At 44.1% G+C, this 236,903-nt stretch overlaps 3 protein-coding genes across 7 annotated transcripts; all 3 read left to right on the plus strand.

The window, feature by feature from the left end:
* The first annotated feature begins 33,836 nt into the window (after positions 1 to 33,836).
* SMIM8 (small integral membrane protein 8) lies at positions 33,837 to 46,790 on the plus strand. The gene is made up of 3 exons (XM_033937182.1): positions 33,837 to 33,989; positions 40,256 to 40,403; positions 46,094 to 46,790. Exons 2-3 carry the CDS (start codon positions 40,272 to 40,274, stop codon positions 46,250 to 46,252), a joined length of 291 nt encoding a protein of 96 aa, XP_033793073.1. The 5' UTR covers positions 33,837 to 33,989; positions 40,256 to 40,271; the 3' UTR covers positions 46,253 to 46,790.
* Positions 46,791 to 58,851: 12,061 nt separating this feature from the next.
* Positions 58,852 to 91,693, plus strand: C3H6orf163 (chromosome 3 C6orf163 homolog). Its single transcript, XM_033936357.1, has 5 exons — positions 58,852 to 58,933; positions 59,217 to 59,311; positions 60,748 to 60,855; positions 79,657 to 79,859; positions 91,224 to 91,693. Exons 1-5 carry the CDS (start codon positions 58,852 to 58,854, stop codon positions 91,675 to 91,677), a joined length of 942 nt encoding a protein of 313 aa, XP_033792248.1. The 3' UTR covers positions 91,678 to 91,693.
* CFAP206 (cilia and flagella associated protein 206) lies at positions 91,673 to 236,681 on the plus strand. 5 transcript variants are annotated; one of them, XM_033937176.1, is made up of 13 exons: positions 91,673 to 91,693; positions 111,904 to 112,012; positions 118,834 to 118,917; positions 133,445 to 133,535; positions 150,688 to 150,876; positions 158,248 to 158,406; positions 166,213 to 166,421; positions 176,316 to 176,435; positions 182,437 to 182,635; positions 187,622 to 187,762; positions 196,464 to 196,657; positions 223,419 to 223,562; positions 236,341 to 236,681. In XM_033937176.1, exons 2-13 carry the CDS (start codon positions 111,905 to 111,907, stop codon positions 236,572 to 236,574), a joined length of 1,872 nt encoding a protein of 623 aa, XP_033793067.1. In that variant the 5' UTR covers positions 91,673 to 91,693; position 111,904; the 3' UTR covers positions 236,575 to 236,681. The 5 variants fall into 5 exon arrangements, with proteins under 5 accessions (XP_033793067.1, XP_033793068.1, XP_033793066.1 ...); XM_033937177.1 differs by lacking the exon at positions 91,673 to 91,693 and adding an exon at positions 103,687 to 103,704; XM_033937175.1 differs by lacking the exon at positions 91,673 to 91,693 and adding an exon at positions 103,997 to 104,129.
* Positions 236,682 to 236,903: the final 222 nt, after the last annotated feature.

Below are 236,903 nucleotides of genomic sequence, written 5' to 3' on the forward strand. Positions count from 1 at the left end.
AGAGGGAAGGGAGGAGAGAGTAGGGCGGTGGATAGGTAGGAGGGGAGAGAGGAAGAGAGGGGGAGATGTGGAAGAGGGGGAGGAAGGAGAGGATACAGGAGGTTAGGTGTCGAACAGGCGGATTTTCAGTTTTCTTCAGAAGATGATGTGGCTAGGTTCAGTTCAGGTGGTTTCTGTAAGGCCGAACTTAGGCCAGAAATTCTATGCCGGTGGCCCAATAAGGCCCAGATGTAAAATTTCTGCTTTCACCGCTGGCCACAGGAGGGAGCCAGGTTGCCTCTCATGGTCTGAATATGAGGCCCAGCAAAATCAAATGCAGGGGGCTGGGGACCCATAATTTAAAAACTGGATTTCTTCCTCGGGTCTCTTCTTCACAAACAGACATATCTTCTTCCATCTGTAAAAGCCCCTTGATTGAAAGGGGAACTAATAAATAGCATGAAGACACTAAGGCCTGGATTTTATAATCGGTGCTGATTTTCTAGGCAACGGTAGGCACCCAAACTCAGTAAAAAAAATGTTGTTTAAATGACATTTTTAAGTGAGTTTCAAGGCACCAGAATCGTGCCTAAAAAGGCACCAGAATCATGCCTCCGAAGGCGCTTTAGGCCGCCTAATGTCACTGTGGCCATCATTAACACCAGAAATGGCATTAGGTGGCCTAAAGCGCCTCCATACTGCGTTTCCCTGAAAATAAGACCTACCCTGAAAATAAGCCCTAATTGCTGGCAGCGGTGCTTCCCCCACCCCCTCCCCCCGCTGACCCTTCCATTTCTCCCCTGCCAACCACGAGACCGAAATACCTTGTAACAAAAGCAGCGTCGGCAGCAATCTAGACAGGCTGCTTCATGGCCTTCTCTCGCCCGGGAATTCTTCTGCCGCATCACTGATGATGTTATCAGTAATGCGGCACACGAATGCCCCAACGCAAGAAGGCCGCGAAGCAGCCTGTCTAGATTGCTTCAAACATTGCATTTGTTACAAGGTATTTAGGTCTAGCAGTTGGTGGGGAGAGATGGAAGGGTCAGCAGGGGGATGCGCAGCGGGGGGGCTTGTGCGGGGGAATGGGAGGGAGGGATAGATACTGTATGGGTTCTGCTGCACAAGGGATGGGAAGGAGAGAAAGATACTGCATGAGGAGATAGGTGAGGGGAGGAAAGATGCTGCACATGTGGAGGAGAGAAAGGAAAGAGAAAGAATTGGGGTGGAGGAGAGGAGGGGAGAGATGATCATTGTACATGAAAAAAAATAAGACCTACCCCGAAAATAAGACATTGTCATATATTAATTTTGGGCCCAAAAAAGGCAGTAGGTCTTATTTTTGGGGAGACACGGTAGGTGCGATTCATGACAAAGATAGGCGTTGGGGGATCAAGATGGTTGACTAGTGTGAGAGTTAACCGGGACTCCACGCTAGCACTGAGAAATCTAGCGCTGTCCCATTAATTATTGGCTTTAAACTCACCACAGCTGGCTTGCCGGAGCGGAGAGCCTTTCTTTGTGGCGTTTTTTTGTTGCGTTTTTGTAGCAGGTCCACAAGCTCCGATGCGGCGGAGAGGAGAGCAGAAGTGGAGGGCTAGTTAGAGAGATGGGGGAGGCGCCTCTGTGGGAAGCACCTTCCTCGGTGAACTGCAGGGAGAGTGGTGTGGATTGAGCTTGGGGAAGCTGCTTCAGAGGCGGCAGAAATTTGAGAGTGGGTGTGCCTCCTAGGAGTCTAGGCTGTGGTGGGAGTCAGCGGCAGCCCAAGGGAGCAGGGGGAGCCTTCTTGCTAGTTCTGCTCTATCGCAGAGATTGTTTGACTGTGCCTTTGCTGTGACTGGAAGAGCTGTTCCTGACGACTCCTGTGAGAGTATGGCCTGTGGAGAGAGACTCATTCCCCACCGATGAATCTTGGTGAGACTGGAGAGAAGTGATAGCCCAGGAGGAAGCTTCCCCTCCAATGGATCTCGGTGAGCCCCATTAGAGGTAGAAAGTAGTGAAAGAACAGTTTGAGCCTCAAGAATCGGCTGAGACTATTTTCTGGCCCTCTTGTGAGATAACGAGGAATCATATTATAGACAAGAGCTTTGTGCTGTGTGCTCCTAATTCCCCAGTAGTAGTGGTGAGTAAGAGAAGCTCCAGCTAAGCTGACCAAGACTGAAAGAACTCCGATGATCTTAAGGTTTGAAAATTAGCCTGTACTTTATGTGGTGTAATGTGAGTTAAAAAGGATTTCCCTAGGCTGGGTCTTAAGAAGGGAATGCTTAGATAGTGTTTAACAATTGGAATTTGATAACTAACTAATATAATACCCTCCCTGGGGAATTATTCATATTTTTGAGAAGATAATCTGAATTCAACTGAATTAATCCTGGAAATATGGCTAGTAAAAAAGCAAGACCGGATCTTAAGATGTTTGCCTATCGGGCAGAAGAATTAGCAGAAGTGGAAGAACTGGCTTCTAAACAAAATCTAACACAAGAAGCAGCCAAGCCAAATGTACTTGGAAAAGAAACACTAGAGATGTTAGACTCCCCTCCAGCTGAATCAGCATTAGCTAGCAAAGGATACTTACAGCACTGGATGGCTGATATTAAACTCTCACTTGCAGTATTGACCTCAGATATAAAAATCAATATTGACGGCTTACATAAAAAAAATGGATGAAATGACTCAGAATCTCCAGGAATTTGAAGAACGGGTTATAGTACATGAACAGGAGATTACTGAAATTCAAGATCATTGTAAGCAAATCAATTCATCAATAGAGGAAATACTTCTTAAAGTTGAGGATAGAGAAAACAGAGCAAGACGAAATAATCTAAGATTTCGTGGAATAATGGAATCAGAAGAACTTGAAGACTCGTCAGCGATTATACAGTCCCTGTGTCATAAGTTTCTACAAACTGAAAATCCAGCAGTGGATTTGCCAACAATAGAATTTGAAAGGATACATCGGGCTTTGGGACCACGTAGACCTGAGAGACCAAGGGATGTAATAGTGTGCTTTCTAAGATATCCACAGAAAGAGAGAGTGCTACAAGCGGCACGAAAAGTTAGACATTTGATGTGGAATAATGCCAAAGTGGAACTTTTTGCAGATATCTCTTTAGCAACCTTGAAACGACGACATGACTGTCAGGAAGTAATTAGATGCCTACAACAAAATAACATTCGTTATAAACGGCACTATTCATTTGGAATCTCTTTTACACTCAAAGGCAAACAACATAAAGTTACATCAGCCTTAGAGGCTCAACAGTTACTTATTCAGGCTAAATTAAGGCCACTGAGGGTGAGAAGTAGCAAAAGGAATCACTACAAATTATACCTGCAGGATTGTCAAACCAGAGATGGCACAGAGTGGATCATAAGAAGAGACTACAAAGACAACCACAATAAATAAGTTTAGCTTAATATTTTAGCAGAATTGAATATACAATAAAGATTAGAAATTGAAGGAAAATAAATATTTTAAAGTAACTTTTAAATACTATAAAGTAACTCCTGTACTAGATGCTTAACAATTAAGTAAATTAATAATGTTGTGTAGAAACCAGGATTGAGGTTAGCTTGAAAGTAAGTAGAAATGGGGTAGATCATAGAATAATAGACATGGAGATACCAGGATAAGGTTAACTTTGTTTGACCCTGACATCTGGAAATGGATCAGGCTTCTGGACCTTGCGACTGGAGGCCGGATCTAGAGCCGGAGTTAGGAGATGGGAAAGGTCTGGATGGGTAGAGGTGGAGGGGGGGGTGGAAGATATATGGTTGAGGGGATGTGTGCAGAGAGAGGTATGTATGAGATATGAATGGTGAAACGTTATATATAAATTTGAAGGACGATTGGGGAAATATATGATAGGGAGTGCATTTAAGGTAGGTTTATGTTCAACGTATGACTGAACAAATTTTTATGTCCTTAAATGTTCGAAGGCTTAACTCTCAGCGTAAACGACAACTCTACTTCCAAGAAGCTAATAGAATTAAGATGGCAATTGAGTTTGTAGAAGAAACACATTTAATACCAACTCATGAAAGATTTTTTTCTCATGCTTGCTATAAAGAGATTTATTATGCTTCTAACAAACTGAAATCAAAAACGAATGGAGTGGCTATTGTTTTTGCTAATAATGTATCTGTGAAGGTGAAAGAAGTGGTACACGATAAGGAAGGTCGATTTCTGCTCTTAAAAGTACTTTTGGGAGTCCAATTACATACTTTGTTAAATCTTTATGCCCCCAATACGAATCAAGGTGCTTTTTATAATAAGATAAGCGATATATCGATACGATATGCGGAAGGGAAAATTTTAGTGAGAGGCGATTTTAATCTTACCCTAAATGTGAAATTTCTAATATTGGTGTACACTATGGTAAAACCAAGTGACATCATTTACGTTTATTTATGGAGACTTGGGACCAACACCCGACAGAGATTGATTATACTTATTATTCAGATGCGCATTCTTCTTATTCTAGATTTGATCTCTGGCTGGTGGGAAAAGATTTGATGAAAAACATTAGCTCCTCCACTATAGAAACTAGGATATGGTCTGATCATGGTCCAATATGCTTAAAACTAGTGATACAATGTACACAATCTGGTAGAAAATACTGGCGCTTAGATGATAACCTATTGCTAGACTCTGCAAATATGCAACAATTAGGTAAGGAACTATGGGAATATCTACAATTTAATGATACTGGCGATACCTCCCTGGAGACTCTCTGGTAATGTTTAAAAGTGGTTATACGGGGTAAAATTATTGGCCTAGGGGCACATGTTCGAAAGATACACATGCTTAAAACTGGGGTCTTGCGAGACCAGATCTATGCGCTAGAATGGAATCGTAAAGGTGGGAGGCTATCTCCCGAGAAAGAAATAAAACTACAACAACTCAAGTTAGATCTTCAGGAACTAGATTTAGAAACAATCGGCACTAAGCTTCAATGGCTACGTCAGGAATATTTTGAAACAAACAATAGAATATTGGCCCATAAGTTGAAAAAAAGACAACTTCGTACTATGATAGCGCATGTGCAGGGCCCAGCTGGAGACTGCACTAGCTCTGAACATATTCAACAAGCCTTTATTAACTACTACCAACTATTATATCAACTTGAGCATTCACCGAATGAAGTAGATATTTGCTCTTATTTAGATCCTATACAGTTATCCAGTCTTACACCTAGAGAAGCTACTGAACTATCTTTGCCCATTACAGTGGAAGAACTAACTTGGGCTATGCCAGTGGGAAAATCGCCTGGATTAGATGGTTTTACAGCCAAATTTTATAAGACATTTCGAACAACCCTGATCCCCCCCCCTTACTGCACTTTTTTAATACTCTGGTAGACAGACAGGAATTGCCTCATTCCTGGCGTTTAGCTGGTATTATCTCTGATATTGAAGCCAGGTAAAGATCCAACATCTTGCTCCTCTTATAGATCTATTTCACTGCTAAATGTGGATTATAGACTCTTTACTAAGATCTTAGGTAAACGCTTACAGACATATATGCCCCATTTGGTGATGGATGATCAATCTGGGTTTGTAAGGGGCCGCCAGACATTTGATAACATTCAAAGAGTTTGCCATATATTGTGGCAAGCGGCCAGTGGACATGATTCGACTCTTACTTTGGCATTTGGCTGAAAAGGCATTTGATAGGGTATATTGGCCCTATCTATTTCAAGTGTTAGAAAAGATGGGGATGTCAGGAACTTTTCTCCACTGGCTTCGTTTAATATTAATGGAAGCTACACTGATTGTTTTACACTGAAGAGGGGGACCCGTCAAGGCTGTGCATTGTCTCCTGTACTTTTTGCATTAGTTATGGAGCCTTTTGCCCAATCGGTACGACAAGCTTTAACCATCACAGGTATAAGCTGTGGAGGTTTAGAAACAAAACTCATATTATTTACAGATGACATTCTCTGTACAATCCGAGACCCTCCTACCTCGTTGAAAGCTGTGGTAGATATTCTGACAGCCTATGGACAGGTGTCAGGATTTCAGATAAATATGTCTAAGTCAGAAATTTTAGATCTTACCCTATCAGATTTAGATCGTAAGTGGATTTCCAGTAATTACTCTTTTAAATGGGCCCAACAAACACTACAATACTTGAGGATCAATTTAACTAAGCAAATCGATATGTTATATACAGCTAATTAACCTCCCCTTCTGAAAACGATTTGGCAGGAAATGGAGAGGTGGAAACATCTTGATATTTCCTGGTTAGATAGGGTACAAACAATTAAGATGGTGGTGCTACTGAGACTATAGAAACATAGAAAGATGACGGCAGAAAAGGGCTATAGCCCATCAAGTCTGCCCACTCTACTGACCCACCCCATTAAGTCTGAGTACTAATGACCTATTTCCTAAACTCGACCCTCGTAAGGATCCCACTAGGGCATCCCATTTATTCTTAAAGTCAAGCACGCTGGTGGCCTTGATCACCTGCTCTGGAAGCTTGTTCCAGTGATCTACAACCCTTTCTGTGAAGAAATACTTCCTTACGTCACTATCGAATTTCCCTCCTCTGAGTTTGAGCGGATGCCCCCTTGTGACCGAGGGTCCTTTGAGAAAGAAGATGTCTTTTTCCACCTCAACACGTCCCTTGATGTATTTAAATGTCTCAATCATGTCCCCCCTCTCCCTGCGTTCCTCCAGAGTGTAGAGCTGCAATTTGTTTAGTCTTTCTTCGTACGAGAGACCCTTGAGCCCCGAGATCATCCTAGTGGCTATCCGCTGAACCGACTCAACTCTAAGCATGTCTTTACGGTAATGTGGCCTCCAGAATTGCACACAGTACTCCAGATGAGGTCTCACCATGGTTCTGTACAGTGGCATTATGACTTCAGATTTGCGGCTAACGAAGCTTCTATTGATACATCCCATAAGTTGCCTTGCTTTGGATGAGGCCTTCTCCACTTGTTTGGCGGCCTTCATGTTTGCACTGATGATTACTCCCAAGTCTCTTTCTTCTGAAGTCCTAGCTAGTGTTTCTCCATTTAAGGTGTAAGGTTTGCATGGATTTCTGCTACCGAGATGCATAACCTTACATTTCTTAGCGTTGAAGCCCAGCTGCCATGTCGATGACCAGTTTTCCAACGTAAGCAGATCCTGCGTCATACTATCCTGCAGATTGCTTTCACTACTATATTACATAGTTTGGCATCATCAGCGAATAGAGTTACTTTACCCTGAAGCCCTCGGGTCAAGTCCCTTATGAATATGTTAAAAAGGAGTGGACCCAGGACCGAGCCCTGTGGCACTCCGCTGATCACCTCCGATGTCTCAGAGAGGGTGCCGTTGACCACCACCCTCTGACGTCTTCCACTCAGCCAATCATTGACCCATGCAATTAGTGTCTCACCTAACCCCATCGATTTCATCTTGTTTAATAGTCTACGGTGTGGGACGCTGTCGAAAGCCTTACTGAAATCCAAGTACACTATGTCCAGAGACTCTCCCGAGTCTAGCTTTCCTGTTACCCAATCAAAGAAGCTGATAAGATTGGATTGTCATGACCTACCCCTAGTGAATCCATGTTGACTAGGATCCCTTAGATTCCCCTCATCCAAAATCGTGTCTAATTTACATTTAAGTAGTGTTTCCATGAGTTTACACACTATTGATGTGAGACTCACTGGTCTGTAATTCGCAGCCTCCGCTCTGCAGCCCTTTTTGTGCAGAGGAACGATGTTAGCTGTTTTCCAGTCCAGGGGGACTCTCCCCATACTTAGGGAGAGATTGAAGAGCATGGCTAACGGTTCCGCCAGGACATCGCATAGCTCTCTGAGCACTCTTGGGTGCAATTTGTCTGGTCCCATGGCTTTGCTCACCTTGAGTCTTGACAGTTCGCTGTAAACATCAGCTGGTGAGAACCCAAAATTCTGAAATGGGTCTTCCTTGCTTGGCTTTGCTTCCAGCTGTGGCCCGTGTCCAGGTGCCTCGCAGGTAAAGACTGAGCAGAAGTAATCGTTCAGTAGTTTGGCTTTTTCGGAATCTGTTTCCACATAATTCCCGTCTGCTGTTCTAAGGCATACTATCCCGTTTGTGTTCTTCTGCCTGTCACTAATATACCTGAAGAAGGATTTGTCCCCTTTCTTAATGTTCTTTGCTAGAGTTTCTTCCACTCGAAGTTTGGCCTCCCTGACTGCTGTTTTGACCGCTGCAGACCTTGTCTTGTATTCAATGTTAGCTTCTTTCTCCCCGGTGTGTTTGTACGAAAAAATGCTCTTTTCTTGTCCTTGACTAGGTGTGAGACCTCATCAGTGAACCAAAGGGGTTTCTTCTTTCTTTGTTGTTTATTTACCGATTTTATGTAGCGGATAGTTGCTTCGTGTAGTGTCCTTTTCAGTGTTGACCACATAGCTTCCACATCATCTGTTGTTTCTTGAGCCTGTAGCGTCTGGTGGATGAAATCACCCATGCTTGCGAAGTCAGTGCCCCGGAAATTGAGTACCCTCGTTTTTGTTTGTGATCTAGGGAAGCCCTTTCTAAGGTTGAACCATACTATGTTATGGTCACTGGTTGCCAGCGTTTCTCCCACCGAGACTTCTGTGACGCTTTCCCCGTTCGTAAGTACCAGGTCCAGGATGGCCTGGGCCCTAGTGGGCTCTAGTACCATTTGTTTGAGCTGTACTCCCTTCATGGACGTTAATATCCTCCTGCTACTACAAGTTGTTGCTGAGAATGTGTTCCAGTCTACATCAGGCATGTTGAAGTCCCCTAGCAGGACAATGTCCCCCCATAAGGTGATATTCTCAATGTCTTCAATTAATTCTGTGTCCTTGTCCTCCGATTGTCTTGGAGGTCTGTATACCACACCAAGGTATAGGCATTTCTCTCCGCCTCTGGCCAGGTTTACCCAGATGGATTCCCCAGTGTACTTGACATCTGTGATCCTAGTTGTCTTGATGTTCTCTTTGATGTAAAGTGCTACCCCACCTCCCAACTTACCCTCTCTATCTTGGCGAAGCAGGTTGTATCCTGGTATAGTTATATCCCACCCATGAGAGTCTGTGAACCATGTTTCGGATATTGCTACCACGTCTAGGTCTGCATTTACTATTTCTGTTTCTAGTTCTAGAAATTTATTCCCTAGGCTGTGTGCATTTACATACATAGCTCTCCACTCTTTGTGTCTACTAAACTCCTTAAGAGAGTTACCCATCTGAGTTAGAGTGTCTCCTAGCGAATCTTTTGCAGCAAGGGTACTTACCTCTGACTTAGAAGTGGAGTTTTGGTTCACCTCATCAGGATTGTTACTTACTGCTCCGGTATATAAATGGGTACCCTTCCCCAACTTACCTAGTTTAAAGCCCTTCGGAGCAGGTGGGCTACTCGGTGTCCGAAGACGTTCTTACCTCTGTTGGTCAGGTGGAGTCCGTCTGATCCCTGGAGTCCCTGTAGTGCCTCCCCGTGATTCAGGAATCCGAAGTTCATTTCCCGGCACCATCATAAGAACATAAGAACATAAGAAATGCCTCTGCTGGGTCAGACCCGAGGTCCATCGTGCCCAGCAGTCCGCTCACGCGGCGGCCCAACAGGTCCAGGACCTGTGCAGTAATCTTCTATCTATACCCCTCTATCCCCATTTCCAGTAGGAATTTGTCCAATCCTTTCTTGAACCCCAGTACCGTACTCTGCCTTATAACGTCCTCTGGAAGCGCATTCCAGGTGTCCACCACACGTTGGGTAAAGAAGAACTTCCTAGCATTTGTTTTGAATCTGTCCCCTTTCAACTTTTCCGAATGCCCTCTTGTTCTCTTATTTTTCGAAAGTTCGAAGAATCTGTCCCTCTCTACTCTCTCTATGCCCTTCATGATCTTGTAAGTCTCTATCATATCCCCTCTAAGTCTCCTCTTCTCCAGGGAAAAGAGACCCAGCTTCTCCAATCTCTCAGAATATGACAGGTTTTCCATACCTATTATCAGACGTGTTGCTCTCCTTTGAACCCTCTCGACTAATGCCATATCCTTCTTAAGATACGGCGACCAATATTGGACGCAGTACTCCAAATGCGGGCGCACCATCGCCCAATACAACGGCAGGATAACTTCTTTCGTTCTGGCTGTAATACCCTTTTTGATTATACCAAGCATTCTATTCGCTCTCTTAGCGGCCGCTGCGCACTGTGCCGACGGCTTCATTGTCATGTCCACCATTACCCCCAAGTCCCTTTCCTGGGTACTCTTATTCAATAACATCCCTCCCATTGTATAGTTGTACCTCGAGTTTCTGCTCCCCACATGTAATACTTTACATTTTTCAATGTTGAACTTCATCTGCCATTTTGCCGCCCATTCTTCTAATTTGTTCAAGTCCCTTTGCAACTTTTCGCAGTCCTCTGTAGTCCGAGCTCCATTAAATAGTTTGGTGTCATCCGCAAATTTTATTATCTCGCACTTCGTTCCTGTTTCTAGATCATTTATGAAGATATTAAATAGCAGCGGCCCGAGCACCGAGCCCTGCGGGACACCACTCGTGACCCTCCTCCAGTCGGAGTAGTGACCCTTCACTCCTACCCTTTGTTTTCTACCCTCCAACCAGTTTCTGATCCATCTATGTACGTCTCCTTCCACCCCATGGTTCTTCAGTTTCCGGAGTAGACGTTCATGGGGCACCTTGTCAAAGCCTTTTTGGAAATCTAGATATATGATGTCTATGGGGTCTCCTTTGTCCATCCGTTTGTTGATCCCTTCGAAGAAGTGCAATAAGTTCGTTAGGCACGATCTTCCCTTGCAGAAACCATGCTGGCTGGTTATCAGAAGTTCATTTTTTTCAAAATGTTGATCGATGTTTTCTTTTATCAGTGCTTCTGCCATTTTCCCCGGAACCGAAGTCAGGCTCACCGGCCTGTAGTTTCCCGGGTCACCTCTTGATCCCTTTTTAAAGATGGGCGTAACGTTGGCTATCTTCCAATCTTCCGGGATCTCGCCTGTTTTCAGGGATAAGTTGCAAATTTGCTGCAGTAGTTCCGCTATCTCCTCCTTTAATTCCTTCAGAACCCTTGGATGTATGCCATCCGGACCCGGGGATTTGTCAGTTTTTAGTTTTTCTATCTGCCTACGAACGTCCTCAAGGCTCACTTCTATGGATGTTAATTTTTCTGCCTGACTTCCGTTGAAGAATTGCTCAGGTTCCGGTATGTTGGACGTGTTTTCGTTTGTAAATACAGACGAGAAGAACATGTTAAGCCTTTCTGCCACTACCTTCTCCTCCTTCACCACTCCCTTCCTGTCTCCGTCGTCCAGCGGTCCCACTTCCTCTCTAGCCGGCTGCTTCCCTTTAACATATCTGAAGAATGGTTTGAAATTTCTTGCTTCCCTGGCTAGCCTCTCTTCATACTCTCTTTTGGCTTTCCGAACCTCACGGTGACATTCTTTTTGATGCTTCTTGTGCTCTTTCCAGTTCCCCTCAGTTTTGTCCTTTTTCCATTTCTTGAATGATTTTTTCTTATTGCCTATCGCTTCCTTCACTGTTTTGGTTATCCACGCCGGGTCTTTTGTTCGATTCTTTTTACACCCCTTCCTGAATCTGGGGATATACAGATTTTGCGCCTCGCTCACCATGTCCCTGAAGAAGGACCAGGCATGATTTACCGTTAGCCATGTTTTGGAAGTGTTCCTAAGTTTCTTCCTTACCAATTCCCTCATTGCTTCGTAGTTTCCTTTCCTGAAGTTAAAAGTTGTCGCAATGGATCTCTTGCCTTTTGACACTCCTACCTCAACCTTGAACTTGATCATATTATGATCGCTGTTTCCCAACGGTCCCACTACTTCTACTTCCTTTGCAGGTCCCCTTAACCCATTTAGGATTAGATCCAGAGTGGCATTTCCTCTCGTCGGTTCTCTAACAAGCTGTTCCATGAAACAATCCTGTGTAGCTTCCAGGAATTTTGTCTCCCTAGTGCATTTCGAGCTTCCAAGCCTCCAGTCTATCCCAGGGTAGTTGAAGTCTCCCATAATAACCGTGTTGCCGCTTTTGCATTCATGCTTCATCTCGGCTTCCATTTCCTCATCGATATCTCTGGTTTGCCCCGGTGGGCGATAAAATAGGCCCATCTTTATTTCAGGCCCTTTCCTTCCCGGTATTTTAACCCATAGAGATTCCGGCTTGCTGGCCGTCTCTGCTGTGTCCATTTGTGTGGATTGTATGCCTTCTTTTATGTATAGGGCTATTCCACCTCCTTTTTGTCCTGTTCTGTCCTGGCGATAGAGCTTGTATCCCGGTAGTGCTGTATCCCATTTGCTTTCTTCATTCCACCATGTTTCAGAGATTCCAATGATGTCGATGTCTTCTGCGTTGGCCAAGGCTTCTAGTTCCCCCATTTTGTTTCTTAGGCTCCTTGCATTAGCATATATGCACTTTAGATCCTGGTATTTTGCTGTCTTCCTTTCTTTTCCCTGTGCTTCGGTCCATATTTTCTTCTCTTTTGCTGCAGACATTGTAACCACTTCTTCTGGGTTAGTCGACTCCTGCAGTTTGTCCCTTGTTCCTTCCCAGCCATTTTTCCCCTCGGTATCTTCACAGGATACCGTCTTCCGAATCATCAACCCTTTGTCAACTGTCGGCTTTCCCCTTCTTCTTAGTTTAAAGCCTGTTCTATTCCTCTCTTGACGTTGTTTGCTAGGAGTCTAGTTCCTGCTGTGCTCAGGTGCAGTCCATCTTTCCTGTATAGCTTGCTCTTGCCCCAGAACGCCGTCCAGTTCCTCACGAAGTGGAATCCTTCTTCCTCACACCATCTCCTCATCCACGTATTTATTGATTGTAGTTCCTCCTGCCTTTTCACATCTGCCCTCGGTACTGGTAGGATCTCTGAGAACACTATCTTCTGGGCCCTCATCTTCATCTTCCTTCCCAGAATCTTGAATTGTTCTAACAGCGTGCTTCTTTTGTAGTCTCTCCTGCTGACATCGTTCGTCCCGATGTGGATCACTACAGCAGTCTCTTCTGTCTCCGCCCCTTCCAGGATCATTTCAATTTTGTCCACGATGTCCTTGGTTCTTGCTCCCGGAAGGCAGGTCACCAGTCAGTCCTCTCTCCCTCCTGCTATGTGGCTGTCCACATGCCTAAGGATCGAGTCTCCCACTAGGATCGCTGACTTTCCTCTCTTCAATTTTCGCTTCGGTCTCAGGTCAATGTCCTCAATGTACTTCACTCTTTCTTCTTTTGGGCCTCGACTAGCCAAAATCTCCCCCTCTTGCGTTAGCCCTCTGTGGGTGTCATCCTTGAGGTAATCTTCTTCTTGCTCTCCCTTGCATGTTGGTATCCGTGTAGCTTCTTCTTTCATCTGAAGTTCGTTCTCTTCCACCTTCGTCCTGTATGCCTCTTCAATGAATCTCTCGAGTTCCCTGACTTCCTCCTCAATGTGTCTCTCCGTGGCGTGAAATCCTTCTGAATCTTGTCCTCTAGTCGCTTGACCTCCTTCTTCAAGCTTTTCAGTTCCTGACACCGACTGCATACATACGACTGTCTCCCCGAGGGGAGATAGTCGTACATATGACAGTCTGTGCAGAACACTGGAAAGCTCATCTTCTGGCTTCCTTCTGCTTCCATTGTTGTTCCTTCTTTAAGATATCAGTTGAGATTACTTGTGACTTGTGCCCGCTTTGTGTCCTTTCTCTCTCCCTATCTGCTGTTGGTGTCCTCCCTGACTCTCTCTTTGTGCTGGTGCCCTCTCTTTCTTTCACTAACTGTCTCTGGTGTCCTCTCGCTCACTGCCTGTTGGTGGTGTCCTCTCTGTCTCTTCTTTCTCTGTCTGTGTTGGTGCTCTGTGCTGGTGTCTCTCTCTCTCTCTCTACCTGCTGCTGGGGTCCTCTCTCTCTCTACCAGCCGCTGGTGTCCTCTCTCTCACTCTCTCCCTCTGCCTGCTTGTTATACTTGTGTGAACGGCTTGGCCCTTTGTGTCTGTCTCTTTCTTACCTTCTGTGCTTTCCTTCTGTACTTGTCGCTTCTTTACCTTCTGTCTTACTCCGTTGCCTTGTCCCTTCTCAAAGGCCCTTCGCAAAGGCGCTCTCGCTAAGGCGAGCGCCTTTGCCGCTTGCCTTCGCCGCGCGCCGAACGGCTGCACGCCGTTGGCTCCGCCCCCTTTCAAGGGGGAGTCCGACGCTGCCTCTGACGCGGTGGGGGTGGGCGGAGCGTACTCTCGCCGCTTCCCCGAGTCCTGTGCTTCTTCCTGCCTCCTTCCCCTGCGCAGAACTCTGTGTCTCCGACTCTCCCTCTCTCAGTCCGGCTACCAGAGCACGCTGCCTTCTTCTCCTTTGCTCTGGCAACCCGATTCAGCGCTCGCCGCGTTGGCTCCGCCCCCTTTCAAGGGGGAGTCCGACGCTGCCTCTGACGCGGTGGGGGTGGGCGGAGCGTACTCTCACCGCTTCCCCGAGTCCTGTGCTTCTTCCTGCCTCCTTCCCCTGCGCAGAACTCTGTGTCTCCGACTCTCCCTCTCTCAGTCCGGCTACCAGAGCACGCTGCCTTCTTCTCCTTTGCTCTGGCAACCCGATTCAGCGCTCGCCGCGTTGGCTCCGCCCCCTTTCAAGGGGGAGTCCGACGCTGCCTCTGACGCGGTGGGGGTGGGCGGAGCGTACTCTCGCCGCTTCCCCGAGTCCTGTGCTTCTTCCTGCCTCCTTCCCCTGCGCAGAACTCTGTGTCTCCGACTCTCCCTCTCTCAGTCCGGCTACCAGAGCACGCTGCCTTCTTCTCCTTTGCTCTGGCAACCCGATTCAGCGCTCGCCGCGTTGGCTCCGCCCCCTTTCAAGGGGGAGTCCGACGCTGCCTCTGACGCGGTGGGGGTGGGCGGAGCGTACTCTCGCCGCTTCCCCAAGTCCTGTGCTTCTTCCTGCCTCCTTCCCCTGCGCAGAACTCTGTGTCTCCGACTCTCCCTCTCTCAGTCCGGCTACCAGAGCACGCTGCCTTCTTCTCCTTTGCTCTGGCAACCCGATTCAGCATCGTTGTAGCCACTCATTTGTCTTCAGAATACGTTCGTCCCTGTCTCTTCCCTTGCCCCTAACAGGAAGAATTGAAGAGAATACTACCTGTGCTTCTGTCTGCTTCAGCCTCTCCCCCAGAGCCCCGAAGTCTCTAGCTATGCCCTCCAGAGTGTTCTTGGCAGTGTCATTCGTTCCGACGTGGATGAGCAGCATTGGGAAGTGGTCCTTGGGCCTGAGAAGCCTATCAAGACAGGCTGTCACATCTCGTATTCTGGCTCCAGGCAGACAGCAGACCTCCCTCGACTGCATATCTGGTCTGCATATTGGTCCCTCGGTGCCCCTCAACATGGAGTCCCCGATGACTATTACTCTGCGCTTCGTTTGGGGATGTTGATCAGATGTCCCCGGAACTGGAGTCATGTGATGGGCGTCTTCCTGATTCTCGTCGGCCGTTCCTTTCTGTAAGATCTGGAAACTGTTCTTCAGGGTGAGTTGTGGGGTTGATGTGAAGTTACCCTGTGTACGAGAAAGAGAAGAAGATGAAACTAAATAAGGGGGGGAGTCTTCTGCGCTTGCCTGTGGAGGAGGTTACTAGCTGCCAGGAGTCAGCGTCTCCAGCCATCTCCTGTACCCCAATCGTTGGTCTCAAAGCTGAAGGTTTGGGCGTCTCGAGGATGGACTTGTCGTGCGCCTGCACGGTGATGTGGGACAGCTCCTGGACGACCTCATCGATGAATGCCTCATCCTCTCGGATGCTCCTCAAGCATTTCACCTCCTCCCTCAGGTTCCATAGTTCCTGCAAAATGTCACCGTCCAGCTGTTCTACCTCCTCTGTCTGCGTAGAGACTGTGGTGTACTGCTGGGGGAAGGCCTCGGTCTGCACAGCGACCTCTGTCCACCGTCTCGGGTCCTCCTCTGTCTGAGCGCAGGCCGTGGCCACCCCCTTCATCCCCTCGGTGACAGGAATGCTGTTCTTGATGGTAGTCTTAACGCTTCTTGTTCTCCCTGCCATATCCAAGTTGCAAGCGAGATCTGCCTATTCGTTGGATAAATAAAAAGAGAAATTAGGAAAGTCTGCCTAAGGTCAGTGTGAGAGTGACTGTGTCGGGCTGCCTTCTATATAGTTAGAGAGGTATGCCTGTTTGTCAGAGTATTTTTGCCTACTTGTAAGTGAACCTGCTTGTGAGTGTGTGTTGCCTGCTTCTAAGTGATCCTGTTTGTTAGTGATTTAGCCTGCTTGAGAGTGAGCCTGCTTGTTAGAGTGTTATTGCCTACCTTTAAGTGAGTCTGCTTGTTAAAGTGTTTGGCCTGCTTGTTAGTGGCTTTGCCTGCTTGAGAGTGAGCCTGCTTGTGAGTGTGTTTAGCCTGCTTGTGAGTGTTGTTTAGCCTGCTTGTGAGTGTGTTTAGTCTGCTTGTGAGTGTTGTTTAGCCTGCTTGTGAGTGTGTTTAGCCTGCTTGTGAGTGTTGTTTAGCCTGCTTGTTAGTGTGTCTAGCCTGCTTGTGAGTGTTGTTTAGCCTGCTTGTGAGTGTGTTTAGCCTGCTTGTGAGTGTGTTTAGCCTGCTTATGAGTGTGTTTAGCCTGCTTGTGAGTGTTGTTTAGCCTGCTTGTTAGTGTGTTTAGCCTGCTTGTTAGTGGGTAAGACGGGACCTCTTTCTGTCCTAAGGTGTCCTGTGGTCTGCCCTCTGGCTCTTCTTAAGGCTCTTCGCAAAGGCGCTCTCGCTAAGGCGAGCGCCTTTGCCGCTCGCCTTCGCCGCGCGCCGTTGGCTCGCGCCCTTTTATGGGGGGAGATCGGGTGTGTGACGTCGGTGGGTGGGCGGAGCTACTGCCTGCCGCTTCCCCTCTCCGAGACTCGATCGCCTCCCACTCTCCTGCTACGAATCGCTGTACACCTCTCTTCTCCCCTTTACAGCGATCTCTGCCTCCCAACTGCCTTTCTCTCCTCTCCGCTCCCCTTGTGCAGCTTGCTCTGCCTCCCGACTGCTTTATCCTCTCCTCGCAGCTATCTCAGCCCCAGCCTTACAAGCACCCGCTCTCTCTGCTCACCGCTCTCCACGTGCTTGTTTCTCTCCTCTGCTGATGTACCTGTTCTCAGCTTTACCGATCCCTTTACGTAATAAATTTTTCCTCCACTTGGAGCAAAAGATATTTGCTTAGATATGGCAATATAAAACACCAAGAGTAGCTCAAGCCATGATGTATCAACCTAGGAAGTTGGGAGGAATGACTTCCCCACTTTTGATATTACTATCAAGCGACCCAATTATGTTACTTAATCAAATGGAAATGGGATAAGGAAAAATCATGGGTATGTATGGAGCAAGAGCTATTGGGAGAATTCCTGCTTTGGGCAATACCTTGGTTTCACTATTCATAACTTTCCATTATAGCTAAGAGATCTAATCCTATAACACAACACTCTTGATCTGTGGACCCAGCTGCGTAGGCGATGTTTTGGAGATAAGATTTATTTCATGGGTGCAGCTATTATATATATGCCTAACTTTGCTCCAGGTGATGTTGATGTGGCCTTCCATGTATGGGGTAAGAAAGGACTCAAAACATTGGATCAATTATTGGATGATGGGAAAGTTATCCCTTTTAAAACGTTGGTGGAAGAATACGGTCTTCTACCGAGAGACCTATTTTTTTATAAACAAATTGAAAGTTTTATTAGGAAAGTGGTCCTTAAAGAAGTCATCACTGAAAAGTCAAATTTAGGAAGGGCTATAATAAAGGAAAGTGGGAAAGGCAGTATTACTAGATTATATAATGCACAATTGGAGCATCATCACCCACCTTTAAAATATAGGCACTGCTGGGAAAAGATCATTGGTAAACATTATACTGATATAGAATGGTCTAAAATAATACACTCCCTTTTATATGGCATTATATCTAGCAATATGATAGAAAATGGTTATAAGATGTTATATTGTTGGTATTATACTCCAGCTCGATTACGAGCTATGTATGGGAAAGGAACGGATAAATGTTGGAGAGGATGTGGGGAAGTAGGTACATTTGAACATGTATGGCGGTATTGTATAAAGGCACCAACATACTGGGATAGAGTGATATCCTCTATAGAAGAAGTGCTATGAACTCCAATACCTAAGACTATAGAGTGCTGTTTGTGAAACATAGGACCAGCTGCTTTGCCAATCAAACAGCAAAGATGGATACATTTGATAATGACAGCAGGGCGACTGGTCCTGGCATTGGCTTGGAAACAGCCAGATTTGCAGGCACTTCAAATACTGCTGTCTAAAGTTCAATACATACAGCAAATGTCAAAATTAACTGCTCTCTGAAGAAATCATCTATACAGATACAATAGTATTTGGGGTATATATGAAAATTGGATTAATCCCCAAAGGAACAGCACGCGATCCCTTACCAGGGTGGGAAATTGGGAGGTGAGGGAGGAAGGGAGGGTTATAGAAGTTTTTTTTCTGTTAGTTAAATTGATATTTTCAGTATGTATTAAGGAATTAGATATAAAAGGAATTAATGTATATTTAAAGAATGAGGGGCTCATAATTTAAAAAAAACCATCTAAAAAGTGGCCTAAATGGGTACTTGGACAATCAAAAAGCCTGATCGTTCAAGTACCCAAAATCAAAGCTGGTTTTAGACGTAACTAAAACCAGTTTAGGCCTTTCCCCTGCCTCTAAACACACAGAGAGAAAAGAGGCATTTTTAGAGGAGGGGAAAGGGCGGGCGGGAAGTGGGCCGACCTATACCTAGGCGTACAACACATATAACCAAAGATTTTGACAGGTTGCCTAGTCGGCACTTATATGTTTTGACTTAGACCAGTGGTTCCCAAACCTGTCCTGGAGGACCCCCAGGCCAGTTGAGTTTTCAAGATAGCCCTAATGAATATGCATGACAGAGATTTGCATATAATGGAGATGCCAGGAATGCCATGGTACGCCCTCACCTGGAGTACTGCGTCCAGCACTGGTCGCCGTACCTGAAGAAGGACACGGTACTACTTGAAAGGGTCCAGAGAAGAGCGATTAAGATGGTTAAGGGGCTGGAGGAGCTGCCGTACAGCGAAAGATTAGAGAAACTGGGCCTCTTCTCTCTCGAACAGAGGAGATTGAGAGGGGACATGATTGAAACATTCAAGGTACTGAAGGGGATAGACTTAGTAGATAAGGACAGGTTGTTCACCCTCTCCAAGGTAGGGAGAACAAGAGGGCACTCTCTAAAGTTGAAAGGGGATAGATTCCGTACAAACGTAAGGAAGTTCTTCTTCACCCAGAGAGTGGTAGAAAGCTGGAACGCCCTTCCAGAGGCTGTTATAGGGGAAAACACCCTCCAAGGATTCAAGACAAAGTTAGACAAGTTTCTGTTGAACAAGAACGTGCGCTGGTAGGGCTAGTCTCAGGGTGCTGGTCTTAGACCAGAGGGCCGCCGCGTGAGCGGACTGCTGGGCATGATGGACCACTGGTCTGACTCAGCAGTGGCAATTCTTATGTTCTTATGTTCTTATCTGTTCCATGCATATTAATTAGGGCTATCTTGAAAACCCGACTGGCCTGGGGGTCCTCCAGGACAGGTTTGGGAACCACTGACTTAGACCAAGTCAAAACAGGTATAAGTGCCGAAAAAGGGGCTGCTGAACTGATGGCCCATGTGCTCTTCCCACAGAAGGGCCCTAAGACAACTGGGCCAATTCCGGTTGGCCCAGGCACCTCAAGCCCCACCTGTGGGCGGGGTTTGAGCCGCCTGGGCCAATTAGGCCCTAAGGCCAGCCATTCCTGAGGTGGCTGGCCTGTCGGACGGATGGGCTTGACACCTGTCCATCCGACCAACAACTTTTAAGGTATGGGGAACGGGGTGGGGGGGTCGTGGGGTTGGTGGGGTCGCGGGTTGGTGTGGGGGGCAATCGAGGGTTTGGGGCGGTCGTGGTGGGATTGTATTGAGGGCAGGAGGGCCTGGGATCCCTCCTGCCTGTATTTTAGTGAGGGGGTGGAGGTTAGAGGGTGTCACTGGGCCAGGAGGGCTTGGGCTCCCTCCTGGCCCCATTGGACTTAGCGGGGGGGGGGGGGGTTAGGATCGCGGGGCAAGAAGGCTTGGGCTCCCTTTTGCCCCGATGTCAGCGGGGGGGGGGGGGGTCACGGTTCACCAGGGCAGGAGGGATTGGGCTCCTTCCTGCCCTGATTGTGTCATGGGGTTCAAGGGTGCTGCGAGGCAGGAGGGCTTGGGCTCCCTCCTGCCCGGATCGATGTAGGTGGGGGATTCTGTAACCGGTGTTGTTTATGACAGACACCTGTTACAGAATCCAGCTTTTAGGTGGACTGGCTCCTAGGCCATTCTAAAAAAAACCCCTCATTTTGGACTTTTTTTTTGAGAATGGACATTTCCCTGCTGCCAACTTTCAGCGTCTAGTGACTTAGGCCAAAAGGGGACTTAGACTTTTTTTTTATTATGTCCCTCTACGTGTTTCAATAATATCATAGGGGAAAACATGGCATCCAAATCAAAAAACTTAAAAAAAAATCTATAAAAGCCTAATTTTAAAAAAACTACCCCCTCCCCTCTTATCAAGCTGTGCTAGAGGTTTTTTTAATGCAGGCTGACACGGTAAAAGCTCCGACCTTCATAGAATTCCTATGAGCGTTGGAGCTTTAACTGCAGCGGCTGGCAATAAAAATCCCTTGATAAAAGGGGGCCGGGTGGATCAGATTCCAAGATGGCCGCGGCTTGACTTGTCTGAGCTGCATGCTCTGAAGCCTGCTCGGGATATTTGCTCTATACTCACTTATAAACCGCTTCGAACTTCACGGTATAGCAGTATATAAGAAATAAATTATTATTATTCTTTTAAAGAGTAATGCCAAAGCAGAGAGGAAAGATCTCTGCTGGGGCCTCACGTTGCCCTTCCTTGGCCGGTTATGGCGATATAGAGGGGCTCCCACGGTGTTTGCAAGTCACCCCTTCAAGTACATTGGCAACGCTCCCGCTGAAGACGCCCCGGGAAAGCGGAACGGAGGCGGCCTCCATGGAACCCGACACCACCTTGAGTCCCGATGTTAGGGCTCTGCCCCCACGTCCCCAGAGTACCAGCTCCCCGCGGATGGAGCAGCGCCAGGAAACTCAGACGCTACGAGTCCATGAGGCCGGGGAAATCCTTAATGGAGGAGCTGTACCGGATTTGTCTCTTGTTATGGGAAGTCCGAACTTGGACCCTAGGGTAACGTCCTATCGTGGAGACGGATCTTCCCAGGAAGATGTACAGCAGGGGGGACAGACACAACCGACCAGCTTTTCTTGGGAACATTTGCTTTTCCTCAAGTCCAGAAACCCCAAGAGGTAACTTTAGACTCTATTTGGGACCTTGTAGCAAATCTGCCTGCATTAATTAATCTGTCACGCTCCAACAACATTAGAATAATTAACTTCCCTAGGAGTGCTGTTAATTCTCCTAGGGAAATGTTAAAAAGATTTATGACGGAGATTTTGGAGATTCCCGAGGAACAACTACCTCCTTTGTCCCAGGTTAATTACTTGCCAGCAAAACTCCAAGATCAGCAGCAAGGAATTGCTCCTGACTTAAATGTATCAGAATTGCTTGAACTTTCCAACAGTGAAACTGTTACACCTGCTACATTGTTACTCACCAGATAAAAATTGGCTTCTGAAGTGTTTCTTTAAGAGTAAGCAGAAGTCCTTTTTAGGTTTAAAAGTACAAATGGATCCGGATTTGGCCAGGGACACCCAAAAACAACGGAAATAATTTTTGTTATTGAAACCGGGGGTGCCGGCCTTAGGGGCAACTTTTTAATGTGTAGTGCGATATCTTTCACAAAAGTATGTATTTTTTGAGCCTGTTCAGTTGGCATCTTTCCTATCGCTGTCACGACTGGAGAAGGAAAATAAGACCTAAAGATAATTTAGAGCCCAAAATAGAGATATTAATGAGGTGACTATTTCAACTTGTTCTCGGCCAAGTCAACTATTTGAGTTCTTTTTTAATTATTTCCTGATTCCATTAAGTTTAATCTTGGAACTGTTAATTGAGGACTAGTGATAGATTAAACATTTTAATATATTGCTTCACTAAAAAAAATGTTCCTAAAAAATTACTTTATGCTTAAAGCTTTCTGTACAAGTTTATGCTTGATTGTTTTATTATGAAAATGATAAATAAATAATAATAATTAAAAAAAAGATAAAAGGGGGCCTTATTTTGTAACCTGCCTAGGGATAGGCAGAATATAAATGTTTAAATAAAAAAAATAATGTATTCTCATTTTAAATTATTTGATTTTATGATTTGGTCTTATTCATACATTGGTTTTGTTTATTTTAACAGTACATTTTAGCCCCTAGAGCAGTCCTTGCTTGGCAAAACACATCCATGTAAGGCATTCCTTTTTAATTAATATATTTATTAATTAAGTCTCCTGCTTTCTAACCATCGTGTCTGCCCTATCTTCATTCCTTTACAGTAAGGTTACCAGACGTCCGGGAAAACCCAAACATACCTTCTTTTTCAAGGTCTTTCCAGGTGGCCAGATGGTTTTTGAAAAATGGGGGAGTCTGTCCAGCTCTCCCGACATCCTCATCTGTTTCTTTACCCCACCTCCCTTCCTCCATGCTGTTTCTTCAGCCCCCCTCTTTCCACGCTGTTTCTCCAGTCCCCTACCCTCCCTCCTCCAACCTCTGATACTGCATCCCTCACGATCTATCTCCTGACTCCCTCTCCTACCTCCTCCCAGGCCAGCCGGTGTAATTTAATCTTCGGGCAGCCAGCAGCAGCAGAAACGAGGTGCCTTGGAAGCGCCTCTCTGTAAGTTCCGCCTATGAAGGAACTGAAAGTCACTGCATAGAGGCATCTTTGAGGGTAGGCTGGCGGTAGCAGGCTTACCTCATTGCTGCTGCTGGCTGTCTGAAGATTAAATTACAGCAGCTGGCCAGGGAGGAGGTAGGAGTCGGGAAATAATATTGTGAGGGGAAGCAACATTGGAGGTCAGAAGAGAGAGGGTAGGGGACTGGATAAACAGCATGGAAAGAGGGAGGCTGGAGAAACAGCATAGAGGGAGGGATGGAGGGAGGGAGAGGGGCTGGAGAAGCATTATGGAAAGGAGAGAGTGCAGGAGAAAAGAGCATTGAATAGGGTAGTGCTGGATGGGAGGGGAGAGACAGAAACAGCAGGAGAGGTTGTAAGGAGAGCGAGGTGCACCCACGGTGGTGGGAAGAAAGAAAGAAAGAAAACACACAGGAGAGGGGGTTGGAAGGAGAGAGAGAGAGAGAGAGAAGCATCCTGTGGAGGAAGGAAAAGCCCTAACAGTGTACAGAGGATGGGAAGGGGGACTGAGGAAATGGGTGGAGTGTGGGCAGGGCTGCGGGTGGAGTGTGAGCGGGGTCCTGAGTCCTCTTTTTTTATCTTCACAAATATGATAACACTACTTTACAGTAGTGGTGCAATGACCAGGGAAGTGAGAGCAAAAGACAAGAGATTTGAAACTGGTCTGTTTTTTATACAGATACAATTTCCCTCCAAGAGATATCTCCTACTATTATCAGTCACTGGTAAGTTCTAGAAGCTGGGGGGGGGGGGGGGGGGTGTATGTAAAAGTCCATTACATAGGGAGAGCCACTAGAGGTCTCTGCAATTCTTTAAGCAAGCAGAACCTTAGGGTCTCTACATCATTTGTAGCTCATACTGCACTGATCTGATTAAAACAGCAAAATGCTTGACACCTAGTCACAAATGTACCACCTACAACTTATTTTTTGACCCAACATACATAGTAATGTCAGCAGATAAAAGATTTGCACAGTCCATCCAGGCTACCCAACAAGTTTTATCTGGCATGCTATGCAGTTTCCAATGTGTCTCGGTGGACTAATATGACAACCACGCTACTTTGAATGCTTCAAAGTATTCAAATCTGGAACTGAACAATGTCCTATTAACTTCGAAGGGAGCTGGAAATGATTTTGCTTGTGATAGCACTATGACTTGCCCTGATCCCCAAAGCTAATAAAATCCCAGAGTGTATAAATGTGTAGACATCCATTCATTTGTAATATGACTCAGAAAAAGGATGTCCCACAAACAGAAAACGTTTCATGTTCTCCTACTAGCAGAAACAGAAGTGAAAGTGCCTAAGGAAGAACTATGTATAATTTCATCTACATTTCTTCCCTTTCAAGCTGAGCAAGAAAAACTGAAGCTAGATAATTGAAACTTGGCTCGTCAGTGTCTACATTAAGAATCTCAAACAAACGAATGCAAGGTAGAAAACTGGTTGTGCTGCTGGATTTCGCACACCTAACCCTTGGTGATAAAATGATCTGAAAATAGCTCTAAGGGTGGATCCGGCATTCCTCTACGTGTCTCCTGTGCACACGTCAGCCCGGTTCTAAGGTTAGCCTTAAAAAGGGTTAAAATTATACATGCAGCTGAAAAGCGATTGGGCGATTTGGGGGGTGTGGTTTTTACCTTGTGAACAATCAACCACGCTTGTGTCAGTTGTTATGAACACTAAGGCGCCATTGCACTGAAACTCGTTATCCGAGCTCAGAGCGTTGTGTGTGCCCAGTATATATACGTTTTTGGTTATTATTGTGGTTTGGGTTAGATATTGATAGCAGGTTTACATAGTAACATAGTAGATGACGGCAGATAAAGACCCGAATGGTCCATCCAGTCTGCCCAACCTGATTCAATTTAAAAAATTTTTTTTTCTTTTTTCTTCTTAGCTATTTCTGGGCGAGAATCCAAAGCTTTACCCGGTACCGTGCTTGGGTTCCAACTTCCGAAATCTCTGTTAAGACTTACTCCAGCCCATCTACACCCTCCCAGCCATTGAAGCCCTCCCCTGCCCATCCTCCTCCAAACGGCCATACACAGACACAGACCGTACAAGTCTGCCCAGTAACTGGCCTAGTTCAATCTTTAATATTATTTTCTGATTCTAAATCTTCTGTGTTCATCCCACGCTTCTTTGAACTCAGTCACAGTTTTACTCTCCACCACCTCTCTCGGGAGCGCATTCCAGGCATCCACAAACTAGGTTTGTATCCTAGTTGATTCTGTGCTCTGAAAAAGTGGTGTTTCAGCTGTGAAACGATGGCCACCATCAGGGGATCTTAACAGTAGCCAGATAAGCGATCTATTTAACATTAATAGTTTGGATTATATATACCCTACCACGTTTGAGTCATTGAATGATTAATGAAGGTTTTTTTATGCCTATGATGGATGGTTTGAAATAATAATAATAATAATAACTTTATTTTTGTATACCGCATTACCATGGAAGTTCTATGCGGTTAACAGATGAAGAGACTGTACATTACAGCAAAGTTACACTTTTTTTTTTTTTTTTTTGGCATAGCTACATTTACATTTTCGGTGACGCTACATTTGCGGTGAAGTTATTTTTCAGGTCAGTTACTATTGCAGAGAAGTTACATTTGTTGTAAGTTGCATATATATAGCGGAGTTCATACAGTAGTGTTACATAGGGCGGTGATATATACTGCGGAGTTCGATAAAGCCGAGCAGAGGCATTAAGTAAGGGAGGTAACGAAGAAGGGGTGATTAGTTGGATAGGGTGATCCATTTTGTTAAGCCATTTGGTGGCTGACAGGATTGGAGGAGTCGAGAGACTGAGGTAAGTCAAGGTCCGAGGAGGAGGCAAGGAAGAGGGGGGGGGGGAGAAGTTAGAGGAATTTATCAAAAAGGTAGGTTTTGATTGCCTTCCTGAACATTTGGTAGGAGGGGGAATTGGAGATGAGTGCTGTGAGGCATTTGTTCCATGTGCTATTGGATGTGCTATTGGAATTCATCCTCGAGCCATCTGAGGCTTTTCCCCTTCATTTTTAGAAGTTGTAGGCTGTGTATACAGTCTAGATACAATTGGAAAGAAGCTAACTAATGGGACACTGATACCAGGGTACAAATTATATCACAATGGGGTAAAGACCTTGAACAATTACTCGTGCCTACTACCTATGGGGAATTCAGGAAACGCCTAAAAACACATCTGTTCCTGAAATACTTAGGAAACCAACCTATTCATTCAATCGCAAGAACTATCAATCACTAAGTCTGTACTTTGTTTATTCATTCAATCTGTAACATTTCTAATCACTGTAAACCACATAGAACTTCACGGTCCTGCGGTATATAAACTGTTATTATTATTACTTCTTTTAAGAGAAAGAACACATTTTTAAAATCACAAAATCAAAAAAGAACCATGCTCAAATGAGAATACAGGCACTAACACCGCGATTTAGCTCCTCCAACTTTTCACACCACCATATTAAAAAAGCTTGTCGAGAAAAAGAGACCTCAGTTCAAATTCATGGGTCTTAAAAAAAAAACTCCATAAATATAATTCCAGTTTATTTATTTCATTTGATTTTTATCACGTCCTCCCGGGAGTTCAGAACGGGTTGCAAGCCAACATTCACGGTATGTTACATTGGACAGTACGTTTGGCAATACAACCCCATACAATGCAGTAGCATAATGACAAGGCTGGACATAACAGTAACTTAAGAACATCTTGGTTGGGGACTTTCATAGGAAATTCCTGGGGAGGTAATTCAGTAGATTGGTCACCAACTAGTGGTTGTTGGTGGGAGAGAGTTGAAGGGATTGTTGAAAAGAAAGGTCTTCACAGCTCTTCTATATGCCACATCGATTTTCTTCTCAAGCAAAGAACCAAAAAGACTAACTCGACCAATAGAAGGTGTAGCATGCACTGTAACTGATAACTTGACAAATATCAAACGCAATGTGAACTATAGTGACACAGTGAAACAAAAACTTAGGCCTAGATTCACTAAGCTGACCGATCGTGTCCCGACCAGTTTGCGGCCCAATTCACTAAGCTTCCTCCCGATCCGCACATGCAAATGAGGGGAAATGGCATGCAAAGTAGGAAGGCAGCGAATCGCTAAAGAGAAGAAGGAACGCCGGCCGGGCTGGCCGAGCCAAAAAGGACCAGTCGCAACTGTCCTTGCCGACACTCCTGCTCTCTGCCACCCTGAAAATCATGCTCTCTGCCGCCAAAGCAAAGTGCAGTGCAAGCCCGTGTTTTTAACCCGCGGGTTAAAAGCCTGTTCTTTTACATCAAATACATCTACCCCAAAATGTATTCCCCGCTGCCCCTTGCACCCACTCTACCCAATTACTAGCCTCTCACACACACTGCTCATTAGAAACTTTTCTTGGGCCAGCGAGTACTGCAGCAACTCCTCCCCCTTTGTTTTGACCTCAAAGACCAAACGCATATATGGATCGCATCTAGAGCAAACCAGGATGGTCTGCGCATGCATCGCGATCACTCTGCAGCGATCCGTGGGGCGTGCATCCGATCAGGTAATTTGCATGGGGACTCTTTAGTGAATCAGTCGCCCGGAAAGACTCGGACACGGATCGCCCATGGATTGCCCAGCAAAGGTGAGCTTAGTGAATCTAGCCCTTAGCTCAGTTCCCAGGTATACGGATCTTCTTCTCAAATCCAAAGTCACTCTCCGTTTCTTCCTGCAGGAACCCTAGCGAGCACTAAAATTCATCAACCTGACAGGGATTCTCCATTTCACTGTATGATGCCGCAATCGTTTCTCCAGGCCTGTATCTCTCTCCTTCTGCCTCAAGCATAGAAAAGTCTCACTTCTGGGGGAAGGGGGGCAATCCTACCCCCCCCCCACCACCACCACACACACATATGAAAAAGCAGAGAGAAGGTTTTTTTCATACACACAAGAAACAAGCCGCCTTCCTGGGCAAAGCAAAGAATAATCTCACTCAGAAAGTTGAGCTAACAGTAGACAGGAAGTAGACAGGCTGATGAGTTGAAATGGATTATTATACATGATTTTAAAGGCAAGTCTTCTTTGCTGCAATAAAACGTCCTGTGAAGAAACGACAGTGGTAAACGTTGAGATGAAATGTCTCACAATGAACCAGCTGCGCTAAACTGCCTGAGATGGACTGGTGGACCTTAACTGACCACGCTGATTAGACTGCACTGAATCATCCCATTCCGCTCAAGGAAGACAAGGCCATAGCGGAGAGATTACCGTATTTGCCAGCATATAGGATGCACTTTTTTCCCCCATCAAAATACACCTAAAATATGGGATGCGTCTTATGCGCCGATAATCAAAATTATGAGCTGAAATTTCAGTCAACTTCTGGTTTATGCAGGCCTCCGCCGACCTGCCAGGCTCTGCACCCTATCCGTCCTACCTCCTCTGCCCCTGGAATCCCTTGTGGTCCAGAGGTACAGCGGGCATGAGCGAGCTTTCCATGCTCCTGCCCTGCTGCTAACCTGGTCGGTCAGTCGCTGCCCTGGTTGCCCCGAGTTCTGGCTTTGGTACTGAGCAGGGATGTGCTTTGGTGCTGCTGCTTGGCGCTGAGCCGCTTCCTGAATGACTTCTGTGAATTCTCACGAGTATTCGCAGGAGCCATTCAAGAAGCCGCTCAGCGCTGAGCAGTGGCACCAAAGCGTGCCTCTGCTCAATACCACTCAGCGACTGAAGAAGCCAGAACTCTGGGCAGCCACGGCAGCGACCAACTGACCAACCGCGTTAGCAGCAGGGCAGGAGCGTGGAAAGCTCACTCCTGCCCGCTGTACCTCTGGACCACCAGGGATTCCAAGGGCAAAGGAGGTAGGACGGACAGACAGGGCATGGAGGGGGGACAGGGTTAGTTAGTTATTTAGTTACAGTTAGCTACAATAAAATGTCCATTTCAAAACCTGCTTCTCGGAGCTCAATAGTACTCGGTTGAAAATTGTTTGATCTAGGGCAGGGGTGGGCAAACTTTTTGACTCTTGGGCCACAATGGGTTCTTAAATTTGACAGAGGGGCCGGGCGACAGGTAAACAGATTGTCTCTGCTGCGCCCGAGGAAGAGTGGGTTGGGGGGGCCCTTCAAAGAAAATGAAAGGAGAAAAAAAAGTACCCAGCTGCCTCTGACGCAACCTAGTTTTTAAAAAATGAGTTCCCCCCCCCTTGCTTTGCCGGAGGCGATTCGGCTGCATTCACTCTGGGGCAGGTGGCAGTGCAGGTACGGTTGGTTGTCCCTCTCCTCTTAGCCCTCCAGCTCGAGGTTATTTGCCCTTGCAGTTAACGCAGTGGGCCGGATTAAAAAACTGAACAGGCTGGATATGGCCCGCAGGCCGTAGTTTGCCCGTGTCTGATCTAGGGGATTCTTGGCTTGAAGAAGTTAAGAAACACTGCTCTGGACCAGCCCGGATGGGTATTACACACTCCTACCAGCAGATGTAGACTAAGAACCACTGAGTTTCCATTTAATCTATACGTACTGTCACCCCTAAGGAAAAGGAAAGAGCACCCCAAGATAGAAGCCACCTGCACTGCTGCTGCCTAACCTGGTCAACACCAGAAAGGTCTGGACAACCGTTCCTAGGGCTTTCCTAAAACATAAGTGACCACAGAAAGTGCTGCGCCTCGAAATACCGAGACAAACAGTGACAAGCAAAATGTTCTTGGCCAGAATTTCTTCTCTTTAATATTTTAATAACTTTTTAAAAAAAATGTAGGCATACCTGAAAAAATCTGCCAAGACAGCATACGGAAAGACTGAAAACCAAACCCCTCGCAGGTAAGATCAAAAAGAGATATCAACATAAATCATAAGCAGCAGAAGGAAAGAACACAGCTGGGCTCTGTGCCGGTCAAGAGAAACTAAAGGAAAGTAAATTAGCAGTTAAGATCAAATTTCTCCTTCCATAGCATCTCTCATTTTTCTAGAATGGCACAGATAGACAGTACAAAAGCAGTGACCGTCAAGGGTACCCTTCAAACCTGTATCTAAGACCTGAGCCTTGAAGGCAGCATCCTGGCGAGCGTAGACTTCCAGCCTGTAATGATGAGTCCACCTTGCAGATGTCCTGAGCTGAAACCAAGGAATGCTCAGCCCACAAAGCTGCCCGAGTCCTGGTAGAATGAGTCTTCAAGGATGGAGGAATTGTCTTGCCCTGAAGCAACTAAGCAGATGCCACTGCCTCTTTAATCCATCAAGCAATAGTAGCATTGGAAGCCTTTTTTAGGACACCCCCCTTCCCCTATTAGAACAAACAGTTGATCCGTGCATCGAAAATCACGAATCACAGACGTAGCAATGGAGGATTCTACAGACTTCCAAGCAATGCAAATGCTTTTGCTCCTGAACGATTGCCCAGGACTGGAAGAGAAATGCTGTAACCTGATTCATGTGAAAAGCCAATACCACCTTGGGAAGAAAGGAAGGAACCATTCAAAGTGTCACCTTGTCTTTGAAAAACATAAGAAAGGATCCCAAAACAAAAGAGCCTGCAATTCTCTGACACCTAAACTTCATAGTCCAGTAGATCCTCCCCTTCCCAATCCACATGCCTCTGCTTGGGAAGAAGGGAAGGGGAGAACCCTATCAGCATCCCTTCAGAGAGAACTGAAGCTCCTGTCTTGTAGAAGCAAAAGGTACTGTACATGGGCAATACAAAAATCGGGACCAAAATCCACTCCTGAGGTAGAAGACAATGGTTGACTGCTCTGAAGCAGAATCGAGGAATTAGCAGGATCCAAACATGGCAGCAAATCGGGCCCAGAAGCTGAATTCAAAATGGTGGCAGTTCCCACTGAAATGAGAGCCACTGGCAGAGCTCACTTTCCCTCAGTTCAATCACCTGCCGCATCCTCACGCGGGGTACATGGCAGAACCACTGATGCTGACTTCAAAGCTGCTGAAGGGAGGACTAAAGAATCACAACTGGTGCAAAAAGAGCAGATTCTGACAGTGTCCAAGGCCCGACATTGGCAAATGGTGCAACGCTTCTGGCGGTGTACTCATCTCCCCCTGGAACAAAGATAGAAAATCCCATGGTACAGACAAGCCCTGGCAGACCACGATAAGATGGAACAGAGCAGAGAGAGAATGGGTGCCAATTACCAAGCTGTCAGGAATGGAAGAATAGGTTCTTACCAGGATAATCTTCTTTCTGTTAATACTCATAGGAGTCTACAGTCAAGGGGCAAGATTCTCTAAGCTCCGACACTATGATAAAAAAATACTGTGGTGGGAGAGATTTTTGTTTTACGGGCGATTCTCAGCACAATAGCATGCAAATTATATGCATACTATGTGTGCGGAAAATTGCCGGTAAAGTGGGGAACTAAGCCTTGCACATGTTCAGAAGAACAATCGCTAGCACAGCTCCTAATCCTGCCTGTCTGCCTGTCAAAAAAAAAAAAAAAAAAAGAGAGCAGCCCCTGCTCTCTATGCCTGAACCAACAAGAAGGAGGGGTCTTAGGTGCCTGGGCCAATCAGAGCCTTTCGCCCCTTCCCAGTGTATCCCAGGCTGCACCAGGAAGGGGAAGGCCCGCCATTTTGAAGAGGCAGGTCTGCCGGCGGGAGGGAGTAAGCATCCCTCCTGACAGTCTTTGAGAAAAAGGTATGAGAGGGGGTCAGGGGGAGGCCGACTAGACCACCAGCTTGTGTGGTGGGGGTCCCCGACCCTGCGGCAGGAGGGAGTGGGCCCTGCCAATCTTATCATGAAGTTGGGGGGGGGGGCATCAGCAGGGGGCAGCAATGGAAGGGGGGCCACTAGACCACCAGGCTTGTTTTTGGGCACTGTAGGGAGGGAATCGGAGCCATTTGTGGTGGAGGGTCTAAGCTTTATTTTCCTGTCAGTGCCTGAACCAATCAGAACTCAGGCACTCCCCTTTCCCAAGTGTGACATTTCTTCCCCCCTCTCTCCGTTAGTCAAACACTTTCTGCCTCCTGCACGCTTTCTCTTTCTCCTCGCCCCTTCCCTCAATGTGACATCCCTCCTTCCCACCCCCCAGTCCATCTCTCCCCAACCCCACTCACAACATGTTCTCTCCCCATGCCCCATTTCTCCCTCTCCTCCACACCATGTCCATTTCTCCCTCTCTTCACTCTCACTCTTCCTGCAACAATTTTCCTTCCCACTTACAACTAATATGCTCTCTCCCTATGCACCATCTCATCCTCCCCTCCAGCGTGCAGCACCTTTCCTTTCCCTTCTCCTTCAAGTCCAGCAGCACCTTTCCCTTCTCTTCTGCCAGGTCCAGCAGCACTTCTCCTTCTCCCCATGTCTAGTAGTACCTCTCCCCTCCCTAGCGGCACCTCACTGCGTGCTTTTAACTTCCTCATGTAGCTGCCACTAGCATTAGTTTCGCCGCTGTTCCATCAGGCAGCCTTGGGGCCTTTGCTAGGCCTCTGGCAAAGGCCCCTTGCTGCCTGATGGAAGTCCCTGATTGGCTCAGACATTTCATGAAGGAGCCCGAGGTGCCTGAGCCAATCAGGGCCTTAGGCCCTTCTTTGTGCATCACGTGGGGTCCCGGGGCAGGCAGGTCCGACGGCAGGAGGGAGTGGGCATCACTCCTGCCATATCAATCCAGTGTGGAGGGGCTGATGACAGGAGGGAGTGGGCATCCATTTCAGTTCAGCAGGGGGGGGGGAGAGCCGATAGCAGGAGGGAGTGGGAATCACTTCTGCCATTTGTAGGTCACCGCATGTTGGAGGGTCGTTGGGGGAGGACCAGCAGTGGGGGATTTTTAAATTTTTTTTATGGGACAGATGATATTTTGCTTATGTAATACACGCAAAATATCAGTACCATTAAATAAAATGAAAAACACCCCCAAAAACGGCAGACCTGACGGTAACACAGTTACTGACAAGTCTACAGCAATCGAGTTTTTAGGATCGTAAATCCCGATGGAAAATAGCCAAGTATGGAGTTTTACTGGTCGGATCAGAAAATGGGCGATTGAGGTGGAAAACACGCGGTGGGCCATTTTGTGAATTGGGTCGGTTAGCAGCAATCATCACTAGGTTTAGCGACGATCACTGACTTTAGTGAATCGGGGCCTTGTTAGACCTCGTATTTAAAGCAGCAGTTTGACCCTATAATAATCTATGTTGGCACCCCAGTCTGCCCTTAACTCTGCTCCGAGTCTATGCATATTATATTTATGCATAAAATTATTTGTAGAACCGGCAAAATTGAAAAACAAAAGAAGACTTATGCGATCAGCATCTGTGCTAATCTTATAACTCCTGGTGTGTCATTTAACACCGCTTTGGTGGCAAAAATAATCCAGTGCAGTCACATTTGCACTCTGCCCGGGCTGATGCAGCACAGCTTAGACTGGCATGTTATTGAATTGCTGAAGGGATGAAAAGGCAAGTACGTATTACTAATTGGGCTGGTTTGCAACCCCATTTGGGCTAGTTTTGAATGCTGGAGGTGGGAAATCTTTGCTATTGGCAGGCTGTGGAAGGGTATGTGTATGTGTATATGTGTGTGTGTGGGGGGGGGGGCAGCTATATTCACTATTTAAGAAGCACGGTTGGGCTACCGCTTTCTTTGCACCATTCAAGCCTCATCCTCATTCTGGGGCACCAATAGCTTCTCTTGTTGTAGTTCAAGCCTTACTCTGGGGCACCAATAGTTTCTCTCGTTGGCTTCAAGTCTCATGCTGGGCTCTAATACTGTAACTTCTGTCGTTGTATTGTGTTTCAAGCCTCATTCTGGGACTCCAAAAAACCTGTAGCTTCTCTCGTTGTATTTCAAGCCTCATTCTGGGGCTCCAATAGTTTCTCTCGTTGGCTTCAAGTCTCATGCTGGGCTCTAATACTGTAACTTCTGTCGTTGTATTGTTTCAAGCCTCATTCTGGGACTCCAAAAAACCTGTAGCTTCTCTCGTTGTATTTCAAGCCTCATTCTGGGGCACCAATAGCTTCTCTCGTTGGTTCCAAGTCTCGTGCTGGTCTCCAATAGTGTAATTTCTCTCGTTGTGTTTCAAGCCTCATTCTGGGGCTCCAATAGTTTCTCGTTGGCTTAAAGTCTCATGCTGGGCTCTAATAGTGTAATTTCTCTCGTTGTGTTTCAAGCCTCATTCTGGGGGCACCAATAGCTTCTCTCGTTGGCTCCAAGTCTCATGCTGGGGCTCTAATACTGTAGCGTCTCTTCTTGTGTTCCAAGCCTCTCTCTGGTGTAGCTATCACCTTTCCGGCAGCTAGATGATCGCTTCTCTTTAACAAAGGTGAGGCCAGTCAGAAGCAGAGCAAGGTGTAAGCGCAAACCGATTCGTCTCTTTCTAGCTGCTCTGCGCTCAACCTTCTATCCCCAGTATCAGTTTGCTGGCAGGGGTTTCGCCCTGTTCACCTTTACTGGGGTGGCACGGGGTCTCACTTTTAAAAAAAACCCCACTTGCAAACATCAGGGCTTTGGTGTGAATGAGAATTAACGTCAGCTTCTGGGGATTTAGGTTTCCCATTTTATGTAAGTCCTGAAAATGCTTTTGCGTGTCTGTCCCAGAGTGCATTGCGTGGCCAGCCAACTTTGGGTGGGCCTCTCGCCCCTCTCTTTACCTTCCTGCCCACCCCAGCCCATAAGAATAGCCCCAGTGGGTCAGATAATAATGGATTGGCCACTATTACCTGGCAAAACCTGGATTGGCCACTATTACCTGGCAAAACCCCCAAACCCCGACCCCTGGGTCGGTACCCAGGATCAAGTAGTAGCCTCCCTCATGTCTGTCCCAACAACAAACTGTAGGGTCATGAAATGGTTAACTGTTGTTTAAAGTGTTGCTCTGGCCTACATAGCTGAAAACAGTGTACATTCTACTGACCTCATCTACCTAAAATGTATGTCCCTACCTTACCACATTGTAAGCTAAATAGATAAGAGTTTGAGCCATGATGTACCCTGCCCTTCTGTACATGTAACATTTAGAACTGTAAGATTTAGATAAGCAGAGAAATGAGCTAGTTTCCTATAGGACTATAAGTTGTAGTAGCCCTGAACCTATCATAAGTGCTGGCTTAGGACCAATAATAATTGTAGAAAAGTTATAGAAGTAACAAATGAGAAGTTGTAGTTTTTGAATGTATTAGTTTGCATATGTTTAGTGAAAAGGGCATAAAAGTCTGTGCATTTCCTAATTCTAACACTCTAGTAAGCAGGCTGTTCACTGTACTAGAGTCCGGCATGCTGTAATAAACCTCTTGTACTTTCTTCACGCCTCTGACTTTGTGTGTCCAAGTGACCTTTCAAAACCATGGATTTCTCCTCCAGGAAACCGTCTAAGGCCCTTCCCAAAACCAGCTACCTCAATTGCTTTTACTACAACCTCTGACAACGCGTTCCAGAGCTTAACTAATCTCTGAGTGAAAAAAAACATTTCCTCCTATTGATTTTAAAGGTATTATTTCCCGGTAACTTCGAGTGTCCCCCTAGTCATTGTAACTTATGAAGGAGCAAACCCACTCAGGATTTTATAGACATCAGTCATATCTCCCCTCGGCCATCTCCCAAGCTGAAGAGCGCTAACCTTTTTAGTTCCTCCCCACACAAGAGAAGCCCCATCCCCCTCCATCATCAAACTAATGAAGTGTTACCTCCACAGCCATTATAAAGATATCAATCAGTAGCGATTTCTAAGATTGATAAAGATATTTATGACAAAAGCGTTTTAGACTATTTAGTAATAAAATTGAGTCTCAGGTTTTGTAAGCCAATGACTGGAACCACGGAGCGCAAAAACCACGCTGAAAGTAAGTCTATGATTAGACTGAGCGTGGGCTCCTATTCTGAGGCTTTTTCCTGAGTGAAAAGAACAGTCTTATGACTTTTTGAATGTGCTGATAAAAAACAAAGATAATAAACAAAGAAAAAAAGAAGTTTATGTGGTTGTAACACTAGTACAAGTGGTATTTTTGTACAATTTTGGGTAGCATACTTTTCAGAGCCACTTTGGGTGACAGTTTTTGAGTTAATGACTTCCTGTTCCTACATAAGTGGGATGCTCCAGGGAATGGCTTCCAGAGCGGGCCTGCTGCTGGCTGGCTCGAAAACTCAACCCCAGCAGAGCCAGAGGAAAACAGCACCAGGAGGACAGAGGAGCACGGAAAGCACTCTCCGTCCAAAATCCGTGAAGCGTCTGGCCTGGGGGGGGAGAGAGTCGGAAGGGGAGTTGGAGGGAGGGATGCCCGAGCTTCAAGTCCGTGGTCTGTTAAATCCGGGGTCCGGAAAATCGAGGGTTTACTATAGCACTAACTTCCAGGAGTCCCACCACAAAGCCCTACCTAAGAAATGGCCATGCTAGAACATCAATAAACGTACTGGGAAAACCAAGCTGGATAAGTACGGATTAATCCTACAAAAACATTTGGTGCCTTTTTAACCACACCAAATATAAATAGACCCTCACCAAATACGGAATAAGTAACCACAGACTAAAAATAGAAATATATAGATTGTGTCTCACAAATTTTGCCAAGCCAAGGCACAGTAAATGTGGTGGCCGCAGCTCGAGGCATCCGGAAGTGTGAGGACGTTGACATGATGACATCACGCGTGCAAGCGAAGGCCCTCCAGATGTGCCCTGAGCCGCTTAGGGAAGAAGTGCAGAGAGGAGAAGCTCTCCTCCATCCTGCATTACTCTGACACACTCACTCTCATGTGTTCAGATCCAGGATGGAGAACAGTCTGAATTCAATACACTCTTACGCTTGTGCACACCAGAGGCTGACTGAAACCTGTAGTTTTGGTTCTCGCTGAAACCAAATCAATGGCCAAACTTTCCTGCTCAGTTTCAGCTGCAAGGTGTAACATTGTCTATTCTTCTTCACATATGAAGTTCCTGGAGGTCTATTTAGCTGCTCGACTCACGATGCAGGGACATATTTTGCAGGTTGTTAAGGGAGCATTCATACACTTGCAAGTGGTCAGTATACATCGAGTGGTTTATGGAGTAGCACTCTGGTATCTGACACAAGAATTTAAGAAGTATCTACCATCTCGCTCTTTGCGATCACAATCGGTAATGAGGTTATCTCTTGAACCTGTACGTGAGATATATTATATGAAAACATGGGCGACAGCAATTTCAGTGGCTGGTCCAGAGTTATGGAATGCCTTTTCGGGCTCTTTAAGATTATGCAAAAATCTGAAATCTTTTAAAGCATTGTTAAAAACTCATTTATTTGTTAAGGCATTCCATTAGAATGGATGACATGTGGCTACTAATGGCAGTGGTGAGGGTGAGGATAGCTGCTCTCATTGATCGCCTCCCTCCCCCATCCTTGCCGAGGATGGCTCTCTCTCTGCTATGGGGCTTTTATGTAGGTGGCAGTTAATTCAGTCATTGTAGCCCAGAATCACACTAGCTCCTCTTAAGCTTGAGCAGTAGTAGGCGTTGGCCCGATTTCTATAAATGGCGCCTAAAAATGAGGCCTCAGTCAGACCCAATCTCCCTTGGAATCAAGCCAACTGAATGCTAACTTTGATCCTCAGATGTACCACTCCACTTTCAAACCATTTCATCAAGCGACTTACAAGATTTTGAAAGGTATAGAGAAGGTGGAGAGGGACAGGTTCTTCAGCGTACTAGGGTCTACAAAAACAAGAGGGCACTCAGAGAAATTGAAAGGGGACAGATTTAGAACCAATGCTAGAAAATTCTTCTTCACTCAGAGGGTGGTGGATACCTGGAATGCGCTTTCTGGAAGATGTAATAGGACAGACTACATTAAGGGGTTTCAAAGAGGGACTAGATAAATTCCTGAAAGATAAGGGAATTGAGGGCTTCAGATAAAGGAGGACACAAGAGCAAAAAGGGCACAGATAAGGGGGAAGAAGGGGTTAGGAACCGTAGGGTTACACAAAAGATCACTTACAGGTCATAGACCTGATGGGCCGCTGGGCTCGATGGACCCTTGGTCTGACCCAGCGGAGGCAAATTCTTATGTTCATCAAGCGTGATGTGCGTGATAAAATGGTTTGAACATGGAGTGGTGCATGTGAGGATCAAAGTTAGCATTCAGTTGGCTTGATTCCAATGGGGATCGGGTCTGTCCCAGGCTTTTAATGAATGAATGCTTACGAAGTAAAAATATTTTTGAACAGTGTGGTATTATTGATTGTAGCCTAAAAATTAGGTGCACTTCATAGAACCACACTTAGCACTGTTCTAGCGTCCTATCTTTAAGCGCACCCTATGCCAGGGTTTCCCTGGCCTAAATTCTGGCACCTGAGCCCAAAACATCTAAAACACTAGAGAGTTGCGCGGGGACAGAAATCCCACCCATCCCCGCCAGGATCCTCTCCGTCCCCACCCGTCCCTGCAAGGAATTGCCTCCATCCCCGCCCCGTCCCCATAAAAAGCAGCAATTACTTCTGACAGGATCATCAATTCCACAGTTTCTTTTGCTGTTTTCCTTGTGGAATCTCTTTGGTGGAAGCCTTTTTTGGTTTTCTGTTCAGGTAATTAACTTATAAACCCCCTCTTTTACTAAGGCTGATGTGTCCATTATATTATATCAATGAACCCTGCTTCCAAACCCTTCCATCCCTGTGGGAGTCCCGTTGGCTAGAGGGGGTCCCCGTGGGAGTCCCGTGGACCAGAGGGGGGACCCCGTGGGAGTCCCTTGGGTTAGGGGGGGATTCCCGCGATCCCCATTCCCATGCAGACCTCTATAAAACACACCCATGATCCGCCCCCCCTCCAACCATGCCTACTTAGAGGTAGGCGTCTACTACCCAATTAAATGAAATTTACGTCAATTATGAGGTGCTATTTGGCAATTATCGGCATCAACTAAGGTTAGACGCGCTGATATAGACGCTCAACATTAGGCAGACCTTATAGAATTAAGGCCCACGTGCCAAATTTTAGTCATGGGGTACCCAAGCAACTGGTATTTTGCCAGCAATCGCATAAAGATACAGTTTCCTTTAAGCAAAGGAGAAGTGATAGGAAAACACTTCTTTGTAAGAATTTGTCATTCTAGTGGCAGCAAAGAAGCTTGTTTCGGTGATAGATGTGTTACTAGAAGGACACAATGAAAAAAATCACTTCTTTTGTTTTTCTTGTAAATCCAAAAATTTCTCTAGCCGTATAGCATCCCAGAAAATAAATTCCTTATCTTGAAATGTTATAATACATTTACAAGGAGATTTCAGCTAGAACGTGGCTTCTAAAGCCAATACAGGTAGTCTAAATATTTTTTTTAGTTAGATAGCTCTAAATCTAATCTCGAAGCAGGGACACTCGATCGTTTACCTTTTTTATTGTCCTTGTATTATGATTTTCTGGAATTCAATTTGGTCTCAAGTAAATTCTCTATTAGAAAACCATGTTGCTTTATCGTACGATACGGTTTTGTTTGGTATTGCTATGAGGAAAAAAAGTCAAATATCATCAAATAATAATAAACTTTTATTGATCATGACAGGGGTCGCCATTCAGCATATTACCAACAATTGGAAGAATCACACTAATCTTAAATATACTTTCTGGTGGAATTCATTATGCCATATTTATAAGATGGAAAGAGCAATTGCTTTGCAGAAAGGGTCTTACAATAAATTTTTGAAGATCTGGGGGCCGTTGGAAAATTATTGTAATGGGTAGACATCATTTTCCTTAGATAATATGTGTATAATTAGGGGGGTTGTTTGGAATTTTTATTAAATGCTTACTTCATTATATTCTTTTAGATATGTTTAATTGAAGTAGGGTGGGTGGGAATGGTAAAAATTCAAGTATGTATGATATGATTAGAAAGATTTTCAAGTGTTTTAATTTGTTATAATGATATATTACTGTACACTTGTTACAAGATTTAAAATGAATAAAGAATTTAAAAAAAGAAGGAGGACACAATGAAAAAAGAATGACATCAGACGTTCAAATACTTAAAGGGTATTAACGTAGAACAAAATCTTTTCCAGAGAAAGGAAAATGGTAAAACCAGAGGACATAATTTGAGGTTGAGGGGTGGTAGATTCAGGGGCAATGTTAGGAAATTCTACTTTACGGAGAGGGTGGTGGATGCCTGGAATGCGCTCCCGAGAGAGGTGGTGGAGAGTAAAACTGTGACTGAGTTCAAAGAAGAGTGGGATGAACACAGAAGATTTAGAATCAGAAAATAATATTAAAGATTGAACTAGGCCAGTTACTGGGCAGACTTGTACGGTCTGTGTCTGTGCATGGCCGTTTGGAGGAGGATGGGCAGGGGAGGGCTTCAATGGCTGGGAGGGTGTAGATGGGCTGGAGTAAGTCTTAACAGAGATTTCGGCAGTTGGAACCCAAGCACAGTACCAGGTAAAGCTTTGGATTCTTGCCCAGAAATAGTTAAGAAGAAAAAAAATTTAAATTGGATCAGGTTGGGCAGACTGGATGGACCATTCGAGTCTTTATCTGCCGTCATCTACTATGTTACTATATGTTACTATGTTTTTGTATGGCAAGGCGTAAAGTATTGTGAACAAAGTTCTCGCCTGTCACTGTTTGCTTGTCAGGTTCCTGTTAACGAAGATGTCGTCATCTGAGCCACCGGATGTGAAAACCGACGCTCCCAAAGAGAGAGAGTACCGAGTTCCAGGGCTGAGGGGTGTGCGTACAAGCAGCTTGTTCCGAGCTGTGAACCCTGAGCTGTTCATTAGACCCGTAAGGAACTCGGCCAGAGAAGCTACAGCGTGCTATTAGCAGCGGGAGACAAAGTGAAGTCGAGAGAAAGTCACATTCCCAAGTAGTCATCTCATAAAAGTAGTATACAGTTGCCCCCTCCGTATTCGCGGTGATTGGGGATGACCAGACCAGCAAATACGGAAAATCCGCGAATAACTTTCTCATGTGTTATTTGCGGTGTTCTGTTAAAAACCATCGAGAATATGATAAAACTGCGAATAACATATGAGAAAGTTAAAAAAGTTGGGGGAGGAGAAACATTGACGATCTGAAGCTGCCAGAGGACGGATTGCGCTTGTAAAATGCCTACTGTACTGAATTGCAAATAATCGAAGTCGCAATTGCTGAAACCGCAAATAGGGAGGGGGAACTGTAATTGTGTTTTGGGGTTTTTTTTTAAGTTTAAAAAAATGTTTATTGAATTTTCAAAATAGAAACATCAAAGACCAAAACAGCCAGTACAATCAAAACAATGATATTACATTACCATCCAGGATAAAATAGATAAACATATCAACTAAATGATAATATAAATATATACTGTAAAGGTAAAAACAAGATGAGATAGAATACTGTTGGAAGAAAAGCGAAGTAGTAATAAAGGCCCGGTGAGGGAATATTCTTATTCTGTTTTCTAAATATTGGTCCAGCAGTTTCCATATGGCTGTTTTGTGGACACTGTTGGTTTTTTTCTGATGCCTTAAGTTCATATTTATGGACAAGGCATACAGTATGCCACCCGAATGTTTCATTTAAAGCAGTTGCATTTTTCCATGATGCTAAAACCGTTTGATAAGCAACTGAAAGGAGTACATTCAATGAAATACTGTGATTATCTGTTAGGTTAAGGTTTGGAATGCAGTGGCCTAAGGGATCTGGCCATTCGGAATCTTAGACCACTCCCAGTGTGTCCCAGAATGCCCTGCGAATTGGGCCTAAGATTCCGGTTGGCCCAGGTGCCTAAGGCCCCTCCTGCGGGAGGGACATTAAGCACCTGGGCCAATCACGGCCTAAGGCTCTTCCCCGGTACATCCCACCATGCTCCAGTAAGGGGCAGGCTCGCCATTCTTGAGAAGGCCGGCTGGAGATAGGAAGGATGCCTCCAGCTGGCCAACGATTTAAGGTAGGTGGGGTGGAGGACAGTCTGGAGGTGGGTGGGCTGGGGGTGGTCCAGTGGGGGGGTGCCCACTGGGGGGGGTCCAGCAGGAGGGACTGGGCATCACTCCTGCCAGCAATGTACGGGGGGAACGGACGGGCGCTAAACTTACCGTGCCAGGGAGATCCCTTGCCGCGATAAGCTCAGCGGCAACCCAGTTCTCTAACCGGCACCTGTGACATGGACATTGGTTAGAGAATCGGGTTATTAGGCGGGCTTAGGCGCGATTCTCTATAGGATGCCCGTGTGCGATTCTCAAAAGCCGCTTAGGCGGCTTCTGAGACTGGGCATCCTTTACAGAATCTGGGACCCTGTGTTTAAAGCCAGATTCAGCCAGTGGTAGGTATGTCCATTATTCTAATACCTTGTTTTTTTTCTCCCAGTCCTTGATGGTCGCCAGTGGGTCAGGTTTTCAGTATTCCCTAACAAATATGCATGAGAGAGACTTGCATATTCATTAGGGGTATAATCTGACATGTCGGTGGCCCTGTAGGACTGAAAGTGGAAAACAAGGCCCCAATTAGACTAATTTGCTTCCTGTGATATGGCCTCTCTCCTGCCGAGCTTTGCTTTGTCTTCCTGGGCCCTGGTTACTTTTTTTTCCTCTATACAGCTGCTGTAAATCTGTGGTTTTTCTTTTCCTGTCTTTTATCTGTGGTAGAGAAGCAGCAATCAAGCCAGCTGTGATGTAAATAGGAAGACCTTTCCAAACGAAGAAGAAAAACTACAAAAAAAAACGCCCATCTGAAAGTTTTTTTTAAAACTTGGATTCAATTCTGATTTTCTGGTTGCAGTACCACAGTTGTATTTCTCTCAGAAACAGGGTTTGTTTCAGCGAGGCCTACCATTAAGATGTGTTATTTTTCTGTTTATCCTAGTTATTAGTAACTAGGGGGGGTCCTTTTACTAATGCGTGCTAACCGATTTAGTGTGTGTTAATGCTAAGGTGCTCTTAGAATATAATGTGCGCCTTCACATTTAGCGTGCGGTAAATCGGTTATTGCACCTTAGTAAAAGGACCCCTAGGTTTCATTGAATAAAATAGGAGATGTGCCAGAACAGCAACCGACCTCCTGGCCTCCCAGGGTAAGGTGACAGGACCAACTGTGCAGAGAATGAGGGGGACCTAGGATGAAAGTGAAAAGGGTTTAGATTCCGGAAAAATCTACGGAACTACGGAATTGCTCACCGAATGGCCTCTCAAGTGGAGGTGGTAGAGACAAGGACAGCAAGTTAGTGTAAAATAAAATGAACCGTCGATAACCTTTCTCTTTCAATGCTGAATGGCTGAGCCATTAAGCACAAAGGAGTTGGGATTTTGGAAACGTCCTTTTCCTGCGAAACAGGCCAGGAGTGGAATGATCTTCCCGTAACCCTAAAGAAAGTGTCTCCGTGCCCCTCATTTTGTAAGCATTTGAAAACGTTATTCTTCCAAAAGTTTCCAAGTCTTGATTTAAAAAATGTTATTGAAAATGTTTTGTGTAAACCTGCTTTTGGGCTCCACATTGTTGGGAAAAGGTGATATAGAAATAACAATATTAACTTAAAGTAAAAGAATATGTAGAAATCAGCTCCTGGAAGTGTACAGGAAGAGGTTTGGCCTGTCTACAGAGCTTATCTGCTAATCTAATCTAATACAACAGTTACATTCCACTTATACCATATGTCCCCCAAAATAAGACAGTGTCATATTCATTTGGGGCCCAAAAAAAGGCACTAGGTCTTATTTCAGGTATGGTGTTTTTTTATGTTTTGTTTTTTTTTAAATGTACATGATATTCTCTCCCGTCCTCTCCTTCATCCCAGTTCTTCCTCTTTCCTTTCTCTCCCCCACATGTGCAAAATCTTTCCTCCCCTCTCACCCATCCCCTTGTGCCTCTGCAGCATATTTCTATCCGTCCCATCCCTCGTGCAATAGAGCCCTTGCCCAGCTTCCATCCTTCTCTCCCATCCCTTGTGCATCAGAACCCTTGAGCACCCACCTCTGCTGCGCAGCCGAACCCCCGCTCCATCCTTCCCTCCCATCTGAACCTCACGGCGGCAGGGGAGCGGAACGAGGGGGAAGCGCGGCTGCCGGCAACTAGGGCTTATTTTCGGGGGTAGGGCTTATATTAAGACCTACCCCGAAAATCATGCTAGGGTCTATTTTCGGGGAAACACAGTATCTTCTAGCTCAGGGGTGGGCAATTCTAGTCCTCGAGGGCCGGAATCCAATGGGCTTTTCAGGATTTCCCCAATGAGTATGCATTGAAAGCAGGGCACGCAAATAGATCTTAAGCATATTCACTGGGGAAAACCCAACTGGAATCTGGCCCTCGAGGACTGGAGTTGCCCACCCCTGTTCTAGCTCATCATATATTATATCAAAAAGAAGCCAGGCATACCTAGGATAATACAAGTGTAACTTCCTCCTAGCCAGACAAAAAAAAAACCCAACCCAAATTGTCTATCAACAACTTAAGGTAAATATCTTTTGAATAATCATGCTTTCAAAAATGTTCATTTAGATATCTAAGATCCATAGGCAGATCATTCCACATCTTCATGCTACAAAAAAGAAAGACTGATATACCTTTATATCGGGTAGGGAACTCTGGTCCTTGAGAGCCGTATTCCAGTTGGGTTTTCAGGATTTCCCCAATGAATATGCATGAGATCTATTTGCATGCACTGCTTTCAATGCATATTCATTGGGGAAATCCTGAAAACCCAACTGAAATACGGCTCTTGAGGACCGGAGTTCCCTACCCCTGCTTTATATACTGTTTCTGATTCCTTTAACTCAGTGGTCCCCAACCCTGTCCTGGAGGACCACCAGCCAGTCAGGTTTGCAGAATAGCCCTAAGGAATATGCATGAAAGAGATTTGCATGTAATGAAGATGATAGGAATGCAGATCTGCCCCATGCATATTCATTAGGACTATCCCGAAAACCCGATTGGCTGGTGGTCCTCCAGGACAGGGTTGGGGACCACTGTTTTAACTGATGGAAGATGTAAAATCTTCTAGTCCAGTGTCTCGCAAACTTTGCGAGCGGCAGCAGCCCACTAAACCGGCAGCCCCGGCTCCAGAGTACCCAGAAGTGCGCGGATGTTGATGTGATGACATCATGTGCATGCATGACATCATCACGGCATCTGTGCATGCGCGGAGGCCCTCAGCTTCCAGTAGGGAGAGCTGCAAAAGAAGACGCATGGAGAGGAGGCGAGGCGCTGATGGGAGCCGACTCTCGCCCCGAGAGGCACGTCCTGTAGGCAGGCAGCCGGTGCCTCTCCTCCCCGGTATCTCGCGGCACCCTTGAAATCTCAGGTGGTACTCTAGGGTGCGATACACTGCTCTAGTCTCTCGGTTTTGAAATACTGGTTTAAGTTGGAAAGATAACCAAGGACAACATATTCTGGGGAGCAAAACCTTGTAAGAGATCTTGAAAACTGCTACACAAACTTAAAAAAAAAAAAAAAATCCTGGCCTTCACAGGCAGCCAATGAGCCATAATCAGTCAAAGGGTAACTCTGAAATTTACCAGCAAAATAAAGCACTCTAGTTGCCGTATTCGGAAGGGATTGAAGGTTCTTTAAACAATTTAGGTGGACACTATATCCCATGTATATCAAATTACAATAATCTAATTGATTTAGTATCATGGCCTGCACAATTAGCTTAAAATGAACCCCTTCAAAGCAATGTCTAATCCTTAAATGAAAAACAAAAACTTTCTTAGTATGCAACATAACCCGTTTCTCAAAGGAGAGATTACTATCTAATGCAATTCCTAAGATTATTATATCTGTTTCTATAGGAAAACAGGCTCCATTAATTACCCATGACTGATTAAAAACAATCTGTTTTGAAGAATGTGCTAGGAAATTTTTTTTTTTCTAAATTCCATTTTAACCCATGTGTAACCTCCCATTTTTTTCTATTATATAAAACACTTGATAATGATGCTCTAAAGGTCACAGGAAATTGGGCTGCTTTAGAGTCCTATGCCAGTTAGTTACTCTTAGGACATGCTGTCTGGTTATCTGCCTCCTACCCTTGTTAGTGGGGTGTCTAGACCAATTAAAAATGATCCATTCATGCTAACTTCCATATGGCACTACACTGTGCTTCTTCATACAATGTGTAATTAAACTTTGCCATTCATTGCCAGAGAATGTGGTGAAATCAGTTAGCTCAGCAGGGTTTAAAAAAGGTTTTGCTCATTTCCTAAAAGAGAAGTCTGTAGGCCATTATTGAGATGACTTGGAAAACCCACTGCTTATTCCTAGGATAAGCAGCATAAAATCTCTTTTACTACTTGGGACCTGGATTGGCCACTGTTGGAAACAGGATGCTGGACTTGATGAACCTTCAGTCTGTCCCAGACTGGACAACCTTAATCTCTCACTGTGAGGCTTTAGCAGTAAACAAAAGCATCTTGTCCAATTTAAGTAGAGTAACAATAACTTCCTCAGATTTAGCTGTGAAAAATAGATTTTAAAAATACCTATACAACTTTTTTCTTTGGCAGAACAAGCCAGTGATGGCTTTTGGACTCATCGCAGTTACCCTCTGTGTGGCATACATTGGCTATCTGCATGCAACTGAAGAGAATAAAAAGGATCTCTATGAAGCTATTGACAGCGAAGGGACTAGATATATGAGGAGAAAATCTTCTAAATGGGACTGAATCAAACCTTGTTTAAATTTGGCTTTTCTCAAGTCTGTAATTCTGTTTTCTAAAAGAGATTGTTGGGCGGCGGGATTTCAGTGTGGAACATCGGTCTTCTCAAGCAAGGTAACTGTCGTCCTGTGTGGCAGAAAAGTTGGCTGCTAAATGGACTATCGTTTAATATTCTCAAAGGTTTCCATCTGGTGGTGAAAAGCAGGAACATCACAAAATAAAATGGATTTCTAAACAAAGTGGAAACATGGTGGCTGGCTGCTTTTCTTTTGTTTTAATCTAGCTTTCATTATTTTAGTATAACGCAAGTAATGACTTACAGGTTTGTTGGCTTGTTTGGGACCATTGTTTTGTTTTTTGCAGCTTGATTGAGAATGGTCTGATTGCCTTCTTACAGGTCTTTTGAAGCCCTTCTGAGTCCCTATCTAAAAATAAGCATCCTATTAGGATTTGTTTCTCAAATTATATAGGATAAATTGCAAACTACTGTTTTGTGGCTATAATTTATTTTTCACATCTGTATAATAAATACAAACCTTTGTAATACTGTCTCTTCTTTTTGCTGGATCCATGATAGATCCTTATGGGAGCCTGTTAAGATTGCAACTGCACAGAACATTTTTTGAAGTTTTACATTTTTTTTTTTAAATTACACAATATAATTACTTTTGAGTAGCACAGTAAAATGGTGACAAATAAATGCTAACATGGCCCATCTAGTGTGCCCAGAAGCCTGCTGTTCACCACCTTGGCTGAATTGTTTGCTAAAGGCAGTTTTTAACCCCCCCCCCCAAAAAAAAATAAATAAATAAAAGGTGACTACGGTTGTACCTACTCCTTGTAGGTTGCTCCCGTCACCTTGAGAACACAATGGCATTCCTCTACATGTCCAGAAAGTCGGTTTGATTATTGCCACTTGGACAACCTGTCTTTTAGGTTGTCCAAGTGCCAATTTCGGTGGGTTTTTAGACGTGTTTAAGTTTTGATTATGAGCTCCGCAGTCTCCAAGTATTAATAAAAGAGCTCAGCTGCGGCCTTCTCATGGATTCTGGGGCTGTCTTGGTGGGAGCATTGGCACCTGTCCTCCTCTCCACCCCTCTGCTCCTTCTTGACCCCTTGTACCTCTTTAATTATCCCATTGCGAGCATTATCACGAACTTGCTGCCTGCATCGATGTCAGCTCTGATGTCACTTCCTGGTCCCGCACCTAGGAAATGACATCACAACGCGGGCAGCAAGTTTGTGATGTTGCTCACGCTGGGAAAATTAAATAGGTATAAGGGAAGGGGGAATTCACAGCAGGGAGCGCTGAGAAGGAGTGGGGGGGGGGTGGCTACCGTTCTGGGCGTCACCCTCACTATGTCACTGGCCGGGTCCCTCAGTGATCACCCTATTCCTGAAGAATAGATATTTGAATTGTGGCACCTTTTTTGCTAGAAAAAAAAATGCATTGCTGCTCCTATATCATTCTTTATATACTAGTCGTTAAGCCCGTTACATTAACGGGTGCTTGAATATATGTCTGTCTGTCTTTTTCTTTCTGTCTCTCTCCCCTCCATTTCCCTGTGTAGCGCTGTCTCTGCTTTCTTCCTCATTCTGCACTCTCCAGCAGAATGAGGAAGAAAGCATTACTGCCTGGCTTTTTCTCCCTGCAAGCATCTCTGCTCTTTATCATTCCCAGTCTCTTTGCTCTTTTTCTCTTCTTGCAGGAGTCTCTGCTCTCCTTTATCTATATGCTCCTGAATCCTGCAAACCTCTACGTTCTCCTGTTTTCTCTGTATGTTCCTGATCCTGTGTTTCCCTGTAGGTGTCTCTTCCTTTTCTTTTTTTTTTTAATTTTTATTCCTTCTTCAGTCTCAGTTCTTCTTTATCTGAACATTCCCTTCCTCAGTCTCTCCAACTGCAGCTCTCTTGTCCTCTAAGCCCCTGCTATGCATGTCGCTCCTGATCCCCTTTCACTGACCCTTGCGACTGCATCATTTTTGTTATGCCAGCTGGGTTTCCATAGGTACAAAAAATCTCCCCCACCTCCAAAAAAGATGTTAACAGAATAGGAGGGAAGAGACAACTGGAACTAACCCCTTAATAAGTGAGTAAATGAAGTCCAATGTTATAGTGAAGGAAAGCCCTCAGTCACACAGCTAACCTGGGGAAAAGTAAGAAACCCCCAAGGGTACAGCTGTTTTCTTACTTTTCCCCAGGTTAGCTGTGTGACTGAGGGCTTTCCTTCACTATAACATTGGACTTCATTTAATCACTTATTAAGGCGGTTAGTTCCAGTTGTCTCTTCCCTCCTATTCTGTTAACATCTTTTTTTGGGGTGGGGGAGATTTTTTGTACCTTTTGAGATTTTTTCTCCTCCAGTCTAAGGGTTCTACTTGACTCGAGCGGGGTTTCCATGGCAACCCTGCTCGCTAATTCCCCGAACTCGTGCTTACTGTGATTGTGGTCTCCTTGCTCCGCCTTTTCGTTATCAACCAGGAGCCTGGATTCTGAGGTGAGAAGCAAGAGGAATTGTTGATTACTCTTAATTTCTGCCATGTTTTGTGCTCCCTTTGACGATGGCCCTGCTGCTACTGTGTGCATCTTCGGGGTGTTGGGGGCGCTGACCGGCCGCGATCCCTCTCGACTTGCAGAGGTGGTGAGGGTGCTGATCGGCCGCGCATGCACATTCTCAAGCCTCTCCGAAGGCCGGCTCCCACGAAAATGCTACCCCTCTGTCCAAAGCCGCGGCAGCAGTCTCCCTCAAGAGGCGCACCAGCGTCGGAAGCCTTGTCTCCGACGCTGGTGCGGCTCCCAAGAAAAGATGCCACCGCAGCCCCAAACAGAAAAACAACATCTCCATGGGAGCCAGCGCTTCGGCGAGTGGTAGGTGCTGGAAAGTAAGGCTGGGGACTCGCGCATGCGCACTCATGCGGCCACGGAACTACTGATCATGGAAGCACGCAAATAGGAGTGCGCATGCACGAGTTAGCCTTTTATTATATAGGATAGTTTCAAGTTTGTTAAAAATTTGTTGAACACGCAATGTCAAATACTTCAATGCTTATGACAATTTAAAATTAGGAAACAAACAATAAAACAACTTTATACAAATAAACATACAGAGGGGCATAATAAAAAAAACGTCTAAGTCCTCTTTTGGCCTAAGGCCTTAAACGTTGAAAGTAGAAGCAGGGAAAATGTCCATAATCAGAAAAAAAACGTCCAAAAGTAGGGGTTTTTTTTATAATGGCCTGCCTCTATGTTCAGCTTTTTAAACGCTCAGACCACCACTACGTCTACACTAACATCATATAATCAACCTAAAAAAAGCCTAACTCCCAAACACCCAAAACAAGAGCTTTTTGGCAAAGGAGGAGCTGGATTCTGTAACTGGTGTCTGTCAAAAATAACACCGGTTACAGAATTCCCCCCCCCTACAATGATCTGGGCAGGAGGGAGCCCAAGCCCTCCTGCCCCGTGGCACCCCCGAACTCCCCCCCCCCAAAACGATCGGGCAAGAGGGAGTCCAAGCCTTCCTGCCCTCGATGCAAGGGCCCCCCCGAACCCGGCCCTGCCACCATGCTCACCTCAAAGTGCCGCGGTTCGGAGGAGGGTGAGCGATCACCATCATGGCAGGAGAAATGAGCCATCTCTCCTGCGATAGGCAGGTTGCTGGGGCCGCTGAGCTGCAGCGATCAGCTCAACAGCCCCTTTTTCAGCATTTATACCTGTTTTGACTTGGTCTAAGTCAAAACGTATAAGTGCCGACTAGGCAACCTGCCTAAAGTTTTGGTTATACCTGCTGTACGCTTAGGTCTAGGTCAGCCCACCGCCCGCCTTTTCCCCTCCTCTAAAAACGCCTCTTTTGGCTCTATGCGTTTAGAGGCAGGGGAAAGGCCTAAGCTGGTTTTAGATACGTCTAAAACCAGCTTTGGTTGTGGGTACTTCAACGATCAGGCTTTTTGATCGTCCAAGAACCCATTTAGGCCACTTTTTAGACTTTTTATTATTATTATTATTATAAGCCCCACAGTGTATACGTACAAATAATTACCAGTACAAAAGGAAAGGAGGGTGAACTACAATCTTTAAAGAAAATAGAGATACATTTAGGGAAAAAACCAACTGGAGGGTAATAAAATTAGAAATTAATCTTGAAAGCATGGCTAAATAAGGAAAACGTGGAAAAGAGGTAAAGGAGATTACGATTTATACGTACAGTCTGATTAAAATTAAGTATTAGAGCATATGCTTTAATGATAGAAGATTTATGCTATCTATGTCTCAAATGCGTCCCTATACAAGTAACTTTTAAAGAGCTTTAAAATTTTTCTAGTGAGGATTCACCACGTAAGCAAATTGGTAAGTTGTTCCAGATCTGGGGTGCTATAACCGAAAAGATAGTAGATCTCCTAGTACCTATTACTTTTAAAGAAGGGATAGTCAGCAGATGTTGTTCTGTTGATCTAATTGTCCTGACTGGAAAATATGGTATTAGAAGACGATCCAGAAATATTGGTGCGTTAGTTTGTTGGATTTTAAAGGTTATCAGTGCGATTTTATACCTCACCAGAATGGTTCAAACAGATAATTGCTGCTGTAAAACCATAGGGCTCTCAAATATAATATTTTGCTCTAAATGTTGATTTCTTTTGTGACTTTGGAGATAGACAAAACAAAGCATACTCTTAAATTGGTTGGAAAGACCTAAAGGTTTGGGAACCGACAGTATGCTACACTTGCCTGTCCTTACAGTCTACTTTTTTGCAAGGATGCTTGTGTCACAATGAGCTCATATCCTGTTGATGTCATAATGCTGGCTCCTCCCAAGCAGCCTCACTTATACTACAGTGGACTGTTCAAGCTTACATCACAATGCTTCTCACTCAACAGACCTGTTACTAGGAGATATTTAACAGCAGAATATTATCAATAAATCCCATCTAGAGCTGCATTGCAAGAGGAGGTTTTTTTTACACCAGATCTTTTTTTTAATGAGCAAATAGTATGTTCTGGTAGTATTTTTCTCTCTCTCTCTTTTTCTTTTAAATAATGAGCCAGTTTCATAGAACAGTTTAATTTTGTCTCTAAACTTGGATACGGTCATGTTAATGAGTTCTAAGTTATCAGCATTTCCTACCTGTGACATTGCTACAGGAAGAGCAAACTCGTTTTCTCCTCCTTATGATCCCCTACGTACGTACAAGCCCCAGAAAATAAGGTACTATACTCACAAGGACATAATAGGTAAGTTGGTGCACATTTTCCTTTTGTTAATTTAGGAATTAAACTATAGTAAGGCCTGTATTTCTCCAATAGCTTCTCTGTATTGACGGTACTTAGCAGACGATGTGGAAGAAAATGTAAGACATCTTTTCACTCTCTTCTCAACCTTTCATCCTGCATCTCTAAACTTCACATCTCTTCGTAGTGCAGTATTTCAAGTGTCCTCTCAGCATCTCCTTCAAATTCAGTCAACTATTCCTTAAATGTATAACTATTGCCATTTTGGGTCAAACCATAAGCCCAGAGAATCCTGTTTCCACCAATGGTCGATTCCGGAGAAAAGTAGCAAGATTCCATGATGTTTATCCCCAGAAATAAGCGGTGAATTTCCCCAAGCTTATGTTTTCAATAGTGATTTATGACCTTGTCCTCCAGGAACTTGTTCAAACCTTTTTTTTTTTTTTTTAAACCCAGTTTTGCTAACTGCTTTTAACCTCATCCTCTGGCAACAAATTCCAAAGCTTAATTATGTGTTGAGAAAAAGAAAAAAATGTTCTATTTATTTTGAATGTACAAAGTGCATGTCCTCAAGTTTCAAGTTTTATTAAAAATTTGATAAAACGCTTATATAAAAAAATTATAAGCAATTAACGATAAAAAAAATAAACATATATGTAACATTTAGACAACAAATATAGACTACAGACAGACTTGCGAGGGAGGATGAAGGGTAGAATTACAATTTTCAAGAAAAGAACATAGATGGGCTAAAACGTTACGGGCTCCTTTTACTAAGCTGCGATAGTGTTTTTAGCACATGAAGAATTTTAGCATGCGCTAAACCTGCGCTACGCAGCTAGATCTAACGCCAGCTCAATGCTGGCGTTAGCATCTAGCGTGTGCGGCAATTCTGTGCGCTAAAACCGCTATCACAGCTTAGTAAAAGGAGCCCTAAATGCTACCTAAAATGCCACTGTGTTTGAAAGAGGCAGGACAGTGGTCACGGAGATTGGGTCAATCCGTCAGTTTGAAACTTGTTATGAATCAAAAGCGTCTATATGCAGAAAGCTTTTGAGAGCGTTTGTGCATTTTGAAAGCAAATGTGGTTAGTCCCATTACTCAGGATTGTATAAACCTCTATTGTATCAAGTTTCCAGGATTATTATTTCTTTAATATACCGCCCATCAAAATTTATCTAGACAGTTTACAGTCAATAAAAATGTTTAAAAGCAAATGTTAAAATAGAAAAAAGACAATTCCACGACATGATAATTAAATGTGGAGGGGGGGGGAGGTTGCATATATTACCTGAGACTTACATGACAGGGGAGGAAGGTACAAGAGGTGGGCACAGGCAGGATTTCTGTCCCCGCGCAGCTCTCTAGTTTGGAGTTGAAAACCTGAAATGAATGTTGTTTCAGGGAAAGAAAAGGGCTCCTGGATTAGGTATCGTAAGCATTCTTGAATAAAAACGTTTTGAGCTTTGTCTTGAATAATGTGAGAGAAGACTCTTGTTTTATGTGCCGGGGAAGAGTGTTCCAGAGTGAAGGCGCCATGACTGAGAAGATGGATTTGCTGGTGGGATTGTAGATTTCTCGGATGGAGGGGACAACAAGCAAATCTTGATAATTTGAGCCTAGTGTACAGGATTAAATATTTGTCTATAAAGCGGCTTACAATTTAATTTAAGGGGGAAGGGACAAGGCATGACAGTGAGGAAAGGGGGGAAGAACTATAATGTTTAATAATAGGATAGTCGGGTGGGCTCTAAACCAGTGGTTCCCAACCCTGTCTCGGAGGACCACCAAGCCAATTAGGTTTTTGGGATTGCCCTAATGAATAATAATAATAATAATTTTATTTTTTATATACCACTAAAACCAAAGTAGTTCGAGGCGGTTTACAACAAGAAGAGCTGGACAGTCAGCGAAGAAATAACAATGAAGTCCTTGAATACAATGAAGTCTTTGAATACAATGAAGTCTTAGAATAACAATGATGTCTTTGAATTCATGAATATTTGTAGGGAGGAAGAGAGAGTGAGAGTCACATTGTAGGGACTTCAAGTGCAAGTAAGTAGAGTACAGGGGTAAGGCATTTGGTTCTTGGTTACAAATCGGTTGAACAAGTTAGTTTTAACTAGTTTTCTGAAGTTAAGGTAGGATGAGGAGTGCTTGATGATGTTGCCTAGCCAGCCGTTCTGTTGACTTGCTTGGAAAGCATGAGTTCTGTCAAGGAATATTTTGTATCGGTAGTTTTTTATTATTGGGTGGCTAAACATATGTATTCTGCGTGTGGGCCTGGTGGGATAGTCCAATTTAAAATGGGTGACCAGGTATAGGGGGGCCAAACCAAGAATGGATTTGAAACAAAGGCAGGCAAATTTGAACAGCACTCTTGCTTCTAGGGACAGACAATGGGGATTTTGATAGTAGAGGGTTATATGCATTATATGCAAATAGTAGGGGGTTATATGCAAATCTCTATCATGCATATTCACTAGGGCTAGCCTGAAAACCCAATTGGCCTGGTGGTTCTCCAGGACAGGGCTTGGGAACCACTGCTCTAAACCAAAAGGTATGATTTCCGTATCCAGTCAATCCAGCTCAATTCTGCCCAAGAGGGTCAAGAGGAAAGAAGTATATGCATCAACAAAAAGAAACATTTTGAGGTCAGCTTTGAAATTGTCTAAGGATGACTGTAACCTAAGGTGAAAGAGGGGGGCAGGTGCCAAAGTTCAGGACCCTGAACCGAAAATATTGTGCTATGAGTTGAAATGATTTCATGACTATTAGATAGATGACTGGATGTAAATTAAAGAGCTAAGGACGGGACTGGTCAGACTTGCATGGTGATGATTTGTGTAGGATTGGGCTGGGGAGGGCGTCGATGGGAGCTCCACTGACTTGGAACATGAGGATGTTACTTAGGCCAGACTTTACAGTAGATATCCTGCAAACAGGGTGGTTGGATAGGCCGGAGTGAGCTTAGACAGCAACTTCTTCCCAGTGACCGCTTTAAATCCCCCCTGGCTTGGTCAACACATGCTGCTGCTTGATCTCCTGCTATTATGCAGTTAGCGTGTTAACTAGGGCTACCAGACATCTGCATTTCCTCGGATATGTCCTCCTTTTCGAGGCCTGAGGAATAGTGGCTCATGGCCAGGGGGGGCAATGTCTATGGGATGGTAATGGAATGGACTTCAGGACATGATAGTGCAGTATTTTCCGGAGTTTATCTACAAAAATGCCTGCTTTTCGTATGATTCTGGGTAACTCTAGTTAGATACAAGCATATGTGTTAGTTAAGGCCACGCCCAATAGAAGCGTACGAAAAGTTGGTGAATAAAAATCTGAATATGGATGTAGCCAAGGCCAGAAAAACACACTACAGATTAATATTAAGGAAAAGCATAATATTCTTTTTATGTACTTTGCTATTAAGCTAGATCATAGAGGAAATCAGGATATACATGAACTCCATCTCTGTTTTTCTGTGTCTTCTGCTTGGCTTTACTCCATTTTGTGTTCAGCCTATATCCCTAGTCTTTGTTCAGGTTTTTCCCGCTTTTAGTCTCGTGGTTCTAATTGATACCAGATGTGCCTTAGGCTGGTTAGGAAGAGCATATTAGATTACGTATCCCAAACTGAGATATAACATGCATTAAATATGAATGAAATATATGGATGGATGAATGAAGGGGCCCCAAGTGTGGATGTATGTATGAGCAATATGAAAGAAGATGTACTAAAAATGAAATGGTTTATAGAAAGAACACTAAGGAAAAATCCTGAACACAGCATCTGGAAATGGTTAAGTTAGAATCAGAGATCATTCAGTAGCAGTCTCTAGCATAGAAAGGGGGGCACATGAAGCCCACTCTTAGAAAGGCTTCTGTGTGAATATCAGTGTAATTTGAAACTGTCAGTTCTTCAAAGTAGAAGGAGGGAGTACCCCTCCTCCAGGATAAGGCTGAGAACATTTCAGCAGCTTGCCTGATACATAGACAAACTGTCTGAAATAAGTTTTAAGAAGGACAAAAAGAATATTGGATATGCAATAAAATGTTTATGTATATTCAGAAATGAATGTAAACAAAAAATTATGATTTCTGAAACTTTTAAACATGTAAAGGAATTTTCTTTGTCCAAATTTAAGTACAGCCTCTCTTAGTGGATTGGCTGACAGCCAATGATGTCAAACTGGACTGAAGGTATATATTGGGGAGCTTCAAAGTATCGGGTTGAGATCGTTATCAGAAGGCCAGCATTTTGGCAACTATAACGACCTCCCGCTAACGCAACTAGCCTTTTGAATTCCATGATGGAAAAATAAAAGCAATAAATAATTATTTTGGTAAACCTTGCGTTATGCGTCATTTCCATGTTTTTGTTATTTTTGCACACCTTGAGTGAAAGCTAGCAGCTTAATTGGTAACTGCAGCTTAATGAATGCGCTGGCATCCAATTATCCATGCTCAGGCCATGTCCGGGAGTATGGACGGCTTTTCGAAACCCAGCACCGTGTCTGGGTTTTGAAAAGCTTCCAGCTAGCAGCGGCATTGGGACGTTGTCTGCTTTTACACGGGAGCAACGCGGCAACGTCATGCGCATGCGTGCGACATCATGGTGTCACACCAGTGCACGAACAGATGCCCTTCCGACAAGCAAACAGGTTGAGGGGGCAGGAGCGGAATGGGGCATAACTCAGGCAGAATGGGGCGGAGCCATGGCTCGGACTTTTCGTTCCTGATAATCTGGTAACCCTAGCATTAACCCTCGTTTTATAAAACCGTAGTGGAGCTGCTACCACCTTGGCTGGCGTTAAAAACTGCGCTACGATTTTGTTTAAGGAGGGGGATAACATTGTTCTGTGCTGACCACGGGTCCTCCTCACTCCTTCTTCCTGCCACCCCCCTCCCACTTATGCAGAAACAAGAAGCACTTCAGGTTAGAGGAGGGGACGTGGCAGAGAGATGGAGGAGCGAGAAGGACTTGTGGCTAATGACAAAACAGCGTTAATGCGTTCACGCAATAACGTGGCATGCATACAGAGTAGGAGGAAAGTCAGAGCGGAGACTGGGCGATCAGTGAGCAGATGTCTTATTTAAAAAAAAAACCAAATGGAAAAGAACAAAGGTGTGGGAGGTTGGGGAGTTGTGCAGGTGTGGCAGTGGAGTGGGGGAGGGGCCTTAAGATTGTTTGCCCTGGACCCAGTTTTGTCTCTCAGCAGCCCTAGGAGGGCAGGAGACAGACAAGAGCAATGCTGGATTTGGGAGGAGAAAAGAGAGTGTGGCACAGTGGTTAAAGCTACAACCTCAGCACCCTGGGATTGTGGGTTCAAACTCACGATGCTCCTTTTGACCCTGGGCTAGTCACTTAATCCCCCCCATTGCCCCAAATACATTAGACAAATTGTGATCCCACCAGGACAGACAGAGAAAAATGCTTGAGTACCTGAATAAACTCATGTAAACCGTTCTGAGCTCTCCTGGGAGAATGGCCTGGAAAATTGAATAAATAAAATAAGGCAGTGCTGGATTAGGGGTGAGGAGAGAGACAGAGAAAGGGATGGAGTGAAGGTGGATGGGGGGAAGAAAGAGATGAGGTGATCCAGTGCATGTGCATTCTAGGGCCAGATCGGATCAGCAGGGCCACACTGACATCCTGAGGACCCAGGCAGGGGTGCAGTAGGGCAGTGTCTCTCCAACTATGTGCCACAGTAGTGTGCCCTGAAGAGATGCCAGGTGTGCCATGAGAGATTCTTAAAAATTCCCTTCATAAGTATACACTAGAACAGTTTGTATGTACATCACGTACGCAAGAAGCCATCAATGTTGTGAGTGCCTGTTTGTGTAAGGATGCAACTGCCGGCCAAGACGAGCATCATTTTTTGACGTGATTGGTGCTTGAAAACTAACAACAAGTAATTTTAGTTTTATTTTTTTTATGCAGTAGTTATCCTAACTCAGAGGTAGGGAACTCCGGTCCTCGAGAGCCGTATTCCAGTCGGGTTTTCAGGGTTTCCCCAATGAATATGCATGAGATCTATTTGCATGCACTGCTTTCAATGCATATTCATTGGGGAAATCCTGAAAACTCGACTGGAATACGGCTCTCGAGGACCGGAGTTCCCTACCCCTGTCCTAACTTGAGCAACAAAGCAATCAAGGCTCTGTTACCGTTTGGATCTTATCTTTGCAAACTTGGATTTTCTTCTCTGAAAGAAATTAAATTAAAAAAAAGAAAACAACTGCAGATGGTGGATGATGAAATGTGTGTTTGCTTGTTGACTATTGAACCGCGTTTTGAGTTCATTTGCACTTAAAAACAAGCACATCCATCGTATTGATTAGCAATTCTAGTCTATCTACTTTAGTTTCATCGCTGTTACAATTACTCATACATAGCTTAAAGAATTTTCAAATTTAATTTTTTGTTGGTTTTGCAATTTTATAGTTTCAGTTATAATGTGCCGTGAAAAACATTTGCCCCGTTTAGTGTATTGGAGCTTAAAAAAAAAAAGTTTGAGAGACACTGCCCTAGGGGGATGCTATTCCTACAAGGACAGTGAGATCAAATCACCAGCAGCAGTAGTGATCAAGTTTCAAGGTTATTTAAAATTTCTTATACCGCCCAATCAACCGTCTAGGCGATATACAAAATCATAAAAACATACTTTAGCTAAAATGCAAATTTAAGCTGATGAAGCATCACCAAACAGTAACAATAACTTACGAAGACTTTTAAAAACAAAGACAAACAGGAACAAAAACGTAAAAAGGCAAGAACTACAATAGTCAAAGTAAAAGAGAACAATTGGAAAAAAACAATAGGAGGAGCTGCTATAAATAATGTTGAACTCAGTTGCCCTTAAAAGGACAGTTATGTCTCGAAGGCATCAAGAAAGAGAAATGTCTTTAGCTTCGTCTTAAAATTATGAAGAATTGATTCTTCGTGTAAGTAATTTGGGATACTATTCCAGAGAGAAGGGGCAGTAACAGAGAAGATAGTAGACCTCATTGTATTTCTATACTTCAGTGATGGAATAGAAAAAAGGTTATTGGCTGTCGATCTTAGAGTCTTAGAAGGATTATAAGGGGTAAGAAGATTTTTTTTTTTTTTTTTTAATTTCTTTATTCATTTTTTCATATTACAACAAGTGTATCAAAAAAATACATATAATCTTATAAACACACACTTGATTTTCTTTCATGAATACTTTAAGTACAATATATCATTATTATATAAGATTATTAATAAATTTGGGTTGATTGTTTTGTCTGGTCTTAAATGTTAACAGAATTTTGTAAGTGCTTCTGTGTTCCACTGGCAACCAAAGGGCTTCTTGCAAAAGGGGGATAACATAGTCAAATTTCTTTGCATTGAGAGCAATGAGCAGAAGCCAGTACTCTCAGCAGCCCATCCAGCCCCAGTGGGTAGCCAGCAATAAAGGGAATAAATCTCCAGCTGCTGGTATGTAATTCTTGTGCACAAGCAGGAGAAGATTCCACCCAGCCCTTCTTCCCCTTTATCTGTCTGCAGAGGCCTTTATTGTTTATGAATCTTTCCTTTTGTAATTTATAGCTAAAGAGACATATGATCAAGAAATTGTTTTATTTTACTTTTGTGATTATGAGAAACATACCGAAGGCCTCAAAATAGGACCTTGCGGGCCACGAGTTTGAGAAAAAGGGTAGCCAATCTGCTCTCATTTCAAAAGTTACTTATGGTGCATTTCTTCTTATTGAATTTGCAGAAATCGGGTCACAACTTCATAAAAAGATTCTTGATGAACTCACAGAAGAAAACAGAAAAATAATTCAAGAAGCCGAAGCGGCTGTACATGCTCAGGTATGCAAAATATAAATGTTGAGTCTTGAATTAATTAATTAATTAAGTACTTATTTTCTGCCTCATAAAATATCAAATGTCAAGTTTCAAGTTCAAGTTTATTATAAATTTGATTAATCGCTTGTTAAAAATTCAAAGCGATGTACAAAACAATAAAATTACAAATTTCTGGGGGAAATAGAACTAACCTGACAAAACATAACAAACAAAAGGAAAAAATGGGGAGAGAAATACAAGTTGTTGATAGTAAATAAGACACGTATGGAAAAAAAACAATAGGAAGGGAGAGAGCAGTGTGTTTCATAAACAAACACATAACAAATAAGAGAACCTCAGTGTCTCCCCTCTCTATCCCCGTCTTCTCCTCCACCCCCCTGCTCCATCTCCCCCCTGCCTCCCTGTTTCCAACATCTATCCCAGCCAACAATCCAGCATCTCCCCCCCCCAATGTTTCTTAAATCTTGTCTCCACTTCTAGTTCTTAAATTTGCAAATTTGCCGGCAGACAGTGAGCAGTGATTCACACATGTGCCTGTGGCTTCCCCAGAACCTTCTTTCTGATATTTCCCCCCACCCCCACCCCCACCCCATGTGGAGGCAGGAAATTGTGTCAGAGGGAAGACTCCAGGGCTGATCACAGCCAACGTGTGAATCGCTGCTCATTGCCTACTAGCGACCTTTAAAAGTGAAGACAAAGTTCAAGGTACACTGGGGAAGAGAGGGGAGCTGCAAGACTGGGGGATATGCCAGATCATTTGCAAGGAGGAGAGGGAGAGATGCTGGACTGTGGGTGAAGGGAGAGAGGATGAGGGCTAGCACACAGAGGTACTATATTTGCCTAGCACATTTGCCTTTTCCGCAGTCATTCTCCACATAGCAGTTCTTTCAGTCTCACAATTGGTTTTGTCTTCTTCCTTTCACTAATAAATCTGAAAAAAGTTTTGTCTACCCTTTTCACATTTCTAGCCATTTGCTTCTGCTTTCACCAGACGTATCTCTCTTGACTTCTTTCAGGTTCATCCAGTATTCCTTTCTTTGTTCCTCTTCTTGATTTTTTTTTTTAATTTCATGAACGTCAATTCTTGCCTTTATTTTCTCCGCCACTTGTTTGGAGAACCATATCGGTTTCCTTTTTCTCTTGTTTTTATTTCCATGCCATAAGGGGACCTACGTTTTTCTGGCACTGAAGGATATATGGTCTATTAATAGGCTTTCAGCGGCTTCCTTCCAAATTTCTGTCCTGGGCTCCAGTGTGTTTAACCCCAACCATGATGGTGCCGTAATTCCCACAAGCTGCAGGTTTTCTTTGAGATGAAAGCCCTGAAAGGAAGGTGGAAACAGCCAGGCATAACAGTTGAATAAATAAATGTAAAACGGCCACATTAATGAAAGTGTGATTGGCAAATTCCTGTTTTGTGCTTCCCCCCCCCACCCCAGGCTGAGAGAGAGAAAAGAAAAGCAGTGAAAGAAGCCATTAAAACAGTCAAGAAAGAACAAAAAGTCGTCATACAAGATTTAGAAAAGGAACGTGACAACGTGATACAGGTCTGCAGAAAGCTTTGTTAACTATCACTAGGCGCCTTACCGTAGGCGTCTTTTATAGCAGTGCGTCGCAAACGTTTTAAGGTGCGACACACTAATCTCGCGGCCGCGGTTGGAGGGCACCTGGAAATGCGCGGATGTCGACATGATGACATCACGCTCGTGCGTGATGTCATCACATTGACATCCGCGCATGGGCAGATGTGTGACCCGACAAATATGTGTAGGACATTTGCGCCCCGTCAATTGCACTCCATACAGCGAATACTAATTTTGTCTTTTTGAGGGTTACAAAGTAACCCTCTTTTTTGAGGGCCCCCCCCCCGCACTTAAAATATTCATTAACACTAGTGTGATTGACGGGGCACCATTGTCCTGCGTGCACTTGTTGGTGCACCCATTTAACGGGATGCAATTGTCCTGCGCGCATTTGTCGGTGTACTGCGGAGATCTTCTCCAGCCACAACCCTGAGCCTCCTATTACTGCCTGGGGGTGGGGGGAGGGGTGCTGCAGAAGGAGAGGTGAGAAAGAGCAGAGACGCAGGCCCCGGCTGACTGACTACAGGAGGTGCCTCTCGTCGTAAGCAGTCAGCCGGCGCCTCTCCTCCACGCCATCTTGAGGCACACCTGAAATCTGCCGGGGCACACAGTTTGCAAATCCACTGTTTTATAAAACCGGAGCTAAAATGCTGAAATCTTTTGCCTAGTGTGCTGCGTTGGCCATAAAAGCAAGCAAAATATTAGGAATTAGTAAGAAAGAAACAGAGAATAAAACAAAACAAAAAAAAATGTCATAATGCTTCTTTATATTGTTGTGTGCAGTTCTGGTCACTGCATCTTAAAAATAATATAGCAGACTTAGAAAAGGTACAGAGAAGGTGACCAAAATGATTAAGGGAATGGATTGATTCTTGTATGAAGAAAGGCTAGAGAGGTTGGGGCTCTTCGGCTTGGATCAGCTGTGATCTGTTGAGGGAGGGAAGGGGGTTACAGCTAAGTTTCCGTTCGGGACCCTCCCATCACCGACAAACCTCGGGACTCCAGCCGCGTAGGCAGCACTTTAAACACGCTGCTTCGCGGCCTTCTACTGGCGATTTCTTCTGCCGCGTCTGTCTCCGATGATGTCATCAGAGACACGGCAGACAAAATCGGCAGGGAAGGGCGCGAAGCAGCGTGTTTATAGTGCCGCCTACGCCGCTGGAGCCGGGAGGCGACGGAGAGGGCAGGGGGTGCTAGCGGCCGGCAGCGGTGGAGATCAGGGAAGAGCGCGCCTGCCACTTGTCTTGCCTCGCGTGAGGCCAAGACCGTAAGCCGCGCGTGCGCACTTCCTATGTGTGCTACACCTCACGGAAAACGGACGCACGCATAGGAAGTGCGCATGCGCGGCTTACCGTTTTATTATATTAGATAGATGCTTGTGGAAATTGCTATTCAATCAATCTTGTCTGAATGGAAAAGTAGTTCTTAGTTGAGCATGATTGGGTGGTGGAGGATGAATGCTGTATGTCTTGTCGGAAAGTATGAGGAGGTAGCTTCAATTAAGAAGAGTTGGGCATCTTTTAACCCTTTCAGGACCAAGGGACATATTTGTCCCATAACTTTAAAATCCTATCAATTTTGATTGGGATAGTCTACAGTTCTAAATTTGATAGGTACGGATTCCATAGGATACTGCCTTTATGTAAACAAACTGGTTCCGACATTCATTCATTAGCGTCGTTGCCAGATTGACGAGAAGATTCACTTGCCACACTGTCCATAAGCCAGAAGTGTGATTTTTTAAATAAAAATAATGATATTTCACAAAAAAAATCAATTTTTTGGCATCTGCAAGCCCTTTTTACCATAAAAATGTCGTCAAAACCACAAAAATTGGCCTACGATCCTTATGGTCCTGAAAGGGTTAAGAGAATGTGGGTGCCACTTGATGGGGGGGAGAGTGTGGCGCAGTGTGGTTAAAGCACAAAAATTCAAAAATATCACTCCAAAACAAAAGCACCACCCAAGCCAAGAAAGCTGTTTTATTACTTAAGCGAAAGAAAAGCCTCAGACGAACGGAGAGGTGGACCCACTCTCTTCCACCCAAGCGTCATAGGCAAAAAACTTTTCGCACAAGTTTAAAGTTAGCAAAAAAAATAGCCGAGAATGATTCATGGTAAAAACCACTGAACACAAACAGGCCAGGCCGACGATCGTTTCGTGGCCGGTAGCCACCGCTTCAGGGCCTGAGCGCCAAATCCAGGCTATCGGTACGCAGATGCTAACTGAAAGCAGCAGTTTCCAAGTCTCCAAAGAATTTAAGTGCTTATGTTGTTTATTAATGTTTGTATGGGTTCACGGCACTTTGTATTAGTTTTGAAAATTAATACAGATTTTACAAACTAAAGAATTGATTTAATATAATCCTTTTCAGTCTTCCTTCTTAATCAATCATCCTCCTCTTCAAACCACAATAAATAAATAGTTTTAGTGACCTCAGCGTCATATTTCATGTAAAGCGTCATATTTCATGTAAAGCTTGAGTAATGAGCCCCAATTACTATATCATTAAGATAGGTCAATCTAGGCTTTAAATTTCATAAAATAAGATTAATAATGAAAATATAAATTTTGTGGCCGATGTGGAGGCTAGCTACTGCATTTCTCAAGCTTTGTCATAAGTTTTATAATCTAATGTTATGCTTATGTTTAATCTGCATTTGAGCTTTCCCTCCCTTTTCTCTTTTTTCTCATATATATTTTTACTCCTTTTTTAAACTTTATTTTTTATCCTGCTTGTTCCCACTGTGATTATATATCAACATCTGATAGTTATGAAAGAAATAGACAACATGATAAAGTTTTGTTAATTCCCCTTTGTCAATTTTTGCCCAAATTAATTTGTTCTAATCACTAAATCCTTGACCGTTAGTTCTGGCATCATTTTTCCTTGCTTTCTTTTTTCCTACCTCCATCTTGCTTAACCCCCTACTCATGTTGTTTGTCTGATATGCTAACTTCTGCATTCCCTGCTGCATATTCCCCCTACTGCTCCTACATGCACTTTTAGAAAAAAAAGAATGTTCTAGATTTTGTTTAATCAATTATCAAATTACTAATGAATTTATAATGAACTTATACTTTTACTACCATTCATTTATTATGATTTCCCTTACTATGCTAAACTGATTTACTTTGCATCTTCTGCTTCTCTGTTTTACATGCACTCCCTTCATCCTGATTATTTTTATGAATTGCATCTGTTTTATCTCGATCCACTCTAATCATAACTGGAACATAAAGATATGAGCATGTTATACCATATCTTCGACAACTGCATTGGCTGCCAGTTGTGTTTCAAATTCAGTACAAAGCAATCACGTTGACCCTGGTGGTTGTTGTGGATGGCGGGCGGGGGAGGGTAGCAGTGTTTGAGGGGAGAGGAGCTTGAAGGGTGGCGTGCAGTGTGAGAACTGCTAGTGCTGGAGAGTGCGTCTTGTCTACAGGCTGAGTCGGGGAACTGTAGAGTGGCTTTTACCCACCTCCCTGACGGGGAAGTGATGTCGATGAGCCGGAAGGAAGCGTAAGCCCGCAGCTCCATGACCACTGGAGTGGAAGCTGAATCGCTCTCTGGAGACGGTAATATTTGAGAGAATTAAGGAAGATTTGCTTTTTGAGTTTTATTGATAATTGAGAATCCAGCTTACAAATGAGTAAGAAAAAGACCCCTGACTTGAAGGAGTATGCATATTCGGGCTGCAGTCAAGTAAGACGAGAAGAGGAAAGTATGGCCCCGGTATCTGAAGAACTGGCAGGGGAGAGGAATGTGGAATGGGTTCGTCCAGTGGAGAATGAGAGTGTACATAGTATGGAAGAGCTATGAGTATGGTTTCAGGAATTGAAAACAGATATAGCAGCTTTGAGAGAGGATTTGGCAGCAATGAAATCTGAACTTAAGGTGGATATAATTGGTTTGGGACAGCGTTTGGAGGACGCGAAACAACAAGTCAAGGAAGAAAAACACACGCAGCAGGAAAAACAAGTAAATGAACTAATGGATCATGTAGAGGAATTGAAAATAGGGGTAGGAGACAAAACCTTTGCATAAGAGGCCTACCTGAGGTGCTGGAATATCGTAATTGTAAAGAAGTAGTTAAAAAAATATCAGTGTTTATATTGGCTAAAGTCCAAATCGAGAAGCAGGTAGATCAAATTCATATCGATCGTGCACATCGTGCACTAGGAGCAACAAGGCCCAACCAATTTAAGGACATTGAAGTATGCTTTGTACTATATACAAAAGGAGGAAATTTTGAATGCGGCACAGAAACAGGAGAAGATCTTATGGGACACATGAACCATCCATATATGCGGACATCTCACCCCTTACGCTGAGAAGGCAAAGGGAATTTTCACTCTTTACAGCAAAACTAAGAGAATAACAGATACGTTATAGATGGACATTTCCATTTGGATTGCAATTTAACACAAAGGGAGCTAATTATCACATTTCATCTAAAGATGCAGCACTTCAAACTTTTCAATCTTTAGGATGGGGAGAAGAAAATCCCATTGCAGGACAGGATAAGAAACAGCAACAGACAATTCTAACACCAAAATGGCAACTGGTTGGAGCTCTGTCTAAAAAAAATAAGAAGATTATGATTGTTAATGATGAGAATAAGATTTTCCAATCTGACATAAGAACTGTTACATAAACTATATGATAGGAATACTAAAAGAGGAGCTTTGGGTGGTATATATAGGTACTCTCTAGTCTACACGGTATTCGCTATGCAGGCAAACTGGAAAATCCCTTCTCTTCAGAATTACAGGTCTTTGAAACGACCTTACTACCCCGCTGCGGAACCTGGGCTCCCTCCAATTATTCCGCAAGCAACTGAAAACCTGGCTTTTCACTAAAATGTAATTCTATCCCCCCTTACTCTTCTCTTCTATATATAAGTTCATGTAAACCCTTTTTTTCCTTCTCTTCCTATATTTTAAGTTCTTGTAAACCGTGCCGAGCTCCACATCCGTGGAGATGATGGGGTATATAAACTTAAGGTTTAGTTTAGTTTAGTTATCTTTTATAGTCTCTGGAGAAATAAGGGGAAAAGATATGTATAAAGAGTTCTCCAGCGGCAAGGTTCTTCCTGTGGAGAAATGTCTTCGAGTCAAGGGAGAGGGAAGATGGGGAAGGAGGAAGGGGAGAGGGGTTTTGGGGAAGAGAATGGGAAAGGTGTGGGTGGTATGGGGGGGCAGGATGTAAGTGTTTTGTGGTTGTGTGATTTTATGTATGGATGTGATGTGTGTGGGTATGAAAGGGATACCTAATGTCATAATAGAAAGGTTAGAGGAGGGTAAAAGCAATTCTGAGATGTTTGAGTTGAATTTGGTAACTATAAATGTTAGAGGCCTGAATTCTCCCTTTAAAAGAAAATGTTTGGTAAAGGAGGCGTTGCGATTAAAAGTATCAATATGCTCAATTCAGGAAACACATTTGAAGAAAAAGCATCAGCATTAATTGAATACCAAGCATTTTTCTATTTGTAAAGTTGCATCACATCCACTTAAGAAAATCTCGGGTGGCTATTATGATTTCAGGGAAAATTCAGGCCTCAATTATAGAGCACTATGTAGATGAGGAAGGTAGATTTCTGATACTTCATGTAGCTTTGTATGGAAAATTGTATAACATAATATCAGTATATGCACCAAATGAAAACCAGCAAACTTTTTATCAGTTATTACAAGATAAGATGATGAGTATGCCCACTGGGCTATGGATAATAGGGGGAGATTTCAATGTAACTTTATTCCCTCCATTAGACAATACTGGGAGGGTTAATTATTACAGAAAAGATCGGAAAGAATTACAAGGGATGTTGCAAAATTTGGGATTGTTTGATGCATGGAGGCAAGGGCATCCGGGGAAATCTCAATTTACATATTATTCCCATGTACATAATATGTATTCACAAATTGATTTTATTTTTTTGGATAAGCACCTTGCCTCAGACATGAAGAAAGTAGAAATAGAAGCACAGTTGTGGTGAGATCATGTACCAGTGGTTATGTCTTTGAATAAGGAACTTGATAGACCTCTCCAATTTTGGAGATTAAACGAAAGTGTATTAAATAATGAGGCAGTATTAGCAGAATTAAATCAAATTATCCCAGAATACTTCATTATAAATAATATATCTGAAGTGGCTTTGAATATGGTGTAGGACGGCTTTAAAACTTTTATTAGAGGCCATTAATAAAATGGGCTGCTATAATGAAAAGGCAAAAAAATCAAGAAGACACTTGCTACAGACACAACTTCGAGAATTAGAAGAACAATTTATTAAAACACCAACAGACTCTTTAAAACCTAAATTAGAATTAACACGAACAAATTTAAAACAACTATGGGTAGATAAAGTACAATATGAGTTGCAACTAGCTAAACGTCCATTTTTTGAGGAGGGAAATAAGGCAGGCAGATTGGTAGCACGTCAATTAAAAGCAAAGAGATCCCAAACATTCATTTTTATTACATTTGGCGAAGGTTAATATTTCCCCAAAGGAATGGGAATCAATTTATATGATAACACAACGTATATCAATATCAGCTAATCTGGTTGAACAAAGTTTTAGGGCTTCTTTTACAAAGGCACGCTAGCAGTTTAACGCGGGTAATACCACGCGCTAAACCGCCGGCCGCGCTAGCCACTACCGCCTCCTCTTGAGCAGGCGGTAGTTTTTAGGCCAGCGCGGGGGATAGCGCGGGATGAAAAGTCGGGCGCGTTAACCCCCGCTAGCGTGGCTTAATAAAAGGAACCCTTAAAGTACTATATCGATGGTACCTATATCGAATTAGACTATCAAGTTATTGCCCCAATAGGACTGGAGTGTCCTGGAGAGGCTGTGGTATGAGTGGTATTTATATTCCTATGTGGTATAACTGCCCTTTAATACAGGTTCTATGAAATAAATGTGCCTTTTTATTCTCTGAAATGTTGAATACTGTTATAGTATGTGATGCTAAATTATTTTTGTTGCAATATAAACCGGTGGGAATGGATAAGACTGTATTTAAGGTCATATGTGTATGTACAGGAGTTGTTATACAGGAAAAAGCAAGAACATGGCCATCTGTTAATATTCCCTCTATGCCTCAGATTATTCCGGGTATACGGCATGCATATTATCTTAGTCAATTAACAGCTATTTGTAGAAATCAAATAACTGGTTTTCAGAAGAGGTGGGAATCTGTGGAGACCTGGTATGTTAAATACAATGTTGAATGAATGAATATTGAAATTTATTAGATATTAATAACAACAATTAGTGTTCTATTGACCTCAGATTGCTTTTATCTGTGAGAGGTTTAAATTTAATATCCGTTTTGGAAAGGTGAAAGTTATGTAATTTGGATATCCCTAGAATGATTGTATTTTTATGTATTGTGTGCGTTTCCTTTTATATAAATAAAATGTTTTTCAATTAAGATTTATAATAAAATAAAAAAAAAACCCAAAGCAATCATGTTATGTATGTCATCAATTTCTATATGGTACGATGCCTGAAATTTTACAGAATATGATGTCTCGTTACCAACCACAAAGCAATGTTACTTACCGTAACAGTTGTTATCCAGGGACAGCAGGCAGCTATTCTCACTAGTGGGTGATGTCATCCGACAGAGCCCCTATACGGACATCTTGAAAGCATGTCTTGCTTGAAGAAACTTAGAAGTTTCGAGATGCCCGCACCGCGCATGCGCCAGTGCCTTCCCGCCCGATGTACCGGGCGTGTCTCCTCAGTTCAGGTAGCTAGCCTGAGAAGCCAACCCAGGGGAGGTGGGTGGGACGTGAGAATAGCTGCCTGCTGTCCCTGGATAACAACTGTTACGGTAAGTAACATTGCTTTATCCCAGGACAAGCAGGCAGGTATTCTCACTAGTGGGTGACCTCCAAGCTAACCCCAATGGGATGGTGGGAGAGTTGGCAACTTAAGAAAACAAATTTTGTAATACAGTTTGGCCAAACTGTCCATCCCGTCTGGAGAAAGTATCCAGACAATAATGAGAGGTGAAGGTATGAACCGAGGACCAAGTGGCAGCCTTACAAATCTCCTCAATCGGTGTCGATCTGAGGAAGGCTACAGAGGCTGCCATTGCTCTGACCTTGTGGGCTGTGACCTTACAGGGAAGGGATAATCCAGCCTGGGCATAGCAGGAAGAGATACAAGCCGCCATCCAGTTAGAGATGGTGCGCTTCGATACAGGTCGTCCCAACTTGCTTGGATCAAAGGAGACGAAAAGTTGAGGTGCAGTTCTGTGTGGCTTTGTGCGATCCAAGTAGAAAGCCAGAGCACGTTTACAGTCCAGAGTGTGCAAAGCAGATTCTCCAGGATGAGAATGAGGCTTTGGAAAAAACACTGGAAGCACGATGGATTGATTGATGTGAAATTCAGAGACCACTTTAGGTAAGAATTTTGGATGAGTACGGAGAACCACCTTGTCATGATGGAATACAGTGAAGGGTGGATCTGCCACTAGGGCCTGAAGCTCACTGACTCGGCGAGCTGACGTGAGGGCCACCAGGAAAACCACCTTCCAGGTGAGATACTTAAGAGGAGCCGTTTTGAGAGGTTCAAACGGAGGCTTCATAAGATGAGACAGGACAACATTGAGATCCCAAACCACAGGAGGAGGTTTGATAGGAGGATTGACATGAAAAAGTCCTTTCATAAATTTGGAAACCACAGGATGAGCAGACAAAGGTTTCCCCTGTAGAGGCTGATGGAAAGCCGCAATAGCACTCAGGTGGACTCGTATAGAAGTAGACTTGAGACCAGACTGGGACAGGTGTAGAAGATAGTCCAATACAGACGATAGAGAAGCTTTCTGAGGTTCTGTAGCATTGGAAATACACCAGGTCGAGAATCTCGTCCATTTTTGGGAATAGCATTGTCGAGTAGCAGGCTTCCTGGAAGCCTCCAAGACCTCCCTCACAGCCTGAGAGAACTGGTGAGGGGTTATGTTGAAAGGAACCAAGCTGTCAGGTGGAGAGACTGCAGGTTGGGATGAAGCAGTGAACCTTGATGTTGAGTAAGCAGTGAAGGAAACACTGGAAGAAGTATTGGTTCCCTGCTGCTGAGTTGAAGTAGAAGGGAGAACCAAGGTTGTCTGGGCCACCGAGGAGCAATCAGGATCATGGTGGCACGGTCTGATCTTAACTTGACCAGAGTCTTCTGAATGAGAGGAAAGGGAGGAAACGCATAAAGGAAGCGATTCCCCCACTCCAGTAGAAAGGCGTCTGCCTCGAGGCGGAGAGGAGTGTAGATCCTGGAGCAAAACTGAGGCAGTTTGAAGTTGTGGGGGGCTGCAAAGAGATCTATCTGAGGTGTCCCCCATTGTGCAAATATCTGATGAAGGGGTTTGGAATTGAGCGTCCATTCGTGAGGTTGGAGAAGACGGCTCAATTTGTCTGCCAAGACATTGTCCTTCCCCTGAATGTAGACAGCCCTGAGGAAGGTGTTGTGGCGGACCGCCCAATCCCAGACTCGAAGAGCTTCCTGGCAAAGGGAGGCCGAGCCCGTGCCTCCTTGCTTGTTCACATAATACATGGCGACCTGATTGTCGGTGCGAATTAGGACCACCATGTCGTGAAGGAGATGTTGAAAAGCCTGAAGAGCATTGAAAATGGCTCTGAGCTCCAGAAGATTGATTTGATGGAGTCGTTCCGCACTGGTCCAGAACCCCTGAGTGTGAAGACCATCCAGATGAGCTCCCCATGCATAGTTCGATGAATCGGTCGTGAGAACCTTCTGGTGGGGAGGAGAGTGAAACAGCAAACCTCTGGATAGATTCGAAGAGGTCATCCACCAAAGAAGAGACTGCCGTAGAGCAGGAGTGACTACAATGTGTCGGGACAATGGGTCGGAGACCTGAGTCCACTGAGATGCCAAGGTCCATTGAGGAATTCTGAGATGTAGTCTGGCAAAAGGCGTCACATGAACTGTGGATGCCATGTGACCCAAGAGGACCATCATGTGTCTCGCTGAGATGGACGGGCGAGAAGACACCGACTGGCAGAGTAGAAGAAGAGCGTCCATGCGCTGAGGAGGGAGGAACGCTCGAAGTTGGATGGTATCCAGGACCGCCCCGATGAAGGGGAGAGTCTGGGTGGGCTGAAGATGTGACTTGGGAAAGTTGATCTCGAAGCCCAAGCTCTGCAGAAAACAAATCGTGGTCAAGGTCGCCGAAATGACCTCTGGGGCCGACGGGGCCTTGATGAGCCAGTCGTCGAGGTATGGAAACACCTGAAGACCCATGTTCCGGAGTGCAGCGGCCACCACCACCAGACACTTCGTGAAGACTCTGGGCGAAGAGGAAAGGCCAAATGGAAGCACTCGATACTGCAGATGTAGATGTCCCACCCGAAATCTGAGGAACTTGCGGGAGGCCGGATGAATCGGAATGTGAGTGTAGGCCTCCTTGAGGTCCAGAGAGCATAACCAATCGTTCTGCTCGAGTAGGGGGTAGAGAGAGGCAAGGGTCAGCATGCGGAACCGCTCCTTGACCAAAAACTTGTTGAGGACTCGAAGGTCCAAAATGGGACACAGATCGCCCGTCTTCTTCGGAACCAAGAAATACCGGGAGTAGAACCCCCGGTTTTGCTGATCTACTGGCACCGGCTCGACGGCTCGAAGCCGAAGCAGAGCCTGCGCCTCCTGTAGAAGAAGAGCGGTCTGCATCGAGTTGGAAGGATACTCTCTTGGAGGATGGTCCGGGGGGACCCGTTGGAAATGAAGAGAGTATCCCTCTCTTACGATGGTAAGGACCCAAAGGTCCGAGGTGATCGACTCCCATTGATGATAAAAATGGTGGAGTCGACCCCCGATGGGAAAAACAAGGGAAGACAGAACGTCGGTTATGCTCCCTGGAAGAGAGTCAAAAGGGCTGAGTGGCCTTGGGTGCAGCCGGCATCTGAGGCTTCTGCTGAGACTTCTGTGGAGGCTGCCTCTTCGCAGGCTGTCTCGCTAGGGGAGCCTGTCTTGGTTGATAACGCCTCTGGTAGATTTGAGGCGGTCTAGATGGACGAGACTGTTGAGGCTTAGGCTTAGGACGCAGAATGGATTGAAAAGACTTCTCGTGGTCCGAAAGCTTTTTAGTGACAGTCTCGATAGACTCATCGAATAGATCCGCTCCCGCACAAGGCACATTAGCCAATCTGTCTTGGAGGTTGGGATCCATATCAATAGTGCGAAGCCAGGCCAGGCGACGCATGGCGACTGAGCAGGCCGCAGCACGTGCCGAGAGCTCGAAGGCATCGTATGAGGATTGCATCAGCTGCAGCCGCAACTGGGACAGGGTTGCCACCACCTCCTCAAACTGGAAACGAGCTTCAGCATCGATGAAAGGGACGAACTTGCGGAGGACCGGCAAGAAGAAATCCAAATAAGAAGAGAAGAAGAAATTGTAATTGAGCACTCGAGTCGCCATCATCGAATTTTGGTAAACTCGTCTACCAAACTTGTCCATCGTTCTCCCCTCCCTGCCCGGAGGCACAGAAGCGTAGACCTGGGAAGGGTGAGAACGCTTGAGAGAAGACTCGACCAGCAGAGACTGATGAGAAAGTTGAGCTCCCTCAAACCCCTTGTGGTGAACGATGCGGTATCGAGCATCCAGCTTGCTGGGAACCGCAGGGATAGAATACGGTGTCTCAAAACAGCGCATGAAAGTCTGGTCCAGCAATTTATGCAAAGGAAGCCGAAGAGTCTCCGCCGGAGGGTGAGGCAAATGCATCGTATCCAAATACTCTTTAGAATATTTAGATCCAGTATCCAAAGTCACATCTAAGTCATCCGCCATCTGTCGGAGAAAAGATGAGAAAGACAATTGGTCCGCCAAGGCCGGCCGCCGAGACGGACTAGACGGAAGTGGAAGCCTCCGGGTCTAGGGAGAGCTGAGACCGGCATGGAGAATAAGAGGTAGATGGTTCCTCATACTCTGGTCCCTCCGGTTGGGAAACATCGGACGATGAGTATCCCAAACGTTGCATCTTTTTCTGTGGGGACACTTCCGAATGACGTGAGGAGTGTCGAGATGAATGACGAGAACGATGCCCCTCCCGGTGCCGGGATGGGGAGCGAGAACTTCTGTGCATCGCACGATCCCCCGAAGCCTCTAAGGAATGGATGGGGCTCGAAGCGGTGGATCGCAGAGGTGGCAAGGATGCGGACTCACGCAGCGCCACCCAAGTCTGGTATGGAGTGCGGAAGAACTCTTCCTGCAATGCAGTATGCCCAGGACTCCGAATATCAGGGACCGTCCCAGCGCCCTGTTGCCTTGGAGGAGTAATGGGCTCTAAAGGTGGCATATCAGGAAGGGAAGCCCTCCTGGAGGCATCCGCCGCCCTCCGCCGATCCCCCTCGTCGAGCAACGAGATCGAACGGCGAGGGGGAGGGGGCGGACCGCCCTCAGGGACCGGTGCTCGGACTTCACCCTGAATGTTGGCGATAAGCCGGGGTCCCATAGTGTGCATAAGCTCGACAAACTGAGCTTCCAGCAGGGATCGAAGCGAAGCCGATATGGAGGGATCCGCACCGAAAGGGGGTCCTCCTGCACGGTCTTCGCGCTCCTTCGCGGCCAAGTGCTTCTGCTTAGTAGCTTTGGGCACCTTGATGACCACGGGAGGGACAGTGGAAGGCGGTACCTGAACCGAAGAGACCGAGGCAGGCGCCGCAGCGGAACTGGAAGCCGCAGCTGGTGTAAACGATGCTGGCTTCACGATGCCGGATGCGGAAGTCGTCGATGCAGGTTTCGAGCGAATCGGTGAAACCTCAGCAGATGTAGAAGCAGACAGATCCTTGGCAGTCTCCATCTTGAACATCGACTCCCAAAGTAAGCAACGCCGCTTAAACGAGCGCGCAGTGAGCGTGGAACAAGGCCTGCACGATTTCGGAACGTGGTCCGGACCAAGACACTGAAGGCAGCGTCGATGCGGGTCCGTCAACGAAATCGCACGCTGGCACTTGCTGCACTTTTTAAAACCGGTGATTGGCCGTGACATAGGCTGGAAAATCGACGCTGCAATGTCGAAAGAGGTAGGCCGCAGCCACGAGGCCGGGCCGGCCGAACCGCCGGAAGAAATAATTTTGAACTTTTTTTTTTTTTTTTTAAATAAAGTAAAGTAAAGTGAATTCAAAGAAATAAACCAAAACGCGGGTCAAAGAAGGCAAAGAAAAACTGAAATTCAGTCAGCGCAGATTGAAGATAACTTCTCAGCTCCGCGGAAAGAAAAGAACTGAGGAGACACGCCCGGTACATCGGGCGGGAAGGCACTGGCGCATGCGCGGTGCGGGCATCTCGAAACTTCTAAGTTTCTTCAAGCAAGACATGCTTTCAAGATGTCCGTATCGGGGCTCTGTCGGATGACATCACCCACTAGTGAGAATACCTGCCTGCTTGTCCTGGGATAAAGATCCTTATGCATTGTTGGAAACAAAGGCCATCCCTAAACATGCAGATACGAATGCCATGACTTTTACGTGTGCAGGAGTCAAGTTATGGAACGGCTTTGTTGGCCAGATTAGACAATGTGGAGAGAGGAATTCTTCCAACTATTCGTTGAAGTATTTTTCTGAGCAACTGACTTTATGTTAGACTGAATAGGTCTGTTTTGATGGTATTGATGCATTTTTCTGGGCAATTGATTTTATGTTAGACTGAATATGTCTGTTTTATCCTCTGATTTTGTATGGATTATTAACTTTTTATGTATGTAACTCCTTGTAAACCGTTTTGGATTGCTCTGCTCACCTATGCTTGCTGGCTTACTTTACTTTCTCTAACAACCACCTCTAGACACTTTACTTGGATTTTTTTTTTTTTCATTGTTCATCTTTTTTTTTTTCTTCTACTATAGTTTATCTTGTAACTGTAAAATCTTTTAATTATTTCAAGTTCAACTTTAATTTTACCTGTTTTAACCAGTTAGTATTGTTTTAACCAGTCAATATTGTTTTATCTGTCTGATATATATTGCTTTCTCTAACCATTCCTGTATGTCTGTATGCCTATTCCTGCTTTAACCCTTTCAGGACCATAAGGATCGTAGGCCAATTTTTGTGGTTTTGACGACAATTTTATGGTAAAAAGGGCTTGCAGATGCCAAAAAATTGATTTTTTTTGTGAAATATCATTATTTTTTTTAAAATAAATCACACTTCTGGCTTATGGACAGTGTGGCAAGTGAATCTTCTCGTCAATCTGGCAACGACGCTAATGAATGAATGTCGGAACCAGTTTGTTTACATAAAGGCAGTATCCTATGGAATCCGTACATATCAAATTTAGAACTGTAGACTATCCCAATCAAAATTTATAGGATTTTAAAGTTATGGGACAAATATGTCCCTTGGTCCTGAAAGGGTTAAACCCGCAGGCTCGCTCTGCAGGGAAGGCGGCAGAGCCAGGGGGAGCAGAGAGGACATGTCAAGGCAGGCGTTTTGGGCAGGCAGATCAGGGCTGCATGAGGCATTCGGGGATGCAAGAGGTCAGGGCTGACGGGGCAGAGAGCAGGGCCTCAACAGAACAGGAGAGTCGGAAAGACGTTTTCAACTGCTCCCCAGCAGTCGCTTCTTCAGCTGATCGGCCAGCCCAGTCGGATATGAAATTTTGTGTTGTGAATCGCGTCCCTGCCTACTTTGCATGCATTTCCCCCTCATTTGCACGCACAGATTAGAAACAGATCGCAGAAGAGGTAAGTGAATCAGGCCGGAGGGAAATTTAGTCGTAAAGGGGTTGCCAACTGATCGGTACACAATCGGTTTGCTTTGTGAATCTAGGCCTAAGTCATGAACTTCTGTTTGATATGCACAAAATGGTTTTATTATTGTGAAAAATTCCTCCTGTATTATTTTAAAGCTATGTACAGTCTTCTTTTAGTCTTTGATTAACCCATGCATTTGAATCATTTCCTGATTCTTCCAATTTGCTATTGAATGTTTTTCTATAACTTGATCCTTCAGATAAATTTTTACTATATTTATCCTTTTATACACTCATATATGAAATTTTGTATTATATTAGAAACAATCTATGTTTTCCGATTGCCCTATCTGTGGATTTTTATTCATTTAACTATTTATTTATTTATATATTTTGGGGGCCTCCATATCCCTATCTCTTAAGCTGATTGAGATCACCTAAATTAACTCCTCCATTTTTGATAAGGATCTCACCCCTTTTTATATAGTTCTGCTACACTTGTCTAATAACCCCTTCTCATATTGACAGTTGTTCTATTACATAATCTTCTGTTACACCTGTCGACCTAATATGTAACCATGTACTTACTCATTTTTAAATTAGCTTTTTCCAAAACATACCCTTAAGCGTCGTGGGACTCGCTGGTTCTCATGCAGCCCATGCGTTGTCCCTGGTTGTCACACATACATTTTCATTACTTAGTAAAATCTTGCATTACATGTGGTTTTTTTTTTTTTTTTAATCTCCCTTACATCTCTGCAGCTGTGCTCACATTTCTCCTCTTCCAATGTCATCCGTCATACCTTTTCTATGAACTAGTCCATCACATCACCCTATGACTTGCATTAGATTAGCAAGATGGAATGTGAACAGTCTAAACCAGTGGTCTCAAACTCACAGCCCGGAGGCCACATGCGGCCCGCCAGGTACTATTTTGAGGCCCTCGGTATGTTTATCACAATCACAAAAGTAAAATAAAACAGTTTCTTGATCATATGTCTCTTTGGCTATAAATTACATTATTATTATTAAGACTTAGCCAAGAGGAAAGATTTATAAACTATAAAGAGTTTTACCTCATGCAAAATTGTCATTTCTTTAATAAGACATTAACTATTTTTTTGAGGCCCTCCAAGTACCTACAAATCCAAAATGTGGCCCTGCAAAGGGTTTGAGTTTGAGACCAGTGGTCTAAACCATCCCATCAAAAGAAAGAAAATCTCATCGTATACTTCTCATAAAAATATCGATATCCTTCTCCTACAAGAAACTCACTTGAATCCAGATGATTATTCTAAATTAAAATTCGACTGAGCTGAGACATTCATCCACGCACCTGCCATCTCAAAAAAACGTGGTGTCTCTATAATTATTAAAAAGTCCCTCCATCACACTATCTTGCAACAAGCTTTTTATGTGTCAGGTAGATGGGCTATCAGTAAAATCTAAATAGCGGAACACATATTTTCCATACTGACTATCTACGCTCCTAACAGCGACTGTAAAGATTTCATCTCTGATCTCCATAATATCATTCTAGTATATACTTCCCATCCCGTCATAATTGGGGGCGATTTAAACTTACCACTTGGTACTTGATAGACATTCCTCCTCCCAAATCCGCCCCCCCTAATATGTGGATTTAATTAAAGATTTTGGTTTCATAAACCCATGGAGGACCCTCCATCCTTCAGAAAAAGATTTCACGTTCTATTCCGCACCACATCAAATTTTCACACGTATTGACTTTTTTCTGATTTACCAAGTAATGGAATGTGAGATCAGATATTCTCTGAGCTAGCTAGCTCAAGAACATCTGTCATCAATTAAACCACGAGGATTTTAGGCACGAACCTGAAATATTTTAGACAAAGAAAAAAAGAAAGATAGAGGAAGACTAATACCTCTACAAATATTTTATATATTTCGTTTCCCTAAGTCCAGTTTAACCAGCAACTTACATAAAGAGAATATTATTATGCTTTTTCTTACTATTAACCCCTAGTGTTTTTCTGGCCTTGGCAGCAATCCATTTTCAATTTTTTAATATCTTTGTACCTAACTTTTCCTAGGCTCTTAATTGGGCATAGGCCTTATCTTCCACAAATGCGTTACTAGCTAGATTTAGCTAGAATCATATGAAAAGTAGGTGTCTTGCATGTACCCTGCACACTATTCATTCCAGTACAGCATGCCACAGCGCCCCCTGTCTGTTAACACCACTCCTCAGGAGGCTAAGGGTGGGGCTGGGGTGTGACTTGGGCAGGCCTGGGGGCGGGGCTATTTGTCCAGATTTTACAGGAGTAAAATCTGGTAACCATACTCACAATCTATATAATATACCTGAGGTAATGGAGGATTGAATGACTTGCTTAGGGTCACAAGGAGCAGTGTGGGGGTTCGAACCCACAACTCCAGGATGCTGAGGCTTTAGCTCTAACTACTAGGCTGTTTCTACCTCCATATCTGCCTTTTAGTTGTATTAAACTAACGGGGGAAAAAAACCTCTTTCTAAAAATACAATGAAGTTACTAAGTAGAAAATTTAAAACAAATTGAAGAAAATCATGGGAGATGCTGGAATGTTGGACACCAAAACCCTACCCACTACCCCATGCTCTAACCTCTGGTATTGTTAGGAGCAGGACTCATACCTGCTTGCTGCTGTGACTGGGAATCCTTGAGCAGAAAGCAATGTGGGCTGCCCCAGGTGATGCCTGTGAAGCGTTACCTAGCAGTATTCAAATCTAGGCTAAAAGCCCATTTCTTTAAGGTTGCTTTTAACTCCTAACTCCCACTCACTTGTAAACAACCTATGTGGTAAAAGCAGTTAGCTCAGTAGTGTTTAAAAAAAAAAGATTTGGACAAGTTCCTAAAAGAAAACTCCATAAGTCATTATTAAGATGGCTTTGGGAAAATCCACTGTTTATTCCTGGCACAAGTAGCATAAAATCTGTTTTACTCTTTTGGGATCTTGCCAGGTAAGAACATAAGAATAGCCTTACTGGGTCAAACCAATGGTCCATCAAGCCCAGTAGCCCGTTCTCACAGTGGCCAATCCAGGTCACTAGTACCTGGCCAAAACCCAAAGAGTAGCAACATTCCAAGCAGTGGCTTCCCCTGTTTCTTTCTCAATAACAGATTATGGACTTTTCCTCCAGGAACTTGTCCAACCTTTCTTAAAACCAGCTACGCAATCTGCTCTTACCACATCTTCTGGCAATGCATTCCAGAGCTTAACTATTCTTTGAATGAAAAAAAATTTCCTCCTATAGGTTTTAAAAGTATTTCCCTGTAACTTCATCAAGTGTTCCCTAGTCTTTGTAATTTTTGATGGAGTGAAAAGTCGATCCATTTGTACCCGTTCTACTCCACTCAGGATTTTGTAGACTTCAATCCTATCTCCTCTCAGCCGTCTCTTTTCCAAGCTGAAGAGCCCTAACCGTTTTAGTCCTTCCTCATACGAGAGGAGTTCCATCTACTTTACCATCTTGGTCGCTCTTCTTTGAATCTTTTCTAGTGCCACTATATCTTTCTTGAGATAAGGAGACCAGAACTGAACGCAATACTCCAGATGAGGCCGCACCATGGAGCGATACAGGGGCAGATCTCTGCACTTGTGATATGGATTGGCTACTGCTGGAAGCGGGACACCGGGCTTCGGTCTGTCCCAGTATGGCAACTTTTACATTTTTTTTTTTTTTTAAATTATATTAATTTTTATAAAACTGAAGAATTTTCTTGAAACTGGAAAACAAATTGTCAGTAGAGAAAAGAAAAAACCTCAATGTACAACAGTAAATAAGAAATATATCCTGTAACTGAAAGTCCTCAAATTAGAGAGTATCCAAGAAAGCAAACAATATAAATTGGGGGGAAAAGCAATATAAAGAATCAGGTAATTATCCTGAGAGAGAATAATATTTTTCATTATCCGCTAATATTCAGACACCTAGTACTGACTAGCTGAAAACTGATTGTGAAGGTTCCAAAATGGGAACGACCATTTGCAGGGAAATACTTAAGTTCTAATGTTTTTTCATCCTTCTTAAATAGGAAGCTATACACCAGGCTGAAGTAAAAATGGGTCAGGATATGGAGACTGAGTTGAAGAAGGCACAGGAAGCGGCAGAGCTCCACATGGATGAAGAAATTCAAAATGTGCTCAAGGCATGCTATGAAGAGAAAATGGAAGCTGTAGCGCATGAGAAGCACCGACAAAAAATAATAGCTCAGAGAGCACAGGTCCTCTTAAAAAGGTAAAATTGAAAAGTTTTATTTAATACAGTTTTATTTCCTTGTTATAGACATGGAAGGAGGTAACAATCCAAAGTGCCTGTGTTGATAGAAATTCTGCAGATACTTTTGCTCATAAGATTTGCGTCAATAATCAAGTTTCAAGTTTCAAGTTTATTAGATTTTAATATACCGACCATCAAACAAATATCTGGCCGGTTTACATTAAATTAAAAAAATAAGTATTGAAAAAGAAATTAATATAATAAATATTTAGAAGTGCATATAGTGAACATTAAGACATAAACAGGACAAACTTGACAGTGAGGAAAAAAGGGAATGGGAGGGTAAAGTTACATTGTAGAGAGAAAAGGGAGAAAGGGGAAGTGGGAATTAAACATATTGGGTGGGGAAAGATCTTTTAAAAAAAAAAAAAAATTAAAAGTTATGAGAATGAAATTATCGAGAAGAGTAGAATCTAAACATAAGAGAATGCATCGCGAAATAGAAAAGTCTTTAGGCCTGTCTTAAATTTATCTAGTTGTTGTTCATCTCGAAGTGGTTGTGGTAGAGAATTCCACAATGTTGGGGCAGAAACAGCAAAATTTATTTTCCGTGTGTAATAGAAGTGTTTTATGGAGGGAATTAATAGGAGATTTTGATTTGTAGATCTCAAAGTTCGTGATGAACATTGAGGAATGAGGAGTTTATGAAGAAATGAAGGCTGATGAGAAGATTTTATTTTGAAAGTCAAGAGGATGATTTTATAGGTGATTCGGTGAGCCACGGGAAGCTAGTGTGCATCTTTCAGGACTGGAGTGACATGATCATATTTACCTAGTTTATAGATGAGTTTTATTGCAGTGTTTTGTATTAATTGAAGGCGTCGGATTTCTTTTTGGGGGAGACCGTTGAGAAGGGAATTACAGTAGTCTAAGTGGGAAATAATCAAAGAATGAACCAGAATTTTGATAGATTCGGTCTGCAAGATTGAAGTTAATGAGCGAATGATACGAAGTTTATAGAAACATGTTTTTATTACTGAACTAATATGGTCGTGGAATGATAGATCTTTATCAATAATGACTCCTAAAAGTTTTATTTTTGTTTCCATTTGAATTGGAACAGATTTAATAGAAATTTTTTCCGGTAGAAATTCGGTATTCTTAGTTGAAAATAGAAGGCTACGGGATTTGTCAATATTGAGAGAAAGTTTGTTAGAGTAGAGCCAGTCATTTATGGTGTCCAGTTTATTGTTTATATCTTTTATATCAGAAATGTTAGAGGTGTTGATTGGATGAAGAAGTTGAATGTCATCTGCATAGGCAAAGATCGTAAATCCAATAGATTGAGCTAAGGTTAGGAGAAGAGATAGGAAGATATTAAATAGTAAAGGGGATAGAATGGAACCTTGTGGGACACCATAGGTTTGTGATAAAGAGGTAGTGGTTTCATTCCTTGCATGGACTTTAAAGCTACGTTCTTTGAAATAAGACGTGAACCATGAAAGTGCAGATCCTGTGATACCGCAATCTTTGAGTCTGTTTAGGAGAAGAGAATGGTCAATGGTATCAAAGGCTGCTGAGAGGTCGAGTGAAATAAGAAGGACAGATTTTTGATGATCATGATAATAGTGTATGGTTGAGATGAGGCCTAGCAGTGATAGTTCCGTTGAGTGCGAAGAACGAAAACCGGTTTGACAGGGATGTAAAGCAAAGGTTTTTTCGATAAATTCAGAAAGTTGAGTGTGAATGATTTTTTCCGTTAGTTTCGATATTAAAGGAAGATTAGCAATAGGATGGTAACTTGCTGGAAGAGAGGGATCAGAGTTGTATTGTTTAATTTTTGGAAAGACGAGGGCAGTTTTCCAGGCCGAAGGAACAGAGCAGTCGGAAAGAAATTTGGATATCATTTCCCAGAGATACGGACCAAAGAAAGAGAAGAATTTTTTGAGGAGAGAAGGAGGAATACTCTCCAAAGGAGTGTTAGAGGTATTTAGAGATTGCAGGATGGGAAGTAAGTTAGCTAACGAAGGCATTTTAAAGGTTGAGCAAGAGCTGAATGAAAGATGAGAGGAATCGTTGGGCATATGTGAAGGAGGAGCAGAAGAGGCAGGTCCGAGATGAGATCTAATATCCTTGATTTTTTTTATCGAAGAAAAGTATTAGTTCATTTGCAGAAGGGGTGGTAGTTAGGGGTAGTTTTTTTTTAGAGTATTTTGAAAGAGATTGAGCAAGATTGAAAAGAGTAGAAGAGTTGCGGGTGGTAGTTATAAGTAGTATTCTTTTTTGGCTTGTTGAATAGCATTTTTGTAGTGAGAGGCTTTTTCTCTGTACAGAGTGAGGAAGTTATGAAGAGAGGTTTTTCGCCATTTATGCTCTATGGAGCGAAGTTGTCTGCGAAGAAGGGTGAGATTTTTATTATACCAGGGTTGTTGTTTGTTTTTGTGGGTCTGGTTTGGAGTGAATTTCTTTTTTTCTTGTTGAGGTGCCAGAGAGTCTAATAGGGATTTTGTGGAAGTATCCCAAAGAGAAGTTTGTTCGTCGAGAGAAAGGGAAGAGAAGTCTGTGAGGTTTAAATTGAAGAGATTCTGGATGGCTGTGAGAGTAATTTTATTAGTATTACGTGTAAAGTATGTATCTTTTTTTGTTTTGTTTTTGGACATTACATAAATTTGAAGGGGAGTTTAGTTGCCAGCTGATTAGGAGGTGGTCAGACCAAGGTAAAGGATGAAATTGGAAGTTTTTGAAAAGATGGGTGGTAGTAGTAGGGCAGAAAATAATGTCTATGGTGTTGCCGGCTACGTGGGTAGGCGAGGAGATGAGAGAGGTTAATGAAAGGTCAGAAATCAGAGTTAGAAGTTCAGAGGTGTTGTGATGGTTAGGGGAATTGAAATGAATATTGAAGTCACCGAGGATAATGGAGTCTGGATAGGTGATATTGAATTCTGATATGGTGGAAATGAGAGTGGAAAGTGAAGTTTTAGTTACCGGAGGGGGAAGGTAGATAAGAAGAAAATTAAAAGAGGGAGAAAATTTGATGGAAAATTGAAGAGTTTCAACTGAGGCAGTGGGGGATAAATTTGAAGTATTAGGTTGGAAGGGGATGGAAGTATGATAAATAACAGCTACGCCTCCTCCTTTTTTACCCAAGCGGGGGTGAAAGATAGCCTTAAAGTTGGGAGGGCAAGCTTGGGTTAAGTAGGCTTCTTCCCCCTGGGTTAGCCAGATTTCGGTGAGGCATAGGATTTGAAGTTTATGTTGAATGGACAGTTTTTCTTCTATGCAACCTCCAAACATCTCTGGACAAATCCCCCCTTCCTTCCTAGAGGAAGAGATCTTCAGCTGGCAGGGCTCTGGGAAGCCCACTCATTTATATTTTGCATTTGGGTAGGAGGCATGGGGCATGGCGGGAAGAAAATTTAGTGCCCGTCATTTTATTGGACTAACACATTTATCACTTAGCTTTCAGAGGTTAAAACCTCTTTCTTCAGATCAGTAAACTATACTGCTGTTACAATATCCCTGTCCTGACCTGAGGAAAGGAGTTATGGTCTCTGAATTATTTAAAAAAATGTTTTTAAATTAGTTTAAATTTAAGTTTTAAGTTTATTAGGATTTTGTATACCGCCTATCAAGGTTTTCTAAGCAGTTTTACAATCAGGTACTCAAGCATTTTCCCTCTCTGTCCCGGTGGGCTCACAATCTATCTAACGTACCTGGGGCTATGGAGGATTAAGTGACTTGCCCAGGGTCACAAGGAGCAGTATCATCTTATTTCCATTTTCTATTAATAAACTATTATCAATACAGCTACAATAATACCTTATCCTAAAGCAAAAATAAATAAATGAAACAACTAGAAATTTTTTCTACCTTTGTTGTCTGGTTTCTGCTTTCCTCATATTCTCATCATTCTCTTCCTTCCATCCACTGTCTGCTCTTCCATATGGCATCTGCTCTCTTTCTATGCCTCTTCCAGAAATTATCTGTCTCTCCCTTCCATCTCTCTCTCCCTCCCCCTCCCTCCCCATTGGTGTGGCATCCATCTTCTTCCTTTCCCTCCTCCAATGGTCTGGCAACTCTTTCCTCTCCTTCCCTTCCCTCTCCTACACCTCCATGCTCTGGCATTTAACTCTCTCTTCTCCCTTCCCCCCACTTCCATCAGCATCTGCCCTCTTTCTTTCCCTCCAACCCAATTGCATCCAGTATCCTTCCCCCTTATGTTTCTCTACCCTTTCCTTACATACCAATTCCAACAGCATCTGCCCCCTTTCTTTCCCTCCAACCCAATTCCATCCAGTATTCATCCCCCTTATGTTTCTTTTCCCTTTCCTTGCACACCAATTCCATCAGCATCTGCCCCCTTTCTCTCCCTCCACCACCCTTCCATACCATCCTTCTCACAACCCTTCTATACCACCCTGCCCCCTTTCTCTTCCTCCACCACCCTTCCATACCACCCTGCCACCTTTCTCTCCCTCCACTACCCTTCCATGCTCCTTTCTCTCTCCCCCTCCAAACATTGCAGCTGCCGGCTCTGCCCTCTGAGCTCCATTAGAACAGCTGACAGCAACGGGTTTCCCCCCTGCATCAACGACAACAGGCCCCCTCGCATCAATGGCAACGCTCCCCGCATCAATGCTCCCCCCTGCATTAACGGCAACGGGCCTTGCCCCCAGATCAACGGCAATGCCCCCCCCCCGCATCAATGGCAACGCGGCCAGATCTCTTACAGGAAGGTCCCGCGATGACTGCGTCTGCTGGTCCATCCCTCTCTGACTTCACTTCTTCCGGAGCAAGTAAGTGATGTCGGAGGGGGATGGATCGGCAGATGCAGTCATCGCGGGACCTTCCTATAACAGAGCCAGCCACATTGCAGTTGATGGGTGGAGGAGGCCCATTGCCTTTGATGCCAGGAGGGGGCAAGGTAAGTTGTCCTCCTTAAGCATGCCCCCCCTCACAGTTTCGGGCACTAGGTAGGCATGTGCCTACTTGGCCTATTGATTAATCCAGCCCTGGCCATAGCAGCGGTATAACGTCGCTGGAAAAGTGCTTGGATTTTAAGCATTACACGTTACATAGAGCAAGAAATCTTGCTTCCACTGGAGTAGCAGGTATTATGGCTCTACAAAAGATTAACAGTAGACCACTTATCTGAAAAGGTCAGTTCATGGCTCTAACATAGTCTGTCTTACATCAGGAAGCCGGAAGAATAAGCTTTTTATTTTAATTTTGTTTGCAGTGTGCAGTGCCTGAGTCCTTTGACATACACACTTGATGTTGAACAAAGACACTGCACACTGCAAACAAAATTAAAATAAAAGCTTATTCTTGCTCTATGTAATGTGTAATGCTTAAAATCCAAGCACTTTTCCAGCGACGTTGTACCGCTGTTGTGGCGCCTTGCTGAAGAGCTTATAAGCACATTTAAATATTTTAAAGCCTTTAAATGTTATTTGATGACATCAAAAGTTATTTGATGACATCTGTCTTCCCCCTTTCTCCCACCTATGGTCTGGAATCTTTATCCTCTCCTTCACACAGTCTGGCATCTCTCTCCCCTCCTTCCTTTCTCTCCTCGCCTCTTTGTGGTCTAGCATCTCTCTGTCTTTTCCTTTCCCTCCCTCTTGCTTATTCTAGAATCTCTACCTCCTCCTTCCTTTTTCTGGTCTGGCACCTCTCTCTTCTCCCCCCCCCTTCCCCATCCAATGGTCTGACATCTCTCTCCTTCCCTTCCCCCATCCCATAGTCTGGCATCTCTATCTGCCCCTTCCCTTTCTTCCACTGGAGGTCTGGCATCTTTCCTTCCTTCCTATTTTGTAAAATGAAATATGGGAATTAAGTTTTTCAGATAACTGTAAGCGCTGGTCGCTAATATGTTTTGACTATTTGCTTTGTTTGTATTGTCTGTGAAGCTGTTTTAATTATGTGTGTAACATTTGGAACCCGACTTGTACAAAGTGGGATATAAGTCAATAAACCATCCTCGCAATTCTTTTTTTTTTTTTTATATCATTTTTATTAAAGAGTCAAAAGGAGAAACAGGCATAAAAGAATGAGCATAAAAACAAACAAAAGTAATAGTGCAAATATACAATAGCTACCAACAACAAAACAAACTAAAGGAGGAGCCCAACAACAGCTACCGGTTATAGACCGAACAACAGAACGTATGTAAAGCCCAAAGAGTGTGGGTTCGCTTAACAGAGCAGCCTCACTATGCAGAAGAAAAAGAGAGAGTCGCAAGGCTCAAAGCCCCCCCTTTCAGGACGATCCAAGATCATCCTGCTTCCTTCATCGGCTCCATAATTTTTCCCAATTTGTATGCCTATTCCCAGCAGCCCCCAGCTCAAGGGACATCACGCACACCACGCTACTCAAAGCAAACAAACAATCAGACATACCACTGGCATATTCCCCATTCAATCTCCCCCCTTCCCCTCCTATGTCGGGAGACTAGAGGTAACTGCAGGAACACCTTCCACAGAGCCAGATAGGCCAGCACCTCAGAGTTGGACGAGCATTTATAAGAACAAAGCTCAAAACGGGCTAGCTCAGACATCTGACTTAACCAGCTGTCCAAAGGAATACCACCCTCCTGTATCCAATAATGTAAGATCGTTCTTCGAACTGCCAACAAGGTCATATAGATAAATCTCCGCTGAGATACAGTGAGACCCTGTGCCTCCAGCAAGGTCTGATCACTGAGAAGCAGTGTTTTATAATCCCACTCTAGATCGCGCTACAAGATCAGTTGAAGCTGCACAAAGGAAGAGTTCTAGAAGGAGAGTTCGGGACACTCCAGGAATGAATGCAATAATAGCGTCCCGGGAGCCCCCCTGCATTTGGTACACAATGCATCCCCCCACAAGCCCTTGCAGGTACCCCTCGCTTTAGTAATGTAGGCCCTATGGAGGACTTTAAATTGGGTCTCCTGCCAAGCCGCGGATTTCACAAAAGCAAGCAAGGTGCTAAAAAGCTCCAGAAATGTGTCAGGGGTATAACATTAAGAAAGATCCCAGTTCCACAATTCCCGTAGAGTATTTCATTGCCCCTGGGAAGCGGAGGAACGAGCCACCCAATACCATACCTAGAGGGAGCTCTGGGAAGCTGGAACATGAAGTAAATGCTCATCCAAGGGACCGCACTGCCACTCCGTCCCATACTGCTGGTGGAGACTCTGAAAATAATGCCGAGCTTGTAAGTAGGCAAAAAATTGATGATTGTGAATCTCCCTCCTGTCTTTAAAACGGGCAAACGTAGAGAAGACACCTGTGTCCTCATCAACCATATGGGAGAGAGTCAAAGCCACCCTGGAGGCCCAAGCAGCAAAAGGAGAATTGCCGAGACCTGGTGAGAAACTGGGGTTACCCTGCAGTTGCAAGAAGGGAGATGCTAGGGGGGACTTGTCTTGGGCTCTACGCCAGTGTTTTTCAACCTTTTTACACCTATGGACCGGCAGAAATTTGTCTTTGTCTAACACAATTATGGCCCCTCCCTTATCTGCTTTTTTGATGATGATGGAGGTATCATTCTTTAAATCGAACATAGCTTTCCTTTCTTCTGTGGCTAAATTTGCTTTATACCGTGGACCTTGGCCAGACAATTCTCTGATGACTTTTAGAACGCACTGCTTGAAAGCACTCACCACTGGGTCCAACGGAATAGGAGGAGACCAAGTGGACTTAGGATTCACTATTGTTCTATCTTGAAACTCAGATGTGTTGGCAAAAAATACTTTGATCTGTAATTTTCTCAAAAATTTTTCTAAGTCGATACAGAACTGTAAAAGATCAAAGTTAGTCGAAGGAACAAAAAACAGTCCATGAGTTAACAAAGATATCTCTGTGTCAGAGAGTGTCCTACTGGACAAATTCATCACCACTGATTTTGACGTGTTTGTGATCTGGTGTGCGGTCTGGAGCTTTGTAATCCCCTCTTTCCCCTTACTCGACTTCTTCTGACCGGTTGGCCTGTCACTAAAAAAGAGGATGAACTACCACTAGAGGGTATTGAAGGTGAAGAAACATCGGAGCTGGTGGCATCCGTAATGTCAGATTTCTTGGAAACATCTTTTTTATACATCCAAGGATGAATCCTATGATTCACATAGTCTTGCTCATTGTGCTTAAATTTGTACTTTTTGTTCTTTTTTAATGATTCTTTGAATTTGTCATATTTTCATTCAAACTTTTGCATTGACAATCAAAGTCCTCACTGGATAGAGAAGATTTTAAATTGACAATTTCCATGTCTAATTTAGATTTTTGTTCATTAATAATCTTGTTGCTGTTTTGGATGATAAGCAACATCAAGTCCAAAGAGCATTTATTAAGGATTTTATTCCAGATTTCTACAAAATCGATATCATCTTTAAAAATGTGTGGGGCTTTGTTCATTCGTAGACCCCCTAGGAATCCTTTCGAGTTTACAGTACTCAATCAGCATACTGCTTTTCAATTCCGTGCTGATAATGGACTTGAAAAGCTTGTTCACTTCTATCCATGGGGAAGAGTTTACATCTGTGAATTGCGTGAGGTCAAACTGTGAAGGGACATTCAACAATGTTCCCCTACTTTCAACAGAAAAGCTGTGCCAGCTGTTTAAGCTACACAGTGTGGTGGGCCAGCTGTAACAAACACACAGTTTGGTGTTTCACAATCAGCGACTCGGTTTAAAGCTAAGTGTCGCTTGTTTTTCATTATGTTTCCACTGTTCCTGGCATCTATTTAATTATATATACATCACAACAGCGTAGGTGGTTATAGGAGCCCGATGAATGAAACCTTTTGCCTGTTTAATGCTTGCAATCTATTGAAATGTCAAGCTCAGGTATCTGAGAGCTCCTCACCACTTGTCAGTTCACCTCTATGACACCAGTAATTACAAAAGTCCATTTGTGGTTTTAGCAGGTTCAATGGCCAAGGCGAACAACAAGGGAGAAAGGGGACGTCCCCCCGGCAAAGCTGGAAAGAGTTCGATAGGCCGCCATTAATAAGAAGTCATGCCTGCAGCGTAGCGTAGAGGCCCTTAATCCAGGTGATACTCATTTAACACCCAAAAAAGGTGTCTAGGGTTTTGCAGCCCAAAATACAGTAACCCTAAACTTATCTATCATAGTCATAAAGTACAACTTTCAATGTTAGACTGCCTTGATAAACTTTTTTTTTTTTTTTTTTGGGGGGGGGGATAGAGGGGTAAATTTTGGAATTATCCATGGGACTTGCAAAATGATTTTAAAAATTCAGGCCAGCTGGGGGAACATATTTGTACTTGATTTAGCACATTTTTATCTAGTAGAGAAATTGAATAGAAATACTAAAAATGAATATTAAAATGAATACAAATACAATCCACCCTTCAGTTAAACATTTCTTTTATATATTTTTTTTTCTTTTTTTCTTTCTTTCTCTGTTTTAAGGAGGAAAACGGCCTCAGAAGCCGCGGGGATCAATGCTGGCCCCAGGGCTATGTCAGAGGGAGATGTAACAAATAAATGTGACAAATACACTAGCTCGATAAAAAACAAAAAAACTGTGGATGGTGATGTTCTACAAGATGATTTATCACTTTTTCCAAAAGAATAAATACAAATATAATAGTCCACATATGTAGTCCTACCAGACCCTACACGGTCTGTGTTTCGGCAAACATGCCTTCCTGAGGGATCCACTTGAATACAATGGTCTCAGAAAACAAATATAGACTATAAAACAGTATGAGTGTCTTTAAACAACTCTCCAAATAACTGTAATGCGAGCAGAAAGGCGCCAAAAAACTAGCTCCCCTGCACACTTCAATCACTGACCGTAAAAAAAAAAACTCCTTTAGATTTTCAACACTTTAGCACAGTGTATCGCAAACTGTGTGCCTCCTGAGATTTCAGGTGTGCCGCGACACACTGGCGAGGAGGAGGGCCGTCCACGCTGACTGCCTGCAGGACGTGCCTCTCATGACGAGAAGCAAGTCCTGCAGGAAGTCAGCCGGCGTGGTTGACTCTACTCCTGGCTGGCGTCTCTCCTCTCCCCGCACCTCCCGGATCCCTCCACCGAAGCGTGGACGTTCGCGCACTTCCAGCCGGGGCACTGGATGTAGGGCTCCTTTTACTAAGCTGCGTTAGGGCTTTAAAGCGCGCTACCATACCGCGCGCGCTAGACCTTAACGTCAGCATTGAGCTGGCATTAGTTCTAGAAGCGTAGTGCACGGTAATTTCCTGCGGGCGCTAAAAACGCTAGCGCACCTTAGTAAAAGGAGCCCTTAGTGTGCCACCGGCCGGAAAGTTTGCGAGACGCTGCTTTGGCATGTAGCAACAATAGAAAAGTGCTTATCTTGATGAAGTTCCATTCAGGAAGTTCTCATGCAAGGTCCTTGGTATCACTATCGATTCCTCTCTCTCCCTCAATGACCACCTCAACTCCTTGGCAAAATCATGCTTTTTCAGCCTTCACATGCTGAGGAAAGCTAGATCCTACTTCAGCCAACAACACTTTGCCATCCTTGTCCAATCCATCATCCTCTCCAGACTAGATTACTGCAACGCCATCTACTTAAATCTATCAAAAAAAAGTATTCTAAGACTCCAGCTAATCCAGAATACTGCAGCCAAACTGATCTTCTCAAAACGCAAGTCTGACCATGCCTCCCCACTCCTTGCCAAACTTCACTGGCTCCCAATAATCTCCAGAATCCATTTCAAATGTTCCTGCCTGGCTTTCAAGATCATTCACGGAATCCTCCCTCCTCTTATCCCACTGTCTTTCAACTCCTCCAGTCCCGACTCCTCCAGAACTGCCCAAAGGCTTAAACTAGCCTTCCCCTCTCCACGCGGCATCCACTATGCAGGCAAACTGGGAAAATCCCTTCTCTTCAAAATCACAGGTCTTTGGAATGACCTCACCACCCCGCTGCGGAACCTGAGCTCCCTTCAGTTATTCCGCAAACAACTGAAAACCTGGCTTTTCAGCGAATTGTAGCTCTATCCTTCCCCCCTTTCTCCCCCCCTTCTACACATAAGTTCATGTAGTCCTTTTTCTTCTTCTCTACCCACTATTTTAAGTTTTTGTAAACCGTGTCGAGCTCCATACTCATGGAGATGATGCGGTATATAAACTTAAGGTTTAGATTAGATTAGATCAGTTTTCTCGATGCTTTGCCATTTAACTTGCTTCAGCCTGTGTTTACTTTAGTAGGGAAACCATAAGGCATTAAACTCAGCACTTTAACTGGAGTGTGGATTGTATTTATGTTCTCCAGTTCCTCCTAGTTATTTAAGGTTTGTGACTACAAAGTATTAAAATGAATAGACACTATTATTTATCATCTGTGACGGTATTAATTCATGTCAAATATTTCACTGCTCTGCTAATTCCATCTAATTCATGACAGGGAATTTGTTCAGCAACAGAAGAGGTTTCAAGCATTTTCTGCAAAGAAGCACCAGAAGAGTTTGCAAAAAGTCAAAGAAATTGCAGAGAACGATGTGAAGGTTGCAATTACCAAAGCCCAGAAGGCGGAGCAAGAGAAAGCGCAAGCTTTGATCAAGGAGGTGAAAAAAGTTCAAAAGCAGGAACTTGAAGCCGTGAAGGAAATAGTGCTGCAAATGAAAAAGAACCAGCAGGATGACGTGGAACTGCTGGAATCCATGGAAAACAGCAAAGTTGAGCTGGAGGAAGAAATAGAAGAAATACGAGCAGCTTTTCAGCGATACATTAATGTCACGTTGCCCATGTTAAGTCCAGGACAAGCAGATTTTCTTTTGCCGCTAAGGAAAAAATATATGAAGGAAGTTGAGGAAGGAATTGTTGAAAGCCCGTTCATCAGCAAACGAAACATAAGTTAAATGGTTCATGTGATGAGTATGTATAAATAAATATTTTTCTCTTTGCTGAATTATTGCTATTTTTAGTGAAATCTGTACCAAAAAAAACGGTGTCAGGTCAAAAGCGCGCCAGGACAAAGGCGCGCCCAGACAATTGAGCGCAGCGTGGAGGTGCGCGCCGCTCAAAATTACTGTTTTTAGGGCTCCGACGGGGGGGGCATGGGGGGGGAACCCCCCCACTTTACTTAATAGACATCGCGCCGTGTTGTGGGGGTGTTGTGGGGGGTGTGGGGGGTTGTAACCCCCCACATTTTACTGAAAACTTCACTTTTTCCCTGTTTTTAGGGAAAAAGTTAAGTTTACAGTAAAATGTGGAGGGTTACAACCCCCCAAGCCCCCCAAAACGCCGGCGCGATGTCTATTAAGTAAAGTGGGGGGGTTCCCCAACAAACACCCCCCCCCCCGTCGGAGCCCCTAAAAACACTAATTTTGAGCGGTGCGCGCCTCCACACTGCGCTCAATTGTCTGGGCGCGTCTTTGTCTTTTGCGCCGTTGTCTATGAACTAAAAAATCAGAACAGAAAAGTACTACATTAGAGTTATTTATTTCATTCATTTTTCTATCCCGTTCTCCTCAAAGAGCTCAAAATGGGTTACAGGTTGACATACATAATATACAGTTAACAGGTTACAATTTGCCAAACTTACAGTACAAGTTTTTATGCTAATTTGACACTTACTAGGGATCTAATACCATGGCCGCGAATACAGACAAACCGCAAATAACTTTATGTATGTTATTCACGGTTTTTCTGTTAAAAAGCCCCCCCAAAAGACACAAAACCGCAAATTACCTGTTTCTATGAAGAAAGTGTCACTATTTTCTCGGTACAACGCTGAGAGGATTGATTTTTCTCTTTGCATCGCTGGGAGCAGCGACTTCCTGTGATATAAATTGGGGGGCGGAGCCTGCACACGTAAAACCATGAATAGCCGAAACCGCGGACAACAAAACCGCGAATACGGAGGAGGGGGGAAGTGTAATTACAGTGCAAGATTTATCAATATAAGTTGTTATCCTAATGTGACACTTAATCGATATTAATATTTCTTTGTAATGTATTGGACTTCGGTGAAGAGGTGCGTCAGTAGAGTGGGCAGACTTGATGGGCTATAGCCCTTTTCTGCCGTCATCTTTCTATGTTTCTATGTTTTTATTGCTTTTCTAAAGTTGAGGAGTCCTATAAGGGATCTGATCTTTGAGGGCAGTTGAATCCAATGGGTCAGTCTAAAGTGGGAGTAGGAACGTCGTTTGGCGGTTTGCGGTTGAAAGTCACGACCAGGGGGCGTTTTGAGGCGTATTTCATCCTGGGAACAGAGGGACCTGTTCGGCACATATGGAGGAAGCTTAGGGTTCCTTTTACTAAGGGCTTTAACGCGTGGAATAGTGCGCGTTACAATGCTGCGCGCACTAGACGCTAACGCCAGCATTGAGCTGGCGTTAGTTCTAGCAGCGTAGCGCGGGGTTAGCATGCGCTAATCTGCTGCGTGTGCTAAAAACGCTAGCGCACCTCAGTAAAAGGAGCCCTTAGTCATTAGGTAGCCCAGCACCATGTCATTGGAACAATGTTCCTCTTTCTAGATTTCCCTTTGTGTGCACTTGGATCATACCTAGGAAAATGTACACTTCTCCCTCCTTATTCGCGGGGGATACGGGCAGAGCCGGACTGTGAATGGCAAAAAACTGCGAATATCTGGCTCTGACCCACCCCCGCCTCCCTTCTGCCTTCCCCTGGCATCCTGGCCTTACCTGGTGGTCTAGCTGGTTTTCGGGGCAGCAGCGATCTTCCTACGCTCCTGCCCCATGCAGATAGCCATTAGGAAATGTCTCAAGAGCTTACGGGAACTCCCCACAGCCATTTCCTAATGGCTATCTGCACGGAGCAGGAGCGTAGGAAGATCGCTACTGCCCCGAAAACCAGCTAGACCACCAGGTAAGGCCGGGATGCCGGGGGGAAGACAAAAATATGGGTTTTTTTTCCCCTCTCCCCCCCAAAAAAAAAATCACGATTATGTGACATCGCAAGTAGGGAAACCGTGAATGGGAAGGGGGAATTGTACACAGAAAACTCAGATACATATTTTTATTTTATGCTCTTTGGGGCGTCTATATTTAGGTGTATATAATTTAGACGTCCTTATACTTAGACGTCCAAATTATTATTATTATTATTATTAGGTTCTTATATCCCGCCATACCCAAAGAGTTCTAGGCGGTTCACATCCGTTACATTAGGATCCGGTCTGAACACGGATTTACAAAAATTTTGTCGGAATTGCAGGTAGCGCGGAAGGAGGCAAAGTAGTTTTAGCACAGGTTTATCATAGTTGGGTTAGAAGATAAAAAGGAGGGAGTGGGAAAGCAGAAGAGGGGGGGAGAGGGAGGTGGGGGTGGGGGGGGTTGGAGTGTATGCGGGGAGTAAGGACTAAGGGTCTTGTTCGCGGAAGAGGTGTGTTTTGAAAAGTTTTCTGAAGTCTAGGTAGGTCGGGGCCTCTAGCATCATTTGGGCTAGCCAAGGGTTCAGCTTGGCCGCCTGGAAGGCAAAGGTTTTGTCGATGAATCTTTTGAGCTGGCATGATTTTATGGAGGGGAAGGTAAACAACTGGATTCTGGATATGCACTATTTATGAATTTAACAAGCAATAATTAGAAGTTAGGTGTCCAAAGGCTTTGTGCGATTCTCAGAAGAGGCGTCTACAATTTAATAGACACACGTTGAAAAAAACGGCACCCGATGGTCTTAATATAGGCATCCATTTGCAGAATCGCATGGCGTTCAGCAATCTTAAGCATTCTAAGATGTCTATATTGTTGCCTAAAATGTAGGCGTTGCAAAACCAAGTCTACTTTTGAGTGTCCCTTATTAGGCGTGCGTTAGGCATGCTTTAGGCATTCTGAAGACGTCCAGATATAAGTGTATGTGTTTAGTTGTGTGACCAGAAAACAACGAACAGACTGCAGATAATTGTACAAGATGCAGGCGTAGTTTATTAGTAAATGCAGTAACATATACAACCTTATAGCCAACCAAGGGACCCGACACGGTCCGTGTTTCGGATGACACGCCTTCCTCAGGGGTCCATGGTGGTTAAGGTATAAAGCAAACACACGCCAATCACGATCAAATGGGAAGGCGTGTTATCTGAAACATGGACCGGGTCGGGTCCCTTGGTTGGCCATAAGGTTGTATATGTTCCTGCATTTATTACTATACAACGCCTGCATCTTGTACATTATCTGCAGTCTGTTCGTTGTTTTCTGGTTGCTGTTGTTTACTGCAGACTACGTTGGATTTTCTTTCTCCCTTTTGTGTTTAGTTGTGTTCCATAACGCATTACTCAAGCAAAACACATGAAAAAAAATAATTACATACTAAATCTCATTCCCAAAAGTTAAGAAAATAAGAAGAGAAACCCTACTCACAGTGGCTGTGTCTTAGAGCAAGTGGGCATGTTTGATGCACAATCTTCTAAATAAAGAGTACCAATGTGTCAAATACTGAAACCTTATCAGATCTTATACAGAGCTCAATGTATACCACGTAACATAAAAATGGCTACATATGTAAGAATTTTTTTGTATGAACTTTTTTTGTATGGACCTTTAGAGCGCAGCCGGACACTTCATATCACCGGTTGCTGAACCAATGACCGACGAAGATGTTAAGCAACCGGTCCAGCTGTGCTCTGAAGGTCCATACAAAAATTACTTAAACAAAAAAGTTCATACAAAAAATTTTCTTACATATGTAGCCGTTTTTATGTTAAGCTGTATACATTGAGCTCTGTATAAGGTCTGATAAGGTTTCAGTATTTGACACATTGGCACTCTTTATCTGGCTCATACCATAAGCATGATGCACAATCTTGACATCATTGTGACAAAAGAATAGCCTTACTGGGTCAGACCAATGGTCCATTAAGCCCAGTAGCCTGTTCTCACAGTGGCCAATCCAGGTCACTAGTACCTGGCCAAAACCCAACGTGTAGCAATATTCCATGCTACCGATACAGGGCAAGCAGTGGCTTCCTCCATGTCTTTCTCAATACCAGACTATGGACTTTTCCTCCAGGAACTTATCCAAACCTTCCTTAAAACCAGCTTTGCTATCTGCTCTTACCACATCTTCTGGCAATGCATTCCAGAGCTTAACTATTCTGTGAGTGAAAAAAAATTTCCTCCTATTGGTTTTAAAAAGTATTTCCCTGTAACTTCATCGAATGTTTCCTAGTCTTTGTAATTTTTGACGGACCCGTTCTACTTCACTCAGGATTTTGTAGACTTCAATCATATCTCCCCTCAGCCGTCTCTTTTCCAAGTTGAAGAGCCCTAACCATTTTAGTCTTTCATCATACGAGAGGAGTTCCATCCTCTTTACCATCTTGGTTGCTCCTCTTTGAACCTTTTCTAGCGCCACTATATCTTTCTTGAGATAAGGAGACCAGAATTGAACGCAATACTCCAGATGAGGTCGCACCATGGAGCGGTACAGGGGCATTATAACATTCTAGTGCACTTCTTAACTATCCCTTTCTAAGTAATTCCTAGCATCATCAGTATGTACCTAGATGGCAGATTGTCACTAAGAAAAATGTGCTGGGGTACCTCACCATCCTGGGGATTTGAACCCACCACCTTGGGAAGATGGAATAAGTGCCTTTAACCACTAAACCAAATCAGCTGCATTTCAGATAGCAGATGTAAATTTGTAAAAAAATGACAAATAAAAATCATCACTTTACAAATTAACACATAGAAATAAAACAAAAGATGGAAAATAAGAAAATACCATTTTATTGGACTAATATTTTTTTTATGTTTTCAGAGGCCAAAACCTTCCTCAGGTCAGGATGCCATAACAGAAGTATACTGCGCTGACCTGAGGAAGGGGATTTTGGTCTCCAATAATTAGTAAAAAATGTACTAAAATTAGTCCAATTAAAAGATTACTTTATTTCCTTTTTCTATTTATAAACTTTTATCAATACAGCTGCAATACTATATTTTAAAGCAACACAAAAATATTTTTTCTACCTTTTGTAATCTCTGGTTTCTGCTTTCCTCATCTTCTCTTCACTCTACTTTCCATCCAGCATCTGACCTCTTTCTCTGCCCCTTCCATCCACTGTCTGCCCCTTCCATATGGTATCTCCCCTCTTTCAACGCCACTTCCATAAACTTTCTACCCCTCTCCCTTCCATCTAGCCTGTGCCCCTTCTCTCCTTTATAAATGATTAATTTCAGCTTCACCTCCTCTCCATTTTTTCTATCTCCATTCTGTCTCCACCCCATCCCCCCATACTCTGGCATCTCTCTCTTTCTCTTTTCCTTTTTTCTTTCTACCCCACCCACTCCATGATCTGGCATCTTCCCTCCCCCCCAAATTCCCCTCCCTCCTCCTCCATGGTTTGGCATCTCCAACCCTCTCTTTCCCTCCCTCCCTCCCTTATGGTCTGGCATCTCTCTCTCCTCTCCCTTCCCTCCCCTCCCTCTCTCCCCACTCCAGATGGGTGCCCCCTCTCTCTCTCTGTCACTTCCACCACCGAAAACTTGCCTTCCATCATTGGCAGTGGCAGCCTTTATAATTTGCTGCTCTGGCCAATGCCAGCAAAGCAGTGAGTTGTGAATGCTGCGGCTGCTGAAAAGGGAAGATGCTGGCACTGGGAGCACCCTCTTATGGGCTGCATCAGGGGTGGACCACCCCCTCCCCCCTTGGAACACCACTGCTCCTCTGATCTTTACTATCTTCTCCATTGCACCTACTGTTATTCCCTTTTATGTTCTCCTTTCCTTATGCATTGTAGTTCTTCCCTCTTTCCTTTTGTTCCTGTCATCATATACTTGTCCACATTTCAGTCTTTTATTCCCCAAATACTGTACCTTGTTTGTCATTCCTTGTTTTAAATTTTGTAAATCGCATTGAATTTATGATAATGCGTTTTAATCAAAAATTTTATTAAGCTTGAAACCAATATCCCAAGAAGCCACACTTTCCATGTAGTACAACTTCAAAGAAAGATCCATTTCTTCCTATATTGTGGAAAATATAGAGATCACGCATGCCAGGGATGGTGTTAGGGAAGTGCAACTAGGACAACTGTCTCCTGGACAGAGAAAGTCCTAAGCCTCCTGGAAGCTGAAGGTGGCAGAGCCTGGTAGTGGGCTTTGGGGGTCCCTCCCCAAATTTCTGTCCATGTCTAACACTAGCACTGGCAGGATAAACATTTAAATTCATACATATTCTAATCACAAAAAAAGAAAATAAAATTATTATTTCTATCTTTTGTTGTCTGGTCATTTTATTTTTGAAGTCATGTTGGCCCCAGGCTCTGGTTTCTGTTTCCTTCTATCTTCTCTTAATTCACTCGCCAGGGTCTCTTGCTCAGTTGACATGTCTTCTTTCTCCATGTTCACCATTCATTTCTGTGTACCTATGAGGGGCTGCTGAAAAGTTCTCAAACTAAGCAAGACGAGAATGATGTGAAGCCATGAAACTTACAAGTTATTCCACACTTTTCTTGACACTTTTCAAAAGTCCCTATTCTCAAAAACTTCATTGGCTGCTCCTCGAGGCAAGAGTTTTATTTAAATTTTCTTGTCTCTGTTTCAAATCATTCTTCGGTTTGGCCCCTGTGTACCTGGTTTCCCACTTCAATTTGGGCTGTACTATTAGGCCCACACTTAGAATCCACATATTTACCCACCCAACAAATAAAGGCCTCCCGCTACAAAATATTCCTGGACAGAACTCTAGCCTTCCAGGCAGGTAAACTGAACGACTGGCTGGGGGTAACATTATCATGCACTCCTCATCCTATCTTAGTTTCAGAAAATTAGTAAAAACGAAACCGTTCAACCGTTTTGTCACCTAAGAATTTGTTGGTCATTACCTCGCTTATTCTGTATGCCGAATTCATTGCTTCTACATTGTCACTATGTCGCTGACTATCCAGCTTTCCTTATTGTACTGGCATTCATTGTACTTGCATTCATTGATTCTATTTTGTAATCTATATCGATTCTATTTTGTAACTATATCGCTGACTGTCCAGCTCCTCTTATTGTAAACCGCCTCGAATTACCATGGCTTTGGTGGTATATAAGAAAATAAATTATTATTATTATTATTTCATATCATTAAAATGAAAAGTGTCAAGAAAAATGTGGAAAAACTTGTAAGTTTCATGGCTCCACATCATTCTCTTCTTGGTTGGGCTGAGAACTTTTCAGTGGCCCCTCATATGCCCAGGCAAGTCATTGTTCATAATGTCAGAGCAATGGCTGCATTGGTAGTCCACTTGCTTCAGAGTGTGGACAAGACATTAATATGTTGCATTTATAATAGTTTAATACTACTTGTCACATTACTAGATACAGCCCGACAACACATCAGTAAAGGAAAAAAAATGATATTAATACAATTAGACCTCTCCGCAGCATTTGACCTAGTTGACCACACCTTATTACTACAAATTCTCGACGCCATAGGAATCTCAGGCAAGGTCTACAAATGGTTTCAGGGGTTCCTCAAATCTAGAACCTACAGGGTAAAATACAATGATATCAAATCAGAACCATGGACAAATCCCTGCGGAGTTCCACAAGGATCACCTCTCTCACCTACGCTCTTCAACCTCTTTATCTCCTCCCTAGGAGCCACTTTAGATACCCTAGATGTCACATCTTTCAGCTATGCTGATGACATCACCATAATCCTCCCATTCGACCCATCAGAGACCACCACCACAACAAAGCTAGAAACAACCTTAGACACAGTAGAAAAATGGATGATGGATCACAAACTAAAACTAAATTCTGAAAAAACAAAATTCCTTTTGCTCGAAAAAGCCCAAACTCCTACCATCACTGAACTGAAAATCAAAAATACCAAATACCCAATACAACCCGAACTAAAACTCCTAGGAGTTACGATAGACAGATGTTGCACAATGCAGCCCCAGATCAACAAAACAACCCAGAAAGCTTTTCTAACCATGAGAAATCTCCGTAAAATCAGAAAATTCTTTGACCAAGCACAATTTAGACTAATCGTCCAATCCCTAATCGTAGGTCTGCTGGATTATTGCAACTCCCTATATCTTCCTTGTCCAGCCACTATGATAAAACAACTCCAGACCATACAAAACACTGCCCTCAGATTGATCTACTCACTCAAAAAATATGATCACATAACAACTGCCTTCTTAGACTCTCACTGGCTACCCATACAAGCACGAATCCAATTCAAATTCTACTGCCTGATATTCAAAGCATTACACGGCTCTTCCCCCTCCTATCTAAATAACCGCTTAAACCAAATCTCCACCTCAAGACACAGAAGAACCTCGAACCCTTTCGCCTTCCCCCCACTCAAAGGCACACAACGCAAGAAAATGTTTGACATCCTTCTAGCAACACAAGCAGCAAAAATCAACCATTCCATCTCCAATCTTATGACAATATCAGACAACTTCAAAACATTCAGAAAAGAAATCAAAACCCTGCTTTTCAAAAAATTCATCCAAATATCTTAACCCCTCCTCTTTTACCTCCAGAAGATTCACCTACCTTCAGATAACCTTCCCCCAAATTACCCACCTTAACACCTTCCAATTAAACAAATACCATAAATAGATTGTAACCTACCCTCTCTAACTGCATTCCATATGTATTTTTCATACAGTTCTTCACTGTCAGTTTAATTTCCATCCTATAAATTCACATAGAATTTTTCTTTTTTCAACCATCTTTATTTTCTCTTCTTTATTAATTTCCAGGTACTTTAGTTAGATTGTGAGCCTTCGGGACAGTAAGGGAATTTTTTAAGTACCTTCTTACTTCTCATTTATAATCTTAATGTATACTTTCTTCAAACCGCTTAGAACCTAACGGATGTAGCGGTATATAAGAAATAAATTACATTACATTACTACCCAGTATATTGCTCACTCTTCTCGGGAGAACAGTGCCATCGGTATCTTCTTTCAGATATTTGGGGGTCTTGATAAAAGTAAATTTGACATTTGTATTTCATGCAAACAATAGTGTAAGACACAGGAACTACAGCCTAACAGAATCTTTCACATCAGTCACACGTGCAGAACATGGATAGACTCTCACCCAACACAGAATAAGGAACCACAAATTGGAAATAAACAGACATATACAAACTGAAATCAAAACCTCTAAGAAAGCTAGACTCTGTAAGCAATGCAGAACCACTAATAGAACAAAAGAAATGCATTGATTTCTATGCTATAACAAAAAAAAAAATTTTCCACTAAACATCAGTCGCATCGACACGGACACAGGACTCCTGAGGAAGGCAAACTTTGCCGAAACACGGCCTGTATAGGGTAAAGGTTCAGGACAAGGTTCCAGTGTGCGTTTTGTTAAAATTTCTAATAAAGCATTGCAATTGTACTCCCTGGCTCGAAGGTCTGGTTCCACTTTATGCATTTTTTGGACACTCCCTTTGTGTTGTGGAACCCTGGTCCTTTGTCTCTGACTTTGGGCCCACTGCTCTTGGCTGTGTGCCCATCCAGCGGCATTTGTGGATTGTGCTTCAAAGCGTAAGCAATCCAGTTCCTAAAATATTTTATTTTTTACCCTTGTCTTGGCAATTTAATTTTTCTAACCAGGTTGGTTCCAGTCTCTCTTTTCCATGTTCCCATACTTTTTCGGTGTCTCCTTTCAATTTCTTCTCTCAACCCCTGTCATCTACACTTCTTTCTCTACATCTAATGCTGACCTTCTCTTTCATATTTTTTTCTCCATTTCACTCTTCTTCTCCTAGTTAACAGTGTAGGCTCAATTCCCCATTCTTTCACTGTCCAGTCATTAGTCTCTCTCTTTTCATCTCCCACATTTATACCCTTCCAAGGCCTCCCATTGTGCTCTCTTTCTCCTTTCCCAGCCTACATTACTTCTCTTTGACTTTCATTCACTTTTTAGTCCCCCATTTCCATTCCTTCCAGCGTCCTCGTCTATTTTTTTCTGGCTCTCATTCCCTCATTAACCCCAGCTCTTTCCCTGTAACTCAACCCTCCATGATATCTAGGCCATTTCTTTCTGCTACCCCCTTCCCATCTTCCTAGTCCTCCTCAACTTATCTTCATTTTCATATTTTCACTGTCTGTCCATAGTCCCATCTCTTTACTCTGCTTCTTAGGCCCCTTGTCCCCCTGATCCTTCACATCATCTCCCCACCTGTCTTTCCATCCCATCCCCCTTTGCTTGCCCTGGGTTCGGTACCATGAAATCTTGCTACTATTTGTGTTTCTGCCAGGTACTCGTGACTTAGAATGGCCACTGATGGAAAACAGGTTATTGGGCCAGATGGACTATTGGTCTGACCCAGAATGGCATGTCCTTATTCCATTCACTCATGGCTCATCCTTTCTGTCCCCTCCCATCTCTAGCAAGAGAACTCTTCCCCCCTATCATTTACCTGATAGGGGTCTCAAAGTCCCTCCTCGAGAGCCATATTCCAGTCGGGTTTTCAGGATTTCCCCAATGAATATGCATGAGATCTATGTGCATGCACTGCTTTCAATGCATATTCATTGGGGAAATCCTGAAAACCCGACTGGATTGCGGCCCTCAAGGAGGGGCTTTGAGATCCCTGTCCTATTCTCTTTCTATACCAGACATGGGAAACTCCGGTCCTCGAGGGCCGGAATCCAGTCGGGTTTTCAGGATTTCCCCAATAAATATGCATTGAAAGCAGTGTACGCATATAGATCTCATACATATTCATTGGGGAAATCCTGAAAACCCGACTGGATTGCGGTCCTCAAGGAGGGGCTTTGAGATCCCTGAATTTACCACTATCAGCCTCTCCCCAATTCAAGTTTCAAGTTTATTTAGTATTTTGATTAGCTCGCATAGTCCAAATCCAATGCGAATTACACAGGTTCAAAAAATTTTTTAAAACCCAAAACATTATAACTAACAGACATAATATTCATTACCAATACAATGGTGTATGTAAGGAAGGAAAGGGATAAAAACAATAAGCATAAATACAATTTAAAAAAATACTAAGAGTAAAAATAAAACTAGGGAAGGGTTAAGACACAGAAGGTCAGGGAACAAATACCCGCTTTATTCTATTGGATCACCTACCTAAACTTATTATAGAGTATGACCAATCTATTGGAAAGCGTCTTTGAATAGCCAGCTCTTTAGAAGACTTTTAAACTTACTAAGAGATTTTTCTTCTCTTATATTCAGCATCTTCTAGAAACATGATGGCAAATAAAGGCCAAATGGCCCATCCAGTCTGCCCATCTGTAGTAACCATTATCTCTTCCTCTCTCTAAGAGATCACAAGTGCCTATCCCAGGCTTACTTGAAATCACAGTCTGTCTCCACCACCTTTTCCAAGGAGACTGTTCCAGCATCTACCACCCTTTTGAGGGGAAAAAAATATTTCCTTAGATTACTCCTGAGCCTACTCTTCTATGACTCCTTGCCCATCCTCCCCTCTCCCAGGATACTGCCGGGTTTTGAAAAGCCGTCCGGACCCCCTGGACATGTCCGGGGAAAATCCGGACTTCTGGTAACCCTACCTACACCTGATTAGATGTATCAGATGTAAATATTGTACTCTTTAATGTGCTCACACTCATTAATATTTAGATTTAAATTTTGCAGGGACAAGCCTCAGACTCTGGGGTACATCTATTTTGAGAGTTGTCATATTTTTCTTTATATTGTCAATAAAAAAAAAATTCAAGTTAAAAGAAAAAAGGCCAATGATTTTGGGTATTGGGAATGTTGGCCAGATAGCACTGCTCAATATATGTGGATGTTTTAAAGGCTGGGCAATGTTAAACAAAACACTGGTCAACTTGATCCTCCAGATTCATGGAGCAGTGTTGATCCGGTCCTGGGTTTACTATAGTGAATGCTGAGACTTCTAGTCTTGCTTTTCTCGGGAATAAAATGGAGAAATGAGAACTACAAGTCCCTGCATGCTACAAGGTAAAACCAGGACTGTATTAACCCTGCCCTATGAATCTGGATCCATTTGGCAGCCTTACTTTAAATATTGACCCAATATTTCTTAAAATTTTTGGCTCAGCTGAGAGCAAGGCTTCATGATAAGTGAATTATAAATGTTCCAAAATAAGCAATATTTTTGGTATTGTATTATCTTGCAACAAATTAACACCATCAGAAAATATATTCGTATTTTCATTTCTGACCACGGTGACCAGGATTGGTCAGCAGCACCTCTCCAGAGGCAGACCTGCCCTCGCGCGTGCCAGTGGGCCCGTGCCCACAACCACTTCCTCGGGGCCTTTGCTGCAGTTCCATCTCCATGGTAACAAGGCCTGTAAACAACTGAACTCACCAGACACTGGCTCGAGCGGGCGCGAGAGCAGCTGCAGCAGCAACAACAACAGGTGAGAGAGAAGCACGATTCACTATCGGGGAACTGGCTGAAGCCAGCTGCAGCTAGACCATTTAGTTCGTTACTAAACCGAGGGTGCAGTAAAAGCTCTTTTTAGGGGGAGGGGGCGAAATAAGGAAGCTCTTTGGAGTAAACCTATGGGGTTTGGGATTCCTTTGCAAAACCGTTTGGTATAAAAGAGCAGCGGGTCTAGTGATCAATTTTATTTTCCTTGCTGTGTTCTTGCGTACATTTCCTTGCACGGGAGAGGACGATTTCCGGTGCATTATGGGACCTGCAAGCACTTACATTAACGAATAGAATCAGGGATCACAAATTTCCACATTTTTTTTAAAAAGCGGGCTTGGTTAGAAACTGGGCGATTTGACCCCTCCCTCTAGTCCAGTGGTCTCAAACTTGCGGCCCGGGGGCCACATGTGGCCCACCAGGTACTATTTTGAGGCCCTCAGTATGTTTATCATAATCACAAAAGTACAATAAAACAGTTTCTTGATCATACGCCTCTTTAGCTATAAATGACAATATTATTATTAAGACTTAGCCAAAAGGAAAGATTTATAAACTATAAAGAGTTTTACCTCATGCAAAATTGTCATTTCTTTAATAATTTATATATTACTAAATTTCACAGTTATTATAACTATATATTCTTGTCCATTACTAATTTTGTATAAAACAATTTTTTTGGTGATGTGCTCAGACCAGTAACCCAATAAATAGTGTAGTCACTGTATTGAGTTTAACAAGGGGACCATCATTGCAATCACCTGTCCCCGACCCTCCCTAAATGAACTTATACTTATTCAGATTCTGAATAAGTATAAGTTCATTTAGGGAGGGTCGGGGACAGGTGATTGCAATGATGGTCCCCTTGTTAAACTCAATACAGTGACTACACTATTTACTGGGTTACTGGTCTGAGCACATCACCAAAAAAATTGTTTTATACAAAATTAGTAATGGACAAGAATATATAGTTATAATAACTGTGAAATTTAGTAATATATAAATTTTAGTTATTCACAGAGTAACATTGCATATTTCCCAATTATTGTTCGACATTTCTTTAATAAGACATTAACTATTTTTTTTCTGAGGCCCTCCAAGCATCGACAAATCCAAAATGTGGCCCTGCAAAGGGTTTGAGATGGAGACCTCTGCTCTAGTCTCTACCCGAGTGCTCTGTGTTCTCTGCTAGTTTTACAGGGGGCCTTGGCGTTCTCTGATACATTTACAGCCCTGATCTCCAGCGTCACAGAAAATGGTCAATGAAAAGGACTCCTTTGGTCTTGGAGGGGACGAGGTTGCATGTTTGGTATATGTTTTATGCATCAGGGATGCGTCAACAGTTGCTTGATACTGTGGGGGTTAGGTATTTAATTTGTCTCTAGTAGTGTATTATTTTGAGAGTTTTAATACAACCAAAAAAAAAACAACCCAAAAATTAAATGATTATCTATTAATTAAATATACATATATTAGAAACCATTAAAAGATCAAAAAAGGAATCTAGTAGACTCTAAAATATACTCATTAAATCATTAATTAATATTTAGATTTAAATTTTGCAGGGACAAGCCTCAGACTCTGGAGTACATCTATTTTGAGAGTTGTCATATTTTTCTTTATATTGTCAATAAAAAAAATTTCAAGTTAAAAGAAAAAAGGCCAATGATTTGGGGTATTGGGAATGTTGGCCAGATAGCACTGCTCAATATATGTGAATTTTTTAAAGGCTGGGCTAATGTTAAACAAAACACTGGTCAACTTGATCCTCCAGATTCATGGAGCAGTGTTGATCCAGTCCTGGGTTTACTATAGTGAATGCTGAGACTTCTAGTCTTGCTTTTCTCGGGAATACAATGGAGAAATGAGAACTAATACAATGGAGAAATGAGAACTACAAGTCCCTGCATGCTACAAGGTAAAACCAGGACTGGATTAACCCTGCCCTATAAATCTGGATCCATTTGGCAGCCTTACTTTAAATATTGACCCAATATTTCTTAAAATTTTTGGCTCAGCTGAGAGCAAGGCTTCATGATAAGTGAATTATAAATGTTCCAAAATAAGCAATATTTTTGGTAGCACATCTGTGTTAAAGTATTGCAAAATAAATTTATTTTGCTTAAACTGCAGACTAAGGGGTCTGCTTAGTGTTTGCTAAAGTGTGGTATCACCTTAATTGCAAAACCTGTAATTGCAAAAACTAGTACTGCCCAATTTCCAATTCAAATTGATTTCGTTTTCTAAAAAAAATCAGCTTCCTGATTTGGTGACCAACCCTCCTCCCCATGCCTTCAGGTCTCCTAAAACAGGAGTGGCAGCGCTGCCTCTTGCTGGCTGTCCACTGCCTTTCCTGCTTTAGGGGGCAAGGGGGAAGGGTCAGTCGAGAAGTGCTGAAGTATCCTCCGGCTTCTCCCTTGGCCTCCCACTCTTACCTTCAGATAATATGGCAGCCTGCAGAGAGGATTGCCAGTGCTGTAGCGATCCTTTTAGGCTGCCATCGTCCTCAGAAACACACTCAATCTGCTGCGATCCTGCCCATGACGTCGGAAGAGGGGCTGGACTGCGACAGAGGGAACGTGCTCCTGAGGATGACGTCAGCCTGCAAGGATCGCTACAACACCGGCGATCCTCTCTGCAGGCTGCTGTATTATCTGAAGGTGAGAGCGGGAGGCCAGGGAGGAAGCTGGAGGATGCTACAAAGAAGGGGGAACATGCACCCTTCAGGGGGCAGGCCTTCAAGGGGGTGGGGCAGGGAGAATGCTGCAAAGAAAGGGGGACCATGCAGGCCTTCAGGGGGAAGGCTTTTAGGGGAGGGGGCCCTAGTGTAGAAGTACATGGAGGGAGGGAGGTAAGGGGGTTCAAAGAGACGTGCATATACCGGACTGGGGGGGGGAGGGAGGTGGGAAGAAATAATGGTATAAAAACAGAGGAGAGGGAGAGAGATGGTGGACAATGGGATTTAGGGAGGGAAGGAACAGAAAGGGAGAGAAGGACACAAGGGATGGTGTGGAGGGGGTGGAGTGGGGTGGGGTGGGGTGGAGGGATAGAGATATTGGATAGCAGGGTATTTGGGAAGAGAAAGGGAGAGATGGTGGACCGTGGGGTGGTGGGGAAGGAGGGTGAGATGCTGGATGAAAGGATAGTTGAGAAAAGGAGAGATGGTGGATCTGGGGATGGTGGGGTCCATCGCTGCAGCTGTGGGGATGGAGATGAAAAAAAAAAAGATGCCAGACTTCCGAGGGAGGGAGGGGAAATGGAAGAGGAAGTCAAAGATTGAATATGGATGGTTAGCATGGAGAAAGAAGAAAGAAGGAGACCCTGGCAAGCGAGTTATCAGAAGACAACCAGAGCCTGGTACCAACATGTTTTGAATAATGACCAGACAACAAAAGGTAGTAAAAATAATTTTTTCTTCTGTTTTGTGGTTACAATATGTCAGATTTGAAATGTGTATCCTGCCAGAGCTGGTATTAGACCGCGAACGTGAGCTAGAATTTAACAGAGAGGAAAAATCTTTTTTGTTTATTGTTTCCACCACAGCGCCGTGTGAGTAGGAGAGGGTAAAGGGGATGAAGAGGCTATGAAATAAACCCACCAGGATGTTTGAAAAAAAAGCACCCAATAGGGCAGGAAAATCGAATCAAATTGAAAAATCGATTCAATAGGCTGAATCGAATTGAAATTTTTTCCCCTAAATTGGGCAGCACTAGTAAGGTCAAAGCTGTTGGAGGCATGGCCAGCATCAGAACTGCAATTACCGCATAATAAATTCCATGGTAGACAGCACAGAAAGTGCATCTGCTCTATCAGTCAGTGCATTTAATATGTTAAATGACCCCAATCCTGGAGTATCAACCCTTACTTCCCGCCTTCATATAATAAATGTAAACTGCTTTGATTGTACCAAAGAAAAGCAGTATATCAAATCCAATTACCCCCATACCTCTCGCCATCGATTCCCCTCCCCCAGTCACCATCAGCATTCCATTGTCATCACCTCGAACCACCCCCAGTACTTATCAGGTGGTTTCTCTGGTTCTGCCTCCTGGGGTGCATGATGATGGTAATCGGAGGCTTCATATTACATGGTGGGGGGGAGGGATTATGGGTGGGGGAATGATGAGGAGTGGAAAGGGATCACGATGCTGCTGAGTCCTGTTTTTTTTTTTGTTTTTTTTTAAGTTCATGAAATTTTTATTGGTATTCAAAAAATGAAAACGTAACAAAAGGAGTATACATCAGATGCGAAAAAGATGTTATAACAATATCTATGATGGAAAATTAGCTAACAGCAGTGCTAGTTAGCTCAATCTGCAGTTATGACAATGCACAGTAATTTCCAATGGGCTAACTGCAAATGCTGCCCAAACCCTACCTTCATAAAAAGAGTGAGATTTTTAGCACGTGGAACACAGAGGATCTCTAATCAGAAAATAATGGGTATACATTGAAGGAGCTAGGGCCAGTACTGGGCAGGCTTGCACGGCCTGTGTCCCGTATATGGACATTCAGTTGAGGACGGGTTGGGGAGGGTTTCGATGGCTGGGATGGTTAAGATGGGCTGGAGTGAGCTTTGACGGAGACTCCAGTAGACGGAACCTAAGCAGACTACCGGGCAGGGCTCTGGGTTTCTGGCCCAGAAATATCTAAGAAAAAGGACCATTCAAACTAAATTAGTTTATGGAGCATTTATGGTTGGGCAGACTGGATGGACCACTCGGGTCTTTATCTGCCGTCATCTACTATGTTATTATGGGTAGTTGCTATCATGAACCAATACGCGCTGTTTAAAGTCTTTGCTAGAATTTTCACACGCATCCACAGTTGTATGCACGAAGACAAGGGGAGAAAAGCAGACCTCAATCTTTTGGCTCAAAAACACTAAAAAAAAAGTTTTTAATCTTTTGGCTCAAAAACACAAAAAAGTGCCAAACGAGCCACTATCATCACAGGCACTGGAAAAAACTTTTTTTTAAGTGTTTCTGAGCTGATTGAGTGTTTTTGAACTGATTGAGATCTGTTTTTCCTCCACTTGTCTTTGTGCATATAACTTATGCGGATACATGTGAAAATTCTCGCAAAGACTTTAAACAGCGCGTATTGGCTTTGGGATATTTGGAATTGTTTTACGGCTGTGCCTTCTTCATATACGTGGCAGTTGCTTTCACGAGCCTGTGCCAAGGCTTAGCACACAGTAAGGGGTCCTTTTACTAAACTGCAGTGAAAAGTGGCCTTCGCATGCCATTATAGTAACATGCATTTGAACCATCCTTGATACTGTTTCTGTTGTCTTTCCTCTTCACTCAACAACACATACAGTCCAGTCACACAGGACAACGTTTAGGGTGCCAGAGGGGTATCAGATTACCCTCCAAGCAACATAGCTCTAAAGCAGGGATCTCAAAGTCCCTCCTTGAGGGCCGCAATCCAGTTGGGTTTTCAGGATTTCCCCAATGAATATGCAATGAAAGCAGTGCATGCACATAGATCTCATGCATATTCATTGGGGAAATCTTGAAAACAAAACTGGATTGCGGCCCTCAAGGAGGGATTTTGAGACCCCTGCTCTAAAGGGTTACTTCCTCATATTTCCCCGAAGGCACCTTTTCTTCACTGTTTTTTTTGTATTTAATCTTTCATTCTTATATAGATTTTTATCAATAAATATTTTTTTCAATAAATAGTTCACTTAACTTAGCTTTCAGCCGTTACTGGAAATCCCCTCAGCCAACGCGTTTTGTTCTCTTTCTCAAGGCAGTGGGGAGGCTTTTGGAAAGTCGACGGCTGTATGAGTGAGATGATAGAAAATAGCCTCCCCACTGCCTTGAGAAAGAGAACGAAACGCGTTGGCTGAGGGGGATTTCCAGTAATGGCTGAAAGCTAAGTTAAGTGAACTATTTATTGAAAAAATATTTATTGATAGAAATCTATATAAGAATGAAAGATTAAATACAAAAAAACAGTGAAGAAAAGGTGCCTTCGGGAAATATGAGGACGTAACCCTTTAGAGCTATGTTGCTTGGAGGGTAATCTGATACCCCTCTGGCACCCTAAACGTTGTCCTTGTGACTGGATGTATGTGTTGTTGATTATAGTAACATAACATAGTTGATGGCAGCAGATAAAGACCCAAATGGTCCATCTAGTCTGCCCAACCTGATTCAATCTAAAAATTTGTTGGGTTTTTTTTTTCTTCTTCTTCTTAGCTATTTCTGGGCAAGAATCCAAAGCTCTGCCCGGTACTGTTCTTAGGTTCCAACTACTGAAGTCTCTGACAAAACTCACTCCAGTCCATCTACACCCTCCCAGCCATTGAAGCCCTCCCCAGCCCATCCTCCCCCAAACAGCCATATACAGACACAGATCGTGCAAGTCTGCCCAGTACTGGCCTTAGTCCGTCAATATTTCTTTTCCAGAGAAAGGAAAATGGTAAAACCAGAGGACATAATTTGAGGTTGAGGGGTGGTAGATTCAGGGGCAATGTTAGGAAATTCTACTTTACGGAGAGGGTAGTGGATGCCTGGAATGCGCTCCTGAGAGAGGTGGTGGAGAGTAAAACTGTGACTGAGTTCAAAGAAGCGTGGGATGAACACAGAGGATTTAGAATCAGAAAATAATATTAAATATTTAACTAAGGCCAGTACTGGGCAGACTTGCACGGTCTGTGTCTGTATATGGCCGTATGTGTCTGTATTTGGAGGATGGGCTGGGAGGGTGTAGATGGGCTGGAGTAAGTCTTAACAGAGATTTCGGAAGTTGGAACCCAAGCACGGTACCGGGTAAAGCTTTGGATTCTTGCCCAGAAATGCGCATTGTTTTGGCGTTTTTGTACACCGCCTAGAAGGCTTGATTGGGCGGTATAAGAAATTATAAATAAACTTGAAACTTGAAAACTAAGAAGAAAAAATTAAAAAATTAAAATTGAATCAGGTTGGGCAGACTGGATGGACCATTCGGGTCTTTATCTGCCGTCATCTACTATGTTACTATTTTCTGATTCTAGATCCTCTGTGTTCATCCCACGCTTTTTTGAACTCCGTCACCGTTTTCCTCTCCACCACCTCTCTCGGGAGCGCATTTCAGGCATCCACCACCCTCTCTAAGGCCATTTTTACAGCAGCAGTAAAATGGCTGATTTTCTATTTGAATTAATGGCCATGCGATAATGTTGCCCTGGGCTAAATGGGTATAAAATGGGCTTCTTAGCATATTTAATAAAAGGGCTCCTATATGTCTTTTCATAAGATGTTGAAAACCCGCTTCTTTTAACTGATTTGGAGGCTTTATTTATTTTTTTACCCTATCTAGTTTGATTATAGGCCTCGGGTACATTTGATAGACTGTGAGCCTACCACGACAGATAGGGGAAATGCTTGAGTACCTTTATGTAAGCTGCTTAGGCTATTAGTGGTATATAAATACTAAAAAATTAAAATAACTCTACCCTTTTACTAAAGCGTAGTGCGGTTTATAGTGCTGGCCGCAGCTGTAACAACTCCGACGCTATGAGCGTTGAAGCTGTTACCACCGTGGCTGTCGCTAAAAACCATACTTTGGTTTTGTAAAAAAAAAAAGGGGGGGGTGGGAGAGGTGTAAATGTTTGTGGTTCCCAGTTATGCATGATAAATCTTGTCATTTTGCATCAAACCTGCGTTGGTAGTTTACGGACTATAAATGTACAGTATTTGGATTTGCACGAAGGAGAAATTGCAGGAAAATTATTACATCTTAACACGCTGACCTTGTCTCATCCCCAGAATGTCTCATTCTCAGGCAGAAAGTGTCATAAAGAATATCATTCGAGAGATAGCACAAGAATGTGCAGCTAAAGGGCAAAGTGTTTCAGAAACCCTGGTGGCCTTTATGGTGAGTGGGAAAACAACTGATCTGCCAACTGATTTTATTTATCTGATGGGATCGCGTCGCTCCAAATTCTCAAAAACAATTTTGACACTGGGTAAGATTTTTTTTTTTGAGGTACGAGCCACTGAGCAAACCAAGCCCCAGGTAACATTAAACTGAAAAATTTGATGCTTCTGCTGGTGATCATAAGCGTAGGAGCCAGCTCTATGGATGCTCTTAAGTCAAGGATCCCCAAAGTCCCTCCTTGAGGGCCGAATCCAGTCGGGTTTTCAGGATTTCCCCCATGAATAAGCATTGAAAGCAGTGCATGCACATAGATCTCATGCATATTCATTGGGGAAATCCTGAAAACCCGACTGGATTCGGCCCTCAAGGAGGGACTTTGGGGACCCTTGCTGTAAGTGCTTGAGCACCCCCAATTCTGAGAAAACTTAACTGTGTCCAAGTTGGGGGTCATTTCCACAGGGTTTAAACAGTTGACTCCTATGATAAGTATAGTAAGATATACATTTTTATGACATTACAGATATCCCACAATAACTAATTTACTCTTTTAAATAATTGTCATTTTCTTTTTACAAAATACATTTCTGGTTACATATACAGTAATCCCTATGCAATGTTGAAATGTTTCCCCAAAATCAGCAAACTGCTTCAAAATGTTATAGGTTTCAGGTCTCTTTTACTACTGCTAATTATTTCTTTAGTGTTATCAGGCATATGTAGCGCTGTATACATTCAGGCTCATAATCAAAAAATAGCCATCCAAAACACATCCTAAATTGGCACTTGGATGTCCTAATTGCCAGGAGGTCCAAGTGCCGATAATCAAAACCATCTTTCTGTTCATCTAGTGAAGCTTGAGGAATGGTCTGAAATTTGACAGCTAAAATTTCATGCCAAGAAATGCAAGGCCATGCATTTGGGCTGCAAAAACCTGAGGGAATGGTACAGTTTAGAGCAGGGGTCTCAAAGTCCCTCCTTGAGGGCTGCAATCCAGTCGGATTTTCAGGATTTCCCCAATGAATATGCATTGAAAGCAGTGCATGCACATAGATCTCATGCATATTCATTGGGGAAATCCTGAAAACACGACTGGATTGCGGCCCTCAAGGAGGGACTTTGAGATCCCTGGTTTAGAGGGTGAAGAACTTATGTGCACGATGGAAGAGCGGGACTTGGGTGTGATTGTATGTGATGATCTTACGGTGGCCAAACAGGTTGAAAAGGTGACGGCGAAAGCTAGAAGGATGCTAGGTTGCATAGGGAGTGGTATGGCCAGTAGGAAAAATGAGGTATGGATGCCCCTGTATGACTCTGGCGAGACCTCATTTAGAATATTGTGTACAATTCTGGAGGCTGCACCTTCAAAAAGATATAAAAAGGATATAGTCAGTCCAGAGGAAGGCTACTAAAGTGGTGTGTGGTCTTTGTGATAAGGCTTATTGGGACAGTCTTAAAGATCTCAATCTGTATACTTTGGAGGAAAGGCGGGAGAGGAGAGATATGCTAGAGTCATTTAAATACCTACGTAATATAAATGTGCATGAGTCAAGTCTCTTTCATTTGAAAGGAAACTCTGGAATGAGAGGGCATAGGATGAAGTTAAGAGGTGACAGGCTCCAGAGTAATCTGAAGAAATACTTTTTTATGGAAAGAGTGGTAGATGCTTGGAACAGTCTCCCGGAAGAGGTGGTGGAGACAGAGACTGTGTCTGAATTCAAGAGGGCCTGGGACAGGCACATGGGATCTCCCAGAGAGAGAAAGAGATAATGGTTACTGTGGATGGGCAGACTAGATGGGCCATTTGGCCTTTATCTGCTGTCATGTTTCTATGTTTCTGTGTTTCTCTGTTCATCCAGAGCACGAGATGGGCATGGCGGAGGCATGTTATGGTTGAGCTTTGGGCGTTCTCGAGGGCGGGTTAGACATGGACATCTTGCAGCGATAATTAATGAAACATTTTGCAAGACATCCTAGAATGAACTTATATGTTTGGAACTAGACCTGTTTTAGAAGGTGCCCAAACTGATCAGAGGACCATTGCATGTATTAAGGTAAGACACTCCCACACTCCCCCAGTGCTCACTGACCCCCTTCCACCACACAAAAACGAGAACAAAAAGGTACTTACCTGTTTCTAAAACAGCAGCATCTGGTATGGGAAAGCCTAGAGCTGCACACATGTATCTTAAGTAGCCTGGCTTGTGGGCTAGTGGACAACAGGAAGAAGTGGGGAAGGGACACTATATATCAGCTTCAAAGGACAATAAATTTATTAAAAACATATAAATAGCTAATATATATAAATATATACACACACAAAATAATTCAAGCCTATCAGAGAGTCTTTAATCCTTTTCCACTGGACCCCCAAAACGGTCCGCTTTCAGCTTTAACGAAAAGCCTTCCTCAGAGATGTGCTTGTAAAATCTATGAAATAAAAAGACAAAAAATGAACGCATACATATATATGAATCTATATAAATCATACAATCATTAAATAAAATGGACAAAGCACAATAGATGATTATGAAGGGACAAAATACCACCAATTAAAATTAAAATAAAGGTGAACATGTACATCATTAAAATATATGATAAAAAGATCACAGGAGTATATAAAAACAATTATATTGTGGAAAATATCACCAAAAATACAATGTATGATAAGAATGCACATCAACAAAATACATCCCCATCCCCAAACATTCCTATATGACATATGTACCAGGCCTGTAATTGACACCTTACGGGACCCTACCCTTCCAAGTGCAATCCATGAACAAGTATTACTGAAGAGCATTAGCTCGCAATAACTAAGGAAACAGTAGAATCAGAAAATAATATTAAATATTGAACTAAGGCCAGTCCTGGGCAGACTTGCACAGTCTGTGTCTGTCTGTACATGGACGTTTGGGAGAGGATGGGCTGGAGCGGGCTTCAACAGCTGGGAGGGTGTAGAATATCAGGGATCTCAAAGTCCCTCCTTGAGGGCCGCAATCCAGTCGGGTTTTCAGGATTTCCCCAATGAATATGCATTGAAAGCAGTGCATGCACATAGATCTCATGCATATTCATTGGGGAAATCCTGAAAACCCGACTGGATTGCGGCCCTCGAGGAGGGACTTTGAGACCCCTGGTGTAGATGGGCTGGAGTCGGTTTTGATGGAGATTTTGGCAGTTGGAACCCAAGGTAGAGCTTTGGATTCTTGCCCAGAAATAGCTAAGAAGGAAAAATTTCAAAAATTTAAATTGAATCAAGTTGGGCAGACTGGAGGGACCATTCGGGTCTTTATCTGCCGTCATCTACTATGCATGAAAAACGACTGCTACACACAGTAAAAGAGTGTATAAGAGCACACAACAGAGAAAGCAGAAATTAAAGCCAAAGTAGATGGCGCCGGTGTACTTGCAAAGACCTAAAAGGATTACCTGTACTAAAACAGAATCATCATTTGAGTTCTCAGGAGAACGCCTGGGTTGGTATTTTTTTTTTTTTTAATCTTTATTAAATTTCCAAACTACCATAGTGCAAACAAACAATTTCAATATACATAAGTTTACACAAAATGCACATTAACTTACAGACATTAATGTAACAACCATTTCCCCCCCAAAAAATAAGTATACAATAAAAAGAGGGAAAATGCATAAATAACATGAGTAAACTGTATGAATGTATGTGAATGATAAGAAGGAAAACAGTTGTTTTAACTGCGAGTGTACCAAGTGCTCAAGCCATGCTGAGTGTACACTATGGGGCTCATAATCGAAAGAGAAAAACGTCCAAAAACCGGCCTAAGTCGGCACTTGGACGAACATTTCTCAAAAACGTCCAAGCGCTGAAAATAAAAACGGGTTTTGGACGTATTTCTAAATGACCTAGGCCTTCATAGTGCCGCTCAACGTCCAAAGCTAAACGGAGCATTTCAGGAGGCGTGTCGAGGGCGGGAGTTGGACGGGACGTGGGCTGGCTTAGACTTAGTCGTACAGCATGTATAACCGAAAGTTATACAGCCCAGGATCGACGGAACTTGGACGTTGTCTAAGTCACAAAACCCCACTTAAAGTCACCAGATAAGCACTGAAAACACATAACACAGACCCCCACACACTACCCCTGTGATCACCAACCCCCCCCACTCCCATAAAAATTTTATTCACAATTTTATATTTCAGCCTCCAGACTACCATCACCTGGCTGCCTGGCATAGGAAAGCCTAGTCGCACAGCCCAGAGGCAGCTTAAGTCGTCTTGGGGGTGGGTTAGAGACCCATAGAGAGGAGGACCCATGCCCCTAAGCCCTAATCACTGCATTGATACTGAAACATGTGCACTGCCCTATACACCCCCAAAACCCTTTTGAACTGGCATATAAGTGGCTCCTGCAGCCATAAGAGCTATTGGGGTGGTAGATAAGTGGGTCTAGGGGTTTCTGGAGGTGGTTTGGGGGGCTCACCGTCACCTATAAGGGAGCTGTAGTGAGGAGAAGCCATGGCACTCTTTTTGTGAAGTTCACAGCAGTGCCCTGTAAGGTACCCCACTATTTAGGTGACATGTCTGGGTGTGTAGTCCATCACTTTGCAGACCCCTCCCACGTCCAACAGAGCTTGTTCTAGGAGTTTTGGACTTGGACGGAAAGTTGGACGGAAATGTGGTATAAAGATGGACGATTTAGTAGCTTGGACGATCAGATCGGCAGGATGTATAATTAGACGATTTTCGAAAGTAAAAAAAAGTTGGACATCTCTTTCGAAAATGTGTCTTAGGCTCTTTCTAACTTTGGACGACTTGCGAGATGGACGTAAACGGACTTAGACGTCCCTTTCGATTATGCCTCTATGTATACAAGCTCCATGAAGACTCCAAAAACATAGCAGATAAATAAACAAACAACCCCCCCAGTGAAAAGACATCTGAAATGAAGCCTCTCGTGGAGATCTTCAAAGAAAGCCCCCAGATAAAAAACATTTTAAAATAGATATAGTGAACCATAGAGAGGAGGACCTAGGCCCTTAAGCCACTCTAACCATTACATTTATGGTAGAACGTGTGAGCCTACCCCAGACACTACTGTACTGCCATATAGGTGCTACCTGCAGCCATAAGTGCCATTGGGGTGGTACACAGGAGAGTATAGCAGGTTTTGGGGAGAGGCTCGCCCTGAATTATAAGGAGATTATGGTGAGAAGTTCACAGTGGTGCCCTCTAAGGTGTCCCATTGCTCTTTCGGGATGTCTATGCTGGCCCCACCCACGTCCAAATGGTCAGGATTAGGACTTTTCAGCCTGGATGTTTTGCTGATCGAAAATGGGGTATAAAGATAGACGTTCTGGCGGCCTAGACATCCCGGTGGCCAAGACGTCTTAAGTAGACGATTAAAAAAAAAAATGGCCATTTTTGTAACCTTCAGTTTTATTGTACTTCCAACATTGGACGTTCAGCTGAAAACATCCAAGTTGGACTTAAGATTTTTTTTTTTTTTTTCTTTCAAAAATGCCCCTCCACATATGCAGGTACTTTCTGTGTCCCTAGTGGGCTCAAAATTTAATGTTGGTTTTTACAAAGCTGCTGTATGTAGAGGTTTCTAAACTAAACTAAACCTTAAGTTTGTATACCGCATCATCTCCATAGAGCTCGGCACAGTTTACAGGTAATTCAATAAATGAGGGAAGGACATAATAAGAAATTAGAGGTTATGAAGACTTTACGTTTTAAATAGATAGCTTTACGTTTTGGAGAAAAGCCAGGTTTTAGATAGTTTGAGTATGTGGGTGGATCTGGTAGAGTCGGGTCTCGAAGAATTCCAGGATAGTGGGATTAGGGGAGGAAGAATGCCATGTAGGATCTTGAAAATTAGGCAGGTACATTTAAAGTGAATCCTAGAAATCACCGGAAGCCAGTGAAGTTTTGACAGAAGCAGGGAAACATGATCGAATTTGCTTTTTGCGAAGATCAACTTAGCCGCAGTATTCTGGATCCGCTGAAGTCTTTGAAGATTTTTCTTGGATAGACTTAGATAGATGGAATTACAATAGTCCAGTCTGGAAAGAATGATTGATTGTACAAGGATAGCAAAATGTTGTTGGTGGAAGCAGGATCTCACTTTTCTCAACATGTGAAGACTAAAAAAACATTTTTTTACCAGAGTTGAGATGATCATTAAAGGAAAGTGTAGAGTCAATAATGATGCCCCAAAACTTTGCTTGAGAATTCGATCTGCAGTTTGGGACCAGAAGGTAGTGGAATGTGGGTAACTGATCTAGTTTTGTTTTAGACTCATTCAGCTTCATTTGTACAGAGAGGGCCCAGGATTGGAGTTTCGTTATGCAAGCTATTCCCATCAAATACATAACAGCATGGGAACAAGCTATATGTCCCTCTTTAATGATGGGGGGGTGGGGCTGAAAATTTACTTTTGGGGGGGTTTCTGGGATTAGGACCCTACCTCCAAAGACCCCTTTTCTGAATTTTTACTTTTAATATTGCTCCACCAGGCCATTTTCAAAGCGAAATTGCTGCCGCAGTGGCCATTTTGGATTTCTCAGTCCATCTCAATCTGCCTCAAAAACATCTAGATTTTAATTAAAATTGTTAGAAATGGACTTCTCAAGCTGTTTTAGCCCTATATCATGCCACATTTGTGCTGGATGGATGGCTGAGGAGCATCCATGTTCCTTCAACCAGAAAGATTATTGAGGTAAGAACCTAATCTTCCCATAATGACAACCACAAAACTGGTTTTACTAAGCAAAATTTCTGACAGAACAATGTGATTTCCACTGCCTCATTTAAAACTGGTTTTATGTCCATTATTGTAGGTCAAGGCAGTTGTTCTGGATCCAGCAAATGGGTTTAATGTGGACCGAACGCTGACAAAAACTGACGTTCAAAATCTTATTAAGGTAAAACTGAATCATGAAGTTAAAAGTCTTGATGCGATGACATTTCTAAATAGTAGATTTTTTTTCTTATGTGCACTTTGTATGTTTTACTTTTATATGACCTTATATTCTTTCTTCTTGAACAAACAAAGATTAATCAGCCACATAATTGGGAAATGTCATCAAACAGTGGCAACATACATTAGCTTAGAGCAGTGTCTCGCAAAATTTCCAAGCCACAGCACACTAAACTCAGGACCGTGGCTGGAGGGTCTCGTCGCGTGCGCAGATATCGATGTGATGACATCACATGTATGTGTGATATCATCACGTCAACGTCTGCATGCGTGGAGGCCCTTCAGACAAGGCCTTGAGATTGTTAACCCTGAAATTACTGTGCTGGTGGGGCGGTATGGAGAACAGAAGAGGCGTCTGCGAGGAGGAGAGGCGCTGGCTGACTTGCTTACATAGAAACAAAGAAACATAGAAACATAGAAGATGATGGCAGAAAAGGGCTACAGCCCATCAAGTCTGCCCACTCTGCTTACCCACCCCCTGTCTATGCCCTAATGACCCAATTTCCTTATCTTGACCCTCGTAGGGATCCCACATGGGTATCCCATTTATTCTTAAAGTCTGGCACGCTGTCTGCCTCGATCACCTGCACTGGAAGCTTGTTCCAATGATCAACCACTCTCTCTGTGAAGAAATATTTTCTGATGTCGCCATGAAATTTTCCGCCCCTGAGTTTGAGCGGGTGCCCTCTTGTGGCCGAGGGTCCCTTGAGAAAGAAAATATCATCTTTCACTTCGACATGTCCCGTGAGGTACTTAAATGTTTCGATTATGTCTCCCCTCTCCCTATGTTCCTCAAGAGTGTAGAGCTGCAATTTGTTCAGTCTCTCTTTGTACGAGAGACCCTTGAGCCCCGAGATCATCCTGGTGGCCGTCCGTTGAACCGATTCAATTCTGTGCACATCTTTAATGTGGCCTCCAGAATTGCACACAGTACTCCAGATGAGGTCTCACCATGGCCCTGTACAACGGCATTATGACTTCAGGCTTTCAGCTGACGAAACTTCTATTGATACAACCCAATATCTGCCTTGCCTTAGATGAAGCCTTCTCCACTTGATTGGCAGTTTTCATGTCTGCACTGATGATTACTCCTAAATCTCATTCTGCTGAAGTCTTAGTTAAAGTTTCTCTGTTCAAGAAGTACGTCCTGCATGGATTTCCGCTTCCGAGGTGCATGACCTTACATTTCTTAGCATTGAAGCCTAGCTGCCAGGTTGAGGACCAACTTTCCATGATGTGCCTCTCACGGCACACCCCAAATCTCACCATGGCACACTACTGTGCCACGACACACTACTGTGCCACGACACACACTTTTGTGATAACACTGGCTTAGAGCAAACACAGGTGTTGCCCACAGATACTACACCATCTTCCGGTCTTTGTGGCCAAGCTCTCGCAGAAATGTGGTTTTGCTATCATAGTATTATTTTTTGGCTATTGAAAAGGTTTTTCTTTCTCCGGGTATCCTCCCTCCAAGCCACTTTAGCCTCTCCCATTTGTTTTATATATATGCATATTTTTTCTTGAAAAACTGAGTTCACCCTGGCTGACCAACTGTTTGCCATGATGGACGCAATCACTGGTTTCAGAAGATGCACTTGGAACTGGAAAAGCACTTGGATCTAGAAAATTTCCTTCACAGATACTATCTGCTATAAATTATGGCCTAGATTGCACCCATAATCTATAAATTCAGGCTAATTGTCCAATCCCTAGTCTTAGGTCTACTGGACTATTGCAATTCCCTCTATCTACCTTGTCCTGCCAACATGATAAAACAACTTCAGACTATACAAAACACCGCCCTCAGACTGATCTACTCTCTGAAAAAATATGACCACATCACCACTGCCTTCCTGGACTCTCACTGGCTACCAATACAAGCACGAATCCAATTCAAATTCTACTGTCTATTATTCAAAGCATTAAACGGCTCTGCCCCCTCCTACCTAAACAACTGCTTAAATCAGACCCTCGCCACAAGACAAAGAAGAACCCTGACCCCTTTTGCCTTCCCTCCGCTCAAGGGCACTCAGCGCAGGAAGATGTTTGACAACCTTCTCGCGACGCAAGCAGCGAAACTTAACCACTCCCTCTCCAACCTGCTGACGGCAACGGGCGACCTCAAAACATTTTGAAAAGAAAGCAAAACCCTGCTCTTCAAAAAATTTATCCAGATATCTTAACCCCCCCTCTTCCCCCTCCTCCCAGGTAAATTCCCCTCCCAAAGCCTCCACTTAGGTAATCTCTTCCTCTTCAAAACACCAACCAAGAAAACAGATCCCTGAAATGTAATGTAATCTTATTTGTAACCTATTTGTTATATTACCTAGAAATGTACAGTCATCTTACTATCCAATTGCAAGTTCATCCGGAATTTATCCAGCTTTCTCACCTCTTTTGTATCCAAAAAAAAAATTTTTATTGTAACTTCATTGGAAATGTCCAGTCAGCTCTTTTGTAATCCGCCTTAAACTGCAAGGTATAGGCGGAATAGAAGTCACTAATGTAATGTAATGTAATAAATGACCCATGGGGGAATCCGCATATGAGTGGCTAAGCATGTGTTACGTATATTTCAGCCAAGTGGTCCAATACCCAAATATTCACTATTAAATCAAACTCACTTGTGCAAGACTAATGTTACCTAACTCTTGTAAGTAGTTTATTTTCAGTTTTTTTAATTTTTATTTTTAACAATTTAGGTATTAATCTCTTATTTTATTTTATAAAGGTGAAAAATGCCTGATAAGTGGAGCTTAGCGCCATCTGGTGTCAGAGTGTGATAAATCTCAATGCTCCTACTCAGATCATTGGCAAAAGAAACACCCGATTTCACGAAATCATTATCACATTCACAAGTACTAAAAACTTTTATCTTCTTTATATATTTTAGAAACTAGTCAATTGTATCATGCGATACTAATGTTCATGCATTTATATTGATTCATGCAGTCATGCATTCTCGATTTTATGCGTGGAGGGCCATAATCAAAAGAAACGTCTAAGTCCGATTTGGTCGTAGGGTGCTAGTCGCCCAAAGTCGGCAGCAGCAAAATGTCCATTCTCAGAAAGTATGTGCAAAATATTTTTTTCCAAAAATTGACTACTTCTATGTCCAGCCGTTTGATCATCCAGACTCCTAGTACGTCTATCTTTCGACCACATTCTCGACCAAAAAAAATTGTCCAAGTTCCAAACTCCTAGAGCAAGAACTTCTGGATGTGGGAGGGGCCAGAAAAGTGATAGACTGGCCACACAGACATGGCAACGCAGCAGTAGGGAACCTTAAAGGGACTTTGAGCAGGAAAACTAGTTTCTAAAATATTTAAAGAAGAAGATAAAAAGAAGATAAAAGTTTGTTTGCTTCTATACTGCTACTAATGACTGGGATGTCAATTCAGAGCAGTTTGATAGCGATTTCATGAAATCAGAAGGTGTTTCTTTTCCTAGTCAGATCATTAGCAGATGTTGCTAAGCTCCACTTCTTTATAAAATAAAATAAGAGATTAATACCTAAATTATTAAAAATAAAAAAAACTGAAAATAATGAACTACTTACAGGTAACATTAGTCTTACCATTGACCAACTGTTCAAGTTGTGTAATCAATGTTGGAAGTCCATAAGCCCTGAAGAAGCGGCTTTATACCCTGAAACATTGGCTGCATTAAGGACTGTCATTAAAACAGTATTTTTTTCTAACACAGTTTCAGTTGAAGTTGTTAAGAATCTAAGTCCCATTAATACAACTATTGTGGCAATAAATCACTACTGACGAAAGTTGTTTGCCGATGATGTGGGCGGAGGTGGTAGAGCATAAGTAAACAGCTCAACCAAGAGATCTGAGGCTTTTGTCTTTCATTTGATGGAGACTCAGCCTTTCAAAGTGGTGTTTTTTTGTATTTGAATTATTTCATTTTCCCACTTCACCATAATTAAGTGAGTCAATTTATAAGAACATAAGAATTGCCACTGCTGGGTCAAACCAGTTGTCCATCGTGCCCCGCAGTCCGCTCACGTGGCGGCCCATAGGTCAAAGACCAGTGCCCTATTTGAGTCTAGCCTTACCCGCGTACGTTCTGGTTCAGCAGTAGCTTATCCAACCTTTTCTTGAATCCCTGGAGGGTGTTTTCCCCTATAACAGCCTCCGGAAGAGCGTTCCAGATTTCTACCACTCTCTGGGTGAAGAAGAACTTCCTTACATTTGTACGTAATCTATTCCCTTTTAACTTTAGAGAGTGTCCTCTCGTTCTCTCCACCTTGGAGAGGGTGAACAATCTATGCAAAATATGGCAGGCTTGAGCTCCCAGCTCACATATTGAAGCTATATCATCCAAGTTCCCCAGCAGAAACAGCGTAACTCTGTCCCCGGTAGCTCACTCACAAAACCTTTACCGTTTGGTTCCCCATACTTCGACAGAATGATTCTGCACATAGAGAAAATTTCCTTGCCCATGGGCTCTGGCACAAGATTCTCTTGCTCCAAATCCCCCTGATCCTCTCCCGTCCCCCCAAAAGTGCCCTTCTTCCAGTTTGTGAGACTATAAGCCTTCCTTCTTCCTCCAGAACGATCCCCCTCCTCACCCCCAATGTAGGTAGGCCCACCTGAATCCATAGTGGTCCTAGTGGGGGAGATGGAGGCATGAAGAAGACCACTCACTTCTGTCCCTGTAGCCTCTACTAGGACAACCAGGGATACAGGTAGGCCCAGGGGGAACCTACCTACATCACAGAAGTTTGGGGTAAGGGGGTCATTCTAGGGGGAGAAGGTTTATAGTCTTGTGAATGGAAATAGGCTTGAGAATGGGAATAGGAAGGAGGGGAGGTTTTTATTGGGTCTGGGAGGGGTATTTGGGGACTTTGAGCAGGAAAACTTAGTTATGCAGTTCCTTGCTGATATTCGGTGCCAAGGCCCAAATAGCTAAGTGGGTGAATTTATGACACTTTTGAGCTGGTCTAAATTCACCCACTTACTTATGCGGTTCTTGGTACTGAATATTGCCAGCACCCACGTAACTCCCAGCTCCTCCCCAATGCTGCCCCTGACCGTCTGATTAAGTGCCTCTGAATATCATCACTTAGGCAATGGTAAGCAATGCCCGCTTAATTCCCAAAACATGTACATAGGAATTTCTGCTACAGCTCTTCACCCTTTTAATCTATTATTCTATACATCTGTGGTAGTGAAATTGTAACCTTGTTGTTAAACCATCTACTATGTATGTAAGCTTGTAATCCATTCTGAGCTCTTCTGGGAGGATGGGCTAGAAATCCGACTAAAATAAATAAATAAATTTGCTTTGAATATCAGCCAGATTGTGTTTTCAGCAGAAGAGAATGGCATAATTTTTAAATTCAACTGAAGGCTGAGCGTTTTTCTGACGGTTCCCCTGAAGAAGCAATAGCAAAACGGGCCCTTGGGACTTCTGCAATGGAATCTGTACTGATTGGCTTAGTGGCTATGTGAGACCGCAAAAATCTTAGAGCAAAACAATAGCCATACTGGGTCAGACCAATGGTCCATCAAGCCCAGTAGCCCGTTCTCACGGTGGCCAATCCAGGTCCCTAGTCCCTAGCCAAAATCCAAAGAGTAGCAACATTCCAGCATCTGAAAGAATAGCAAGATTCCGGAACCCCAATGAGAGCAACATTCCAGAGCTGAGATTGTGATGTCATAATGCCTCATTCCACAGTGCCTCAGCGCCAACCTAATCAGTGATGTCACAATGGCTTAATTGTCCTATACTTGGTTCACATAAGAATAGCTTTACTGGGTCAGACCAATGGTCCAAGCCCAGTAGCCCGTTCTCAAGGTGGCCAATCCAGGTCCCTAGTTCCTGGCCAAAATCCAAAGAGTAGCAACATTCCAGCATCTGAAAGAATAGCAAGATTCCGGAACCCCAATGAGAGCAACATTCCAGAGCTGAGATTGTGATGTCATAATGCCTCATTCCACAGTGTCTCAGAGCCAACCTCATCAGTGATGTCACAATGGCTTAATTGTCCTATACTTGGTTCACATAAGAACATAAGAATAGCCTTACTGGATTCAGACCAATGGTTCATCTAGCCCAGTAGCCCATTCTCATGGTGGCCAATCTTCTGATATTTTCTGTGGAATTGAGCACTAAGACAATTGACATCTGATGTTACTTTGAACAGATAAGTTTGACTGGTCAGATATTTTTGATATGGATTGATGAGTCTCTACATTATGAGCTCCTTTTACTAAGGTGCGCTAGCGTTTTTAGTGCGCGCTGCATTGCCGCACGCGCTAACCCCGCGCTACACGCCAAGAACTAACGCCAGCTCAATGCTGGCATTAGCGTCTAGTGTGCACGCTAAAACCGCTGGCACAGCTTAGTAAAAGGAGCCCTATATTTACTTGCTGTTGAAAATGATCAATTTTGCCTATCAAGTGGAGTTTTTCTGACCCGTGATGTGTCCTTCCTTTCTGGTATTATCTGGAAGTGGTTTAGGCCCTCTGCTAGGAGTTGCTCTCCATACATTAGGTGACACCAAAGTCTTTTCTCCACTTTCTGAACTATTATTTATTAAAAAAAAAATTTCTATCCCGCTTATATCCTAAGCGGGTAACAAATAATGCATACATAGAAAGATAAACAAACTCTACAAATTTATCAAAACATCAGTCCTCGTATATGGGGCTCCTTTTATCAAGCTGCGCTAGCGGGGTTAGCGCGTCGGACATTTCATCACACGCTAACCCCCGCGGCCGGCTAAAAAACTAATGCCTGCTCAATGCAGGCATTAGCGGCTAGTGCGGCAGGCAGTTTAACGCACGGTATTACGCGCGTTAAAACCCCTACCGCAGCTGGATAAAAGGACCCCATGGTGTTTTGCTATACTGTTATTACTGCTGAATGTTTCTGATTGATTTTTTTTTTTTTTTTTTTTTTAAATATCTTTATTCGTTTTTACATTATGCAAACAAGTGTACAATAATTCAAGTCATACTATACATTCTTCACTTGAAACTCTACATTCATTTTATACCATAAACTATCTCCCCTCCCTCCCTTTCCATATATTACCCCTCATAATGTCATAAAACCCACCCATCCCTCCTCCCCCCTACATATATTTAATGGGGATAAATATAATTATTTATTTATTATAATACTCAATTAATGGTCTCCACACCTCTTTAAATTTCTTATAATAACCTCTCTTGATTGCCAATGTTTTTTCCATTTCATACACCTGACAAACCGAACTCCACCAGAAACAATAATTCAATCCTCTATAGTCTTTCCAGTTATGTGTTATATGTTGGATGGCAACTCCTGTTAAAATCATTAACAGTTTGTTATTATTCGATGAAATTTGACTTTTGGCCCTCATAGACATTCCAAACAAAACTGTGTCATATGATAGGGCCACAGGATTCTCTAACATACAATTTATTTGACCCCAGATCAATTTCCAAAAATTATTAATAAAAGGACAATAAAATAATAAATGATCTAGAGTTCCAGCCTCAAGATGACAATGCCAACATCTATTAGACTTAGAGCAATCCAATTTTTGTAAGCGAACAGGGGTCCAGAGTGCTCTATGCAACAGGAAAAACCATGTTTGCCTCATAGACGCAGACATTGTACATCTTATCCTCCAAGACCAAATACGTGGCCATTGAGATGCATTAATTTGATGCTTAATCTCAATGCTCCAAATATCTCTAAGTACAGTCCTTGGTTTTTTATTTAAATATCCAGATAATGTTTTATACCACTGTGCGGCCTGGTGACCCATAAAATCTGCCTGGAAGCATAAGAATTCTAGAGTAAAATGAGTATTTAAAGACTTCCATTCAGGGAACCCTGCCTGAATAGCCTGCTTCAATTGCAACCACTTATAACTTTGTTTTTTATTAAGTCCAAATTTATGTTGCAATTGTGAAAACTCCAGCAGCTTACCATCATTAATAACATCATCTAAAGTACGTATTCCTGCTTCAATCCAATCCTTCCAGACAATCATAAAACCGCCTATTTGTATCTTGGAGTTCAGCCATATATTTTGACAAGTAGATTTTTGAATAGTAATAGGAGTTAAGTTGTTTACATACTTTAATGTTGTCCATGTGTCCATTAATATCCTATTGGTTTTCCTTATTCTAGGCATTTTAATGCTAAGCAGATGACGAAGCCTGATAGGAGACATGAGCTGCCACTCCAACCATAACCAATCTGGAAGCTTCTCCATGAGTTCTGGGAGGACCCAATACATACCTTGGCGCAATATATAGGATTGATGAAACCTATAAAAATTTGGAAAATTTACCCCTCCCTCCTCAATTGGTTTTTGTAAAGTCACTAGAGCAATTCTTACAGCTTTACCCAGCCAAATAAATTTACTAAGAATATTATTTAACTTTTTGTAAAAAGACCCCTGAAAAAAAACTGGTATCATTCCCATTTGATAACAAACCACAGGCAATATCATCATTTTGACAGTTTGAACTCTTCCCCACCAAGATAAATGTAAAGGATTCCATTGCTCACATAACTCTGTTACTTTTTGCAATAAACTTTTTTCATTCATTATAATTGTCTCATCAAGCGTGTTTTTTATCCATATACCTAAGTATTTTATTCCTTCTTCTTTCCAAATAAAAGGTAATGAGTCAAATAATCCTTTTGTGCAATGCACATTTAAAGGAAGAACTTCTGATTTAGTCCAATTTATTTTATATCCTGAAAACTTTCCAAATCTTTCAATCAAAACCAATAAATTTGGAATGGTTGTTTCCGGATTCCTCAAATGAAGTAATATATCATCCGCATATGCAGAAACTTTATATTCTTTATCTTTATGCGGTATACCCTGTATCTCCTCCTCTTGTTGAATAGCTAATAATAAGGGTTCAAGCACTATATCAAAAAGTAAAGGAGACAAAGGACATCCCTGTCTAACTCCCCTTTGCAATTTAAAACAATCAGAAAAATTATTATTGATATATAATCTAGCAACAGGAGAGCTATACAGAGTTTTAATCATTTGTATAAATCCCGAACCAATACCAAACCACTCCATGGCCTGATACATAAATGTCCATTCCACACGATCAAAAGCTTTCTCTGCATCTAGAGACACAGAAAAAGCCGGATCTCCAATTTCTTTTGTTAAATATAACATTTGCAATGCTAATCTGGTGTTATTAGAAGAGTGTCTCTGAGCAACAAACCCTGTTTGATGCATACCAACTATGTGAGGAAGAGCTTTTGCCAAACGTGTAGCCAAAAGTTTGGCTAATAATTTACCATCTACATTTATCAATGAAATAGGCCTGTAATTTGAAACCAACATGGGATCTTTATTTGGCTTCGGCAAAACAATAGTTAATGATTCTGCCATAGTGCCTGATATACAACCTTTCTTTAGTTGATTCTGATATAAATTTAATAAATGAGGTAAAAGAGTATTTTGAAATGCTTTATAAAACTCTACCGTAAAACCATCACCACCTGGAGCGGTCCCTACTCTAAGAGATTTCAATGCTGTTTGTAATTCTTGTAAAGATATTGGATTTTCCAAACTTCTTTTTATATGATCAGGAATCTTCGGACCTTCAATATTATTTAAAAACACTATACCATCTTTTTCTTTATTTAAATAAGACTCAGAAGAATACAGGTTTTTATAATAATTTAAAAACTGTTTTAAAATAGGACCAATCTGAAAATGAGTTTCACCTTTTTCATCTTTTATTGCATTCAATTTCATCTTTCTTTTTTTCACTTTAAGATAATTAGCCAATAATCTTCCCGCCTTATTTGAACTACCATAATACAAAGCTTGCTGACACATAATATTTTTTTTAGCCAAATTAGAAGAAATCTCATTATATTTATATTTTGCTTTTAATAAAGTTTGCAACGTAGAATTCTCCCACTTATTAATCAATTTTAATTCTAAATCTTTTATTTCGTGTTCCAGTTCCGTAAATTGCTTATTTAATTGTTTTTTAGAATAAGCTGAAAATGATATAATTTGCCCTCTCATCGTTGCTTTAAAAGCATCCCATATTATTTCTGTTGATATTTCCTCTGTAATATTATTTTGAAAATATTCATCCATTTTTAATTGAAATTCTTCACAAAATTTTGGATATGCAAGCAATGCATTATTAAATCTCCATACAGGCCTACCATTATCCGGGTCATTAAAATTTAAAGAAATCCACACTCCTCCATGATCTGATAAAATTATTGGTTCTATAGAGGCTTGTGTAACATCTTGTATTAGCCCATCAGAAACAAGAATATAATCAATTCTAGAAAAAGATTTATGAACATGTGAATAAAACGAAAAATCTCGATCATTAAAATGAAGAATTCTCCATATATCTTTTAAATTGCAAGAATTTATAAAATTATCCAACCCTAAAGATTTTAAAATTTTACTAGGTTTTTTATCCAATAAAGGGTCCACAACAGCATTAAAATCTCCTGCTACTATCAAATTATTAGCAGCCAGTGGTAAAATTATTGGTTGTAGAGTTTTAAAATATTCAATTTGATTCGAATTAGGTACGTACACATTAAATAGCGCCACAGTATTATTGCCCATACTCATGTTCACATGCACCCATCTTCCTAATTTATCTGCTTTCACCATATTAAATCCTGCTGAACATTTTTTATTTATTAAAATTGCTACCCCAGCTTTTTTCCCCACCGCCGGTGCAAAAAAGCAATCTCTCACCCAATTACCAATTAGCTTTTTTGATTCATCTCCATTAAGGTGAGTCTCCTGTATGAAATAGACATCCGCATTTTGTTTTTTTAAATATAGCAATACTTTTTTCCTTTTTATCGGGTGGTTGAGACCATTAACATTTATTGAAAAAATTTTTAAAGTCATTATATCAAATCAAAACAATAATCAATAATATTATTCACATCAATATTATAACCTCTTTTCCCCTTTTTAAAATTATTATTAGAACCCATCCCCTCCCCTATACCCCTTCCCATATTCTTAATCCCCTCCCCCTCCCATCCCTCCCTTAAATTACTTGCCAACTTTGAAACGCACACCTTGACTAGGCAATAGATATACTCCCCACAAGCTATATTTATAATTTTAAAACCATTAGCCAGATCATTATCATATTAAAATGAATATCATTTTATCACACAAGACTTTTTTATCAAGGATTACCTCTTTTTTTTTTTTTTCCTTTCCTTTCCCCCATCTCTCATGAACCTTCCCTTCTCTACTCACTCATTTCCATTAAGATATTATTGAAATACATAAATAATCACACCAAATTTTAAAATTACATTCATCCAAACCACATCCATCTTTCATGTCAGATTACATCACATTCCCTCAAGTTAAATATCACTTTTAAATATTATTAAATATATAATGGAAATCTTTTTTCCTAACTTTTCCTATTCAAAAAGTCAATAAATTCTCCAAAATAACAATTTTTATCCCTTTAACATAACCCTCCTAACATTCCATACCCATTTCCACACTAGCATATTTGCTACCCTTTAAATTTCCACTCCATTCACAACATTCTCTTATATCATATGCTTTATATTATAACATCCAAACTTTCCTACATCCTTCGCTTTTACCAAAACTTCTAATTAATTTTTTTTATTTTTTTTTTTTTTTTTTTTAATCTCCTCGTATATCCACCATTATTTATATTAAGTTCAGACCAATTTTTATCCCAAACAACAATATTATGACTCTTGTTGCATTAATAGATTTGCAATTTTAAAACTATAGTCCATACATAACAACAAATTTCCTTTTCTTGTAATAAGATGCTATATGTCTCATAAAGTCTCATTTCAAATCTCCTCTTGCTTGCAGATCCATATCAAATTCTATCCTCTCACACTACTGTTTATACATTCTCAGTCTCATCTTTTGATCCACCTTAAATCTCCTTTCCAATTGTTTTGCATAAAGATTTACAATGACCACAATTTCAAACTTGTGGTGCCAATCATAGATCCTTCACATTCTACATATACAAACCCTGTTCCTTTTTTTTTTTTGACCATCGTAGCTCTGTCATTTTTATTTTAAGGTCAGGCCAACTATTTACCAGAACCATCTTCAAAAAATCCTCTGCTGCATTTAGAGAATTTCCATTACAATGTCTTATTCCATATATCACAGCTGACTTCCCCTTTTATGCAAATGAAAATTGTAAGGCTTACAAAGTCACAGTCTAACTCTCATCTTGCTTGCAGATCCATTCTATTTAATGTCCTCTTGCTTGTAGTTTATATCTTCTCAATACTATTTAGAACTTATTTCCTTCAATCTGTTTTGCACAATTCTCTATCGTTTCTCAGTCTGTCTGTCCAAACAGCAAGTCAGTACAATCCATCTTATTAACCTCTGTCCTTTAAAAGGTCTGTAATATTGCATCTCTTATACTCTTGCAGGCTACATTCCATTTGCCTCATGACAAGATAGAATGTGGAATGTATTTGAAATCCAACTGCAGCCATGCCTTCAGAATCCTATTAACTCTTTTTTTTTCTTTTTTCTTCCTTTAACATAGAAATTTCCAAACAAAAATAAACATTTCAACCAAGAACACAAATACTTCCATCCAAGTCTCTATTAAGTAGCCATTGGTGATTCACACTGCTCCAAAAACTCCTTAAGTTTATCTGCAGTATCAAAATTCAAAGTTTTATTTTTATAAGTGACCCGCATAGTTGCCGGGTATATGAGCCCATATCTAGCTCCCAGACTTCTCAGCTGTGGTCTCAGGTCTAATAGCTGCTTTCTCTTTTGTGCCGTTGCTCTGGCAAAGTCAGGCACTATGTAAATCTTTGAATCCTGACACTTTAAGTTTTTATTATCTTTAGCTAATTTAATTATTTCAGCTACCTGTTGATATCTAAGTAGCTTAAAGATCAGTGGACGTGGTCCTTTTTGGCTGTTTGATAATCTCGTTGGGACCCTGTGTGCACGTTCTATTTCCAATGGAAACTTGTTTTGCATCGGGAGCACCTTGGGCAAAAAATTCATCAAAAATCCAATCGGATCCGACTTTTCAATTCCCTCCGGGACCCCAAGCACCCTTAAATTGCTCCTTCGTTCCCTATTGGACAAATCTTCCAGCTCCCTTTTCAGTGCTTCAATTTCCTTACTGTGTTCCATGTGCTTTATACTTTCCTCCTCACACTTTTCCACTCTTTTCTCAATTTGATCCACTTTCAATTCCATTGCTTGCAGTTTATTTGATAAACATACCACCTCTTCTTTCACTTCTTTTATATTTTTAGCGCATTCCAATACTATTTCCTTTACCGCCTGTATTTTCTTCATTATGTCTTTATTTTCTACATCCTCCGGCGGCAACGGAACTGACATCGGTGAAGCCGTATCAAGTTTTGATCGCTTCCCGCTTCCTGAGCTGCTCCCCGCCGCCAAATTTTTGTTTTGCTTTCCCGAAGCCATTATCCACCTCTATCTCACTTTTCAGAGTGAAATTTGAATTTTTTCTGGCTATGATCTCTGTCAAATAGCTTGTCTTCACAGAGCAACTCCACTACCCAGCCATTTAGTTCCGTTCCAAAGCCACGCCCCTCCCTGATTGATTTTTTTTTTTTTATTGTTAATTCATTTCATTTTTGAGTTGTCGTGTATAGTTTGATGAGAGACATACTGTATATACCTATAAGTTCAGGTCTCACTTTCTCTAAAGGAGTATTCCCACTTTTACATGTATATATAAAACCAGAATGACATGGATAGAGGATGAGAAATGTATGCATGTATAGATTTTCTTGAGAGCGTTACATTATGTAATATGTAAAGTGCTTTGAGTACATTATAACCACAGAAAGGCGATACTATGTCAAGTCCCATCCCCTTTTTCTTTAAGCTAAAAAATATTTCAGTACTTTTTATTTGAATATTCAAGGATACATTGGTGGGTTTTCAGCTAATTAATTCTGCTCTTACAGAAACATGTGTAGCAAGGATTACATGTGCAAATTCACAAAACAGCAATTATGTTTAAATGATTTTTATTATTCTATCAGTAAGAAGCAAATACAAACAGTAGTACCATTCAGGAAATAACATTTTCAACAATATAATCAGTTCCCCTCCCAACCCCCCCCCCCAAGAATCCATGGCCAGTCCAACAGTTGAGAGTGGGAATAAAATCTTAAAGATTCAAAAGTCTACTGCAAGCACGCGGTGTGAGGTCCCGCCAGAAGTGCTCCCACACCTGACAAAATTTGCGACCCAGGCCAAGAGTCAAGTCTCCCACCATGCATCTCTCCAGTGTTGCGTGCACTATCATTAGGGATCTCCAATGTGCATATGACGACAAAACAGCAATTAAACCATATTTAAAAATGATGCCAATGGAGTGACATTACTTGCTTTTGATATTTATAAGACATGTTGATAGTAATTAAGTCTCTGATTTTTTTTTCTTTAGCTCTGTGTTGATAGACTGACTGACACAATAAATCCATCTCTGGACACAATAAAGATGCAAATTTACTTTGATATGAACTATACCAACAGAGGTAAGCTACTCTCATCAAATGTAATTAAAATACATTTCTTTAGCACTGTAAACGATTTCTTAGAGTAAGTTTTGTAAACGTGACAAAACGTTTTCCTTGGGATGCAAAGAAGCGCGGGCTTAAAAACTCACATCATAAGAGACAGCCTGCGGCCGTGCTGCCTTTTAAGGTTTGCGACGGCAGGTGGGGAATTGGGATTGGGATTAAGTTAAGATAAAATGTATTGCTCCTGTTATTGCTACTAATATGTTCATTCTACATGTTGGGATTTGTAAAATTGCTTGCTCTGTTGAACTTAGTGTTGGTGATAAGAATAGAAATATGGAAAAACTCACATCAAAATGATTTTGGGGGGGATCTCTGTGGCATCCTGTGTTCAAGAATTCCAAAACGCTGCCCAGCACTCTCCAGGACACTCTCTAGTGACCTCTCTGCCACTGTCCATGTAGGAACCTCCAGCAGTAACTCACTTGTCAGCATGCCTTCTTAAGCTGTTGGGGCAGTCTCTTCCTGCTGGCAGGAATACCGCATCAATATAACCAACTGCTCAGGAGAGACCTGCTTCAATTGGAAATAATTTTTGTTTTTACAGTTTAATCCTTCTGTTTTTTTTCCAGCATCTAAATAGTTTTAGGTAACCAGTGGCTTTCAATGGGCAGTTTATAAACCTTCCATGTTATACGGGCTTTTGGTCTCAGCCTAAGGGTCAAAATGAGACCTTCCTGTGCTGTGAACTCATAGCTTACATTTTTGTGGGTAAAGCAGCATTTTGAGTATAATTATATAAGGGGGCACCTATATAGGTCAGTTTCCTAAAGGCTCCTAGTCTACTATAATAAAACGCTAAGCGCACATGCACACTCCTACCTGCGTGATCCGTGATCTGTAGGTCCGTGGCTGGCAGGAGTGCGCATGCGCACTTAGCTGTGCCAGTGGCCGACAGAGAAATTGAAAAGTGTTGGCCTCCCTGCTCTCTACCTCCTCAAGCCATCGAAGCGGCAGTCCTCCATCCAGGAAATACTGCCCTACAGGCTGAAGTTTATTTTTAAGTTAAAAGCCGTGGCGGCAGCTCCTCTCACGAGCTGCACCTGCGTCAGAGAAGGCTTCCGATGCAGGTGGGGATCATGAGAGGAGCTGCCGCAGCACCTTTAAACTTAAAAATAAACTCCGGCAAGGGACTAAGGGAGCCAGCCAGACTGCAGGAAGGGAAGGTGGACCGCAAGGGACTAAGGGAGAAGGCCAGACTGCGGGAAGGGAAGGTGGGGTAGGGGGAAATGCTGCTGCTGATGCACAGGGACGTGGAGGGGGAGGGAAATACTGCTGCTGCTGCTGCACAGAGAAGTGGGAGGAGAGGGAAATACTGCAGCTGCTGCAGCTGCACAGGGAAGTGGGGTGGGGGGAGGGAAATGCTGCTGCACAGGGAAATGGAGGGGGAGGGAATGCTGCTACGGTTGCTGCACAGGGTAGTGGGGGAGGGAAATGCTGCTGCACAGGGAAGTGGGGTGGGGAGAAAATGCTGCTGCACAGGGAAATGGAGGGGGAGCGAATGCTGCTGTGGCTGCTGCACAGGGAAGTGGGGGGAGAGAAATGCTGCTGCTGCATAGGGAGGAGGGAGAGAGACAGATAGAAAGAAAGACAGACAGCGGGGGGGGGGAGAAAGAAAGAAAGATAGCGGGAGGGAGACAGAAAGAAAGGAAGAAAGACTCAGGGGCAGAGAGAGAGACAGAAAGACAGACAGACAAAGGGGGCCAGGAAGAGATACAGACAGAAAGAAAGACATCGGGAGGGAGAGAGACAGAAAGAAAGAAAGACAGATAGACATATATTCTAGCACCCATTAATGTAACAGGTTTAAACACTAGTTCTCTTTATAAAATACTAACATAATTGGCAGAAATCAAGCCTATATTGCAGGAGCAGAAACATACCTTGGAATCCCTACGGGTAGATATTCCGTGTGTAAAGGGGAAAAGGATAGTGATAGGAGTGTACTACCGTCCGCCTGACCAGGATGAATGGACAGATGCTAACAAATTGGGTAACATAATAATAACGTATGATTTCAACTACTCCGATACTGACTGGGTAAATAACATCAAGGCATGCTAGGGAGATAAAATTCCATGATGAAATCAAGGACTGCTTTATGGAACAGCTGGTTCTGGAACAGACAAGAGGTTCTTACCCCCCTCCCCTAGTTCGCAAGTACATTTGTTTTGTTGGTTTATGTTTAATTACTCAAACTGTTCATCTCCCAGCTATTTTAAATTATTATGTACAATGCTTTGTACCTTTGGAGAAGCGCTTAATCAAAATTTAAACAAACTATGAAACTCTTCTCACCCTCCCCCTTTTACTAAACTGCGATAGCAGTTATTAGTTCAGGGAGCCGCACTGAATACTCTATGAGCATCGGGAGCAGCACGGAGCATTCAGTAAAAGAGGGGGTTAGTGAAGTGCATAAATTGGTATGGGGGGGTAATGGTGCTAGGGCCACTTCGTACCAGTGATCATAACATGTTATGATATAATCCCTGGAATAGTTTACACAGGAAATCCAATACAACAGCACTTAACTTTAGAAAAAGGAGACTATGATAGCATGAGGAAAATGGTAAAAAAAAAAAAAAGAAACTTAGAGGAGCAGCTGCAAAGGTCAAAAATATACCTCAGGAGTAGATGCTATTTAAAAATACCAACCTGGAAGCCCAGAATAGATATATTCCATGTACAGTGGAATCTTGGTTTACGAGCATAATTCGTTCCAGAAGCATGCTCGTAAACCAATTTACTTGCATATCAAAGCAAGTTTCCCCATAGAAAGTAAGGGAAACTCGCTTGATTTGTTCCACCTCCCATCCCCCCAACCACCGGCGCTGCTTCACTCCACTCCACCACATCCCCAAAAGACCCTCCACCCCTGAGGCCACTGGTGCACTTCTACATCCCCCCCCCCCCACGAACAGGCATGGTCCTCTCCTGCAAACGCTGCCCCCCCCCACGAACTTCGAGAATCTCTGAGAGAGGCAGGAGCCAGAAGGCCTGGAGCATGCGCAGATGCTCAAAGCCCAGTCGGAGAAGAGGCACGATCTTCAGGCACCGGCACCTCCTATGGCTTGGTGCTGTGTGCCAGTGCCACATTGGGGGGTAAGCTTTCAGTTTGGGTGGGCGAGGGATGCCAGTTCGTGTGTGGAGGGGCTGGTGTTCGTGAGGGAGGGGCGATGCCGGTTCGCGGGGGGGGGGGCAGCGTTTGCGGGAGGGGGGGCGATTCCGGTGAGCGGGCGAGGGACTCGTAAATCGAGTCAATTCTCAGTTTGTGAGTCACGATTTGTGAGAATGTTTTGCTCGTCTTGCAAAACACTCATAAACCGGTGCACTCGTAAACCAAGGTTTGACTGAATTAGAAAAGGAGGAAGGAAGACCAAACAGCAGCCAGCATGTTTAATAAATGAGGTGAAGGAAGCTATTAGAGCTAAAAGAGAATCCTTCAGAAAGTGGAAGAAGGATCCGACTGAAAATAATTATAAACAACACAAGGAATGTTAGGTCAAATGCAAGGCGTTAATAAGGAAGGCAAAGAGAGACTTTGAAAAGAAGACTGCGCTGGAAGCAAAAACACACAGTAAAATCTTTTTTGGGTATATTAAAAGCAAGAAACCGGGAAGAGAATCGGTTGGACCGCTAGATAACTGAAGGATAAAAGGGACTCCAGGAAAGACAAGGCCCTAGTGGAGAGATTTAATGAATTCTTTGCTTTGGTCTTCAATGAGCAAGACGTAGGGGAGTTACCAAGGCCAGAAATGGTATTCAATTTGGATGAATCAGAGAAACTCAAACAAATCTCTGTAACACTGGAAGACTTAACGGGTCAATCTAACCAATTGAAAAGTAGCAAATCGCCTGGACCGGATGGTATACACCCCAAAGTGCTGAACTTGCAGAGCTATTGTTAGGAATTGGTCATTTTTCTCTAAAATCTAGCATAGTACCAGAAGACTGGAGGATGGCTAACGTGATGCCGATTAAAAAAAAAAAAAAAGAGTTCCAGAAGTGATCTGGGATATTATAGATCGGCGAGTCTGACGTTGGTACCTGGCAAAATGGTAGAGACTATTATAAAGAACAAACCCCTCCTTTTACTAAACCATGATGTGGTTATTAGTGCTAGGAGCCGCACTGAATGTTCCGCGCTGTTCCTGATGCTAATAGAGTTCCTATGAGCATCAGGAGCAACGTGGAACATTCAACATGGCTCTCTGCACTAATAACCGCTATCATGGTTTAGTAAAAGGGGGGGAGGGTGAAATGACAGAACATATACATAAGCATGGATTAATGAGAGAAAGGCAACATGGTTTTAGCCAAGGGAAATCTTGCCTCATCAATCTACTGCATTTCTTTGAAGGGGTGAATGAACATGTGAATAAAGGTAAGCAGGTAGATATCGTGTACAGTGGTACCTCGGTTTACAAGTGCACCGGTTTGCGAGTGTTTTGCAAGACGAGCAAAACATTCGCAAAATTGATGCCTCGGAAACCAAGCTTGCCTCGATGTACGAGCGCCTCCACCTGCAATTTCCCCCCCCCCGCCGCGATCCAGAGAGAGCAGGAACTCGAAGGCCTTGAGCATGCGCAGATGCTCAAGGCCCAGCAAAAAGGACGGCAGATCTTCGGGCACCGGCATGTCTTGTGCGTTGGTGCCGGGTGTCAGATGGAGGGTAAGCGATGTGTTCGGGTGGGTGGGTGGATGGGTGCGTGGGGGATGCCGGATCGCGGCAGGGGGGAGGGCTTTCGTGAGCGGGGGGAGCAATGCCGGTTCTCGGGGGGATAGAGCAGTGCTGCTGGCCTCGGGGTGGGTGGATGAGAATGAATCAAGCGAGTTTCCCTTACTTTCTATGGGGAAACTCGCTTTGATATACGAGCAATTTGGTTTATGAGCATGCTTCTGGAACAAATTAATGCTCGTAAACCAAGGTTCCACTGTATTTGGATTTTCAAAAGGCATTTGACAAACTACCTCATGAAAGACTTCTGAGGAAATTAGAGAGTCATTGGATAGGAGGTAAAGTCCTATTATGGATTTAGAACTGGTTGAAAGTCAGAAAACAGAGAGTGAGTTTAAATGGCCAATATTCTCAATAAAGAAAGGTAAACAGTGTGGTTCCCCAGGGTCTGTGTTGGGGACCACTGCTTTTTAACATATTTATCAATGATCTAGAGGTGAGAATAATTAGTGAGATAATTAAATTTGCTGGTGATAGAAAGTTGTTCATAGTTCTTAAATCGCAAGAGGACCTTGTGAGACTGGGAGTCAGGACATCGAAATGTCAGATGACGTTTAATGTGAACAAGTGCAAAGTGATGCATATGGGAAAGAGGAACCCGAACTATCGCTATGTGATGCAGGGTTCCACATTAGAAGTCACTTCCCAGGAGAAGGATCTAGATGAAATTGTTGAGGATATGTTGAAACCCTCTACTCAATGTGCAGCAGCGGCTAAGAAAGCAAATAGGATGTTAGGAGTTATCAGGAAAGAAATGGAAAACAAAGATGAAAATGTTATAATGGAATTGTGTCACTTTATGGTACGACTTAGAGAATGACACGGGGAAAAAATCTGTCCTTGTCACTGCACCGTCCCCGGCCCACCATCCTCTGCACCGCCCCGTCACCGCCGTTCCCTTCACCGCCCCGTCACCGTCACCGCCATCCCTTTCACCGCCCCGTCACCGCCACTGCCATCCCATTCACCGCCCCGTCACCGTCCCCGTCTAGCACCCATCTTCTTCCCTTCGCTCCCCCATAGTCTGGCATCTGTCTTCTTCCCTTCCAGCGTCTTCTCCCCACTCTGCCTTCCACATTTCCTTTCAGGGTCTGTTCCTCTCTACCCTCTTTCAATGTCTGTTCTATTCCTTTCCACCACCACCCTTCCCTCCCTCCTTTACCATCTGTTCCTTTCTACCACCCTTCTTTCATATCTTCTATCAGTCCCCCCCACCATCACTAGCAGTCTCTCTTCTCCCTTACCATGAGCAAATAGAACTTCTGAAAATTGTATTGCTGAGGCATTATTTCTAGTACGCCTTTTTTTCCAGATGGATAATGACATCAATTTTATAATTCTTACTGTCTGGTCTGATTTCATTCACAATTTGGTTTGTGTTTTGTACCTGAGGATTCCATGAGGCATTTAACCTTTTCCTGTCTCTTCTGTGATTTCAAGTTGATTCCTTCAATAATGGAGTCTCAAGGCAGTAGCAGTTTTCTATTTTGGGCTCTTTTGACATTGTTTAAGGGATTTCTTGTACATTTGGTGCTGGTCTTCTTTGATGAGGTCACTTCAGAATCTATTTCCAAGGAAGAGCAACTTTTTCCCTTTCACCCCCTCCTTCCTTGTGTGAGCCGGAACACGCAGTCCCCGCAAGCAAGTAATTTTATATCATTTTCATTCTATTCATTCATAGAAATTAAAGTCTAGATAATGCCAGTCACATAACAAAACATGATTTTACAAAAATAATTCCCTGCACAGTCTAGCCTGCAAGGATTACTAGATGTCTTTCAGCAGCTCCCCTTCCTCCCTCCCCCTTACCTTTGTGGCCAAGTCAAAATGATCTACCAACAATAAAATTTTAAAAACACAAAGCACGTTGTACGCAGAGAAAATGTTAATTATCATTTATATTCCGCAGGTTTTCAAAGAGGTCAAGGCAGATGACTTTATGCAATGTCACCTCAGTAACAACTATACAAAAATAGACAAATATTCCCCCTCCCTTTTTACTAAACTGCGATAGCGGTTTTTAGCGCAGGGAGCTGCGCTGAATGCCCCACGCTGCTCTCAACGCTCATAGGCTCCCTGCGCTAAAAACCGCTATTGCGTTTTAGTAAAAGGGGGCCATAGTGCAAAATATAGACAGCAGATATAAATTCTCAAAATGGACACATTTTGATCACTAAGTTGAAAATAAAATCATTTTTCCTACCTTTTGTCTGGTGATTTCATAAGTCTCTGGTCCTTCTTTCTTCTCCTGCCCCCCCCTCTTTCTTTCTCTCTCCCCCTGGCTCCCCTCTTTATTTCTGCCTTTCTTTCTCTCTCCCCCTGGCCTTCCTCTTTATTTCTCTCACCCCCTGGTCCTCCTCTTTCTTTCTGCCTTTTTTTCTCTCCCCCTTGACCCCCTCTTTATTTCTGCCTTTCTTTCTCTCTCCCTCTGGCCCCCCTCTTTATTTCTGCCTTTCTTTCTCTCTTCCCCTGGCCTCTCTCTTTATTTCTCTCTCCCCCTGGCCCTCGCCTTTCTTTCTCTCCCTCTTGACCCCCTCTTTATTTCTGCCTTTCTTTCTCTCTCCCCCTGACCCCTCTTTATTTCTGCCTTTCTTTCTCTCTCCCCCTGCCCCCCTCTTTATTTTTTCCTTTCTTTCTCTCTCCCCCTAGCCCCCACAAAGCCATCGTGCCAATTTCTCCACTTCCAAGATTCTTTCCCTACCCTCACCCCCAAGCCAGCAGCCGATTTCTCCCTGCTCCTTCCCCGATGTCCTGAACTTCATCTGGCAGCAGCAGCATTCACAATTCACTGCTGTTGCCCGCTTCAGGCCTTCCTCTCTGTCGGGTCCTGTCTTCATGAAAACAGGAAGTAGGCAGGACCCGGCAGAGAACAAGGCCTGAAGCCGGCAACAGCAGCGAATTGTAAACGCTGCTGCTGCCCGAAGAAGGTAATGGAGCATGAGGCAGACCGCTTCTCCCCCCTCCCAGCCGAACCCCCGCTGACCCTCCTATCTCCCCCCTCCGTGAACCTTTCCGACCCTCCCAGCGAGAACAGCAAACCTCCTTCGCGGCTTTCTCCTCCCTCTGCCGCGTCACTGATGACGTCATCAGTGATGCGGCAGAGGGAGGAGAAAGCCGACGCTACTGGAGGGAGGTTTGCTGCTTTCGCTGGGAGGGTCGGAAAGGTTCACTTGGGGGGGAGAGATAGGAGGGTCAGCGGGTGTTCGGCTGGGAGGGGGGAGAAGCAGTCTGCCTCGGTGCTCCAAGGCCTGGCGCCATTACCTTTTTGGCCCCTCCCGCCCCCCCCCCCCTTGGTACGCTACTGCTCTCCAGCTCTCCTTAGTTTGCCGGTTTTCTTTTTCGGCGACCGGCACGCTTTCAAAGAGCCGCGCACGCGTGGCTGCTCAAAGTTCAATCTTCTGCTCTGCTGCAACTTCCTGTTTCCGGTTGGGTCAGAGCAGAAGATTGAATACTGAGCAGCCGCGCGTGCGCGGCTCTTTTGAAAGCGTTCCGGTCGTCGAAAAAGAAAGCCGGCAAACTAAGGTGAGGTGGAGAGAGGAAGCTGGTTAAACGATCAAGCCGGCGTGCGGGTGGGCGGGTGGGGGCTGCGGGAACCGCACGATCCTTTATGCCTCACTGCGGTGACAAGACCATTCACCGCTCCACGGGGCGGTGATGGCCTTGTCACCGTCCCTGTAGAGGCTGCTAATTTTCATTCCCCGTTTTTGGCGGGTTACCCGCGGCTAAACGCAGTAGCCGCAGGTAAATCGCCACCGTGTCATTCTCTAGTACGGCTGACCCTCGAATACTGTGTGCAGTTCTGGTCACCTTATCTCAAAAAAGATGTAGTAGAATTAGAAAAGGGCAATGAAAATGATAAAAGGGATGGGACGACTTCCCTATGAGGAAAGGCTAAAGCAGCTAGGGCTCTTCAGCTGGGAGAATAGACGGCTCAGGGGGGATATGATAGAGGTCTATAAAATACTGAGTGGAGTGGAAAGGATAGATATGAATTGCTTGCTTATTCTTTCCTAAAATACTAGGACTAGGGGGGCATGTGATGAAGCTACTAAGTAGTAGATTTAAAACAAACCGGAAAAAATATTTGTAATTAACTCTGAAATTCATTGCCGCAGAATGTGATGAAATCAGTTAGCTTAGCAGGGTTCTAAAAAGGTTTTGAATAATTTCCTAAAAGAGAAGTCCATAGGCCATTATGGAGATAGCTTGGGGAAATTCATTGCTTATTCCTAGGATAAGCAGCATATAATCTATTTTACTACTTGAGATCTAGCATGGTACTTGGGACCTGGGTTGGCCACTGTTGGAAACAGGATGCTGGGCTTGATGGACCTTCAGCCTGACCCAGTATGGCAATTCTTATGTATGGACATTTACATCAGCCCTCAAACAGGCATAAATGGCCATGCCTATAATTTATAAGTACAAAACGTGTGACCCCCCCCCCCACCCCCACACCCGAAGAATTCCTCTGCTGTGGAGCAGGAGGTGGGAGATTCTTCTGGGAAGATAATAACCCTAACAACATGTGTGTAGAAAAACTCTTTAAGTGGATAGAGTTGGAAGAGCCAGCCTGAAGGAGGTGGGGTGGTGAAGGGGAAAAAAGGTGTGTGCTGAGAAAGGACCAGACTTTTGGCTATCTTTATCTCCTGCCAGAGCCCAAGTGCTGAGGGAGACTCCTAGAAGTGTCAACAGCCTGTGGAGATAACGTTCTGAGTGGCATTGCAAGAGTGCATCAATTCAGCTTGGCAGGGAAGAAAGGGAAAGGAATTGGGACTTGTATACTGCCTTTTTTACAACCACACTCAAAGCGGTTTACATACAGGTACTTAAAGCACTTAACCTTTTCTTTTCCGGTGGTCTCACAATCTATCTAATGGACCCGAGGCAGTGGAAGTTTGAGTGGAAGTTTAAGTGACTTGCCGAGGGTCACAGAGAGCAGTGCAGGGTTTGAAACACACAACCTCAGGATGTTGAGGCTGTAGGTCTGACCACGACGCCACACTCCCCTCCAGTGAGGAGGTCCTCCAGATGCGGCTCTGAGCTTGGGGAAGGAGACGCGAGGTTCGAGGGCAGGGCTGGGGCCGGAATGGGGCAGTGCTGGAGGCAGACTGGGACAGAGCCAGGGAGCAGCATGCTCTTTTTTTTTTTTTTAAAGAAGAAATCTGTGGGTGCGTGGGGTGGCAATCCCCGGGTGACTGGATACCTGCCCATTCGGGGTAACGCGCTGTTTTCACCGGGTTCCAAAAATGCCAGTTTCCGGAAGCTCAGCTCTCAGGGCACCACTCTTTTACATCAGGTTCTACGCGTGCTGATAGCACAATTCAGTCTTGGGTGGAGCTGCAGGCTCGATACCAGCTCTCCTTGGGGGATTTTTTTTGGCTTTTAAACCACTACAACATTACATTGATTTTCCCTATTGAAGCCCATTTTCAGAAGGTGTTGCAACTTCACCGTTTCTGGGTTGCACAGAACCCTTCATAGTCTTATTTGACCCCCCTAGTCAGGCTGTTTTACAGGAGAGGTGGTGTACCGATTTGGGTACTCCCCCAGCTTCGTTGGATTTGGAAGCTTTGATTAGACGGATTCCGAGCATTTCGGAAAATGCAGACTTGCGAGAGTGTCAATATCGGGTGCTCTATCGGGCCTATTTTACACAGAACCAGCTTCATCTATCAGGGTTTATACCATCACCCGATTGTCAGAAATGTACTCATCATGTCCATTCGTTTATTCATGCCTTTTGGTTGTGCCCCAAGGTTGGAGATTGGTACTTCGTTATGTGGAGTCCCTTTTTGATTGTACTGTACCCATGTCGGCCTCAGGCCTTCTGCTTGATAAATATGAAGCTTTTCGGCTTCCTTTGCGAGGGCAGCGGCTGTTTATGCGGAGGGTTGGAGTCTTGGGGAAAAATATTATCCTGTCGGTGGCTCCCTCCTTTTGGGCTTAGAGAAGTAGACTTCCTACACTTGATGCTTTTGGAGCGGAGAGTAGCCTCTACCAGCTATAAACGTAAATGACTATTCCTTCAGATATGGGACCTCTACATTCAGTCTCTTGCGCCTAGGGCACGGAGTGAGGTCCTAAATTCCCTTTCCTAAATTTGGGATTGCGCAGGTGGACGGGTGGGGTTGATGAGGGTGCGAGAGGAGGGATATGAGGGGGTTTTTTGGGGGGATCACTTGGTCCCCACTTTTTGGGGAGCGGTCCAGTATCTAGGGAGGCTTTCAGAGTCAATAGTTTTCGAAGTCCTTTGCTGAGTTATCGATTTGAGCTGGGTTTGGTGGGGAAGGGAATATTATAGTTAGGTTTATTGCGGTATTGGTTTTTTCCCTTATTCTATTAGCTTTGTTGCAACAGGGTGTCTTTGTGAATTTTTGCTTTGTTTGGATATGATCCATACCTGGAGGGATGTGGTTCCTTATTTTGCTATACTACCCTTTTGTTTCCTTGTGTTGTATCCTGGAGCTCCTTCCTGCTTTGGGGGGGGGGGGGGGTTAGGCTATTGTATTTTGATTTTTGTCCTGGTCTTGTTTGGGCCTTGTTTCTGTTTGGGCCATGCCTAAGTGCCTATTTGTACTTTGTTCTGAAAACCAATAAAAATTGTTATACCTTATAGAAGAAATCTGGTAACCCTAAATGAGGAAGTATTTTTTATGAGGATTTCTGGCACTCTTTATGCACTTGTGATGTCAAAGTTGGATTATGAAAAGCGTGATTCTGTACGTAATGAGCACCTAGCTTTTATAGAATTGTGCTTGGCATCGCACTAGTTGGCGCTGATTATTTAGGCAAAATATATAGAATCGGACTCTTAATAACTCCTGAATAGTATTCCTGTGTTAATTGTGAGCAGGTACCACATGGTAATGGGAACATTAGAAGACAATCTGAATTAAAAAAATACTATAAATGTCTCCATTAATTGCTCTATGAGATTTGCATGCACATTAGGAAAAGGGCCTCTTGTATTCCAACTCCATACCCTTAGGCTTATTTTCTTTCATTTCTTTTAATGGGATGAGTTGATTAAAAATAGGAATAAAAAAATATGTTCATTGGCATTACCTACATTTCTTCCTTGTTTTTGGTTGAAGGCGACCTGCAGAGAGTCTCATATATGGGAAATTGCAGTCTTGTAGGCGGTGTTCTCCATGGATAACAAGATTCAAGTCGCATATCTCCCCTCCCCTCCCCTCGCGCCACCTCCCCTAGGAGTTGTTTTCTTTTCTTTTTTTTTTTTTTTTTTTAATTCTTTATTCATTTTTAAACTTTCATCAAGTGTACAGAATTCATAATAAACACTATTAATTAGAGCACTTGAACATCTTATCATTGTATTTTATAAATATAAATGCAACCCTCCCCCCACCCTCCCTCTAAGCCCATTATTCATTATAAGATCATAAATCCTCCCATTAAACCCTTCCCCTCTTTCAACACTAAGTGGTGTATAATTAATAGAAAAATAGCATTTAATCATGACAAAAAGATGTTAATGGCTCCCATATTTTTATAAAACTTTTATACTTTCCATTCTGTACCGCCAGTGATCTTTCCATTCTATATAAGTGACACAACGAATTCCACCAGAAATTAAAATTAAGTCTACTGTGATCTTTCCAGTTATTAGTAATATGTTGGATGGCAACTCCTGTCATGATCAATAAAAGTTTATTGTTACTCGATGATATCTGACTCTTTTTTCTCATGGACATTCCAAATATCACAGTATCGCTACATGCGATTAAGCTATTTAGGAATTGAGAAGGCCCTACACAATAACACAACATGGGAAGTGCTACACATGTACGGGATGTTGCAAAAAGCTTCTAGAATTTATTCTAAGTTGTAGAAGCTTTTTTTCCCACTCCATTGGATGATAGATACAGAGCAATATGGCAGCAGATAGAGGCCATCCACTATCTGTTTCCCTCTCACGGGCGGGACCCCCGAAGGGCCGAAACCAGAACACGCTCACCGAACACCGCGTCCCGACGCGCCTGAACATCTACCCGATAATGTCTAACAAATGAATGCAAGGAGGACCAAACCGCAGCCTTACAAATATCCACCGGAGGCACGAGCGACGACTCAGCCCAAGAAGCCGCCTGACCCCGAGTGGAATGAGCCTTGAGAAACTCCGGAACCGGCTTCTGACTCAGAAGATAAGCGGAAGCAATCGTCTCCTTGATCCAGCGCGCAATAGTAGCCTTAGAAGCGCCAGCCCCCCGACGAGGACCCGCCAGGAGGACAAAAAGATGATCGGAGCTCCGAAAGTCCCGGGTCCGCTGCACATAAGCGCGGAGGACCCGACCGACATCCAACTTGCGCAGTTGCCGTTGCTCAGAAGAGCCCTCCTGACTACCCAAGACCGGGAGGACCACCGATTGATTGACATGAAAAGGAGAAACTACTTTCGGCAGAAAAGAAGGAACAGGCCGCAAAACAACCCGCTCCCTCGAAAAATCCAAGAAGAGAGCCCTACAAGAGAAAGCCTGTAGCTCAGAAACCCGCCTAGCGGAAGTAATGGCCACCAAAAAGACCGACTTCAGCGTAAGGTCCTTCAAAGAACAGCCATCCAATGGCTCGAAAGGCGGGCGCACCAAAACCGAAACACGGCGCGAGCGACCAGTCCCCCACAAATAGCCGCCTGGACCCCAAAGGCAGAGACCTGAAAATTATGCTTAAGGATATTCTCCAACTTGCGCTCCTCGGAGTCCCGCAAGGCAGAACCGCCCTCAACAGGCACGGTATGCCGCTTAGAAATTGCCGAGACCACCGCATCAACGACTGGCGAAGCTAACGTAGCCCGATCCCCTTCTGGAATGGGATACAGGCGAGCCATGCTGCGCGCCAGCCGAAACGGCGTCTCCGGCGTTTTCCACTGCTCTAGAATAATATCCCGAATATCCTGATGCATAGGAAAAGAGCGGGAAACGGAACGGATCCCCCGTAACAGAGGGTCCCCCACACGCGGAGTCTCCGGCGGCGCGTCCTCAAAACGCAAAACCGAAGAAACCTGTTGAATAAGGTCAGGCAGCTCATCTCTCTGAAAAAGGCGCACCACGGACGCCTCTTCACCGGAGAACGGGAAAACCGACAACCCGCCGCCAGCTTCCGTCCCCTCCAGAGGGTCCTGGAATTCCTCAGAAGGGTCCAGGTCCTCCTCCAGACCGACACGTTCCTCCGACCACAAATCCTCATCCCACGACACCCGCGGACGCTTGGACAAGGGAGGCGGCGGAGGGGACGCCACACCAGATGAGAGAGGCAAAGCCGCAGGGAGCGCGGAGGAAACCCCACCCTCCGAAGCCCCCTGGGCGCAACCGGGACCCCCAGCCGCCTGAAAATAGGCTCTGCATAAGGAAAAAAAGAAATCAGGAGAAAAACCCCCCGAGGGTCCCAAGGGACTCCCTGCCACAGCAGGGAGGGACCCAGCAGAAACCTGCCCCTGCATGGTCAAAACAGGGGGAAGGTCACCTGAGGTGGAAGACAAAATGGAGGGGCCAGACAGAGAAGATGGCGACTTTCCCGCCAAAAAAGCTCCCTCCATAGCCTGTAGCGGCTGAGAAACCTGAAGTCTCAGCCGCTAAAGCAGGCAAGCCGGCATCAGCTGTCAAAAAATCAGCTGAGAGGGAATCCTCAAAAACCCGACCGTCGGCGGCTCGGGGAATCCCTCCGTGGGCGGATGGAGAAGACCGGGCTTCTCCACTGCTCCCTGCCGACTCACGAGGCACCATCGGCGGGGAGCTCTGGGCGCCTGCAGCCGCTGCCGACGGAGCTCCACCACCTCACCGACCTGAACACCGCTTGCACAGGCCGGCCGCGAGTGCCTCGCATCTGGAGCACAATGAGCACTTTTTCCCTTTAGAAGTGCTCATTGCTCCATACGCGACCTAGCTATAAAAAAGTGCCGGTTAGTTGAAAAAATACAGTAAAATACAGTTTTCTTAAAGGGAAACAACCCTCCAGACCAGCACTACCTCAGGATTTTTTTTTTTTTTACAGAACAGACTCCACAGGCTCTCGAAGCAATATGCCTTGCTTGATTTAGGGGGCAAGGCTTACTGCTGAGGCTCCTCTAAAAAAATGTGGGGAGGTGGAGGAAGTGGGGGGAGGGACCCCGCTCGAGACCCGCCGGGTTTGACACCCCCGAGGTCGGACGAACCCCCAAACAGGGTCCGCCCAAGCTCCGTCCGGCCTAAAACAGGGACAATAAACCCCCTAAACAAATTCCAACAGCCCTACCAAGGGAGATGGGTACAGATCACATCAACACCTGCTGGAGACTGAAAGAAGACTGGAGGGAAATAGAGAAGGGAGGATAGTATATACTGTCCCAAAGTTTTGTTTTCAGTCTCCACCTGCTGGTCATGATTGGATATATACCATTCGTAAAGATTAACCTCTACTGGTCTGGAGAAGCTAAAACAAAGTAAATTAGCAGGTAAGAACCTAATTTCTCCTTCCCACTCCATTGGATGATAGATACAGAGCAATATGGCAGCAGATAGAGGCCATCCACTATCTGTTTCTCTCTCTACAAGACCCCACTTGTGAGGACTTAAATCCTGCTGGCCACGGAGAATAACTGGCTTAAGGTGAGTAACCTGGTTTTATGGGTTTCTCCTCATGAAATTTATCTAAACCCTTTTATAAATGTAGCTATTTTAACTGCTTGGACCACATCGGGCAACTGATTCCACAGCTTATAGACTGACTGAAAAAAATACTTTCTCCGATTTGTTTTAAATGGGTTACCTATTAATTTCATAAAGGAGATTCTAATGGCTCCTTTTACAAAGGCGCGCTAGCGGTTTTAGCGCGTGCTAGCCGCTACCGTCCCCTTTTAAGCAGGCGGTCATTTTTCGGCTAGGGCGCGCTAATCTCGTGCGTGCGCTAAAAAAGCTAGCGCACCTTAGTAAAAGGAGCCCTAAATGTCAGAGGCATCAAGGGCACATGAAAAGTATATTTTAGATTATTTTCCTTTCCAGATCTGAAATTTAGGTGAAGTTATGTCAAGTACAAATAGATAATTTCTTGCACACAATGGTTTTTACCTTCTGTGTTTTTGTACCTGAGACAAAATCCTACACGGTATCCTCCCTCCCTTTATCCCTCTTTCTTGGAATTCCTCAAACCCTAATACCACCAGACCCTCCCACAAATTAAAACTATCCTTCCCCTCGCTAAAAGGCATTTCCCACACAGGAAAGCTAGGGACCTCCCTCCACTTCAAAATCACCGAGCTCTGGAACAACCTTACCTCCCCTCTTCGGAACTTGAGCTCTCTCCAAGTTTACCGCAAACATCTGAAAACCTGGCTTTTCTCAAAAATGTAAGCCTCTCTCCAACTTTGGTATCCCAAGTCCACAAAAACTCTTCATATCTGGCATCCCAAGTCCTCTAAATATTCTTCACACTTTACCTCTAACCCTTTGTTGTAGTTCCTTTCTATTTCATCTACTGTAAACCGCGCCGAGCTCTACGAACGTGGAGATGATGCGGTATACAAACCTAAGGATTAGATTAGATTAGATTAGAAGGTTTTAAGTGGTCACAAGGAGTATTAGTGGAAGGAGCAGACCCGCTGCTTCTAGACCAGTGTTTCCCAAGTCATTTCTGGAGTGCCCTCTTGTCAAGTCAGGTTTTCTGGATATCCATAATGAATACTGTATGAGATTTATTTGCATACACTGCCTCCATTGTATACAAATCTCTTTCATGTATATTCATTGTGGATATCTTGTCAATCTGACTAGCAAGGGGGTACTCCAGGACCAACTTGGGAAATATTGCATTAGCCTACTCTTCCACAATTCTCTGATATGTAAAAAAAAAAAATAAAAAAGTTTATTTAGTTATATCCCCCCCCCCTTTAGCAAGGTGGGTTTACAATACCGCATTCACAATAAGCATTACAAACAGCCATAAGACACACATGTATAAATTTCATCAACATATCATACAAATTACCCAGTAAAAATGCTCAGCACCCATGCTTCATTTCGCAAAAAAGATGAATAAATATATTTTTTGCATTGTTTTATTGTCTTCTTTAACTTGTCGCACTTGAAATACCTTTTCCTATATTTTGCATTTTTTTTGAAAGTTCATTATGGGAAAAAACAGTTTAGAGGGCCAGAATAAAAAATGTCACTGTTGGGTCCTATTTCTCATTCCTGTTAGTATCTTAACATTTTATTCCATATATTTTAAATAATATATATAATGCATTTACAGTTTTAGGATTAATTTTTGCAGTCCTTGTAAAATATGGGGTTTTGTGCCTTACTGTGAGGATATTGTATCATCGTTCACCTGTATTTGTATTTCTGTTCATACGTATACATTGTTGTGGTCTAGGTGATTTCCTTGAGGAGCATCATCGGATCCTGGATTCAAGGCTGGCCCCCGTGGGTAGAGAAATCACAGATTGTCGTGCTCGTAGTCGTGAAGAGCTGGAAGCTCTCTACCGGAAAATCATCAGCTACGTATTGCTGCGTTCAGGGCTTGGTTCCCCAACAGATATTAAGGTCGTCAGAGAGGCAACAGGTTAGAAAAAGATCTAGTTTATGCAGTGTAGATATTTAATTTTTAACTATATGCAAATACAAAAAAAAAGGTGAAATCTCACAGCAGTTCAAGGGCTGAGAAAGTTCTTATTGTCTTTGCTTTCAACCAGTTCGTCGTTTTGCCTCTGATTCCTGGGACTTCAGCCCAGACAGCCTTTCTCAGCCCTTTTTGTAACCAGAGCCTTTCTTCATCATCAGAAGCTCTCTTATAACATGGTCTTCCACTAATATTTGAAAAAAGAGTCCACAGAAATATGAAATGTTGGCCTGTTCGTGCAAGAAAAATTAGTCAAAAATTATAAAGACTAGGGACACTCGATGAAGTTACAGGGAAATACTTTTAAAACCAATAGGAGGAAATATTTTTTCACTCAGAGAATAGTTAAGCTCTGGAATGCATTGCCAGAGGTTGTTGTAAGAGCGGATAGCGTAGCTGGTTTTAAGAAAAGTTTGGACAATTTCCTGGAGGAAAAGTCCATAGTCTGTTATTGAGAAAGACATGGGGGAGGCCTCTGCTTGCCCTGTATTGGTAGCATGGAATGTTGCTACTCCTTGGGTTTTGGCCAGGTACTAGTGACCTGGATTTGCCACCATGAGGAGAGGCTACTGGGTTTGATGGACCATTGGTCTGACCCAGTAAGGCTATTCTTATGGTCTTACATGAGCCAAGTATAAGACAATTAAGCCATTGTAACATCGCTGCTAAGGTTGGCTCTGAGGCACTGTGGAATGAAGCATTATGACATCACAGTCTCAGGAATGTTGCTCTTATTGGGCTTCCAGAATCTTGCTATTCTTTGATATGCTGGAATGTTGCTACTCTTTGGGTTTTGGCCAGGTACTAGTGACCTGGATTGGCCACCGTGAGAACGGGCTACTGGGCTTGATGGACCTTTGGTCTGACCTAATAAGGCTATTCTTATCTTCTTATTAGTAGTTTTCAGAAAGGAAAAAATCCCTGCAGTTTTATTCTTGTATTACTTGATTGATCAGTTTTCTGATAATGAAGTAGTATGAAAAATTATGAGAACCTAAGAATTCCCTGCTGGGTGAGACCAACGGTCCATCAAGCCAGTATCTTCCTTTCAACAGCAGCCAATATCTTTTTCTTCTTTTAAAAAAAAAAAAATTTTCATGTGCTTTGAAGTACAGTGGTACCTTGGTTTACGAGCATAATTCGTTCCAGAACCATGTTCGTAATCCAAAGTACTCGTATATCAAAGCACATGTCCCCATAGGCCACAATGTAAACTGAAACAATTCGTTCCACAACCAAGGTTTACTATGGTGGCCCAGGGGTGGATGGGTACCTGTCTGTGGGTGCTGCAGCCCTTGCAGCGTGGTGGTTTCGTTTCCCCAGGGTCCCCGTGCGGCTGTTCTCCCTCTTCAGCGATGCCTTTGCCGTTAACCAGTGCCTCCCGGCTTCCTGCGTGCTTGTACATGGTGCGTGTGTTGTTGGAGCGGCGCCGGCTTGACGGGGGAGTTCAGAGGTCCTGCGCATGCGTCTTGAAGATGGCCGGCTTGAATCGGAAGCCGGGAGGCGCTGGTTAACGGCAAAGGCATCGCCGAAGAGGGAGGAGAGCCGCACGGGGACCCCGGGGAAAGGAAACCACCACGCTGCAAGGGCTGCAGCACCCACAGACAGGTACCCACCCACCCCTGGGCCAACCTAGTGAGAGCTCGTGTAGCGAGTCAACACTCGTTTTGCGAGACGAAAGTTTGCTGAGTGTTTTGCACGTCTTCCAAAACACTCGCAAACCGGGTTACTCGCAAACCGAGGTTCCACTGTATTGGTGGCAAGTTTTAAGATGTAAATGCAAAAGTAATAACCCTCCCCCCCAAAAAAAATGGAAAACATGAAAATTAACCCTCCCTTTGTACAAAGGCACAGTAGCAGCGGCTGCAAAGCAAATGCTCTGATGCCCACTGAATCCCTACAGGCGTCAGAGCGATCCCTGTAATAATTGCCTTTGTAAAAGGGTGTGTAAGTCAATGACTCAAGTCAATATCTCAACCCTTCAAGTTCTGATTTGTTCCACTTATCTGCAAAGAAGTTGACGTTTCCTCTTAAGTTCTTGCCAAACTGGAAGTATTAAGACTAACCGTTCCTGCCAGGGGTCCCCTGTTTTGCAATATAGCTGCACCACCTCTCATCAACATTGGTTCTCAAAATGATTCCTGGATGAGTACACATTTCGGGCCAGATTTTATAAACTGTGCCTAATTCGGTAGCTGCTTAGAAAAGCAGCACCTACTGCAGGCCAATCAATGTTAGGCGCCATTTGTAGAATTACGTCTACTGGCACCTAAGTTGACTTAGCTACTGGTAGGCGCATACACCCTTGGCACCAGTTTTATTAAGTCAGGGTTTTCTTGGCCTAAAATATTGGTACCTAAGGTAGGCGCCTAAATAGGTCTACACCCAAACTCAGCCCCAAACCTGTCCCTGACTATACCTACTTGTCGGTAGGCGTCTCGGTGTAGACGCCTAAATTGATATAAAATACATTATAGAAATATCAAGTGTATTATTAAGATAATTGTATGAAAATTTATGACACTTGTTGTTAAATGAAAAAAAATCAATAAAAAACTTAAACTAAATTGAGGTGATATGCGTCTACCGGCTAATTAATTTTTTTAAATTGGGTTTTAATGCTGCTTTCAATTATAATAAAAAAAAATTAGGTTAGGTGCTTAGATCAGCTAGGCGTGGCATTCTAGGTACCTAACAGTAGGTGTCTTTTATAGAATGAGAGCTTTAATACATGATCGAAGCTCTTATTCTGAAGTCTTTTTCTCTGCGTATATCTCTACAAATTAAAGATTCAATCACAACCTTCATCAGGCAACTTCACTGGCTCCCAATATCATCCCGAATAATTTTCAAATCGTCACGTATCCTACACCAGATTTTGTATGGAAACTTAGCAGCCCCTCTCATCCAACTACCGTATTTTCACACATATAACGCGCGCGTTATACACGATTTTACAAACCGTGCATAACCTTGCGCGTTATACGCGTGAGCGCGTTTTACAACTTTTTTTTTTCAATCTGATCGGCATCCCCCCTGAGAATCGGCATCCTCCCCCCGCTCGCGTCACCCCCCTCCCCCGTGATCCTATATCCCCCCCAGCACCGTAAAACATCTTTTACCCGATTGGGCACCGGCACCAGCACCAATGCACAGGACGTGCCAGTGCCAGTGCCTGAAGATCCTCCTTCGTTGGTTTGGGCTGGGCTGGGCTGGGCTGGGCGGTGCGGGAGAGATCCTCCTTCTTCCTGCGCCGGGCTGGACTAGGCTTTGAGCATTTGCGCATGCTCAAAGCCTTCTGGTCTCGCTCTCTCCCCGGCGCAGGAAGAAGGAGGATCTCTCCCGCACCGCACCGCCCAGCCCAGCCCAAACCAACGAGGGAGGATCTTCGGGCACTGGAACTGGCATATCCTGTGCGCTGGTGCCGGTGCCCAATCGGGTAAGAGATGTTTTGCGGTGCTGGGGGGGATGTAGGATCGCGGGGGGGGGGGGGGAGGTGACGCAAGCGGGGGGGGAGGATGCCGGTTCGCAGGGGGGATGCCGGATCGGAATGAAAAAAAAAGTTGTAAAACACGGGTAAGCGAGCGGGGGGGAGGATGCCGGTTCGGAGTAGGCGGGAGGAGGTTTTAGCATGCGCGGTATACGTGTGTGCGCGCTATATTAAATTTTTTTTAACATAAATTTGTGTTCCCCGCGCGCTATACCCGTGTGCGCGTTTTACACGGGTGCGCGGTATATGGGTGAAAATACGGTATTCTCTACTGTTTGGTCGACATCAAGAAGAATCCTTAACAGAGTGTGCCGCAGTGGTTAAAGCTACAGCCTCAGCACCCTGAGGTTGTACGTTCAAACCCACGCTGCTCCTTGTGACCCTGGGCAAGTCACTTAATCCCCCAATGCCCCAGGTACGTTAGACAGATTGTAAGCCTGCTGGGACAGACAAGGAAAAATGTTTGAGTACTTGAATTAATTCATGTAAACCATTCTGAGGTCCCCTGGGAGAACATAGTGTGACAAGTTTCAGCCTCTGATAACCAGAACTGGTATTGTGATGTCATAATGCCTCATTCCACCAATGCCTATGAGCCAACCTCATCAGTGATGTCACAGTGGCTTGATTGTCCTATACTTGGCTCACTTTCACTACATTTTGATATCTAGAGTGGTGCAGTGGTTAAAGCTACAGCCTCAGCACCTTGAGATTGTGGATTCAAACCTGTGCTGCTCCATGTGATCCTGGGCAAGTCACTTAATCCCCCCAGTGCCCCAGGTACGTTAGATAGATTGTGAGCCCACCGGGACAGAAAGGGAAAAATGCTTGAGTACTTGAATAAGTTCATGTAAACCGTTCTGAGCTCCCCTGGGAGAACGGTATAGAAAATTGAATTAAAAAAATCTACAAAATACCTCCAATACAAGCAAATTTTCCACTCTATGCTAATTTATCTGGGTGTAAAAACCTGGAATGACCTCCCAGAAGCCATCAGGAAAGAGACAAACTATGCCGCATTCAGGAAAAGCCTGAAGACCCACCTCCAATGAACTGTTTCAGCTTTTGTATAGCGCCCCCTACTTCTAGGCCCCTCCCCTTGCTTCTTCATACCCCCCCCCCACTACTTTCCCACTTCCTCTTTGATCTGTCGCCTTGAGCTTGTATAAGTTTGTGCGACTCACAAATGGAAAATTAGATTAGATTATTATATGGGAGAATCAGATTTTGGTATTAAAATTAAGCAGAGACCATATGGTATGACCTTATGTGGACAGAAGGAGTGTTTTGATTTTCAAAATTTTAGTACTGCCTGTTTCCTTACATAGAAACATAGAAAGTGACGGCAGATAAGGGACAAGGCCCATCAAGTCTGCCCACACTAATGACTCTCCCCTACCTCCCTTTGTGAAGAGATCCCACATTTCAATCCCATTTGCCAGGGACTAAACAAATACTTGTTGAAGGAGAAGTTTCACCTGGTATCTCTGGGAACCCTTCTACTCACAAATCCATTCTACCTGCTCACAGAAAGTATTTTCATTTTTGAGTTGGATCTTAGCATTTCAAATACAAAGGGCTAGATTCACTAAGCAAACCGATCGTGTACCAATTGGTTTACGATCACTTTGCGACCCTGCCCCATTCACTAACCTCACTCCCGATCCGATTCCTGCCCGATCCGATCTGCGCATGCAAATGAGGGGGAATGGCATGCAAATGTAGGAAGGAAGCGATTCACTAAGAAAACTTCAGGAACACCGACTGGGCTGGCTGATCAAAAGAAGCGACTGCTGGGGACCAGTCGCTCACCTTCTTTCCGACCGTCCTGCTCTCTGCCTGAAAGCCCAGCAGCCCTGAAACTATCAAAAAAAGCACCCAGCTCTCTGCCGCTCTTCTCTCTTTCGCCATGCTGCCCTACTCTCTTCGGCCATGCCTCTCTGCCCTATTCCGCCATGCCGCCCTGCTCTCTTCGGTCATGCCTCTCTGCGAGCCTGTGTTTTTAACCCGCGGGTTAAAAGCAGGGCTGCACTTCTCGCCACCAGACCCGGCTGATCTCAATTGCTGGCGTGTACTTTCCATGCTGAAGGCTGGCCCTCTGACCTGGGAACCGAGAGCCCCCTGTCCCAGAAACCATCACGTCCTATACTGACAGCCTTGGATCTAGCCTCCTCGATCCCCCCTCCCTCCCCCTCCCACGCTTGCGCTGAGCGCCAACGCATGCGCGGACCATCTACAGGAAAATAAGATGGTCCGCGCATGCGTCCCAATCGCTCTGCAGCGATCCGTTCAGTGACTGTGGTGCGTGCCTCCGATTGCATTAATTTGCATGAGTAGGCTACTGAATCGATCGACCAAGACTCGGCCACGGATCACCCAGCAAAGGTGGGCTTTGTGAATCTAGCCCAAAGTTCTACCTTTTGGCCTAGCTTCAGCTCCTTCTATCTTCACAAAGGCCTTGATTCTATAAAGTCTGTCTAAAGTTAGGCACTGATATCATAGCCTCTTAGCAACAGATTCACAAAGAGGCGACTAACTCGAAAACACATCCATGATCCACCCCTAACCGGGTCCTCTTTTAGTGTAAGCACTTTGGGCTGGTATTTACCGTTTCTCTCACATCTTTCGGGGGTAGGAATGGGTCACTGACCCCCCCTGGGGTGGGGTGGGGGGATACAGTGGTCATCTGAAGGCCCTTATTCACTTTTAAAGCAGTCTAACTCCAAACATCCAAATAAGGCCTAGACGTCTTGAAAAAGGTTTGATTATTCCTGCAAGACATCAAAATGCTATGGCCACCTAAAACATGCCTCTTACACACACACATACCCCTTAGGAATTTGGATGAACAGCCTAGAAAAATGCCAAAAATACGGGTGGTTATTTATTTATTTATTTTTTTATAACTTACAACAAGTGTAACAGAAAATAATATTTGAATTGTAAAACATCACTTTATTTGCTAAAATATCATCTGAAAAACATGAAATTTAACCACCCTTTCCATCCCTAATATATCAAAAATATTCATATATTATATTATACATTATATGATTTAATAAAACCCTTCCACCCACCCATTCCCATCCCCTTATTTCAAATATCTTATTTTGGGAAAATGTTCATTGCTCATTACAAAAGTCTGTTAATGGTCCCCAAACCTCTTTAAATTTACCAAAATATCCTCTCTGTATTGCTAATGTTCTTTCCATTTTATATATACACCATTTAATGTACACGAATCACTGTTATGTAATTTATCTAGATAATCTTTATTACGCAATTCTTTTGGTAATTCCTATAATTTGTATTCCGCCTTGAACAATATATAATGTATAATGTATTCGAAATTAATTTTCCTATGAACTGTTTTCCTACCTTCTTCTACTCTACGTTTATAACCTAACTAATTTATTTTTCTCAAGTACTTTAGCAAGAATGTGAGCCTTTGGGACAGTCAGGGAACTCTAAGTACTTTCTCTTCATCTTAATTAATCTTACTTATTGCATTTCTTCTGTTTATACTGTAAACCGCTTAGAACCTCACGGTACAGCGGTATATAAGAAATAAAATTATTATTATTATTATATATGACACACAGAACTCCACCAGAAACTGTAATTTAATCTGTTCTGATTTTTCCCAATTAAATGTAATTAGTACGGGTTTTGAAAATTATGGTTTGGACTTTTTGGCAAGAAAGATATCCAGTTGCCACTTTATGTCATTATTTGGATGATTTTTCTCTTTTGAAAATGAGCCCCTTGTATTGCTCTGCAAGGTCTTAGTGTCTGTAATACTCATTAGTTTTCCTCTTTCCCAGCTGCCCTGCAGAGCGTGTTTCCACAGCTTGAGCTAGGCAACTTTCTCTCACTTGCCAAGAAAGACAAGGAATTACAGCTGAAAGAGCTTGCAATGATTGTCACAGGAATTCGCTTATTCAACAAAGATAGTGGAAAAGGAGGAGAAGGCATTGATGACTGTAAGTCTTTTGTATATTTATTGGACATGAGTTGCATTTTCTCCTTGCTCTCATTCTGGGTACTCCTTCTTCTACCCCCAGATGGGCACATTGTTTCCTCTAATACAGGAGTCCCCAATCAATGGGCTGTGGACCTATACTGGGTCGTGGGCTGTACCAGACCGGGCCGCAAAGAAATTTTTATTTTATTTACATTACAGGCAGTCCCCGGGTTCTGGCCAGCTCTCTCCTCCCAGCCAACTTCTCTTCACAAAACCGTGAGCAGTAGCTCCTACACGCTGCTCACAGCTGACCCAGAAGCCTTCCCTCTAGGCTTCCCAGTCAGCTGTGGGCCACATGTAGAAACCATGGTTGTGGCTTTGTAAAGAGTGCGATTGGGAAGAGGGAGTCAGCCAGAACATATAAACACCCACAGGAGGAAGGCACACACTTGGGATACAGAATAGAGGGAGGGAAGGATGAATAGGGGTGTGTGGGACATGAGAGAGAGAGAGGAGGCACGTTGGGACACAGAAGAAAGGGAGGGCGCACAAACTTCAGACAAAGGAGGGAGGGGGCATTAACTTGGGACACAGAATGGAGGGAGAGGAGCATGACCTTGGGACATAGGATGAAAGAATGGAGAGAGATGCTGAGGTGGGGAAGGGAATAGAAAGAGAGAATTGTTGGGCATGGGTGTCTGAGTGAGAGAGGAAGAGAGATGGAGGGAGGAAGGGAGGGGAGCATGAACTTGGGACCTAGGGTGGAAGAATGGAGGGAGTGAGGGAAAGAGATGCTGAGGTGAGGGAGGAAATAGAAAGGGAGAATTGTTGGGGATGAAGAAAGAAGAGAAATGGACATAGGGAGGGACAGAGAATTATTGGACATGGTGGTAGGAGAGGAGTGAGGTAGAGATGCATGGGGAACAGAGGGAGAAATGTTGGATGTGGTGGTGGAGAGGGAACATGGTACAGATGGAAAGGGATGCAGGAGGGGCCTTAAGGAGGTGGAAAAGGTGGGAAGAATACTAGGATCAGATTTTGGGAGGAAAAAATGTTGCTCAGCGAGAAGGCTTCTGGATTAGCTGCAGGCAGCGAGGTGGGTGTGAGGAATGTTGGACATAGCAGTGGAGGCAATGGAGGGAGATATGTGGCATGATATTGGAGAGAGGAGATACCAGGAGAAATGTTGGGTATGGGGCAGATGGACAGGGGTGAAAGATGTTGCACATGGTCCAGGGCAGGAATAGGCAATTCCGGTCCTCGAGAGCCACAGGCAGGTCAGGTTTTGGGGATATCCACAATAAATATGCATGAGATAGATTTACATCTCCAGGAGGCAGTGCATGCAAATCTATCTCATACATATTCATTGTGGATAACCTGAAAACCTGACCTGCCTGTGGCTCTTGAGGACCGGAATTGCCTACCCCTGGCCCAGGGGATGAGAGCGGGAGAAATGTTGGATGTGGCAGTACAGATGATGGGAGAGATGCACCCTGAAGGGGAAAAAGAGTGTGGCTTTGTGTAGTTTAATTTTGTGGTTGGGAGGTGGGGGGTTGTTTTGGGTAGGGTGAGTTCTTTGGGAGGGGGGGGGGTCTGGGTCTTTAGGGCCTCCATGAAGGATCAACAGGGAGGTTTCTGGTGTTGTCTGATGTTGACTTTGTACTATTGTTTCGTTTGGAATGTGTGTTTGTACTTTATTACAATTTTCTTAATAAAAAAAAGAATTACATATATAAAAAAATATATATATTTTGTGGTTATCATAATGTATTAGTAAGATTATATTGTGCATACAGTGCGGTGAAGGCCGAAAATGTAAATCTCCTAAATGAAATATAATAATTACATTTACATTATATGAGGTGCTACCCAAAAGTTCGGGGAATTCAATTGTTAAAAAAAAAAAAGCTTACCAAAACTCCCAGGGCTCCTTTTATGAAGCTGCATTAGCGGCTTTATCACACGGGACTTTCCATCACGCGCTAACCCCTGCGCTAGCCGAAAAACTACTGCCTGCTCAAGAGGAAGCGGTAGTGGCCAGCGCGGCCGGCAGTTTAGCGCGCGCTATTATGCGCATTAAACCGCTACCGCGGCTTCGTAAAAGGAGCCACTAGTTTCCACCGTCTCCTTCGAAGTAGTCCCCTTGAGAATGTATACAGCGATCGATCCCAGCGTTTTTCCCATGAGTCCATGCATCTATGGAAGTCGTCTTGGGTGAGGACCTTGAGCACCTCCTGCGATTCCGCCTGTATCTCTTCAATCGTGTTAAAACGGTGCCCTTTAAGTCGTAATTTCATTTTAAGGCATAGGAAAAAAACCACAGGGGGCAAGGTCAGGCGAATAGGGAGGGTGCGTAATCACTGTCATGTTTCTGGAAGTCAGGAATTGTTGAACAACGAGTGATGTGTGAGCGGGAGTGTTGTCGTGGTGGAGCAACCAAATTTTTGTTTTTCCACTTGTCTGGGCATTTGCGCCGAATGCTGTCACTCAACCGCTTCAAAACCTCACAGTAAAACTGACCATTGACAGTTTGACTTGGAGGTAAGAATTCCTTGTGAATAAGCCCATGAATGTAAAAAAAAAAATTAAAAAAAATGCATATTCTTTGCTCAGTAAATTCTGACATATCGAAATCCGCTGAGTCACTAAAACACAACCTTACAAAATTCTGGAGGCCACATTACCGTAAGGATGTGCTGAGGGTTCAGCGAATGGCCACCAGGATGGTCTCGGGACTCAAGGATCTATCGTACGAAGAAAGGCTAAACAAATTGCAGCTATACTCTCTCGAAGAACGTAGGGAGAGGGGAGACATGATTGAGACGTTTAAGTATATTACTGGTCGTAGAAGATGATATTTTCTTTCTTAGAGGACCCTTGGCCACAAAAGGGCACCCGCTGAAAATAAAGGGCGGGAAGTTTCATGGCGACACCAGGAAGTACTTCTTCACCGAAAGAGTGGTTGACAATTGGAATGAGCTTCCAGCACAGGTGATCAAGGCCAGTAATGTGCCAGATTTTAAGAACAGATGAGATGCTCATGTCGGATCTCTAAGAGAGAATGGGACATCAGAGTGCGATCTTTCAAAGGGTAGCTAGGAGGATGGGTGGGTCAATAGAGTGGGCAGACTTGATGGGCCTTGGCCCTTTTCTGCCGTCACTTTTCTATGTTTCTATGTTTCTAATTGCACAGAACAAAACACGACAACTCAGCTGCACGCCTGTTGGCACACTGATTCTCAAAGCATGCTGCTAGATACCTCTAGCGGTGGAAGGGCATGCGCTGTTCACATTCCCTGTCCAGCAGCACCTCTTACCTGATCCCCCTATCCAGTAGTACCCCCTGTCCAGCATCCGGGGCTTTTGCTAGGCTGGCCCACCTTGCATTATCGAAGTGGGCCGGCCTAGCAAATGCCCTGCGGCTGCTGCATTTGCTGATCCGGGGGTGAGAAGAGGTGTCCCGGCAGTGGCAGCGCAGGAGTCAAACCGCCACCACCGCTGAAATCGTTGCATGCGCCGCACATAGAACACGGCCACAGAAGCAGAAATCACGGCGGCAGGGATCATGCCGTTTCAACTACGCATGTGCGGGTAAGGGTTTTATTATATTAGATATCCTGTCAAGTTTCAAGTTTCTTTATTTTTGATATACCATCTATCAAAATAAGTGTCTAAACGGAGTACAATATAAAAAATTGCAAAAAAACAATTAAAATATATAAATAAAAGCAAATATTAAAAAATCCCAGATGAATTTAGGTTAACGTACATGAAACAGAAGGAAAATAGGGGAGGGAAAGATTGTTTAAAACAGTGTTCTTCAACCACTGGTCCGTGGACCAGTGCCGGTCCACAGAAAATTCCTGCTAGTCCATGCAGGGCTGCAGTGGTCTCCCTATCGTATTTTAGCTGGGTGCTCTGCCTGGCTAATTTAGGGGAGCACCCGGCTGCCATCTTTCATCCACAGATCGCACTGCTCATCCCTCTACTAGCATCGAAGCCGTAAGCCATTCCTCTTCCCTGCCCCTACTTCACCGTGAGAAGGTAGGGGTAATTTGCATAGCGTTCCAGGCCATGTGGCAACCCTCTTCCCCGCTCCTACTCCTTCACCATAAGCAGGGAGAGTCAGTTGAATATCTATTAAGAATAGTGTGGTTTGGGAGTAAGTCTGAATGCTAGCGTGTCCTGAGGAGTCGGGTGAAGAGGTAGGTTTTTATTGCTTTCCTAAAGCTCAAAAGTTCATCAAGAAGGCAGCCAATTCCAGTGCTTCGGTAAGAAGTGAGAGTATGAGGCTCCGACCAGGGGGTATTTGAAGATGTGTTTCCTCCTGGGAGTGGAGGGATCTGTTTGGGACATAAGGCTCTGTTAAATGACATTACCCGTCAGTAAGAATATTTATCCTAGTGTCCTTTGAGAATGCCTGCTATATGTAGGTGAGTATCTTTGCTTTATCAAATGAAACAACAAAAAATTATCAAAATTCTTGAAAGAGACAAAGTATGATTTTGTGATAACCTACCCTTTTTTCACCATAAAATCCTAGATATGTTATTGAGTTGAAGGATTTTTAGTGTTTTCTCTGATTAAAACCCTCCCTTTTATTTTTATTTATCATTGTAATTAAAACTTCCCTATCCCCCAAAACCTCTCGCTTCTAATCAGTCTTCATTTGTCATAGTTTTAGGTTTACCCTCTTTTTATTTTATCTCACTTAAATCAAAAATTAAAGCAAAAAAAAGAAGAACTAACATTAATGGGATAAAAGATGATAATGGTATAATAACCAATCAAACGGATATAATTTTAAAGCAATTTCTAAAATTTTATAAGGACCTGTATTCTTCCGAGCCTTATTTGGAGAGGCAAAAAGATGGTAAAAATTTTTTAGATTTAATTATTGGACCTAAGGTTCCTAATCATATAAAACGGAGTTTAGATGAACCTATATCATTAAAAGAATTAGAAACAGCGTTGAGATCTCTTAGAGTTGGATCTGCTCCAGGTGGTGATGATTATACAGTAGAATTTTATAAAACATTTCAAAATGTCCTTTCCCCATATTTACTAAATTTATATCAAACACAACTTATAAAAGGTGATATTAAAGGTACTATGGCTGAATCAATAGTAATTGTTTTGCCTAAGCCAAATAAAGATCCTACTTTGGTTTCAGACTACAGGCCTATATCTTTAATAAATGTGGATAATAAACTTTTGGCAAAAATTTTGGCTTTGAGATTAGCCAAAGCTCTCCCACATATTATAGACACGCATCAGACGGATTTCGTTGCTAAAAGACATTCCTCTAATAACTTTAGATTATTGTTTCATATGTTAAATTTATCAAAAAAAATGGATGAACCGGCTTTTACAGTTTCCTTGGATGCAGAAAAAGCGTTTGATAGGGTAGAATGGAATTTTATGTATCAGGCTTTGGAATGGTTTGGTATAGGTTCTGGATTTATACAAATGGTAAAAACATTGTATAGCTTTCCGATTGCAAGATTAAATATTAAAAATATGTTATCTGAAGGTTTTAAACTGCAGAGGGGAGTTAGACAAGGTTGTCCTTTATCTCCTTTGTTATTTGATGTTGTATTAGAACCCTTATTGTTAGCAATACAGCAAGCAAGGGAGATACAGGGTATTCCATATTCTGATATGGAATATAAAATTTTGGCTTATGCGGATGATATTTTACTTTATTTGAGGAATCCAGAGTCTACCTTATCTTGTCTATTGGAATTAATTGATATGTTTGGCAAATTTTCAGGTTATAAAATTAATTGGAGTAAGTCTGAACTTATACCTTTAAATGTTCATTGTGTAAAAGGATTATTTGACGCTTTTCCGTTCATATGGAAAGAAGAAGGATTTAAATATCTTGGCATTCAAGTTAAAAATACAATTGAAGATACAGTAAAAGAAAATGAAAAATTTGTATTGAAAAGAGTTACAGAGTTATGTGAGCAATGGAATCCGTTACATCTTTCTTGGTGGGGGAGAGTTCAAACTATTAAAATGATGATCTTGCCTGTAGTTTGCTACCAAATGAGTATGATACCTATTTATTTTCAGGGGTCCTTTTATAAAAAGCTTAATAACATTTTAACGAAATTTCTTTGGCTTGGTAAAACGCATAGAATAGCTTTGGTATCTTTGCAAAAATCAATTAAGGAGGGAGGGGTAAATTTTCCAAATTTTTATAGGTACCATCAAGCCTATATTTTACGTCAGGGTATGTATTGGATCCTCCCAGAACTGATAGATAATGCACCGGATTGGTTATATTTGGAATGGCGCCTTATGTTTCCCCTAAATTTAGTTCATCTTCCAAGTATCAACATGCCTAGAAGATACAGAGAAAATAAGATATTAATGGATACTTGGAAAACGTTGAGGTTTATTAGTAAATTAACACCTGTCCCAATAAACAAGTCAACTAATCAGTCTTTATGGATAAACTCCAAGATTAAAATTGGCGGAGCTCAAATCCTTTGGAAGGAATGGATTATTGCAAGCATTAGATCTCTGAATGATGTTATTTCGGAAGGTAAACTGCTGGAATTTTCACAATTGCAACATAGATTTGGTCTTAGTAAAAAACAAAGTTTTAAATGGTTGCAATTGAAGCAGGCCATTCAGGTTGGGTTCCCTGAATGGAAATCATTGAATAATCAATATAGTTTAGAGTTCTTATGCTTCCAAGCAGACTTCCTAGGGCATCAAGCCGCATTGTGGTATAAATTAATATCTGGATATTTGAATAAAAAACCAAAAAATGGTCTAAGAGACATTTGGAGCATTGAGATTAAGCATCAAATTACTGCATCTCAATGGCCACTAATTTGGTCTTGGAGAATGAGATGTACAGTGTCAGCATCTATGAGACAAACTTGGTTCTTTTTATTACATAGAGCTTTTTGGACCCCTACACGTTTGCAAAAATTAGATAGTTCTAAGTCCAATAAATGCTGGCACTGTAATCTGGAACCTGGAACATTGGATCATTTACTGTATCATTGTCCCCACATTAAAAGTTTTTGGAATGCAATTTGGCCACAAATTAATACATTGATGGAAAATCATGTAGCAATATCATATGATACAGTGTTATTTGGAATGATGATGAGAAAAAAAAGTCAAATTTCACCAGAAAATAACAAGCTTTTACTAGTCATGACAGGGGTTGCCATTCAGCATATAACCAATAACTGGAAGAATCATAGTAACCTTAATTATACATTTTGGTGGAATACAATTTGTCATATATTAAAAATGGAAAGAGTAATAGCAATACAAAGAGGGACATATCCTAAATTTATAAAAATATGGGGGCCATTGACAAAGTATTGGACTGAATGAATAATAGGATTTATCTTCTTCTTTTTTTCTTTTTCTTGTCTTCTTTATGGCACACATGGAGGGGGGGTAGTGAAAATAATTTTACATAACATGTTATAATATGGTATACAATATGTATAAGGTGATTGGAAAGTACTTGAAGGGTGGGGGGTGGGAGAGGGGATAAAAAAAATTTGTTCAGAATATTATGTAATAGATATAAAAGTGATATTGTGTATTCATTAGTTGTAACTCAATATTTTGTACACTTCATGTAAAATATGAAAATGAATAAAGAATTATTAAAAAAAAAAAAAAAATTATTTTAGACTTTTCTAATTTTTAATATTGTAAACCGCCCAGATACATGTGATGGTCGGTATATCAAGCCATGAATAAACTTGAAACTTGAACTTAACCCTAACTCTGTATTTCCTTATGTTTCCATGCACATCTCTAATTAAACCTGTGTTTGCAGTGCCATCTATTCTGAATGAAGCTGTTCCAGCAACCACCAAGCACATCGATGTTAATCTTCAAGAATCGCAGGAGCTGGCATACCAATACACAGCCATTCTCGAAATGTTAGAGGAAAAACATGACCAGAGCAATGAGGCGACAAAGTTTCTGCTGAGAAAAGCACTTTTCAATTTAAGACAACACGAGGTCTTCTTACACATCATTTTGGTAAAGCAGGAAGCTGTTTTTTCCTTACATGTTTTTTTTTTTTTTCCTCCTTTTGTCTTTTGAAATGCAAATCTAAAACTTACTTAAGGTCAAATACAGTGATAAACTATCAGGTACTTGAACTATCCTATTGGTTTTTTGGTTACCTTCAAATAATTCCTGATATAATTTGTATAAAGGTAGCACACGAAAACTATAGCTTCTATGTACTGAATGGTATTTCTGAAGTCCATACAGCAGTGTCTCTCAAACCATTTTAGCTCTGGCACACTAAACAGAGCAAATGTTTTTCAGGGCACATTCTAACTGAAATTATAAAATTGCAAAACCTACAAAAAAATTAAATTTGATGAGAGTTTTTTATTTAAAGTTTACATTACATTACATTAGGGATTTCTATTCCGCCATTACCTTGCTGTGCAAGGCGGATTACAAATGGATTTTCAGGACATTAGAAGTACATATGGAGTAACTGCAGGTGATGCTTGGGACAGTTCTGATTGTGTTAGTTCGGTTTTATGTGTTTTTTGAATAGAAGGGTTTTTATTTCTTTTTTGAAGGTTTTGTAGTCTGTGGTCGAGGTCAATAGGTTGTAGAGTTGGTGGTCGAGAGTTGCAGCTCGAGTGCCTAGGAGGTTGGCGTACAGTTTTTTTCTTTTGACGTTTTTGGTTGGAGGGTGTGTGAATGGTGCGTGGGTTCTTTAAACTATGTATGGGTAATTGTCACAACAGTGAATGTAAAGTAGATAGAATAGAATTGCTAATCAATGCGATGGATGTGCTTGTTTTTGAGGGCAAATGAGCTCAAAACGCGGTTCAATAGTCAACAAGCAAACACGCATTTCATTATTATTTTTTTTTTCGAATTTCAGTCAGAGCTGAAATTCCAAGTTCGAGAGGGCTAGTGTAAACGATCCACTTCAGCATTACTCGCTCACATTGAGAAGGAAAAAGAAGAAAAACAAGACGTGGCTTTGATAGTGACATTTTTAAAAAATAGTTTTTATTAAATTTTCTGGAAATACATACAACACAGCAACAGCAAACAATGAGAAAATAGCAGAACCAATAAGGTCCTCCGTGTTATTCCTTCACGAAGACCTAGAGGATCCAAACCCCTCACCAAAAGACCCACCCCTCACCCCCTACCCCCACCCCAGCACTCCAGTGTCAGAAGTTCAGAAGCGAACTTCTAGCTCTATGGGACAGTCCCTCCCAAACAGGAGCCCATATTCTCCTAAATTTCCTCCGTGGACCAGGACCACCCCTTTGGACGTCCAGATATTCAAATTTTAACAAAGTGAACATTTCATTTCTCCACATAGTAAGGGTGGGCGCCTCAGCTTGACGCTGCAACAAAAGGGTACATTTCCAGGCCAGTAAGTAGGCTTTTTGCAGTAACAAATTTCCCCCTCTAGACAAACCCAGATTAACCACCTGCGAAAAGAGCAGAACATCCGCCCTCAAAGGAATCTGCTTACGCAGAACAGACTGCAGGTACAGTGCCACAAAAGATCAAAATGTTTGAATGCGGTCACAAGGCCAAAACATATGACGCAAACTGGCAGGGGTGGACTGGCACTTAGGACACTGAGCATGAGAGACATACCCAGAAACATAGGGCTGGTAAGGAGACACATACAGCCACAAAAGAAACATGAACTGCTGCTCCTGCAGCACAATGGAGTGAGTCGGCCGAGAAAGATGTTTCATAAGAAGACGAACACCATCTCCCGTCACATGTTCAGAAGGGGAGAGATGCTGGTTCCACACAGCTGCTACCACCTCAGAGTCCCAAGGTGTAGATAGTGACATTTTTAAAGATAGGGAAGAAATATTTAAAACATAATGCTGCTTTACAGAGCAATGGTCAGACCACACCTGGAGTACTGTGTCCAACACTGGTCTCCTTACCTAAAGAAGGATATAACCCTGCTGGAGAGGGTGCAGAGGCGAGGCCACAAAGCTAGTAAAAGGTATGGGAAATTTGAGCTACAAAGAACGCTTCGGAAACTAAGCTTGTTCACTCTTGAGAAGAGAAGACTGAGAGGGGACATGATAGAGGCTTTTAAAATACTAAAAGGTTTCGACAAAATAGAGCAAAAAGCATCATTATTGACGTTGTCAAATGTGATTCGGACGAGAGGTCATAGACTGAAATTGAGGGGCGACAGGCCCAGGACAAATGTCAGAAAGCTCTGTTTTACGCAGCGAGTGGTGGACGCTTGGAATGCTCTTCCGGAGGAGGTAGTGACGGAAACCTCCATTATGGGATTCAAGTGCAAGTTGGATACACACCTCCTTGCAAATCACATTGAGGGATACGGGAAAATAAGGTCTTCATCAGGGAACACCTAGGTCTTAAACAGGGATTGGCCTCCGCGTGTGCGGGTCACCGGACTAGATGGACCAAAGGTCTGATTCGGTGAAGGCATTTCTTATGTTCTTATTTAGAAGAGGTTAGAATAAAGGAAAAGAGGAAAATAATTATAGAAAAAAAAATAAAACAAGAAGATAAAAATAAGAAGAAATAAATAAAAAATAAAATATTAAAGAGAGTGGCTGGTGGTTGGAAGCCAATGATTAAAACTAAGAGCGACTAAAAAGTTGGAAATTAACATCTGTTGGTGTAGATGCTCTAAGTCTGAGGGTATTTTTCCACCTAATATAAAAGTAAGAGATAAGAGAGATAGATAAGATAGTCCATGGGTAGGTGTTATAATATTATTTCTCATTGGAAGAGTAGTAATACTAAATAGTTTATTGTGTTTAATCCATTGTGAATGAATTAGATTAGTGAATTTTCTTAACGGCAATTGCTTAATGTCTATTATTCATAATGAGAGCATTCAATCAACTGTAATAAATGGTGGATCAAGTCTTTTATTGTTCCTTTTATTGTTCCACTTGCTGTTCTCATTCTAGTGTCTTATATTTAAAAAGCATGGCTTATATTGATCCTCAGAAACACCACCTTGGACTCATATAATTCGTTGTTCTAGGCTTTTTAAGTGTTGTCTCCTCACCGGGGCAATTATACAAGCATAGCTCTCTTCAAATATATTATATGGTATAAATAAATAAATAGTTTTGATTAAGGTTATATTACACTGGACCCAGCGTTCACAGAAAGTAGAGGAAATTAAATGGAGAGTCATTGATGTTTTGGAGACAGAGAGGGAGGAAGGTAATTGGGAGGAAAAATTAAATTTCATGGAACAGAGGTAGATATACCGGTTAAATACAATTATCCCTAAGGGACTAAATTTGGAACTCGAATGGGCTTCTCTAATCTGATTCGGAAAAGTGAGGGGTTTCTCCTTAGATCTATAAATATTGAGTGCTTAATAAACAAAATAAGAGCAGCAATGTTAAAACAATTCAGCCCCCGCTGATGCAACCTTCTGCTGACGTGATGACCTCGGTGGTTGTCACGCCCAGAGGGAGGATTTTTAAATCGAGTTTGAATATGCGGCGGCCATGTTAACATAACCCATGGTCAAACTGAGCAGCGTGGGATTAAATACAGGTAAAGAATATTTACTCCCTGATAACGGGAGGGAAGGAGCTCCGTGTTATTTGAGAATAGTTTGGTAGGGATATAAAGTAGATAAAGAATTTATATGATAAATAATGGTAGACATTTTGTGATTGCATGGAGTTACAGCCTTGATAAAACCATTTGGTGAAACATGTTGGCTAAATCATCCCTCAGTGGATGACCACAGATAAAATAATTCACTAGTCACTTTAATATAACCTTAAACAAAACTATTTATTTATTTATACCACATAATATATTTGGAGAGAGCTATGCTCGTATAATTGCCCCGGTGAGGAGACAACACTTAAAAAGCCTAGAACAACGAATTATATGAGGCCAAGGTAGTGTTTCTGAGGGTCAATATAAGCTATGCTTATCAAATATAAGACACTAGAACAGCAAGTGGAACAATAAAAGACTTGATCCACCATTGATTACAGTGAATTAGACTAGTGACACATAAATGGTAGCCATGTCCATGATCTTTCTATGCATCGCACATGTAAATGAACTCTTGCTATACAGGTTATGCCACTTAACACATGTCCTTACAGAATAGCATAAGAACATAAGAATAGCCTTACTGGGTCAGACCAATGTCCATCAAGCCCAGTAGCACGTTCTCACAGTGGCCAATCCAGGTAGGTCCCTAGTACCTGGCCAAAACCCAAGGTGTAGCAATATTCCATGTTACCGATACAGGGCAAGCGGTGGCTTCCCCTTTGTCTTTCTCAATAACCAGCTACGCTATGCGCTCTTACCACATCCTCTAGCAACACGTTCCAGAGCTTAACTATTCTCTGAGTGAAAAAAATGTCCTCCTATTGGTTTTAAGAGTATTTCCCTGTAACTTTATCAAGGGTCCCTTAGTCTTTACTGCCATCTTTTTGTGGTTCCTTATATACACAGGTACTTATTTTGTACCCAGGGTCCATGAAGATTAAGTGACTTGCCCAAGGTCACAAGGAGCAGCACTGAGATTTGAACCCTTAACTTCAGGGTACTGAAGCAGCAGTTTTGCCCCTAGGCCACTAGTTCATTAATAAGTGTACACGTTCCCAGGAAAGTGACAGTATTCTGTACACTTATATGGCCAAGTAGCAGGTACAGGTGGGGGTGCTCTGTTATTGAATTGCCCTTCATATTTTTATCCGAGATAATGGAGGGTTAAGTAGGGTTACCAGATTTTACTATTGTAAAATCCGGACCCATGACCCCGTCCCATATGCCCACCCAATTCCACCCAGGTCATACCCTACCTCCTCAACCTGTTCTTGTGCTCAGAACTGCGTCAGGAGGGCATCTGCGCATGCACAGATCCCCCCCGATGTGGTCTCAAGCTGGAAGCTTTTCAAAACCCGGACAAAGTGCCGGGTTTTGAAAAGCCATCTGGACACCCGGACATGTCCTCTAAAATGAGGACATGTCTGGGTAAATCCGGGGGTCTGGTAACCCTAGGGTTAAGTGCCTTGTTCAAGGTCATGAGGAGCTGTAGTAGAACTTGAATCCTGGCTTTCCTGCTTCTCAGCCCGCTGCTCTAAGCATCAGGCTGTTCCTTAATACACTAGAATACTAGCTTAGGGTGTATAGGTGTGCTTGCGTGAAGGTGTGAGCACTTATGCCAGTCATTGAGCTTGCATAAATGTTCATGCCTAATGTGTATGTGTACATAAGAACATAAGAATTGCCGCTGCTGGGTCAGACCAGTAGTCCATCGTGCCCAGAAGTCCACTCCTGCAGCAGCCCTTAGGTCAAAGACCAATGCCCTAACAGACTAGCCCTATCAGCGTACGTCCTTGTTCAGCAGGAACTTGTCTAACATGGTCTTGAATCCCTGGAGGGTGTTTTCCCTTATCACAGACTCTGGAAGATCGTTCCAGTTTTCCACCACTCTCTGGGTGAAGAAGAACTTCCTTACATTCGTATGGAAACTATCCCCTTTCAATTTTAGAGAGTGCCCTCTCGTTCTCCCTACCTTGGAGAGGGTGAACAACCTGTCCTTATCTACTTAGTCTATTCCCTTCAGTACCTTGAATGTTTCTATCATGTCCCCTCTCAATCTCCTCTGCTCGAGGGAGAAAAGGCCCAGTTTCTCTAATCTTTCGCTGTACGGCAACTCCTCCAGCCCCTTAACCAACTTAGTCGCTCTTCTCTGGACCCTTTAGAGTAGTACCGTGTCCTTCTTCATGTACGGTGATCAATGCTGGGTGCAGTACTCTAGGTGAGGGCATACCATGGCCCGGTACAGTGGCATGATAATCTTCTCTGATCTATTCGTGATCCTCTTCTTTATCATTCTAGCATTCTGTTCGCCATTTTCGCTGCTGCCGCACATTGAATGGACGGCTTCATCGACTTGTCGATCATAACTCCCAAGTCTCTTTCCTGGGAGGTCTCTCCAAGTACCACCCCGGACATCCTGTATTCGTGCATGAGATTTTTGTTACCGACATGCATCACTTTACACTTATCCACGTTAAACCTCATCTGCCATGTCGATTCCCACTCCTTGAGGCTGATTATGTCATGTTGCAGATCTTCGTAATCCCCCTATGTCTTCACTATTCTGAATAACTTCATATCGTCCGCAAATTTAATCACCTCAATCGTCGTACCTATGTCCAGATCGTTTATAAAGATGTTGAAGAGCACGGGTCTATGCACCGAGCCCTGTGGTACCCCACTGGTGATGCTCTTCCAGTCTGAGTATTGTTCATTTACCCACCACTCACTGTTTCCTATGCTCAAGCCAGTTTTTAATCCACATGAGTATTTCGCCCTCGATTCCATGGCTCGCAATTTTCAAAAGTAGTCGTTCATGCGGAACCTTGTCAGACGCCTTCTGAAAATCCAGATATACAATGTCAACCGGGTCGCCCTTGTCTATCTGTCTGTTTATTCCCTCGAAGAAGTGCAGCAAGTTCGTCAAACAAGATCTGCCTTTGCTGAAACCATGCTGGCTGGTCCTCATCAGACTGTGTCCATCAAGGTAGTCAATGATGCGATCCTTTATCAGTGCCTCTACCATCTTTCCCAGTACTGAGGTCATACTCACCGGTCTGTAGTATTCCGGGTCTCCCCTCAAACCTTTTTATGAAGATCGCGTAACATTTGCCACCTTCCAATCCTCCGGAATCTTTCCCTATTTGATCGACAGATTGGCTATTAGTTGAAGCAGTTCAGCTATAGTCCCTTTTAGTTCCTTGATGATCCTCGGATGGATGCCATCCGGTCCCGGGGATTTATCGCTCTTAAGCCTATCAATATGCCTGCATACCTCTTCTAGACTGACCGTTAACCCTGTCAGTTTCCCATTTTCGCTTCCAGCATATAGCCTGATGTGTTCCGGTATGCTGTGTATATTCTCTTTGGTAAATACAGACGCAAAAAATGTGTTCAGTCTGTCGGCAATTGCTTTGTCCTCCTTTAGCGCTCCCTTTATTCCTTGGTCATCCAACGGTCCCACCGCTTCCTTCGCGGGTCGTTTCCCCTTAATATATCGAAAGAACAGCTTGAAGTTTTTTGCCTCCTTGGCTATTTTTTCCGCGTAGTCTCTTTTGGCCCCTTTTACCACCTTATGGCACCTGCGTTGATGTTGTTTGTGCTTATTCCAGTTTTCGTCAGTTTTTTACCTTTTCCATTCTTTAAACAAAGTTTTTTTGTCTCTGATCGCTTCCTTTACCTCTACAGTGAGCCATGCTGGTTCTTTGTTCTTTTTCTTCTTTGATCCCTTGTTGATACGTGGTATATTTAGATTTGCACCTCAGTGACCGTGTCCTTAAAAAGGGACCAAGCTTGCTCTAGTGTTTTTACAGTGTTCATCCTCTTCTTAATCTTCTTCCCCACCATGCATCTCATCCCTTCGTAATTCCCTTTTCGGAAGTTCAGAGCCATGGCTGTCGTTCTGGACCGATGTTTCGCCCCTGCGTCCAGGTCGAAACGGATCATATTGTGATCGCTGTTTCCCAGCGACTCTTCTACTTCTACAGCTTGTGCCAGTCCTCGCAGTTCATTTAGAATTACCGTAAGTCCAGATGGTTACTGTTTGAAATTGAATCCTTAACGGCTTAAGACACGAGAAGGTAGAATGTTCAGAGACTGTATTGATATTGGAATGTCATTGTAAGATTTGATTTCTGAGATGAAAGCAGGTGAGAGTATTATTATGGAAGAGATCGTACGACAGACAAACTTGCAGAGTTATAGTGACTGAGCATTGAAGAATATGGAATATGGGAAAGCAAATAAACAATAAAAGAACAGTGAAAATAGGATAATGAGCGATTGATGCGATATTGGAGAAACATTTCATGACTAATATTTCCTCCTGCGACTAGTCCTGTGTTCATCTTGGCAGAACTACTTTGTCTATTTCTTATTGTCTTCCCCATCTGCCCATCCTCTGATTCATCTAAATAACATCAGTATTATAAGATGGGAGGTTTAATTAAGGATGATAGTTGAATAACTTTTAATAGTCAGAAAACTGAGATGCAATTTTAAAAAGGGTTAAGAAACTGAATGGATAAATCTGATTGGTTTATAAAGCTTCTAAAGAGTGGATATACTGTAAATTTTAGAACATTTGTTAATAGACAGACTGGTTTTTAGTTATAACTTTGAAAATGGGAAAAGCAAATTAAAGATTGATATAATAGTTAAATGAAATGATATTGAAATATTGGAAAAAAACATACTAAACTGATGTTAACAATTAATTAGTTTAGGTATATGTCTATTTTATTGACTTTTAAGATAGATATCTGGTTGGTATATTAATTTCATCATTCATGATTTATTCATGAGAAATCACATATGTATATAACAAAAGATTTAAAAATTAAATGAGTGAGAATACGTGGAGGGGCATAATTGAAAGGGACGTCTAAGTCCGTTTACGTCCATCTCGCAAGTCGTCCAAAGTTAAAAAGAGCGTAAGACACATTTTCGAAAGATACATCCAACTTTTTTTTACTTTCAAAAATCGTCTAATTATACGTCCTGCCGATCTGATCGTCCAAGCCGCTAAATTGTTTATCTTTATACCACATTTCCGTCCAAGTCCAAAACGCCTAGGACAAGCCCTTTTGGACGTGGGAGGGGTCTGCAAAGTGATGGACTGAACACCCAGACATGCCACCTAAATAGTGGGGTACCTTACAGGGCACTGCTATGAACTTCACAAAAAGGATGCCATGGCTTCTCCTCCCTACAGCTCCCTTATAGGTCATGATGAGCCCCCCCCAAACCACCTCCAGAATCCCCTAGACCCACTTATCTACCACCCCAATAGCCCTTATGGCTGCAGGAGCCAAGTATATGCCAGTAAAAAAGGGTTTTGGGGGTGTATAGGGCAGTGCACATGTTTCAGTATCAATGCAGTGATTACAGGGGCTTATGGGCATGGGTCCTCCTCTCTATGGGTCCCTAACCCACCCCCAAGATGGCTTAAGCTGCCTCTGTGCTGGACTAGGCTTTTCTATGCCAGACGGCCAGGTGATGATGGTCCGGAGGCTGAATTTTAAAGTTATGATTAAAATTTTTATGGGGGTGGGGGAGGGTTGGTGATCACTGGGGTAATGTGTGGGGTCTGTTTTATGTGTTTGCAGTGCTTATCTGGTGAGTTTAGGTGGGTTTTTGTGACTTAGACCATGTTTTACATGGTCTAAATAACAACGTCCAAGTTCCGTCTAGGCTCTGTTGTAAAACTTTTGGTTATAAATGCTGTACGACTAAGTCTAAGCTGGCCCACGTCCCACCCACGTCCTGCCCTCGACTCGCCTCCCGAAACGCCCCGTTTAGTTTTGGACGTTGAGCGGCACTATGAAGGCCTAGGTCGTTTAGAAATACGTTCAAATCCCGGTTTTATCATCGGCACTTGGACGTTTTTGAGAAATGTTCGTCCAAAGTGCCGACTTAGCCCAGTTTTTGGACGTTTTTCTCTTTTGATTATGAGCCCCTTAGTATTTAAATTTTTAATAAGGATGGGTAATTAATTTTAAGATATGAAATAAAAAGATAAAATGAATCTGTTATTAAGATTTAAGGGAGGAGATATTTATTTTCTGAACAATGAATTAACTGTTACAGGGCTAGAGGGCGGGAAAAAATGGGAACCCCCTCCCCAACAACCATGATTAGATATGCAACTGAATAAAGGGTTCGGTTACATTAATTATTATATCAATTGGTATGTGCTGATATTTTAAACACATGTGTGTGTAACTGTTGCATAGATGCTTATGTCTTTGTTATGGAATTACCCCTGTAATGTCTTCCAAAATCTGGTGCTGGAAGTCAGGATATTTTGGAATCTTGACTGTACTAATGCAACATTTCTTGTGTTTGCAGGGAGACGTGATCACATGCGCACAACAAGTAGAACTGATGGAAAAGCAGCTGAGAGAACAGCTGGAGCAACTAAAATACACCGTTCTAGCCAAGTTAGCCGTACCTACTGAACAAGTCTATGTAAGTGGTACAACTGCTTTAAAATATCAAATTTAACCGTCAAATAATGTTCAAGCAGCAGCTGCATTTTTCTTTGAAGACAAGTAGGTGCTCGTATTATCTTCACAAGTAGATTACATCACCTGACGGAGCCTACAAAGGAAAACTGTAAACAAAGCTTCAGAACTTTCTAGAATGGTCTGCTGAGTATGTATAGGCTTTCCAGTATCAGCACCGTCACAAAGGTCCATCTCCATTCCAGTTCTTTAGCAACTCTCCAGACCAGCATAGGTTAATCTTACAAGCGGGTATATAATCTCATCATGACCAGCAGGTGGGAGACTGAGACAAAATTTTGGAACTGTACATATCATGTGACCCCTCCCTAATTACCTCAGTCTGCCGAATAGCCAAGCAGAACTAAGAACTATATACAGAAAACAAACAGGACTCCGAACAGGAGTATCAACAAATAAAAACAGGAACGCTGTTGGAAAATGCAAAAGAACAAATGGAAATAGCCAACTGAGCCACAGCCGCTGTTCTTATTCTCCCCTGCCCTAGAAAAATACTAGAAATCGACCAAAAAATGAAAATCTGCACGCAAGAACATGACAATAGACAGGGTAGGGTCCTATGCTGGTCTGGAGAGGCTAAATCTTTCTTCTGGCTAGTACAGTATACTGCTGTTATGGTATCCTGTCCTGACCTGCGGAAAGGGATTTAGTTCCAAAAAAATTGCCTTATTTCCATTTCCTATTTATTAATTTTTATCAATACAGTTACAATACTACTTGATTCTACAAAAAGCAACAAACAATTTCTATCTTTTGTCATTTCTGCTTTAATCATCTTCTTTTCACTCTTCTTTCTATGCAGTGTTTGCCTCTCTCCCTTCCATGCAACATCTGCCCTCTTTGCCCCTTCCACCCAGCCTCTACCCTCTCTCTACTCCATCTACGTCCACCCTCTCATTGCCCCTTCCATCCACTGTCCGCCCTCTCTGCCCTTTCCATCCATTGTCCACCCTCTCTCTCTCTTCCATGTGGTATCTTCCCTGTTTCTATGTCCCTTTAATAAACTGTATATCCTGTGCCCCTTCTCTCCTTTGTACATGATTCAGCTTTACCCCCTCTCCATTTTTCTGTCTCCACCCCCTCCCCTATGCTCTGGCATCTATCTCTTCTCCTTTCCTTCCTTCCTTCCCACTCCACCCCATGGTTTGGCATCTCTATCTCCTTCCCTCCCCCCATACCCTGGCATCTCTCTCTTATCTCTCCCTCCATGCTCTGGCACCTCCTCTCATTCCTTTCCCTCTGGTCAGGCATTTGTCTCCTTAGTTTCCCTTCCCTCCCCCCATGCCCTGACATCTCTCTCCTCTCCTTCCATCTCCCACTCTCCCTCCATTATCTGGCATCTCCTCTCCTTCCTTTCTCTCCCTCCCTCCTTCCTTCCTTTTCCCTGGTCTGGCATCTGTCTCCTTTCCTCTCCTCAATGCCCTGGCATCACTTCCTCCCCCTCCATGGTCTGGTATCTCCTTTCCTTTCCCTCCCTCCCATGGACTTGGCATCTCTCGTTCCTCTCCCTTCCCTGGTCTTCCTTCTCCCACTTTCCCTCTCTCTCCCCAATTGGGTACAGCAGTAGCATTTCTCTCCCCCTCCCCAACAGACTTGGCATCTCTCGTTCCTCTCCTCTCCCTTCCCTGGTCTTCCTTCTCCCCAATTGGGTGCAGCATTTCTCATCCCTCTTCCATCCCTCTTCCCTCCTTCCCTGTCGCAGTGCAGCATTCACAACTCACTGCTGCCGCTTGCTTCGGGTCTTCCTCGTTGCCAGGTCCCACCTACTTTCTGTTTCCACGAAGGCAGGACCCGACAGCAAGGAAGGCCCGAAGCAAGCAGGAGCAGTGAGTTGAATACATCCCTCCCTGTCCTATCTCCCACCAACGCCGCCCTAACCAAAACAAGCAGGAGCAATGAGTTGAACACCTCCCTCCCTGCCCTATCTCCCTCCGACGCCATCCTAGCCAGCAAACGACTTCGCCCATGCTCTGGGGCTCTAACACTGTGCTTGCTGGCTTTGCTTCTCCTCCCTCCCCCCTCATGATGTAACTTACGGTTTCGTTGGAGAAGGGTCGGGAAGCCGGCAAGCACAGCGTTAAAGCCCCAGAGCATTGTCGAAGTCACTTGTAGGCTACTGCGGGAGATAGGGCACCTGCCCTGTTTGCTCCCCTCTAATGCCAGGCAATTTTTGGGGAGGCCACGACCTCTATGCCCCTCCCCATTCCGACACCTTTGGGCGTTTGGGACTTGGGCAATTTTTTTTTTCAGGAATAGAGCTTAAAGGTAGACGTAGTGACGATCTGGGCGATTAAATGCCTGAATGTATAGGTAGGCCATTCTTGAAAAAAAAAAACCCACATTTTGGATGCTTTTTTGAGAATGGACATTTCCCTACTGCCTACTTTGGGCGCTTAAAGCTTTAGGCCAAAAAGGGACTTAGACTCTTTTTTTTTTTTTTATTATGCCTCGCCACATGTTTAAGCCTATACTAGTTAAGTACATAATTGAAAATACATTTTCATCATGCACTTTTCTGTATTTTAGCAAAATTTTGACATAGTTTCCACAGTTCTCTGAACTCAATTGTTTCATGGTTTCTCTAGCTTTGTCATACCACTGCAGTGTATAGGCATCTAAATATGAATCCTGACCTTTGACCTGTATATATGGCACAGTCATAATAGATCCTACATCTGCCCTACTCCAACCTTTGTCCACACCCAGCCAACAGCAATTATTTTTTCAGACATTACCCCCCCTTTTATGAAGCCATGTTAGGCTTTTTTATCGCTGGCTGTGGCAGTATTAGCTCTGACACTCATAGAATTCTTATGAGCGTCGGAGCTAATACCGCTGTGGCTGGCGATAAAAAAAGTCTAATGCGGCTTCATAGAATTGTGTGTGTGTGTGTGGGGGGGGGGGTTAATGTATAATTTGAGCAGGCAAGATTGAATTTATTGATTTAAAGGACTTATTTAAACTGACACATGTTGCTCCCAATCAAGAATTATCTGAACATAAGAATTGCCATACTGGAACAGACCGAAGGTCCATTAAGCTCAGTATCCTGTTTCCAACAGTGGCCAACCCAGGTCCCAAGTACCTGCCAGAAACCCAGAGAGTAGCAACATTCCAGAGCTGAGATTGTGATGTCATAATGCCACATTCCACTAATGCCTAAGAGCCAAACTCACCAGTGATGTCACAAGGATTTGATTGTCCTATACTTGGCTCATATAAGAGCATAAGAATTGCTGTACTGGGACAGACTGCAGGTCCATCAGGCCCAGTATCCTGTTTCCAGCAGTGGCCAACCCAGGTCCCAAGTACCTAGCTAGATCCCAAGTAGTAAAACAGATTTTATGGAAAAAGCACAAACAGCATCAAAGCAGGTGCCATAAGGCGTTAAGAGGGGTCAAAAGAGACTACAAGGAAAAAATAGCCAAAGAGACAAAAAAACTTCAAGCCGTTCTTTCAATATATTAAGGGGAAACGACCCTCAAAGGAAACGGTGGGGCCGTTGGATGACCATAGAGTGAAGGGAGTGCTAAAGGAGGACAAAGCAATCGATGACAAACTGAACACATTTTTGCATCTGTGTTTACTGCAGAGGATATACACAACATACCGGAAGCTGACAGGCTATAAGCGCGAAACGAAAATGGGAAACTGACAGGGTTGACGGTCAGTCTAGAAGAGGTATGCAGGCAGATTGATAGGCTTAAAAATGATAAAACCCCGGGACCAGCTGGCATCCATCTGAGGGTAATCAAGGAACTGAAAGAGGCTATAGCTGAGCTGCTTCAACTAATAGCCAATCTGTCAATCAAATCAGGAAGGATTCCGGAAGACTGGAAGGTGGTGAATGTTACGCCGATCTTCAAGAAAGGTTCGAGGGGTGATCCGGGAAACTACAGCCCGGTGAGTATGACCTTGGTACCAGGAAAAATGGTAGAGGCGCTGATAAAGGACCACATCATTGAGTATCTTGACGGACACAATCTGATGAGGACCAGCCAGCACAGCTACAGCAAAGGAAGATCTTGCTTGACAAACTTGCTGCACTTCTTTGAGGGAGTAAACAGGCAGATAGACAAAGGCAACCCGGTCAACATTGTATATCTGGATTTTCAGAAGGCGTTCGACAAGGTTCCGCATGAACGACTACTTTGAAAAATTGCGAGCCATGGAATCGAGGGTGAAATACTCACGTGGATTAAAAACTGGCTGGCAGATAGGAAACAGAGAGTGGGGGTAAATGGACAATACTTGGACTGGAAAAGCGTCACAAGTGGAGTGCCGCAGGGTTCGGTGCTTGTACCCGTGTTCTTCAACATATTTATAAACGATCTGGAAATTGGTATGACGAGTGAGGTGATTAAATTTGCAGACGATACGAAGTTATTCAGAGTAGTGAAGCTGCAGGAAGATTGCGAAGATCTGCAACATGACATAAACACGCTCGAGAAATGGGCCACAACATGGCAAATGAGGTTCAACATGAATAAGTGTAAGATGATGCATGTCGATAACAAAAATCTTGTACACGGATACAGGATGTCTGGTACAGTACTCGGAGAGACCCCCCCCAGGAAAGAGACTTGGGAGTTCTGGTGGACAAGTCGATGAAGCCATCTGCGCAATGCGTGGCGGTGGTGAAAAGGGCAAACAGAATGCTTGGAATGATTAAGAAGAGGATCACGAACAGATCGGAGAAGGTTATCATGCCGTTTTACCGGGCCATGGTGCGACCCCACCTGAAATACTGTGTCCAGCACTGGTCGCCATACTTGAATAAGGACACGGTACTACTCGAAAGGGTCCAGAGAAGAGCGACTAAAATGTTTAAGGGGCTGGAGGAGTTGTCGTACAGCGAGAGAGTAGAGAAACTGGGCCTCTTCTCCCTTGACAAAGGAGACTGAGAGGGGACATGATTGAAACGTTCAAAATAATGAAGGGAATAAAGACAGGTTGTTTACCTTTTCCAAGGTAGGGAGAACAAGAGGGCACTCTCTAAAGTTAAAAGGGAATAGATTCCGTACAAATGTAAGGAAATTCTTCACCCAGAGAGGTAGAAAACTGGAACTCTTTTCCAGAGGCTGTTATAGGGGAAAACACCCTCCAGGGATTCAGACTGGAAAAGTTAGACAAGTTCCTGGTAGACCACAACGTACTCAGGTAAGGGTAGACTCAGTTAGGGCTCAGGTCCTTGACCTAGGGGCCGCTGCGGGAGCAGACTGCTGGGCACGATAGACCACTGGGTCTGACCCAGCAGCGGCAATTCTTATGTTTGAGTTTGAGACCACTGCTTTAAACCCACTCTCTGTTTTCCGTCTTTCAAACGGTTCTCAATCCATAAAAGGACTTTTACCTCCTATCTCATAGCTTTCTAATTTTCTCAGAAGTCTTTCATGAGGTACTTTGTTAAATGCCTTTTGAATCCGAATGCACAATATCAACCAGTTCACCTTTGTCCACAAGTTCATTCGCCTCCTAGTAATAGAAACCAGTCACTGAATAAATATACATATGTAGACATTGGTTATATTGCACAGTGTTCATTGTTACTTTTGAATCCTTTACTCTAATCTGTTGTTTTTTTTAATGTTTTTTTATTGATTTTTTCACATATCAACAAGTGTTATAAATTTTCCATACATTTATCTTAACAATACACTTGATATTTCTATAATGTATTTTATATAAACCATATTTTATATTATTTTTCTTATGAATTTATATAACATATTTTCGGAGACAAAAAAAGAATAATGATTTTGAAGTAGACGACTTCTTTTTAAATTAAAAAAGAAATTGAATGCTTTACGGTAGTATCTTTCATCTGCATTTCTTTATTTATTACCCAGTGTCATTTATGAGAACCAGTGCTTTTGAAAATTAGCTACAGTGTATGTGGACTGAAATGATTCTCCACTGCCTTTCTTTCTGATTTTATCTTCCAGCCTCACTTTATTTCACTGTCTAACCTATGGAATGGTTTTCAGGATGAGATTGTCTTACTTAGTGTCCTGAGCAATATGGTAACCAACCTGCAGCCATTCTTGGGAACTCATGAACAGCTCCTTCCGCCTAATGTGCTGGAGCCTCTTATGACCGAAGTAAAAGTAAAAAGCGATGAAGACCGAATCAACGAAACCTTAGGTACTAACATGAAACATCCATTTCCTTTATCCTTATGTTCTGAAAGAACTGCAGCCACTGTAGAAGCAAGTAGAATCCTCTTCCCTCCCCCCTCCCCCCTCAAAAAAAAATTACCAACTTTCCTTTTGCTCGGCTTTGTTCGTGAGATCTTCTTGGGGTTTATTCCAGGATATTCTTTCTCTTTGTGGGGGAAAGGAGCAGATGGTTCGATGTGAGGTATCCTTGGAGGATATTTAGGGAGTCCCAGTAGAGAGGTTCCAATAATGGTGAAAGAAAGCCAGGAGGGTTTAAGACAGGGGTCAAAGTCCCTCCTCGAGGGCCGCAATCCAGTCGGGTTTTCAGTATTTCCCCAATGAATATGCATAAGATCTATTTGCATACACTGCTTTCATTGTATGCTAATAGATCTCATGCATATTCATTGGAAACCCGACTGGATTGCGGCTCTGGAGGAGGGACTTTGACACCCCTGGTTTAAGAGGAAGGCAGAATAAAAGACTCAAATTTTCTCTGTCTTCTCAGCAGCCTGTAGTTGCAAAGAAAAAACACAATTTGACTTGTCTGTATACAAATGCTAGAAGCCTAAAAAATAAAATAGGAGCATTAGAGAATATAGCACTGAATGATGAGATAGATATAATAGGTACAGTGGTGCCTCACACAACGAACTTAATTCGTTCCAGGAGCAAGTTTGTTATGCGAAAAGTTCGTTATGTGAAACGCGTTTTCCCATAACAATACATGTTAAAAAAAATTATTCGTTCTGCAGCATAAAATATGCTAAGATGACATAAAAAAAGATAAATTTGTCAAAATGGTGAAAATGGTGGTCTTGCTGAGGCCAAACTCTTTGACGAGGTCACACTGTTTTACCCCACATTCACTCCTTCTAATTATTTCCCGTTTCATTTCAACAGAAATCACCTTCCTGCTTTTTTTAGAAGCCATGATATATAAAAAATATTGAGTTTATCTTAAAAGGACGACTGTATACAGTGAGAGAGGGCAGAGTCTCAGCGGCAAAAACTGGGACTTAACTTTTCTTTTTTTTTTTCTAGCATCGGGGAAGCGGCGAGAGTAGCTCCGCCCCCCCAACGCATCAGCAGTAGGCGCCGGGCCCCTCCATAAAAGGAGGCGAGCCGACGGTCCGCCACTGCACAGGGAGCCAGGCGAAGGGCTGTGAGAGAGGGCAGTTAAGCGCAGTGACTAACGACTGCCTGCAGTGCCTGCGCGGAAGGATGCAATACATCGGCAGCTTGGGCGACTTCGTTGTGTGAAACGAAGTTCGTTGTATGAATCAAGACATGAAGTTCGTTGTGTGCAGCGTTCGCTGTGCGAGGCGTTCGTTATGCGAGGCACCACTGTATCTCAGAGACCTGGTGGAAGGAGGACAATCAATGGGACACTGTGTTACCTGGGTACAAATTATATCACAAGGATATAATAGATTAAATTGGAGGTGGGGGTGGGGTGGGTTTGCGCTATATGTTAAAGAGGGAATTGAATCAAATCAAATAAACATTCTGCATGACATAGATAACAGTGTGGAATCCTTATGGATAGAAATTCCATGTGTGAAGGGAAAAAATATAAAGGTAGGGTTATACTACTGTCCCTGGGGACAAAATGAGCAGACTCAGCACTAAGCCGTGGAATGCAAGGCCCTCTGGCATGATACCTTCTGCTGGCCAAAGGCATAATAGCAGTCCTAGAGAGAGAAAAAACGTCAATTTGTCACAGCAGTTAACAAAAATGATCTAAAGACCATGCATAGGCAGTTAAGGTACAAATGCAATTGGTACAATACAAATTCATTCAGTACAAGTACAGTCATTTGGAAGGGGAATGAGTGAGTTGCAGAGAGAACATTGAGTTAATGCTCTGCTAAAAACTTATTGAACAGGTGTGTTTATAAGCTCCACCTAAAATGCATGCATGATGAAGAGGACCCTATGAAGGGGAGTAGATCCCGTCTTAAGTGAGCTGCCTGGTAGGATAACAGTTTTGTGACATAAGCTCTTTTAGGCCTTCCTTGTAGAGAGGGGTAGGAGAAAATGGAGAAGACAGGCTGGAGAAATAAATTCAAATACTTCTATCATGTGGTTAGGTAGGAGGCTATATTGCACCTTATACATGAAGCAGCCCAGTTTGAATAGTATGCAGGCCTCGATGGGAAGCCAGTGCAGTTGCTTGTAGTAAGGCGTGACATGGTCGGTTATCCTTAGTCCAAAGATAAACTAAACTAAACCTTAAATTTGTATACCGCATCATCTCCATAAAGATAGAGCTCGGCACAGTTAACAGGTAATGCAATAAATGAGGGAAGGACATAATAAGAAATTAGGGGTTATGAAGAGGATAGTTAGCTTTACGTTTTAAATAGATAGCTTTACGTTTTGGAGAAAAGCCAGGTTTTCAGATGCTTTCGGAATAATTGGAATGAGCCTAGGTTCCACAGCGGGGCAGGGAGGTTATTCCAAAGCTCAGTGAATTTGAAGAAAAGGGATTTCCCTAATTTACCTGCATACATGACGCTTTTTAATGAGGGGAAAGATAGTTTGTTTGTGGGCGGATCTGGTAGTGTCAGGTCTCGAAGAATTCCAGGATCGTGGAATTAGGGGAGGAAGAATGCCATGTAGGATCTTAAATATTAGGCAGGTACATTTAAAATGAATTCTAGAAATCACCGGAAGCCAGTTCAGTTTTGACAGAAGCAGGGAAACATGATCGAATTTGCTTTTAGCGAAGATCAACCTAGCCGCAGTGTTCTGAATCCGCTGAAGTCTTTGAAGATTTTTCTTGGTTAGACTTAGATAAATTGAATTACAATAGTCCAGTCTGGAAAGAATGATTGATTGGCGGATGCAGGATCTCACTTTCCTCAGCATGTGAAGACTAAAAAAATATTTTTTTACCAGAGTTGAGATGATCATTAAAGGAAAGTGTAGAGTCAATAATGATGCCCAAAACTTTGCTTGAAAATTCAATCTGCAGTGTGGGATCAGAAGGTAATGGAATGAGTGTGGGTAACTGATCTAATTTTGGGCAAGCCAGAGTAGTTTTGTTTTGGACTCACTCAGCTTCATTTGTACAGTGAGGGCCCAGGATTGGAGTTTCGTTATGCAAGCTGTTATATTTTCGGTGAGGTTCGAATCCATTTCGAGAAGGACAAGGATGTCATCTGCATATGTAAATAGAGTTCAAAGGGAGATAAATGAAAGAGTTTCAAAGAAGATATATAAATGTTGAAAAGAATAGGGGACGGGGTGATCTCTGGGGAACACCACATAGCGGTCTCCAAGGAGAAGACATGGTTCCTTTCATGTTAGTGTAAGAGCGGGATTGTAAAATTTTCGAGAACCAGTCTAAGACTTTGGAATCAATGCCTGTCTCAGAAAGTTGGTAAATTAGGATATCATGGTGGACAACATCAAAGGCCGCAGATAGGTTGAATTGTAGTAGGATACCAAACTTATTACAAGATTGAAGTTGTTGAATCTTTGAGATTAAAGAGGCCAGCAGGGATTCAGTGCTGAAATTGGATCTGAAACCATATTGGCAAGGTAATAGAATGGAGAATCTCTCTAAGTAAGATGAGAGCTGAGTGGATATAATAGTCTTGAGCATTTTGGTCAGGAGAGGAATATTTGCTATAGGACAATAGCTCGAAGGGGAGGATGGATCTAGATCAGCTTTTTTCAGTAGTGGGGTCAGGGCAATGTGTCCCATTTGTATGGAAAATAGGCCAGATAGTAAGGCTGAGTTGATTAGTCTGGTGAGCGATGAAATAGCCTGAGTGGGAATTTTCTCGTATAGGTAGTAAGGGAACGGATCCAGGGCACAAGATAAGGCACACAGCTGTGTGCTGAATCATTCTGAGTCTATTGTGGAGTTTCTGGGGGGGGCATGAAAGGTAGATGAGATTACAATAGTCTAGCATGCTGAAGATCAGGGCTTGGCAAAGGGTTTGGAAGGGAATGGTGTCAAAGCATGATCGAATGGATCACAGTTTCCAGAGTGTTGTAAAGCCTTTGCACACTACAGCAGCTACTTGGGTTTCCATGGTCATCTTTCAATCTAGCGTCACTCTCAGGATTTTAATAGTGGGCTGAAGCGGTAGGGGTTTTACCCTTGATCGTGATGTTTTCAACATTCAGGTTCAAGGGGTTTGTGAGAAAGAACTTGTTTTTTTTCAGGGTATTTCCAAACCAGCAACCTAGCCTTCTGTGCGTAATTTTACAATGCAGTGCTGCATGGACCACACTTTAGCTCCACACTTTAGCTTCAGATATTCGCTTTTGACAATTATGCTTTTTCAGCTTGGGACTCACCATCAAATGGGGCTGCATATCCCCTGCCTATCTCCGGAGAAAGCAAACTTGCTTACCTGTAACAGGTGTTCTCTGTAGACAGCAGGGGAATGCAGCCACACTTGTCCGTCCTCCATCCCCTCATCTCCTCTTCTATTGCTAGGAACAAAACTGACAGGCAAAGGGGAGGGGCTTGAGTAGTAGGGCAATCCTGCACATGCTCAGTAAGCTCAAAGGCTTACTATAGCTGGGGAGAGTACTGATGTCATTAGGCAGTCAGAGACTTCACCATCAAGTGGGGTTGCATTCCCCTGCTGTCTACGGAGAACACCTGTTACAGGTAAGCAACTTTGCTTTCAGTGCTATGATCAACTAGCAGGCATTAGTGTGTGTGTGTGACAATTGAATTGAGATATTAAAAACAGCATTTAGATTGGACATTTATTTTTGTGGCACAGAAAAATCATTCACAAACCACATGCATGCCAAGCTCCCTTTAAATCCCTGCAATCCAGGTGATTGTAGATATACAAATAGAGGCTTACTAAATTCAGTATTTGCATATGTAAAAGGAGATATGTACTTAAAAAAAAATAAACAAGGCAAGTCACCATCGGACTCCAAATTTGCATAAATTTTAACTACTTTTTAAAAATTATTTCTCTTATTTTTTCAGGAAATAGAATAAATGTTTCTGACTTCAAGAAACAAGAGTTTTTTTTCCCAGAGAATACAGTTAATTTTGATCAGCTGACAATTCAATACCATGGATTTTGTGGTTATACATTGGCGGCTAAAGATGGCCTTCTCCTTCCAGGTATGTATAGTGATTTTAAAACTATTTTCTTAACAGGCTGATCCAAGAACCCATTCAAGAGCCTAAGTTCAGTTTCCAGACCACAGGGCTGTTGAGGCTTGGATATCTGTAAATAGTGGTCACAGTCATCATACCTAAGTGATATACATAACATTACTTCAGAGTGATAGGTAGTAAAACTTTTTTAAATTCAATAAGTTTTATTATTTTAAAGAAGGAATGCAAAAACAGAAATGAAACATCGTAGTACAATATCCAGAAGAAAGAAAATGCGGATGAACATAAGAACATAAGAATTGCCGCTGCTGGGCCAGCCCAGTGGTTCACCAAAGTGGTGAACTGGGTCAGAAACTGGCTGTCGGACAGACGCCAGAGGGTGGTGGTTAATGGAAGTCGCTCGAAGGAAGGAAAGGTGACTAGTGGAGTCCCTCAGGGTTCGGTGCTGGGGCCAATCCTGTTCAATATGTATGTAAGTGACATTGCTGAAGGGTTAGAAGGAAAAGTGTGCCTTTTTGCAGATGATACCAAGATTTGTAACAGAGTAGACACCGAAGAGGGAGTGGAAAATATGAAAAAGGATCTGCAAAAGTTAGAGGAATGGTCTAATGCCTGGCAACTAAAATTCAATGCAAAGAAATGCAGAGTAATGCATTTGGGGATTAATAATAGGAAGGAACCGTATATGCTGGGAGGAGAGAAGCTGATATACACGGACGGGGAGAGGGACCTTGGGGTGATAGTGTCCGAAGATCTAAAGGTGAAAAAACTGTGTGACAAGGCAGTGGCTGCTGCCAGAAGGATTCTGGGCTGTATAAAGAGAGGCGTAGTCAGTAGAAGGAAGAAGGTGTTGATGCCCCTGTACAGGTCATTGGTGAGGCCCCACTTGGAGTATTGTGTTCAGTTTTGGAGACCGTATCTGGCGAAAGACGTAAGAAGACTTGAGGCGGTCCAGAGGAGGGCGACGAAAATGATAGGAGGCTTGCGCCAGAAGACGTATGAGGAGAGACTGGAAGCCCTGAATATGTATACCCTAGAGGAAAGGAGAGACAGGGGAGATATGATTCAGACGTTCAAATACTTAAAGGGTATTAACGTAGAACAAAATCTTTTCCAGAGAAAGGAAAATGGTAAAACCAGAGGACATAATTTGAGGTTGAGGGGTGGTAGATTCAGGGGCAATGTTAGGAAATTCTACTTTACGGAGAGGGTGGTGGATGCCTGGAATGCGCTCCCGAGAGAGGTGGTGGAGAGTAAAACTGTGACTGAGTTCAAAGAAGCGTGGGATGAACACAGAAGATTTAGAATCAGAAAATAATATTAAAGATTGAACTAGGCCAGTTACTGGGCAGACTTGTACGGTCTGTGTCTGTGCATGGCCGTTTGGAGGAGGATGGGCAGGGGAGGACTTCAATGGCTGGGAGGGTGTAGATGGGCTGGAGTAAGTCTTAAAAGAGATTTCGGCAGTTGGAACCCAAGCACAGTACCGGGTAAAGCTTTGGATTCTCGCCCAGAAATAGCTAAGAAAAAAAAAAAAAAATTTAAATTGAATCAGGTTGGGTAGACTGGATGGACCATTCGGGTCTTTATCTGCCGTCATCTACTATGTTACTATGTTACAGTCCACTCGCGCACAAGCCCTTAGGTCAAAGACCAGTGCCCTAACTGAGTCTAGCCTTACCTGCATACATTCTAGTTCAGCAGGAACTTGTCTAACTTTGTCTTGAATCCCCTGGAGGGTGTTTTTTCCTATAACAGCCTCCAGACGAGCGTTCCAGTTTTCTACCACCCTCTGGGTGAAGAAGAACTTCCTTATGTTTGTACGGAAGCTATCCCCCCCTTTTTTTTTTAGTTCAAAAATGTTTTATTGATTTAGTATAAAAAAGTACAATAAATGAATGTTAACATGGCAAGAGGCATGCACGCTGCATCAATACAAAAAGTCACAAAATATTATCTACATAATATAGTACAGCAGGCAGACCCACGCCTACCAAGAAAAAGGAGAGTAGCAGCACAACACACAGCCAAAAGAGATTGTAATATCCAAAACACAGAGAGACACCAGAGCCATACACCTATAGGAATGTGTGGAATGAGCCATAAAAGAAAAAGCCAGGTTTGAAGGATGATATCCATGATTCAGCACGTAAACTGAATGTCGTCAGCCTGTGTTGCAATAGGAGTTAACCGGACTCCAGATTTTAGTATAGGAATTCATAGCCTTGTGTTTTTCCTCAATGACGCTTTCATATTTTACTGTAAGGCATAGCATATTCCACCATAAAATGTAGTGTACCTTAAACAGGTCTTTCCAGCAATGTAATATATTTTCAAGGGCTAGAAATATCAAGATATTGAGCAGTCGTGCATTATGATCAGGCAGGACATGCAGGAGACCTAGTAGAACAATGTGTAAACTCAAAAGCTCTGATATGTTTAAGATTTTAGAAATAGTTTCCCATATTTTGTCCCAATAACCTGCTAGGTGTGCACAGTCATAGATCATCTGTGTTAAGGTACCCTCCTGCAAATTACAAGACCAACACATGGGAGAAAGTCAAGTTGAGAGTTTTGCTACCTTAATTGAGGTCCAGTGAGTTCTATGCAACAGGAAGAACATAGATTGAAGAACCCTGGCAGATCATGAGTCGCTGATAAAGGACCGCATCATTGACCACCTTGACGGACACGGGTTGATGAGGACCAGTCAGCACAGTTTTAGCAAAGGCAGATCGTGTTTGATGAACTTGCTGCAGTTCTTTGAGGGAGTAAACAGACAAATAGACAAGGGCGACCCAGCCGACATTGTATATCTGTATTTTCAGAAGGCGTTTGACAAGGTTCCACATGAACAACTACTTCAGAAAATTGCAAGCCATGGAATCGAGAGTGAAATACTCATGTGGATTAAAAACTGGAAACAGTGAGTGGGGGTAAATGGACAATACTCGGACTGGAAGAGCATCACCAGTGGAATGCCGCAGGGCTCGGTGCTTGGACCAGTGCTCTTCAACATCTTTATAAACGATCTGGACATTGGAACGACGAGTGAGGTGATTAAATTTGTGGATGATACGAAGTTATTCAGAGTAGTGAAGACACAGGGGGATTGCGAATATCTGCAACGCGACATAATCAAGCTCAAGGAATGGGCATCGACATGGCAGATGAGGTTCAACGTGGATAAGTGTAAAGTGATGCATGTAGGTAACAAAAATCTCATGCATGAATACAGGATGTCTGGGGCAGTACTTGGAGAGACCTCCCAGGAAAGAGACTTGGGAGTTCTGATCGACAAGTTGATGAAGCCATCCGCGCAATGTGCGGCGGCGGTGAAAAGGGCGAACAGAATGCTTGGAATGATAAAGAAGGGGATCACGAACAGATCGGAGAGGGTTATCTTGCCGCTTTACCGGGCCATGGTGCGCCCTCACCTGGAGTACTGCGTCCAGCACTGGTTGCCATACATGAAGAACGTCATGGTACTACTCAAAAGGATCCAGAGAAGAGCGACTAAGATGGTTAAGGGGCTGGAGGAGTTACCGTACAGCGAAAGATTAGAGAAATTGGGCCTCTTCTCCCTCGAACAGAGGAGATTGCGAGGGGACATGATCGAAACATTCAAGGTACTTAGATAAGGACAGGTTGTTCACCCTCTCCAAAGTAGGGAGAACGAGAGGACACTCTCTAAAATTGAAAGGGGATAGATTCCGTATGAACATAAGGAAGTTCTTCATCACCCAGAGAGTGGTGGAGAACTGGAACGCTCTTCCGGAGTCTGTCATAGGGGAAAATACCCTCCAGGGATTCAAGACAAAGTTAGACAAGTTCCTGCTAAACCAGAACGTACGCAGGTAGGGCTACTCTCAATTAGGGCGCTGGTATTTGACTAGAGGGCCACCAAGAGCGGACTGCTGGGCACAATGGACCACTAGTCTGACCCAGCAGCGACAATTCTTATGTTCTTATGTAAACAGGTTTTTCCAAACTGCCTGCCATATCTCATTCTCTAGAGATAGTACCAGGTCTCCATGCCATGCATTCTTCACCTTCGACAGGGAGGAAGATGAAGACTTTCTCAAGAGGACATACCATCTAGAGGCGATTCCTTTTTTATTCTTATTAAGTAACAATATTTGAGAGATCGATTCTGGAGTAGTTCCCAATTTCTTCACATCCGGATAAAGAGATTTCAAGCAGTGTCTCGGTTGTATCCAACAATCCTGTTGATGAGGAGGCAAGTTGTAATGAGAGTGGCGGTCTTCAAAGGTCAAAGCAAAAACAAAAAACAAACTGCAGACTCCTATGTACAAGATGCAGGCAATGTTTATTATACCAAATATTTTATGCAGTTGAAAATACCACCTTATAACAAACCAAGGGACCTGACACGGTCTGTGTTTCGGAAAACACTCCTTCCTCAGAGGTCCATGGTTGCTAAGGTATAAAATAAACCACAATGAAAGGTATAAAACAGCCGCCTGTATGGTTTCCTCCTCCACTTAAATTGTGCATCGCTCCATATGAGCTTATTCAGGAGGCATCCTTGGCTCTTACCATCAAACCATATTCCTCATGGCCATTACATCAGCGAAATGAGTCTTGGAGCTACAGGTCCTGTCATGCAGGGAGCCCTTCTTCAAGATCAAGGAGGCAGGAATTTCCTTACACATGGTCCCATCCGTATTACCGAAGGTCATTTTGGCATTTTATGTCAATCAAGAAGTAAGATTACCATGGTTCCAATCCACTGGGTCAAAGAAAAAGGACCAAATATTGAGGAAGCTGGATGTGAGGAGAGTCCTCGCATGTTATCTAGAGGTCACCAATGAGTTCTGACTATTTGTGCTCATCAGTTAGGCTAGATGCAGTAGACTGACATCTAAGACTACCATTTCAAGTTGGATATGGATGGCCATCTCTTCAGCATATATTGCTTGTGGCAAGCAATCACCAGTCTCCTTGAAAGCACATTCCACAAGCTTGGGTGATTTCACCCAGGGAGATGTGTAGTGCAAGCGACTTGGTCAACTCTGCATATATTCTCCAAGTTCTACAGAGTGGACATGAAAGTACAGGAAGACACTGCCTTTGGGTCCTCAATGTTACGAGCAGGCACAGAGGTCCCACCCTAGATTTCTTGGACTGCTTTTGTATGTCCCTACTGTCCAGAATGACACATCTATTGCACTAGAAAAAGAGATTAGGTTCTTACCTGTGGAAGCCAGGATTCTCTTCAAGTTTGCTTGCCTTTGTTTCAAAACTATAACAGGTTCAGCCCCAAGTTATCTTTCATACAATTTTGATTTTGCAGGTACTAGTTGTACACGTAGTGCCTGTCTGTTTTCATTTCTATATCTGAAGGGTTGTATTTACAAGAGATTCTTAGATAGAACACTATCATTTCAAGCTGGTAAATAGAACAAATGCCTAAGTAGGTTTATCTCAAATGCATTTTCTTACCAAACCTTTAGAAAATCAATTAAAACTTATCTTTTTGATAAATTTGTCTGATTCTATTTCCATGCTGATGAATTTCAGAATGCTTTCTGTAATATTTCAGTGCTGATGTATTTCTAAATGCTTTTGTAATATCGCTGTCTGTATGCAGTCTCTTTCTTTGTAAATCGCTTTGAACTGCTTGTGGTATTGCGGTATATAAGAATAAAGTTATTATTATTACCTTGCTAATATCTTTTCTAGTACATATGTATGTCATTCTGGAACCCTGCCCTGTCAGTATTTACTCCGCCTGCCTACTGTCTCAATCAGAAAGTTTGAGTCAAAAATTAGATTTTGATGTCAGTCAGATCTTAAGAGTATGAAGAATAATGTATTGCTATATATAACCTATTTTCTTTGATCCACTTTTCCATCAATTGCAAAATATGTTGCAATGTTCTAAGATCTAATGTAGAAGGGGAAATCTTTGCTAAAATTAGTGTGGACAGATGGGTTGCTCGAAGGTCTCACTCAGTGGGTTCTCTGTAGCCATTCTCTCACCCAGGAGATGTATTGGTTTCTCTGATTCATGAGGTTTTCTTACTCAGGATGTCTTTCTCCATATACGTCCTCCTCCCAGCAGGTCCAGAACCTTCCAAGGGTCAACACCCTCTCTCTTTTCCAGCCTCCCACCCCACCCCCCACACCATATGGCCAGCACCCTCTCTCTCTTTCCTTTCCTCTAGCCCCCCCAACACCATATGTCCAGCACTCTCTTTTCTCTAGCCCCCCACCCTATGTGGCCAACACCCTCTCTCTTTTCACTTCCCAACAACTCCAGTCTCATTCAAAACACACAAGTCCTGCATCCTCTCCCATCCCTCCAACTTCCAGCTTACCCCCCTCCCCCACCGGATCCATTGGCAACAGCAGAGGTGGAAAGCCACTACCTTCCTCCCCACATGGGTCCAATAGCAGCAGTAGTGCCCCCCTTTGTGGGTCCTACAGCAGCGGCAGAAGAAGCAGCATAGCACAGCACCTCACCCCCACTACCTTCTTAGCCCCTACCGCCAATCCTCATGGCCTTCTCTTGGGCTTTCCCTCTGCCAGAGTCCTTCCTTCTGATGTAACTTCCTGTTTCGCAAAACAGGAAGTTTTATCAAAAAGAAGGACTCTGGCAGAGGGAAAGCCTAAGAACAGACCTGAATCGGTGAATCCCAATTTTTTTCCCAAAACAAATCGATTTGAATCAGTTTAGCCAAACTGAATCAATGAGTCAGTTTTGAATTGTGACTCAGACAGCAGTAGTATACACTAATGCTTGAAGTATTGGAAAGAAGGTTCTGGATCTAGAGGCTGATTTGGATTTAGTGGTAATCACGGAGATGTGGTTCACGGACAACCGTGACTAGGATATAGTTATACTGGCCTGTATAATCTGTTCAGGACAGACAAGGTAGGAATAAAAGGAGGGGAAGTGGCGTTTATATGTGAAAAATCATATTAAAGTCACATAATTACAAGATCTACAGGGCAGTGGTGTAGTGAGGGTAAGTGGCGCCCAGGGCAGTGGCACCCCTCTCCCGCCCCCCTGCCACATGCGCAAGCCCCTTCCCCGTATCTTTTTAACTTTGGCGCAAGCAGCCACAAACTTGCTGCCCACATCGGTTTCAGTGTTCTCTCTGTCACTTCCTAGGTGCGGGTCCCGGAAGTGACGTCAAAGACAGTCGCCGAAGCCAATGAGGGCAGTAAGTTCGTGGCTGCTCACACCGAAGTTAAAAACATATGGGGGAAGGGAAAGGGGTGCGTTCACTTCAGGGAGAGGAGCGAGAAGGGGGAGTAGAGAGGAGGAGGGGTGGACCGCCTCCCTTACTACACCAGTGCTACAGGGTAAGGAAGAAACACTGTGAGTCAATCTGGAAAGAGGGAATGGAAAATGTATTTGCATTGCTGTGACTTACAGGCCTCTTTCACAGACAGAAAAAGTGGACAGATATTTAATAGAAATATAGCCGTAAAAGGGGAAGTACCGTACTAATAGGTGATTTTAATATTCTGAAAAAAATGTATATTTATATCCATTTCTGGACTGCTGAATATTTATACCTGTTTCTAGCAGCAGTCCACGTTCAGCTAGTTCAATGCTTTTTTTTTTTTTTTGGAAAATACTCTATTATTGTATGGAATAATTTTAATTTAATTCTTATATACCGCTAATAACCGTGAGGTTTCTAAGCGGTTTACAAAAATGATGCATTAAAAGATACAATAAATAAAAATAAATAAGATAGGTACTTGGAAATTCCCTAACTGTCCCAAAGGCTCATGATCTAACTAAAGTACCTGAAGAGACAATTTATGAAAAATAAAGATAAAAATATAAAGACAGAGGTCGAGATAGAGATAGAAATGAATATTCCAACAAGATGGCGGCCAGTTAGGTCATCTTCTGTGCTGTCTCCCTTGTCCTGCTTTTGTTTTTGTTTTATTTTGCCTTTGTTGATTTTTCTTTTAAATTTCTTTTTTGTTGGTATTTTGTTCTGTCTCTGCTGTTTTCATTTGGGACTTTCAGTCACGTTGGTGTTTGCTTCTTTTGAGCTCACCTACCGATTTCCAGTTTGACAGTTGCTCAGATCTGGCAGCTGAGGGAGCCGTTGCTTGATGCCTGAATGGTTCTATGGTGGCGGTTAAGAGTTGAAGAATTGGGTCCTGTTTCTTTTCGTGGTGGATGCTCAACTGTCTTGCCTAATCTTATGTTACAGATAACAGCTGACAAGTGGCGTAGTGAGGGTGAGAGGCGCCTGGGGGTGGTGGGCCCCCGCCCCTTCCCTTTCCCAGTATCTCTTTAACCTTCCCGGCATGAGCAGCATCACTAACTTGCTGCTCGCGTTGGCTCTCCCTCTGACATCACATCCTAGGCGCGGGACCCGAAAGTGATATAAGAGGGAGAGCTGAAGCTGGCACGAGCAGCAGGTTGGAGTTGCTGGTCGCGCTGGTGATGAGCTAGAGGTACGGCGGGGTTAAGTGAAGGCGCACACGCGAGGAATGGGAAGGAGCGGGGGGTGGGCAGAGAGGAGGATGGGTGCCAGCACCACTACCAAATTGGTGCCCGGGGTGGACTGCGCCTCCTGTCTCCCATACTACACCATGGACAGCTGATTTAGGAAATACTTGTATTTTACAAATTTTAAGGAAAGATGAAGATTTTTGCATGTTCAGGGTCTTACCCCAGGGTTTTTTTCCCCCTTTTTTTTATTAGGAAATCCTGATATTGGAATCTTAAAGCACAATGATAAATATTATGTTTTCAGTTCTAAAGAATCAGCATACAGTTTTGCCAAAGACCCAAATAAATATATTAAGTTAATTGGAGAAAAAGCTAAGAAACATGCAGAACTAATTCAGTTGCTTGAGCTTTATCAGCAATTTGCATCCATCATTCCATATTCACAGGTAAATTGATATACTTTGATTTTCTCTGTGCATGAAGGTGTTATGTACTGTAAAACCTTAGAGTGGAAGTAATTTAGTTTGCAAGTGTTTTGCAAGACAAGCAAAACATTTTATTAAATTTTAACTTGATATACAAGCAATGTCTTGCAATACAAGTATATACAGCATACACACATCACAACTGAGCCGATGCTTCTTCTCTCTCTGACGCTGCGGAAGTGTAGTTACTGTTCTAAATGAGCAAAGTCTTGCAAAACGAGTACATACAGAATACACGCGTCACATCATCACAACTGAGCCAATGGTTCTTCTCTGTCTGTGACACTGCAGGAGTGTAGTGACCATTCTAAATGTTATTTTTTTAGAAGGAAAATGGATAGTGAATCCATCAAAGTTATGGTAGGGCAAGGTAGATATGGGAGATTGAGGAGTTTGCCTTCTTGTAGAAGGGATAGACCAGGAGTGACTGAGGTTTTGAAGTGTGGATATCCTGAAAACCTGGCCTGCCAGTAGATCTCGAGGACCGGACTTGGGCAGCCCTGGATTAGACAATGTTGTCCTCCGGGTTTAGTTGGAAATGGGCATGTCGGAAAGGTAGGAGGGGTGGTGGGGTTTATGAGGTTGAATTTACGATTTAAACTGGTTGATAGAATGGTATGTGAACTGGGTGAGCGTGTAGTGATAAAGAATGAGAATGTTGTAGTATGCTTGGTTTACCTACCACCAGGAGTGACTGGGATGCATGGTTTCCCTTTTTTAGAATTTTTAATGGGGTTAAATATTGATCTTAACAGGAGTTGTATTTTAGGAGATTTTAATATTCCCATAGAGCCAAATGAAATTGAGAGAATAGGTTCAGAACGTGTGTTCGTGACACTATCAGCCCCCAGAGCCTCCGTCCCGTGTCCTTAGTGCCCCCAATGCCTCCTTTCTGTGTCTTTGTGCCCCTAGTGCCTCCTTCCCATGTGCATAATTCCCCCAGTGCCTCCTTCCCGTGTTCTTAGTGCCCCCAGTGCCTCCTTTCTGTGTCTTTGTGCCCCTAGTGCCTCCTTCCCATGTGCATAATTCCCCCAGTGCCTCCGTCCCGTGTCCTTAGTGCCCCCAATGCCTCCTTTCTGTGTCTTTGTGCCCCTAGTGCCTCCTTCCCATGTGCATAATTCCCCCAGTGCCTCCTTCCCGTGTTCTTAGTGCCCCCAGTGCCTCCTTCCCGTGTGCATAGTGCCCCCAGTGCCTCCTTCCCGTGTCCATGGTGCCCCCAGTGCCTCCTTCCCGTGTTCATGATGCCCCCAGTGCCTCCTTCTTGTGTCCATGGTGCCCCCAGTGCCTCCTTCCCGTGAACTTGATGCCCCCAGTGTCTCCATTCCATGTCCATGGGGCCCCCAGTGCCTCCTTCCCAGTGCCTCCTTCCCGTGTTCTTGGTGCCCCCAGTGCCTCCTTCCTATGTCCATGGGGCCCCAGTGCCTCCGTCCCATGTCCATGGTGCCCGCAGTGCCTCCGTCCCATGTCCATGGTGCCTCCAGTGCCTCCTTTACATGTCCATTGTGCCCCCAGTGCCTCCTTCCTGTGTCCTTAGTTCCCCCAGTGCTTCCTTCCCGTGTGCCTACTGCCCCTAGTGCCTCCTTCCCGTGTCCATGGTGCCCCCAGGGCCTCCTTCCCGTGTCCATGGTGCTCTTGCCTCCTCACCCGTGTCCTTAGTGCCCCCAGTGCCTCCTTCCTGTGTCCATAGTGCTCCCAGTGCCTCCTTTCCGTGTCCATAGTTCCCCCAGTGCCCCCTTCCCGTGTCCATGGTGCCCCCAGTGCCCCCTTCCCGTGTCCATGGTGCCCCCAGTGCCTCCATCCCGTGTCCATGGTGCCCCCAGTGCCTCCTCGTGTCCATAGTGCCCCCAGTGCTTCTGTCCATTGTCCATGGTGCCCCCAGGGCCTCCTTCCCATGTCCATGGTGCACTTGCCTCCTTCCAGTGTCCTTAGTGCCCCCAGTGCCTCCTTCCCGTGACCATAGTGCTCCAAGTGCCTCCTTCCCGTGTCCATGGTGTCCCAAGTGCCTCCTTCCTGTTTCCATGGTGCCCCCAGTGCCTCCTTCCTAAGTCCATGGTGCACCCAGTGCCTCCGTCCCATGTCCATGGTGCCCCCAGTGCCTCCTTCCTGTTTCCATGGTGCCCCCAGTGCCTCCTTCCTGTTTCCATGGTGCCCCCAGTGCCTCCTTCCTATGTCCATGGTGCCCCCAGTGCCTCCTTCCTATGACCATGGTGCCTCCAGTGCCTCTTTCTCGTGTCCATAGTACTCCCAGTGCCTCCTTCCCGTGCCCATGGTACCCCCAGTGCCTCCTTCCCGTGTCCATGGTGCCCCCATTTCCTCCTTCCCCTGGCCATGGTGCCCCCAGTGTCTTTGTCCCGTGTCCATGGTGCCCCCAGTGCCTCCTTCCCGTGTCCTTAGTTCCCCCAGTGCTTCTTTCCCGTGTGCTTACTGCCCCTAGTGCCTCCTTCCCGTGTCCATGGTGCCCCCAGTGCCTCCGTCCCGGGTCCATGGTGCCCCAGTGCCTCCGCTCCGTGTCCATAGTGCCCCCAGTGCCTCCTTCCCCTTGTCCATGGTGCCCCCAGTGCCTCCTTCTCGTGTCCATAGTGACCCCAGTGCCTCCGTCCCTTGTCCATAATGCTCCCAGTGCCTCCTTCCCATGTGCATGGTACACCCAGTGCCTCCTTCCCGTGTCCATGGTGCCCCCAGTGCCTCCTTCCCCTGTCCATGGTGCCCCCAGTGCCTCCGTTCCGTGTCCATAGTGCCCCCAGTGCCTCCTTCCCCTTGCCATGGTGCCCCTAGTGCTGCCTCCTCGTGTCCATAATGCCCCCAGTGCCTCTGTCCCTTGTCCATGGTGCCCCCAGGGCCTACTTCCCGTGTCTGTGGTGCACTTGCCTCCTTCCCGTGTTCTTAGTGCCCCCAGTACCTCCTTCCTGTGTCCATAGTGCTCCCAGTGCCTCCTTCCCATGTCCATGGTACCCCCAGTGCCTCCTTCCCGTGTCCATGGTGCCCCCAGTGCCTCCTTCCCCTGTCCATGGTGCCCCCAGTGTCTCAGTCCCGTATCCATGGTGCTCCCTGTGCCTCCTTCCTGTTTTCATGGTGCCCCCAGTGCCTCCTTCCTATGTCCATGGTGCCCACAGTGCCTCCGACCAATGTCCATGGTGCCCCCTGTTCCTCCTTCCTGTTTCCATGGTGTCCCCAGTGCCTCCTTCCTATGTCCATGGTGCCCCCAGTGCCTCCATTCCATGTCCATAGTGCTCCCAGTGCCTCCATCCTGTGTCCATGGTGCCCCGCAGTGCCTCCTTCCCATGTCCATGGTGCCCAGTGTCTCCTTTCTGTGTCCATGGTGCCGCTAGTGCCTGCTTCCCGTGTCCATGGTGCCCCCAGTGCCTCCTTCCCCTGTCCATGGTGTCCCCAGTGTCTCCGTCCCGTATCCATGGTGCTCCCTGTGCCTCCTTCCTGTTTCCATGGTGCCCCCAGTGCCTCCTTCCTATGTCCATGGTGCCCCCAGTGCCTCCATCCCATGTCCATAATGCTCCCAGTGCCTCCTTCCTGTGTCCATGGTGCCCCCCAGTGCCTCCGTCCCGTGTCCATGGTGCCCCCCAGTGCCTCCGTCCCGTGTCCATGGTGCCCCCAGTGTCTCCTTCTTGTGTCCATAATGCCCCCAGTGCCTCCGTCCCATGTCCATGGTGCCCCAGGGCCTCCTTCCCGTGTCCATGGTGCACTTGCCTCCTTCCCGTGTCCTTAGTGCCCCCAGTGCCTCCTTCCTATGTCCATGGTGCCCCCAGTGCCTCCTTCCCATGTCCATGGTGCCCCCAGTGTCTCCGTCCCGTGTCCATGGTGCCCCCAGTGTCTCCGTCCCGTGTCCATGGTGCCCCCAATGCCTCCTTCCCGTGTCCATGGTGCCCCCAGTGCCTCCGTCCCGGGTCCATGGTGCCCCAGTGCCTCCGCTCCGTGTCCATAGTGCCCCCAGTGCCTCCTTCCCCTTGTCCATGGTGCCCCCAGTGCCTCCTTCTCGTGTCCATAGTGCCCCCAGTGTCTCCGTCCCTTGTCCATAGTGCTCCCAGTGCCTCCTTCCCATGTGCATGGTACCCCCAGTGCCTCCTTCCCCTGTCCATGGTGCCCCCAGTGCCTCCTTCCCCTGTCCATGGTGCCCCCAGTGCCTCCGTTCCGTGTCCATAGTGCCCCCAGTGCCTCCTTCCCCTTGCCATGGTGCCCCTAGTGCCTCCTTCCCGTGTCCATGGTGCCTCAGTGCCTCTGTCCCTTGTCCATGGTGCCCCCAGTGCCTCTGTCCCATGTCCTTAGTGCCCCCAGTACCTCCTTCCTGTGTCCATAGCGCTCCCAGTGCCTCCTTCCCATGTCCATGGTACCCCCAGTGCCTCCTTCCCGTGTCCATGGTGCCCCCAGTGCCTCCTTCCCCTGTCCATGGTGCCCCCAGTGTCTCCGTCCCGTATCCATGGTGCTCCCTGTGCCTCCTTCCTATGTCCATGGTGCCCACAGTGCCTCCGACCAATGTCCATGGTGCCCCCTGTTCCTCCTTCCTGTTTCCATGGTGTCCCCAGTGCCTCCTTCCTATGTCCATGGTGCCCCCAGTGCCTCCATTCCATGTCCATAGTGCTCCCAGTGCCTCCATCCTGTATCCATGGTGCCCCGCAGTGCCTCCTTCCCATGTCCATGGTGCCCAGTGTCTCCTTTCTGTGTCCATGGTGCCGCTAGTGCCTGCTTCCCGTGTCCATGGTGCCCCCAGTGTCTCCGTCCCGTATCCATGGTGCTCCCTGTGCCTCCTTCCTGTTTCCATGGTGCCCCCAGTGCCTCCTTCCTATGTCCATGGTGCCCACAGTGCCTCCGACCCATGTCCATGGTGCCCCCTGTGCCTCCTTCCTGTTTCCATGGTGTCCCCAGTGCCTCCTTCCTATGTCCATGGTGCCCCCAGTGCCTCCATTCCATGTCCATAGTGCTCCCAGTGCCTCCTTCCTGTGTCCATGGTGCCCCGCAGTGCCTCCTTCCCATGTCCATGGTGCCCCCAGGGCGTCGTTCCCGTGTCCATGGTGCACTTGCCTCCTTCCAGTGTCCTTAGTGCCCCCAGTGCCTCCTTCCTATGTCCATGGTGCCCCCAGTGCCTCCTTCCCATGTCCATGGTGCTCCCAGTGCCTCATTCCCGTGTCCATAGTGCTCCCAGTGCCTCCTTCCCATGTCCATGGTGCCCCCAGTGTCTCCGTCCCGTGTCCATGGTGCCCTCTGTGACTCCTTCCTGTTTCCATGGTGCCCCCAGTGCCTCCGTCCCATGTCCATCGTGCCCCCAGTGCCTCCGTCCCATGTCCATGGTGCCCCCAGTGCCTCCTTCCCATGTCCATGGTGCTCCCAGTGCCTCCTTCCCGTGTCCATAGTACTCCCAGTGCCTCCTTCCCATGTCCATGGTGCTCCCAGTGTCTCCGTCCCGTGTCCATGGTGCCCTCTGTGCCTCCTTCCTGTTTCCATGGTGCCCCCAGTGCCTCCGTCCCATGTCCATGGTGCCCCCAGTGCCACCTTCCCGTGTTCTTAGTTCCCCCAGTGCTTCTTTCCCGTGTGCTTACTGCCCCTAGTGCCTCCTTCCCGTGTCCATGGTGCCTCAGTGCCTCCGTCCTATGTCCATGGTGTCCCCAGTGCCTCCATCCCGTATCCATAGTGCCCCCAGTGCCTTCTTCCCCTTTTCCATGGTACCCTCAGGGCCTCCTTCCCGTGTCCATAGTGCTCCCAGTGCCTCTTTCCAGTGTCCATGGTGCCCCCAGTGCCTCCTTCCCGTGTCCATGGTGCCCCCAGTGCCTCCATTCCGTGTCCATAGTGCCCCCAGGGCCTCCTTCCCGTATCCATGGTGCACTTGCCTCCTTCCCATGTCCTTAGTGCCCCCAGTGCCTCCTTCCCGTGTCCATAGTGCTCCCAGTGCCTCTTTCCAGTGTCCATGGTGCCCCCAGTGCCTCCTTCCCGTGTCCATGGTGCCCCCAGTGCCTCCATTCCGTGTCCATGGTGCCCCCAGTGCCTCCTTCCCGTGTCCATGGTGCCCCCAGTGCCTCCATCCCGTGTCCATGGTACCCCCAGTGCCTCCTTCCCATGTCCATGGTGCCCAGTGTCTCCTTCCCATGTCCATGGTGCCCAGTGTCTCCTTTCTGTGTCCATGGTGTCGCTAGTGCCACCTTCCCGTGTCCATGGTGCCCCCAGTGCCCCCTTCCCGTGTCCATGGTGCCCCCAGTGCCTCCGTCCTCTGTCCATAGTGCCCCCAGTGCCTCCTTCCCGTGTCCTTAGTGCTCCCGGTGCCTCCTTCTTATGTCCCTCCACTGCCTTCCAGATTTTGTCAATCCCCAAAGCCAGCCTGCCTGCCTGCCTACCTATCTCCTTCCCTCCATGCCGCGGTAAAAAAAGCGCCTCTCTCCTTCGTTTCCCCCAGTCCGTACACCCCCGCCTCCCCCTTGGTATGCCACTGCCCATAGGGCTAGCCGAGAATTTGGTCACCTGCTTCAGCATGGGAAAGGCTAAGCTGGATGCTGGCCCCACTCCTGGTGATGCCATGTGGCACATGGAAGCTCTTGAGTTGCTAAATTTGTGCAATCCTAGCAAGAATTCACATGTAGAAGAGCCCAATGACTCCACCCAAACAAGTTTTGAGGCAAAATATATAGTTTGTAAGAAGCAGGGAGCTTAAGATAAAAAGATTGCTAAAAATCCAGGATGGCAGTCGCTAAGAAATTCACGCTAAAAACATGATATTTTTTACATTAAACAAACTACAAAAATAGCAATTTTAGGATTTTTCAGGTGGGGGAACGCAGGAGGACATGCAGAAACCCTCAAAACTTCGAATTGCAAACCTCCCCCGAATCATCTCACAGGCTGTTACAGACTTTACTCACTGTGCTGCTAATGTGCTGCAGCCTGCCTCAGCTCTCTTACAGTAGCTGGAATCAGAAAATCACAGACTCATGCTAGGAATACCTCTGCAATGCTGATTTTTGGGCTGCCAGTCAGACCCTATGCCTGACTGTACCTCCACTCCTTTGTACCGACGGACGTGTGCGCTCATGGACAGGCAGAGGTGAGAAGACGCAGAAGGAGAAAGATAGGTATGCAGTGTTCTCCCCAGAAATTTTTTCCAGCCGGGTGGCATGAAAAAGTAGCCAGGTGGGGCGGGGCGGGGAAATTTGGTAGTGGGGAAAATTAAATGTATACTATTTTTATTTGTTAATTATTATTTTCCAATGCTCAATATGACTTCCTTTTTTAAGGTTTGACACTTGTGCCAGAATATTTTTACTAAATTTAAGTATCCAATTCTAGAAGTGAATAATTAGATATTCACCCTCTTTCAAATGGTATAGAGGTTTAAAAAATGAAAATGCGTTAATGAAGTCATTAGGTTCAATCTAACCATTTATTTCTGCATGAATTTAAACAACTAAAAAAAAAGATAAATATAGCTCATCCAATCATACAAGAAATGACTGTACAACACCTCTAATAATGTTTTGATCACTAGGTTCCTTCCTGAAGTCTCACTGAGGATATGAAATAGATGCGATCCCCAATTCCAGACCTCTTCCACATAATTTATGGAGAGGTGTTACTGAGCCTTGAAGGACACCTGTGTGATTGATCTTTATCTGCTTCTTTTTTATTTTGCTATAGTGCAAAGTAAGAGCTAGGGCAAAACAGTATAGGTAAAGATGCAGGTAATAATTAGCAATGTATTAAAAATATTTTATTTTTATTTGCTTATAATGTCATTTTAAGGCTGCTTGATAATACAACTTTAATTTAATTCTTTATAATGTGTGTGTCTGTGTGTTGGGGGGGACAACACCTATGTCAATAGTAAAGTTAGAATAGGGTCATTAAATCCAGTGGTGTACCTAGTATATATGACAGCCAGTGCTAATCATTTTTTAACAACCCCCTCCTCTATATAAAAAAAATATATTTTTAGTAATAATCCATGAGTCACACAATAAGGGTGCATCTAGGAAAAGGCAGCATCTTAAACACTGCAGTGAGCACTAGAACACCAACACACGCATTGTAAAACTAAACAAACCAGATCCTACACAGTCAGTTGATCCTGTAGTCGATGCTAACAGAAAGCCATGTCCTTTTCATACACACAGAACACAGATACACCCTCGCCCAATATGGAATAATCACAAACTAAAAATAGAAATATGTAGACAAAAGTTAAACTGAACCAAGAAACAAGACTCTGCATACAATGTAACACCACAGAAACAGTGACACATGTCCCCTAATACTGTGCAAAATATAAAGACAGTAGATGTAAATTTGGAAAAAACTTCTACATAACAGTCACCACTTTACAAATTAACAAATAGAAATAAAATAATGAGAAATATGAAAATACCATTTTATTGGACTAATCCATTTTTCAATTAGCTTTCAGAGGCCAAATCTTTCTTCAAGACAGTACAGTATACAGCTGTTATGGTATCCTGTCCTGACCTGAGGAAAGGGGTTGAGTCCCCCCCAAAATTGCCTTATTTCCATTTCCTATTGATAAATTTTAATCAATACAGTTACAATACTACTTGATTCTACGTAAAGCAACAAAAATATTTTTTTTCTACCTTTTGTCGTTTCTGCTTTAGTCATCTTCTCTTCACTCTCTTCTTTCTATTCAGCATTTGTCCTCGCTCCCTTCCATGCAATATCTGTCCTCTCTCTTTGCCCCTTCCACCCAGCCTCTGCCCTCTCTCTACCCCTTCCATCTACTGTCCACCCTCTTTCTGCCCCTTGCATCCACTGTCCATCCTTTCTGCCTTTTCCATCCAGTGCCTTCCCTCTCTCTGTTCCATATGATTGTCTAGCAAAGTTACACGTGAAAATGGAATAGATTCTGCGCCGTTCACGGAAGAGGGTGTTTATGAGCAACTTGAAAAACTGAAAGTGGACAAAGCGATGGGAACAGAAGGGATACATCCCAGGATACTAAGGGAGCTCAGAGAGGTTCTGGCGAGTCCTATTAAAGACTTGTTCAACAAATCTCTGGAGACGGGAGTGATTCCTGGGGATTTGAGGAGAGCGGATGTGGTCACAGGGATGAAGCAGGAAACTACAGGCCGGTGAGCCTCACTTCAGTTGTTGGTAAAATAATGAAAGAAAGGATAGTGTACTTCCTTGAATCTAATGGGTTACAGGATCCGAGGATCAGAGGACTGTGAGGAATTGCAAAGAGACTTGAACAAACTAGGGGAATGGGCGACAAAATGGCAAATGAAGTTCAACGTTGAGAAATGTAAAGTATTGCATGTGGGAAGCAGAAACCCGAGGTACAACTATACGATGGGAGGGATGTTATTGAATGAGAGTACCCAAGAGAGGGACTTGGGGATAATGGTGGACAGGTCAATGAAGCCGACGGCACAGTGCGCAGCAGCTGCTAAGAGAGCGAATAGAATGCTAGGTATAATCAAGAAGGGTATTACAACCAGGACAAAAGAAGTTATCCTGCCGCTGTATCGGGCGATGGTGCGCCCACACCTGGAATACTGTGTCCAGTTTTGGTCGCCATACCTTAAGAAGGATATGGCGTTACTTGAGAGAGTTCAGAGAAGAGCGACACGTCTGATAAAAGGGATGGAAAACCTTTCATACGCTGAGAGATTGGAGAAACTGGGTCTCTTTTCCCTGGAGAAGAGGAGACTTAGAGGGGATATGATAGAGACTTATAAGATCATGAGGGGCATAGAGAGAGTAGAGAGGGACAGATTCTTCAAACTTTCAAAAAATAAAAGAACAAGAGGGCATTCGGAAAAGTTGAAAGGGGACAGATTCAATACGAATGCCAGGAAGTTCTTCTTTACCCAACGTGTGGTGGACACTTGGAATGCGCTTCCGGAGGACGTTATAGGGCAGAATACAGTACTGGGATTTAAGAGAGGATTGGACATTTTCCTGCTGGAAAAGGGAATAGAAGGGTATAAATAGAGGATTACTACTCAGGTCCTGGACCTGTTGGGCCGCCGCGTGAGCGGACTGCTGGGCAAGATGGACCTCAGGTCTGACCTAGCAGAGGCATTGCTTATGTTCTTATGAGGCAACATAGCTTTACAAAAGGTAAATCGTGCCAAACGAACCTGATTGAATTTTTTGATTGGGTGATCAGAGAGCTGGATCGAGGACATATGCTAGATGTAATTTACTTGGATTTCAGCAAATCCTTTGATACAGTTCCTCATAGGAGGCTGTTGAACAAACTTGAAGGGCTGAAGTTAGGACCCAAAGTGGGTCAGAAACTGGCTGTCGGACAGACGCCAGAGGGTGGTGGTTAATGGAAGTCGCTCGAAGGAAGGAAAGGTGACTAGTGGAGTCCCTCAGGGTTCGGTGCTGGGGCCAATCCTGTTCAATATGTTTGTGAGTGATATTGCTGAAGGGTTAGAAGGAAAAGTGTGCCTTTTTGCAGATGATACCAAGATTTGTAACAGAGTAGACACCGAAGAGGGAGTGGAAAATATGAAAAAGGATCTGCAAAAGTTAGAGGAATGGTCTAATGCCTGGCAACTAAAATTCAATGCAAAGAAATGCAGAGTAATGCATTTGGGGATTAATAATAGGAAGGAACCGTATATGCTGGGAGGAGAGAAGCTGATATGCACGGACGGGGAGAGGGACCTTGGGGTGATAGTGTCCGAAGATCTAAAGGCGAAAAAACAGTGTGACAAGGCAGTGGCTGCTGCCAGAAGGATTCTGGGCTGTATAAAGAGAGGCGTAGTCAGTAGAAGGAAGAAGGTGTTGATGCCCCTGTACAGGTCATTGGTAAGGCCCCACTTGGAGTATTGTGTTCAGTTTTGGAGACCGTAACTGGCGAAGGACGTAAGAAGACTTGAGGCGGTCCAGAGGAGGGTGACGAAAATGATAGGAGGCTTGCCCCAGAAAACGTATGAGGAGAGACTGGAAGCCCTGAATATGTATACCCTAGAGGAAAGGAGAGACAGGGGAGATATGTTTCAGACGTTCAAATACTTGAAGGGTATTAATGTAGAACAAAATCTTTTTCAGAGAAAGGAAAATGGTAAAACCAGAGGACATAATTTGAGGTTGAGGGGTGGTAGATTCAGGGGCAATGTTAGGAAATTCTACTTTACGGAGAGGGTAGTGGATGCCTGGAATGTGCTCCCGAGAGAGGTGATGGAGAGTAAAACTGTGACTGAGTTCAAAGAAGCGTGGGATGAACACAGATGATTTAGAATCAGAAAATAATATTAAATATTGAACTAAGGCCAGTACTGGGCAGACTTGTACGGTCTGTGTCTATATATGGCCGTTTGGTGGAGGATGGGCTGGGGAGGGCTTCAATGGCTGAGAGGGTGTAGATGGGCTGGAGTAAGTCTTAACAGAGATTTCGGCAGTTGGAACCCAAGCACAGAAACGGGTAGAGCTTTGGATTCTTGCCCAGAAATAGCTAAGAGAAAAAATTTAAAATGAATCAGGTTGGGCATCTACTATGTTACTATGTATCTTCCCTCTTTCTATGTCCCTTCAATAAACTCTATATCCTGTGCCCTTTCTCTCCTTTGTACATGATTTATTTCAGCTTCACCCCCTTTCCATTTTTTGTCTCCACCCCTCCCCTATGTTCTGGCATCTCTCTCTTCTCCTTTCCTTCCTTCCCACTCCACCCCATGGTCTGACATCTCTATCTCCTTCCTTTCTCTCCCCCCTCTCCAGTATCTGCCTCCTGTCTTTCCCCTTTGGTCCAGGCCTCTCTCTTTCTCTCCGTCTTTCTTCTGTGAGGAGATCATGTTGATCTTGAATACTGAATAATTCTTCCACATTCTCCATATCACTGTACTGTAGTCTGGTCCAGCAGACTGCTTTCGCACTATTACATGGGTAATAGTAAATTCATTATGCATCAGCTTTCCACGGTGTCAGGTCAAAAGCGCGCCAGGACAAAGGCGCGCGCAGACAATTTAGCGCAGCGCGGAGGTGCGTGCCGCAGAAAATTACTATTTTTAGGGCTCCGACGGGGGGGGGGGGAACCCCCCAAGTTACTTAATAGAGATCGCGCCGCGTTGTGGGGTGTTGTAACCCCCCACATTTTACTGAAAACTTCACTTTTTCCCTGTTTTTAGGGAAAAAGTTAAGTTTACAGTAAAATGTGGAGGGTTACAACCCCCCAAACCCCCCACAACGCTGGCGCGATCTCTATTAAGTAAACTGGGGGGGGCTCCCCAACAAAACCCCCCCGTCGGAGCCCCTAAAAACTGTAATTTTCTTCGGCGTGCGCCTCCGTCTTGCGCTCAGTTGTCGGCGTGCGCCTTTGTCTTTCGCGGGGTTGTCTATGAACCGCTTTCCACACAGAATGCCACAAGTCTCTATTTCTTGTGCTGTGTTTACATCTGCCAGCAGTAAGAACTTGTGAGACAGATCCCTTGGCAATACTACACTTCGGAGCCCTTTGACCATCTGTTTCTGTATGGCTGCAGGCTTTAAAGCTCTGTTTACTGGAAGAGACTGTCCAGCATACATAGTTGCATCACTCTTAAGGATCTGATCAGAGATTACATTAGACAAGGTGCTATTTTTAGGCATGGAAAAACAGGACATGTTCTCCTCAATCTGCTCAGATGCCTTCAAATGCCCTTTAATGCTCATCTGATCTCGGGCAAAATCTTGCCTCCTGAGCTGATCTTCAAAGGAGAGCAGAGTGAGAGCCATATTGGGCGCAGGCCGCAGTGAGATCTGTTTTGGGCTGCATGTTGTGCAGGGCTGGACTAAGGCAAGTTGTAAGCTTCCTTCCATCGCTGACCTATCTTCCATAAGTCAGCAACGGAAGGAAGCTTACAACTCGCTGCTCTTGCTTGCTTTGGGCCTTCCTCGTTGCCGGGTCCTGCCTTCACGGAAACAGAAAGTAGGCAGGACCCGTCAGCGAGGAAAGCCCGAAGCAAGCAAGAGCAAGTTGTAAGCTGACCTGTCTCCTATAGCGAACCCATGCTTTGGGGCGTGTGCATGCCGACTTCCCTTCTCTTCCTCCCGGGACGTGACTTCCGGTTTCGGAGGGAAGAGAAGGGAAGCCGGCATGCACATGTTAGAGCCCCAGAGCATGGGTTCAAGTCGCTTGCTGGCGTTAAAAACTAAAAAAAAAAAAAGTCGGGCTCCTGTGATTCAGGCTGTGCCGAGTCAGTCCGGTAAATCTCCAAGCGGGTGAAAAGGTTTTTTTTAATGTTTAAATGATTTTTATTATTCCAGCAGTAAGAAGCAAATACAAACAGTAGTACCATTCAGGAAATAACATTTTCAACAATATAATCAGTTCCCCTCCCAAATCCCCCCCCCTCCCCAAGAATCCATGGCCAGTCCAACAGCTGAGAGTGGGAATAAAATCTTAAAGATTCAAAAGTCTACTGCAAGCACGCGGTGTGAGGTCCCACACCTGACAAAATTTGCGACCCGGGCCAAGAGTCAAGTCTCCTACCATGCGTCTCTCCAGTGTTGCGTACACTGTCATTAGGGATCTCCATTGTGCATATGACGGGGGATCACGGGAGAGCCATTTGGTGAGGATGGCTTTTTTTCCCATCAAAAGGGCTCTGGAGATAAATGCTGACATTCCCCTGGGTTTGGACGAGGCTATATTATAAAATCCAAATAACGCCCTCGGTTGCGGAAGCCATCGCCTTCCCCAAAGCGATGTGGTATATAGGCCAAGATGTCTCCAAAACTGTTGGATTGCGGGGCAGGCCCAAAACATGTGACTCAAAGATGCGTGAGCCTGATTGCATTTCGGGCAAGAATGCGACGCAGTAATCCCCATCCGGGCTGCACGTTCCGGTGAAATGTAAAGTCTAAGAACAATTTTCAATTGCATTTCCCAGTGAGTAATATTGGGTGAAACCTTCTGAATGTTCTTCAGGACCCGTTGTAACTGTTGAGCAGTCAACTGGCAATGCAAATCCTCAGCCCACGCTGTCGCTAATATATCCAGATTCGTACTTGGTTGGCAATCCCAGATCCCCACAATATGAAATCGTAGAGGAATCCTCTGTTGGGCTGAAAGGCTGAAGAGTTCCGAAAGCGCCTCCCTGCAGACTTCAGTAAGGGCAGCCACTGGGAGGGACTGAACATAGTGACGGATCTGGTAATAGGCGAAGAGATCATTAGCTTGTAGGTCAAAAGTTCGTTGCAGCTCAGCAAATGTGACCAGGCTCCCCTCCTCCGAGAACAGGTGAAAAAGATATTGTAGACCTTGTGCTTGCCACCTAAGAAAGGTGGCATTTTGCATGCCCGGCTGGAGAAGGTTTTTTTTAAAATGTTGAGCAGAAGGCGGCAGCAGCAGCAGGATTGCGATCGAGATTACAGCTGGGCGATCATCTAAATTAGCTGGGCAGAGGCCCTGGGGAGAACACTGGGTATAGCCCCAAGCTCCTGTGAAGCAAATGTAGGCTGGCTGATAGGTACCACCAGGGATTAGTCTGTCAGCTGCAGACCAAAGTCTGTGTGATCTGAATACAAGCAGAGCTGAATAATCGCTCCAAGCACCAGAAACCCCAAAAAAGGGATGAAAAAACACACCAAATAAGAACATAAGAACATAAGAAGTTGCCTCCGCTGAGGCAGACCAGAGGTCCATCTTGCCCAGCGGTCCGCTCCCGCGGCGGCCCATCAGGCCCACTGCCTGAACAGTGGTCTCTGACTAATTTTATAATTTACCTCTAATCCTGTCCTTATAACCTTACCTCTACTCCTACCTGTACCCCTCAATCCCTTTGTCCTCCAGGTACCTGTCCAGACCCTCTTTGAAGCCCTGTAGCGTACTTCTGCCTATCACATCCTCTGGCAGCGCGTTCCATGTATCCACCACCCTCTGGGTGAAAAAGAACTTCCTGGCGTTTGTTCTGAACCTTTCCCCTTTCAATTTCTCTGAGTGCCCCCTTGTACTTGTGGTTCCCCTTAGTTTGAAAAATCTGTCCCTGTCCACTTTTTCTATGCCCTTCATGATCTTGAAGGTTTCTATCATGTCTCCCCTGAGTCTTCGCTTTTCCAGGGAGAAAAGCCCCAGCTTTTTCAATCTGTCAGTATATGAGAGGTCCCCCATACCCTTTATCAGCTTAGTTGCTCTTCTCTGGACTCTCTCAAGTATCTCCATGTCTTTTTTGAGGTACGGCGACCAGTACTGGACACAGTACTCCAGGTGCGGGCGCACCATTGCACGATACAGTGGCAGGATGACTTCCTTCGTCCTGGTCATGATACCTTTCTTAATGATACCCAACATTTTATTCGCTTTCCTTGAGGCTGTGGCGCACTGCGCCGACGCCTTCAATGTTGTGTCCACCATCACTCCCAGGTCTCTTTCAAGGTTGCTCACCCCTAGCGGTGATCCCCCCATCTTGTAAGTGAACATCGGGTTCCTTTTTCCAACATGCATGACCTTGTATTTCCTTATGTTGAAGCTCATTTGCCACTTTTTGGCCCACTCTTCCAGCGTTGTCAGATCTTTTTGGAGGTCTTTGCAGTCCTCCATGATTTTGACCCTGCTGTATAGTTTAGTGTCATCCGCAAATTTAATATCCTCACATTTTGTTCCCGCCTCCAGGTCGTTAATAAATATATTGAACAGCAGCGGTCCCAGCACCGACCCCTGTGGAACTCCGCTCGTGACCCATTGCCAATCTGAATAATGGCCCTTTACTCCAACCCTCTGTTTCCTGCCCGCCAGCCAGTTTTTGATCCATCGGTGGACCTCCCCTTGCACCCCGTGGTTCCATAACTTCCTCAGCAGTCTTTCGTGTGGTACCTTGTCGAAGGCTTTTTGGAAGTCAAGGTAAATGATGTCTATGGATTCCCCTCTATCCACCTGGCTGTTTACCCCCTCAAAGAAGTATAATAAGTTCGTGAGGCATGACCTGCCCTTGCAGAAGCCATGCTGGCTCGACTTTAGCTGCCCATTTTTTTCGATGTGTTCCCAGATGCTGTCTTTAATCAGCGCTTCCATCATCTTTCCCGGTACCGAGGTCAAGCTCACCGGCCTGTAGTTTCCTGGGTCCCCCCTTGAGCCTTTCTTGAAGATGGGCGTGATATTTGCTATTTTCCAGTCCTCTGGAATCTCTCCAGTTTTTAGGGATAGGTTGCATATTTGTCGAAGTGGCTCAGCTATTTCGTTCCTTAGTTCCTTGAGTACCCTTGGGTGAATGCCGTCCAGTCCTGGCGATTTGTCACACTTTAGCCTGTCTATCTGCCTGAGGACATCTATCTTGCTCACCTCTAGTTGGACCAGATTATCATCCTGATCTCCTTTTCCGATCTCCTCGGGTTCCGGAATGTTGTTTGTGTCCTCCATTGTGAAAACTGACGTGAAGAACCCATTTAACCTGTCCGCTATCTCCTTTTCCTCTTTTACAACTCCCTTTCTGTCTCCATCATCCAAGGGTCCTACTTCCTCCCTAGCTGGTTGCTTCCCCTTGACATACCTGAAGAATGATTTGAAGTTTGTTGCTTCCCCTGCCAGTCTTTCTTCATATTCTCTTTTTGCTTTCCTAACCACTCGGTGACACTCCTTTTGGTGTCTTTTATGCTCCTTTTGGTTGTCTTCTGTTTGGTCCTTTTTCCATTTTTTGAATGATGCCTTCTTATCGCTTATCGCCTTTTTCACTGCATTTGTTATCCACACTGGGTTTTTTGTTCTATTTTTCTTGCACCCTTTCCTGAACTTGGGGACGCACAGGTTCTGTGCTTCGTGCACCGTGCCCTTGAGTAGAGTCCAGGCTTTTTCTACGGACTCTATCTTCCTTGCGGTATCGATGAGTTTCTTTCCCACCAGTTTCCTCATGGCATCATAATTCCCTTTTTTGAAGTTGAGTGCTGTCGTTGTGGTTCTTATCCCAGGACAAGCAGGCAGGTATTCTCACTAGTGGGTGATGTCATCCGACAGAGCCCCGATACGGACATCTTGCAAGCATGTCTTGCTTGAAGAAACTCAGAAGTTTCGAGATGCCCGCACCGCGCATGCGCCAGTGCCTTCCCGCCCGATGTACCGGGCGTGTCTCCTCAGTTCTTTTCTTTCCGCGGAGCTGAGAAGTTTCTCTTCATTCTGCGCTGACTGAATTTCAGTTTTTTGCCTTCTTTAACCCGCGTTTTTGTTTATTTCTTTGAATTTCTTTCACTTTTAATTTATTTTTCTAAAAAAAAAAAAAAAAAAGTTAAAATTATTTCTTCCGGCGGTTCGGCCGGGCCGGCCTCGTGGCTGCGGCCTAGCGCCTTCGACCTTGCAGCGTCGATTTTCCGGCCTATGTCCCGACCAATCACCGGTTTTAAAAAGTGCAGCAAGTACCAGCATGCGATTTCGTTGACGGACCCGCATCGACGCTGCCTTCAGTGTCTTGGTCCGGAACACGTTCCGAAATCGTGCCGGCCTTGTTCCACGCTCACTGCGCGCTCGTTTAAATGGCGCTGCTTGCTCTGGGAGTCGATGTTCAAGATGGAGACTGCCAAGGACATATCTGCTTCTACGTCTGTTGAGGTTTCGCCGGTCCGCTCGAAACCTGCATCGACGACTCCTGCATCGAGCATCGTGAAGCCAGCATCGTTTGCACCGGCTTCAGCATCGAGTTCAGCATCGGCGCCTGCCTCCGTCTCCTCGGTTCAGGTACCGCCTTCTGCTGTCCCTCCCGTGGTCATCAAAGTGCCTAAAGCTAGCAAGCAGAAGCACTTGGCCACGAAGGAACGCGAAGACCGTGCAGGAGGACCCCCTTTCGGTGCGGATCCCTCCATATCGGCTTCGCTTCGATCCCTGCTAGAAGCTCAGTTTGTCGAGCTTATGCAGACTATGGGACCCCGGCTTATCGCCAACATTCAGGGTGACGTTCCGGCCCCGGTTCCAGGGGGCGGTCCGCCCCCTCCCCCTCGTCGTTCGATCTCCCTGCTCGACGAGGGGGATCGGCGGAGGGCGGTGGAATCCTCCAAGAGGGCTTCCCTTCCTGATATGCCGCCTTTGGAGCCCATCACACCTCCACGACAACAGGGTACTAGATCGGCCCCTGATAATCGGAGTCCTGGGCATACTGCATCGCAGGAGGAGTTCTTCCGCACTCCATACCAGACTTGGGTGGCGCTGCGTGAGTCCGCATCTTTGCCACCTCTGCGATCCACTGCATCTAGTCCTATCCATTCCTTTGAGTCTTCAAAGGATCGATCGATGCATAGAAGATCTCGTTCCCCGTCCCGTCACCGGGAGGGGCATCGATCTCGGCACTCTTCTCGACACTCCTCACGTCATTCGGAGGTGTCTCCGCAAAAGAAGATGCAGCGTTTGGGATACTCCTCGTCGGATTTATCCCAGCCGGAGGGACCAGAGTATGAGGAACCATCTACCTCCTATTCTCCATGCCGCTCCCAGCTCTCCCTGGAACCGGAGGCTTCTACTTCTTCTAGTCCGTCTCGCCGGCCGGCCTTGGCGGACCAACTGTCTTTTTCATCCTTTCTCCGACAGATGGCAGATGACTTGGATGTGACTCTGGACACTGGGTCTCGATATTCTAAAGAGTATCTGGACACCATGCATTTGCCTCATCCTCCGGCAGAGACACTTCGGCTTCCTCTGCATAAACTGCTGGACCAGACTTTCATGTGTTGTTTTGAGACACCGTATTCCATACCTGCAGTTCCTAGTAAGCTGGATGCTCGATACCGCATCGTTCACCACAAGGGGTTTGAGGGAGCTCAACTTTCTCATCAGTCCCTTCTGGTCGAGTCTTCTCTCAAGCGTTCTCACCCTTCCCAAGTCTATGCTTCCGTGCCTCCGGGCAGGGAGGGGAGAACGATGGACAAGTTTGGTAGACGTATCTATCAAAACTCGATGATGGCGACTCGAGTGCTCAATTACAATTTTTTCTTCTCTTCATATTTGGATTTCTTCTTGCCGGTGCTCCGCAAGTTCATCCCTTTCATCGATGCTCAGGCTCGTTTCCAGTTTGAAGAGGTGGTGGCGACCCTGTCCCAGTTGCGGCTGCAGCTGATGCAATCCTCCTACGATGCCTTTGAGCTCTCGGCACGTGCTGCGGCCTGTTCGGTCGCCATGCGTCGCCTGGCCTGGCTTCGTACCATTGATATGGATCCGAACCTCCAAGACAGACTTGCTAATGTGCCTTGTGCGGGAGCGGATCTGTTCGATGAGTCTATCGAGACTGTTACTAAAAAACTTTCGGACCATGAGAAGTCTTTTCAGTCTATTCTGCGACCTAAGCCGAAGCCTCAGCAGTCTCGTCCCTCTAGACCGCCTCAAATCTACCAGCGGCGTTATCAACCGAGGCAGACTCCTCCTGCGAGACAGCCTGCGAAGAGACAGCCTCCCCAGAAGACTCAGCAGAAGCCTCAGATGCCGGCTGCACCCAAGGCTACTCAGCCTTTTTGACTCTCTTCCAGGGAGCATAACCGACGTTCTGTCTTCCCCTGTTTTTCCCATAGGGGGTCGACTCCATCATTTTTATCATCGATGGGAGTCAATCACCACAGACCTTTGGGTCCTTACCATCGTAAGAGAGGGATACTCTCTTCATTTCCAACGGGTCCCCCCGGACCACCCTCCAAGAGAGTATCCTTCCAACTTAACGCAGACCGCTCTTCTCCTCCAGGAGGCTCAGGCTTTGCTTCGGCTTCGGGCCGTCGAGCCGGTTCCGTTGGATCAGCAAAACCAAGGGTTTTACTCCCGGTATTTCCTGGTCCCGAAGAAGACGGGCGATCTGCGGCCCATTTTGGACCTTCGAGTCCTCAACAAGTTTTTGGTCAAGGAGCGGTTCCGTATGCTGACCCTTGCCTCTCTCTATCCCCTCCTCGAGCAGAACGATTGGTTATGCTCTCTGGACCTCAAGGAGGCCTACACTCACATTCCGATTCATCCGGCCTCCCGCAAGTTCCTCAGATTTCGGGTGGGACATCTACATCTGCAGTATCGAGTGCTTCCATTCGGCCTTTCCTCGTCGCCCAGAGTCTTCACGAAGTGTCTGGTGGTGGTGGCCGCTGCACTCCGGAACATGGGTCTCCAGGTGTTTCCGTACCTCGACGACTGGCTCATCAAGGCACCGTCGGCTCCAGGGGTCATTTCGGCGACCTTGACTACAATTTGTTTCCTGCAGAACTTGGGCTTCGAGATCAACTTTCCCAAGTCACATCTTCAGCCCACCATGTCTCTCCCCTTTATCGGGGCGGTCCTGGATACCATCCAACTTCGGGCATTCCTTCCTCCTCAACGCATGGATGCTCTTCTTCTACTCTGCCACTCGGTGTTTTCTCGCCAATCCATCTCAGCGAGACACATGATGGTCCTCTTGGGTCACATGGCATCCACAGTTCATGTAACGCCTTTTGCCAGACTACATCTCAGAATTCCTCAATGGACCTTGGCATCTCAGTGGACTCAGGTGTCCGATCCGTTGTCCCGCCACATTGTGGTCACTCCTGCTCTACGGCAGTCTCTTCGCTGGTGGATGACCTCTTCGAATCTATCCAGAGGTTTGCTTTTTCACTCTCCTCCCCACCAGAAAGTTCTCACGACCGATTCATCGAACTATGCATGGGGAGCTAATCTGGATGGTCTTCGCACTCAGGGGTTCTGGACCAGTGCGGAACGACTCCATCAAATCAATCTTCTGGAGCTCAGAGCCATCTTCAATGCTCTCCAAGCTTTTCAACATCTGCTTCACGACATGGTGGTCCTTATTCGCACCGACAATCAGGTCGCCATGTATTATGTCAACAAACAAGGGGGCACGGGCTCGGCCCCTCTTTGCCAGGAAGCTCTTCGAGTCTGGGATTGGGCGGTCCGCCACAACACCTTCCTCAGAGCTGTCTACATTCAGGGGAAGGACAACGTCTTGGCAGACAAATTGAGTCGTCTTCTCCAGCCTCACGAATGGACGCTCCACTCCGACCCTCTTCATCGAGTCTTTGCACAGTGGGGGATGCCTCAGATAGACCTCTTTGCAGCCCCCCACAACTTCAAACTGCCTCAGTTTTGCTCCAGGATCTACACTCCTCATCGCCTCAAGGCAGACGCTTTTCTACTGGATTGGGGGAATCGCTTCCTATATGCGTTTCCTCCTTTTCCTCTCATTCAAAATACTCTAGTCAAGTTGAGATCAGACCATGCCACCATGATTCTGATTGCTCCTCGGTGGCCCAGCAACCTTGGTTCTCCCTTCTACTTCAACTCAGCAGCAGGGAGCCAGTACTTCTTCCAGTGTTTCCTTCACTACTCACTCAACATCAGGGTTCACTACTTCATCCCAATCTGCAGTCCCTCCACCTGACAGCTTGGTTCCTTTCAACATAACTCCTCACCAGTTTTCTCAAGCAGTGAGGGAGGTCTTGGAGGCTTCCAGGAAGCCTGCTACTCGACAATGCTACTCCCAAAAATGGACTAGATTCTCCTCCTGGTGTATTTCCAATGCCACGGAACCTCAGCGAGCTTCCCTTTCTTCTGTATTGGACTATCTTCTACACCTGTCTCAGTCTGGTCTCAAATCTACCTCCATACGAGTCCACCTGAGTGCTATTGCGGCTTTCCATCAGCCTCTACAGGGGAAAACTTTGTCTGCTCATCCTGTGGTTTCCAGATTTATGAAAGGTCTTTTTCATGTCAACCATCCTATCAAACCTCCTCCTGTGGTTTGGGATCTCAATGTTGTCCTGTCTCATCTCATGAAGCCTCCGTTTGAACCTCTCAACAAGGCTCCACTTAAGTATCTCACCTGGAAGGTGGTTTTTCTGGTGGCCCTCACGTCTGTTCGCCAGGTCAGTGAGCTTCAGGCCCTAGTGGCGGATCCACCGTTCACTGTATTTCATCATGACAAGGTGGTTCTTCGTACTCATCCGAAATTCCTGCCTAAAGTGGTCCCTGAATTTCACATCAACCAATCCATCGTGCTTCCAGTGTTCTTTCCAAAGCCTCATTCTCATCCTGGGGAAGCTGCTTTGCACACTCTGGACTGTAAACGTGCTTTAGCTTTCTACTTGGATCGCACAAAGCCTCACAGAACTGCTCCTCAACTTTTCGTCTCCTTTGATCCAAACAAGTTGGGACGACCTGTATCGAAGCGCACCATCTCTAACTGGATGGCGGCTTGTATCTCTTCCTGCTATGCCCAGGCTGGATTATCCCTTCCCTGTAAGGTCACAGCCCATAAGGTCAGAGCAATGGCAGCCTCTGTAGCTTTCCTCAGATCGACACCGATTGAGGAGATTTGTAAGGCTGCCACTTGGTCCTCGGTTCATACATTCACCTCTCATTATTGTCTGGATACTTTCTCCAGACGGGATGGACAGTTTGGCCAAACAGTGTTACAAAATTTGTTCTCTTAAATTGCCAACTCTCCCACCATCCCATTGGGGTTAGCTTGGAGGTCACCCACTAGTGAGAATACCTGCCTGCTTGTCCTGGGATAAAGCAATGTTACTTACCGTAACAGTTGTTATCCAGGGACAGCAGGCAGCTATTCTCACGTCCCACCCACCTCCCCTGGGTTGGCTTCTCAGGCTAGCTACCTGAACTGAGGAGACACGCCCGGTACATCGGGCGGGAAGGCACTGGCGCATGCGCGGTGCGGGCATCTCGAAACTTCTGAGTTTCTTCAAGCAAGACATGCTTGCAAGATGTCCGTATCGGGGCTCTGTCGGATGACATCACCCACTAGTGAGAATAGCTGCCTGCTGTCCCTGGATAACAACTGTTACGGTAAGTAACATTGCTTTTTCACCTTTGAAGGTCCAATTTCTAGCCTGTACTGGATCGTGTTGTGATCGCTGTTTCCTAGTGGGGCTAGTACCGCCACTTCCTTAGCGGGTCCCCTAGTCCGTTGAAGATTAGGTCAAGAGTGGCATCTCCCCGTGTTGGTTCCGTGACCAGGTGTTCCATGAAACAGTCCCTCGTGATCTCCATGAATTTGGTCTCCCTCATACAGTGTGAGTGCCCGATGCTCCAGTCTATTCCCGGGTAGTTGAAGTCCCCCATCACCACCACACTTCCGCTTTGGCATAACTGCCTCAGTTTGGCCTCCAGGTCCTGGTCGATGTTTTCCGATTGTCCAAGTGGGCGATAGTACAGACCCAATTTTATATCTGTTCCTGCTCCTCCTGGTAGTTTAACCCATAATGATTCCAAGTCGTCCGCTCTTACTGTTGTTTCCATCCTGGTTGAAGGTATGGAATCTTTTATATATAGCGCTATTCCTCCACCCTTTTTGTGTGACCTATCTCTCCTGTAGAGTTTGAACCCTGGTAAGGCCACATCCCATTTATTTTCATCAGTCCACCACGTTTCTGTGACTCCGGTTATGTCTAGGCCCTTTTTGCAGGCTAATACTTCCAGCTCTCCCATTTTAGCCCCTAGGCTCCTAGCGTTAGTGTACAAGCAATGTAAGTCCCGGTTGTTCGCCTTTCTTGCTGGTTTTCCTCGTGGTTTGGCACTCCTGGCGTCTCCCTCGTAAGATGCTAGTCCCCAAGCCTCGTCTCGGTCATCCTCCTCCTGTGGTGTATCTGTTTCGTCCTCAGCCTGTTTCCCCATTTTTGGTTGTTCCTCTGGGATCTGTTGTTCTCTTTTAGTCCTGCTTACCAATGACATTTGTGCCCTAGACTCCTGCGATCTATCCTTAGGTCCTTTTTCAATAAATTTCAGCTCAGTCCTGAGCCCTCCTTTACAGTGCCCTTGTTCAATGTCCTTGGCCCTGGTCCTCTGCATTGCGTCCTTAGGTCCTTTTCCCAAAAAGTCCCACTCAGCCCCGATCCCATTTTTACAATGTCCTTGCTCAATGCCCCTGGCCCTAGGCCCTTGTATTGCTTCCTTAGGTCCTTTTTCCAAAAATTTCCACTCAGTTCCATGCCCTCTTTTACAATGTCCTTGCTCAGTATCCTTATTTGATACAATTGTCCGATGTGTCAGATTGACTGTCGGCTTTCCCCTCTTCTTTAGTTTAAAGCCAAGTCTATGATGCTCTGGACGTTGCGTGCCAGCATCCTCGTCCCAGTCGTGCTCAGGTGCAGTCCATCTCTCCTGTAGAGTTTGTTCTTTCCCAAGAAAGTTGACCAGTTCCGAACAAAAAGGAAACCCTCATCCTCGCACCATCTCCTGAGCCAACCGTTTATTTCTTGTAGTTCACTCTGCCTCCATGTGTCCGCTCTCGGTACAGGCAGGATCTCTGAGAAGGCTATCTTGCATCCCCTCAGTTTCAGTTTTCTCCCCAGGATCCTGAACTGATCAGTTAGTGCAGTCCTGTTGTAGTCCCTCCTGCTGATGTCGTTGGTTCCAACATGGATTACTACAGCTGTCTCCTCTGTCTCGGCCCCTTCCAGGATCCTTTCAATTCTGTTGATGATGTCCTTTGTTCTTGCCCCGGGGAGACATGTCACTAGTCGGTCCTCTCTCCCTCCTGCTATGTGACTGTCCACTCCTCTCAGGATCGAGTCTCCTACTACGATAGCAGATCTCCCCTTCCTCAACTGTCTCTCCGGTCTCAGGTCTGTGTCAGTGGCGCAGTCACCTAGTCCTTCCTCTGTGTTCTGTTGGGTCTTCTCCTCATCTGCCTGTCCAGTTTCCCCACAAGGCCCTACTTCCATGGTGTCTGGTGGAATTTGTCGTCCGACTGTTGAATCTGTCCTGATGAGCTGGTCGTCCTGTGCCTCCACCATCCTGCAAGCCTCCTCGATGAACTTCTCGAGCTCTCTAACTTGTTACGTGATGTGGTCCTCTCTGGTGGTGTCTTCAGTTTCCCAGCACTGCTTCTCTATGGTGCATAGTCCCTCCAGTTCCTGTACTCGAATCTGCAGTCTCCCGACCTCCTTCTTCAGGCTATCCAGTTCCTGACATCGACTGCATATGTATGCCCGCCTCCCGGAGGGGAGGTAGTCATACATATGACATTCGATGCAGTAAACTGGGTAGCTCCGCAGGGTTCCTGTAGCCTCCATTTCTTTCTCCTTTCTCCTTGCTCCTATGGTCCCTCGGTGGTTGAGAGTGGTTTCCGGCGTGCAGCTAGCTGAAAGAGTAGAGAGAGAGAGAGAAGAATGAGAAGCTGAAAGAGTAGAGAGAGAGAGAGGAATGAGAAGCTGAAAGAGTAGTGAGAGAGAATGAGAAGAGAAGAAAAGTACTTTATTTTTTTTTTTTTTAAGTTAAAGTTTGGTTTTTCAGAAATTGGGTTTGCTGCTGGGCTGCCTGGGCTCCTTCTCAAGGCTCCTTCGCAAAGGCGCTCTCGTTAAGGCGAGCGCCGAACGGCTGGGCGCCGTTGGCTCCCTTCCTCTTAAAGGGGAGCCCGGGCCGATGCGACCTGTGACGCGTGGGGGTGGGCGGAGCTAGCTCTCGCCGCGACCCCGATCTGCCTGCCTGATGTTTCCCTCTACTTAAATGTGGAGAGCAGAACAAACACACTCCTGCTGGCATGCATGCAAAATGGAAATGCAGGTGGAGCTAAGATGTCTAGTGAAGTACAGCTGAGGCACAAAGAAAAAAATCCAGAGTAGATTATTTCTGCAGATGGCACTTGGCCATGGGGACACTACCCATCTGTCTCTAAAATGTCTCATCTATTGCATTGGAATAAGTAATACTTATGTACTATATAAACATAAACTTGAAATGAAAAGAGTGTACAATACTGTGATCTTCCACATATTTAGATAATTGCAACCCACCAAGGGATTCTGTTACTTTAGTGAAAAAAGGAACATTTTCTATAGGCCTTAAATTAATAGCCACAAAATTCATATTAACAAGAAAATAGTACATATCTTCAACACAACAATGTCTAAAAGGATGCTGATATCAATCTATATACATCCACTATATCTTTATTTATTTATTCAGTTTCATATACCATTAGAGCCTGATGCAATATAAAGTTTTTACCCAAAGTTGCATCAGGCACTGAAGATGAAATATACTTTGCCGACTGATAGATCTTTGCGGTCTTGATTGCTGTGTTTTGCAATATCTGTTTGGTAGTTATGCCCCAGGTTATTGACTGTAGTAGATATGTTTAAATTGCTATTTAGACAATTGTACTAAGGAGGTCCTTTTACTAAGGTGTGCTAACAGATTTAGTTCACGCTAAAGAATTTGTGTTTTAAGTGCCATGCAGCCCATAGTTATATATAGGGTTGCATGGAATTTATCACACACTAAGGTCCAGAATCTGAATGCGTGATTATTGCACTCGCACTTTCCTTGGACGTTTACACTTATTGGGACTTGGATGCACATAAACCTTTGAACTTAAGTACTTTTCAGATGGTTAAGGATGGATAGATATTCTACATGCTTTTGGATAATGGCAGCACAGCGTGAATTTCATCTTGATTGCTTTCTGAGCTAAGTGACTATTTATTTATTTGTTTGAATATAGAACTATTTAGGCTGTTGAATATTATGACATTTGATGAAGCACTTCTGTTCCTTCCGCTGAATTGTCTTTCTCCTTTCTATTGTTTTTATTCTGCGTGATAATTTATTTAACATGTGTTTATATTAAATGATATGAGTACATTTGATTAGTGGATTATTTTTTGTTGAATTCTCTAGTCTGTAACATGGACGTCAGTTAGAGGGTTTACTTTAGGCGCCCTTAGGCCCGATTCTATAAAGGACGCCCGTCGGCTTCTGAGACCGGGTGTCTTATACAGAATTCAGGCCTAAATCTGTTAGTATACCTTAGTAAAAGGTTCTTTTAAGATTGATATCTTTAAATTCATACTGTGTTGAGGTTTGTTTGGTTTTTTTTTAATCTAGAGCCTTATGAGTGAAAGAGGTTTGATGAAGCCAATCACAAAGTGTGAGAACAGCACACAAACTGACACTCACTTCATGGAATCAAATATTGTGAAGTCGTACGAGTGGAATGAATGGGAACTCAGGAGAAAAGCCCAAAAATTGGTCTGTATGGAGGATATTGTGTATTGTTCCACAAGTATTTTTCACCACTGCCCACCAGCCCCATGCCCATTTCTCCTTCTATCACCCCTCTGCAGCACCATGCCACATCTCTCCCTCCATCACTATGTCCAACATTTCTCCCCTTCAATCGGTCCAAATTTCCTTTCTTCCTTTCCCTCTCACTCACACACTCATGCCCAACAATTCTCCCTTTCTATTCCCTCCCTCCTGTCCCAAGTAAGTGCCCCCTTCCTTTCTTCTGTGTCGCGTTCGTGCCCCCTTCCCGCCTTCCAACCATTGTCCATGAATTGTACCCCTCCAATGTCCCAATGTGCTCCTTCTCCCTCCCCCCAACTCCTTTCTCCTCTTACTTGTTCGAACTGCACTGCTCCTTCTGCCTTCGGTGGCTTGTTGTACAGCAGGCAGTGATTTACACGCTGCACGTGGCTGACCCAAAAGCCTTACCTCCGACGTCAGCGAGAAGGGATCTGGGTCAGCTACATGCAGCGTGTAAATCGCTGCCTGCTGTGCGTCCCCTGAACAAGCCGCTGAAGGCAGAATGGGTGAGGAGGTAACTGTGAACCTCTCCCCCCCCCTCACCGGAAGGCTTTCCTCTGACGTCAGAGGGAAGCCCTGTGGGTAGGATTTGGGAGGGAGGAGCAGGCAACCCTGGCAGCGGGTGGGGCGGGAAGCAAGGAGGGGTCCCCGGTGGTGGTTGCGGCTTTGACAGGCGGGAAGGGAATATCCTCTGTGGCGGTCAGGCCACGTACCCCCAACAAGCGGCCTGCATACCCCTAAGGGTACATGTACAGCGTGTTGAGAAACACAGTTTTAGGACATGGTGTAATATTTACAGTGCATTTTTTAACACATCAGATTGTTGCTCTTAGAGCCCTGGGAGTTAGGAATGTTGATATGGTAAGGTTCCAACTCTTTGTTGTACAAGTTTATGCAAAGGTGTTTTAAGAACATAAGACTAGCCATACTAGGTCAGACCAATGGTCCATCTAGTCCACTTTCCTGTTTCCAGTAGTTGCCAATCCAGGTTACAAGTATCTAGCAAAAACCCAAATAGTAGCAACAGTCTATGCTACTGACACTAGGCAAGTAGTAGCTTTCTCCATGTCTGTCTCAATTACAGACTATGGACCTTTCCTCCAGAAACTTGTCCAAATCTTTCTTAAATGCAGCTACGCATACCGCTGTTATACATCCACTGGCAACAAGTCCAGAGTTTAACTATTCTTTGATTGAAAAAAATATTTCCTCCTATTAATTTTAAAAGTATTTACATGTAACGGTTTGGTTTGATATAACGGCTAAAGTGGAGAGCTGACTCGAGGCGATGAGGAGAATATATCCTGGAGCAGAACTGAAGCAGTTTGTGGTTGTGGGGAGACGCAAAGAGATCTATCTGAGGAGTGCCCCACTGAGAAAAAATGTGATGGAGAGGTGAGGAATTGAGTGTCCATTCGTGGCGCAGGACCTGCTTACATAGGAAAGTTGGTCCTCAACCTGGCAGCTAGGCTTCAATACATAGTAACATAGTAGATGATGGCAGATAAAGACCCGAATGGTCCATCCAGTCTGCCCAACCTGATTCAATTTAAATTTTTTTTTAATAATTTTTCTTCTTAGCTACTTCTGGGCAAGAATCCAAAGCTTTAACCGGTACTGTGCTTGGGTTCCAACTGCCGAAATCTCTGTTAAGACTTACTCCAGCCCATCTACACCCTCCCAGCCATTGAAGTCCTCCCCTGCCCATCCTCCACCAAACGGCCATACACAGACACAGACCGTGCAAGTCTGCCCAGTAACTGGCCTAGTTCAATATTTAATATTATTTTCTGATTCTAAATCTTCTGTGTTCATCCCACGCTTCTTTGAACTCAGTCACAGTTTTACTCTCCACCACCTCTCTCGGGAGCGCATTCCAGGCATCCACTACCCTCTCCGTAAAGTAGAATTTCCTAACATTGCCCCTGAATCTACCACCCCTCAACCTCAAATTATGTCCTCTGGTTTTACCATTTTCCTTTCTCTGGAAAAGATTTTGTTCTATGTTAATACCCTTCAAGTATTTGAACGTCTGAATCATATCTCCCCTGTCTCTCCTTTCCTCTAGGGTATACATATTCAGGGCTTCCAGTCTCTCCTCATAAGTCTTCTGGCGCAAGCCTCCTATCATTTTCGTCGCCCTCCTCTGGACCGCCTCAAGTCTTCTTACGTCTTTCACCAGATACGGTCTCCAAAACTGAACACAATACTCCAAGTGGGGCCTCACCAATGACCTGTACAGGGGCATCAACACCTTCTTCCTTCTACTGACTACGCCTCTCTTTATACAGCCCAGCATCCTTCTGGCAGCAGCCACAGCCTTGTCACACTGTTTTTTCGCCTTTAGATCTTCGGACACTATAACCCCAAGGTCCCTCTCCCCGTCCGTGCATATCAGCTTCTCTCCTCCCAGCATATACGGTTCCTTCCTATTATTAATCCCCAAATGCATTACTCTGCATTGAATTTTAGTTGCCAGGCATTAGACCATTCCTCTAACTTTTGCAGATCATTTTTCATATTTTCCACTCCCTCTTCGGTGTCTACTCTGTTACAAATCTTGGTATCATCTGCAAAAAGGCACACTTTTCCTTCTAACCCTTCAGCAATGTCACTCACATACATATTGAACAGGATTGGCCCCAGCACGGAACCCTGAGGGACTCCACTAGTCACCTTTCCTTCCTTCGAGCGACTTCCATTAACCACCACCCTCTGGCGTCTGTCCGACAGCCAGTTTCTGACCCAGTTCACCACTTTGGGTCCTAACTTCAGCCCTTCAAGTTTGTTCAACAGCCTCCTATGAGGAACTGTATCAAAGGCTTTGCTGAAATCCAAGTAAATTACATCTAGCATATGTCCTCGATCCAGCTCTCTGGTCACCCAATCAAAAAATTCAATCAGGTTCGTTTGGCACGATTTACCTTTTGTAAAGCCATGTTGCCTCGGATCCTGTAACCCATTAGATTCAAGGAAGTACACTATCCTTTCTTTCAGCAGCACTTCCATTATTTTTCCAACAACTGAAGTGAGGCTCACCAGCCTGTAGTTTCCTGCTTCATCCCTGTGACCACTTTTATGAATAGGGACCACATCCGCTCTCCTCCAATCCCCAGGAATTACTCCCGTCTCCAGAGATTTGTTGAACAAGTCTTTAATAGGACTCGCCAGAACCTCTCTGATCTCCCTTAGTATCCTGGGATGGATCCCGTCTGGTCCCATCGCTTTGTCCATCTTCAGTTTTTCAAGTTGCTCATAAACACCCTCCTCCGTGAACGGCGCAGAATCTACTCCATTTTCTCTTGTAACTTTACCAGACAATCTCGGTCCTTCTCCAGGATTTTCTTCTGTGAAAACAGAACAGAAGTATTTGTTTAGCACATTTGCTTTCTCCTCATCACTCTCCACATATTTGTTCCAGCATCTTTTAGCCTAGCAATTCCATTTTTTATCTTCCTCCTTTCACTAATATATCTGAAAAAATTTTTATCTCCCTTTTTTACATTTTTAGCCATTTGTTCTTCCGCCTGTGCCTTCGCCAAACGTACCTCTCTCTTGGCTTCTTTCAGTTTCACCCTGTAGTCCTTTCTGCTCTCCTCTTCTTGGGTTTTTTTATATTTCTTGAACGCCAACTCTTTCGCCTTTATTTTCTCAGCCACTAGGTTGGAGAACCATATCGGCTTCCTTTTTCTCTTGTTTTTATTGATTTTCTTCACATAAAGGTCCGTAGCCATTTTTATTGCTCCTTTCAGCTTAGACCACTGTCTTTCCACTTCTCTTATGTCCTCCCATCCTAACAGCTCTTTCTTCAAGTACTTTCCCATTGCATTAAAGTCCGTACGTTTGAAATCTAGGACTTTAAGTATCGTGCGGCCGCTCTCCACTTTAGCCGTTATATCAAACCAAACCGTTTGATGATCGCTACTTCCCAGGTGAGCACCCACTCGAACATTAGAGATACTCTCTCCATTTGTGAGGACCAGATCCAATATCGCTTTTTCCCTTGTGGGTTCCGTCACCATTTGTCTGAGCAGAGCCTCTTGAAAGGCATCCACAATCTCCCTACTTCTTTCCAATTCCGCAGACGGAACATTCCAGTCCGCATCCGGCAGGTTGAAATCTCCCAACAGCAGAACCTCCTCTTTCCTTCCAAACTTATGGATATCCACAATCAGATCCTTATCAATTTGCTGCAATTGAGTCGGAGGTCTGTAGACTACACCCACGTAGATAGAAGTTCCATCTTCTCTTTTCAGAGCAATCCATATCGCTTCTTCCTCTCCCCAGGTCCCTTGCATTTCGGTCGCTTGGATATTGATCTTTACATAGAGAGCTACTCCTCCACCTTTATGACCATCTCTGTCCTTCCTAAAAAGATTATATCCCGGTATGTCTGCATCCCATCCATGTGATTCACTGAACCATGTCTCTATGATAGCAACAATATCTAGATCTGCCTCTAACATCAGGGCTTGCAGATCATGAACTTTGTTGCTTAGACTGTGAGCATTTGTGGTCATCGCTTTCCAGTTATTTTTCAGCGATAATCTCCTTTTTCATATGGATTTTTGTGTCGATTCACTTTCCGTTGCAATACTAAGAAATGAGTTGCTGATATTGCTTATGTTGCAGCCTTTACTACTATCACATCTTTTCTTTTGCCGGGGGTGGTCTCTATAATTGTCCTTCGTACATACACCACCCCCACCTTCTAGTTTAAATGTCTAGAAAAATATTGTCTAAATTTCTCTGCAAGGTTTCTTTTTCCTGCTGTAGTAATATGTAGCCCATCAGTGCAATATAGCTTCTTGTCCTTCCATGTATTTCCCCATCCTCCTATGTACCTGAAGCCTTCTTGATGACACCAGGCTCTGAGCCATCTATTAAAGTCCTCTGTGTTTTTCACTCTTTGCTCTCCCTTTCCATATGCAGGCAGTATTTCAGAAAAAGCTAAAGTCTTTACAAAAGGTTTCACGCCCTCACCAAGCTCCCGAAAAGCTTTCTGTGCTGCAAGTGTGGAGTTGTTGGCCAGGTCATTTGTTCCCAGATGGATAACAACATCAGTGTTAAAATCCTTAGTTTCTTCCTTAATTATAGTCAGTATTTGCCTGGAACTCCTGGTAGCTGAGGATCCTGGAAGACATTTCACTATTTTGGTCTTCTCGCCCTGCATTCCAAGGTTAATGCCTCTGATGATGGAATCCCCCAACAGTAATAGTTTTCTGTTTTTGGCTTTTTTATTTGTACTTAGGGTGCGCTTGTTCTCTTGAGTTACCTTCATTGGTTCCAGTCCCACCTCCCTTCTGTTTTCTTGAGTATCGCAGTGCACTAGTGGAGCGAAGGAATTCTGTAGAGGTAATATTAGTGAAGGTGGATGTTTCTGTGTTACATGTTGCAGTCTTCCTGAGCCTACTGTGACCCATTTATTCCTGGGCTGTTTTATTCTTTGAGGTGGAGGTGGTAAGTTGGTATGATTTTGTGGAGTGATGGAAGCTGCTTTAATTGTATTCAATTCCTGTTTAAGTTTGCAGAGCTCCTCCTTAATACTGGCAAGTTGAAGACAGATGGGGCAAGCCTTAAGCCTCCAAATAGTATGTCTTGGAATTAAAGCACCGCAGTGATTGCATAGAATAAAGGTCATCTTGATTGGTTGTGAAGTCCTGATTATATGGGTCTCTATATATGAATAGTGGCCCCTGGGGTTGGTGGGACTATAAGTCTTACCCTTATTCCTATGAAGGGAAAGGGAAAGAGGAAATAAGATTTAACAGAGGAAAGAGAAGAGTTTATTTTTTTGTGCTTTTTTTTTTTTTTTTAGTAAGAAACAGGGATGAGAAGAGAAATTAAGCAGATATAATGCTGAAAACCAGTGAAAAGAGCAGAATATGAAATGCAGAGCAACTTATCTTATTGAATGAAGTTCCAGGGCAGCCTTGTTCACAGCAATGTCCCAAAGATGAGAAATGTAAGAAATGTAAGAAATGCTAAGAAATGTAAGGTCATGCACCTCGGAAGCAGAAATCCATGCAGGACGTACTTTTTGAACGGAGAAACTTTAACTAGGACTTCAGCAGAACGAGATTTAGGAGTAATCATCAGTGCAGACATGAAAACTGCCAATCAAGTGGAGAAGGCTTCATCTAAGGCAAGGCAGATATTGGGTTGTATCAATAGAAGTTTCGTCAGCCGAAAGCCTGAAGTCATAATGCCATTGTACAGGGCCATGGTGAGACCTCATCTGGAGTACCTTGTGCAATTCTGGAGGCCACATTACAGTAAAGATTTGCGCAGAATTGAATCGGTTCAGCGGACGGCCACCAGGATGATCTCGGGGCTCAAGGGTCTCTCGTACGAAGAGAGACTGAACAAATTACAGCTCTACACTCTCGAGGAACGTAGGGAGAGGGGAGACATGATCGAAACATTTAAGTACCTCACGGGACGTGTCGAAGTGGAAGATGATATTTTCTTTCTCAAGGGACCCTCGGCCACAAGAGGGCACCCGCTCAAACTCAGGGGCGGAAAATTTCATGGCGACACCAGAAAGTATTTCTTCACAGAGAGAGTGGTTGATCATTGGAACAAGCTTCCAGTGCAGGTGATCGAGGCAGACAGCGTGCCAGACTTTAAGAATAAATGGGATACCCATGTGGGATCCCTAAGAGGGTCAAGATAAGGAAATTGGGTCATTAGCACTGAATCCCTCCTAGTTTCCCTAATTTCAAAGGTACAACAACTACACTCACGTAACAAATTCGCTGTCCTACTACAATTCGATCTTTCCGCTGCTTTTGATGTCGTCCATCACGACATACTACTTTACCAACTTTCCGAGATTGGAATCGACTCCACCGTCCTAATGTGGTTCTCAAACTTCTTACGCTCCCGTTCCTACACCGTCAACACAAATGGCACCATGTCCACTCCTTGGACTCCATCTTGCGGTGTCCCTCAAGGATCACCCCTTTCCCCTATTCTCTTTAACATCTACATGTCCTCCCTGAAACTCTTTCAACTATCCCCCCTGGAAACAATCTACACTTATGCAGATGACATCCTTGTCCTCCTTGAGACTGACCAGAACCTCACCAACCTCCACGAAAACATTACAGCTTGCATAATGAGACTCCGTGCCTGGTCCCTCTCGGTACAGATGAAACTAAATGAATCTAAAACAAAACTACTCTGGCTCGGCCCAAAATTCGAACACCTGCCCACACTTTTCACACTACCCACAGGCGATACACTACAGCTCGAGTTCTCATGCAAGGTCCTTGGTATCACTATCGATTCCTCTCTCTCCCTCAATGACCACCTCAACTCCTTGGCAAAATCATGCTTTTTCAGCCTTCACATGCTGAGGAAAGCTAGATCCTACTTCAGCCAACAACACTTTGCCATCCTTGTCCAATCCATCATCCTCTCCAAACTAGATTACTGCAACGCCATCTACTTAAATCTATCAAAAAAAAGTATTCTAAGACTCCAGCTAATCCAGAATACTGCAGCCAAACTGATCTTCTCAAAACGCAAGTCTGACCATGCCTCCCCACTCCTTGCCAAACTTCATTGGCTCCCAATAATCTCCAGAATCCATTTCAAATGTTCCTGCCTGGCTTTCAAGATCATTCACGGAATCCTGCCTCCTCTTATCCCACTGTCTTTCAACTCCTCCAGTCCCGACTCCTCCAGAACTGCCCAAAGGCTTAAACTAGCCTTCCCCTCTCCACGCGGCATCCACTATTCAGGCAAACTGGGAAAATCCCTTCTCTTCAAAATCACAGGTCTTTGGAACGACCTCACCACCCCGCTGCGGAACCTGAGCTCCCTTCAGTTATTCCGCAAACAACTGAAAACCTGGCTTTTCAGCAAATTGTAGCTCTATCCTTCCCCCCTTTCTCTCCCCCCTTCTACACATAAGTTCATGTAATCCTTTTTCTTCTTCTCTACCCACTATTTTAAGTTCTTGTAAACTTTGTCGAGCTCCATTCTCATGGAGATGATGCGGTATATAAACTTAAGGTTTAGATTAGATTAGATTAGATTAGGGCATAGACAGGGGGTGGGTAAGCAGAGTGGGCATACTTGATGGGCTGTAGCCCTTTTCTGCTGTCATCTTCTATGTTTCTATGAGGTTGTAGAAAACGGCTTAATTTGTCCGCCAGCCATTTTTTTCTCTCCTTGAATGTAGACTGCTTTCATGAAGGAGTTGTGATGGATTGCTCAATTCCACACCTTTTGAGCTTCCTGACAAAGAGGGAGAGATCCTGTTCCTCCCTGCTTGTTGACTTAGTACATGGCTACTTGGTTGTCTGTCCGAATGAGGACTACCTGGTCATGAAGAAGATGCTGGAAAGCTTTGAGAGTATTGAAGATCACTCTGAGTTCCAACAGATTGATGTGACACTGACGATCCGTGCTGGACCAGTGGCCTTGAGTACGGAGACCGTCAAGATGAGCCCCCCAAGTGTAGGTCGAGGAATCTGTCATGAGGATCTTCTGATGGGGGGGGGCATCTGAAACAGTAAACTTCTGGAGAGATTGGAAGAGAGCATCCACCAGTGGAGAGACTGTCTCAATGGAGTGACTGTAATGTGTTGAGAGAGTGGGTTGCAAGCCTGCGCCCACCGCGATACCAGGGTCCACTGAGGAATTCTGAGGTGTAGTCTGGCAAAAGGAGTCACGTGAACTGTAGAGGCTATGTGACCTAGGAGAACCATCAGGTGTCTTGCTGAAATTGTAGTCAAGGAAGACACCTTGTGGCAGAGACGAATGAGAGCATCCTGATGTTGTTGAGGAAGGGATGCTCTGAGTCGGTGAACTGTAAATTCTGAGAGGGCTGTAGCTGGGATTTGGGAAAGTTGATTTTGAACCCAAACTTTGTAGAAACCACGTGGTCTGTAGGGTCGCTACAATAACCCCTTGAGCTGTGGAATCCTTGATGAGCCAGTTGTCCAGGTACAGGAACACCTGGAGGCCATGGTTCCGCCGAGCTGCATTTGGTGAACACTCTTGGAGATGAAGCCAGTCTGAAAGGTAGCACTCTGTACTGAAAATGCAGATTTCCCACCCGAAATCTGAGGAACTGTCGAGAGGCTGGATGAATGGGAATGTGAGTGTAAGCCTCTTTGAGATCTAGAGAACATAACCAATCGTTCTGATCTAGAAGGGGGTACAATGATGCTAGAGACAGCATTCGAAATTTCTCCCTGACAAGAAATTTGTTGAGGGCTCTGAGATACAAAATGGATCGCAGATCGCCCGTCATCTTCGGGACTAGGAAGTAATGAGAGTAAAACCCCCTGCTCTCCTATTCCAGCGGAACCTCTTTGATGGCACGGAGATGAAGCAGAGCTTGAGCTTTCTGAAGAAGAAAGATGGTCTGGGATGGATTGGAAGGAGACTCTTGGAGGCAAGTCTGGAGGAACCTGGATGAAATGAAGAGAGTATCCTTCCCTGATGATGGACAGCTGATGTAATTATCTCCCAGCGGTGGTAAAAAAAAGCTGAGGGCTTAGGCACAGCAGGAGTCTGAGGTTTCTGTTGCCTCTGCTGCTGTAGTGGTTGTTTAAGGAGCTGTTCTCTGTGGAAAACGCCTCTGAGAAGATGGAAGAGGTCTGAAGCCTTTAGAAGTGGAAGGCTTAGGACGAGTGATGGAAGCAAACAATTTTTCATGTTCAGACAATCGTTGAGTAGCTGCCTCGATGGAATCATCAAACAATTCATTGCCTTGATAAGTAATGTGGCCAGACAATCTTGAAGATTGGGGTCCATGTCTATACTGCGGAGCCAGGCAAGCCTGCACATCGCTACTGAAAAGGCGGTGACCCTCGAGGCAAGTTCAAATGCATCATAGGAAGATTGAAGGAGATGCATATGGAGTTGAGCCAGAGTGGTAGTCACATGCTGAAACTCTGAAAGATGATATAGAGGAATAGATTTGTAAAATTCAGGCAGGATGTCAACCAAATGCCATAAGAGAGTTTTGGTAGAAACCACTACCAAATCCATGGTCCTGCCTTCTCTTCCAGGAGAGACAGTGGTATAAACTGTGACAGGATTGGTCCTTGACAGAGAAGATTCCACGAGAAGGGACTGATGGGATAACTGAGATTTCTTGAAGCTCTTGCAGTGAACTATGCTGTAACAAGATTCCAGCTTTCCTGGTACAGCAGGAATGGAATAAGGTGGCACAAGATTTTGCTTGAAAGAAGTCTATTAGTGGGCAATTTAAGAGACTCCGCAGGAGGATGAGACATACCCAGTTCCTCTAAATACTTTGTAGAATATTTGGTGAGGAAAAAAGTAAAAGATATCCAAGGAAGATTGACCTTGAAGGGAAGAAGGTGGCCTCACAAAGCAGAGAAAGAAAGTGAAGCCTCTCTGGAGTGCTGATACCTGAGGTTGAATATGCAGGTATGGATGACTGACTGAGAGAATGGATAGAATCCCTCACAGGAGAAAAACCATAGTGGTAAGGCTTTGCAGGAGGCGATCTTGACTTCATAGTTGGAGGCCTTGAAGAGTCTCGAGGCCTGTCTTGAGAAGAGGACCTTGGCCTCGATGGGTACCTCGACTGATGTGGAGAATAGTGCCTTGAACCAAGCAGGTCCCGCTGAGAGAAACGTCAAGGAGTCCTGGTCTATGCCTCGAAAAGGCAGCGCCTTATGTGAGGAAGGAGGGCTGAAGGCTGGAGATCGAGGTCGAGACACCAAAAAGGACTGAGCTCCTTGTGTCGAGATACCTTGAGGCACTGGCAAGGACTCAACTCCTTGGGGCTGCAGACGAGACACTCACAAAGACTCGACTCCTTGCATAGAGTGTATAGATTCAGCTCGAGGCACTGCCAAGGACTCGACTCCTTGTGGTACTGCTGAGTGCTCAGGCTGGGCTGCAGGAAGCAGAGTCGAGACAGGAGTATGTCTGGCAAGCATATTACCAAACTCCTGAGGTATAATGGTCTGGATCATAGCCTGCAAATGTGAAACTGAGACTTGAACTGGTACATTTGGTATGGCTATAGTCTCCGAGGAAGAATGACGCCTTGATTTGGAGACATGTTTCTTGGGCAGCTTCAGAACCACTGCTACCTGACCTGAGGAAGACAGTGAGGAAAGTGGCACCTCAGGAGAAGACTTGGCAGATTTGCTCAAGGACTTCCCAAACAAGAAAGGTTTGATGTAGGTCGAGATAGAAGGCGGGAGCCCCATAGAAGACTTGACCGGAGCTGAGGTCGAGACCGGGATGAGTGGATCGACCTACTGCTACTGGAACAATGGTCAAATACTTGGCAGCTAGGCTTCAATGCTAAAAAATGCAAGGTAATGCACCTGGGCAAAAGAAACCCGCGTAGAACTTATGTACTAAATGGTGAGACCTTGATCAGGACCACGGCGGAACGCGATCTAGGGGTGATCATTAGCGAGGACATGAAGGTTGCCAATCAAGTGGAGAAGGCTTCCTCCAGGGCAAGACAAATGATGGGGTGTATCCGCAGAAGTTTCGTCAGCAGGGACCTGAAGTTATGATGCCGTTGTACAGAGCCATGGTGAGGCCCCACTTGGAGTACTGTGTTCAGTTTTGGAGACCACACTACCGAAAGGACGTATTGAGGATCGAGTTGGTTCAGCGAACGGCCACCAGGATGGTCATGGGGCTCAAGGATCTCACATATGAAGAAAGACTAAAGAAATTGCGGCTGTACTCACTTGAGGAAAGAAGAGAACGGGGAGATATGATTGAAACGTATAAGTACATCACGGGACGCATTGAGTCAGAAGATGATATCTTCTGGCTCATAGGACCCTCAACCACCAGAGGGCACCCGCTGAAAATCAGGGGAGGGAAGTTTCATGGCGACTCCAGGAAGTACTTCTTCACCGAAAGAGTGGTGGATCATTGGAACAGACTCCCACTCCAGGTGATAACGGCCAGCAGCGTGACGGATTTTAAGAAAAAATGGGATACTCACGTGGGATCTTTAAGGGAGTAAATTTAAGGGGGGGGATACTTGGAATGGGCAGACTTGGTGGGCTATAGCCCTTTTCTGCCGCTTTTTTCTATGTTTCTATGATCCATACCTCCGAAAATGTCTCCACCTGACCTGTGACCGGCCTGGACATAGGCGGAAAGATGGCCTCAGCAAAATCGAAACCCGCCAGCAGAGGCTGCAAAGCAGGCCCCACCGTGACAAAATTAATAAAATTAAAGTTGGGTTTTTAAAAAAAAAGAAATGGAAATGCGCAAAAAAACCACAGCGACCCTGCAAAATAACAGAACACGAGCCACGGTGAGAGAAGGCATGAAGTTTTAGAACTGAGCCTAGCGCAGAGCATCGAAAAAACGACTTCTCAGCTTCGCAGAGAACTGAGGAGACGTGCGCCCTTGCGTGGGCGGGAAGGCACTCGCGCATGATTGGTGCGGCACTCGCGAACTTTCTAAGTTCTGCAAGCAAATCAGCTTGCAATGCTGTCCGCATTGGGGCTCCGTGGATGGCGTCACCCACATGTTAAGAATAGGCTGCCTGCTTGTCCTGGGATAATTACTAGCTTAAGAGTATCCTTTTCTCCTCATAATAAAAATAATCTATACTGTATGTCTGTAATTAGGAGATCACTATTCTTGCATTATGTGTGAGCAACTAATTTATGGAAACTTAGCTTTGACTAAATACTTAAGGTTGCTAAATCTGACTGTGTTCTGATTTTATTTTCATTTTTAGGCTAATTTACGAAGGAAAGTAACTCATTCAATGCAGACTAATAACAGTAACATGAGAAGAGAGAACGCTACCCAGGTATACCCACCAAAGCAAACTGGTACCCAGAACAAACGGGATAACTCGAGCAATGTACCAAAACCACAGATCTACCTGGCAGGCCTTCGTGGAGGTCAAACGTCTACTGCTACTGAAATGGTCAAAGTTGATTTAACAAGGTCTGTTAAAGAAACTTGAGCAAGTGATGCATCAACAGGAACAGCATAAAATAAAATACATATTTTGAAGAAATGCTTTGTAAAGTTAACAATCAAATTTTGTGTAGGTTCAAATATAAAGTAATCCAAGGAAAAAGCTAGCTTTTATGTCTTTTTTTAATAGCTTATTTCTTAAAGATAAAGGTTCTTCAGCCCTGTCTAGAGGCTTGGGCCTCCACTAAGCAACTAGAGGACATTTGTCTTCTGTGGGATATGTTTTAACAGTCTCAAATTTATTCTCAAAATGTATTTGGAAGGCCAAAAGATACTTGAACTGTGCAGCAGATGAAGTACACTTATACACAGCTT

The sequence above is a fragment of the Geotrypetes seraphini genome, chromosome 3 (genome assembly GCF_902459505.1).
Source record: "Geotrypetes seraphini chromosome 3, aGeoSer1.1, whole genome shotgun sequence".
Classification (NCBI taxonomy): Eukaryota; Metazoa; Chordata; class Amphibia; order Gymnophiona; family Dermophiidae; genus Geotrypetes; species Geotrypetes seraphini.

What these genes read in the sequence shown, in the direction of transcription:
- CFAP206 (XM_033937176.1), top strand. Translation starts at nt 111,905, where the DNA reads ATGTCTCATTCTCAGGCAGAAAGTGTCATAAAGAATATCATTCGAGAG. An exon ending in ACGTTCAAAATCTTATTAAG is followed by an intron (nt 118,918 to 133,444) that starts GTAAAACTGAAT and finishes TTTTTTCTTTAG; the next exon opens with CTCTGTGTTGATAGACTGAC. An exon ending in AGGAGAAGGCATTGATGACT is followed by an intron (nt 158,407 to 166,212) that starts GTAAGTCTTTTG and finishes CTGTGTTTGCAG; the next exon opens with TGCCATCTATTCTGAATGAA.
- SMIM8 (XM_033937182.1), top strand. Translation starts at nt 40,272, where the DNA reads ATGTCGTCATCTGAGCCACCGGATGTGAAAACCGACGCTCCCAAAGAG. An exon ending in CTGAGCTGTTCATTAGACCC is followed by an intron (nt 40,404 to 46,093) that starts GTAAGGAACTCG and finishes TTTCTTTGGCAG; the next exon opens with AACAAGCCAGTGATGGCTTT.
- C3H6orf163 (XM_033936357.1), top strand. Translation starts at nt 58,852, where the DNA reads ATGAGCAGAAGCCAGTACTCTCAGCAGCCCATCCAGCCCCAGTGGGTA. An exon ending in AAGCGGCTGTACATGCTCAG is followed by an intron (nt 59,312 to 60,747) that starts GTATGCAAAATA and finishes CCCCCACCCCAG; the next exon opens with GCTGAGAGAGAGAAAAGAAA. An exon ending in GCACAGGTCCTCTTAAAAAG is followed by an intron (nt 79,860 to 91,223) that starts GTAAAATTGAAA and finishes AATTCATGACAG; the next exon opens with GGAATTTGTTCAGCAACAGA.